The 245,262-nt window shown below is 41.4% G+C and overlaps 1 protein-coding gene across 3 annotated transcripts; it reads right to left on the bottom strand.

Annotated features, from left to right (window-relative positions):
* Positions 1–39,428: 39,428 nt before the first annotated feature.
* LOC126298976 (exonuclease 1) lies at positions 39,429–155,246 on the bottom strand. 3 transcript variants are annotated; one of them, XM_049990597.1, is made up of 11 exons: positions 154,587–155,246; positions 141,598–141,717; positions 114,861–115,122; positions 113,380–113,595; positions 111,685–111,969; positions 101,246–101,387; positions 97,988–98,095; positions 97,614–97,890; positions 85,039–85,786; positions 52,344–52,498; positions 39,429–40,006 (listed from the first exon to the last, which is right to left on the bottom strand). In XM_049990597.1, the coding sequence occupies exons 1-11, from the start codon at positions 154,745–154,747 to the stop codon at positions 39,994–39,996; spliced, it is 2,487 nt and encodes an 828-aa protein (XP_049846554.1). In that variant the 5' UTR covers positions 154,748–155,246; the 3' UTR covers positions 39,429–39,993. The 3 variants fall into 3 exon arrangements, with proteins under 3 accessions (XP_049846554.1, XP_049846555.1, XP_049846556.1); XM_049990598.1 differs by lacking the exon at positions 141,598–141,717 and having other exon boundaries at positions 154,587–155,207; XM_049990599.1 differs by lacking the exon at positions 154,587–155,246 and having other exon boundaries at positions 141,602–141,687.
* Between the last annotated feature and the right edge of the window lie 90,016 nt (positions 155,247–245,262).

The raw sequence follows: 245,262 nt of genomic DNA, 5'->3' as shown, positions 1-245,262 counted from the left end.
GCGCGCTGCTCTCTGTTGGATCTCCTCTATCTCTTCTATCAACCCTACCTGGTACGGATCCCACACTGGTGAGCAGTATTCAAGCAGTGGGTGAACAAGTTGAAACGTCCCCTTAGAAAAAATATACACGACTGTGCTTAAACTGACACACAATCGTTTTTAGCGCAACGCAATCTGACTTTCAATAATCCCTACAAGAGAATGGCCCTGACTAACATGAACCTATATGTTTCACAAATCACTTACCTCACAAAAATCTTCGTTACTCGAACTACTGCAATACAGCGAGCGCCACTACTGCCAGCTAACTAAAAGATTCAAACTACGGAAGTCACTAACTACTGACAGGCACAGTTAGCAAATGAAAGATTTTAATATAGAACAAACAATGTATTTACCTTTATAGTCATAATAATATATCAGTTCATGACATCCATTCTTACAAATTACAAAACTCCGCCATCTCTCCACACGTCCACCACTGCTGGCGGCTCACCTCCAACTGCGCAACGCTACGCGCTGTTAGCATCCAGCCGCTCAACACTACAATGGCGAGTATTACAACAATGCCAACCAGCCACTGACTGCACACAGGACAGCCAGTGATTTTCATACAGAGCGCTACGTGGCGGCGGCGTTACCAATAAAAAAACTAAACAGCCCACTTACATAGCCCCCATGCTCCCCACAAAAAATTTTACAAATTGTTTTGGACAGTGGCCAATACAGATTTGAAAAAATTTTTCATAATTACAATAACAAAGAAATGAAATGCACACACTTATCGATACAATGTTGGTCAAAAGCTAAAATTTTCTCACAGTCCATAAAGACAGTCCTGATTATTCATCAAAGTAAAATCGCAGTGTTTTTCTCAAAGTCTGAGTAGTAAAAGAAAATGCACACGGAAGTAGTGGATTTCCATGCAGTCTTGAAGAAGTAGTGTTGTCCTTCCAACGGAAAGACAGTGCTGACTCTTGACATGCAGAAAGGTAATGGGCCACAACAGAGCAAACCCACAGCAGAGTCAGTCGAAGTTTTGAAGAATATTGGTAGGTAGGTCAACACAGAGTAGACCCCTTGTAGTCCTGGTAGAGATTACAGTATTGGTGGGCCACCAGAGATGCAGACCCACTGTAGTCCTTGTAGAAATAATGGTATTGGTGGGTCATCAAAGGTGTAGACCCACTGTAGTCCTTGCAGAGATGGCCAGCAGCCATCTGTTTGACTGTGCAGGCGCACAATCACCATTGAAGAGTCTTGCGGATAATATAGCAAGTCCATAACCACCACTTGTGCACTCACAAAAATTGTTTTTGAAATGTCCTTAGAACCAGCAATGCTGTTATCCAGTCCCTTACTGAATTATTAACACACGTGTAAACACTATCAGTCCCTACTTCTCACATATTGTCCATATACTATGACCAACAGAAATGTGTGCAGTGAAATGTAATTTACAAGTTACTTAATTTGATGAACTGGTGTTAATTACAATTTTATAACATAAGAATACAATAACAAAGGTAAAAAATTTATCTTTAAAGAACATAACAATACAGATAACATTTGCAGTAGTACATGCTTCACAAAAGAATCGAAATAGCAAATACATCAGTGTTACAAAAATTATAAGTACATACATAAAAGATCAGAATAACTTTTGAAACATCAACTTCACACATGAGCATTAGAACAAAACAGAATAAATAATGTGTAAACATCTTGACAAAGTTATATTTGAGGATAACAGTATTCCTCACCATAGTGAATGTAGCTTAGTATTAGAAAAATTCTGCAACATAAGTCTTAGCAGATAAACATATAAAGACTGGTAGAACATAAATACACAAGGGTACACAAACACATAGTGGGATAACAGAAGGAAAGGACAGGGTTTGTTTTCAGTGTAACATTTGGTACTGCAGTCCAACCCAAAACTTCATTCTGTAGATCTTTCGTCATATCTCAACATTTGTTTCCACCAAAAATATCCTATCCAAGCATGCTTTCTGTATTTTGAAGAATGTGGATCATAAAATTATTATTTAACAGATCTGTTGACAGAAAGTTTTCACATTAGCAAATGCATTTACTTTTATTTTATAAAACCAATGTTGTAACACAGCTGGAAAACAGATATCAACTGAAATAAGCAATTATGCAAAGTAAAGAATAAAAACATCATTCAATAGCTATGTGGTATTTCATAAGTCAGAAGAAGTTCTCTCAACTCTTGTAAAAAGACACTTGTCATAATCAGGTGTGCAGATGTAAAAATGTTTCCAAGAAATGAGCGTGTCGTATTTGCGGTGCTTTCCACAAAGGAAATGTCAATAGCTAGGATAATGGCCACCCTTTTTTTTTTTTTCACCTGTGCCTCAGAAAGGCACACACTAATGGCTTGTTTCCCGGTGGCTGTCGCCCAGCTGGGTGGCCAGGTGGTCACTTAACTGTCTTACCGAAATATTTAAGACACCAGTTTCCGCTACCGTGGCAGTCTCATATAAAAAATTTCACAGGTCAAGAATTTGCGTGACACATCTGTAGAAACAAAATTCTATTAATATAACAGTGTCCAAAAAGTTTTCGTCGGCATTGTAATACATTCAAGCATTTACATACATTTCATAACTCTTAAAGTACGATTCTTGGTTTTCAACAACCTTTTTCACAAACCAGAGTTCCTAACCACTACTCATTATTCCTTACCTTATTCGTCGACACTTCTTCAATATTTCATCATAACAGATACATAGCATAATCAAATAACTCATATAGCATCAGCTTATTGATCATAAACATACCGCAACAGCATAATGCACATAGTCATCGTAATAACAACATCATAATACCTCAGTCAAATTCTCAAAATCGTCGTAGCTTCCTCCACTAATGTCAAAACCTAAAAAAATTCTCTGCTCATGTCAAAAGTGTCATCTACCTCAAACGTACTTTAAAAATCATGATCCCATACCAAATACATCATGCAAAGCTCTCATAATATCACAATGGTTCCGAAAAAAATATGAACTGTTCACAAAGTACAGACAAAATACAATTTCATAAGTGTGAAGTTATCCAACGGTGCAATTACGTAAACATCTGTCACTGATGTAGAAAAATAAATGTTTGTCTCTCTCAGTTAAATAACCAGATAGCTGTGTAATTTATGTGTTAGAGAAATATGGTACCGATGTGTAAAGTTGTATAAGCAAATACCATATTAGCTAGGGCTCCTTGTGCTTGCCAAACACATGGTACACAAAGTAGGCGTGTACCCCCCCCTGAGGATTAATGTAATTATATCCTCAGGTGTTACAGATTACAGCAATGGAATGAAATGTATCACGGAAAACCTTTGTATCAATTGTACTTCAAATATCTTTAAAAATAAATGTTTAAGTACAAAATTAATCACTCAAATACGTGTACTGTAGCGCTAAACTGTGCGTCTTGTTGTAAGATAATCTCTGTGGAAGTGTCGTAGTTATCGTCTTCCGAAAGCTAAGTTCTGCAGAAGTCAATGTACTTACCTCATGATAAACAAAAGTGAAATGCTTTGCGTATAGATATCGTAGTTACTACGCTTATTGCCATGATGAAGTAAGTTCTGTACTGTAACGTATTGTTGTGCTACAGAAAAGGCTGTCTCATTGTAGCTATACCACAAAGTTACTACTAAAACATGTTTTACTTTCCAGAATAATACAGAAAAACTGTGCAGATATAAAACAGATACACCACAAAAGCACAATGTAAATTGTGTCACACATTAGTAGCGTCGTGATATAATCGTGTAGCTATCAAAGAAACCAAATGCTAAGTCATCTTTAATCTCACAGAAAGTACTTCAAATAAAGAATGTCTTTTAAACTAACAAAAATGTTGCATTAAAACCTCATAAACAGTATATGTTCTAAGTATGTAAGCCTTATAGTCGTTACGTAATCGTGCAACTAACAAGCAAGAATGTACAAATAACAACACTGTGTCGTCTGTTCACTATAAAAATGCATTCGTAATTTCTGTTTAAAAATGTTCCCTAGGTTCTAGACTGGATAGTTAACTTCAAAACATTGTTGCATGTTAACAGTTTCTCAGTCTGACAAAGCATACTAGTAATGTAAAGTGAAAAGTTATATGGCAAAGACAAAGTTAAAAAGCAGATTATCTCTTAATAAACGGTTTTACATGTAAAATGTGGTGTAAACCTTTACTCTTCCTAGTACGCAGACTGTCAACTGAAAAGCAATTATCATGTGGTTACGTCGGTAAGGAACACTGGAATTTTGCTCAGGGTTTGCTTATGTTATTTTTCTCTGAGCCAGCCGGCGCACGCGGCTGCCTGCAGTGCGAGTCATTGTCTGTTTCTTTGTTGGCGCGCGTCGTTATTGGGATTAGGAGACCTAACTTCTACAAATTCACCTTGCCGAGAGGGCTCTGCTCTGTTTGAATCCCGCCAGTTCTGATGCAATTCAGGTCTGTCGTTTCGACCATATCGTCTGTCGGTAACGTCTGTAATTAATTTCTTGTCGGTCACGTGGTGGAGAATTTCTCCCTGAATCGCAACTGTGAGCTAGTCCGTTGCATCTGAAGTTATTCCGTCTCCCTTGATAATAATTATTTTGGTTTCCATATTATCTGTTTTTCTGATTGTCTCTGTGATAGTCATTACTACGGAAATGCGATCTTTCTCTGTAACTATTATTACTCTGCCAACGGTTGTCATACGGGTGGTGTCTGTTTTGGTAACGATTTGTGTTGTGAGAATAGCCTTGTCATGTCCAGTTATTATTTCTTTCATCACGGAATTGCGACGGATGTGATCTGTAATTGTTGTGTTCCTGTTTTCGCGTTTCGCGATTGTCAGTGTCAATTTCTAATTCTTGTAAGAGCCCCTGAAAAGCTTCAATGTCGTCTTTGCAACGTCCTGCCAAAATAATATGCCGTAAATGTTCCGGTAATTTGATTAAGTAAATGCGGATAAGTTCTGAGGGGCTGTATGGGTTTGACAGGTACTGATTCTTGTGCAACATGTCTTCAAAATATTTCACAAGACTGGAAAATTCAGATTGTTCGAAATGTTTCATCATTATGATGCCATGTTTTATTCGGTATTGTGTAGCTTGAGACCAATATGCTGAGAGGAAGGCATGATAAAATTCTCCTTCACTGTGGCAATCGTGAATGACCGATCGCATTCTTACAGCTGGTTCATCCTCCAAGTAGCCACACATAAATTCTAATCTGTGTTCTAATGACCAGTTGGGAGGAAAACAATGAGAGAATTGATAAAGCCACGCTTGTGGATGAATGTCGTTGCCAGAATTCTTAAATGTTTTGAATTTACGTGTAGTAATGAACAGCTTATAGTCAAAATCATCATGTCGGCGAGTCGCATGTCGGTCATTGTTACGTCGTTTCGGCGGTTCCATCTCAAAATTCGGTGTACCTTGCCAGTTTATTTCATAATTTCCGAAGTTTCCTGTGTTATTATTTTGTGGTTGTTCTGTATTTCTATGTCCCTCTTCCCGTACTGGAGCGCGAGTGTCCTCTGAAATATGTAAATCTTGTATTACTTGAGCCAACTGATCTTGCACTTCCCGCATTTCTCTTTTGTACTGTGTGTTGATTTGATTTTGATTCTGTTTGAATTTTCTAATTTGTTCATACTCTTCAGTGTCAGTGAAGGCTACAGGTTTTGTGTCATTCAGATCATCATCTACCTTTGTAGATAAGTTAGTGAACTGATCTGAAAGTTCGGCTACTTTATCAGATAGTGAAATTATTTCCTCTGTGTGTTTTTCTGAACCAAGTTTCAGAGTGTCCATTCGTGTCGAAATCGTATCTACTGTGTCCTTTACGTTTTCCTGAGTTTTTGCAAGTTGCGTAACCGAATCGGCAGATGCAACTGAGTCAGTTTTAGCTTGCAAGGTCTCATGATTTTCATGAACAACAGTTTGCAGTTCTTTTATGGCTGCTTCGTGATTCTGTAATGCATTTTCATGCCGCGAAAAAATAGGTTGAAAATGCTCACAAATTTGTGTTTTTACGTCATTACAGACTTTTTGAAATTTCGATTCAATGTTATGTAACTCATTAGTTAAATCTTCACGTGTTTGGTCAAGCGTGGTGTCTAACTTTTGTTCCATTGTGTCTAACTTTTGAAGCTTTTGCTGTGTTTGTCTCTGATTTAGTTCCATTGTGACTAACTTTTGAAGATTTTGTTCCATTGTGTCTAACTTTTGAAGCTTTTGTCCCATTTGTTGCATTAATTGTAATAACAATGCACTGGTGTCTGAAACATGTTCCTTAGTGCTATTCGGCAATGCATTTGAACCGGCAAGATTCGCAGTTTGAAAAACAGAAAATGTGTCTTGACTTATTTGAGAAAACGGTGAGGACGCAAAATCTGAATCTACAGTATTTGCAAGATTGTGTCCTGTCATTTCGGAATCCTGAGGCGAGCTGTTGCCGACCGATCGATCGATAATGCTTCCCTGTTCACTAATTGTTTCACTGCCTACACCATTATTTGCAACCCGCTCCATTTCCCTATGCACAATTACCAAATTACTACTTTGAACATTAGTTAATTCATTACATGGTGGCGCTAACACACTGCTTTCGTCTTCACTGTCATTTTTCAGTTTACTTTGGAGCCTAGTATTACGTTTTTCACACGCCATTATTGTCACAATATTTCACACGATAACACAGAAAAGAATAATTTGAATAGCAAAAATAAGAAAACACATTAACATAGCACTGAAAATAATATCTCGTTAATTGCAAGCCAAACTGCGAAATACTTGGTGCAACTCAGCATGCATGCCACAACTGTTTTACTGTACAACAATGAAAGACTGCAACTACAGAGGAAATTCTCTCTACAATTACGCTCTAGCAATAAACAAAGGCTACACTAACTACACAAACTACAAGAAAAAAAATCAGAAGATTCCAGTGAGGTATCCTCGGCTAAGGGTCAACATATGAAACGTCCCCTTAGAAAAATTATACACGACTGTGCTTAAACTGACACACAATAGTTTTTAGCGCAACGCAATCTGACTTTCAATAATCCCTACAAGAGAATGGCACTGACTAACATTAACCTATATGTTTCACAAATCACTTACCTCACAAAAATCTTCGTTACTCGAACTACTGCAATACAGCGAGCGCCACTACTGCCAGCTAACTAAAAGATTCAAACTACGGAAGTCACTAACTACTGACAGGCACAGTTAGCAAATGAAAGATTTTAATAGAGAACGAACAATGTATTTACCTTTATAGTCATAATATATATATCAGTTCATGGCATCCATTCTTACAAATTACAAAACTCCGCCATCTCTCTCCACACGTCCACCACTGCTGGCGGCTCACCTCCAACTGCGCAACGCTACGCGCTGTTAGCATCCAGCCGCTCAACACTACAATGGCGAGTATTACAACAATGCCAACCAGCCACTGACTGCACACAGGACAGCCAGTGATTTTCATACAGAGCGCTACGTGGCGGCGGCGTTACCAATAAAAAAAACCTAAACAGCCTACTTACAAAGTGTACTGTAACCTACTTCCTTTGTTTTCGGATTGCATTTCCTTAGGATTCTTCCAATGAATCTCAGTCTGGCATCTGCTTTACCGACGATCAACTTTATATGATCATTCCATTTTAAATCACTCCTAATACCTACTCCCAGACGAATTCACAGAATTAACTGCTTCCAGTTGTTGACCTTCTATATTGTAGCTAAATGGTAAAGGATCTTTCATTCTGTGTATTCGCAGCGCATTACACTTGTCTACATTGAGATTCAATTGCCATTCCCTGCACCATGCGTAAATTCTTTGCATAACCTCCTGCATTTCCGTACAATTTTCCATTGTTACGACCTCTCGATATACCACAGCACCATCCGCAAAAAGCTTCAGTGAACTTCCGATGTTATCCACAACGTCATTTAAGTACATTGTGAATAGCAACGGTCCTACGACACTCCCCTGCGGCACGCCTGAAATCACTCTTACTTCGGAAGACTTCTCTCCATTGAGAATGACATGCTGCGTTCTGTAATCTAGGAACTCTTCCATCCAGTCACACAATTGGTCTGATAGTCCATATGCTCTTACTTTGTTCATTAAACGACTGTGGGGAACTGTATCTAACGCCTTGCGGAAGTCAAGAAACAGGGCATCTACCTGGGAACCCGTGTCTATGGCCCTCTGAGTCTCGTGGACGAATAGCGCGAGTTGGGTTTCACACGATCGTCTCTTTCGAAAACCATGCTGATTCCTATAGAGTAGATTTCTAGTCTCCAGAAAAGTCGTTATAATCTAACATAATACGTGTTCCAAAATTCTACAACTGATCGACGTTAGGGATATAGGTCTATAGTTCTGCATATCTGTTCGACGTCCTTTCTTGAAAACGGAAATGACCTGTGCCCTTTTCCAATGCTTTGAAACGCTACGCTCTTCTAGAGACCTACGGTACACCTCTGCAAGAAGGGGGCAAGTTCCTTCGCGTACTCCGTGCAAAATCGAACTGGTATCCCATCAGGTCCAGCGACCTTTCCTCTTTTGAGCGATTTTAATTGTTCCTCTATCCCTCTGTTATCTATTTCGGTATCTACCATTTTGTCATCTGTGCGACAATCTAGAGAAGGAACTACTGTGCAGTCTTCCTCTGTGAAGCAGCTTTGGAAAAAGACATGTAGTATTTCGGCCTTTAGTCTCTCATCCTCTGTTTCAGTACCATTTTGGTCACAGAATGTCTGGACATTTTGTTTTGATCCACCTACCGCTTTGACATAGTTAGGTTTTAGTTCTAAGTTCTATGGGACTGATTACCTCAGATGTTAAGTCCCATAGTGCTCAGAGCCATTTGAACAATTTTTTCCTATCAAATGATTATTATCAAGCAAACCTTTCCCAGTTACAGAGCCACACTTCTTTGATTTCATAAATTACGCTATGCAGGGTGGTTACTACGCTTTGTATGACAAATTCAAAATGTGCCAATGTCATCAGCAACATTCTCACCATGTGTAACACAGAATCGAAGCTGTAATGTGTACCAAGATGCTGTCCTACAGTCATTCCCATTTTTCAAGAGCTGAAAGTATGTCTCGTATGTTTTCCGACTACTGTAGAAACGTCCGACTTAGAAATTCAGTGGAAATGTCTGATGGAAGCAGTAGAAAAGCGCGTATGACTAATCTGCGAAGCTTTATGCAGTGGCGAGTCATGACGTCAGTGGTGATCTACTTTGTCCACGATGCCCCTAGAATATCTACTTACGAAAGCAAGCTGCATCACTATACAAAAGTCTCTGAAGAGCCTCAACTCAACCATCAACGACACGAATCTGAGTTTAGTACATCATGTAGGACCTATATACATTGAGATGGCAAAAGTCATGGGACACCTTCTAACATCATGTTAGACCTTTTTTTGCCTGCCTTAGTACAGCAAGTCGAAGTGGCATGGCCCCGACAAGAAATATTGAGCCGTTGCTTCTATAGCTGTCAATAGATTTGAAAGTGTTGTGGAGCAAGATTTTGTGCATAAACTGACCTCTATATTATGTCCCATAAACGCTTGATGCGATTCACGTCAGGCGATTTGGGTGGCCAAACCATTCGCTGCTGTCCAAAATGTTCTTCAAACCAATTAAAAACAACTGTAGCCTAGTAACATGACACATTCTCATTCACGAAAATTCCTTCATTGTTTGGGAACATGTGGTCCATGTATAGCTACAAATGGCCTCCAACATAACCATTTCCATGCAACAATCGGTTCAGCTGGATCAGAGGGTCAAGTCCATTCTGTGTAACTGCAGCCCACACTAATATGGAAACACCACAAGCTTGCACAGTGTCTTGTTGACAACTTTGGTCCATGAATTCATGGGGTATGTGCCACATTTGAACCTTACCATCTGCTCTTACCAAATGAAACTGGGATTTATCGGACCAGGCCATGATTTTCCAGTTGTCTAAGATTCAAATGAAGTTGTCACAAGCAAACGAGAGATGTCGCAGGTAACATCGTGCTGTTAGCAAAGCCAGTTGAGTCGGTAGTCTGTTTAACATAGCCCATTAATGCCAAATTACGCCGCACTGTCCTAATGGATATGTTCGTCGTGCATCCCACATTGATTTCTACAGTTATTTCACACAGTGTTGCTTCTCTGTTAGCACTGACAACTCTATGCACATGCTGCTGCTCTTGGTCATCGAGTGAAGGCGTCAGCCACTGTGTTATTCGTAGCAGGACATTTTATTTCTTTTTTGGTCATCAGTCGTCTAACTGTTTTCATGCGGCCCACCACGAATTCCTCTCCTGTGCTCACCTCTTCATCTCAGAGTAACTCTTGCAACCTACGTCCTAAATTATTTGCTGGATGTATTCCAATCTCTGTCTTCCTCTACAGTTTTTGCCCTCTACAGCCCCCTCTAGTACCATGGAAGTCATTCCCTCATGTCTTAGCAGATGTCCTATCATCCTGCCCTTCTCCTTTTCGGTGTTTTCCACATATTCCTTTTTCTCTGATTCTGCGTAGAACCTCCTCATTCCTTACCTTATTAGTCCACTTGATTTTCAACATTCGTCTATAGCACCACATCTCAAATGCTTCGATTCTCTTCTGTTCAGGTTTTCACACAGTCCATGTTTCATCAATATACAATGCTATACTCTAGACGTACATTCTCAGAAATTTCTTCCTCAAATTAAAGCCGATATTTGATATTAGTAAACTTGTCTTGGCCAGAAATGTCTTTTTTGCCACAGCTAGTCTGCTTTTGATGCCCTCCTTGCTCCGTCCGTCATTTGTTATTTTAGTGCCTAGGAAGCAGAATTCCTTAACTTCGTCTACTTTGTGACCATCAATCTTGATGTTAAGTTTCTCGCTGTTCCCATTTCTACTACTTCTCATTACCTTCGTCTTTCTTCGATTTACTGTCAATCTATACTGTGTACACGTTAGACTGTTCATTCCGTTCAGCAGATCATGTAATCCTACTTCACTTTCACTCAGAATAGCAATGTCATCAGTGAATCTATCATTGATATCCTTTCACCTTGAATTTCAATTCCACTGCTAAACCTTTCTTTCATTTCCACCATTGCTTCCTCAATGTACAGATTGAGCAATAGGGGCAAAAGGCTACATCCCTGTCTTACAGGCTTTTTAATACGAGCACTTCGTTCTTGGTCGTCCACTCTTCTAATTCCTTTTTGGTTGTTGTACATATTGTATATGACCCGTCTCTCCCTATAGCTTACCCCTACTTTCTTCAGAATTTCGAACATCTTGCACCATTTTATATTGTCGAACGCTCTTACCAGGTCGGCAAATCCTATGAACGTGTCTTGATTTTTCTTTAGTCTTGCTTCCATCATTAACCGCAACGTCAGAATTGCCTCTCTCGTGCCTTTACTTTTCCTAAAGCCAAACTGATCGTCATCTAGCGCATCCTCAAAAAAATGGTTCAAGTGGCTCTGAGCATTATGCGACTCAACTTCTGAGGTCATCAGTCGCCTAGAACTTAGAACTAATTAAACCTAACTAACCTAAGGACATCACAAACATTCATGCCCGAGGCAGGATTCGAAACTGCGACCGTAAGGTTAGCTCGGCTCCAGACTGTAGCGCCTAGAACCGCACGGCCACTCCGGCCGGCAGTGCATCCTCAACTTGCTATTCCATTCTTCTGTATATTATTCTTGTAAGCAACTTGGATGCATGAGCTGTTAAGCTGATTGTGCGATAATTCTCGCACTTGTCAGCTCTTTCTGTCTTCGGAATTGTGTAGATGTCAGATGGTATGTCGCCAGACTCATATATTCTACACACTAACGTGAGTAATAGTTTTGTTGCCACTTCCCCCAATGATTTTAGAAATTCTGGTGGAATGTTATCTATCCCTTCCGCCTTATTTGACCTTAAGTCCTTCAAAGCTCTTTTAAATTCCGATTCTAATATTGGATCCCCTACCTCTTCTAAATCGACTCTTGTTTCTTCTTCTATCGCATCAAACAAATCTTCCCCCTCATAGTGGCGTTCAATGTATTCTTCCCACCTATCCGCTCACTCCTCTGCATTTAACAGTGGAATTCTCGTCGTGCACTCTTAATATTAGCACCCTTGCTTTTAATGCCACGAAGGTTGTTTTACCTTTCCTGTATGCTGAGTCTGTCCTTCCGACAATCATTTCTTTTTCGATGTCTTCACATTTTTCCTGCAGCCATTCCGTCTTAGCGTCCCTGCACTTCCTATTTACTTCATTTCTCAGTGACTTGTATTTTTCTGTATTCCCGAGTTTCCCGGATGATTTTTGTACTTGCTCCTTTTATCAATCAACTTAAGTATTTCTTCTGTTAACCATGGTTTCTTGGCCGTTACCTTCTTTGAACCTATGTTTTCCTTCCCAACTTCTGTGATGGGCCGTTTTAGAGATGTCCATTCCTCTTCAACTGTACTGCCTACTGAGCTATTCCTTATTGTTCTATCTATAGCCTTAGAGAACTTCAAGCGTATCTCTTCATTCTTTAGTACTTCTGTATCCAACTTCTTTGTGTAATGATTCTTCCTGACTAATGTCTTAAACTTCAGCCTACTCATCATCGCTACTATATTGTGATCTGAGTCTATATCTGCTCCTGGGTACGTCTTACAATCCAGTATCTGATTTCAGAATCTCTGTCTGACCATGATGTAATCTAACTGAAATCTTGCCGTATCACCCGGCCTTTTCCAAGTATAGCACCTCCTCGTGTGATTCTTGAACAGGGTATTCGCTATTACTAACTGAAACGTGTTACAAAACTCAGTCAGCCCCTTCATCCCCCTTTACATACTGCAATTCCCTTTCAATATCCTCATACACTTTCTCTCTCTTCATTTACAGCTTGCGACGACGGCATGTATACCTGAACTATTGTTGTCGATCTTGGTTTGCTGTCGATTCTGATAAGAACAACCATGTCACTGAACTGTTCACAGGCACGCTCTTGACAATGTGGATGTCGGAATACTGAATTTCTAACGATTTCCGAAACAGCATGTCCCATGCATCTAGCTCTTACTACCATTCTGGGTTCAAAGTCTGTTAATTCCTGCCTGGGGGCCATAGTCATGTTGGAAATTTCTTCACGTGAAACACATGAGTATAATTGACAGTTCCACCAGTGCACTGCCATTTTATATCCTGTGTATGTCATACTACTGCTATCTGTAAATGTGCATATTGCTATTATCAGCTCAGTGTATAAGGGGAATAGTTGTTAAGTGAACATCCTGATCAATATAGTTCTCTGCGCTAAATCTCTGTAGTAGTAATTAGGTACGTCTGTACATGTATGTTGATACTGACGTTAGCAGCTTCCTTCCACTCTGGGTAGTTTCGAAAATGGGAGTTTTTGTTGATTTAAAGTTGAGTATCTTAAACATCGCTTTCGATCAGCGTTTAGTTCTCCATGAATCTGTACATGGATCTCAAAATGTTCACTGCACATGCGTTGCTATAGAACATGCACTGCCAGGTATTCAAATGGTTCAAATGGCTCTGAGCACTATGGGACTTAACATCTGAGGTCATCAGTCCCCTAGAACTTAGAACTACTGAAACCTAACTAACCTGAGGATATCATACACATCCATGCCCAAGGCAGGATTCGAACCTGCGACCGTATCAGTCGCGCGGTTCCGGAATGAAGCGCCTAGAACCGCTCGTCCACCGCTGCCGGCGTCTGCCAGGTATTCACACAGTTTGTCACGTACGCTTATTGTAAGGAATCAAACAATGACAGTAGAACACATTACACGACAGTTACTCACTCTGGCTTGACGAAGACAGACCAATTCCTGACGACAAAACTGCACGTTGAACTTCTTGTAAAAGGAAAATTGAGAGATATAAAGCAATAATAACAAAATTAAACAAGGTAGTGAGGTAGGCCTATTCTTACTGGATCACGAACCACACAATGAATTTTGAGCCACACTCTTGTCTTTCATATTAAGTTATGACAATACTCATCGTATTAAAATGGTTCGTTTGCATCAGTTGCTATCAAATGTGAAATGCAAATTGTAGACTTTTTTGTGGAGCATCATTTAACAACACTAAAGTATTTTATACTATCCAGAGCAATGAGCGGCAGATGGCACTTTCGACAGATGACGAGGCAGCGCAGCAGTGCCTCTGCAGCCGCTGCTGGTTCCCAGCTAATGGGTCATGGAAAGATGTGCATGTGGAGTTCAGAGACAGGCAGACTGCGAAGAAATATGTCGCACAAATACTATTGCGTGGAACAGTAACTTCCGATGAGTGAGTCAGAAAGTGAAATACGTTGTGGCTATGCTACCATTACACTCACGACTTCAGTATTCAGACGAAAATCGCTAAGATAGTAATGGAGTGAGTGGTACTGATCGCCAGACGTCGGATTCAGACGACACGCGGTTTACTGCTATTTAGTCCTTGCAGAAAATCTCGATCGCAAGACGAGACTGCCTCCAGAGACTGCTGCAGCCACCAATGTTGCCAGATTGTGCAAATAGATGGACTTGAGTTTTATCAGCGTAGTCATGTCATTCGCCCCACGTCGGGATCAGTGTGGAATTACACTCTGCAGCGGCGGCGGCCGGATTTATGTCAAAGAGTATACAGAGAGCTCACTGCCTGCCAACACTACAACCAATGCAAGCATACTGCCCAGCCACGATCTGAGCACTGCCCTCAACCGCTACCGCCCCTAATATCGCCACTGATAACTGTACCATTGTGTTGCAGCACGCTCGCACCGAGGGAAACGTTGCGTGGGCCTTGACTCTTCCGTTTGTTGACACCAACCTACAAAAGGGTACTGCTAGGCAGCCAGCTGTTGCCACTGACGCAATTCAGGCTATGTTGGGTGACTTGCCGACAGCAGTTGCAACACAGTACGCTAATTCTGAAGAGTGGGAGGCAAGTTAAATACAAAATTAGAAGTACAGAGTACTGAATTACGCGCATATTCGGAAGCACATAGTTCAAAATTAAGTTCAGAACTAACAAAGAAGTTTGAGCAGCAATTGTGAGCACTGGAGGAGGTCAAAAAGTCATTTTCAGACGCCGTTTAGGTGCACAATGAAACGTTCTTCAGTTGCGTAGACTCTCAGGCTCTAGATTTAAGAAGACAGCGAGAAGTGTCAGACCAAATGCTTCTTGACAGCAAGGAAGCCTCAGAAAATATCGAATCGAAGCTGAGCTCAGTTTCAAAAAAATTCAGAGAGAGAGAGAGAGAGAGAGAGAGAGAGAGAGAGAGAGAGAGAGACGAGCAGGTTGTCATTATCGCCAGTCAAATCGAGGAACAAAAGGATACACTTGAGTTGCTGAATGAATAGGTGAGAGAGACGAGCACTGTTCTTTCAGCCCACGGACACACGCTTCAAAGAAACTGAGGGCTAGTCGGAGGAATTTCAGACTTTTGTTGTTGCAAAGATCACAATGCAGGACACTGAATTAGAATTAAATTAGACAATACGTTCAGTGATAAGATTCACCCAGTTACGGCTTCCTGTTTGGTATCTGACACTGGTGTGAGCAAATCTTTGTCGGAAAGTCCTCAGGCAGTCCATTCAGCCTGAACTGCCACATCGTGTGGCAACAAAATGGTTCAAATGGCTCTGAGCACTATGGGACTCAACTGCTGTGGTCATTAGTCCCCTAGAACTTAGAACTACTTAAACCTAACTAACCTAAGGACATCACACACATCCATGCCCGAGGCAGGATTCGAACCTGCGACCGTAGCAGTCGCACGGCTCCGGACTGCGCGCCTAGAACCGCGAGACCACCGCGGCCGGCATGTGGCAACAACAAAGCCGTCCATTCACAGGCTGAGTCGGCTGACCCTGACCTGCCGAGCGCATCACCGAACAGTGTGACCGTGTGTGGTCACACTGGAACTGCATGGTGGACCCTACCTGCCCACAGTCGAGTGACAGTTTTCACCGTGCCAAAATAGAAGGAAAAAGGGCAGTGTGTGGTATTAGGTAGCAGACGGAGATAGCAGATAGGAATGCAACAGTGGGGCTGATGCTATAAAATCACTTGCAGAAAGGTGAAAGTGTCAGGGTAGGCTTGCTAGCAGGTAGGATGGGGTCGAAAGACTAGTCGGATTGTGAGTGGGCGGCTTTAGTGCTAATAGCTCCACACGTGGCCTCCTTGCCAGATGCCAACACTTGTTCAGGCCCACTCCAGCTGAACCATTGTCTGCAGCAGTTAAATTTGATTGCCCTCCAATAACCTATGGGGTAGAAAGAGCAAATCAAACAGGATCATGCACTATTGTGGAGAGAACCACAATTCTTCCTGTGGAGACATATTCTCATAATAAAGTCAGGAAAGGGTTGTCCTATTGACTAGCAGGAAATAATTCACAGTTGTGAAATCCTCCCATGCCATTCGCTGCCCCTAACTGTGAACATTTCAATGAGACAAACTGTGGAATACATCCTGTCGATTTTCTTCACAATTTTCGAAACTGGTATGGCATCATCAGTATCAGTATTGCCAGCTGTTACATGTATTCGGGTGAGTCTCTGGTGGCAAATCACCAGATGTTACTGATCAGTCTTTGCACAACGTCAATGGAGTCAGCAACCTAAAGATGGATCTGGCATACAGTCCGAGTGGTGGAAGTCTATAAGAGTTGTTTTTATGTGAGGCGTTGGCAGTGCGAGTCCTAGTGCCACCAATAGACTCCAAGGAGATGATCCTATTAATTTATCAACGGATGCTGGAATAGGCATGGAGACAGTTGCTGACTCTACCTACTGTCAGCACAGAGCAATTTAGAGGTTTTGACCACCGCAGATGATTTTCAGGAGGATAGCAATCATCAACTTTAACAGAATGAAAGACTGAGTCATGGAAATAAATGACTACAAAATTATAACAATTAAAAAATAATAAATACAACCGGATTTACCTAGGCCTGGAGGAGTAAGTAAAAAACAAGCCACTGGTGGCATCCAACACATCAAAACACTACAGGAAGTACACCACCAGTGGTGACAGCTTCCATTATGGAGGTGCCTCCAAAAACCTAACAAGTTCAGTCTAGTTGCTCCTGCAATTGGATTACTGAGATGCAGCAAAGAGAAGTCAATACCCACATGACGAGTGTGTACCATGCAGCATTAAATCAAATTGAATGTTGTTTTCAGGAACCTGGGAAGTTGGCATGAATTCACCACTCACCAAACTATACAAAGTGGGTTGAATATATTCTGCAGTTCGAGGATATTATCAGTCCCCTAAAAGACACTTTCACAGGTTATTCCCCACATGAACTCATGTTAGAGAGGCCACTAATCTGGGCCGTGAGAGAAGCAGCGTGATTATCACCTTCCCCTGAGAAGGGATTACAATCAAAATTATCAGTTGCTCCAACAGCTAAAACCACCACACCATTAGATTAGTAGTTTAATATCCCTGGGTTGTTCACAAGTGTAATTATTGTGCTAATTGTGTAGGCAGTTAACTGTACTGACATAAGTGCAAGATTGTTTGGTTTCTATTGCATTTGTTTACATACGGGGTACTGTGTTTCTTTATTAAGATTTAATTTGTTATTTAAAACTGTTTGATTTCTAGTAGAAGTGAATCCAGAGGAAAATAGCATACAACTTCTGAAACCACAAACTTCTGAAAACAGTGATGAGAGACCTGGTTTAATAGTGGGTAAAGGAAGCAGGAAGTACTAGGCACTTGTCCCGAGGTGGGAGACTAATACAGCAACAGCAAGACAGCTGTTCCCCTTGAGGCAGTAAGCACCATGGAGGTGACTGCTGTGCTGCGTTACACGCTATAACCAGTGCATTACAAAGAATCTACTCCTCTGCCACTGCCGCCCCCTCCCCACCCCCCACTTACACACATTGAGAATTGATCTGCAATACTAAAACCACCCCCAACAGAATAGGTTAGTTTCATTTGATAACACAAGCAGCAGACACACAGCCTAACACATGCACAACTTCTAACACTCACAATGGCCAACCATTTACAGTGAAATAGGTCATTGCAGGATAAAATTAAAAAAAAAAAGGGTGGAGAAAAGTGAGCTAACTATAAGTATTTCAATTGTTTAATTTGTAATTATGTAGAAGGCCACCGGACAAGAAAGATGATATTACGAAAATCTGGGATGTATAAAAGAGAGCACACTGAAAACGGGTAATGTAAAATGGGAATTGAGATTGAAATTTAAATAAAGCGATAATCTATGGATACTACAGAGAATTATACGTTCTGAACAACACTGGATGTAGAGTCAATAAAGAGATAAGGTAACTGTCTGAGACTTGAGAGATAAATACTGGAGGCAACACCACAATAATGCCATAACATGAAGACTTCTTGAAGGCATACAGTATGCTACAATGGCTGCTCAGACCAGTCTGTGTTACAGAGAAAGACAGCCAAATAGAATTAATTTCATAATTACTATCACAGATTCGGATTGTCTGCAAAATTCCAAATTCAATGTCAGAAATCTCAGATCAGATGGATAATTAATTAAAAAGTGGCAAAACTAATTCTTCTCGTCCAGTGGATACCACCAATGGCTTGCCTGCAGGAGGAACGTTGGTTGGAAGGGTTGAAATAATTTCTATGTTAACCATTTAATTGATTTAGAAAACACACAAGATGGCAAAATTTTGAGCCATTATGTTTGAATTTAACTTCAAGCCACAGTGTCATGCAGCCAAACTAACTCTTACCTTGTTCAGAGATCTAGTACCCAAACAACTTGAGGGCCACAAGACAGTGTCATCCAGTGGGCCAGGGCAGCAGCAATGATTCCATCTCTACCTCAGCCATGTTGGCTATGGGAAGCTTTTAGTTAACTGCAGGTGCACACTTAAGTGCAGTGTCTAAGTTTACAAGTAACATTGAGAGTCACTCTCCTGCCCTATTTGGCTGGTAATGCTGGATGCCTTCACATCACCAATAAGAGTAGTGCAGAATTTACCACTATTTTGATATGCAAGTTTTGTCCTTCATTACCTCAGGAGCAGCCTCACGTTAAAAGGATCCAGTTAGGTCAGCACAATTTATGACAGGCAGCTCGCTGCACCTACATGGGTGTTACTGTTCAGTCACACCATTTGGCCTGTGAGTACCCAGCATCGCAGCTCCACCATCATAAAGTGGTAAGCTCATTGTTGGGCCCCTGTCTCTATATAAGTACCAGAGAACTTGTTGCTAGCATCTCCTATATTTTGTGATTCCTCTTGATTAAACATTTCTCATTCTCTCTAGGGACTGGATGTATCTCGTTTAGTTTTCAATGTTATTTCTATTTCATTCCTTTTCATGCAGCAAGATAGCATCTCCCCAAGTCACTCAGAATGGTGGGTGTAAGCTGTAAAATATTATGACATATCTACATCATATTTGTGTCTTTTTGTACAATATATTCACTCTTAATCACATTTACTGGCTACCACTGATCTGTAGCTCTCCCACTGTCCCTTTCTCTTTAATTAAACTATCAATTAGGTGACAAAACATCTGCAAAGAGAAGAAGTCCAATGCCTTCACATTCCAGTGACAGAAGTTTAGCAGGTGAGTGCAACTTTCACTCTGATAGGAAAACAATGATTGGTCGCACATCCCCCATTCTAGCAGACAGTACACATTAATTAGTTCAATATCCTGTCAAGAACACATCAACATTTACATCAAAACACTATCAGGGGAACATCCACAACTGAGGAACACACTAATAGAATAAAAATCTGCTTCACTTGCCAGTAATTTCTTACTTATTACACAACTGGTTTTGAAGTCTAATGCTCCATCTTCAAGTGACATCTGCTGTGAACAAGCAGCTAGCTTACAAGCTGCTAGCTTACAAGAACTATGGAGTTGACAAATCAAAATGAAAGGTAAGGAATAATAATTAAGAAAACATAAATGTGTGGCAACTGGGCCAGTCAGTCACCAGGGGTCACACCCACACCAAACAAATGCCTGGGACTGAAAGAAAGACACTAACATAGAGGGAGGGATTTGGACAAAAATTAAAACAATAATAAATAATTAACTGCAGTCATCTGTAGTCCACCTTGACAGCTGACACGGAAGTGACTAGTGCAGCCTGCTAGGAAGCCAGCTGCACATGGCAGCAAAAGCAACTGACGTTGGAGCCAGTGGGGTGGGGAACTGAACAGATAGGCGAAAATGTGTGGAAAGCAAGGACTGACTCATCTGTTCACTAATGTAAGTGTTCTTCATAAGATAAAAAATAACACTAAAATATAAGAATAAATATGGCAACAGATAAACACAAAAGTATTTAGAAAAAATGCCTGAAGGGCAAGTGACAGAATGCACTATAATGAATATATGAGGAAAACGTGATATGGAAAGTATACAAATATATATTTCTAAATTAAGCAACTAAACGATGAAAGGTGAAATGTGGAAAGAGAATGATGCCAACTATTAATATCAGTAACCATGTACAGCCTTGTCCTTAAGAGCCAAAAGAAAGTCTAAGTTTAACAAGCTTAATCAGGATTGAAAAGATATACACAACAGGACTAGCAATGGCTCTTAAAGGTGAGTCTATATTCGGTTTCTTGTGTTAACGGTTGGCGTCATTGTCTTGTCACACTTCACCTGTAATTGCTTAACTGCTCAATTTCAGGACTATATTTTGTATACTATCTGTACCACCTGTTTTAGTTGTATTTTTTATTGTTGTGTGCTGTGTCACTTTGTCATTTAGGCAGTTTTGCTGAATACTTGTGTTTTTATGTTACGATATTTATTCTTCTATTTATACTTTTATTTTTTTATTGATCTTGTGAAGCACACTGATGTAAGTAGATAGATCAGTCAGCCCTTGCTTCCCATACATTTTCAACTATCTTTTGAATTCTCCAGCACATTGGTTCCTAAGTCAGTTACTTCCGCCACCATGTTCAGCTGGCTTCCTGGTATGTTGCACTATTCACTTGTGTGTCAGCTGTCGAAGTGAACATCCCAGTTGCTGGTCTTACACTTGAGTGCATTTATTTATTATTGTTTCCATTTTTGTCCAGATTCCTCCCTCTAGTTAACATCTTTGTTCCAGCCCTATGAATTTGTTTGGCTGACAGACCTGACTGCCACACATTTATGTTTTCTTAATTACGTGAGTAATAGCACTTTTCATGGCTTTGACTTTCAGTTTGGTATGTCAACCCAATAGTTCCTGAAAGCAAGTAGCTCATCCTCTTGTTTGCAGTTAGTGGCGTCAGAAGATGGAGCTCTAGGCTTTGAAACTGGTCATGTAATAAATAAGAAATTAGTGGCAACTGAAGCAGATTTTTATTCTATTAACATTCTACATCAAGTTCTGAAAGCATTTCGGACATCAGACTTTGGTATTAAATCTGGATGAGTTGGAATTTGCACATAAACAACTGGAATTTATTGGATATTTAGTATTAAAGCAGATCCTACAATGAAAGAAGCAGTCAATAATTTTACAATAACAACAATAAACAGCTTAAGGGATTTCTCAGCTTTTGTATTTTTTTTAATCACTGGTTCATCAAAAAGCATTACTTGTCATAATCAATCTTAATAAATCTATTGAAGAAAGAAGCACTTTGAGTTTGGAAAGCCAAGCAGCAGAAGATTTTTGATGAAATTAAAGCAAAACTGTTACAAGCTCTGATCTTACTTCAGCTTGATATACATCACAATTTTTGTTTAGACATAGTAGGTTAATTTGCAATTGGCTCTCATCTTCATACCAATTTATGAAGTAAATGTACTGATGAAACAACTTGTGTGAACAGAGAATTATCTCCTTGTCAGAGGGTATACACAGGTACCAAACAAGAAGCTCTTGCTATTATCTGGGGGTTTGATAATTTTAATTTTTTTTTTGTCTGGACTGCAAACCAATAGTACAATCTGACCATAAGCCTTTTTCTTTTCATTGAAGCGTAGGCTGATGCACAAACTTTTAACAAGATAGGTATCAGAAATCCAAGAAAATGGTTTCAAAATGTGGTATAAACCAGGATCCAGTAATATAACTGCATGTGCTTTATCATGACTACGAAGACCTCTAGCCCTACTGCAGGCTGTTAAAGAAGGTACGAGCATATGGAATAGGTTCACAGATATGTGAGTGGCTCAAGGACTTCTTAAGTAATAGGACCCAGTATGCTGTCTTTGACGGTGAGTGTTCATAAGAGATGAGCATATCATCAAGAGTCCCACAGGGAAGTGTGACTGGACTGCTATTATTATCTACATATATAAATGATTTGGCGGACAGAGTGGGCAGCAATCTGCGGTTGTTTCCTGATGATGCTGTGGTGTTCAGCAAGGTGACGAAGTTGAGTGACTGTAGGATGATACAAGATGGCTGTGACAACTTGTCTAGCTGGTGTGATGAATGGCAGCTAATTCTAAATGTAGAAAAATGTAAGTTAATGCAGGTAAGTATGAAGGGCATAGCATTGCAAAGCAATATGAAATGGAACGAGCATGTGAGGGTTGTGGAGAATTTTAGGAAAGAGTGGTTCATCTGTAAAGGAGACCGCATATAGGATGCTAATGCAACCTATTCTTGTGTATTGCTAGAATGTTTGGGATCCGTACAAGGTCAGATTGAAGGAAGACCTCACAGCAATTCACAGGTGGGCGGCTCGATTTGTTACTGGCAGGTTCGAACAACACACAAGTGTTACAGACATACTTTGGGGAACTCACATGGGAATCCCTGGAGGGGAAAGCCCTGGAGGGAAAGTGACATTATTTTCAAGGAACACAACAGAGAAAATTTAAGAACCTGCATTTGAAGCTAATTGCAGAATGATTCTACTTCCACCAACATACGTTGCATGTAAGGTTCACAAAGATAAGACATGTGAAATTAAGTCTCATGCAGAGGCATACAGATAGTCATTCTTCCCTCACTCTATTTGTGAGTGGAAAAGGAATCAAAATGAATGATACATGTTGTCATGTCGTTACGGGGTACCATCAACCACGTGCCGATTGCGGAGTATTTACCATAGATGCAGAAGATGAAACTTTTGCACAACCAATGACAAAATTAATTTCTTAAAATGTGTGGAAGGTAAACATAGAATTAAAAAGGCTACAGTACTCAAAAATATTAAAGATGAACAAACCAGACAGTATCCCGAAAAATGGTGAAACAAAACTGAAGATCTATCCCAAGTCAAAATCAGAAATTACTACTCCAAATATAAAAATGAACTTTACAAGAGAGCAAATCCCAGTTATAGTAACTGGAGATTTCCACAGCAAATGGAGGCATCTGCATGTCCTTAAAGATTACTCAGTATGACTCTGGTATAATTCTCACATTTCCATTTCCAAGACTGACTGACTAGCCCTGCTCTAGAGTGGCACAAGCTCTTCACAATTCAAAGTGTGGATGCGGCATAAATGAAAATACACTTTCCATCTACCACTCTTTACAAAGAATTTTTTATTTAATTTGTTACTTGCTGCCTGAATTCCATTTTGCACAGTCTCTTGTACATGTCTCTGAAGTTAAAAGGGCTTTTTCAGTTGCCAGTATTTTCTCACAAAGTTCTTCACAAGAACCACGAGTCTGACTTGGCTTAGCTGTCAAAGTCGTTGCTGACTGAGTAAGCTGTATAAGCTAAAGTTCTTTATAAGAACCATGAGTCTGACTTGGCTTACCTGTCAAAGTCATTGCTGACTGAGTTAGCTGTATAAGCTAAGCAAACTTGATCTCTGAAGAACACAGGTGTTTGGGACTTTGTCAATGAAGTCTGGAGAACCTTCCTTTGACAGTGGAGAAGAAAAGTGTTGAATATACATAGTTGTCTCATACTGGTTTTCATTTTTCACTGTTGTTAGCAAGCCTCCTGATTACACAGGCCTGGTACACTCTAAGTTTGGTATTTATTTTTAAATAATTATTTCACAAAGCCTTTTCTTACACTGATCATACATATCGCTGTACTTGTTGTCCTCGCCATGATCTCAGTGTCCAATTGTGAATCCTATGTACTCAAAGCTACCTACCCATTTCCATAAAATGTTTATTGACAGTAACTGCTATATCTCTCTCCTCAAACAGCAAGATCACAGCCTACAATTGTTGATTTTACATTCACTGACTGCCGCAATAAAGCATAAGAAGAATGTCATGTGGGGCAAACAGCAGACATCATACAGCTAATGTAATTCCAGTGGAGCACAATCACTTCAGATCATGCTGTGATTCACTCGTGAGTATTGGTAACATTGTGATCCATTCTGTGTGGGCACAATTTGGGATTCTCTCATACTTATTTGTTCAGACTGTCTGCCTGGTGGCTGACAGGACTGGCACCACTACAGACTTTCTCGATGCATCTGTTGATTGGTTATCTGTCACATTTATGACCTCAAGAAGTAGATTGGTTTTGGCAAGCTATCAGTGTATTTTGATGCTGTCCAAAGAATAGTGAAATTTATCACTTTTTTTTACACTGACCAGTTGTTACATCTGCTAAGAAGACTCAAACTTAGTGCCTGTATGTTTAGAAGGCAGACTAAAATAAATTAACAAATTTGGAATTCATGAAATGGTGGCAACAAGAGCTGCAGCTTAAAATGCAGCATTATGCTGAACTACAGGCCATCCTGTAACGACAAGCCAAGGAAGCTGCACAACAGCAGCTCATACTGCAGCAGCCCATCACAACAGCAAAATAACTTCCACCATTCACACTATTGCACCCACAGCACAGTAACCACCACGATGAGCACCATTTCATCCAGAAGATGAATATTACGATTTGTACTATGGATGCCTGCAGTTTCACTTCCATGTAAGGGACTTCAGAAAGGAAGTTACACATTTTGTCCCATCCTAAGACAATTGTGCAATAAAAGTGGCACATTGTCAGAAGAGAGTTCATGTTTCGAATTTCCTGCAAACACATTTCTACTGTGGTATGGATACCAGATGCATCAAAATGAGTGAGTGAATAGGTGCACCAACTGAAAATGTATTCAAAGTTAAAGTATCTGGCACAGTACCATTCATGTGGGCGAAACATCTAAACACACACATATTTACTGTGAAATTATGGCAATACCTAGATCAAGTGCAATGTAGCGTTCATCTGCAGTAAAATGGCGTCAGCAACACAACCGAGGCCACACAGATGTAGGTGATGCCGATCGAAAAGTAAGGCCATCGACATCGACCAGAGATGACAATGTCCTAGCAATTGGAGAACTCATTTGCAGCAAACTGCAGAGTGACTACTGTGGAAATTTTTCAGCAGATGTGCATCCCAATAGGCAGTGCTCATACAGCACCTGAGATCATTTGCGTTATTGAAAATTGTCCTCACACAGGGTTTCGTGATCACTGTCACTTGCACACAAAGGCACAAGATTTATGCAACCTCTGGGATTCCTTGAGCATTACTGAATGGAAGGCAATAATTTCCCAAGCTGAATCATTAGGGAGGATCAGACATGGGTTCATAATTTCACAGCTACAAGAAAGAGAGCACCTAGGGAATGGACGCACACTGCCTCACCTCTGCAGGGAAAAAAAAAAAGCTGCAGGGAAAGTCATACCCTCAGTTTTCATCAACTGTGATGGAGTTGTGTACACAGAGTTAACGAGTGGTTCTCAAATGGCTCTGTGACCAAGGAACACATTTCTTTCATCCAGGAATTGAATGATTGTTGTTTAGAGACCTTGGTAACTATCATGAAAATAGAGTCATGTATCTTTGTTATTCTGAAATGTAGTTAACTGACCCGCAAAAATTATGCGTAACTTACTTTTTGAAGTCCCCTTGTATTATTATCAACATTGCTCAGGAGCACGCTTCTTGTTAGCTAATAATACATTGTTAACATGTCTTTTAAAACATTACTCCATCATACTAATCCTGAGTGTAAAGAAATATCAGAAATAAATAGCATGCTCTCTTTGCATCATTAGTAGCAAACACATGTAATAGCAACCAGGCTTGAATTCTTACATTTACTTATAAGAAATACAGTCAACAACATGCTACATGGCAGCTGATCTCAAAAGGTCTACTGCGTAAATGTAAATTCAAAGGTGAAAATTAAGCTTGTAAATAATCGTATGCTGAATTATTAGTATGAGACATATTTACATACACACCCGATAGGGAAGTTTGTGCAGAGGTGCTTAAACCAGTAAATCCTGCTCTCCAGGAAGTGTTAACAATTCCAAAAACTTTCAATACATTTTTTGCAGCACAGCAATATTTTAATGAACATGACTTGTCTTCTATAAAACAGCATTACTATTCATATCACACTAAGAATGACTGGAACAAAAGTTCGCTTTCTCACTGTACTCGGGATTCAGTCCATGACGAAGTACATATTAGAAAGCTGCCTCCTGCATTTTTCTGTCTGTATGTGAAGGCTAATCTTGGGAACTACTGTACAGACTTTGATACCGTTTTCACTACTAGAGAGTCTGATTCACAAGGGAGGTTTATGTCTATACCTTATTACCGCTACAACAGATAAGTCAGTGCGAAGCCAGAATGGGTCGCTGGTAATATACGCATGGTGTTCACAGTTCATCTTACACACTTTTAGAGGCTGTAGAGAGGACTTAATAGATCAAAATTTACACAGGAACCCATGTCCGGAAACGTCATCCAACAACATTACACAGTGACAAAGTTATAGGTGGTAGCGCTTACAAATGTATGTATACAGGGTGTTTTAAAAAGGTACGGCCAAACATTCAGGAAACATTCCTCACACACAAAGAAAGAAAATATGTTATGGGGACATGTGTCTGGAAACGCTTACTTTCCATGTTAGAGCTCATTTTATTACTTCTCTTCAAATCACGTTAATCATGGAATGGAAACACACAGCAACAAAACGTACCAGTGTGACTTTAAACACTTTGTTACAGGAAATGTTGAAAATGTCCTCCGTTAGCGAGGATACATGGATCCACGCTCCATCGCATGGAATCCCTGATGTGCTGATGCAGCCCTGGAGAATGGCGTATTGTATCACAGCCGTCCACAATATGAGCACGAAGAGTCTCTATATTTAGTACTGGGGTTGCGTAGACAAGAGTTTTTAAATGCCCCCATAAATGAAAGTCAAGAGGGTTGAGGTCAGGAGAGCGTGGAGGCCATGGAATTGGTCCACCTCTACTAATCCATCGGTCACCGAATCTGTTGTTGAGAAGCGTACGAACACTTCGACTGAAATGTGCAGGGGCTCCATCGTGCATGAACCACATGTTGTGTCGTACTTGTAAAGGCACATGTTCTAGAAGCACAGGTAGAGTATCCCGTATGAAATCATGATAACGTGCTCCATTGAGCGTAGGTGGAAGAACGGGGGGGCCAATCAAGACATCACCAACAACACCTGCCCAAACGTTCACAGAAAATCTGTGTTGATGACGTGATTGCACAATTGTGTGCAGATTCTCGTCGGCCCACACATGTTGATTGTGAAAATTTACAGTTTGATCATGTTGGAACGAAGCCTCATCCGTAAAGAGTACATTTGCACTGAAATGAAGATTGACACATTGTTGGACGAAGCATTCGCAGAAGTGTACCCGTGGAGGCCAATCAGTTGCTGATAGTGCCTGCACACGCTGTACATGGTACGGAAAAATCTGGTTCTCCTGTAGCACTCTCCATACAGTGACGTGGTCACCGTTACCTAGTACAGCAGCAACCTCTGACGCTGACATTAAGGTTATCGTCAACTGCACGAAGAATTGCCTTGTCCATTGCAGTGTCCTCGTCGTTCTAGGTCTTCCCCAGTTGCGAGTCATAGCCTGGAATGTTCCGTACTCCCTAAGACGCCGATCAATTGCTTCGAACGTCTTCCTGTCAGGACACCTTCGTTCTGGAAATCTGTCTCGATACAAACGTACCGCGCCATGGCTATTGCCCCATGCTAATCCATACATCAAATGGGCACCTGCCAACTCCGCATTTGTAAACACTGCACTGACTGCAAAACCACGTTCGTGATGAGCACTAACCTGTTGATGCTATGTACTGATGTGCTTGATGCTAGCACTGTAGAGCAATGAGTCGCATGTCAACACAAGCACTGAAGTCAACATTACCTTCCTTAAATTGGGCCAACTGGCGGTGAATCGAGGAAGTACAGTACATACTGACAAAACTAAAATCAGCTCTAACATGGAAATTAAGCATTTCCGGACACATGCCCACATAACATCTTTTCTTTATTTGTGTGTAAGGAATGTTTCCTGAAAGTTTGGCCGTACCTTTTTATAACACCCTGCATACAGGATATTCCCTTGGTGATATTACAAACTTTCAAGGATGATGGAATAGATAAATGTATCAATTTGAGGTAAGAAATGAACAAGTTGAAAGTTACAAATGAAAATCATTCTGATACCTGTGACAGTGCATACATGTATCGGTACTGTTGTTGCTAAGAATGTATGGTATGCAACTTTCAGAGGTGGTAGTATGGACCAATGCAAGAAAAAAATTTCCAGTAATGATGGGCTATGAAATGCATACCTGAGGAGCTATGAGCACTTGGTCATCTTCACTAGTGTGAAACACATCTCTACTGAACACGTGCTCATAGTTCTTAAGGTATGCATTTTAGAGCCAATGTTTACTGCACATTGTTTCTTGTTTTGGTCCACACTACCACAACTGAAAGTTACCTGCCATTCAGTCTTAACAACAACAGTATGATACATTTATTCCACTATCATGGGAATCAGAATGGTCTTTGCTTATAATTTTTGACTCGTTCGTTTCCAGTACAGGGAGCCTCATCTCACAATGATTCATTTATCCTCCTCCATCATCCTTGAAAACTTGTAATATCATCATGGAATCATCCTGCACATCACATTCATTTACAGGCACCAACCAATATTAGTTTTTTGGACAACATGGTTGTGGAGAGAAGCAGCGATTAGTATGGTTAAGCAGTAATTCAAGAACAGTCTTAATCACATTTATTATTGTTATAATACTGCCAACTGGTTTCAACCTGATGTAGGGGTCATCTTCTGGGCGTTTACACCATTAGTCAACTGCTGGTGGTGTCACTCCTGTCTACATAACGGCAGGAAACTATAGGGATAGAAACCGGTTGGTGGTATTATAACAATAATAAATTTGGTTATGACTGTTCTTGAATTATTGATATTCCCTATTAGTTTGATGCTTTGTAGTATCGTTAGATCACCTTTCCATACGTGGGTTTCTATGTACAACTTGATCTACTAAATCCTCTCTGCAATGTCTAGGAGTGTGTAACATGAATTGTGAAACACCCTGTATAATCTGCAGCACCCATACAGCAGTGACACACATCTCAATCTTCACAGGAAAATTCACCAGTCCAGCCTCAATGTAAGAAAGCTTTTTCAAAGCATCTTTGCAGTCAGTTCCCATATAAGGAAAAGGAAACATAATATATATATGTATATGTGTGTGTGTGTGTGTGTGTGTGTGTGTGTGTGTTGGGGGGGTTGAGGTGATATGAACATGGACATGTGGCACAGAGGTCTACCGCAACTACAGTCAGAAAGCCCTGTCAGTTGACTCAACAACACTGACATGGCTTAGATGTGCTTCAACCACATCAACATAAATCTTTTTATGGCACACTCACAAAAGTTCTCTCTTCCATTAATAATTCAAAAACATGCAACAAATTTTCTTGTTGACACTAGACAGTCACTTCCTGCCATGAGGATGTCTATGTTCAGATTTTTTCACTGCCACTCCAGCCTACATCAAAAAGACTAAAAAATACTATAGTAAACTATAAATGTTGCACGATGAAAGCACAATAACAACACTGTATGAAGAAGTCTGTCCTTCACTTATGTTTTTAGTAAACATATTTGGAATGGATATTTTCAGTTTTTGGGTTTCAAATTATACATGGTTATAAAATCGCATCTGTAACTGCACTGGCTGATGATCTTGAATCACTCACACTGAATTCTCTGATGTCTTTTCTCCAAGTTAAGGGTGTATCAACAATTATGAGGCTACTATTCAATTAAAATCTTCTACAATGCCTCATTGCTTCCACGCTTTACCAGTCGTAGTAACACTGCAGCAGCATCTCAACAAAGTTAAATCGTATAGTGAAACAAAGTATTCTCACAGCTATCACCTCTAGTCAACAGGAAGCCCCTTGGTAATTCTACAGAAAGCAAATGGTTCCCTATGCATTTTTACTGATTTCAAAGGAACCACTGACATCCATCCAATTTCATGACCAGATGAATTAATGTCAAAACTACCTGATGCCTAGTAATTCTCCAAAATAGATCTCGCCAAAGCCTGTTTGCAAATGCCTCTAAAAGGACAGTCATATCAATTCATGGTAATTAACTGGAACTTCAGATTGTATAGACATAACAGATTAACTTCCAGAATTATTAGGGCATGAATAATTTTCTAATGCTGCTTGGAACAAATAATTCAAAGGCTTCTGAGCATGGGTAACTACTTGACTGATACACAAGGATGTGCTGAAAAGTGATGTCTTCAAACTGTTTATATGAAAACAGTGAACAGTGAACCCAAGGCGTCTGTGACAGATATTGCAGTGCTCATATGTGGTCTGGCAAAAGGAAAGGATGCTCCATGTGTGGATGAACTCTTTGAATTTGAAACTCAATTACAGCACACTGTTCCTCACACACCGATACAGTTATGTTATGCACCACTATGTTACACACTACATTTCCAAGCCCTCTAGTGGCAGAGGACTACAAATATGGAGACATGAAGAATAAAGATGTAGAATGTTAACAATTTTTCTTTTAGTTAGAAAGATTCAAGAGCTTTCACACAAAAAATTTGAGGCACTACTTTTCAGCATGCCCTCATAACTGTCACTGGTGCAACAGGAGAACATCATCTGATAAACTAATGTAATATGCTCTTCAACACATTATCATAAATGGACTAAAATGTGATCAGTTGAAAAAGAAGCGGAATACCTAGGAAACATCTTCAGTCACGGAGGTTTGCAAAAAGCCAACAACATGTAAAAGAGGTAGACAAAATTCAACTGTCCACAGACTTAAAAGATTTTCAAATACTTCTTGGAAAAACTAATTATTATGCCAAATTTGTACCTAATGCTGCTCAGACTGTCAAACCACTCAATAATTTATACAAGATGTTTCTTGTGCAGAAAGTATGAATGATTCCAGCAGTGCTAGGTGGCTTTTCAAAAATTAAGTGTCTTAAGTCCGCTCCTTGTCTAGTAATATATAACCCATCCAATTGACACCCACTCATACATTTTAGTATGGCACTGAGACACAGGTGATACTCTTCCACCGGACTGGTAATAAACAGTGCGTTGCATACACCTTCAACTTGGATAAATTATTTCTAAATTCAAAGTGAAGTTCTTATGATCTCGTGTAACACTCAAAAGTTTCACACATCTCCTCATAGTACAAAATTTCACCTAACTGATGATCACAAAGCTTCTGGCTGGGCACCTCCAATGACACGCCTTCTTCCTAAGCAATTACAGTAACACAATTCACTATTGATTGACAATGCAATAAATACATGCCAATGCTTTGCACGGATTCCTCATGGGGCTGGTCCCACATTTGAGTCTTTCTGTAAATGATGTACTCACAAACTGACAATTCCTTGCAAAATCGTTTACAAGATTTTCATCCCAATGCAGTCAAAGTTGTGTCTGCTACCAGGAGGATCCACTACTATGACAAATGACGAAGCACATTCAGTATGGTTGAACAGAGCACCTCCTGTCCCATGCCGTTTAAAACTTTTAATACCTATTTCTCTTTTAAAAACAGAATAAAAGTGATCCAAGGGGTACAGATGCTGGCAACAGATGACGATGGAAAATGCTTGGTGATCATCTGGCTATCTCTGCATCAGTGCATTGTTGAGCTTCCACATGCTGACTACAGGAGGATGACGAGAATAAGGTTCCCCCAAGACTGCATGCCTAATGCCCTGCCATCATGCTCAGACAAGCGAAAAGACCGCTCCTGTGAAACCTGTGAGGCTATTTGAGTTGCCCAATGACAATGCTTCCATGCTTGACTAACATTACTGTGCCTGTGGAAATGCGTACGTGTCTACTTCCAGGATAACTGGCTGATCCAGATCAACAGATACTTGAAAATCCTAACACCACAGCCTGAGAAACTATCAGTTCATTATAAAAACTAATTGCTGTAGAAGGCACACTAGAAACCAATGTGAGACACAATGGACCACAATATGTTTACAGTTTGTTTCTGGCATTCTGTACAACTGCACAAGAAACATCATAATCCACCTTACACAAGTGTCATTCCATCCAACCTCCAGTTGGGAGGCTGAGCAGTTCATCCACCATTCCAGGATTCCAGGTATAAATGTACATGATGATTGTGGCCACATCAAAAGTCCTACTCAGTTCCATGCCTTATAGAGTGCCATACCAATCCAGGGGCAGACCCTGGCAGAACTGCTAAACGGCCATTGACAAAGGATGTTCCTGAACCTCACATGATGTCCCCAGATCCTCTTGCTGGCCTGACTATCCACACCCCCCCCCCCCCTTTCAAGCTGGAAATTATGCTACCAGGAGGGGCAATTCCAGGGCTGCTTCTGAACAGCAAGATCAACAGCCTATGATCATTGTGGTGTTGATGGCTACGATGCCACAATGTAGGTGCACTCTGCTACATTGACACTACAACACCTGCACCAGCAACAGCGCCCTCTAGCCTGTGCTGTACAGCTCTACGAGCGCCACTCCAGATTCACCCCATTTGATTCAGAGCCGACGACAAAGCAACTTACCCTCTACTTCATAAGGGGCTCCATCTGCTACCCAGATTAGTGTTCCCCTTGTACAGCGTTACTTTGCGAAACATCACAACTTGTCTGTAAACCATGGTGTTATCTTGTTACGGACTGCCAATGATCGTTGCAGTCGGAAATCCTCCAATTGCTGCAACCTGGTCACTGGGGTATAGTGCAGATGAAGCAATGAAGCAATTAGAGCGTCGTCACTGCACTTGGGTCAGCATTGATAAACAAATTGAGAATTTCTTTGCTAACTGTTGATTTTGAGCGGAGCATCGATCTGCTCCCTGCCAGCACTTCTTTGTGTGACAGACTCCTACTGCGCCTTGGTAGCGCGTTCATATTGATGTTGCGGGTCCTTTCTGTGACACCCGCTAGTTATTCATGTGTACAACAACTTTCCTTTTGTTGTGCCCATGTCTTCTACTACATCTGCCAGTACTGTTCTGGTTTTGACATCTATTTTCTGCACTGAGGGCCTTTCCGAAGTTATTGTCTTTGAGAATGGCCCCCAATTTGAGTCCTCCGAGTTTGAAGCGTTCTATGCTGCTAATTGCATTCACCATCTGATCTCAGCCCCATTCCATCCCCAGTCAAACGGTGAGGCTGAATGCTTTGTGCGCACGTTTAAGTCGCAGATGAGGAAGTTGCGCGCCACGCACTCTCGCGAGTGTGCGCTCGGGACTTTCCTTGCTTCCTATCACTCCCGGCCACGTGGCACCTGCTCCCCAGCAGAATTGCTATATGGCCACACCCATCAGTTGTTCCTGCAGCTATTGCACCCGCGCCTGCGCACTCCCACTGCTTCGCCTCGACTTGGCTTCGCCCGGATGATTTGGTGTTCTATCGCGTTTACTCTGGCAGGTAGCACTGGGAGCAGGGGCGCATTCTTTGCCAGCATGGCCGCATCTTATTTGTCATTTCTGGTCCCTCCAGCACTGTCAAGCGACACAGGAACCAGATCCATTTGTGCTGTTCTCGGTTTTATGAAACTGGTTATTTTCTGGTAGAATTGGAGCCTTCGCGGCTTCTGCCGCAGCAGCCCACAACTCCACCGACGGCGCCTCCGCCCCTTGTGTCTCCGCTGTGGGCGCTCCTGCCGGTCCGGTCACCTGCACCAGATGGATGCGTCTCGCCGCTGCCATGGCCCCACCTCTGGCCGCTGCCTTTGCCGCTGCTGTGTTCCTCCGCAATGCCGGACCCGATGGACGCTGAGGCTGCTGTCACACCACTGCCGCCGTCACCCATGAAGATCGTTGCTCCACCTCCTCATCCAAGTATACCCAGTGGCAGTGCGCGACCTGGACAGGTTCTCCACGGGGCGTTTTCCTTGCCCTCTCGCAAGCAATTTGGGGATGGAGGTGGGCAGTGCAAGATGGCAGTTCCACTGCCCACCCCCTCAGTTGCGCTGACCCTGGGTCCCTCCATCCGCTGTCGGAAACACTACTCAATGATGTTGCGTCGTTTCAAGGGGGAGGGATGTGGTATTGATAGCTACAATGCCACAACGTAGGTGTGCTCTGCTAGGTTGGCACTATGCCACAGACACCGACGACAGTTCCCTCTAGCAGGCACTGTGCAGCTCTACGAGTGCTGCTCCAGATTCACCGCCTTTGATTCCGAGCTGACAACCAAGCAACTTAGCCTCTACTTCATAAGGGGCTAGCCATTACAGACTTTCTTACTTCACTGATAGTTTGTCCAACTACTAGTCCCTATTAGCGTTGATGCCTATCCAGCTTCGCACCTACGTGCTCTTCAGTGCAAAGTTACGTATGTCATTGACTACTATTTGCTATTACATGTTCTGTAAAGTTAAACACAGTACCGAAGCATTTCACCTCTTCCTGCTCCTACTCCTTTCCTACATTCGGCCTACCCTTCATTTTAAAGGAGCAGACCTATGCGCCACCTACCAGGTGGGATACAAAAGTCATCACTGCCACAGACTTCAGCAACCATAGCAAGATGGTGTAAGAAGGAACCACTAGAGTCAGATGGTTAATAAAACTTGCTGTCCAGTGGTGTGAAATCACTTTAGACTGAGCTGCATTTCATTGATGACTCTTGCCAACACCGTGCACTGTTCTAACTCGCTGTGATTTAGGACACTTATATGGTAATTTATTTGGACTGTTTACTTGGCAGCTGCTTGAACTGCAAGAATACTGACTTTTGGTAGATCTTTGGCTGGTTATCTATCATTTTTATGATGTCAATGGGTGGATTAGTTTTAGTAAGCTATCAGAGTATTTTGGTGTTGTACAAACAGTAGTGAAATTAATCACTTATGTTACACAGACCAGGTGTTACAATAATGGATATGTGAATGTGTGTGCCTTACACAATCACGGTTTTCTTCACTCTAATGTTAAGACTAATTTCTCTACTGGCATCAGGTAGCGTGTTAATGAAATGGTGGACCTACAGTTTAGTGGCGGTTATCAAAGCAGTATCATCAACATGTAAGAGCTCATGTACCAGTACCTTACTTTAGTTCTGTTTTTAGAGGCAACACCAATGAAAAGTTTGCCATCAGTCGTGTACAGATAAATGCCCAATGCCAGAAATTTTAGGAACCAGTACATACCCTCATTTGACATAGCTCATTACAGGGAATGCTTGTGATAATTTGACACTGATACATATGGTATCTTGCAATGTCTTCAATGAAGTAATTACAGCTTTCTATCCTGAGAGCAAGTAGATGTCCCAATTGTGACCCAATTCTGTATCTTTTACAAATATGCATTTACAAGGTGCATTTTTATGAATGTAAAGAGGATGATAATTGATGAAAAGAACCTTTTAAAAAATTAGAAACACGTGGTTACATGTTTTAAGCAATGCTCTTTGCAGCATACATTTAAACATAATAAGTTCACAATTGTCACCACCTACGCTATTCATAGGGTATGTCTAACCTGTTGTTCTTTGATGGGCTATTAAAGTCCTCTTTCTTCAGTGAATGTAGTCCCCCACACACAATAAACTCATTAGACAAAATATGAGCACACTGGCACTTTATAGAGTGCTGCAGGTAGTGTAGAACTGATACAAAGTGGTCATTTGGCCCTACATCTACATCTACATCCATACTCCGCAATCCACCTGTCGATGTGTGGCGGAGGGTACCTTGAGTACCTCTATCAGTTCTCCATTTTACTCCACTCTCGTATCGTTTGTGGAAAGAAAGACTGTCGGTAAGCCTCTGTGTAGGTTCTAATTCCTCTGATTTTATCCTCATGGTCTCTTCTCGAGATATATATAGGAGGGTGCAATACACTGCTTGACTCCTTAGTGAAGGCATGTTCTTGAAACTTCAACAAAAGCTCGTACCGAGCTACTGAGCGTCTCTCTTGCAGAGTCTTCCATTGGAGTTTATCTATCATCTCCGTAACGCTTTTGCAATTACTAAATGATCTGTAATGAAGCCCACTGCTCTCCGTTGGATCTTCTCTATCTCTTCTATCAATCCCATCTGCTACCAAACCCACACTGGTGAGCAGTATTCAAGCAGTGGGCGAACAAGTGTACTGTAATCAACTTCCTTTGTTTTCGGACTGCATTTCCTTAGGATCCTTCCAATGAATCTCAGTCTGGCATCTGCTTTACCGACGATTAATTGCATATGGTCATTCCATTTTAAATCACTCCTAATGCCTGTTGTTGTTGTGGTCTTCAGTCCTGAGACTGGTTTGATGCAGCTCTCCATGCTACTCTATCCTGTGCAAGCTTCTTCATCTCCCAATAAGTACTGCAGCCTACATCCTTCTGAAACAGTTTAGTGTATCCATCTCTTGGTCTCCCTCTACAATTTTTACCCTCCATGTTGCCCTCCAATACTAAATTGGTAATCCCTTGATGCTTCAGAACGTGTCCTACCAACCGATCCCTTCTTCTAGTCAAGTTGTACCACAAACTCCTCTTCTCCCCAATCCTATTCAATACCTCCTCATTAGTTATGTGACCTACCCATTTAATCTTCAGCATTCTTCTGTAGCACCACATTTCAAAAGCTTCTATTCTCTTCTTGTCGAACTATTTATCATCCACGTCTCACTTCCATACATGGCTACACTCCATACAAATACTTTCAGAAACGACTTCCTGACTCTTAAATCTATACTCGATGTTAACAAATTTCTCTTCTTCAGAAACGCTTTCCTTGCTATTGCCAGTCTACGTTTTATATCCTCTCTACTTCGACCATCATCAGTTATTTTGCTCCCCAAATAGCAAAACTCCTTTAATACTTTAAGTGTCTCATTTCCTAATCTAATACCATCAGCATCTCCCGACTTAGTTCGACTACATTCCATTATCCTCGTTTTGCTTTTGTTGATGTTCATCTTATACCCTCCTTTCAAGACACTGTCCATTTTCCATTCAACTGCTCTTCCAAGTCCTTTGCTGTCTCTGACAGAATTACGATGTCATCGGCAGACCTGAAATTTTTTATTTCTTCTCCATGGATTTTAATACCTACTCCAAATTTTTCTTTTGTTTCTTACTCCCAGATAATTTATGGAATTAACTGCTTCCAGTTGCTGGCCTGCTATATTGTAGCTAAATAATAAAGGATCTTTCTTTCTATGTATTCGCAACACATAACACTTGTCTACATTGAGATTCAATTGCCATTCCCTGCACCATGCGTCAATTCGTTGCAAATCCTCCTGCATTTCAGTAAAATTTTCCATTGTTACAACCTTCAGTGCTGATGGATGTAATGGCTGTGAAATGAGGGTCGGGGCATGTGTCCTCTTTCTCGAATGGACGTTATTACTGGCACAATGGCATAAAGGAGGGAGAAGTGTTGGGACACACCCATGACAACACCTTGAATTAAGTTGCCCAGTTTGTTTGTTTATCAATGCAAACTGTCTAGTGTCCCTACAAGGCATGATGTACCATTCATAGCCATACTACATGGAGTAAGAACAGTGGTCATAAACAGATCCTGACCAACAGGGACTAAGAAAGAGTGCCATGGCCTAGTAATAACAATTAGTTTCAAACCAACAGGAATTGCTGTTGTGAGTGAATGGAGGTCCATCTCAACCAATTTCCAGGCGAACACTGGAAAGTGGAGAACATGCAATGGATATTTGGAGTCAGGTATCTCACAAAATGGCACGGCTCACAGTAGCATGTAAAGCAGCAAAACTTCAATGAACCAAACAATACAAAAATTTGACTGTAGCTTACAGCAGGTGTGTAATACAGTAAGAAAAGTCGCAAATTTTGTTTGCCTCTTTTTCAAATGATGCAGCGAGCCGAGTGCACTGGATTTGGAGGTGGAGGGGGGGGGGGGGGGGAGTGTTTTTTGTACGATGATGGGGACCCACTCATTTGGGTTTCCGTGACCATGAACCAGGCTGTTTATTTCACAGTTTTTGTGACCAAGTGTTGCCCTTCATACTACATCTTTATGCTAAACATGTTGTGAACACACTTGTCTCCCAAGACAACAATAGCCCAGTTCACAGTGCTGCAAAGTAAGTTCCTGGTTTGACAAACACTTGAGCATCATATAGCCTCTTAACTGGCCCGTTGTATCACCTGATTTTAATATCATAGAAAATGTCTGGCACTATGTGGAACAGTGGGTGAACCACATTAATCAATATCCTAACAATTTAGCAGTTCTACAGGATCTAATCTTCAACGTGTCACTCAGCTCAATATCTGAAGAAATTTGTGGATTCTCTTCCGAGTCAAATTGAAGCAAATATCAAGACCAGAGGCACTGTTACACAGTATTAGTATATGTCTGCTGGAGATAAACTTTTTGTCTGTCGTGCAGGTTCATCCCTTTGGGAATGGTTCCTGTTTGTGAATGATGGACTATAGGTTCCGTTAGCAACCAAACATACTCTGCCAAAGTCCCACACACCTGAGCAAACAAAATGCATGTGGGATGAAGCATATGTGCCACAGGTTTCTTGCAATCAACTATGTTAGACAAGCATCCACTCAATGCACATCTAAGGTTGCCATTTTTGAATCCAGGTAGTGAAGCCAAAACTACTCTTTGTAGCATACACATCATCATAATGACTAAACGGGATCACAGAAGGAAGCTCAGAGCTTCAGTACAAAGGACTAAAAGCACTGCCAGTACCCAGCTCAAGAATTCTGGGTTTTACAAACTCATATAGGACTGATTATTTCCTTTTGGTGCTAACCCCTTAGCATCTTCCAGAGTGCAATTGTAGCTCAGAAATCCTGCAGATGCTGTGAGACAGTGAGACAGGATAATAGTGATCTGAGGATGGATATGGATCTGAAAAGAATAAAATAAGATGGAAACTGAAATATGAGGAACGGGCATTCGCAATATAATTTGGTTGTTTAACAGCTAAGGTTATCAGAAAATCTATATAAATATTGACAATATGCTTCTTTTTTAAAATGTTCTTACTGACATTACTGGGGCAACAAGGATAATTACGAATGGTCTTGGGCTGTATTGCAAACAAACTGGTCAGGGCATTCTACAAATGTTTAATGAGTTTTGTTTTCACATATAACATTTGCACATAAATAACAATTAATTACAGAGAAAACTTTTTCTTTGATTCTGTTACATCAGTACATCTTCTAGTTCATTCACAGTAGCTTTGCATGTAAATGTCTAGTTTTTTTTCTACATTAGTGTGACTCTCACAATTTTTCCCTATGCTGTACTGAGACAAATACAGGTGAACAGTGCTATAACACTGTATTTGAAATATTTACTCATGCTGCCATGAACACAAATACTTAGAAAAGAACATATTTACTTATGCTACCCAATCTTGTATAGGAACATAGTAATAATAGCACAAAAGTTAAGTGACCATCATTTCACACTAGCAAACATAAAAAATGTAAATTATAAAGTACACACTACAACAATACTGCGATAGTGAAAAGTCAATACACAAAATTACAAACATGATTAAACAGAAAGATACAATAAAACTAACTGTACAGCAATTTGATGGTACCAGGATCTTGAAATAGTAGTTTTTCACGTAGATTCCACCACGAAATATGATAAATGCATATTACAGCTGTTTCCTGCAAGAGAAAAGAAATTATGTAACTGGAAAACTTTTCATAAAGGAGTTTATCATAATACTCTGATAGATAACCCATCTATTTCTAATTTACATAATGATAGTTCTTGCTTATAGACCACTGAATGCAGGTAATATTGCATGGAGCATTTACACTATTCAGATGAGAATGGCACTTTCCAAGAAATGATTGAACAAGAAGTGTCATTGGAATTTCTTATATTTATAATATAATTGACTATTGTCTGGGATAAAAATACTTCTCACAGTTATATCTTCTTGAAGGTTCGTTTTGGTATCTGCCCAAACTACATTGGGATCATGTTGTCGTAAGTGATCACGGATGTGTATTGTTCAGAGAGATTCAGCACCCTTTGCTTTTGTTAATTACAACTGCACATGTTAGTTAAAAGACCATAAAATAAATGGCGATTATTGGTCATTATATTTTTGTTGAGAATGGACATTACAGGCTTTAAAATTTTGTCTTCATATTTATTTGTGGTATATAGGAGCAAAATACTTTTAAGCTTCTACTGCTTATGCATTTATATTGATGCTTTTGTGAACCACCCATGATTGTATGAGCTATGTCAAGCCTTTCTCATGAAGACTGATATCTTTAACTTAATTCTTACAATATCATGATTTCAGTGTTAATGATTTACAAAACCACTGTTCAAATGATTTTTTTAAAAAAATTAAAAAATAACATGAATTTTTTATTAAATAGACACCAAAAAATCAATTAAAACCCATCTATCTTCAATTTAAAAAAATTAACTAACATATAAAATGTTACACAGTTAGCCTTACACAAATTAAAAAGAGCCACCATATTTGTTGAAGGCATCTATTTACTGTCACAATAATTTATTTTATTAATATTGTGTTTTGACATTTCTTGCAAGCTTTGACTTTATATAGAATTGTAATGATTGTAAAGTACAATTTAGTTTCAATGCATACATTTATAGATCTTCTATAACTTCTCTGGTCTTTTCTCTCCCAAAGTATTTCTAAATTTTGACAAAACAAACCTGTAGGTAGAGAAGATTCTCTAAATGTGTGCAGTGGTTGCAGGGAAAGAAATACGGCACTAATAAAGCAGTTGTAAGAATGAGTTAGTGTTTTGAGTAAATTAATCATAAAAATTTAAACTGAACTATTTAATCATCAAGATGAAAAAAGTCTCCATTAAAACCAACACCACCTATAAAAACCCAATTTTATCCACTGGGATGTTCTTTTTTTAAGTACCTGGGTTTTTTTCAACTCTGGTTTATTGGTTATCTGAAACCCACAGTACCAATAAACCACTCCTTCAGCCCATTTCCGTATTGTGTGGAAGACAGCATTTATACAGTGCACATTAGCACACACTATAAACTGAATATTCTTTATGACTAATCATAAATGATAGGGAGGAAATGGCACTATTGTATCTCATTCTTTCCCATGTGTAACAGTAGTAGTAGTAGTAGTAGTAGTAGTAATAATAATAATAATAATAATAATAATAATAATATGATATTATTGAATGCAAAATTCCACGTTTATTACTTCAATGCAGGAACAAAGCATTAAATCCCAAGCTACTGATGCAATCAATGTGGACCTGGAAGATACATTTTAGCATATGCTGTTTGTGAAGAACTGGTAATAAAACCTCAGTTGTGGTATAAATACACATGTAAACAAATATTAGAGGTATTCTACAGTCCAATATTGTCAGTCAGAGGCTGTATCTAATGCAGTGTATGAATCTGAAACATTACAGTCAAAAGTTACACAACTAAATTAAGACTGAAAACAAAATGACAGTGTCAGTGATCAACTTTTTTTTCTCGTGTCAGCATATCATTGCCCTGTTGTAAAAATATAAACTTCATCTATCTTCATACAAAATAACCCACCCAGAAAGCCAAGAACATCAAAGAACCCACTACTTCTGGGACATCAGGAGCCACACTGGCCTTAGTTTGAATATGCCTGGTGGATTATTGATGGATATTGGTGTGCTGGTCAGTCTGGATGAGGTTTTTAGGGAGTTTCCCACATACAACTGGGTAAATTTTTATTAACCTGACACGTTCCACATCATTATGAAGTGTCATATTCATGATCTATGGAACAAGTATTAATCTAATCTAATCTAGTTAAAACTGTGAAACATATGGGAGTTTAAGCCAAGCATAATGAAAGCCTTCATGGCCAGAAATGTTAAAATAATTATAATTTTTTCAATTATAATGCTATTGTTCAATGAATTTCCCTAATAAGCTGAATAGGTCCCTCATTATCTGTGGACAACAGAATTATGGGAAAAAGTGGAGGGGGGAAGGTCATTTATGACTTGGATTGATGCATACACTGGCTTGCTGCTGACAATGAATTTTTATGGCAAGGTACATCTGTGGTAGGTTTTGACATCACATGTTCTTGAAATCTGAATACAGGTGACCACTCTCATGCTGCTGTTACTGTCGCATAATGGGTATATGCTGCACTTCTCTTTCAGTACCATAAACTAAATACTATTGCACTTAACATCTCCTCCCCCTCCTGATCAAAATGACTTATGTTTGGCTGTCTCTAATGCCTCTGCTTAGCCTATCATGGTTGCCAAGATTTAGGGCTTTTCAAATTAAACCCTGTGGTTTCCTGACCTGACTGCAGAGTGTGTTTCACTACAGTTGATCTATCTGTTTCTCCTCTTGGACAGTTGGCTTTATGTTCCCCTACATACTTGCTCACAGGCAGCCTGCAATTTAGAATGGTTGGTGAGAATCCTTGGCCAACTGTCAGTATTCCCCATTACGTTGCTCATTGAATTGTACACTATAGTGACACTCAGTTTTTGCAAGATATTTCTTGTACAGTCTGTGACATAATTAACGAAGGGTTAAGATAGCACTGATTTCACAGCCTGTGATGTCTTCATGAGGGTAATAACACCTTTCATATGTTTAAGGAAAAGTACCCATTCTTTAACAATGCGGTGGTGAGATAGTCCAGTTATCCTACAAGATTTTCCTCACTCTGTCAAAGTTTCTATGATTTGTTACACAGTTTGTGGAGTGATGGCATAAAGCAACTAGCTGTTTTTATGAAAGCACGAATAAAGCAATCTGAAGAATCAATTACCCATGGAAGAGGCACATAACAGATTAAATTTTTGGATGTATTAAAATTCAAGAAATGAGGTGGCCACTTAGGCCAAGAAGTGTATAAAAATTCACACACAGATCATTACATATATTGGGATTTAAATCTCCATTTGTGGCAAAAGCACGAAATCATGAAAAATTCAGTAGACAGAGTGAGAAAAATCTGCAGGTGTTGCTAAAATAACAAGGAGACATGCTGTTCTTGTACGGTCATGGTGTCTGCAATGAGTATGAAGTAGAACACCTGTAATGACACCATTTGCTGAACTGACTGCAGGCACAGCACAAGAGAGTTGTAGGAGTAAATTGTTGCAGGTGTATAACAGGCTAAATACTGCATTTCTTCATGGATGCTGGTTGACCCCCTGTGAATTTTTTTTGGCATGGGCGAACATGTTTTACAACGGGTGGACAATGTCCTGGTATGAATACACAGGTCAGCCGTGAACTCATGCTACAGTAATGTGCATAAGGGATAAAGTGAGACTAATATCTGCACTAAGGCAGTACTACATCACGGTTTCTTTCACACGGCCACGTGTACACTGGTATTTGTGTCACCCAATTTGTCCTCCAACAAAACTCCATTTGAAGTAGAGAACATCATGAACGTCCATAGCCAATGGCCTCACTACATTGGAACCCCCCCCCCCCCCCCATTAACCATGGATCTTGCCGTTGGTGGGGAGGCTTGCGTGCCTCAGCGACACAGATAGCCGTACCGTAGGTGCAACCACAACGGAGGGGTATCTGTGGAGAGGCCAGACAAACGTGTGGTTCCTGAAGAGGGGCAGCAGCCTTTTCAGTAGTTGCAAGGGCAACAGTCTGGATGATTGACTGATCTGGCCTTGTAACACTAACCAAAATGGCCTTGCTGTGCTGGTACTGCGAATGGCTGAAAGCAAGGGGAAACTACGGCCATAATTTTTCCCAAGGGCATGCAGCTTTACTGTATGGTTAAATGATGATGGCGTCCTCTTGGGTAAAATATTCCAGAGATAAAGTAGTCCCCCATTCGGATCTCCGGGCGGGGACTACTCAAGAGGATGTCGTTATCAGGAGAAAGAAAACTGGTGTTCTACGGATCGGAGAGTGGAATGTCAGATACCTTAATCAGGGGGGGGGGGGGGTAGGTTAGAAAATGTAAAAAGGGAGATGGATAGGTTAAAGTTAGATATAGTGGGAATTAGTGAAGTTTGGTGGCAGGAGGAACAAAACTTCTGGTCAGGTGAATACAGGGTTATAAACACAAAATCAAATAGGGGTAATGCAGGAGTAGGTTTAATAATGAATAGGAAAATAGGAATGCGCGTAAGCTACTACAAACAGCATAGTGAACGCATTATTGTGACCGAGATAGATACGAATCCCACACCTACTTCAGTAGTACAAGTTCATATGCCAACTAGCTCTGCAGATGACGAAGAAATTGAAGAAATGTATGATGGAATAAAAGAAATTATTCACATAGTGAAAAGTGATGAAAATTTAATAGTCATGGGTGACTGGAATTCGGTAGTAAGAATAGGGAGAGAAGGGAAAGTAGAAGGTGAATATGGATTGGGGGTAAGAAATGAAAGAGGAAGCCGCCTGGTAGAATTTTGCACAGAGCACAACTTAATCATAGCTAACACTTGGTTCAAGAATCATAAAAGAAGGCTGTATACATGGAAGAAGCCTGCAGATACTGACAGGTTTCAGATAGATTATATAATGGTAAGACAGAGATTTCGGAACCAGGTTTTAAATTGTAAGGCATTTTCAGGGGCAGATGTGGACTCTGACCACAATCTATTGGTTATGACCTGTAGATTGAAACTGAAGAAACTGCAATAAGGTGGGAATTTACGGAGATTGGACCTGTATAAACTGACTAAACCAGAGGTTGTACAGAGTTTCAGGGAGAGCATAAGGGAACAATTGACAGGAATGGGGGAAAGAAATGCATTAGAAGAAGAATGGGTAGCTTTGAAGGATGAAATAGTGAAGGCAGCAGAGGATCAAATAGGTAAAAAGACGAGGGCTAGTAGAACTCCTTGGATAACAGAAGAAATATTGAATTTAATAGACGAAAGAAGAAAATATAAAAATGCAGTAAATGAAGCAGACAAAAAGGAATACAGACGTCTCAAAAATGAGATCGACAGGAAGTGCAAAATGGCTAAGCAGGGATGGCTCGAGGACAAATGTAAGGATGTAGAGGCTTATCTCACTAGGGGCAAGATAGATACTGCCTACAGAAAAATTAGAGAGACCTTTGGAGATAAGAGAACCACTTGCATGAACATCAAGAGCTCAGATGGAAACCCAGTTCTAAGCAAAGAAGGGAAAGCAGAAAGGTGGAAGGAGTATATAGAGGGTCTATACAAGGGCGATGTACTTGAGGACAATATTATGGAAATGGAAGAGGATGTAGATGAAGATGATATGGGAAGAGTTTGACAGAGCACCTGAGTCGAAACAAGGCCCCCGGAGTAGACAACATTCTACTAGAACTACTGACGGCCTTGGGAGAGCCAGTACTGACAAAACTCTACCATCTGGTGAGCAAGATGTATGAAACAGGCGAAACACCCTCAGACTTCAAGAAGAATATAATAATTCCAATCCCAAAGAAAGCAGGTGTTGACAGATGTGAAAATTACCGAACTATCAGTTTAATAAGTCACAGCTGCAAAATACTAACGCGAATTCTTTACACACGAATGGAAAAACTAGTAGAAGCCGACCTCGGGGAAGATCAGTTTGGATTCCATAGAAATGTAGGAACACGTCAGGCAATACTGACCCTACGACTTATCTCAGAAGCTAGATTAAGGAAGGGCAAACCTATGTTTCTAGCATTTGTAGACTTAGAGAAAGCTTTTGACAATGTTGACTGGAATACTCTCTTTCAAATTCTGAAGGTGGCAGGGGTAAAATACAGGGAGCGAAAGGCTATTTACAATTTGTACAGAAACCAGATGGCAGTTATAAGAGTCAAGGGACATGAAAGGGAAGCAGTGGTTGGGAAGGGAGTGAGGCAGGGTTGTAATCTCTCCCCGACGTTATTCAACCTGTATATTGAGCAAGCAGTGAAGGGAACAAAAGAAAAATTCGAAGTAGGTATTAAAAATCTATGGAGTAGAAATAAAATCTTTGAGGTTCGCCGATGACATTGTAATTCTATCAGAGACAGCAAAGGACTTGGAAGGGCAGTTGAACAGAATGGATAGTGTCTTGAAAGGAGGATATAAGATGAACATCAACAAAAGCAAAACGAGGATAATGGAATGTAGTCAAATTAAATCGGGTGATGCTGAGGGAATTAGATTAGGAAATGAGACACTTAAAGTAGTAAAAGAGTTTTGCTATTTGGGGAGCAAAATAACTGATGATGGTCGAAGTAGGGAGGATATAAAATGTAGACTGGCAATGGCAAGGAAAGCGTTTCTGAAGAAGAGAAATTTGTTAACATCGAGTATAGATTTAAGTGTCAGGAAGTCATTTCTGAAAGTATTTGTATGGAGTGTAGCCATGTATGGAAGTGAAACAGGGACAATAAATAATTTGGACAAGAAGAGAATAGAAGCTATCGAAATGTGGTGCTACAGAAGAACGCTGAAGATTAGATGGGTAGATCACATAACTAATGAGGAAGTATTGAATAGGATTGGGGAGAAGAGAAGTTTGTGGCACAACTTGACTAGAAGAAGGGATCAGTTGGTAGGACATGTTCTGAGGCATCAAGGGATTACCAATTTAGTATTGGAGGGCAGCGTGGAGGGTAAAAATCGTAGAGGGAGACCAAGAGATGAATACAATAAGGAGATTGAGAAGGATGTAGGCTGCAGTAGGTACTGGGAGATGAAGAAGCTTGCACATGATAGAGTAGCATGGAGAGCTGCATCAAACCAGTCTCAGGACTGAATACCACAACAACAACAAACAGTGGTAACACCAGTTCCCATCAGATCACCGAAGCTAAGCAATGTTAAGTTCAGCTAGCACTAGGATGGGTGACTGTCTGGGTCTGCTGAGTACTGTTGGTAAGTTGGGTGCACTCAGTCCTCAGGAGGCCAATTGAGGAATTACTTGATTGAGAAGTAGCAGCTCCAGTCATGAAAATTGGAAATGGTAGGGAGAGCAATGTGCTGACCACATGCCCTCCATATCTGTATGCAGTGATGCCTATCAGCTGAGGATGAAACAGCAGTCCGTCAGTACCATTGTGCCATCTGAGGCCTGTTACACTGAACTGCCAAATGAATGGACAAGTATACTAGAACTTGCATCCACAAATGATGGACTTCCATGCCTCAGTGATACAAACAGATGTACCGTAAGAGTGACCGAATCACGGGGCTATCTGAGGAGAGATCAGATTAACATATGGTTCCTGAAGGAGTACAGCAGTCTTTTTCAGTTGCTGCAGAAGCTACAGCATGGAAGATTGACTAACATGGCCCCATAACATTAGCCACCATGGCCTCGTTCTGCTGATAATGTAATGAGCTGGAGGCAAGGAGAAACTAGTTGTTACATTGAAACTTCCTGGTAGATTAAAATTGTGATTAGCCGAGACTTGAACTCGAGACTTCTGCCTTTCACGGGCAATTGCTATACTGACTGAGCTATCAGAGCACGACACTCAACCCACCCTCACAGCTTCAATTCTGCCAGTACCCCGACTCCTACCTTCCAAACTTCACAGAAGCTCTTCTGCAAACCTTGCAGAACTATCACTCCTGGAAGAAAGGAGAACTCATTCTAGTTGTTATATTTCCTGAGGACATGCAGCTATACTGTACAACTTAATTATAATGGAATCTTTTTGGGTAAAATAGTTCCCTATTTGGATCTCCTTACAGGAAGCACAATAAGAGAATGTTGTCACAAAGAAACACATTTGCAGTCTACGAGTCAGAGTGTGGAATAGTAAATCCCTCAACTGAATATGTATGAGAAAAGGATAGGCTGAAGTTAGTTATACTGGGAATTAACTAAGTGTGATGGCAGAAAGAACAGGTTTTCTAGACAGGTGAGTACAGGGTTATAAGCAAAATCAAATAGGAATAATGCAAGAATATGTCTAACTATGAATAAGAAAATTGGAATGCAGGAATATTACTATGAATGCATAGCCAAACAGAAAGAAAGCAAACACGCACCATAATAGTGCAAGTTTATATGCTAACCGGCTCCACAGGTGATTAAGAGAACATACAATACGACTGTAGTGCTCTGCAAACCGGGCAAGCAGGGGTATGGTGCACCACTGAAGTCACAAGACGACAGCAGCACCTGTCTCAGATGCACATGCAGCCTCTCAATAGTGCATCCTATTGGACAGCCAACAATTTACAGAATCGAGCTTGGCCGGTAGAGTGCATTAAAGAGAGGCTGCACGCGCATCCAAGAGTGGGGGCCTCCAGCAGTGCTGGCATCTTACGACATCAGTGTCACACCATAAAGCTTCATGCCCGGATTGCGTGTGTGGAATCTTACCCGGGTTACTACGGCGATAAAAGAAACTATTCAGATAGTTCAGACAGATGAAAATTTAAGGGTGGTGTGGGATTGAAATTCAATAGTAGGAAAAGGAAGGGGAGGAAAGTAGTACGAGAATGTGGACTGCAGAAAAAGAATGAAAAGGGAAGCCCTCTGGTAGAATTTTGCACAGAGTGCTAACATTGCTAACACATGGTCTAAGTACCATTGAAGAAGGTTCTAAACATGGATGATGTGCAGTTCTAAAGCATCGACTGCACACCGACCAGTGCAGCATCATTGAACGGCATCAAGAAGGCAATGACCCGTGGGCCAAAGGAAAGAGTGAGCAGGAAGACATAGTTCAGCATCCCATGTCAATGCTGACATAACCAGCTGCCTATCGCTGGTAGGGCGCAGTCCAGTCATAGACTTTGAGAGCGTTAGCACTGATTAATAGGATGACAATACTTAGTCTGCTTTCTGCGAGTAGTAATGGTGCACAAAAGTAATTGCAAGTAGAAGACACAGGAAGCACATAAGGCACCTCATAACATGAGGTTTCCTTTTTAGAAATAAAGTGTTCTATTAACCTGCTAGTGTCATGTACCCGATGTGTAGTGGTGTGTGTGTGTGTGTGTGTGTGTGTGTGTGTGTGTGTGTGTGTGTGTGTGTGTAGGCGTGCGTGCGTGCAAGGGAGGGGGCGTGGGGGGCAGTCAAACTGCAGAGAGATACCAATGCTCGACTACAGTCAGTGTGTTGAAGAGGACGTAGATTGCAGAGGATAGACTTGCGAGGAGAGCTGCATCACACCAGTCTTTGAACTGGAGACCACACCACCATTTGAACTTGAGGTAAAAACCACTTGTAGTACTGGAAAATGAGCCCTTGGTAGTTCACTGCACTGTGCATTTCCTATACCCTGAGTACCAAACACATTTCAGTTTGTATGCATGTCACTTTTTGAACAGCAAAGTGGCAGAACAGCTAGTGTATTTGCACGCTGGTCCTGTTGGTATTTAACCAACACACTATTTTTTACTGGGACGTGTGGTATACATATTTGCAGTTAATGGCAGTTAAGACTTAAAATAGCATGTTCCTATGGCTATAAATCTGTTTAGCAGACATGTTTAACTCTTGTGAGTGTATCGCAGACATGTTGAAAAACTTGTACTGGTGGACGCTTTAAAATACACAAATTATCTCACAAATACCTACTAACAAAGTTTCAAGAAATGATATTATGCGAGAAATCTATGGATATACTGCAGTCTTTTATATATCACCCTGCTAAAGACTGCAGTAAAACGTTTAGACGACTGTAATTACAGTATGCACAGAGTCATTTAATGAGCACTTCCTCATTTACTCCACATACAGATGGAATGGGAAGAAACATGCGGTACAAAGGAAAGTTCACTCCGCATGGCAGAATGGGCTGAAGAATATGAATGAAGATGAAAATGTGAGTACGACTGAGAAGATATGCTGGTTTGCTTTGAGGCAGCGTCATGCATATATTGCTACTTGTGGTAACATGGTTACATGCAGTAACACTGTAATATGGAACTCAGTAACAGTGATTTGTGCAATATGTTTTATTTTGTTTTGATTCCATGAATTTAGAAGTACAAATATATTCCTTAGAATATATAAAACATTTTTAGCATCTTGTACTCCACAGCATGTGTGTATGATAAATACTTTTACATGTAAACAACATAGCTGACAACGTGTCAATCGTGATACCACACACTGTGATATGTCCATTATCAATATATGGCTGTTTGTGCCACCTGCATGCTATTATGTTACACATTATCAATGCTTTTAGGGTATGATAATTAGTAGGTAACGGCATTTGGGTGGCCTGCATGTTAATGTTCCATGTGGGTGACTTTGGTTAGTGCCTCTACACTGTTGAGCCAAAACGTTATGACCACCTGCTTCTGTGTCCATCTTTGGAACAAAAATACATTACTGATTCTGTGTATCTGGGATATGACAGTTTGTTGATAGGTTTGTGGAGTTATGTGGCATTAGGTGTCTATGCACAGGTCGTGCAATTCACGTAAATAACAGGCTGCTGATTTGCGTACGTGGTAATGGTGCCCGATAGCGACCTAGATGGGTTTTGTAGAACTTAGGTCAGGTGAATTTGGTCACCGAGACATCAACATGAGTTCACTATGATGCTCCTCAAACCACTGTAGCACAGTTCCGGCTCAGCGATGACCATTATACTGCTGAAAGAGGATGTCACACACAAAGGGATGCAGATGGTTCACAGCTGTCAGCCTGTCTTGGATTACCACCACAGGTCCCGTGCAAGCACAGGACAACGTCTCCCATAGTATAATATTGCTCCCACCAGCATGCGACCTTGACGCATTGCACATTTCGAGCTGCCATTCACCTTCTCGATGGTGGAGATGACCATCGAACTAGTGTAGCAGAAATCTGCTTCACCCATACAGCCGACACATTTACATTGATTGATGATCGAATCTTAATGATCAACATGTGAACACGTAGGGGCTGTCTGCTGTGGAGTTCCATGTTTAAAATGTACGATGAACAGTGTGCGTCCACCAGCATTGTGCTCCTCCAGTGGAGATGCTACAGATCACCATCTATCCTACTTTAGAGAGCAGAGACACCTCCAAACCCCATGTTCTGGGAAGAGTTAATGTATGTTCAACCATTTAGCACCTAGTGGTAGTTTCACTGTCCTACTCTTTCTGTAGATGCTCATGAAAGTAGCACACGAACATTCAACCAGCTTCACCATTTACGAGATACCCGTTCACAGGCTAAGCATAATAATAATCTGCCCTTTGTCAAAGTTGCTTATCTCAATGGATTTCCCCATTTGCGACCCATATCTTCACTACGGTGATCCCCCGTGTCTGCTCCACTTACATACTTTTGTTACTGTGTCATGTGCCCACAGCGCCACCAAGTGGAATCAAACATCACAGTGGGCAGTGGTCATAATGATTTGGCTTATCAGTGTATAAAGTAATGTTGTTTATGGTAATGAGAGAAGGTGAAGCATCATGCCACACTTGCCCATCTCCATGAGACACTGTGAAGAAATGTGAAATTTAACCCAAGACATAGGTGCTAAATATGGTGATCAGGAGGTTTACACCACCACCATTTCTACCAGTGCCAACTAAATACTAGCAGTGAAGATTTTTTTTCACCACCAGGATTCAAACCAACAAACTATGACTCAAGAGCCACCCACCAAGGATAATTCCTCGTTTTACATAAAACCCCATAAAGGGTGGCCTGAGAATCTGAACTGAGGAACTAATTAGTAACTACAGAAAGAAACAACAGCAATTTCGATGCACTAAGCAATGCTTTTTTTACAGTATTATAAAACCAGTTTTTTACTCTGCAGTCTATACTGCATTTTCCAGGTTTCAGTTTCTAACTTTGTTTGTAGCTCTATCGAATGAACATTTTTAATCTATGTATTCTAGAAGTCAACTTATTTCAAGTCAAATTTCTCTGAAACAACGATTACTCACACAGCCAGATCACAAAATAAAACTAAAATGGTATAAATGCAGACCAACACAACTGAAAATGATTTGCACATTTTGTTAAATAATTATTTTTATCACAAGACATGTGAACAAATCTCGTATATAATGCTGTGATGTAGTAAACTGAGGTACTTACTCCTTTTGACATGCAAACAAGGTTAGAAGATTCTGCTGGAGCAGGGATTTTTCCCTTGGTCGATCCTTCTTGTTCAGCCCTTGCTTCCGACAACTGCCAATGCTCCTTGACAATGGACGCAGGGCAGGTGATTTTTTAACACTGGAAATTACGCCCTGAAAGAAAATGGACAGTGGTATAAATAATGGATGCAGACAATACTTTAAAATGTGGATCATCAAATATGTTTACATTTCAAAGAAACGAAACTTACTCTACTAAAGAGTATGGAAATGGAACATACAGAAACCTCCATAAAATACGTAAAATAGAAAAGGTAAACACTTACCTATAGAGGATTGGTGGTTGGCACACACAAGCATGTAATAGAAAATGGTTAACACTAGTTTTCGAGCTCCTGCTCTTATTTTAGTAGGAGTGTGCGTGAATGTGTGCTCAAAAGCTAGTGTTAACTGTTTCCTATTACGAGTTTCTGGATGCCATTACGTGATATTTCATCCAAGAATTTCCATTATTATTTTTACATACATAATTTTGTATCAAAATTTCCCAAAAGAATTCAACAAATTTTTCCCATCCGAGTTATACATTTTGTACTCAAAGCATGAAGCAACTTCTGAAGCTTATCAATTAACTAATATGAACAAAACTCAAAGACTTGCATGTGTTAGCCCAGACTGATGTCAGTCAATCCTATGTAAAAGTTCCCCATTACAAAAGTAAGACATTACATGTTTACATCTTCATGGACACTACCACTACAGTCTGCAAAAATTTAAACAACAAATTATAACCTTACACTTATTTTATAACACGTAATGTACATATCTGTGAAAACAATCTGGAAGTTTGTGTGTCTTAAAAAATGTGGAACTGGTTGAAATCACCATCCCATAGTCAAGTGAAAATAAAACAGAAGATCCCCATTTAGAATCACTTAATGTTTTTTATGTTTTCCATTCTCATGAAATCACCTGAATAATTGAAAACAGTAATCATATATTGCCTGTTAAATGTCTTGAGGTAGCAGACGGTAAGTTCAAAAGTCACAAGAATGGGGATTAGAGTATACTCTTAATAATCTCTGAAAATATTACTTAATACCCTTAACATCTTTAATTGGATTGTATTGGACTGGATTGTTTGGGGGAAGAGACCAAACAGCGAGGTCATCGGTCTCATCGGATTAAGGAAGGACAGCGAAGGAAGTCAGCCATGCCCTTTCAGAGGAACCATCCCAGCATTTGGCTGGAGCGATTTAGGGAAATCACGGAAAACCTAAATCAGGATGCCAGACGCGGGATTGAACTGTCATCTTCCTGAATGCGAGTCCAGTGTGCTAACCACTGCGCCATCTCACTTGGTATCTCTGGAGCAGAATATGGAAAATAACTTTCAAAAGCATATATATCAGGCATAATGGCCTTGTAAAGCTGTCCTCAACCTGAAGGTTGGCTTGAAAACTACACGGCTTTATGTGGTACGGAGATGGTAAGTACTCATCTCCCTTCGATTGCCTGTGTATCTGGGTCCATAAAGCTGCATGTGGTTTCTGAAACATGGTATGATTTGTTATTTTTCACAGTAACAAATCTTTGCTACAGGTGAAACAATATGTGACAAAAAAATATATGAATGAAAGGTAACTGGAGAAACATTATGAAACGACTGGGTTCTGCAAGTCAGGTGTGGTTCAAATGTGGAACATTGTCTGCAGCAGGCATACCACCACAGAATGGAAGAGGCTTTTACACACTCACATCTGGCCTTCAGTGAAATACTGATCTACTGGTTACTGATCATAATTTTCAAACCCTTAACCAATACGATTTCTACAGAATGTATACATTATGTAATCAGTGAATCATCTTCAACTAACTGAAACTGTCCAGGGTCTCTTTTTGATTACTCTACTGCAGCACATATGTAAATTGAAAAATAAGAAAGGACAATACAAGAGCTTTTGACTGTGTGACTGGAAGGAAGGAAAGAAAGAAAGAAAGTAGAGCTTAATGTTCTGCCAAACTCGAGGTTATTAAGGATGAAGTATAAGCCTCGAGTGGAAAAGGATTATTTTGTTGCATTTGATCTAGTAATATGTCCACTGATAGGTTCATTAACAGATGTGTGTGGCAGTGTTGTAATGATCGATACACCACCAGTTTCATAATATAGTCAAGCACACATTACGTAACACTGACTTTCATGTCCTTATGAAGTTGGCTGGCATACAGAATGACAACATTTGGTGGGTACAAACGCACTCAAGATTAGGAAATACTGATTCACAATTTTTTAAGGAAGAAAGATTACAGCCAAATTACGATACCGCCATCAAGCACTTTGGAGACTAGTTGCTAGCTCAGTTGAACTAGAATGTATAATGAGATTTAGGGCACTATGGTAAACGTAAGTCTGGAACATTGGAGGGGGACAGCACCATTTATGTCAAATATATGTCCCTTTTTAACCAATGTCTTACTTAAATTAGTATATTAAAGAGATTTCTACTTAGCTAGTGTATATTGTGTAAGAGTATTGTCAGTCAGAAGGATGCCTTCTATGACAGAGAGAACAGCAACACTGTCTGATACAGCCAGTATTCAAAAATGTCACAATAATGGAAAAGAAGATGTGCATTCATGTACAGGCAAAAGATTCCTTGGTTCTTGCTAAATGAACATGTCACAAAACTAACATGATACACATACAAAAACTCTGAACATGTCACATGGCTACTTGTCAACTTTTTGTTGCCTCTGAAGATTGTGATAACTTATTTTGCCCTAAGTTGGCATCAGTTTTGACAACAGTTAACTAGATCAGACTTTGATCACGCCACAAGTATGTATGATGGATGTCAGCCTTTCAAGGTCACTGCCAGCAGAAAGTCTTATACTCCTAGCTCACTTATTTCTTACATAGTTTAATTCTTAATTTCTTTGCATGTTTTGGTACTTGCATTGTTTAATTCATAAATTTCGGGCGTATTATAGTATTTGAGAGTTGTAGCATCGCATTTTAGTACCTGAATAGTGTAAATTCGCGTAGTCTCCTTCCGCCACCGAGCAGTGTGTCAGCAGTGCGAAAGTAGCAGCATTACTGCATTTACTAGGCAATCTTGTATTTTAATAACCGTTTAAATTTTGTGTCAATTTGTTTGTGCTCTCTGTAGATTAGTTCAGACGTTCTTTGCACAACAGTTTTTAGCATGGATAGGGACTGCAACTGCTGTGTTCGGATGCAGGCTGAGTTGGCATCCCTTCACTTCCAGCTTCAGGCAGTGTTGGCTTCGGTCACACAGCTTGAGGCTGTTGCCAATGGGCATCACTGTGGGGGTCCGGATGGGGGTTTGTTGGGGACGGCCAGCTCGTCCCACGCATCCCCCAATCGGACTACGACTGTGGTTGCCTGGGATACTGACCACATTGAGGCTGATCCCTCAACTGTGGTAGAGTGGGATGTTGTCTCAAGGACTGGCAGGGGGCGAAAGACATTCCAGAGGGCTGAACGGGAGGCCTCTCCAGTTTGTCTGACAAACCGGTTTCAGGCTCTGTCTCAGGCTGATACTGATCTTCGGCCTGATATGGCTGCTTGTCCTGTTCCAGAGGTTGCCCCCTCAGTCTGCAAGATCCGGGCAGTTGCAGAGGGTGGGCTTACTGGTAGTTGGGAGCTCCAATTTCAGGCGCGTAATGGGGCCCCTTAGGGATATGGCAGCAAGAGAGGGGAAGAAAACCAATGTGCACTCCGTGTGCATACCGGGGGGAGTCATTCCAGTTGTGGAAAGGGTCCTTTCGGACGCCATGAGGGGTACAGGGTGCACCCATCTGCAGGTGGTTGCTCATGTCGGCACCAATGATGTGTGTCGCTATCCTCTCTGGCTTCCGGCGGCTACCTGATTTGGTGAAGACTGCCAGTCTCGCTAGCGGGATGAAAGCAGAGCTCACCATCTGCAGCATTGTCAACAGGGCTGACTGCGGACCTCTGGTATAGAGCCGAGTGGAGGGTCTAAATCAGAGGCTGAGACGGTTCTGCGACTATGTGGGCTGCAGATTCCTCGACTTGCGCTATAGGGTGGTAGGGTTTCAGGTTCCGCTGGATAGGTCAGGAGTCCACTACATGCAGCAAGTGGTTACACGGGTAGCAGGGGTTGTGTGGAGTGGGCTGGGCGGTTTTTTAGGTTAGATGGCCTCGGGCAAGTACAGAAAGGGAAACAGCCTCAAAGGGTGCGGGGCAAAGTCAGGACATGAGGGGACCAAGCAGCAATCGGTATTGTACTTGTAAACTGCCGAAGCTGCATTGGCAAAGTACCGGAACTTCAAGCACTGATAGAAAGCACCGAAGCTGAAATCGTTATAGGTACAGAAAGCTGCCTGAAGCCAGAGATAAATTCTGCCGAAATTTTTACAAAGGTACAGACGGTGTTTAGAAAGGATAGACTGCATGCAACCAGTGGTGGAGTGTTCGTTGCTGTTAGTAGTAGTTTATCCTGTAGTGAAGTAGAAGTGGATAGTTCCTGTGAATTATTATGGGTGGAGGTTACACTCAACAACCGAGCTAGGTTAATAATTGGCTCCTTTTACTGACCTCCCGACTCAGCAGCATTAGTGGCAGAACAACTGAGAGAAAATTTGGAATACATTTCACAAATTTTCTCAGCATGTTATAGTCTTAGGTGGAGATTTCAATTTACCAGATATAGACTGGGACACTCAGATGTTTAGGACAGGTGGTAGGGACAGAGCATCGAGTTACATTATACTGAGTGCACTATCCGAAAATTTCCTCGAGCAATTAAACAGAGAACCGACTCGTGGAGATAACATCTTGGACCTACTGATAACAAACAGACCTGAACTTTTCGACTCTGTATGTGCAGAACAGGGAATCAGTGAACATAAGGCCGTTGCAGCATCCCTGAATATGGAAGTTAATAGGAATATTAAAAAAAGGGAGGAAGGTTTATCTGTTTAGCAAGAGTAATAGAAGGCAGATTTCAGACTACCTAACAGATCAAAACGAAAATTTCTGTTCCAACACTGACAATGTTGAGTGTTTATGGAAAAAGTTTAAGACAATCATAAAATGCAATTTAGACAGGTATGTGCTGAGTAAAACTGTGAGGGATGGGAAAAACCCACCGTGGTACAACAACAAAGTTACGAAACTACTGCGAAAGCAAAGAGAGCTTCACTCCAAGTTTAAACGCAGCCAGAACCTCTCAGACAAACAGAAGCTAAACGATGTCAAAGTTAGCGTAAGGAGGACTAAGCATGAAGCATTCAGTGAATTCAAAAATAAAATTCTATGTACCGACTTGACAGAAAATCCTAGGAAGTTCTGGTCTTACGTTAAATAAGTAAGTGGCTCGAAACAGCATATCCAGACACTCCGGGATGATGATGGCATTGAAACAGAGGATGACACGCGTAAAGCTGAAATACTAAACACCTTTTTCCAAAGCTGTTTCACAGAGGAAGATCATAATGCAGTTCCTTCTCTAAATCCTAGCACAAACGAAAAAATGGCTGACATCGAAATAAGTGTCCAAGGAATAGAAAAGCAACTGGAATCACTCAACAGAGGAAAGTCCACTGGCCTGACAGGATACAAATTCAATTCTACACAGAGTACGCGAAAGAACTTGCCCCCCTTCTAACAGCCGTGTACCGCAAGTCTCTAGAGGAACGGAAGGTTCCAAATGATTGGAAAAGAGCACAGGTAGTTCCCATCTTCAAGAAGGGTTGTTGAGCAGATGCGCAAAACTATAGACCTATATCTCTGACGTCGATCTGTTGTAGAGTTTTAGAACATGCATTTTGCTCGACTATCATGTCGTTTTTCGAAACCCGGGATCTACTCTGTAGGAATCAGCATGGATTCTGGAAACAGCGATAGTGTGAGACCCAATTCGCTTTATCTGTTTATGAGAACCAGAAAATATTAGATACAGGCTCCCAGGTAGAAGCCATTTTCCTTGACTTCTGGAAGGCGTTCGATACAGTTCCGCACTGTCGCCTGATAAAGTAAGAGCCTATGGAATATCAGACCGGCTGTGTGGCTGGATTGAAGAGTTTTTAGCAAACAGAACGCAGCATGTTGTTATCAATGGAGAGACGTCTACAGACATTAAAGTAACCTCTGGCGTGCCACAGGGGAGTGTTATGGGACCATTGCTTTTCACAATATATATAAATGACCTAGTAGATAGTGTCAGAAGTTCAATGTGGCTTTTCGTGGATGATGCTGTAGTATATAGAGAAGTTGCAGCATTAGAAAATTGTAGCGAAATGCAGGAAGATCTGCAGCGGATAGGCACTTGGTGCAGGGAGTAGCAACTGATCCGTAACATAGACAAATGTAATGTATTGCGAATATATAAAAAGAAGGATCCTTTACTGTATGATTATATGATAGCGGAACAAACACTGGTAGCAGTTACTTCTGTAAAATATCTGGGAGTATGCGTGAGGAACCATTTGAAGTGGAATGATCATATAAAATTAATTGTTGGTAAGGCGGGTTCCAGGTTGAGATTTATTGGGAGAGTCGTTAGAAAATGTAGTCCATCAACAAAGGAGGTGCTGTTAAATTTGTTTGTGCATTTTAGTGAGTTATTAATTTTAGCAGTTAACCACTGTTATTTCTTGTGAAATATCTATAGAACAAACCTTTGGAAAAGTTTGCTCACTGTGTAAGGTTGCGTTTTTGCTGAATGTGAAACCTTTATTTTAAATAAGTAATTGTGTGAAGTATTTTTGGTAATAGTGTTAGTGGTCAAGTAGTAGTGTCAATAGTAACAGCTACATTCTTCCAGGTGGGTAAAATTTGAAATCATTGAAAAGTTCTACCACGAGTGAAAACTGTGGAGATCTTCCCCTCGAACTGCAGGATATGTAACAGAAATAACTTAATAGAGGAGCAGGAGTGTAAGACGTATGCAAGAGGCAGAAGGGGACTAGGGAATGGGAAGTGGCAGTTGGAAGGTTGCCTGGAGAAGGATATACGACAGTTTCACTTTGTGTATCACCAATAGATTTGATCAACTGTCAGAGTTTAGAGGAGAGGAGCCTCTTCTAACTGTATGTGTAGGAAATATGCAGCAGACCTCAACAGTTAAGAAGGCTAAGTCAGTTGTAACTCCAAACAGAAAAGCGGTGGTGCTGCTATTATAGCTAGTTTTCATGGCATAGGTGTAGGCCAACAGTTGTGGGAAGTGTTGGGGTGTGAGCACCATGTCACCAGCATTTTGAAGCCTACTGCAGCATTGGCTGAGGTGACCGATTCTCTTTTGAAAAATTCCTACGTAACTGCACTACGTCATCAGAGAGTGATTGTGGGTGGAGCTGGGAATAATCTTGATGCAGAAAGGGAGTATGACATAGTTGGTGACTTGGAAAAGAAAGCTACTCAAACTGGTGACAAAAATGTGCAACTTGTGCAGCTGTTTTAGCATCAAAATTGTCCTTATCTTAATACTGCCTTATTTTAATAGGTGTATCAATATTGGGCTTGAGAGGGTACCGATGATGGAGGGCATGGCTTACATTGCAATGATACCAGTTGATTCTGTTGATAGAGCGGCTTTCACTTGGCATGGTCAGCACATCTATCAGTAAGTGAATGGAAGGGTGACAAAGCTTATGGGAGACAGTGTAATGGGTGATTGGTGGTAGAGATGCACCATTTTTAGATTGAAGTCAGCTAATAGATATCCCTGCTTAAGGGCAGTCTCTCTAAGAGGAGACACCTTCAAAAAATGTCATGCATCTAACCAATGAAGGAATTTGCATATTTCATCAAAATATAAGAGGTATTACACATAAAGATAGTGAATTGCTTGTTGATGTTATATCTGACAACACTGGTATATCAGATAACAAGTTGAACAATGTGACAATTCACATGCTTCCTGGTTGTTTTTCAAGCAGCTCTTTGTGAAATGAGGGAGAGGCTATATCAGGGTGGTTATAATTTCAATCAACAAAAAAAGAGGTTTTGTTTTAAAAGACCCATGAGGGTTAAAAAGGAAACAATATTTCAAAAACTGGAAAAAAAACCAATAAAACTCAACTACATTTCATTATGACAATTTAATTAACATACAAAATGTTACACAGCCAGCCTTACTCAAAATAAAAAGAGCCATCATATTTATTGAAGGCAAGTATTTACTGTCATCTGATTTGATCCATTATAAATTATTCTGAAAGCCTGCTCTCTCAACCCATCCCCCCTCCCCTCCACCTCGCCCTGTCCAGCTCTTCCTCTTTCCTTCCTCTGTCCATCTCTTCCTCCCCCTTCTCTCTCTCCATATTATCACGCCCATCCCAATACGATGTTGCTGGTTCTTATGCCCGCAGTATTTCCTTTTAGTTAGTAAGTAATGTGTGTACCAGATTTAGCTGATATGCCCTAGGGGTTTAGTAGTAGTTTTCTACCCATAGCTTTGCCTGCATACACATTACATATTTTACATATATTTCATATATTTCACACATATTTGTACACATATTTCACCTGTATCTCTAGCAAATTTCGCCCTGCAGTTTCATTTTCATGCTCTTCAATGTTTACATCATTTCTCCTGAACTATGAGTCATAAAATGATAAAATTTTGCACGTACATCAAGTGGCATATGTGAATACTGCCTGCAAAATGTGTCTTCAATATAGTTAGTAGTAAAGAGGTAATAAATTAAAACATCATGCAGATGTGGTAGTTCTACTTCATGAACAATAAAACTGTTGTAAGTAATGAACTTACTTCCTTTCACCATTTTGGGGTGTGAGGGCGGGGGGTGGGGTGGGGGTGGGTAAGGAGGGTGGAGGGGCGTTAGTGGTCTGTCAGTGAGAAAAATTTTAGTAAGGATTTGAAATTATGTGTAAAGTTCGTTCCAAATTACTAAGTGTTCTCATTCTCAAATACTCCAGGAACAAAGTCTGGGCATTCATGCATCATGGGCTACACTTCTTCATCCCTACCTATGTCACTTTGGTATCTAGATGGTTCTTACCCCCATAGCAACACACACACACACACACACACACACACACACACACACACACACACACACACACACAGCAATACTCCACAATAGGGTGGACAAGTGTGGTGTAAGCAGTCTCTTTAGTAGACCTCTTGCACCTTCTAAGTGTTCTGCCAATGAATCACAGTCTTTGGTTTGCTCTACCCACAATATTATCTATTTGGTCATTCCAATTTAGGTTATTTATAATTGTAATCCCTAAGAATTTAGTTGAATTTACAGCCTTCAGATTTGTGTGACTTATTGGATAATCGAAATTTAGTGGATTTCATTAAACACTCGTGTGAATAACTTAACACTTTTCTTTATTCAGGGTCAATTGCCACTTTTCGCACCATACAGATATCTTATCTAAATCATTTTGCAATTCGTTTTGGTCATCTGACAACTTTACAAGATGGTAAATGAGTGCATCATCTGCAAACAATGTAAGACAGCTACTTAGATTGCCTCCTATGTCGTTAATATAGATCAGGAACAATAGAGGGCCCATAACACTTCCTTGAGGAACACCAGATATTACTTCCATTTTACTAAATGACTTTCCATCTATTACTACGAACTGTGACCTTTCTGACAGGAAGTTGCAATCCTAAGAGACATAAAACTTGCAATCCACTCTTAATGCATATCTATGAGCCACTTTCTGCACTTTTTTCTTGTTTGGCAGTTAATCGCCCCTGTGAATCTTGGATCTAGCATATCAGCAAGATAGTGAAATGGTTCTAGTGCTCGTTCCTTGTATTTTTTATTACTTTCTTATGGGGTTCCACATTACGACTTTCTACAAGATTGAGCCATGGCTTGACAGCTCTGTGCAATTTTTTTTGCAGTCTGACTGAAGAAGTTCCAGGACTCTACAAACCTCTGACAATTGTTTGAGAAGAAGATGAGTGGCATCTTTATAAATTATCTAACATTTCACTAATGTTAGCAGGGACTTCTTCAAAGTGCTCTGTTACAGTTTCTACATATTAAGAATAAATTAGTTGCAAGACTGAGCTATTTTTTGGAAGAAATTACTTATAAGAATTTAAATTTAACCATTCAATTGTCAACATGAAAAAAACCCAAATTAACCCACTGGATTGGGTTTTTCTCAACCCTTGGCCATGTATGTGAAAAAGGTATTCCATTTGAATCTAGTGACATGTCAAAGCACTGTACTGAACAGGTCACTGAATATTGTGCAGGGGCTGCTGAATTTAGTGGAATTACATTTTTAATTATATTTACTTATAAGTCCCATAACTCTGACTTCAGAATTTTTCTGTTCCAAGCTACAGTGTGTTCTTGGCTCACTTGATAAAAAGTACCAAAAATTAGTTGTAGGTGGTGGCTTTAATATTAATTTTAAAAGTGATTGTGTAAGAAAAAGTAGGAAGAGCCCCTAAATTCACATTATCTGATGCAGACTGTATTCTCTCCAACCACATTTTTGTTCATTCTTCATTACTATAGGGACAGTCTGTTAGTAAAGGGGTAAATGGCCTTACACACTGTGATTCACAAATGTTACCATTATAAGGAATTTGTGCACATACACATTAAATATAATTACATATTATTCAGAAAAGTTAATCCAGTGGCAACACACTTTTTTAAACTTCATTAAACAGCAACAGTGGAAAAAAGTTTATAGTGCAGATTACATAGAAAATTGTGTAATGCTTTCTTGAACATTTCTCTCTTGATCTATGAAAGTTCCATTCCATCAGAATGTTTGAAACACGATACTGGCACTAACAGGTAACCTGGATGTCTGACTAATGTGAAAAGGATATCATGGAGAACAAAATGGGAATTATATCAAAACATTACGGATAGTAACAATCAAGCTGCTGTAGTCCATTACAACCAGTATTGTAAAGTGCTTAAAAAAAGTCACAGGAAGGCAAAACGCATGTGGTATGCAAATACAGTAATTAATTCTCAGTATAAAATTAAAATCATATGGGCAGTTACGAAGAAAGAGTTTGGCCAATGGCGCAAGGTCAAAGATACATAGTAAAAATGTTTTTGTTAGTGATAAGTCAGATATATGCACAGCATTTAACAACCACTTTCTGAATACAGCAGGTGAATTAAACAAAGCTTACTTTCTATGGGGAATGCTTTTCAACACTTCTATCTGAAATACACCTCCATGATACTGGCAAAGGGAAGATTGTGTCAATAATTAACTCCCAGAAAACAGAACTCTCATGGATTTGATAATGAATCACTTTGCTGCATATGTTAGCATAGTACTTACCTATATTTGTAATTTCTCCTTCAGGAATAGTCAGTTTCCTGAATGATTTAAGTACTGAATAGTAAAACTGCTTTATAAAAAAAGGAATAAGGTATAATGTAGGCAATTTTAGACCTGTTTCTATGCCATTGATATTTGCAAAAGTTATTGAAAAGGTTGCATAGATATACGCAATTGATCATTTTGGTTCATATAATTTGCCGTCAAACATATAGTATGTTTTCAGAAGAGGCTTAGCAATTGAAAACACTATATTCTCTTTTCTCGGTGAGGTGATGGATGAAGTAATCAAGAAGTTGCAAATGCTAGGCATCTGCTTTGATTTAACTACGGTGTTTGATTGTGTGGTTCACAAAATATTAGTGCATAAGTTGGACCATTATGAAATAAGAGAAGTACCTCTCATGCTTTAGGAACACACAGGTATTCTCCACAGTAAAAACAACAGCTATGAGATAATGTCTGATTGGGGCATAGTTAAGTAGGAGGTGCCTTCAGGGGTTGGTGCTGGGACCACTAAGCTTTCAATCAGTTAATAATAGGCAGAATGCAATCTGCATTTGGATCATACCTCCTTGACTCTTATGCACAAAGACATGAAGTATTCTGCTGCATTAATCTTCAATAGAGAGCCACAGGAATTACAATACCTTAGCAGTAATGCTCGCACATTCAAGTCTAAACCAAAGAATTTCCTCATGGATCACTCCGTCTATTCTGTCGGGGAGTTCCTGAAAAAATTAAGCTAATTCCTGTGTTATATCGCCGATTATGATAATAGATACTCACAACTTTTAATTAGCATAGGAGTCCTCTACATTTTATTTTATTCATGTTAATTTCATGTATTGACCCATTCCATGACCATGGAATTTGCTCTTCAATTTGGTCCTATGGAACGAGACATGTAAAAAAGAATGACAAATAAAAGTCTCTCTTTCCCCATGCTGTATTCTGGTATTTAATCTGGTATTCTGTGGCCCAAGGCGAGCAAGCAAACTGGCATGGGCTGCCTTTCATTGACCACAGCACGCAGTCCCTTTCAGCAACTGCTGTCCTGCTGGACAGTGGGTGACACTCTACAGACACTGCTGCCCAGTCAGTCCTGCTGACAGTGGCTTGCTAAGTTTCTGCAGTTCACAATGTCAACTTGAGGCTGATGGCCACCACTCCACAGTGACCTCACCTCTGTACATAACACGAATAAAAGTAAAATTCATTCTGGGATGCTTTACGAGTGGTCTAACACTTGATTCCAGTCCCAACACCATTCTCAATCTATGTCCAGATGAAGGAAGTGGTGCTTCATCCAGATCTTTGTACAGCCATTTCCTACATCGCTGTCGGGCTCACCTCTCAGCCCCAACAATCTAGTGTCAGAAGTGACTATTGCAACATTGACTGCTGCCATTTATCAGGAGGATGCATTGGCTGTGATGTTATCACCAGCTCTGGCTTGTGGTTTCAGTGGTATGAGCTTGGTGAGTAGGTTTTACATTTCTGGAGGCCTTTTTATGTTGTTCTTGTATTCGATCATGGCAGATAGGGCTGAGGTGCATAGGAATTTGTAGGCACAGTTTGAGAGGCCACAAGAACCTGTGCACTTGTTGACTTTTAGAGGAAATTGTCGAGAGTGAGGTGTCAATGTTGTAATTTGGAGGCCACGATTGTGTGCAGGCATTACAAGCCAGATGTGGGACCTGCTCAAGTTGTGGGCACGAGGCACATTGGTGCTCAGTGTCTCGACGGGCTACAATCTGTCATGAGATTTAATATCATTTTTCTGCTACCTCTCTGTCCGACTGTTCCTAGTAACTGTCCTTGCTTGGCTGTTACATGGTGTAGTTTAAGACTGTTCTATTCCTAGACAGAGGTTGCACAAACGCCAGAAACATGAGCAGTGATGAGGGAAAAAGCAGCTGAAACATTCGTGAAACTAATGACTGAACTATCGAAGAATGCCGCATTACAAACGATATGGTTACTTTACTGGTAATGAATGAGCATAAGCATGGTGAACTAGCTGGGACAGTACAGGCAACAGCTTCATGAAGTGTATCTGTTCCTTCTGTGGATCCCTCTGTGGCTAGTCTCGTGGCTCCTTTTTCAGGTAAACCAACTGAGAATGTGTCAGCCTTTACTGAGAACCTTGAAGCCGCTCCTTTTCTGGGTATTCGGCCAGGCGAGGAACGTTTCCACATGACCAAGTTACAGTTAGCGGATGAGGGTGGGGAGGGGGGTGGGGGGTGAGGCAGAGACATACGTCATGTATCATCAGATTCTTCAGGGAACAACTTAATGGGATGTCACAGATAGGAAACGAGTCAGTGGAAGCATCCTTAGAGAGGATCAGGAAAAATCAATGTACAAACATATCAGTTAACACAGAATGAGAGAAGCCGGATAAAACTGAATATGAAATAGACAGAAGACAGAGCACGAGATGTGTTTTTGAGAGGTCTACCACCCTATATGTCGAGTAAGATAAAAAATCCAAAGGATTTGGCTACTGCCATTCAGGTTGCATAGCGACTTGGGTGCAGGAAAAATGGAGTGTTTTTCCTCAGAATTGAAATACTATAGGTGTGGACCACATTCTAAACAATGCCACCAATTGCAAGTCTATTAATGTGAGGTGGTGGACATTGGGTGTGAGATTGTCAAACACAAAGCAAAGTGGACAGCATCATGTAAGGGTTTGTTCAGTGCCAATGGGAATTCCTCCAACCTGGGACAGCACTTTCAGTAAAGCATAATGTTACAAATGTATGTGCAGAGGCAGAGTGCTACTTGGTGGGCAAGGCAAACAGAATGGTATACAAATGCTTAGTGGACACAGGTACCTAGTCTGGATCCCCTGGATAAGAAGAGACTGGATTAAAAGCAATATAGATTACGTGTAGTATAGGTTAATGATGTGGCATCATTGTTGTTCAACTTCTGTACTGCAACAAGAAATTTCTGGGAATATGTGGAAGTATTGCGTTTGTTGGGACGGGTACTGCGCATCTCTACTGCTGAATTATCTGAATAGGCATCAAGCAGAAATTAATTTAGTGGGACATTTTTGCGCCTGGGAACGACTGCCGCAAATGATACATTGTTGCAAGCTTGCCGATCATGAAGGAGCAGCCAAGTAAACTGCACAAACATTCATTGAAGCTCAATATGCATGATGAAGTACTGATGGGTAAGGGAAAGATACTCTAGGTGAATGTGGGTGATTGTAGATACTGACTTACTGAACAATATGTTTTGTGTAATAGAGCTACTGGAACACAATGCCCAATTGTACATTTCACTTTGTTTTGTATGTAGCAGTGTGGCACGTGTGCAGCAAGTAAATGGGGATTACATAGTTTCAGTGAGCGTGGATAATTCTAGCTCTGACAAAGTGGAGCTGCCAAAGGAATTATTGATTGTCAATTTGGCTGCTCTAGATTAGGACAACTTAGGCAGGTCAAGTGGAGACCTTTGCCACAAGCACACCATTGATGCATCTGAATTATGTGAGGAAGTAAAACATTTAGAAGGAAAAGATAGGACAATTATGGAAACGCTGTTAATATGATTCGCAGATTTGTTCCATCCTAGTAAACAATTACCAGACCCACCTGTGACACAGCATAGAATTCCAGTGGGGGATAACCTCTTGTCTGCAAGGAGCCATACCGAATACTGCACTTTCAGCTGATATTGGCAGAATTCAGCCATCAAAGTTGAGGATGGTGTTATTCAGGAAAGTGATACACCATGACGTGCACCTGTGCCAAAGAACTCATCTGACAGTGTGAAGAAATACAGGTTTTTTTGCTATTACCAATATTTGAACACAAGAACATGATGGATGCATAGCCGGTACTGAACATAACAGAAACAATGGAAAACCTAGGTGAGTGCAAATACTCCTTCATGATACATTAAAGAGTGGATATCACCGTATTGAAGTGTTTGCAGAAGAACGGCCAAAGACTGCATTTGTCATTCCTTGGGGACACTACCAGTATCGACAAATGCCATTTGGGCTTAAGAGTGCACCAGCCATGTTGCAGATATGGTTGGATGGAGTACTACGGGAATTAAAACCATGTCAATCTAGTTAGACAATACTGTTGTGTTTTCTGACACTCTAGAGGATGTGCAGTGACTGGGTGAAGTCTTTAAGAGGTTGTGTTTGGTAAATTTACCATTAAATACTGAAATGTGTCATTTTGTGTCCACAGAGATAGAATATTTAGGTCATGTGATAGTCAAAATGGCATGGAGACTGGCCTAAGACTGATACATGTTCTCTGCAATTGCTTGCTGTCACAAGTCATTTGTTAAGAAAAAGATGTGAAATCCCAGTGGACAACTGACTGGCCAGCCACATTTGAAAAACTGAAAGAAGGGCTAACAAATAATTTGATATTAATATTGCCAAATTACAAAAACAAATGCATCTTATTCTGTGACACTAGTAACTGGGATCTGATGTAAAACGTCTGTTCAGAAAATAACGCTACTTTATTTTTTCAAACCTTATTATTAATTTTGCAAATTATTGACCCTTGTCCCCTTCAAACTACCCCCCCCCCTGGTCACACACTTTTCCCAGCAATGTCTCCATTTTGGTTGATTGGTTTGGGGTACAAAGGGACCAAACTACAGGGTCATCAGACCCTTTTTCCTAACAGAAACGAGGTTCAGTATAAAACAACACCCAATGTACGTTTGAGAAAGTAAAAGGGGAAAAAGGAATGGGGAACCACACATAAACAGAAAATGAATGGAACGAACAAAAAACGGGGAAAATACACACCATAAGGAAAAGTAGGAGGTGGTATTAAAACCACAGAGCAGATGGTCTGGGCTGGCTGATCACAAGAATAAAAGAGGATGAGCCAGCCACTCTGCAACACACAAAAATGTCCACCCCCAAAAGACAAGGCAAGATGAATACATGTAGGGCAAAGACGAACACAAAGGCAAACAAATGTAAAGAAAGGGTGACAAGAGTTAAAAATGGAGGGAGGGTGGAGGCTTCGGAGATAGGGCCAAATGCCCACCCTTAGATGGTACGATAAACCTCCCCCCCCCCCCCCCCCCCCCCCCCCAGAATAAAACGTAAAACTAAATCTGCTGTTGAGGCATTGTTGCCCAATACCAAAGGCAGGGTGCTGGGAAGATTAAAAATCCACCGCAGAGCAGCTAAAATTGGGCAGTCCAGCAATATGTAGATGAAAGTCAGAAGGGAACCACAGCGACGCCGAGGTGGGTCCTTGCAACGAACAAGGTAACCATGTGTTAGCCATGTATGGCCAATGCGGAGCCCGCAAAGGACAACAGATTCTCTGCGAGTGGCTTGCATGGATCACCGCCACACATAAGTCGTCTCCTTGATACCACGGAGTTTATTTGGTGTACACAGGGTGCACCATTCAGTATCCCCTATCGCGAAAACTTTGCTCTGGTAGGCCAATCTCCAGAGATGGTTTACTGGTGGCCTGTCTGACCAGGCGGTCAGCAAGTTCATAGCCCGTTATCCTGACATGTCCTGGGGTCCAAATGAAGGTCACTGAGCGTCCTATGGAAGCACTGGTTGAGAGCTTCTAGGCTCATGTCAACATCTAGTGGGTTCTTGCCGGGCTTTGGCACTGGAATGACAACACTTTCCCACCACTGCTATGGGAATTCACCATCGCTCCAAATGAGGTTGAAGACAGCAAGGAGGCAGCATTGCGAATCCACTAACAGATGTTTTAACATTTGCGAATGGATGCGATCGGGGCCAGGGGATGTGTCAGGGCAGTCGGCAAGGGCACTGAGAAATTTCCACTCGCTGAAGGAAGCATATAAGGCTCAGGGTGGTGTGGAGCAAAAGAGAGGTGTTGTCCCTCCACCCTCTGAGGAGACGAAAGGTGGAGTGGTAATTCTCTGATGCAGAGATGCAAGTGTAATGCTCAACAAGATGCTCTGCGGAGGCAAAGTTCGAGGTGAGTTAGTAGGTCCTCAACATCTTTGCCACGGCATTAATCTCGGCTCCACCCCACCAAGGGTTATAGGCATTAAAATCACCCAGAAGGAGAAAAGGTGGGAGGAGGGAGTTGTGAAATGAGTGCAGCTAAAACATGGGATGATGCTTCACAATCTGGATGGAGGTAGATGCTACAGATGGTAATTCCCTGCATTGTCCTTACCCTGACAGCCCTGCATTGTCCTTACCCTGACAGCCACAGCTTCTAAAGGTGTCTGAAGAGCCACAAGTTCGCTACAGACAGAGGTATGGATGAAAATACAGAACGGTTTTTGTAGTACACCTGGTAGCCACGAAGGGCGGGGGTTCACATTGCTGGAAACCAGGTCTCTTGAAGGACAATGCAGAAAGCAGGTGTACTGCTTACGAGTTAACGTAACTCAGCCAGATGGGATAAAAAACCACCACAGTTCCACTGGAGAATGATGCTTTCTGTCATCTGGGGTGGCATGGAGTGACCGAGGAGGCAAATTAGGCCTCAGCATCACCTGTCGCCACTGGTTGAGTGTTGGCATTCAGTACCACTGCATCCAAGGTGTTGGCGACATCTAGGTCCTTAGGCGGTGCCTGAATCTACACCTTGTTCTTGGATGCAGAGCCATGGGGGAGTGTTGGTGTAGGAGGCACTGGAAGCTCCTGTTTCTTAGTGGACCTTTTCATTGAAGTTTCACCCTCTCGCTGCTCCTTAGGAGTTTGCTGGAAGGGCTTCTCTGAAGTAGCTTCAGAACCAGAGGAAGACCTTGAAGCCCTTCGTTCACAGCCAGTGGCTCTTTCAACCACTGGCTGGTGTCCACTGGACCACTGGGGGGGGACTGTGGAGGGTAAGAGACCCAAGGGACCCCTTCCACGTAAGAGGAGCCAGAGGAGGCCATTGCTTCTCCATCATGGGGGAGGGAACCGATGTCCTGGCATTTTGGGGGGCAATGCTTCCAAAGTAGAAGCTTTGGGAGTAAAGGAACAAGACGTGCCCCCAGCCAACTGGATGGGGGAGGAAGATGGGCAGCCCTGATGTCCACTGGAGCAACCTTAGATGATGGGTGAAAAACAGCATCATTGATGGCGATGCCGTCGTGGCGGCAGCATTAAAAGATAGTGTGGGAACAGGGTTTAGTCTTTCATATTTGATTACTTTTGAATACATTGTGGGTGTGAACAGCAATCAATGCGTTACAAATATTTACTATCAAAAACAGTCTTGATCACAATTTATTTATTGCAATGACCGCTTTCGACCACTACTGTGGTAATCTTCAGACCAATGAGTAAGAACCTCATTCTCATGGTAAATCATTGGTCTGGAGATGACCACAATAGTGGTCGAAACTGGTCACCGTAATAAATAAATTGTGATCAAGACTGTTTTTGATAGTAAATATTTCATATTTGAGTTTAGCCTCACAGTAAGATAAACTGTCCACAGTCTTTTACTTTATAATTTTGTGCTCCTTTTGGAGTACCCGGCAGTTCGGTGAGCAAGGGGAGTGATGCTGTCCACAGTTCACACGGGTGGGGGGAGGCGCACATGGAGTATTCGGATGCAGCAAACATCTGCAGTCTCTACATGTGGCACTGGAAGGGCACCGGGAGGTCAAGTTCCCAAATTTCCAGCACTTAAAGCACAGCATAGGGGGAGGGACAAGGGTTTGACGTCACATCAATACACCATCACCTTGACCGTTTCAGGTAATGAATCACCCTCAAAGGCCAAGATGAAGGCATTGGTGGCCACTCTATTGTCTTTGGGTCCCTAGCAAACACGCCAGACGAAATGAATACCCCACCGTTCTAAATTGGCACGTAGATTGTCATCGGGCTGTAACAGGAGGTCACGATGAAAAGTAATTCCCTGGACCATACTGAGGTTTTTGTGGGGAGTGACCGAAACAGGAATATCACCCAGCTTGTCACAGGCTAGTAATGCCTGCGACTGGGTTGAGGATGCCGTCTGAATCAAAACTGACCCACTGTGCATTTTGGACAGTTCTGTCACTTCCTCAAACTTATCCTCCAGGTGCTCAACAAAAAACAGAGGCTTCGTTTCTAGAAAGGAGTACTCATCATGCAAACTAAGTAATGTGGTGAATATGGATCCTGTCTCTCTGAAGCCCTATGTTCCTCCTAAGATGTTGCTGCGGAGGGGAATGATTTAGGGTCATTCCTGTCAGCATTGAAATCAACCCTTTCTTTCTTAGAGACTGCTGGGGGCATTCAGTCCCCATAAAAAGATGACTTAGTCTGCTTAATTGCAGCTCATCTGCCCTGATGCCACCCACTCCAATCAGGGGCTTTCCCCACGGGTGCCACTCAGCCACAGCAAAGGCCACCTGTCATGCTGGCCCTTGCTGAGAGTCCGGTTGCCCCCTTAAGATGGGCATCTACTCCTTGGCATACGTGGGGAGTTTACAGCTCAGGCATCAGCAGTGCAATCACTGTGTTGTCAGGGGGCTACCACCAAATGGGTACATGATGGCTCAACCACAATGGACTGGCTACCGGACTGGATATAGTGTGCAGAGAAATCCAATATTGTCAAGGGGGCAAAAGAGGAGAGGGCACAACGGAAGAAGATGACATAACCCGGAAAGTGTCCTCCCCCAAATACTTGAATTGCAGGTGGAGATGCAAAGCCATGATGACAAGAGGTGCAGGAGATTGAATCTAAGGGCACTATGGACAACCCGTGCACTACGTAAGGTGTCCTTCCCCATACGGCCAACACTTCTGTGGAATTTGGAAAATGGTAGGTCAATCCATAAAATGGGACCTAAACTTATAGAGCCGAAATGTGTGACACTCTTTTTAGTCGCCTCTTATGATAGGCAGGAATATCTTGGGCCTATTCTAAACCCCAGACCCGCAAAAGGGGGGGGGGGGGGGGGTGTCGTCTCCATTTTGCAAAGCAGACCTTGATAGCTTTGAGATGTCCTTTAAGTAAGTAGAAAATATTGTTATATTTGAAGAATGAAAGGGATTTAAAAATGGAGGTTTCAACCTTGTTGATGGCGTACACACATCAAGAGAATGGTTTACTCCTGCTGCCGATGTTTAACATAGTATCTTAAGAAATATTTTCTTACAGGTCGATGACGAATTTGCTTTGATGCCATTTGATACTCTGAAAATAGCCTCTGGTGAGTCAGGAGAATACAGGAGGAGAGTCACTGATTTTTAGCACAAAGCTGACAAACTGACAAAGCTGAGTGTTCAGGCACATTGTTGTGGTGCAAGAACCATGAATTGTCTCACAAGTATTTTCTCTTTTTGCAAATTTTTCAAGTAGCTGTTGCAAAATGCCTTGATAGCCTACAGGGTTCACTGTTTCGCCTTTTCTGAACAGCAGTATCATCAGTTGAAGCGGAAAAGCTTCCTGGTGAAGGATCATGTTCAACTGACTGACAACCACTTAAGTTTTCCTAGTTTCATGTAAAATTTTACATTTCATCACTGTTCCAGAGAACAGCACATTTAAGAAATCGCCATTAACACTGAAACACATTGCACTTAAATAACAATATCATGAAAATAAAAAAAGTATCAACATTCCAAAGACATGTGGTTACAAAGGAGGTAATGCACAAGGTAGTGCTGTCAACTGCATGTTACTAAATATCTCCATTGGCACATAACTAAAAATGTTTGGTTATTTTCTCTACAGACTTTGTGTTCTCAGTTAGGATATAAATTGCAAGGAACGCCCAGTAGCATATCCATCAAGGCAGTTGACTAAACCCTAACAAAATTACTCAGTCACGGAGAAAGACATGCTAAGTCTCATATAGTATTATCTACTTCCTTCATTACCTGTACAGTACAAAATTTAAAGGTGTTCAGATCATGTGGTGTTAAAGTGATTATTAGAATTGAAGAATACTTCAAGCAGATCAACTCATTGGGCACTAAGGTTGACTGAGTTTGATTATGAGGTAGTACACAAACCTGGCATGACGCACAGTAATGCTGACGGCTTGAGCAGAAAGACTGGGATCGTACAAGTGCTTGGTAAAGCCCTGCAAGGTGGCAAGAGGAGCAGACTTCTGATGCAGACTGCCAGTTATTTAGTACACAGCTGTATTTTGTGAAGGACAACAGGCTGTTGTGTAGAATGATGATATTTGGGTTATGCATTATGGTACCCACATCTTTGAAGAACAAAGTATTGAAGGAAGCTCAAGATTGTGTGTTAGCAAATCATGGAGGGCACAGGACAAATGATCGTCTAATAGCTGAGCAATATTGGTGGAGGACAAGGAGACAGGACATTGACCAGCATGTGAAGAATTGCATACCACTTGTACAACATATTGATCTCAGTCATCATTGAATACTGCTGTCACTGGAAATGATGGGAATGGGTATTTTGGGTCCATTCAACCCAACACCACAGGGAAATAGCCATGTGTTAAGCATCACAGACCACCTTTCATGTTATGCGGAGACAGATGCGATCCCGAATAAACAAGCAAGTTGGTGGTACAGGCAATGGTAAACAACTGGTTATTGCAGTTTTGCATTATCAACACAGTATGTACAGATCAGAGCACCAACTTCATATCCAAATTAATGAAGCTGTTGTACAAACTGGAAATCCAAAACCTAAGAACTAGTCCATTCTGCCATAAAATGGAAGAATGGAACATATCCATCACATTGTCAGTAACATGTTGTTATTTGAACAGCCATCACAACAACTGGGATATTTCCCTACCTTATGTCATAACTACATACAATTCTAAAGGACATGGCACCTTTGGGGTTTCATGGTACAAAGTGGTATACAGCAGAAATACATCTCTGCCTTTTAAAGTGGTTAAGCCCAAAGTTGAGAAACATGGAGATTTGGTGAATTAGTTTGTGAAGATATTATGAGATGTATGGAAATGTGTGAAAACAGTGTGCGACATTATCTAATGGTTTTCTGCTACTGAGTAGTTGCTTTCAGGACAGCGTCCCATACAAGCAAACCAGTTGCGACTTTACCTGCTGTTGCTCACACCACAGGTAATTGGGCAATGCAAATCTCCTTAAAAAAGTATAGATCAGTAATGTCGTAGAGTCGAACCCAATGTATCTGCTTTCATGCCCAGCAACTATCTTGCTGCAAATAATAACCTGAAGCCATGATCCTGCAGTCAAATAGTCTATGCATTGGGCACAATTGTAAATTAATGAAACAAGGACACACATAAAATAAAAGATAAATGAATAATTGATAAAAACAGTTCTATTCTAATGTCCGTAATTGATGTGGATGACAGAGAATTATGTTGAATAATGTTCATTCAAGAAAGTAAAACAAATAAACAGACAGTGTTCCTATGATATCCAGTTAAAATATAGACAGAAAATAACCTTATCAAATGGAGTTAAGCTGTGTTGTGAGCGTTATGAGAATGCTAGCAGAATCCTGAAGCTAAACAGTCATCCAAGACGTCCGAAAAACTGAATCTATTTTGTGATCACAATACACAAAATATTCACCAGGCAAAAATGAAAATAAAATGAATTTAAGGAGGCAGATGGCAAAACAAGGGAGGAAGTAAAAAGATCCCAGCTTCCTTCGCCACAAACTTGAGCACTTCCCATGACGAAAATGTTTAGTCTTCTGTAGTTTTAAAGATATTGAAAACATTGTTCTTTCATTGGATGTGTGCCTCGTTTATCGGAGACTGAAGATGTATTCAGATTTGCTTTATTAATATAACTGTGATTTACTGTCAGATTTCTAAGAGCTGAAAGATGCCATCCTTCTGCTTGTCTGACACTCTTCCATTGCAGGTGCATCATCTCTTTTTCTAAGTGATTTACTATCATCATCAAAATTTCCTTTACAGGGATGTACCCCTCATCCAGCCCTTCGCTGTCACATCTACTCCTGAGCTCACCTGGAGAGGCCATGACATGCCCCCGGATTGTCAATTAGCGTTCAGATGCAGAAACAACTTCTCCTCCTCTTGCCCTCTTGTACCAATTCTAGACAGCCATATCACTCGGCTACATATGCAAAACATTACAAGTGAATACAGAAGTACTTGAGTGGCAAGAGCAGGAGGGACAACATGTTGGTAAACTACTTGAGAATAGAATCAGTCAATGAGTATTGCTGGTGCATCCCTACACACTGAAGGGCCACATCAATGGCCATATCAAGTCATAGATATCACCTGTGAATATGAAGTTACAGTTGGTGACAATAACTTCCATAGTTCATGTAGGACACTAAGCCATTTAAGGGAACTTTACACACTTTCCCACACATGCCAATATTGTTCCAGCAAGAAAAGTTAAAGCTAAGAAGGAAATGGAAACTGGCAAGTGGAAGGTATGAGGAGAGCCTTATGCACTCAGATCACTCAAACAGATACCGATTGGGCAGGAAATATGAAGTAGTTTTAGGGGTAAAATATATGACAATTGTGCCACTGTCTTGTTGCAGTGGGGTTATATCACATTTTTTAAAGGTTTTGTGATAAATCTTTAGTTTCTAAGTGAACAGGAGTATGCTATAGTGATTCGATGTTGATGTCTTACTGTGTCGCGTACACTTTGCATCTTATGAGTGTGGGATAGAGAGTGATGTGAATTCCTTGTCCCCAGATGATGTTACCACCAAGAACGTCTAGATCGAGTACAACAATTTTGATGATACTGCACCTCTTTGATGGAGAAGTCACGGATGCGTGACGGGACAAAAAACTTGAACTGGGAGTGCCGTTTTTCTGGCAGGAGGACGTAGTGCTAACTAGCCAGCAGTAAATATTAAGGCTAGCCTACAACACACGGGAAGTAATAAATGAGATATGAATAAATATTAGTAGGGCAGTATTTCAAAGCTGCGAGGGAAGTACCATTAGAGGCATACAGGATTGAGGATTCGTTTAAGTGGTTAGGGGATCAATTGCATCAAGTGATTGATCAGGTGCCGTGCAGATTGTTGCAATGGAAGAGGGGATGGTTAAATGCAAGTGGAATGTTATTGAAGATGGCGTTTGGTAAAGCAGATGGTGACAACATTCAGGAATTAAACAGCAAGCTGGTACAAGTGCAGGGAGTAGCAAATACTGACAGAGAAACTAGGGAATGGCATGCCACATAGTTAAAAAATTTGGAGCAACATATATCGAACCAGACTGGTATGAGAATTAACTATGGAATTGACAGGATATGGATAAAGTACAGGCTCAACTAAACTTATTGGGTGGGAGAGTGGCCGTAGAGGCTACTGTGGTCTCTGACAGACAGCCTAGGTGATGTATTTTGTACTCATGTTTTTTTTTTCCAGTACAGAAAGGATAACCTCTTCATATAAATGTATGTTTTTCTCTCAGTAGGGCTGCAGTAGCCACCAGAAAAATCGCAGGAGGCGCACATTGGCACGGCGTGTCACGGACAGTAGTTGCCGCAAGTAAAGTCCTGTCCACCAGAGGGCATGCGAGAATTCAGCCGCGCCCCCTGCCGGCGGAACAACAACAACTCAGGCAGCACGGGCCAGTCAGTTTCACATTGGGCATGCCTAGCAGACAGTTCCCGGTCTACACTATGTGAAGTGCGATGGACAATGTGAATCATATTAATACACAATTGGCGACGAGTAGGGTCGTTCTTTCGTGTGTTGCGTCGTCGTTCTGGTTTCGCAGCTTATCCATGGCATAGAGGATTTAGTGCGAGTTTCGGTTGAGCAGCAGCAGATGGAGCTCATGGCAACCATGAATCAAGCGCTTCCGGCATTGCTCTCCACGCAGTCTGCTCCAGCACCATTCCCTCCTCCCTTTCCCCCGTATGACACGATGGCGGAGGATTGGGACGCATATGAACATGGCCTTCGGCAGGATTTCCAGGCATTTCATGTTGCCGATGCAGAGATATGTCATGCTCTTTTCTTGTCTTGGATATCTCCCTCGCTGTATCAAGTTTTGCAGCAGCTAGCACCGTTGTAGGAACCCTCGTCCTTGTCTTTTGAGGCATTGTGTTCATTGCTGTCTTCCTATTACCACCGCTGCACGCATGTTATGGTGGCTAGGGTCGAATTCTATTAATGCAAGAAACAGCCCCATCAGTCTTACTGGGTGTGGGCCACTACCCTGCACGGTGTTAGACGCAAGTGTCATTTTGTCACGGAGCAGTCGCGAGAGTCGTATGCCCAAGTTATGGTGCGAGACGTCATTGTTCGTTCGGCCCCTGATAGGGCGGTTCAGCAACGGGCCCTGCAGTTGGAAGACCCTTCCCTTGAGGAAGTCCTGTCCATTGCTCAATCGTATGAAGTCTCTCATGCCACAGGTCAACAGTCGGAAGCATGGTGCGACGTCGTGGCGGTTCAGGTTGGCGCGGCCGCGTCCACTGCGTCCGGGGTGGGCGACGTGCGAGTGGTAAAATCCGGTCGTTATGGGCGGTCCCGCACGGCGCGTAAACAGAGTTTCGGCCACTGGCCCCTGTTACCATCCTGTGCGTCGTGCTATATACATCATGATCAGTCAGAGTGCCCCCAGCATTGGGCCGTTTGTCGCAAATGTAATAAAAAAAGGACACATTTCTAAAGTTTGCAGCTCAGCCTCAAAAGAATCGAAGGAAGCAGATACAGAGGACATGGACGTACACATTCAGGAAGTTTCATCGGGCCAGGCTCCCGACGCATTGTGTGGTGTGCGTACTGTAAGACCTTCGGTACACACACCATCAGATTATTTGACTTGTCGCTCTAGCTAAGTAGGCGGGTGTCAGCAATATGTCTCGTGGTCTTATCGTGGCATGTTTATCTTCTGCTGTTAGGTCAGACGATAGAAATGCCACTTGCACGCTTAGAGTGGCAGATTGATGGTGACCAACTTTAAACAGAACTTTATTAATTTTCACACACATTTATTAAAATAATAACAATCATAAACCTTACTTAACTTGATTCTGGATGCTATTTACAATTGACAATCTGAAGTGCCTTTGGTCTTGGTACGTTAATCTTATTCTCACATATCTCCGATACTTGACAAAGTGTCTATACAGTTATCTTCATGGCTATGTACAGGAATATGGTAATCTTATTAGGCGCAGACTGAAACTTGACTATAGACTAATGCAGACAAACGCAGATTGACTTATCAGAGCTCTGTACACTCGTTATAATACCTCGAGCATTCAGGTATCACTGCGTGAGTGTGATCCGCGAGGAGAAAAGGTTCTACGTTAGCAGCAATCTTATTGGCTGTGCTACATATTAATATGCGGATAGGCGGAAGCAGAATTTGGTCCGTCTCTAAGACAACGCCATCTCGTAGTGCGGAGATGGACGAGCGCTGCGCTACATATTAATACGCGGATTGGCGAAAGCAGAATTTGGTCCGTCTCTAAGACAGCACCATCTCGTACTGCGGAGATGGACAAGCGCTGCGCCTGCGCTGTTGCGCTTAGCGGGGCATGCTCTAGTGGGAAAGTTGTGTACGCGCTGATTACGCGGAACTATGTACACAACATATCAGCACACAAACTTTTTATCGAGGTGTCGGTTCGGTCGCGCCGATTGCAACTGCAAGTAGATACGGGCGCGGCAGTTTCCTTGTTGAATGCACAAACTTACTCCGACCTTGGGTCGCCCCCATTGGTGTCAGATTACCGGCGTCTCTACGGTTATGGTAAACAGTTCATTCCCCTACTGGGTCAATTCACTACCGACGTTACTTACAAATCCGTCACTTGGCCTCTTACTTTTATTGTTGTCAGAGATGTGAGCTCCGCTAACCTTTTTGGATTGGATGCCTTTCAAGCTTTCAGTTTTTTTTATCGCAGACATCATACAGTTGGTCTCTGAAGACATTCCCTATCAATCATTGGAATCTTTGAACTCTGACTTTAAGGATATCTTTGAGGAGGGCCTGGGGCGTGTTTCAGACCTTGAACTTCACTTAACGTTGAAGGCGTCGGCTCACCCGTGTTTTCTACGCGAGGCAGATGCCCTTGGCTCTCCGCCCTCAGGTAAAAGCAGAGCTAGACCAGCTGACAGCCCTCGGGGTTGTGCTTCCGATTTCTTCTAGTTATTGTCAGGAAACCCACGGGAAAATTACGTCTTTGTGGCGATTTCAAGGCCACCATTAATTCCCAATTGGTGGTGGACACCTATCCCTTGCCTCGTTCTGATGAATTGTTCTCCAATGTGGCAGGAGGCCAATATTTTTCGAAAATCGTTCTTTTGGAGGCTTATAATCAAATAGCACTTGATGAGGACTCCAAACGGCTCGCGGTCGTCAACACACCGTTTGGCCTTTACCGATACCAGTGGTTGGCCTTCAGAATATCCAGTGCCCCGGCGATATTTCAGTGTTATCTTAAGCACGTCACGTCGACAATCCCTTATTGTATGAATTATCTCGACGACATAATGGTCACAGGCTGCAGAACAAAGGAACACTTGCACAACCTTCGAACACTCTTTCTGAAATTCAGGTCCGTGGGCCTGCATTGCAACCTGCATAAGTCGAACTTCTTCCAACTGTCCATTGAGTATGTGGGCCACACCATCTCTCGGCACTACGTCCAGCCGCTAGGAAGTTTGGTCCAAGGTATCGTCGACCTTCCACGGCCCGCTTCTCTGAAGGAGTTACAAGCTTTTTTTAGGCAAGATTGCCTATTACCACCGGTTCATTCCGAGGGCTTCCACCATAGCCCGCCCCCTGTACTGCCTTCTGCGCAAGGGTGTTCCTTTTGATTGGTAGCCTGCATCGTTGAAGGGCCTACTCATGTCAGCGCTTTGTTTGGCTACTTTTGACCCGAATAAGCCATTGGTCCTGGCTACAGATGCTTCGCAGTATGGTGTGGGGGCGGTCCTGGCCCATTGCAATGCAGATGGCTCTGAGCAGCCACTGGCATTTCACCCTTTCTTGTATGGCATGAAGTTTCAGTTAATTGCTGACCATAAGCCATCAATATCATTATTTGGCCTCACCTCTGAAATTCCGGATAGGGCGGCCCACAGACTGCAGCACTGGGCCTAGTTCCTCTCTAAGTACCATTATGACATTCATTTTCGCCCTACCGGACAGCATGCCAACGCTGACGCTCTTCCCCATCTTCCGGTGGCCCGGATCCTAAGTTTGATTGGAAGGAGATTATGTGTTTTCATTTGGATGTGGCGTCCCGCCAAGTGGTTGATGGCTTCCCGATCACTAGTTCTGAGTCGCCAGGGAAATGGCAACTGACCCGGTTCTCCAGCAAGTAGTTCACCTCGTTCAGCAGGGGTGGTCGTCCCGACCTCCAGGTCGGGCCTCGGACCCTCTTCGTAATTATTTTGTTCTACGAGACCACCTATGAGTCTTGGAAGGAGTTCTCCTTCTGGCTACCGATGATACAGCTCCTCGTGTGGTTGTTCCTGCAAGTTTGCGAAGGGAGGTCCTCACATTATTACATGAGGAGCACTGGGGTGTTTCCCATAATAAAACCTTTGCTCGCAGACATGTGTACTGGCCCGGTTTTGACAGAGAAATTGAGCACTTGGTGGCCGCCTGTTCCCAGTGTGCGAGTCAACAGGCATTTCCCAGGTCAGCATTCTCTTCAGGGCTGCCAGCAACCCAGGCAGGAACGTTTTCACATAGATTTTGCGAGCCCGTTTCTTAATGGCTTTTGGCTCATTGTCATTGATGCTTATTTCCGATTCCCATATGTGGTTCACTGCTCCTCAACCACTTCATAAGTTGCAATCCAGGCACTCACAAAAATCTTTTCTGTGGAAGGTCTGCCAGTCACCCTGATATCAGACAATGGACCTCGGTTTATTTCGCAGACCTTCCAGGATTTTTGTAGGTGCTTCGGTACTTGGCACATTTGCTCTCTCCCCTTTCATCCACAATCGAATGGGGAAGCCGAGCGCATGGTGTGCACATTTAAGACGCAGATGAAGAAGTATGTGCACGAATTTCCTGCAGAGGAGGCATTGACATTTTTCCTGACGGCATAGCAGACCACACTGATGGGAGAATACAGCCCCGCAGAGCTCCTCCACAGGCGCCAACCTAGGACTCTGCTGCACCTCCTACGGCCTGGTCCTCGCCAGGCTTCGCAAAACGGGGTACCCGGCTTTCCACCGGGTATGTTGGTCTGGGCATGTGGATTTGGTCGCAATCCACTTTGGATACCGGCAGTGATCCTGCGCCGCAAGGGCCGCCAGCTCTATACCTTGCAGGCAGAGGACCGGGAGGTATGTCATCACCAAAATCAGCTACGACCATGTTTGGGCACCCACCCTCCGACCCCTCAGGCGCCGGCTACCCGTTGCCGGCACCCGTGTTGTTTTCTCAGGGGACAGTACCACCCCTCTCACCTGTGACTCGCCACACTGCGGTGGTGCTCAGCCTTGGCGGCCTCCAGTAGCTCCAGGACCACCACTGCCATCGTTAGAGATGCCCCGGCGAGAGCTGGACCCCTTCCAGGCCTGGTTTCTCAGGAGGCTGGTTCTCCTGTGGTCGTGCCGTCCCCGTCGTCCTCGCCACTGGGTCTTGCCCCTCCCGAGGTGGAACAGGATTTGGAGTTTGACAGCTTGTCATCCGTTCTGTCCCGGGCTCTGGTGGTGGGACGATGGGGGCCTCTTTGTGTGGGTCACTTCCAACCGTATTTGAAGGTTCTGGCTCGAGGGTTGGCAGATCCCCCCCGACTCCAGTATTCCACTGGACGTGGAGGTCATCGCTACTGCACGACGCTCCACCTTCCGACGCAGTGGATCACAGTGGCTTCACCCCCGAAGGAGGAGGAGTGGAGTAGCCACCAGAAAGATTGCAGGAGGCGTATATCAGCACGGCGCGTCATGGACAGTAGTTGCCGCAAGTAAAGTCCCGTCCAACATAGGGCACGCGAGAATTCGGCCGTGCCCTCTGCTGGCGGAACAACAACAACTCAGGCAGCATGGGCCGTGAAAAGTCAGTTTCACATCGGGCATGCCTAGCAGACAGTTCCCGGTCTACACTATGTGAAGTGCGACGGACAATGTGAATCGTGTTAATACAAGGACTTAAGGTTACATTTATGGTATGGTATATTATATGAAACTAGAAAGGTAAAATTACCTTTTCATTTTAAATGCTTCTTACTCAATTTAATAAACAAGATTGTAGTAATAAATGTAAAAAAATAATAAAAATAATTTGTGCACTAACAGGTTAAATGCTCGTTAATTCCTGAAGCCTAGTCCATATCATTATAAATTAATGGGTTGTGCACTGATCTGCCCACACTGCCAGACTCACCGGCTGGTAAGGTGGTCACTGTTACTGATCACTCAGTGTACAGAACAGTTTTCACAATGTCTGCTTTTCACTTAGGCAGCATGTGATCAACATGCTGACTTCTATACTGACTGATTGGTGTACAGTGTGTAAAATAGTTGCCCTGTTGTACTTACGTCAAAGTCGGTGTTATGAATTAAGTCAGAGAAGAACTGAGCTCTTGACTGGGATGTATCACATACGAAAGCAGCAAATGGGATAACAGAAGACACAATTTTTCCATAACTTCTGCGACATAATTTATGCACCCACAGAGCTCTGAGTCCACTTATTTTGCAGTTATTCTGAGCAATAGACATTTTCATTTGTGTGGCTACACTATGTTTCTTTGCACTGTCATTAAACATTAGCTAGTCGTTGCTATTTGTGCAACACTGTCACTGGATTTATGCATTGCTTATTTTTGAATTGTATTTCTCGTTATCATGTATATGTTGCAACAATATACAATATTTAACACACTTTTATGACTGCAGTAACTTGTCATTAGCAGAAACTGCTCTATATGATGTGATATTTATAGGAGTTAAATTACATGGTGTCAACATTACAGGTGATGAAAAAGTCTCATCAAATTACAGTGAAGTATTATACACTCCTGGAAATGGAAAAAAGAACACATTGACACCGGTGTGTCAAACCCACCATACTTGCTCCGGACACTGCGAGAGGGCTGTACAAGCAATGATCACACGCACGGCACAGCGGACACACCAGGAACCGCGGTGTAGGCCGTCGAATGGCGCTAGCTGCGCAGCATTTGTGCACCGCCGCCGTCAGTGTCAGCCAGTTTGCCGTGACATACGGAGCTCCATCGCAGTCTTTAACACTGGTAGCATGCCGCGACAGCGTGGACGTGAACCGTATGTGCAGTTGACGGACTTTGAGCGAGGACGTATAGTGGGCATCCGGGAGGCCGGGTGGACGTACCACCGAATTGCTCAACACGTGCGGCGTGAGGTCTCCACAGTACATCGATGTTGTCGCCAGTGGTCGGCGGAAGGTGCATGTGCCCGTCGACCTGGGACCGGACCGCAGTGACGCTCGGCAAGACCGTAGGATCCTACGCAGTGCCGTAGGGGACCGCATCGCCACTTCCCAGCAAATTAGGGACACTGTTGCTCCTGGGGTATCGGCGAGGACCATTCGCAACCGTCTCCATGAAGCTGGGCTACGGTCCCGCACACCGTTAGGCCGTCTTCCGCTCACGCCCCAACATCGTGCAGCCCGCCTACAGTGCTGTCGCGACAGGCGTGAATGGAGGGACGAATGGAGACGTGTCATCTTCAGCGATGAGAGTCGCTTCTGCCTTGGTGCCAATGATGGTCGTATGCGTGTTTGGCGCCGTGCAGGTGAGCGCCACAATCAGGACTGCATACGACCGAGGCACACAGGGCCAACACCCGGCATCATGGTGTGGGGAGAGATCTCCTACACTGGCCGTACACCTCTGGTGATCGTCGAGGGGACACTGAATAGTGCACGGTACATCCAAACCGTCATCGAACCCTTCGTTCTACCATTCCTAGACTGGCAAGGGAACTTGCTGTTCCAACAGGACAATGCACGTCCGCATGTATCCCGTGCCACCCAACGTGCTCTAGAAGGTGTAAGTCAACTACCCTGGCCAGCAAGATCTCCGGATCTGTCCCCCATTGAGCATGTTTGGGACTGGATGAAGCGTCGTCTCATGCGGTCTGCACGTCCAGCACGAACGCTGGTCCAACTGAGGCGCCAGGTGGAAATGGCATGGCAAGCCATTCCACAGGACTACATCCAGCATCTCTACGATCGTCTCCATGGGAGAATAGCAGCCTGCATTGCTGCGAAAGGTGGATATACACTGTACTAGTGCCGACATTGTGCATGCTCTGTTGCCTGTGTCTATGTGCCTGTGGTTCTGTCAGTGTGATCATGTGATGTATCTGACCCCAGGAATGTGTCAATAAAGTTTCCCCTTCCTGGGACAATGAATTCACGGTGTTCTTATTTCAATTTCCAGGAGTGTATTTGAAAATGAAATGCTGCAACATTTTGTAATATATCTTATATCAGAAATTAACAGCAATTTTAACACATCAATGGGCTACTGAACATATAGCAGTAGTATTTTTCTTACCTCATACTGAACTTTCTGGGACTTCAATTGAGAACGCTGGTCCACATTAAAACAAGCAACATCTTCATTGGATGAAGAAGTTATGTTGTCCTTGCTGATGTGCCGATCTGACATCGTTGTCCCATCGTTTTCTCTTAATGTTTCACTTACGTCAGGTATTTTGTTTCCCGTGATCTCTTTATCTACTTTTCTCCACTTAAATACTGATGTAAAGGGTTTCTTCTGTACCATGGGGGTTGTCTCATCTGTCAATAATTTACTATCTGCATCTTCAAAAGTCCTCTTTGTTTTCATCGAGTCATCAATTTCTTCTGATAAGCTGTCATGCATTCCAATCAGTTTGAAGGGTTTCTCAAGTTCTTCTGAAATGCTACTGTTTGTACCTGTTCCACTATCGAACTGGGTTTCTGAGTTACTACACTGGGATGCTTGAGTTTCTAAATTACTTGACTGGGATGTAAACTGACTGCTGGGCTGAGTTAAACTGTTCAAAGAATCCTGCAAGTCAACATCACACTGGACTATTTCTCTGCTTTTCAAGGCCAAAAAAGCAGAGTTGCTCATCTCCACTGGATCCGAAACATCACTTAGTTTCCCTTGCTCATCTGTACACAGAGATTTCTCATTCACTGCTGAATAAAACTGCAGGACACTGTCAGATGGTGGATTGATTTTATCTTCAGATGAGTCTTTCTGTGCAGTTTCAGTTGTATCACTATTACAGTCAAGATTGTTGGACATAAAATACCTAAAAAAAATAAAAAAAATAATAATTCAAAATCAAGTCACAAAATTTGAATGCTGTTGCAATTTATTACATACTGTAAATTGAAAAAGGACAATCATGAGAGCTTTTGACTTTGTATTCGGAATGAAGGAAGGAAAAAAATAGGATTTAATGTTGTATCAAGCATGTGGTCATTAAGGATAAGCATAAGGTTTGACTGGTAAAATGTTATTTACTTACATTTATCTAGTAACATGTCCCACTATAGGTTCATTAATGGATATGTGGGGTTAATGAAGTTGTACTGTTACACTTGTTTTTGCCATTTTATTTTACTTTGATTTTCGCACAGATTGAATTTTCAACACAATATGATAAACATTCACTTACTGATGTGAGAATTGCGTATGGATGTTTACAATCGGGGTTCCTGTGATGACAAACAATTTTGCAATATATTTTCTTCAACTTTGGTCGTTTTCTGTAAATGTAGATAACCAAGTATCGCAAGTTGCATGAAAAACTGGTATTTACAGTAAAGAATATCGATATACAGCTGTGCGAGTGTTACTTCATAATTTCTGAAACTTGAAAGCATCTAAACTTGTCACATCTTGAATTGATCTCACAAGGAATACCTTGAGTGCAGAGTCACAGGTTCAATCATTAGTAAGGCTAATTTTAAAGTTCTGTGTTAACAATTATGGCAGGAAAAATATTAGCTGCTAATGGCTCACTATGTGCATCAGGAGGGCAACAGAAAATCAGAAGATGTCCGGGGGGGGGGGGGGGGGGGGGAGGGGAGGCAGAGATCAACCTTATGGGATGTATATATTACACTTTACATAATGGACATCATTAACGTTCAAGAAATGTTCAAAACAAATCATGAACTTGCACCATGAACACCAAATGAAAAATGGTGTGCCACAGTGATGACTCAGCTTCGCACCATCGAGATTGGAGGCAAACTCCTAGGGAGTTACAAACTGTGTAGGACACTCAGCTAGGCATCCACTCTTAAAGAATGCATTGGTGTAACTGAGTGATGATAACAGATGGAATGTGATGGCAAGCAACCAAATCCTTTAAGATGTTGCTGCAGATAGTGTGATTACATGTCTTACAGGCACAGAAAAAAAAAGAAAAGAGGTCGACGTTGTCCTGTGGTTCCAGATGGTATGAACAACAATGTCACACACTTTTCAGGAGTGATAGTTTGCTCTAAAGGAGCACGATTTTTATATGCAGACCAGGAATCAAGCAAAAGCAAGTTACTTTGACCAGCTATTGGCCAAAAGCAGTGTTCACACCATAGTTGTAGTTCTCTTATACCCATTTTCCCACTATTGCCTACTGTGATGTAAATATTCCCTACTGCCCTAGCAAGATCACATCCACAAGAATCTCCAACTTCTCGCAGCACAATAAATTACTTTCCAGTCAATTTACCATACAGATTAACAGCCGCCTAACTGTATATGAATATGGCAAGGCACTGATGTTAACTCTCTTGGTACCTCCAATTTCCAGCATTCCTTTCATATGCACTTCCTCTTCACATCCTGATTGCTTGGAGATGAAAACAAATTTCTTACTGAACAATGAGATAAGTCTGTTTATCTCCCCTAAATTTTTTCAGGCCTATTCCACAGTTTGCTGTGCACTGTCAAATTGACATTTTGTCTGAAATTTTGTTATCTTACGTCTTCCAATTCTGTAGCACTACGAATTATTTAAGAATAAAGGAGACGACTCACTCAAAGGCAGGAGCACTGCATCATCAGTAGGTACACAAACAAAAGGTATAGAGCTTGGCTACCTTTCAGCATGTGCTTTCTTATTCAAGCTTGTGGACATGACCTGTCTCCCTATACTGTGCTCAACTGCCTGCCAGCTCTTTCCTGGCCCACAAGTGGAGTGGTGTGTGGTGGAGGATGGAGAGAGGCAGGAGGCAGGGAGGGGCTTGAGGGGGCGGGGGGAGCATCTAGCAGCTTGTAGGAGAGGGGGGGGGGGGGGCATCTGTGTGCTAACTAGGAGTGCAAGCAGAAGGGGCAGGTGGCAGACAGATAGGCACGCTGTCTCATACACTAGGGAGTAAGATAACAGCACACAACTAGCAGATGTGGGGATAGAAATTGGATTGGGGGCAGGGGATGCCCCCCCCCCCTCACACACACACACAAATTGGGTTTTCAAGTTTAGGCCAGGAAGGTTACGTGAAAAAATGATGTGCTGTAAGGATAGCTCCCATCTGTGCAGCTCAGAAAAGCTGGTGGTGGGGAGGATCCAGATGGCACGGGTTGTGATGCAGCCACTGAAACCTCACATGTTGTGTGCTCTGCGGCAAGTTGTGCCACTGGGTGGTCCTCCTTGTTTCTGGCAACAGTTTGGTGGTTGCCATTCATTCTAACTGACAGCTGGTTTTGTGTCATACCAATGTAAAATAATGTGCAGTGGTTGCAGCAGAGCTGGTATATAACATGGCTGCTTTCACAGGTGGCCCGGCCTCTGGCGGGGTAGGATAAGCCTGTGATGGAACTTGAGTAGGTGGTGTTGGGTGGGTGGAATGGTCAGGTCTTGCATGTATGTCTTCCACAGGGGTACGATCCCTGTGGCAGGGGATTGGAGATAGGTGTGGCACAGTGGTGGACTAGGATGTTGTGAATGTTGGTTGCGCAGCCGAACATCACTTTGGGTTGGAAGTATCTTGGGTAGGATGTCTCTCATTTAAGGGGGGGGGGGGGTGATGATGACAAGGGGGGGGGGGGGCACTTCTTTGTGGTTGATTCTTGGGATGGATGTTTGTTTGTTTTGTTTTCGGGCGCAAAGACAACTAGGGTCATATGCGCCCATGTCAAAACTATAGAACAAGAAGACAAAGAGGAGGTAAAAAATGACAACACGTCAATCCTTATCTATGTAAGAGAAGACAGCTAAAAACTGGGACATGCCGAAAGGTCTATAAAATACACCATAAAGAAACAGAAGTCCAGAAATATTATTTAAATGGCTTTTGTCATATTGCTATGATGGATAAAAAGTAAAACACAGTCGACAGCCCATATGTATTTTTCTAAAACAGCCGATAACTCAGATGGCAAACCCAAGTGCAAACATAAACAGTGAAGAAATGGGCATTCCATTAGGAAATGGTGGACAGTTAAAACTTGGGTGCGATATGTACAAAGTGGTGGGGGAGCACCACTTAACAAATGATGATGGCTAAAGAGGCAGTGCCAAATACGCAACATAGTTAAAATGAACTCCTCACGTCAGAAGGACTGAGTGGAGGTCATCCAAGCTCCTTGGAGAGGCTTAATAAGCTGGGGCTTATTCCCATGAAGGGGTGACCCGTGGCAGTGCCGTAGTGACACCACCTCCTGACAGACAGTAGCACAGAGATCATCGGAGGGAATATAAGAACTAGTGGTCTGAGGTACGAGGACTCAGCCTTGGCACAAGCATCAGCAGCCTCTTTTTCTGTCAGACCGACATGACCAGGAACCCACATAAATAGCACAGTGGCTGCATCAAGAGTGAGTAGATGACAGTTTCCCTGGACCTGTTGCACTAAGGAATGAGCAGTGTACAGCGCACAGAGGCTTTGAAGGGCACAGAGTGTCTGAGCAGATGAAACAATTGAAAAGCTTGTGTTGCTAGATGTACTCCATCGCCTAATACATGGTGAAGAGTTCTGCTGAACATAGTGAGCAGTGTGCTGGAAGCTGATACTGAAAAATGTTGGTCCCCATGACGAAGGCACACCCTACACCACAGCCAATCCGAATGCCATCAGTATACACTAAGGTACAGCCGTGACATTCCATGCAAAGGTCGTGAAACTGGAGTAGTGTCCTTAGGAAGTGAATGAAGGCCAAGGCGAACACGGGCTGCCGTACGAAGCCAAGCTGGTGAAGTATTTACACCAACCGGGAAAGTTGTGGGGAGCAAGAAGCTAAGCTGCCGGAGCAAGAGCCAAAAGCAAACTCCAGGAGGTAACAGAGAAGAGGGACGTGCCCCACACTGGCGATCAAAGGTGTCATTGAAGGAGGAAGCATAGGACAGGTGGCCATGCATGACTATTAAATGCTATACACACCTGCTGAGGAGAAAGTCACAGCCGTAGGACAGTGGTAATTCAGTAGCTTCTGCAAACAGACTCTCAACTGGGCTAGCGTAAAAGGCACCAGTGGCCAAATGGATGCCACGACGGTGGACAGTATTGAGACGGCATAAGAGGGACGGATGTGCAGATGCATAAACAAAGCACCCATAATCTAGTTTTGAGAGGACAAGGGACCAGTAAAAATGTAGGAGGGTGGTTCGATCTGCACCCCGGGATGTACCATTGAGGACACGTAGGACATTGAGGGATCGTATTCAGTGAGCTGCCAGGTACGACACATGGGAGGACCACGAGTGTTCACTATTGAGCATGAGTGACAGGAATTTTGTAGTTTCAATGAATGGAAGAGCAACAGGCCCAAGATGTAAAGATGGTCGGAGAAACCAATTGTGCAATCAGAAATTCATATGAACAGTTTTATCAGTGGAAAAATGAAAGCCATTGACAATGCTCCTTGAGTAAAAACAATCAATACATCGCTGAAGACAGTGCTCAATGAGACAAGTCCACGGAGAACTGCAATGGATGGGAAAATCATCAACAAAAAGTGAGCCGGACATGCCCAGCAGGAGACAGGCCATTTATAGGCCTAATGGGGATAGCAAAGAGGACGACACTTGGGATGGAACCCTGAGGCACACTGTTTTCTTGAATAAAGGTGGCTGACAAGGCAGAACCCACATGGACCTCGACAACTCGGTCTGTTAAAAATTCTGCAAGGAAACACGGGAGATGGCCATGTAGGCCCCATGTGTAGAGAGTACAGAGGATACTAGTCCTCCAGCAGGTGTTGTAGGCTTTCTCCAAATCAAAAAAACGTGGCCACAGTCTGGGATTTCTGAAGAAAACTGTTTATGACTGTGCAGTGGTTAGTAAACTGCAAGACTTGAGCCACTATACCAGTCAAGCATGAATCATATGTTCCATCACCTTGCAAACACAGCTGGTGAGAGAGATGGGGTGATAGCTAGAAGGAAGGAGTTTGTCTATTCCGGGATTAGGAACAGGTAAGACAGCGGCTTCATGCGAGCACCTGAGAAATGTGCCCTCTACCCAGACGCAATTGTATGTATTAAGCAGAAAGTGCTTGCCCACAAGAGAAAGGTGCTGCAACATATGAATGTGAACAGTGTCTGGTTGTGGGGCAGAGGATCGGGATGAAGTGAGAGCATAATCTAGCTCCTCACAGTAAAGGCAGCATTGTAGCACTCACGATTCAGAGAAGAGAAGGGTATCGCCTGAGCGTCCTCTGCTCGTTTCTAATGAAGGAAGGCAGGGTGATAGTGGGAAGAAATTGAAATTTCCACAAAATGGCGGCCCAAGGTGTTGGAGATAGCAATAGGGTCCACGATGACATCATGTACTCCTGTGAAGCCGGAAACTGTATCTTGGTCCCAGAGAGCCATTGTAGGTTGGCTCATGCAACAGAGGAGGCAGTGGAACTGTTAAAAGAACTAGTGAATAAAATCCAGCTCGCTTTTTTGCTATCCTGAATAACGCGACGACACTTCGGCAGCTCAGATGGTAGAGAACTTGCCCGTGAAAGCCAAAGGTCCCGAGTTCGAGTCTCGGTCGGGCACACAGTTTTAATCTGCCAGGAAGTTCCATATCAGCGCACACTCCGCTGCAGAGTGAAAATCTCATTTTGGAAACATCCCCCCAGGCTGTGGCTAAGCCATGTCTCCGCAGTATCCTTTCTTTCAGGACCTTTGGCTGCCAGGCGGGGAAGCCGCTGGCGGTGGAGCACACACCACCAGGTAAACACAAGGACGAGTCGGACGACAGACCAATGACAACTGACAACAACCGACCACGACCAACACAACAAGGAAGAGATAAACAACGCAGGCTTGTGGAAACCACAACACCAAACACCAACAGTAAATCCACTCGGAACCAGAGCCAGGCAAATGTCAACAACGAGCAACGACCAGAAAGCAGTACCGCCGAGATAGAAATGAAATCCAGAGAAATGCCCAGGACGATGCCGAGGCGGGTGGAACGAGGGCATGGGTTGTGAGACGTCTGGAGGGACCACTGGGGGAGGGGAGGGCAGACTGACTCTGGCATCCATCAAGGTGTCACCAGAGAGCAGGGGGGGGGGGGGGGGGTGTCAGAGGGCGTCTCTATACCCCGGCAAGGCGGACGGGGTGTCTGCAGAGCCGGCGAGGAGATGGAGGTTGCAGGGAAGGGCTCCAACTCGAGGGACGTGTCCACACCAGGAAGCAGGGAAGGCGGTGGGGGGAGGAATCAAGGCAGGGGCCCGAGGGCAGAGCTGGTTATGGTGGTGACGCTCGAGCCCTCTGTGTGTCTGTATGGTCGTCACTCGCCACCCATGAGCCACCGTCACCGTAGCGGGCATCTATGCAGGTGTGCTGCCATAGGAGCGGGCCCACATGGCCACGCCTGGGGCGTAGCGCCGGGAGGGGTGAGAGCGGGGCCCAGAAGGGGATGGCTTCAGCAGATGGAGGAGGGTCCGAGGTTGTCGCCCGTGAAGGAGTTCGGCAGGACTATGACCGGCCACCGGCATAGTGCAGTAGGTGCTGAGAAACTAGGTGAGGGCCGAGATGGTGGCCGACGGCTCCACTGATTTCATCAGCTGCTGTTTGGAAGTGCGGACCAGGCCTTGCACAGCGCCATAGGATGAAGGATGGAAGGGGGGAGAGCGAATGTGTTTGATACCGTTAGCGGAGCAGAAGGTCTGGAATGAGGACGCCGTGAATTGGGGCCCGTTATCTGTGACCAACGTCTGAGGAAGGCCTTCAATGGCCAACACCTGGGTCAAGGTGGTGAGGGTGGCGTCAGTTGTGGTGGACGGCATATGGGTATTTGGAACAGGCATCATGGAGCCTAAGAAGGGGCCTGCAAAATCGATATGGATCCTGTCCCAGGGTTGGCTGGGTGTTGGCCAGGGCATGAAAGATTGTGGAGGACTAACCTGATGACGCGCACACACTGTGCAACCACGGACCAGGTGCTCAATGTCTCCATCGATCCCTGGCCAACAGACATGTCGTCGAGCCAACGCTTTCATGTGAGACATTCCCCAGTGTCCGCAGTGTAATAAGTGCACGACGCGACGGCATAAGTCCGGAGGGATGACCACCCGATGGGTGTCCGAGTCCGTGGACAACAGGAGGACATCCTCCATCACCGAAAGTCTGTGTGAGACGTAACGCCATGGGCTGAAGTCAGTTTTCGAACGACGAATAAGGTAGGGAGGACAACCATGGGTCACATAGCGGAGGACTTGCCGCAGAATGGGGTCCCTGCGCATGGAAGCGGCGATTTCCGTAGCCATCAGAGGAAATCCATCGAGAGTCTCACGGCGGGCAGAGTTGATGCGGAAGCACAGGACTTCCTGCTGGTCGAACGCTGGATCAGGTCCTGCTGGGAGATGTCTCAAGGCACCTGCATTAGTGTGCTGACTGGTGGGCTTATAGCGGATGGTGTAAGGCTAATTACTCAAGAACAACGCCCTGCAATGAAGACGCTGAGCCGTCCATTCTGGGAGCTGCGAATGGGGCCCGAAAAGTGACACTAAGGGCTTGTGATCCCTGAGGAGGGTAAACTGCACCCCAAACAGGTAAATGTGAAATTTCTGAACTGCAAAAATAATGGCAAGAGCCTCCTTTTTGATCTGAGAGTAATTCCTTTGCACAGAGGTTAACATCTTGGATGCATATGCCACAGGTTGTTCCGACCCATCCTCACTCCTGTGTGCCAGGACTGCCCCAATCCCGAACGCTGAGGCATCGGGCGCCACCACCAAGGGATGATCTGGAGAGAAAGGCGTAAGGCAAGGGGCAGATTTCAGCATCGTCTTCAGGTGGGTGAAAGCCTGATCGCAGGCAGAAGTCCACATGTAAGTTACCCCTTTGGGACGCAGGCGATTTGGGGATGCGCGACGTGGGTGGCTTGGGGTAAGAACTTTAAGTAATAATTGACTTTCCCCAAAAATACCTGGAGTTCGGATAAGTTTTGTGAACGGGGAAGGGCATCGATGGCTGCGACATTGCGGCCCGAAGGGCGAATGCCATCTTTACTGAGCCAATGTACTAAGTACTCCACTTCCGGTTGAAAACAACTGCACTTCTCCAGCCTACAACGTAAACCCGCAGCCTGCAGGGCGTGAAATAAGGTACTGAGGTTGCCCAGATGTTCCTGGAACGTGCACCCTGTGACTAAGATATCATCGAGGTAATTGACACAAGGCGGTTTTGGTTGCGTAAGTTGCTCGAGATAGCGCTGGAAAATCGCAGGGGCAGAGGAAATGCCAAACGCAAGACGCTTGTATTTATAGAGACCGAAAGGCGCGTTGATGACGATGATGGCCTGCGATTCCTCATCCAATGGCACTTGGTGATAGGCTTCTGCCAGATCAATCTTAGAAAAGTACTCGCCACCTGCCAGTTTAGCGAGAAGATCTTCCTGTCAAGGAATGGGATAAGTTTCGACCAAAGACCGAGCGTCGACCGTGGCCCCAAAATCCCCACAAAGACGAAGCAATCCATTGGGTTTCTTAATGACCACTAAGGGCGTTGCCCAGGCACTCGATTGTAGTAGCTCGATAACCCCCGCAGCCTGGAGCCAATCGAGTTCCTGTTTGACGGCCGCACGCAAAGCTACCGGAATAGGCCGAGCCTGACAAAAGCGAGGCCGTGCATTCGGCAGTAAAGTGATGTGTGCCTGGAAATCAGAAGCGCAGCCCAGGTCTGCCAAAAACAGGGAGGAAAAGGACGCGCACAGATTGTCGAGGTCCTGAAATGGAACCGTAGTTGAAACGAACTGCACTTCGTCTTGAATGGGAAAGCCAAACCGTGTAAACGCATCTAGTCCAAAAATGTTCGATGCCGACGGGTGGTTCACCACAAATAGGGTAAGGGGCCGGGGAACATTTTTGTAGATGGCCATAACAGAAAACTGCCCACAGAGAGGGATGGAACCGTCGCCATAGGTGACCAACCTCCGAGAGGGTGTGGACAATTCTGGAGACCCAAGACGTGCATACGTCGTCATATTGACCAAAGAAACTGTGGTCGCCGTATCAACCTGGAAATAGACGTCCTTGTTAAAGATGTGTAGGGTGAGGAATAACTTTTGAGCCAATGTGTCGGTCCGAGGGGCGACTGCGTGTAAAGCATGGACGACTTCCTGTTGGCCTGCAGGGCCGCATCGAGCAGCTACGACAGACTGATCAAAGGTGGCCTTCTTTCTCACAGAGCGAGCAGGTCTTCCAGCGATGGGGACAGTCAGCTCGAGTGTGGGCCGAGAAGCACTGGGGGCCACGCAGGCGACGTCGAGGGGCGACTGGCGGTTCGGAGAGCCCTCTGGAGACTGCGCCCCGTCGGCGGCGGGAAGGAGTGGATCGGGAAGTAGACTCGACCGCTGCCACCTGGGGCCGCGCCATGAGAAGTTCGTTGCCGCCTGAGCAATTCCGAAGGAATGGGCAATACGCAGAATGTCTTTCAACGAGGGGTTGTCCAACTTTAACGTCACAGTGCGGACCTCTGGATTGGGCGCCAGTTGAACGACCACACCTCGAATTAACGAATCTGCATATGACGCCTTGCACTGCTGATTGGTGCACATGAAGTTGCATTTGCGGCTGAGGACTTGCAAATCAGTCACCCAGGAAAGGTAAGACTGACCAGCTGCTTGTGGTATTGATGGAAATCCAAGCGAGACGCAACCACGTGGTATCGCTGGGAATTATAGTCAGTTAGCAACACACAGATCTTGTGAAAGGAGAGAGCCATGGGGTCGGCCAATGGTGCCAACTTGCGGAGCAAGAAAAACGTGTCCGGTGAGGCCCAAGACAAGAATAACGACCACTGCAGAGAGTCATCCAGCATGTGAAAGGCCGTGAAATGTTGCTTCAGACCGTGCAGGTACGTTTCCCAATCCTCTTTTGCGTCGTTGAACAGTGGGAACGACGCCGGACATGGGAACGTGTCTGACTGCGGGGCACCTGGGAGAAGAGGTGGGAGGGAATCCCGCTTACTGACCCTGTCCGAGAGCAACTGCATTGACGTCTGTAAGACCTCCAACTGCTGCTGCTGCCACATGAGCTGCTGCTGTTGCTCTATGAGAGTGAGTAATTTCTCTTCCATACTCCTATGTTCCGTTTACCTCGACGCAAATGTAGTAACCAAAACCAACTGCGGGAACGTCTTGGGCTGTGGATCAGAGCCGCCAGGCGGTGGAGCACGCGCCACTGGGTAAACACAAGGACGAGTCGGACGACAGACCAACGCCAACTGACAACAACCGACCACGACCGACTATGACCGACACAACAAGGAAGAGATAAACAATGGAGGCTTGTGGAAACCACAACACCAAACACCAACAGTAAATCCACTCGGAACCAGAGCCAGGCAAATGTCAACAACGAGCAACGACCAGAACGCAGTAGCGCTGAGATAGAAACGAAATCCAGAGCAAGTACCACAGACTGAATGGACTAGGGCAGAGCGGGTCCCTATAAACAAAACTGGAGTGAGCGGCTATTGGCCGCTGTCTGCACATTGCGTAGCGGTGGCGCCCTTGCTGCGCGGAATAGCCGCCGCGGAGGCGGAGCCCTCTATAGGCTGACCACGTCCATTTGTTCTGGAGCGTGTTCGACTTCCGCGGTGGAAGGTACTACAAAAGTGAACCTGTGAGGACTGTACACTGTCCCGGATCATTTAGATTTGTGAAAGGACTTCACTTCGCACCCAGCTACCTTATGGTCCACGTCAGTCAAACTCTGGAGTATGCGATGCCTCAGATGACGTCACAGCCAGACTGCCACTAAACTCATGTTTTCAGTACAAATAGGAAGTGAAATCACGAGGACTGTACACCATCTTGGATTGCTTAGATTTTGCGGTAGTAACTGCTAGTGTGCCACCCATAATGTTAACAAATCCGCATGGCAAGTGGTGGCAATTATTTTCCACTTTTGTGGCGAGCAGTTATTTAGATTATCATAAATAACAGGGCGAAAGACCATTTAATGGTAGACATTTATTAATAGTATAATTGTCAGGAATATTACTATGTTGCTTGTGTGAAAGTAGATCAAGTATATCTATCAATTAGAACTCAAAATATTCATTTATAATCATAGTTCCTGACCAAGCAGAGTAAATAGAGAATAAAAAAATTTCTTTCAGTGGGATGGACAAGAATGTGGACTTGAAGACTGGAAACTATGGTCAGTATGTTCTCCATCGCTTTGTAGCTGACCACAAAAATAGTTTCTAGGCTCTCGTAAGAGATGGCACCGCCGCCCCAGACCGGCATTCAGACGTTACAAACTCTGATGATGCGCTGTAATTAAAGGGCCGAAACCGGTCAGAAGTTAACATTTCTTTTTTTCCTCTGTAACATTTTCTCCTTCTTCGATAATATTGTTCAAATTTGATATAATTCTAAGTAGCAGCAGCTCTCTCTCTCTCTCTCTCTCTCTCTCTCTCTCTCTCTCTCTCTCTCTCTTTCTTTCTTTCTTTTACAGCATTTTGAAACTGGAACTTTACTTATAATCACCCTGTACTTTAGGAGTAATGGAGACCGTTCAATGAAAGCAGAGTTGTTATCAGGCACACACATAAAAGAAAGAAAACTTGCCAGATTTCTGAGTAATCTTTTCTCAAGCTAGATGACACACCCAAGCATGCACACATGCCAAACACACAAGCACACGCACACACATGCATAAATAATTAAATTTACCTGCTTCTTATAACTTGGACACCGGCTTCCACATTTTCTTTAAATAATTTAATCCTTTTAGAGGATATGACTTCCCTTTCAATGTTGCAGATATTTTGAATTTGTTCTCTGTTAATGCTCAAAGCAAAAGGATTTCGTGCCTTTCTTTGAGTCAAAACAGGTGAAAGAGCATCAGGGAGTTTAGATTTTCTTCGCGGTGATATACAATGATTCTCTTTCTGGCTATCATCAATACACTGCTTCTTCGGATGAGGCTCTTCTTCAGATGATCTGTCATCTAAAATAAATTAGTGTAAGAGTAAAAACTTAGTGTTGACTATTAGAAAATACTTTTTGTGATTTATGAAGCCCAATAAGTTCATTTAAAAACTTACCATCTATTATCCCTGAATCATCCTTCAAACGAGGTGATGCATTCAATTTCTTTGCACCATATAAGGCCTGCAGCTCCCCTGATGTATGTATATCCTTGCCTGTATCAGCTAAAATGTAAACAAAGTGAACATAAATAACTCATATATTTCTATCTTTTTGGTAAAATGAGGACATGCCGAAATATCTATGAATTTTTTATGTTAAAACTCTTAAAAGATTTTTAAATAAAACAAATGTTATTAATGAGTTTAGTTCCGCATGATCATTGCTTGCAACTTCAATATTGATTTATACAGACAGATTTTCTAAAGAGTGCTAATACTGGAGCAGAAAATATGATACATATTTTTGCATCAAATTGATATCAGCGATCACCCCCCCCCCCTCTCTCCTTATGAACTAGAGAGAGAGAGAGAGAGAGAGAGAGAGAGAGAGAGAGAGAGAGAGAGAGAGAGAGAGAGAGAGAGACTGAATTACTTATATGGTAAGGCACAATTCCAGTGTTTACAGCATTGTTGATGTACCTTGTTGCTGTAATAATGTAATTCACTTTGATGTGATGGAAAGTGTGGATTTAATTGTGGATATTTGGGATTTTTGATAGGCAGATACATTGGTGGTAATAGATGTTGCCTGTAATTAATAGAAAATGTATGTTAGGATTACACCCATTGACTCTCAGAAATGTAATAAATAGTATTTTAATTATTTTCTATGAAATTCTACATATTCTCCAGTACATATTTTTATGTTTTGATTTGCTGATTTGGAGGAGAAAATTTACATAGATGCTTCCTGGGAGAGGGTCCCACATGCTTTTGATGATATGTACACAACTTACCAGCACTGCGATGGGATGGAATGACATTGTAACAAAGGACTCTCCTACTGTGAATGACGAATGTATGTATTGTTACAGTAACACCTAATGTAATTGCAGCAATTATTAATTTAAACAGATGTACTCCATCAGTCCACAAAGATTCAAGAATGGATTAATAAAAAGTATAGAAAAGTCAAGATGGTGGTTTTAATGCTTCAGGTGTTTTACACAGTCTTTCTCAACTTGAGGGCAACAAACAGAATGTCTGTGCAACTGTATGGAACTGTCAGAGAAGTCCTTCTTTTGAATATTGTTCAACTACCACATCACTTTGGCTTGAATGTTGGTGATGTCGTCAAAGCATTGCATCTACATGCGAATTTCTGCATTTTGTCATTCTGTGGTAGGTTCATATTATTCTTCCTTTGAGGACTTAAGATAGTGATGAAGAAGTGCACGAAAAGGTTCGGTTGGGACTCTATCAACGAAATCAAACATTCTACAGTGACAGTGTCAACAAACTGGTGTGTCACTGGGAAAAATGTGTTAGTCACCAGGATGACTATGTTGAGAAATAAATGACAGGAAGAATAAAGATGTAGAGTGTTAATAATGCTCGTTTTATTTAAAAAGAGTTTTCACATAAACAATTCAGTGGCATTACTTTTCAGTGTGCCCTTGTAATAAAGATGAATACAAGGTAATTAATTTCTAGGCTGTTGTGGTGTTTGGCATAAAAACTGCATGACACTAGAACAAAAAACCTTAAATTTGTGATACATATTTCTCTTTTTATTAGATGAGAATTATAAAATAAAATTAATTTTTCCTGCGAAGTTCATAATTATGGTATCATCTCTTAAGTTACACATGTCACAAACTCCAAAGGTCAATTCTGATTGATTAAACTGTTCATCAATCATTATCTTCTGCCATTAAGGACACTTGTGCCATTTAAAGCAGAGCTGCTGCTTGTTATTTGCATAAAACCGGTATGTATCTAATTCCATTTAAATGAAGGCACTAGTTTTTAGTAACAAAAGCGTATTGCACAGAAACTGGGGATGTGCTTAACAGCCAATCCACAAAGTCAAAGGTCCATACAAACTAAGAAAGTGGCAGCACAAATGTGTGAGAAGTTAATGAGCATGTTCTTCATATCCAAGTACAGAAATCCTCAAGTTTGTGGACTTTTTTAGACAGTCAAATCCATCGCTTTCTGTTATGAGAAAAATTCATGGCAATTAATTCTTTAGATCTACCATCAATGTATTTTTCATCCGCACTCCTTGCTCACTTTAGTAGCACATGCAGGATTCAAATTGAACCATGTTCAGTTGCTGAGGTATAAAGTTAAAATCCCTGTTTGTTATCTGCAGAATATAATTACCTTCTACATCTCATGTAACCAGAAAAAATGTTTGCCATGGTTGTGTTAGTTTCACTAAGCATAAGTTACATCCTGCATCTACAGTTCAATTGGCTCCAACACAGAAAAGACTGTCTTCTTTGACAATGTGGTAATGACATGTCAAGGAATACCATATTATGCCACAAATTTTATTTGTGCGTATATCAGATTGCTCATTTCCAGGGACCATTGTGTGTCAGTGAGCAAGGAAAGGATGTGGCAGTAACATCAAATACAACAGGTTATTTGTAATATTGGATCACGCATCTCCATACCCTGCTAATGCCAGTATTTTAAGATAATGTGTGTTATCTCTGAGAACTGAAGGGCACTGCCAGAGTGGTAAAATGAAAATACTCAGTGAGAAACTGGAAAACAACATGTCATAGGAATCATGTAACACAAAATGTTAAAACAAAAACATAACACAGGAATGGCTCGAGGAAAAAAAAAGTAAAGTACACAAAAACAATAAGTTTTACTGAGGTCTTCTCCTTTTGATACAAACATAAACATGAATTACTTTCCAGATTTTAAGTAAAATGTGGAAGACATCAAGATACGTTAATTTTAATGTTTGATAATCTTATCAATTTACTGCTAAGTAGCTGTATCAATCTATAAAATTGCTGTCTTCAAAATGTGTCAGTGTTGAAATGATAAACCCAGCTAAGTCTACATGTAATGAGACTTACATGCCAGTACTTGCTTCATTTCTTAATTTTTGGATTCAAACCATATAGCCTCCCATAAGCTGAGAAGGAAAACTGTTATACCATTAGACAGATATATTACATTACTGCCAATGCTCTTCCTCCCATCACCAACTCAACCCCATGTATGCACATGGCAAAATTTTGCAGTAAGACTTATCATGTGAGCACCAATTTATGCTGTGAGCATTATTCAAAATGTTGTTAGATCACTTTTCAACAAACATTCCTGTAATTAATTTGGTATATACATGGGAAAACCACAACTGCTTAAATTTGTTGACTACTATGGAGCTCAAGTTATGCTTACTTATAACAATCCTTTTGAGTTTCACTTGTGTATCTGTTTTCTTAGTTTGAACTGGCAGTGATTCATTGATGCTCAAAACAGAAGCAGATGTCCAGATGCTTGGCTGACTTTTATCTGCTGACTGTCTAGTGGAAAATGAATGCTGAAAGCATGAAGTAAAAACAATACATAACATAATTTTTTTAAAAAAATAGGACATGTAAGCTCTTTGTCACATACAGATCAGTTATTATGTAATTATACTCTAACAATGTTTATTCTTTTCCCAGTCAGAAAATGTCTAGCTTTTTTTGGCATTGGTCTAACAAACCTCAAAACTTCTCTGTCAAAACTGCACAATGAGGACTATATGCAGCATGAATCTCTCCAAATCAATCTCTAATATAAAACAATGACTTCATAAAATTTTATGTCTACCATTTCCACTTACTATATATTAAAACATAAAACAGAAACATTGTGTCCCAACTGTGTTGTCATGTGATAGACACAACTTTTGACACTGCATCACTACTCTCTGAATTAGAAATGTGAATGCCTATGCAGCACAACAAAACTGATGATACACATTATCTTAAATCATTTTTCAACTTTTAAAGTATATTAATCAAAATCTGATACAATGGATTTAGGTAAATCGATCTTCAGCCTTTCAGTCTACTGCCTGAGATAGGGATATTTAAAGAGACTGTTCAGATCAGTGGAAGCAAACAGCATGGAGAGTTCTAAGAAGAGTAAACAATAAGCAATAGCAGAAGCTCACCAGACACCATGTCAACCTTAAAACACAAATCATGAGCATGGTATAGCAGTATCTGATAAGTAGACAAGATAACTATCTACTATGGATTTCATCCTAGACTCATTGGTTGGGTGCAACAATAGAGGAAGAAGAGAGGTGTGCTACATATGACTAACATCTGGTCCAGCCAGACCAGTGAAACAACAATTTCCATAAGCCATCCTTGTCCATTTACAACTAGAGATAGTAGAACACATTTTACCTCCTACAAAATATACATCAGATCTGGAAATAAAAAAAAACTATGTTTCCTACCACCCATTCTCTAAATTCAATCCCCACTACTGTTGTCCTTTGCATATCCATCTCCTATGAGAAATAATTTCATATAACATTTTTGGAGAACAGCAATCTTTATTGTCATAAAATTATTTAAAAACCGTCTTGATTGCAGCCGATGTTAACTTCTGACCGGTTTCAGCCCTTTAATTACAGACCATCATCAGAGTTTGCACTTTAATAACAAAAGTAAAAGTGCTATGTTACATAAAGGAGCCAATGATGTAAAAGTGTACTCTAAAACAATGCATCATTACTCATCTGGATGATGGCGAAGTGCCTGACTCGCTGTGGAGGTCACTGTCACTGTAACTGATGCTGATGGCTAAGCAGCCACAAGGGTGCTCCAGAGCCTAAGGCAACACCGTCAACCAATGGGGAACGAATTGCATATTGTTTTGAGTCTTCATTTTTAAATATTTATCTTTTAAATTTAACTAACGAGAAATGAGTTTATACCCATTTATTGTTCATGTCTATGGTACTTAACTTAATGACATTTTAAAAGAATTTTATATATTTGAGAAGAATTATAGTGTAAAAAACAGTTATGAGTTACCAACAAATATCTTTAATGTAGATATTCCACCAGTAGCTAGGTTTGCCTAACTAGATATAAAAAACATATGTACTAATATTCCAGCAGCAGATACCATCGAAATTATCACAAACAACTTAATGAAGCATTACCTGATGAACTGTGAAGAAACTTCTGAAATAACAATGCTGTTGAAAACCACTTTCAATTTTAATAGTTTTACACTTAAGAGTAAATTTTTTGCACTCAGAGGGATAACAGTTATTTTTGTCAACAACATTGAAAAAAAAATTTTTTTTTGAAGACAAACCACACATACATAATAAAGTCATTTATTACAAACATTATGTAGATGACACGTTATTGCCATTAATGGCTCTGAATAAGATCTTAACTTTGTAACGAGTTTCTCTGAGTAATTTGCATCCAAATTTTATATTCACAATAGAACATGAAACACAAGGAACCATTGACTTTTTAGATCTGACTTTTTCTAATAGAAATGGAAAATACTTGTCTACCATTTTTAGGAAACCAACACTGACTGATGCCATTATTAATGCTAATTTGTGCCACCCCATGAAATAAGAGAGCTTTCTTCTTAACCATGTTGAAAAGAATGATCAAACTTCATTTATCTACCGATCAAATACAGAAAGAACTGAAATTTTTAAAACAAATTGTATCTGCTAACAACTAATTCTAGAACAGTTGATGACCTTTTCCAAAAGCTTATATCCAAACAACCACATGCTCCTACAAAACAAGACATTTTCTACAATGATATATACACTCCTGGAAATGGAAAAAAGAACACATTGACACCGGTATGTCAGACCCACCATACTTGCTCCGGACACTGCGAGAGGGCTGTACAAGCAATGATCACACGCACGGTACAGCGGACACACAAGGAACCGCGGTGTTGGCCGTCGAATGGCGCTACCTGCGCAGCATTTGGGCACCGCCGCCATCAGTGTCAGCCAGTTTGCCATGGTATACGGAGCTCCATCGCAGTCTTTAACACTGGTAGCATGCCGTGACAGTGTGGACGTGAACCGTATGTGCAGTTGACGGACTTTGAGCGAGGGCGTATAGTGGGCATGCGGGAGGCCGGGTGGACGTACCGCCGAATTGCTCAACACGTGGGGTGTGAGGTCTCCACAGTACATCGATGTTGTCGCCAGTGGTCGGCGGAAGGTGCACGTGCCCGTCGACCTGGGACCGGACCGCAGCGACGCACGGATGCACGCCAAGACCGTAGGATCCTACGCAGTGCCGTAGGGGACCGCACCGCAACTTCCCAGCAAATTAGGGACACTGTTGCTCCTGGGGTATCGGCGAGGACCATTCGCAACCGTCTCCATGAAGCTGGGCTACGGTCCCGCACTCCTTTAGGCCGTCTTCCGCTCACGCCCCAGCATTGTGCAGCCCGCCTCCAGTGGTGTCGCGACAGGCGTGAATGGAGGGACGAATGGAGACGTGTCGTCTTCAGCGATGAGAGTCGCTTCTGCCTTGGTGCCAATGATGGTTGTATGCGTGTTTGGCGCCGTGCAGGTGAGCGCCACAATCAGGACTGCATACGACCGAGGCACACAGGGCCAACACCCGGCATCATGGTGTGGGGAGCGATCTCCTACACTGGCCGTACACCTCTGGTGATCGTCGAGGGGACACTGAATAGTGCACGGTACATCCAAACTGTCATCGAACCCATCGTTCTACCATTCCTAGACCGGCAAGGGAACTTGCTGTTCCAACAGGACAATGCACGTCCGCATGTATCCCGTGCCACCCAACGTGCTCTAGAAGGTGTAAGTCAACTACCTGGCCAGCAAGATCTCCAGATCTGTCCCCCATTGAGCATGTTTGGGACTGGATGAAGCGTCGTCTCATGCGGTCTGCACGTCCAGCACGAATGCTGGTCCAACTGAGGTGCCAGGTGGAAATGGCATGGCAAGCCATTCCACAGGACTACATCCAGCATCTCTACGATCGTCTCCATGGGAGAATAGCAGCCTGCATTGCTGCGAAAGGTGGATATACACTGTACTAGTGCCGACATTGTGCATGCTCTGTTGCCTATGTCTATGTGCCTGTGGTTCTGTCAGTGTGATCATGTGATGTATCTGACCCCAGGAATGTGTCAATAAAGTTTCCCCTTCCTGGGACAATGAATTCATGGTGTTCTTATTTCAATTTCCAGGAGTGTACATGGGAACGGTATCTAATAGAATAAACAGACTCTTTATAAATTCTACTTTTACCCTTGCTTTTTCAACCACGAACATGCATTTTAATAAATTCAAACACATTATAGGCAAATCTGATAAACAATACTGTGGATCAGAAGTGTATAAGTTAACTTGTAACAATTGTGAGAAAATATATATTGGCCAGAGTGGTTGGGATTTTAAAACTTGCTTCAACGAACACATCTCAGGTAGATCATGGGACAAATCGGTTTTTGGGCAACACCTTACTTACTAACAGTAAATATTCAGAAGGTGACATCATGAATAATCTTCATGTAATGAACACCAGCCCTCAAGGTTTACTTTTAAATATGTTGGAACAGTTAGAAATTTTTTTCACTAGCTCTGTTAAATGAACAGTTAGATTTTCATGAGAAAGTCCTTTTTGAATTATATGAAGACATCTTTTGAAATAGGGGATACCTGCTCCTCCAATCATCTACAGTTCTATTTGATTTTTAAGCTTCTATGTTACAGCCATTTATGATTTTTAGTGTCAAATAGACAACAAATCTTATAAATATACCTCATTACTCTAATAGTTGTGACTCTCTCCTGATATACGATGTGGAACAATCACAAAAATATTACTTTATAATACCAGCAATGTCAACAATTTTACAAATGACATGTATAAGATTGTAACATAACCTCTGCGTTTTAATGCTCTTCTTATGATATATTTTTATTCTAAGCTCCAAATTATCCTAAATTATTTGTTACAAATAGTTTCATCTTGTGAAGAGTGATGTATCGTAAATTATCCACAATAACATAATGTGGCTAAACTGGTGCTACTTCCATGAACAATGCCCCCTTTTATCTTTGGTGAGTGATATCAACTGTATTTTTATGACTAAATAACTGTCTGTTAATACACAAAAGTCAATATGTATAATTTTCATATTAATATGCCACACATCTGGTTTTATTATGAATAAATAGCAGCAGCTATAGAATTAACGATATTTCAGTGCTACTTATATCCTTCAGACAATGCTCTAGACCCCAGTTAACGAATTACACTAAATTTTTATGCATTTTATCAGGCTGGCTGTAACGTAGATTATGGACCATAATGAATATAAACTCATTTCTTGGCTAGTTAAATTTAAAAGATAAATGTGTAAAAATGAAGACTCAAAAGGATATATTTAAGATACTGCTTGTTGGCTCACGGCGATGCCTTAGGTTCTAGAGTACCCTCTCTATACCTTATATAACTTGTGACTGCTTAGTCATCAGCATCAGTTACAGTGACTGAGACCTCCCTAACAAGTCAGACACTTCGCCATCATCCAGATGGGTAATGATGTTTCATTTGGAAGAACACTTTTACATAATTGACTTCTCTATGTAATATAGCACTTTTACTTTTGTGCAAACTCTGATGACGACGGCCCATAATTAAAAGGCTGAACCCGGTCAGAAGTTAATATCGACAGTGATCAAGACTGTTTTTAAGTAATTCCGTGAGAAACAAGATGATGGCTGGTCAGTATGTGAGGACTAATGGTACCACAACCAGCCGTGTGTTTTTAAAATTCCTTTATTCAATGTGACCACTGTAGGCGCTACATTGCACTGTCAGGCCCTATGTACATCAATATGACAACAACATTAGTCATACAAGAAACGCAAAAATAATGTCATAATAAATGCTATCTATTCCTACTCTTCAATTAATAAACATAATGATTCCACAAAATATTTACCACATTATCATTACATGAAAAAATTCATACATAAATCATAATTAGTTCTGTCCAGTAATTGAATTAATTATAAATCTCATACAGCTAGAAAATGCATCTATTGCTTGATAAGAGTAGCCAGTCATTGAATACATTAACCTACAACAGGATGTCCTAGTAATAGTTGTGAATTCAAACACGCCACAAACTAAGACTGTCACTCAGTGACATTAGTAAATTGTATACAATGAGTAACCAAGCCGACCAAAATGAACTTGTACAAAATATCTCACCATCATTATATCTTCAGTAGCAATCATAAGTTAGGCAAAAAGGCATATACTGTATTATAAAGTTCTACTATCTGTGTTTGATACAGGTAAACAAGCATAAGTATAATTACAAATTCTCAAGTGTTGCCCTCTTGTTCATAATAAACCACCCACATTCCCCTCTCACCACAGAAACACAGTTTGCGGTCACTGCAAAATACGATCACAAAACAAAAACTTTCAATGAAATCTTATTATATCACCAGTCAGAAATGACCAAACAACCCTCTACATGATACAGACAGCACAAAAGGAAGGTAAATTCGTATGCTACCTGAATCTGTGTTTGGCATCACGTAACAAGATACCATAAACTCAGTTTCAAAGCCTAATAGTAGTCACATGGCATATGCATTAACACCACGTAAAACACACAATATCTCAGATGATGATAAATATTGAAAGAACCTGTGCAAATCCAACCACATCTTGAAATGTATGGCTGGCCTGATTCCAAGGCAATAAATATTATATTAGTATTAACAGTAAAAGAACTGAAACCTATGCAGAGCCCACAGACCACACATAATGGAACAAATCTGGCATTAGACAGATATTATAAGCAACACACAAAATGAAAAAGATATCATCTCTACTAGATCCAAAGTCATACGTGTAACAGTCATATACAAAATGCACAGAAAAAGAACTCAACAATTTCATGCAAGTAAAATGAATGAAATGTCCACGAGCATGAAATCATTCGCTTGTTACATAAAACAGGACACTATCATATGACACAAAGGAAATAATTTGCCAGCATTAACAGGAAAAGGGAATTAAACATATTCATAGTGCCTAGATGCCACACAGATTAAAACTACTCTGGCATTAGGTGGATATTATAAGCAAGGCACTAAATAAACAAAACGTTTAGTATAGGTCATAAGTGAGTATATCGGATAACCGAAAATACATGGAAAAGCAGCTTGTGTATATATTCCTACAATCCTTTAATGCATTAAAATGAAAATGCCTGTGACAATGAAATTAACACTGTACAAAGAAGGACCTTATTGTATGGAGATGTTACAGTGCCGATATTACACGTGTCGGTATCCAATATGCCACATGCAGTAGTATAACAATCATACGTGTATCATAAATCGCTCCTGTAGGACTAAAAGGGCATTAATTTCTAGCACAGTTACATAAGTAGTGCCGTATTACAGTGTCAGAAATATGTGATAATGTCGCCACCTACAGTTGCAGGACAACCTTGCAACATGTATGCCTACACCGGGACTTCTCCAGTAACAACATGTCATGTACCTCATGTATGTAACAATAACCTGCATTATCCATTACGGAGCTACAAATTCAGAAGAACTATGTACAACACATCATGAACTGATGTACAAATAGGAAGCCAGCCAGTAAACAAATGATTGTGCTGTATGAAATGATACCACACTTCTTACTGCCTATCGTCATAAGGCTAGCAATTCCTCAGCCATGAATAAGAAAAAAACTGGCTCTAGTACCATAATGTAATTGCACATTATTTGGCCACAAAATAACGAATAAGGTACACCACAGTTGGTGGAGCCTCATATGCAGTATATTCTGAAACCTTACTTGACATAGGCATTTGCATTGAGAATTTCAGTACACCCACATAAATCACCTTAAAGTCGATACCAAGTATTATCATATCAGAAATAAAATATTTCCTGCTAATATTAGTGTATTATTGCCTTAGAATCTTATGATAGTGTCCTGCTTCATGTAACACATGGATGAGTTCATGCCTATGGACACCTCATTCATTTTCTCTTATGTGAAGTAAAACAGGAATAGATAAGAGTTCCTTTTCGCGCATTTTGTAAATGACTATTACAGGTACTACTGTCGATCTGATCTAGACAGTGTTGTTCTTATTGTATGTATTGCTTGTAATAGCCATCTAATACAGAATTTGTTCCATTATATGTGACCTACAGGCACTACGAAGGTTTCCATTCTTTTACCATTAATACTAGCGCAGTATTGCCTGGGAATCAGTCAGCTACACATTTTATGATATCCTTATATTTGCATACGTTCTTTCAATATTTGTCTTCATGTGGCAGGCTTTGTGTTGTTATGCATATGACACACAACTACTACTAGGCTTTGGCACTGAGTGTACAGTATCTAGATACCTACAGTATCTTTTTTAGTGAGATAACACACAGCTTCAGGTAGGATTCAAATTTATCTTTCACGTGCACTACTCATACGATGCAGAGGACTGTTTAATCATGTCTGATCAGTAATATCATAGGACTTTACTGAAAGATTGTGTTTTGCGATCCTATTTTGCAACGGCTGCAAACTGCACTTTTGTAGTGACCAGGGAATAGTAGCAGTTTGTTCTGTATGTGAGGGCAGCACTTAAAGAGAGGAAACATTGTGCTGTTATTGGAGCTATATACTTAAGCTTGTTATTTATGAACAATCTCTCACATTTCACTTATATTAGACAAAGGCAGTGGATCGTCATATACAGTTTGTGCATTTTCAACTAACTTAACGATTGCTACAGTAGATATATTGATGGTGCGATGCTTTGTACAAGTTCATTCTGACTGGATTAGGTACTTAAATATTTATTAATGTCACTGAGTAACAGTCCTGTTTTGTGACCACTTTGAATTCACTACTACTGTTAGGGCATTTGCTTGAAGGTTGATTTATTTGATGACTGGCTACTCTTATTAAGCAATAGACGTATTTTCTAGCTAAATGAGATTTACAATTAATTTAATGAACAAATTATGATTTATGTATGAATTTCTTCATCTAATGATAATATAGTAAATATTTTGAGGTATTATTATGTTTATTAAGGGAAAAGTAGGAAGAGTATTAGATAGCATTTATTATGACATTGTGTTTCTTGTATGACTAATGTTGTTGGCACACTGATGTACACAGGGCCTCATGAGGCCTCATGATGGTGCAGTGTAGAACTGAAACCTTTCGCACTAAATAAAGGAATTGTAAAACCATATGGCTGAAAGTGGTGCCATCAATCCTCAATACTGTATCATGTTACCTGAAAACTTTATGCGAGCACGCAGCTCACTCTGCATATATTGGGTGAATACTACTACTTAATGGTTTTGCAGAGTACTCAATGGGTCTAAAAATTTGAAATGCTTTTCCATGTTAGATTTGGTCAAAGAAAGAAACTACTAGATGATAAATAATCCAATTAAAAAGCACTGAACACACAGTGAGCACCACAAAAGCAACAGAATGCCTGGGAGGTTGAACAAAGTGACCAGCATATTCCAGAAAGTCATGAACCCCGTATTAGGAGAAAAGCTCTTCATTTATTTCCATGGCATTATCATGGAAGTAAGTATACCAGCATCAAAAACTGAAGGATGAAAATAAATTTCTCATGAAGTGAGATTGCCAAGTAGCATAGTTCGTCGAATCTTGAACCATACATAGAAAGAATTGCTACAGTGGGAAGATGTATTGCATCATGTTCACATGCATCAATGACCATCCACCTGAGAACAGAAGTTATGCACTTGGAACATACAGTTCCATCCAAATGACCAAAGACCAATTAGGGTTAAATGTCTCTTATGGCAAAGAGTAATTCACTTAAAAAGAATTAATACATAAAATAAGAGGGGGAAAAGCACCCCCCCCCCCCCCCACACACACACTAGTTGTAATGGGTTAGTTAATTTACCAAAGACAAGAAGAGTATAGCAGCTTTTGATATGTGGTACTATAGGAGGATGCTGAATGTCAGCTGGGTAGATCAGATAACTAATGCGGAGGTACTGAAGTGAATTGGGGAGACAAGAAATTTATGTCTTAACTTGACTAAAAGGAGGGATTTGCTGATAAGACAAATCTTGAGGCATCAAAGAATAGCCAATCCGGTAATGGAGGTAAGTGTGGGGGAAGATATTGTAGAGGGAGAAGAAGGCCTGACTACAGTACGCAGGTCCAAATTGATGTATGTTGCAGAAGTTCTGCAGAGGTGAAGTGGTTTGCACATGATTACCTAGCATCAAAAGTTGCATGAAACAATATTTGGACTGAAGACGATGATGACGATGGCGATGACGACAGCAACAAAAACAAAACAAGAACTCAAGTCTACAGAGAAGAGATCAAAATATTATAGAAGATAAGTGTGACTGCCTTATTATTAAAAAGGGGTAAGCCGGTCCCACTCTGCATCACATTACAGTTTATACAAATAATCAGCTGAAACTCTTAAGTGGTATGCTACATCACTGTTGTTATAGATACACTTTGTGTAATGTCTTTGATTGTGCAGCCCCACAAACCCAATATGCTTTTACAATGGTGTGATTTGATGAGTGCTTGGACTGACCCAAGTTTAATATTTTTAATGGGTTATGTTTTATAAATATTTAAAAATAATTTCACGACCAACACTATAAAGGAACAGAAACAAAATAATAGGTATTTCGATCCGTCCAATGATAACCAGTACGGTCAATGTTATCAGTCAGTTTTTTCAATACATAAATTATACAAATTAACTGCCATAACACATACCTTCTGTATCCTGTCTGGGTTAAAATCATCCACTGGTTTCAAAGTGAATGGGTCTAAATTTCCAAGAGCCAACTGAAAAGCAATATCATCAGGCATCATTTCACCAACATAGCTATTGTGTTCATATCCAGCTGGAGGCTCGCTCAGTGGCACTAACTTTCGAGACATGGGGTCATAAACTAATTGATACTTGAAAGTTGCAACTGCTTGAACAAACTCATCTCGATATTCATTAGAAACAGACAGACTGTGCATGTTGAGATGAAGAGGTAACCGCCTTAATGCCTGTGAAAAAGATAAGAGGACATGATACAATTATCAATGTAAGCAAATTAGCACTACAGTCTGATTAAAATTACTTGATTGTTGACACATCACGTGCTGGAGCTGGTTTCCTCCAATCAGAACACTCAAAGTCACACCCAAACAGTTGGCTGTTGCCAAACTGCTACAACACAAGTCAGTTCACTTCCAATTCCTTGTCCAGCATTCTTTCTTGATATGTTTGGATCTTGAATGATGCGTCTGGCACTTTTATTCCATAGTTCATCACACATGATAACCACACCAAAGCCCCCCCCTCCCCCCCCCCCCCTCTCTCTCTCTCTCTCTCTCTCTCTCTCTCTCTCTCTCTCTCTCTCTCTCTCTCTCTCTCTCTCACACACACACACACACACACACACACACACACACACACACACACACACACGCGCAAGATGCTAATGAAATGTACACTAATCAAACACTACCAGACCCACACAGTACTAACTAAACACAATTGGATACTTCTGCACAAATTTTGCTTCAGAGTCACATACAGTTGTTATAATCACAGAGATTGTCTTACATTAAATAAGCTTTGAATGACATTGTGTGAAGCCAAATTTTTGAAGGTTGCAATTCATCATTGTGACTGGGTCAGCAGAGTCATAAATATAATTACTGAATGCAGTGTTGAATTGCAGCGCACTGGTTAGCGCACAAACCTAATGTGTAGAACGTTGTAGGTTCAAATCTCATCAAACAGAGTGAAATTTTTTTATTTATAAATCTAATCAAAGGAGTTTGATTATTATTTTTATTAAATTAATTCATTTACATGAATTTTTTTATTTCTAATTCTTTGCCACGTCATTTTTATCATCATATTCACTTTTTTATTTGCTGTTATTTTTCTCCCTATCATTCTTTTTCCATCTGGAGTCTGCCTGTGTTTCCTATAATCTGCAACCAAGTTCCAACAAGGACTGTTCATAAGTTGGTACTGTGTCTGCTCATGTAGCCAGTGTGAGGATAGTGTCAGGTAGCCAATGATAGTGAGAAATTACAGTTTGCACTGAGCGATGAAAATGACTTTCTCTCTGACTTGAGTTAGCTCATATAGGCTAGCTTTAATGATTGTGAATAAAGCAATTATGATTGTAGTTCTGCCACAGATTATTTACGGCCATTTCCTCAGATACACTGCACACTGTGAGGTCGTGGTTAATTTATGACATGAGTTTAAATTCAGGGCTACAAAACAGAAAGCTCCCCTTTACCATGTATTTTACGGAAGACAATAAGTGACTGAATGAATGAATGCTAGTCTCACATTATCAACTGTGAATGAAATATAAATAATATATATTTCCAGCCAGTGAGTATTTAAATCGAAAAATAGTTTATAATGCCAAATAATATCAGAAAACTTACCCTATGTATATCAGGATCAGCTGTCTTTGTAACAAATTTTAAAGCTTTAGCAAGTCCTATACCAGGCAAAGAAGGTAAATAATCACAACCAGACAATATGCACATGTGCCTAAATTTATCAAACTCAAAATTCTCTGGGTTTGATCCCATTGCTAAATGCAATTTTTCTTTTTCTACGAGTAGTCCATTTCCACTTATATCCATCTTGAACATAACCTATGACAGAAAAATAACATTCTCCATTACATAGAATTTAAAATTTATTAATAAAATACATGAATAAATACATTAATGAGAAATACCTATAAATAATTAATTCACCGTAATTTATTAACGTGTGTGTGTGTGTGTGTGTGTGTGTGTGTGTGTGTGTGTGTGTGTGTGTGTGTGTGCGTGTTTTTTGGAAACTGACAAATATCATTTTTGATCACAGTTTAACTAGCACTCAAATGCAGTGAGCGGAAACTGGTCCTGCACTAAAGAAAGTAAAAGTATTTTCATCTGTCAGAAAGGTTACAAGCAGTGTCTGCTGTGATGCAAAATGGGTTTGCAATTTGATTATGCTGCTAAGGATAAATCAATAACTGAAAAATCACTAAAAAAAGTAAGGTTTGAGTGAAATGGATGAAAAAAAGAATTGTGTGACAACAGGGAAAAAAGGAGGCAGAGGGGGTGGGGGGAAGCAGGACAATGGACATGCTTAAGATAGAAAATTTGAAACCTGAAGGATTTGGAGAACACAACCTTGAAAAATTGTCTCTATTCAACAGATTTTGCACCATTTAACTCCTAACTACTAAACCATCTAAAGAAATTCATGGCTGCTAAATACACCGGGTGCAAAAAAACTGAAGCACACAAGAAGTGGAAACTAAGTGAAAATTCACTGGTTGAGAGAATATGTGAGTCTATTTCAGTGATTACAAAACTGGGTCAAATTTACAAAGAACTTGACAGTACAAGCCCACTTATCAGTATGACGTTGGCCTCTGGGTATGATGCATACACTGATTCTGTTGGGAAGGGTGTCATAAAACCAGAGTATCCTTTCCTGAGGCAAGGTGACCTAGAGCTTCTGTTAACTGATCCTTGATAATGACACTGGGACAAAGTTGACATCTGAGCTGGTCCCACACGTGTTCTATCAGTGACATATCTGGGGACCTTGCTGGCTATGGGACTACCTCAACATCACACTGACAGTTCACGCACAAAACATGTGGGGGTATGGGCATTGTACTGTTGAAAAGAAAGATACTGCAGCAAGTCCACATACATCAACAACCATCCAGGCAATGTTAACAAATGGAACACCCTACCACCACATAACTCCTTTGCAAAAAAAAACTATGTTGTACTTTCACAGTTTGTGCAATCACTACCAGCCATGAACTGAAGTAATACCCAATGGCTCCCCACACCATGACATCCCATTAGTAATACAGTTATTTTTTCTATAACCAAAAGCAACTATTACTCACCATACTACACCCAAACAGAACCAGATCTGAATCTTCTGTTATCACAACCTGAGCAATATTTTTTAAGTTCAGATATGCTAGTTGTGCATCTGCTTCATAAGGAGCAACAATACAGTCCACATTCTTGGCCCTACATTCACGCATAAGGTCAACTGCCATATTGTGTGTTATATCAATACTACGGCGCAAATAATTCCTTGCTTCTTCTGTTCTACCTGCTCTAAGAAGTTCTGCTGCCCGAGCACGGCTCTGTTGTCGTGATCTGCAAACAGTCACAATGCAATTGTGTTAAATGAAATACATACCGGAAAGAACATTAAAAATAATTTAGAAGGCCTTCCCCAGGTTAACTAGTCTTACTTGGATAAATAGTTCTCTGTAGTATTACTCCATCAAATTCTTACCAAAATTCAAGCTTTCATCAATTTTCTCAATTATTTTTGCCAGGAAAACTGCTGTTATTTATAGAGATAATGGAAATTCAGATTTTAATACTCTGGAAGCACCCCACAGCAATCAGTGATTATAGTACTGGTTGCTTGATAAACACATATGTGTAAACAAGCCCCAGTAACTAACATAATGAATGTGTCCTTCAGTTCAGGTATTTTTCCACAGTTCCTAAAGCATACACGAATTATGCCCTCACTGAAGAAAGATAATGCAGGAAGTATTGAATACTACAGACCAGTTTCACTACTGCCTTCTTTATGAAAAATGATTGAATCTATTATGAAGGACAGACTAATGAGCTACATGTATAAATACAATCTGTTTAACAACACACAGTTTGGTTTTTGAAGTGGGAGGAGTAAAATATTGACAGTTACTGAGTTCACAAAAGTGGTACTTGAACCTCTTGACAGAGATGACTCTGTTTCAGGCATACTCTTAAACATGTTGAAGATTTACTGCTAAGCAAGCTACGGGGGTGTGCTGAAAAGTAATGCCTATGAATTTTTTATGTGGAAACTCAAAGCTTTTTAAATAAAACAAATGTTATTAACATTCTACATCTTAAATTCTTCATGTCTACATATTTGCAACCCTCTGCCACTCGAGGGCTCTGAATTACAGTGCATAGCGTGGCGATGTGTAACATAACTATGTCAATGCATGACAAAAAATGTTCTGTAATGTAGTTTAGAATTCAAAGAGTTAATCCACTTATGGAGCACCCTCTCTTCCAGCAGAAAAATGCCAGACTACACACAAGCAATGCGACATCTGTAACAATCTGACACCTTGATAACTGTCATTGATCATCCTCCATACAGTCCCGATTTGACCCTCATCTGAATATCATCTTTTTTTAAAAACTTAAAGAGCACCTTTGAGGACGTCGCTTTGATAGTGATGAAATGGCGCAAGCAGAGATTAAGCTGTGGTCCTGTCAGCAAAGTCAAACATCTACAGTGACGGTATCACCAAACTGATTTCTCACTGGGAGCAAAGCATTCATTGCCAGGATGACTATGCTGAGAAATACGTATGTAGACATGAACAGTAAAGATGCAAAATTTTAATAATATCTGTCATATTTAAAAAGTATTGAGAGTTTTCACATAAGAAATTTGGAGGCACTACTTTTCAGTACGCCCTTGAAAGAAGTGCTAGGTTGTAAATGCAGGTCTGGGTCTCTGCATATTTGGCCACTACACTCATGGATGTGCTTTGTGGGCCAGGTACAGCCCCTGCTTTACCTCAGAAGGTTTGTTGTCATCAGAAGATAAGGTAGACTGTCTACCACCAAGCCTCCTGCAGCCATCACAATCTTCACTGGACTGTTTAACACCATACCTACGGAAACTACCACAGCATCTGGGGGCGCAATCCATGCCAATACATGGCGTGTAGGTCATGGTTAGCAGCCCTGCATCACAGGTACATTTTTGTGTCCATGTAGTCACTTTTACATGTGTCACCACACCTGTATTCTTCCACTGATGCCTACACTTAGGGTGCTGTTCAGCCCCTAGACAGTGAGTTTTTGCTTCAGGCTTCAGACCAACCATCAGCCACCTACATTACATACCACAATGCCTGCCACTGCCCCTACTCATCAGACAGTACAGTCTTTTGCCTTTGACAGGATCATCAGCTGCTGGACATCTGTCAGTTAATCCTGAAGCCCGGACCTGCGTCTCAATGACCCACCAGTTTACAGCTGGGTGGCACAGTGCCACTGATCATCTTCGGCTCTTCACCACTACTGAAAATTGTGGACTTAATCATAGTGGGCATCCAGTATACACAGTTACGATGGACTTTTAAGTTGTACTCAAGTGTGGACTTCTGTCCTGTAAAGTTTTACTGAGATAATGTCACAGTTAATAACCAGAGATCTGTGATTGCGACATGAGAGTTGAATCACTACCACTCACACCACTCAGTTAATGAGGTAACATAGGTTTAAGAGGAATAGCAAACAAGAGCTTCCACTCTTATCTGGAAAACAGGGTGCAAAAGTTAGAGATAGTCCACACATCTGCTTATGACACATTTGTAAGAAAACATTCTAACATGAGAAACAGATAAACATAGCTGTTCCTCGGGGTATATATTGGGTCCAATACTGTCCTTAATATTAAGGATGGCCAGGAACAGTCTGAAAAGCTTGTAACGTTGCAGGGGAGGCTGTGCTGAGAATTAATTGTTAAGAAAAAATTCAATCTGCTGCACTGTTTTTATATGTTATTTTGCAGTGAAGTTAGTCAATCAGGCCATCACGTGTGCAAATTAAAGCAGCCTGTGACAGACAGTGTCGCCAAACTACTTCATTTGGTTTCCTCAACCTGAACATACATAGCTTTTTCTCATCTAGCTTAAATTCATCACTTCCGAAAAAGACACATTTTAACTGGTAATGAGCGTTTGAATGAGTGCTAACTCACGGACCCACAGATGTTCATGCATTACCACATTTTAGCATGTGCAAGTGTTGAATTTGCACGTGCAATGACCTGATTGGCTAACTTCAATGATAAACTACTTGAATTTTTTTCTTAGCAATTACTTCTCATAAAAAAAAAACCTCCCCTGCCACACCCTTACAAGCTCTTCGGACTGTTTCTGACCACCCTGTATATTAATGAGTTTTCAGACAGCAATGTCATAGTCACTGGTAAAACCCAAAAGTCCCTATTAGAAAAAGCAAATTAACCCCTCAAGGGTGGGCAGTATGAAATAAAAGAACATAAAGAAATCTAACAGTATGCACTTCAGCATAAAGAGAGAAAACAACCCTGTCACATTAGGCATAAATGATACAAATGTAGATCATGTAACAAGTTTTTAGGGATGAATACTGATCATCAGTTAACGTGGAATGAGCACACAAAGATAGTGGCAAAAAGAATGTCATCAGCATGTCATGCTCTTAGGATTTTATCGTCACTTTGTAACAAGCAGTGTCTAGTAGCAACATGCTATTCCCACATACAATCAGTTCTTAGCAGTGGGATTCTTTTGTGGGGATCAAAGGCATGAAACATGGACACAATCTGAAACTGTAGAAAAACAATTTTTAAACTGCAGATAAGGGCCATAAGAATAATAACTAGTAGTTGGGCTCATTGTAAAGAGCTACTCAGAAAACTGAGCATCCTTACTGCACTAAGAGAGTACATCTACCCATGTCTGGTGCATATCAGGGATAATATTGCTATGTATTCCACTAATAGTTCTACACATAATCATCGAACAAGAAGCTGTATGGACTTACAGTGACCAAAGAAAAACCAACCAAAAAATTCAATACAGTATTTTCTATCAGGGAATAAAACTGTGCAACAAATTTTCCAAAGAAATGAAGGACTTTTCACCAAAATACATCTGTTTAAAAAGGCAGCTAACATTCTTCATAACTAATACACAATTAAAGGACTCAGAATAGTGGGTAATAATGAAAAGGTGGTTAACTACAACACAATGTCACTGTTCAATACACAATTATGGTTTGCCACTTTTGTAAAAAGTCATGTGTCAGGATCTAAAGTGCATGGTGGTAATACCTTACTAATGCAGTTTTGTTCAGGTGGAAAGAGGGAGAACAGAAGGTAAACATGGAACATACTTGAATGATCATGGCCCAGAAATCAGTTGTCCAGACAGGCTGGAGTTACTGCAGAGGGCATAGCAGCATCTACACGGCACAGCATTCACCGGCGGGTGTCCTTTGTGTGTTCAGAAATGAAGAGCAAAACTATGTTTTTATATTATTAACTGTCAAGAAGATACACGTGTGTAAATCGAAGAATATTGTATAATAATGCCCGCAAGATCTGAGCATTCACAGTGGGTGGGATAACTGGTTGTTGACAGTTCTTAGATATATGGTTGCCAAGGAGGGGAAGAGTTTCAGTGTGCACTATGTACACATACCAGATGTCACGAAGAGCACAGTGTGCAACCAACTGCAGGTGGCGGCTCACATTGGGACTAATGATCTACATTGTGGACTTTACTAAACACAGTCTGTCACTTCCAGCCAGTCCTCTTCCCATCAATGCATACTCTGTACCTCAACAGCAAAGTTGAAGGGGCAGGAACACTGAACTGAGGATTATGTCATGCCTCCTTGGCTGCTATATCTGCCCTTTCATTCCCTGCAAACCTATATGCCTTAGCACCCAGCAGGAAGACACCTCCTTCTCGTCTTTGTAAGTGGAGAAGTGTGTCATGAATATCCTGAACTACTCTATCGGGTGGATACAAGCATTGCAGAAACTGAAGAGCACTCAGGGAGACAGAAGAGAAGAGAAATTTTGCAGGCACAGCACATCTCACACATTCGAGCGCCCTCGATATCACAGATAATTCTGCATCAAAGACTGTAAAATCTGCAGGCAACAGAATCTTGAGGGCATGATCAGGGAAAACAACAGAGCAGAAAACAGAGTGCCCCAGTTTAAACCCAGCCATGAATACAACTACATTTAAAATGTCAAAAAATAAGGTTTTTAAAATATAAGCAGGAGAGCAATGTCTCCTGTATTGCACTAAATCTAAAAATTCTCTGGGCCCCTGCAAAAACCAGGTTGGCAGTCGGTTAAAACTCCAGAATTGAGCCAGTACATGCCCCATACCAATGATCTACATCACACACTTCACATGGATCTTCAATGGCCTGAGGATGACCCAGTAGCACTACAGAAATTATGCCTCCAAGTAGTGTCGTACACCTTACTGATGTCAAAAAATACCCCTGGGCAATGCTGTTTATTAAGGAAAGCCTGGTGGATTTCCACCTCTAACAAGATCAGGTCCTTTCCTAGCCGTGCACCTTACATGGATTCCTCAATGGCACTCATCAGTCCACCAAGGGACAGGTTGTCTCTGAGAATGGCTGAAGGACTTCCTGACGGAGAAGTCAGTGGCTTGATGGATCACTTATGTGATGTGGTTCATCCACTTGTGGGCACAGCCGTGGCATTCAAATGCAGCCAGCTGGCTGAAGAGCATCTAGTTGGCTCTGCCAATCAGCCAGTGTGGCTGTTTCCTTTCTGGGAGAGCTCCATCCCATAGGTGAATCCAGACTGGGAAGAGATCACTGGAATGAAGATCATAGTGACTTATAGAAATTGAGCTGGAGTGCCTGTGTTGAGGATGCATAGTTTGAGAGACATCATGAGGCTCTCCATAACCTGACTCCAAGGGCAAGTAGAGGTTGAGCCCTACATTACATAATGAGCATTGAAGTGTAACAGTAGGAGAAATAGGTGGGGGGAGTTGTTCTGTAAGATCTGCGAGAGCCTCAGAGCCTGTTGCATCCTGCAGAAGTAAATACAGCAAGCAAACAGTGCTTCTCTGGCATATGTGATTGGTTGGTTGGTTGGTTGGTTTAAAAGAGGGGGGAAGGGACCAAACTACAAGGCCGTCAGTCCCTTTTTCCAAAGGAAACAATGCCACAAGGGTGAGAATAAGACAATGAGACTTACAACACAAAATAGAATGAAAGGAAAAACCACATCAACGACTGAAGGGCAACAAACACTTAAACAGACAAAAGGGGACAAGAAAACCACAAAGACGCAAGAAACAGGTAGAAGAGGTTAAAACAAGAAAGCAGGTTACCATGGCTGGCTGACCATGAGGATAAAAAGGAAAAGTCAGCCACTCTGCAGCACATTAAAACCTCCACCCTGAAAGCACTAGGGTGGAGGACACACAGGGACAAAGGACATGTGCTAAAACTTAGAGCAAATGATAAAACTCATCCTCACAAATACAACGAAAAACTAAAGCTGCTGTTGATGCATTGTCACGCAAAACTGAAGCTGGGAAAGTTAAAAGTCAGCCGCAGAGTGGCTAAAAGTGGGCAGTCCAGCAAGAGATGGATGACCATCATTTGTGAGCCACAGTGACACTGAGGTGGGTTCTCTCGACGCAGGAGGTAACCATGTGTGAGCCATGTATGGCCAATGTGGAGCCGACAGAGAACCACAGATTCCCTGCGAAAGGTGTGCAGAGGTCTTCCACATATTCGTAGTTTCCTTAATGGCACGCAGCTTGTTGTGCGTACTGAGGTTATGCCATTCCGTCTCCCAAAGCTACAAAACCTTGCGATGTAATACTGAATGAAGGTCAGTTTCAGAGAAACATATCTCCGTAAGCAGTTTCCGCATAGCCTGTTTGGCCAGCCTGTCGGAAAAATCGTTGCCTGGCATTGCGACGTGACCTGGGGTCCAGACAAACACCACTGAACAACTGGACCATTCCAGGGAATAGGTGGACTTCTGGATGGTCGCTATCAAAGGATGTGGAGGGTAGCACTGGTCAATAGCTTGTACGCTGATCTAGTATTCAGTATACAGGAGAAATGACTCACCTGGGCATGAAAGGATGTGCTGAAGAGCATGAGATATGGCTGTCAGGTCGGCAGTGAAAACACTGCAGCCATCTTGTAAGGAGTGCTGTTCTGTATGTCCTCCACGAACATAGGCAAAGCCAACATGACCACGAGCCATGAAGCCACCGGTGTAAACCATTTCAGGGCCCCGGAACATATCAAGAATCGAGAGGAAGTGATAGCGGAGAGTCGCAGGGTGAACTTAGTCCTTAGGGCCATGTGGAGGGTCCAGGCGAAGCCGCGGCCTAGGTGTACACCATGGAGGTGTTCGTGAATGAACCTCAAGTATAGGTGGTAAAAGCAAGGACTCCAGTTCGGAGAGAAGGGATCACACATGAACTGCAATTGTAAGCCCCGACATGGGCCGCCAATGAGGGAGATGAACTGCCATGGGCGGGGAAAAGGAGATGGTAATTCAGATGCACAGGAGAACTACAAACGTGTGCAACATAACTGGAGAGCAACTGCGCACGCCTAACCTGCAATGGAGGGCCTCTGGCCTCCACCAGGATCCTGGTCACTGGACTTGTCCTAAAAGTTCCTGTCACTAGGCGAATGCCACAGTGGTGCACTGGGTACAGTAAATTTAATGCTGAGGGTGCCGCCAACCCATAAACCACATTCCCATAGTCAAGGCGGAATTGAACAAGGGCTCTGTAGAGCTGAAGCAGCGTAGAGCGATCTGCACCACAGTTGGTGTTGTTCAGGCAGCGGAGGGCACTGAGGTGCTGCCAGCATTTCTGCTTAAGCTGACAAAGATGAAGAAGCCAAGTCAATTGGGTGTCAAAAACCAGTCCTAAGAATCGATATGCCTCCACTACGATGAGTGAATCATCATTAAGGTAAAGTTCTGTTCGTGTCATACCGTTCATCCATAACCAGAAGTGCATAACACACGACTTTGCGGCTGAAAACTGGAAACCATGGGCTTGAGCCCATGTGGATGGCTCCCTGTAGGTGCCGCTCAGCAACACCGGTACTGGAGGAATAGTACAAAATGCAGAAGTCGTCTGCATACAGACAAGGTGAGATGGACACCCCTACAGTTGCTGCTAGACCATTAATGGCCACTAAAAATAGAGAGACACTCAATACTGAGCCCTGCAGGACCCCATTCTCCCAGATATGGGGGGAACTATGGGAGGCACCAACTCGGACATGGAAAGAACGAAGCGACAGGAAATTGTGTATAAAAATCTGGAGTGGGCCTTGGAGACCCCACTTGTATAATGTGGCAAGGATATGATGTCGCCAGGTCGTTTTTAGTAAATCAAAAAAGACAGCAACCAGGTGTTGGCATCAGGAAAAGGCTGCTTGGATGGCAGACTTGAGAGACACAAGATTATCAGTGGTAGAGCGACCCTGGCGGAAGCCACCTTAACATGGAGTCAGTAGGTCACGTGACTCCAGGACCCAACCCAACTGCTGACACATCATACGTTCCAGCAACTTACAAAGCATGTTGGTGATGCTGATGGGCCGATAGCTATCCACATCAAGTGGGTTTTTACCAGATTTAAGCACCAGAATGATGGTGCTCTCCCGCCATTGTGATGGAAAGACGCCATCGCACCAGATCTGGTTGAAGATGATGAGGAGATGTCGCTTGTAGTCAGATGAGCAACATTTCCTCATTGGATCTGGCCCAGGAGCTGTGTCGGGGCAATGTGCAAGGCCAGTGAGGAACTCCCACTCTGTAAATGGGGCATTATAGGGTTCACTGTGGCATGTAGCGAAAGAGAGGACTTTCCTTTCCATCTGCCGTTTGAGGATGCGAAAGGCCGGGAGGTAGTTCTCTGACGTAGAGGCTTGAGCATATGGCTCAGTAATTGCATTTGCATCGATAGATAACACGCCATTGATGTTAATGCCATGGACACCTGATGAGGTCTGGTACCCAAAAAGACGTCTGAACTTCACCCAGACTTGGGAAAGGTGATGTATGGCACCCAATGGTAGAGATGTATCTCTCCCAACACTCCTGCTTCTGTCTTTTGATAAAATGGCAAATGTGGGCACGGAGCAGCTTAAAGACTATGAGGCGCTCCAGTGAAGGGCTGTAGAGCTCGCCGACACTCCTTAATTGCTTCAGCGACTTCCAGCGACCACCAAGGGACTGCCTTAGGCCGGGGGCACCCTAAAGAGTGAGGGATCGCATTTTCTGCTACAGTAACGTCTGTTGTAGTCACCTGCTCAACCATCACATCGATGTTACCGTGTGGGGTAGAGTCAACTGTGATCGCAGAGGTGAAAGTTTCCCAGTCTGCCTTGTTTAAAGCCTATCTGGACAGGCATCCACGAACTTGACACCGGGGCAGCGATAGGAAGATGGGGAAGTAGTCACTACCACACAGGCCATCATGTGCTCTCCAGTGGATAGAATGGAGCAGTCCTGGGCTGCAAATGGATAAATCAATGGCCGAGTAACTACTACAAGCCACACTAAGATGTGTGGCGGCCCCAGTATTTAAGAGGCAGAGGTCGAACTGAGACAGTAAAGTTTTGACATCTCTGCCTTGGCCAGTAACCACAGTGCCACCCCACAATGGGATTATGAGTGTTAAAATCTCCGAAAAGTAGTAGGAAAGGTTTAGAGAGTTGATCAATCAATGCAGCTAATACATTCGGGGTTACTGCACCATATGATATGCATGCAAGATATGCATTGCACACAGTTATTTCCTGCGTCGTACGTATTCTGACAGCCACAGATTCAAGAGGGGTTTGAAGGGGCACAGGTTCACTACAGACTGAGTTTAGAACATAAATGTAAACTACACCTGACACTCCACTATAGTCGCTACGGTTCTTGTAATATCCCTAATAGCTGTGGAGGGCAGGGAGCCACATTTCCGGGAACCTGGTTTCCTGGAGGGCAATGCAGAAAGCAGGTGTAAAGCTTAACAATTGCCGTAGCTCAGCCAGGTGGTGGAAAAAAACCACCGCAATTCCACTGGAGAATGGCATCATTGTGAGACTAGGAAGGCATGGAACATTCAATGAGGCAGTTTATGTCTCAGGGTCACCTACTGCCACCGACTTATTGCCTGAGCAGTCCATATCCATTGTGTCTGAGGGTCTGGCGAGATCTAGGTCCTCAGTGGATGCCAGAATCTCCACCTTATCCCCAGACGCAGAGCTTGTAGGTAGCGGTGGTGTGGGTGCTACTGCAATTTCCTTGGTCTTAGGTGTCTTCTTTTTGGACTTTTCTTGCTGCTCCTTGGGTTTCTCTGACTGGGAGGGCTTCACTGATTCAGTCTCCGGGACTGAGGATGATCGTAGAGCCCTACAACCAGCTGCTTTTGGACACTTCAGCCACTGGCGGGCATCATCTTTCCCATTAGCAGAAACCTGGGAAGTGAGTGATCCAAGGGACCCCTTCCTGGCGAGAGGAGCCGAAGACGACTTACGGTTCTCCGAGTGAGAAGTGCGGACTGGTGTTCCTGATGGTTGGGAGGGGGGGGGGGGGGGGGCATGCCCCCAAGGTAGGTGGTGCAAGAGCACCAAGGGGGGGGGGGAAGTGCCCAATCCTCCTCCTCCTCCTCCACCACCACCACCACCACCACCACCACCACCAAAGAGGCAGGTGTAGTCTTCTGGCTCTGAGAGCCAAATGGAATTCGTGGAACTTATGGGGCTACAACTGTTCTCATAACTGTGGGTATGAGGCGGCCATAGCCACAGGATGTAGGTGCTTATATTTTCTCTTAGCCTCAGTGTAGGTTAGTCGGTCCAGGGTCTTGTATTCCATTATTTTCCTCTCTTTCTGTAAAATCCTGCAGTCTGGAGAGCAAGGTGAATGATGCTCTCCGCAGTTGACACAGATGAGAGGCAGGGCACATGGATTATTGGGATGTGATGGGTGTCCACAATCTCGACATGGGACGCTGGAAGTACAGCAGGAAGACAATGGGCTGAACTTCCAGCACCGCATCAAGGGAGGAATATACGACTTGACATCACAGTGGTAGACCATCACCTTGACCTTCTCGGGTAAGTGTCACCCTCTACGGCCAAGATGTAGGCACCGGTGGCAACCTGATTATCCCTCAGACCACAATGGACACGCCACACAAAATGAACACCTCGCCGCTCTAAATTGGCAAATAGCTCGTCATCAGACTGCAAAAGAAGGTCCCTGTGGAAGATAATACCCTGGACCATATTTAAGCTCTTATGTGGTGTGATGGAAACAGGAACACCCCCCAACTTGTTACAAGCGAGTAAACTCCATGACTGGGCAGAGGATGTTGTTTTTATCAAGATTGACCCAGATTGCATTTTGGACAAGCATTCCACCTCCCCAAACTTGTCCTCTAAATGCTCTACAAAAAACTGTGGCTTCGTCGAAACAAAGGAGTCCCCATCAGTTCTCGTACATACGAGGTACTGGAGTGAACAAGGTTTGCTGCCATCCTTAGCCTGGTGTTCCTCGTATAGTGTGGCTAGGAAGGGGAATGATTTAGGGTTGTACTTTCTTGCATTGTACTGAAACTTTGAACGCTTAGAGAGTGCTGGTGTTTGATCACCAGCAAGTGATGACGAGGTATGCTTCATCGCGCGTCATCTGCCCTGATGCCACCCACTCTGACCAAAGGCCCTCCCTACGGGTGCCACCCAGCTGCAGCAAAGGCCACCTGACAGGATGGCCATTGCTAGTAGTTCCAAGGCCCCTGGATGACAGGCATCTACTCCTTGACATACATGGGGAGTTAAAGGCACAGGCACCAGCAGAGCAATCCCTGTGTTGTCAGGGGGCTACAACCAACGGGGTACATGGTGGCCCCACCACAACGGACTGGCTACCATGCTGGATATGAGGTGCAAAGAAGTCCATGGTCATTGTCGGCGCAAAAAGTGACGCTGCATAGTGCATGGTGGAAAATGCACCCAGGAAGGCGTCCTCGTCCAAGAGATGGAGAATGAGCTGGACTGCAGTGCGACAAAGAGAAAGTGAGCTGAAGATATCAAGGCAGACTGGACATGATGCACCATGTAAGGCATGCCTTTCGCCAATTGGATCACTATTCGGGAAAATTTTGAAAAATGCAGGTCAAACCCTACAGAAGACCATCACATAAAGGCCGAAACATGTGAGACTCCTTTTAGTCACCTCTTACGACGGGGAGCATATGTGAATTTTAACTGCAGCTGCTTGCAGTTCAGTGGCCAGGGGGAGAGCAGAGGATATCTCTCTCTCTCTCTCTCTCTCTCTCTCTCTCTCTCTCTCTCTCTCTCTCTCCTCTGTCTCTGTCTTTTGGGCACAAAAACAACTGAGGTTATACGCACTCGTGTCATAACCTCAGAACACCAAGGAGCAAAAGAAGTTAAAAGCAACTATATGTTAAGCCTAATCAATGGAAGGAAAGAGACCTAAAACCAAGTTAATTTTATCCATTGTTTGCAGTGTTTCTTCCATGACTGTACTACTTTTGTAATAGGACTTCCCCTTGGAGAAAGGCCCACAAAAGATGTCACAGCAACAGAGGAGTTTCCAAACCAAAAGCCTTTCACCATATTGCTACAGATAGAAAGTAAAATGCATTACAAAGTTACCTGCTACACGTCAAACGCATGGGCCGGATTTCAGGAGTACACACAGGGAGGTAGAAAAAACAAAGAGAGATCTCGAACACCAAAGCAGAGGAAGGGGAGGAGATGGAGACTGAAGGGAGAAGGAAAAAGTGGACAAGGGACTGGTCCGATGCCAGGCTACCAAAATTTCAGAACACATTCCCCAAGATACCCATGACATGTTCCCCCGAGGGAGGGGGAAAATGAATAGGAGGAGGGTAGACATGCACCACAGAAAGGGAAGGGGTGCTGAAAAGGCTGGAGCCCTGTGGTAGTCAAGCACTAACTAAGAGTAGTGAGCCACCTGCAGGGCTGAGGAGAGATGCTTGTTATTAACAAATACAGCTACCCTCCCTTGGCGCTTTCCCCAGTCAGGTCATCCTTGCACTGGAGGGTATAGCCCCATAGTGCAGAGGCATCAGATGTCTTAAAATGAGTTTCCTGCAAACACAAGCACAGGGGACATTGCTGTACTAGGAATTTCATTTCCACAACATGTGTCCTGAACCCATTAATGTTCCACTACAATAACCATTTATCATGGGAGTAGCACTTTAACCCCGTCTCTCTGCCAGGGAGGGGAGCCCACAACTGGTGGAGGCTCAGTCTTGCAACAAGACAAGTGTCCCACACTGACATCAAGGTTCATCAGCTCTGAAGATGCATCATGAGAGATGTCGAGAGAGAGAGAGAGAGAGAGAGAGAGAGAGAGAGAGAGAGAGAGAGAGAGAGAGAGAGAGAGAGGTCAACATTGTTGGACTGCTTACATCCCATCTCTGTCATCAGTTTACACTTGGCCTTCGATTTTTTTTTTGACTGGGGAGGCTTTGGTGCCCCAACTGGGGCAGTGGAAGTGATAGCTCTGGACACTAGACCAGACTGAACCTTTGAAGGGGTATGAAGCTCTGCAACGTCCGCAACCACAGCCTTTCCTGGTGTTCTGCGTTCTGCTGGGAGGAGAGTGGGAGGCATATGCTTCAAAATAACTGCAGCAGCACAAGTGTATTGACAACTGCAGGTAGCAGTGCTGATACAAGCAACCTATGTTTGTATAGCAGCATTGGCTTTCTTAACAGACTTCAATCTGCCCTAGACATGCTGGAAAAATGATATGCTTAAAGCCGGTGGTAGGCATAAAACATCATCCGGAATTGTACTGAATGCTTTCTCACAAAATTATTTTGAACAATTAGTTCATGAGCCCACTTAAAGTGTAAATGGTTGCAAAAGCATACTTGACCTCTTAACAACAAATAATCCTGGACAAATAGGGAGTACCATGACAAATCCAGGGATTAGCGACCATAAGATAGTTGCTGCTAGGCTGAATACCGCAACACCTACAACCATCAAAAAGAAATGCAAAGTATATCTATTAAAAAAACTGATAAAAATGCTCTTAATGCCTTTTAAGAGACAGTCTTCATTCCTTCCAACCTGATCATGTAAGTGTAGAAAAGATGTGGAATGATTTCAAAGAGATAGTATCAACGGCAATTGAGAGATATATACGACATAAATTAATAAGTGATGGTACTGATCTCTCATGGTAAACAAAATGGGTCAGATCCTTGTTGCAGAAGCAACGAAAAAAACACGCCAAATTTAAAAGAACGCAAATTCCCAAGATTGGCAAAGTTTTACACAAGTTCAAAATATAGTGCGTGCTTCCATATGAGATGCTTTTAATAATCTCCGTAATTAAACTCTGTCTTGGAATCTGGCAGAAAACCCAAAGAGATTCTGGTTGTACATAAAGCACACCAGTGGCAAGATGCAATCAATACCTTCACAACGTGATAACAATGGTGAAGTCACTGATGACAGTGCCATTACAGCAGAGATATTAAACACGGTTTTCTGAAACTCCTTCACCAAAGGAGATGAAGTAAATATTCCTGAATTCCAATCAAGAACAACTGCCAAGATGAGAAACATAGAAGCAGATATCCTCAGCGTAGCAAAGCAGCTTAAATCACTTAATAAAGGCAAGGCCTCCAATCCGGACTGTGAACCAACCAGGTTCCTTTCAGAGTACGCTGAAACAATAGCTCCATATTTAGTAATTATATATAACCGCTCGCTCACAGAAAGATGCGTGTCTTAAGACTGGAATATTGCTCAAGTCACACCAATACACAAAAAGGGAAGTAAGAGTAACCCGCTGAATTACAGACCCATATCACTAACTTTGATTTGCAGTAGGGTTTTGGAACACATACTGTGTTCGCACATTATGAAGTACCATCAAAGAAAACAATTTATTGACACACAGGCAGCACAGATTCAGAAAATATCATTCTTGTGAAACACAAATAGCTCTGTATACTTATGAAGTAATTAATGCTTTCGACAAGGAATGTCAAACAGATTCCATATTTTTAGATTTCCAGAAGGCATTCAACACCGTTCCTCACAAGCATCTTCTAACCTAACTGTGTGCCTATGGAATATTGCCTCAGCTGTGCAACTGGATTCATGATTTACTGTCAAGACAGGTTACAGTTTACTAACAGAAAGTCATTGAGTAAACCAGAAGTAATATCCAATGTTCCCCAAGGAAGTGTAGGAAGTGTTATAGGCCCTCTATTGTTCCTGATCTATATTAACGACATAGGAGGCAATCTAAGTAGCTGTCTTACATTGTTTGCAGATGATGCACTCATTTACCATCTTGTAAAGTTGTCAGATGACCAAAACGAATTGCAAAATGATTTAGAGAAGATATCTGTATGGTACAAAAAAAATGGCAACTGACCCTTAATAAAGGAAAGTGTGAAGTTATTCACATGAGTACTAAAAGAAATCCACTAAATTTCGATTACGCAATAAGTCACACAAGTCTGAAACTGTAAATTCATCTAAATACTTAGGGATTACAATTACAAATAACCTAAATTGGAACGATCACATAGATAATGTTGTGGGTAGAGCAAACCAAAGACTGCGATTCACTGACAGAACACTTAGAACACTATTAAAAACAGACAGACACTTAGAACAGAAGCCTGTGGCACACCGTTCTCCTGGACTTGGGAGGAACTATATGAGGCCGCGGCGTGCACGCGGAAGGTACGATATGACAGAAAATTGCGGATATAGATCGGCAGAGGGCCCCGAAGGCCCCACCCATGAAGCGTAGAAAGGATGTGATGACGCCATGTCGTATCATACGCCTTCCGCATGTCGAAAAAGACAGCGACCAGATGCTGACGGCGGGCAAAGGCAGTACGGATGGCCGACTCCAGGCTCACCAGATTGTTGGCGGTGGAGCGGCCTTTACGGAACCCACCCTGAGACGGAGCCAGAAGGCCCCGAGACTCCAGCACCCAATTCAAGCGCCGGCTCACCATCCGTTCAAGCAACTTGCAAAGAACGTTGGTGAGGCTAATGGGACGGTAGCTGTCCACATCCAAAGGGTTCTTCCCCGGTTTCAGAATGGGGACAACAAGACTTTTCAGCCATTGCGATGGAAACTCACCCTCGACCCAAATGCGGTTGTAAAGGTCGAGGAGGCGTCGCTGGCAGTCCACTGAAAGGTGTCTCAGCATCTGAGAGTGGATGCAATCTGGCCCAGGAGCGGTATCAGGACAAGAGGTGAGGGCACTGCAAAATTCCCACTCACTGAATGGAACATTGTACAATTCAGGATGGTGGCTGCGAAAAGAAAGACTCCGATGTTCTATCCGCTCTTTAATGGAGCGGAAGCCCAAGGGGTAGTTGGCAGAAGCGGAATTCAGAGCAAAGTGCTCTGCCAAGCGGTTTGCAATGACATCGGAGTCAGTACAAACTGCTCCATTCAGTGAGAGCGCAGAGACGCTGACAGGGGTCCGATAGCCATAGAGGCGGCGAATCTTGGCCCAGACCTGCGATGGAGTGACATGGAGGCCAATGGTGGACACATACTGCTCCCAGCACTCCTGCTTGCGTTGGCGGATAATGCGGCGGGCTCGCGCACGCAGCCGTTTGAAGGCGATAAGATGTTCGATTGAGGGATGTTGCTTGTAATGCTGGAGCGCCCGCCCGGCGAGCTTTAATCGCTTCAGCGATCTCGGGTGACCACCAAGGCACAGTCCGCCGCCGAGGGGACCCAGGAGAACGGGGAATGGCAGATTCGGCGGCAGTAACGATGCCGGTGGTGACCGATTGAACCACTGCATCAATGTCATCGTTAGAGAGAGGCTCAATAGCGGCAGTGGAGGAGAACAGTTATCTCAGGTGGGACTGAAGATAAAAATATGATCTTTGCACAGTTTGTACAACTATATGATAGCAACATACTGTAAGAATTTCAACACTGATACCCGACTGTCAACAAAGATATGAATTTTTGAAAATGAGGAGGTAACTCACATTACTCTACAACTGATCTTATGGCTGTTGCCTATTCATGCATGATATTGGCGGGATATGATCAATTATTATTGAAGTAAGGTACTGAATGATACACAAAAGGTTGAAACATCACTGAAATTAACATTTATATTATTTTGAGATACTTAAAATAAATATTTTCAATTAACATCCTTCAAGATTTGGCTGTTCCTAAGCCTGGTGGTGAATGTTAAGAACACTTATTTCTTGAGACAGCTTCTGTGATATAGAATAAGACTTCCCAGTTGCTGTGGTAAGTTCAAGTGCTGAAGGTTTCCTTAAAACATTTTTCATTGGTATCCAAACTTTGTCACTAGTAGATTTCTTGAATGATGTTCTTGGGCCAGCAGGATGGTAAAAATGCACAAAAACATCATTGTTTTCCAAACTTACTTCTATTATTATTGGAACACTTCATCTGGATTGACCCAAAGAGGTTCTGGTCAAACATAAAGTAAACCAGAGGCAAGACACAATTGATAGCACAGTGGACTTGAGTTTGGGAAGACCATGGTGATTCCCCAAAATAGCTTCAGGCAAATACCGGAATGGTTCCTTTGAAAGGGCGTGACTGATTCCTTCCCCATCTTTTCCTAAGCTGATAGGATCAATGGCCTTGCTGTTTGGTCCCCTCCCACAAATCAACCAACCAACCTTCACAGTACAACACCAATGGTAATGTCACCAATGACAGTACCAGTAGAGTGGAGTTACTAAATACGGTTTTCCGAAATGCCTTCACCAAACAAGACAAAATAAATATTATAGAACAGCTGCCAACATGAGTAACTTCCAAGTAGATGGCCTTGGTGTAGCAAAGCAACTTAAATCACTGAATTAAGGCAAGTCTTCCAATCTAGATTGTATACCAATTATGTTTATTTCAGCATATGCTGACACAATAGCTACATACTTAGCAATCATACACAACCACTCACTCTATGATAGATCTGTAACTAAAAACTGGAAAGTTTCACTTGCCACACCAATACACAAGAAAGGATATAGATGTAATCTGATGAATTGCAGACCAATATCACAAATATCAATTTGCAACAGGATTTTAGAACATACAAGGTCTGTTCAAAAAATTACAGAAAATCCATAATTTCATGCCAACGGTGTGTTGGAGCAAAATGCAATTGACATCCCTGCACATGCCTGTGTTTAATGTTTAACTACCAGAAGTTTCATAGCTGTATGTCTGTTAGTTGTTGTTCAGTGCTGTATTGAATAGAATGTTGTGTCACACAGTTTGTGAATTCTGAAATGGCAGAGTTAGAGGAACAATGCGCCTGCATTAAATTTTGCATGAAACTCATGAAAATATTCACAGAGACACACCAAATGATGCAGAAAGCCTACAGTGGTGAGTGCTTAAGCTGTGAATGGTTCACACAGTTTAAAAATGACCATAAGGAAGTTAAAGTTGACCCTCATTTAGGGACCCCACTGATGTCTACTGACGCTCATGTCAGGAACATCAACGAAATTGTGGTGTGCCAATCGAAGACTGACTGAGAGATCGCAGAAGAATATAACATTTCAGTTGGATCATGTCATGAAATCCTGATACAGCATCTAGGAATGCATGGTGTTGCCGCCAAATTCGTCCCACAGCTCACGAGTCAAGACCAGAAAGACCTTCACCTCACAATGTTTGAAGAGCTTTTGTATTGTGCAAATAAGAACAAGATGCTCCTCAAGAGAATCATAACTCACGATGAGACGTGGGTCGATAGTTATGATGTTGACACCACAGTTCAGTCTTCACAATGGGTCAGGAAAGGTCCTCCAAGAACAAAAAAAGCTTGTTAGGTCAGGTCAAACCTCAAAGTTATGCTGATAGTTTTCTTTGACTATGAAGGACTAGTTCATTGCGAATTCATGCTACAGAGACAGGCTGTTAACTGACGGTACTACAGAGACATGTTGTGACACCTGCGAGAAAACGTTAGAAGGAAACAGCCTGAAATGTGGCAAGACATTCATGGCTCTTGCATCACTATAATGCACCTACATATTCATCCCTGTTGGTGCATGACAATTGTACAAAAAATGAAATCACTGTGCTGCCTCATCCTCCATACTCTTCAGACCTGGTCCCTGCGGACTGTTTCTTTTATTTTCAAAGTTGAAAACTACGAGGGTGAGTCAATTATTCTCCGCAATTTAGTTACATTTTTGTTTATTTTGGTAGTACTGCCATTTTACATTGATGGCGCATGCTTTGTTTATTTGTTGTTATATCTTTGCAATTTTCAAGCTGCTAGGTTAGTTTCATTACCGCTGCCATGCTGTTAATCATGGTTGCTCCGCTGTCTATTAGCACCAAAGAAGAGCAACATCCAGTGATCCATTTTTTGTGGTCGGAAGGAGTGTCAGGGGCGAAAATTCGTTGAAGTCTTTCAGTGCAATACAGGAACAGTGTTTTGCCACAACGGAGTGCCCACGAAAGGATTGAAAAATTCCGAAATAGTCATACAAGTGTTACACACGATGAAGGAGCATGACGACTGTTTACTGCCACAAATTAAGAAACCATTGAACATTTACATGAAATGATTCTCTTAGACAGATGATTAACTATCGATGAAGTGGTACATCGTCTGCAAATCAGTCACGGTTCTGCCTACAAAATTATCCACAACAGATGAAACGTGGATCCATCATTACGAGCCGGAGAGTAAACAGCAGAGCATGGAATAGAAAAATCCAAATTCGCTGTGCAAGAAAAATTTCACGACTCAACTGTCTGCAGGAAAACTGGTGCTTACAGTTTTCTGGGACACACAAGGTCCAGTACTGGAACATTATGGGGAAAGTGGCACAACAATGAACAGTGTACATTACAGTGAGTTGCTTACTTCAAGGCTAAAGCCTGCCATTCGAAGCAAACACCGAGGATTGCTGTCAAAAGGTGTTGTGTTGTTGCACGACAATACCCATCTGCATACTGCTGCCCACACTGCTGAAACACTCCAGAAACTCAAATTTGAAGTACTGGATCATCCTCCATATAGTCCCGATCTTGCCCCTTCTGACTATCACTTGTTTGGTCCTCTCAAGCAGGAATTAAGGGGCCGTCGATTTGTCTCAGACAAGCAGTGAAAGAAGCGGTGCATTACTGGCTCACAGCTCAACCGGGAACCTTCTCTTATGAGGGCATCAGGAAGCTTGTACAACAATGGAACAATTGTGTTGAAACGCAAGGAAACTTATGTCGAAAAATAATGTTCTTGCAAGTTTCCTATTTGATTACAATAAAATTGTGTAACTACTTTGCAGATAATAATGGACTTACCCTCGTACATTGAAAGGATGGAGACTTGCACCGACAGATGAGATAAAAGAAAATTTGCAGATTGTGCTTCACACGATCCAGCAAAAGGCATACCAAAACTTATTTCAGAAGTGGAAACGGTGTTGAGAGCAGTGTATCAATTGCAGAGGAGAGTATTTTGGAGACAATGCACAATAAGTAAAAGTTAATCGTAGAAAAATTTTATGGACAATGTTTCAGAATGTTCTGAAGAGACCTCATGTACTGTGGTTACACATTCTGAATTACCTTGAAGAAATTATCTATTAACACACAGGCAGCACAATTTCAGAAAATACTGCTCTTGTGAAACACAACCAGCTCTGTTCCTCACAAGAGACTTCTGTTCAAATTATGTACCTATGGAGTATCATCTTGGCTGTGCAACTGCATTTATGATCAGTCAGAAATGTCACACTTTGTAGTAATTGATGGAAAGTCATCGAGTTAAACAGAAGTGGTATCAGGCGTTTCCTAAGGGAGTGTTATAGGCCCTTTGCTATTCCTAAACTATATAAATGATTTAGGACCCAATCTGAGCAGCCCTCTTAAGATTGTTTGCAGATGATACTACCATTTACCACCTATTAAAGTCATTAGACAATCAAAACCAATTGCAAAATCACTTAAACTCAAGGGCAGTCTGCTGTGAAAAGTGGCAATTGACTCTAAACAAGGAAAAGTATGGATGTAGTCATACACATGAGTACAGAAAGGAATTTGTTAAATTTCAGTTACATGATAAATCACAGAAATCTAAAGGCTGTCAATTCAACTGAATACCTAGGAATTACAATTACAAAAAACATAAATTGAAATGACTACATAGATAATCTTGTGATGAAGGCACATCGAAGACTGTATTTTACTGGCAGAGCACTTACAAGACACAACAAGTATACGGAAGAGAATGCGTACATTATGCTTGTCTGTCCTCTGCTGGAGTATTACTTTGTGTTTGGGATCCATATCAGATAGGATTGCTGGAGAACATGAAAAAGGTCCAAAGAGGGGCGGCAGGAGGGGTTGGCTATCATTAAAACAAAGGAGTTATTCATTGTGGCAATATCTTCTCAAGCAATCATATTGCCAACTTTCTCCTCTGAGTATGAAAATATTTTATTGACACCAATCAATATACGAAGAAATTATCATCATAATAAAATAAGAGAAATCAGAGCTTGCATGGAGAGACTTACATTTTAACTTTTCCCATGCACTCACTGTCCAAGAGTAGAACAGTAAGAAATAGTCCGAACGTGATTTGATGAACATTCTGGCAGCCACCCTAAGTGAGAACTGTGGAGTAGTTACATAGATGTAGAAGGGACCAACCAAATAAGCTTGTACAACTGTTAAGGCACTGACCTCGTATTCAGGGGGTTAGGGTTCACACTGCCCAGATATCATGATTTGGGATTTTCATGGTCTTTTTAGATCACTTCAGGCAAATGCAAGGATGGTACCTTCATGAAGGCCATGGCCGACAACACGTCCTATCATTATAGTTCATACTCTATTGTGTTGATCTCTTTTGGGTTACTGATTTTTATTGTATTACTGTGACAAATCCTATATCATTTTGAGATGAATCCATGACGAAATAAACAAACAAATGAATGAAAGTAATGGAGGATATTTTTAAAATTATAACTCAGTTTTACATAGCAAGCTAACTGCTGACTTTATTCAAGCTATCCGTAAATACAAAATCACATAAACGTAAATTAAGCAATAATTAGCTTCGAAGTTCAGAAATGGCCATTTTAAGTAGAACAATGTCCTTTCTTTGGGGAGTTATTAAAATCTAACACTATCAACTCTTACAATATCATACAGTATTCTACATCTACATCTATTCTCTGGAAACCACCGTGAGGTGCACGGCAGAGGGTATTGTACCAGTTGTTAGGGTTTCTACCTGATATGTTCACGTATGGAGTGTGGGAAGAATAACTGAATGTCTCTGTGCATGCAGTAATTATTCTAACCTTATCCTCAACATCCCTGTGAGAGTGATATATAGGGGGTTGCATATCCCTAGAGTAATAATTTAAAGCCAGTTCTTGAAACTTGGTTAGTAAATTTTCTCAGGATAGTTTACATCTATCTTCAAGAGTCTGCCATTTCAGTTCCTTCAGTATCTCTGTGACACTTTCCCATGGATTAAATACAACTGTGACCGATCGTGCTGCCCTTCTCTGTATACATGCAATATCCACTGTCAGCCCTATCTGGTATAGGTCCCACACACTTGAGCAATATTCTAGCATGGGTTGCATGAGTGGTTTGTAAGCAATCTCTGTTGTAGATTCATTGCACTTTCCCAGTAGTCTACCAATCACCAAAACTACCACCTGCTTTACCCATGACTGAACCTATGTGATCAGTCCATTTCATATCCCTAATGATGTTACACCCAGGTATTTGTATGAGTTGGCCAATTCCAACAGTAACTCACTGATATCATAGTCATAGGATGCTACATTTTTCCATTTTGTGAAGTGCAAAATTTTACATTTCCAAACATTTACAGCGAGTTGCCAGTCTCTGCACCGTGTTGAAATCTTATCAAAATCTGACTGAATATTTATGCAGATTCTCTCAGATAGTACTTCACTATAGATAACTGCATCATCTGCAAAAAGCCTGATTTTACTATTAATATTGTCTACAAGGTCATTAATATACAACACGAACAGCAAGTGACCAACACACTTCCCTGGGGCACACTTAAAGTTACTTCTATATCTGACGAGGACTCTCCATCCAAGATTATATGCTGTCTCCTCCCTACCAAAAAGTCCTCAATACAGTCACAAACTTTGGTTGATACCCCATATGACCATACTTTTGACAACAAGCATAGGTGTGACATTGAGTCAAATGCTTTCTGGAAATCAAGAAACACTGAACCTACAATGTTGTCTTGATCCAAATGCTTTCAGTATATCATGTGAGAATAGTGCAAGTTGGGTTTCACACAATCAATGTTTTCGAAAGCCATGCTTGTTGGCATTGAGAATGTCATTCTGATCAAGAAACTCATTATGTTAGAGCTCATAATGTGTTCTAAGATTCTACAACAAATTGATGTCAAGGATATTGTATGGTAGTTTTGTGGATCGCTTCTACTTTCCTCCTTGTAGACAGGTGTGATCTGTGACTTTTTCCAAGAACTGCGCATGCGTTTTTGTTCTGAGGTATGTACGATAGATTATAGTGAGAAGAGGAGCTAACTTAGCCACAAATTCTGTATAGAATTTGACAGGGATTCCATTGGGACCTGGAGCTTTGTTCAATTTTATCGACTTCAGCTGTTTGTCAACACCACTGACACTAATACTTATTTCATTCATCTTTCCAATGGTCTGAGGATTAAATTCGGGCAATTATCTTGGGTTTTTCTTTGTAAAGGAACATTTGAAAACAGAGTAAAGCATTTTAGCTTTTGCTTTGCATTTCAGTTCCTGTCTCATTTGCGGGGGCTGGACACTGACTTTGGTGCCACTAACAGCCTTTACATATGACCAGAATTTATTTGGGTTTTGTGAGATGTCATCTGACAATATTCTATTGCGGTAGTCACTGATGGTATCACACATTGCTCTCTTGACAGCCAACTTCAACATCTCTCTGCCCGTAGCCCTGCACTTTGTTTTCACCTATTACACAGTAATCTCTCTTTCGTAGTTTCTTTACAGTGGCTGTATCCCATGGAGTTACCCTCACAGTATGGAGTGTTCTAATGGATACATATCTATCCAGTGTGTGGTCAATTATTCTTTTATACCTGAGCCAGAGTTCCTCTACATGCTCTTAGGCTGTGCTGAAAGAAGGGGGTGCTCTGCTGAACTCACGGGCTTCGAATGTGCTCAGGTGATTGGGTGTCACTTGTATCATATGTCTGTACACGAGATTTCCACACTCCTAAACATCCCTAGGTCCACTGTTTCCGATGTGATAGTGAAGGGGAAATGTTAAGGGACATGTACAGCACAAAAGCGTACAGGCCGACCTCGTCTGTTGACTGACGGAGACAGCCAACAGTTGAAGAGGGTCGTAATGTGTAATAGGCAGACATCTATCCAGACCATCACACAGGAATTCCAAACTACATCAGGATCCACTACAAGTACTATGACAGTTAGGCAAAAGGTGAGAAAACTTGGATTTTATGGTCGAGCGGCTGCCCATAAGCCACATGTCACACCAGTAAAAGTCAAACAATGCTTCGCTTGGTGTAAGGAGCGTAAACATTGGACGATTGAACAGTGGAAAAACATTGTATGGAATGACGAATCACAGTACACACTGTGGCAATCTGATGGCAGGGTGTGCGTATGGCGAATGCCTGTTGAATGTCATCTGCCAGTGTGTGTAGTGCCAACGGTAAAATTCGGAGGCGGTGGTGTTATAGCGGCGTCGTGTTTTTCATGGACGGGGCTTGCACCCCATGTTGTTTTGTGTGGCACTAACACAGCACAAACCTACACTGATGATTAAGCACCTTCTTGGTTCCCACTATTGAAGAGTAATTTGGAAATGGCGATTGCTATCTTTCAACATGATCGAGCATCTGTTCATAATGCACGGCCTGTGGTAGAGTGGTTACACGACACTAACATCCCTGTAATGGACTGGCCTGCACGGAGTCCTGACCTGAATCCTATAGAACACCTTTGGGATGTTTTGGAATGCCGATTTCATGCCAGGCCTCACTGACCGACATTGCTACCTCTCCTCAGTGCAGCACCCTGTGAAAAATAAGCTAATAATCCACAGGAAATCTTCCAGGACCTGACTGAATGTATACCTGCGAGAGTGGAAGGTGCAATCAAGGCTAAGGGTTAGCCAACACCATACTGAATTCCAGCATTACCGATGGAGGGCACCACTAACTTTTAGTCATTTTCAGGTGATACTTTTGATCACATAGTGTATATCTTTCTGCTTGTTTTGGTTCTCCTTTGTATTTTGGTGATCACTGTTGTCACAACCGCATCATGGTTACTAATACCAGTTTCGATGTGGACATAGAGGTACGTCTATTTGTTGCCATTAGACCCAATACATTTCGATCACGAATAGGGTTCCTAACTATCTGTTCTAGGTAGTTTTCAGAGAAGGCATTTAGTAAAGTCTCACAGGATATCTTATCACACCCACCATTAACAAATCTGTAATTTTCCCAATTAACTTTTAGATGATTAAAATCTCCACTGATGATTATAGTATGACTGGGGAACTCTCGTACATGTGAACTGAGGTTTCCTTTGAAGTTTTTGGTTCCATAAGGAGATGAGTCTGAAGAGTGACAGAAGGATCCAAATATTTTATGCCCACCCCTGACACTGAGTGTTTCCCAAACCATCTCACATGCAGCTTAAATTTCTATCTCAGTGGATTTGAGTTTTTAGTCTACTGCGACGAACACCACCCCCCTTCCACATTTGCCTATCCTTTTGATATACACTTAAATTTTCACAAAAAATCTCTCTGCTATAGAGCAAAACTCATCCACAGCTGTATAAAATCACTGATGGCATAACAAAAGAGTATTTTCTCAAACAGGGGAAAAATAAAGATGAGAAATGAAGAGCAAGGTCATGGAGTTAATGTATGACGAGACAGATACATATTCTAGAAAAATGTTCATTATGAGTTGTTGATAATCAATAGGTAGAGGTTGAGAGGAAAATTTGAAAGGAATAACTCAATGCACACACATTACATTTTAATAGGCTACCAAGATTAATGTATAAATTAATATAGTGACATATATAATAAAAACAAAGATTCCAAGACTTATCAATCGGGAAAGCGCTGGCAGACAGGCACAATGAACAAAACACACAAACACACACACAGAATTACTAGCTTTCGCAACCGATGGTTGCTTCTTCAGGAAAGAGGGAAGGAGAGGGAAAGACGAAAGGATGTGGGTTTTAAGGGAGAGGGTAAGGAGTCATTCCAATCCCGGGAGCGGAAAGACTTCCCTTAGGGGGAAAAAAGGACAGGTGTACACTCGCACACACACACACATATCCATCCGCACATACCCAAGTTTGATATCAGCGCAAACTCCGCTGCAGAGTGAAAATCTCATTCTGGAAACATCCCCCAGGCTGTGGCTAAGCCATGTCTCCACAGTATCCTTTCTTTCAGGAGTGCTAGTTCTGCAAGTTTCGCAGAAGAGCTTCTGTAAAGTTTGGAAGGTAGGAGACGGATACTGGCAGAAGTAAAGCTGTGAGTACCAGACGTGAGTCGTGCTTCGGTAGTTCAGTTGGTAGAGCACTTGCCCGTGAAAGGCAAAGGTCCCGAGTTCGAGTCTTGGTCGGGCACACAGTTTTAATCTGCCAGGAAGTTTCATATCAGCGCACACTCCGCTGCAGAGTGAAAATCTCATTGTGGCTAGTAATTCTGTGTGTGTGTTTGTGTGTTGTTCATTGTGCCTGTCTACCGGCACTTTCCCACTTGGTAAGTCTTGGAATCTTTGTTTTTAATATATTTTTCCCATGTGGAAGTTTCTTTCTATTTTATTTACATCATCATTAATATAGTGACTGACTAACATAACATAGAAAAATGACTTTGTAAATAAATTATATACTTACTCACGTCGTTTGAGTTCAGTTTTTGCTTTTGCTGGCAAATGGCGCCCATCAAATACAAGAATTGGCTTTATATTATGTGATAACAACATGTTTACAAGCTTCATACAATAAGTCACATACCTGGAATTAAAAGGAAGACAGAAAGAAATGAGATGGCTACCACAAACAATCTCCTTATCACAGCAGATGTCTATTTTAATATTTCATTTTTTTACTCATAAGTTCAACATGAACACACACCATTTTTTTTAAAGAATGGCATATTTGTGTCAAGGCTATAAATTTTCTGAGAACAGTTTTTATTTAAACCACATGACATGGATTTGACAAATCTGGGACCGGGTTTCTAAGCACAGGTCATACAATTCCCATAAATTAGAAGACAACAATTTGTGGGGGTGTAGCTGGTGACAAATAGTGTCCCACATGTATCACATCGAATTCAGATCAGGCACATTTGGTGGACTAGACATCACGTGAGTCACTATGATGCTCCTCAAATCACTGTAGTAAGATTCTGGCCTACTGACATGTACAGTCACCCTGCTGGAAGAAGCCAGTGCCATCTGGGAAGACATCAAGCACGAATGGATGTAGGTTGTCCACAATGTTCACATAGTCTGCAGCTGTCATGATGTCTTCAAATATGAGCACAAGCCCCATATATGGCCAGGTGAACATCCTCCACAATATAATACTGCTCCACCAACCTGGGTCTGTTTCGAGCAGCCGTTCACTTAAATTATGACATATCCAATTATGACCACTGACTTCGGGTAGCAAGAAATGTGATTTATCTGACCAGGTGAAAATTTTCATTGATCCATAGTTCCATATGAAACAAAATATAATAAAACATTTGGAGAAAAGATAAGCAGCTTTATGAATATCAAGAGCTGAGACAGCAAGCCAGTATTAAACAAAGAAGGTAAGGTTGGTTGGTTTAAAGAGGGGGAAGAGAAAAGACGGTAAGGCTGAAAGGTGTAAGGAACACATAGAGGAGTCATACACAGAAACAAACTTGAATGTATTACAGAAAGGGAAGTAGCTGAAATGAGATGGGCAATATGATACTGCGGAAAGAATTTGAAAGTGCTCAGAGAGATTTACGAGGGTCAGTCAAAAAGTAATGCCTCCTATTTTTTTCTACGTTTAATTGTCAGGAAATTTAAATGCAATTACATAGGTTGAAAACCACAACATTGAGGATCATTTTGTCATTTTTCAATGTAATCTCCGCCCATCTCTACAGTTTTGGTCCATCTTTGAACAAGGGCATGTATCCCAGCACGGTAAAAATCACAGCTCTGCTTCCTAAGCCATTGACGCACGGATGTTTTGACGGCCTCCTCATCTTCAAAATGAATCCCACGATGAGCTTCTTTTAGTGGCCCGAACAGATGGAAGTCTGATGGTGCCAGGTCAGGGCTGTATGGGGGATGAGGCAAAACTTCCCATCCAATTTTGACAATCTCGTCAGAGGTGTGACGACTGGTGTGTGGTCTTGCATTGTCATGCAAAAGAAGAACATCTGCCATTGATTTTGTTGGGCGAACTCGCTGAAGACGTGCTTTAAGTTTTTTGAGGGTTGTGACGTATTGAACAGAATTTATTGTGCATCCCTGCTCCAAAAAATCAACCAGAATCACACCCTCTGTGTCCCAGAAAACTGTTGCTATAACTTTCCCTGCCGATCGCACAGTTTTGAATTTTTTCTTCCTCAGCGAGCTTGTGTGACGCCACTCCATTGACTACCTCTTTGATTCGGGTTCAAAAAAATGCACCCATGTTTCGTCCCCGGTCACAATTTTTTTCAGAAACTCATCTCCCTCCAAACGGAAGCGCTGCAAGTGTTGGGAGGCTATTGTTTTCCTTGCCTCTTTATTCTGATCGGTTAACATTCTTGGAACCCACCGTGCACAAACTTTTGAGTACCCCCATTGTTTAATAATCGTGATCACACTGCCTTTACTAAGAGAAATAATGCGACACACTTCATCTGCAGTCACCCGACGGTCACCACGAATGATGTCATCAACTTGCTGAATGTTGTGTGGAGTCACTGCACTCACCGGCCTGCCGCTCCGCTTTTCGTCAGTCAACGGTGTTTGCCCTTCAGCTTCCTTACAACGACGAACCCATCGTCTAACAGTGCTGACATCCACTGTCACAACACCATACACCTTCTTCAGTCTTTCATGAATGCGTATGGGCGTTTCACCTTCTGCATTCAAGAATTCAATCACACAACGCTGTCTCAAACGAACATCGATGTCGGCCATCTTACAAACTTCTGCTGTGCTGCCACCTGTTGACACAGAAAGTTACTACTGCAGTGGATTGCAGAAGAAGGTTTGAGGAATGGCGCCAAATTCAAATTTTTCACTTAACTTAATTTTTTTAAGTAGAAAAAAAAAGGGAGGCATTACTTTTTGACCGACCCTCGTATGTTGAATAAGGTCACTGGAGCAGACTGCATACTCTCAGAATCATTGAGATTTTTGAGAGAATCAGCTATTGCAATTTTTTTTCTATTTAGTATGTAAAATATACAAGACAGGAAAAATATCTTCAGACTTCGTGTGTCACTTGTCAGCTAGTGGTTAGCACCATTGCCTCTAGATTGTATGGTCCCTGGTTTGATTCCTGGTAAGGTTGCAGACATTTCTGCTCATATTCATCACAAACACTTGCAAGTCACCATACTGGCATCAAATAAGAGTTGAAACAGGCAGCTGAACAACATCAGATGGAGTCTCCCAGCCAATTATGTCATACAATCATTTCACTTTTCCCCTCAAACTCCAAGAAGAGTGCCATGATTATAATCCAGAAGAAGAAAGGCACTGACAGGTGTGAATACTACAGAACCACCAGTATAGTAAGTCCTGGTTGCAAAATACTGACAGAGTTTTTACAACAGAATGGATACAGTGGTAGAAGTTGGCCCAAGGGAAGATAATAAATTTGAAGAAAGGCAAGCCCATGCTCACAATGTACGTATATTTACAGAAGGCTTTTGACAATGCAGAATGGAACAACACTATAAAATTTTGAAGCTGGCAAGGATAAAATATAGAGTGTGAAAGGTTATGAACGACTTACACGGAAACCAGAATGCAGTCATAAGAGTCTAAGTACATGAAAGGCAGATGCGTGAAGATTAGAATTGCGTGGTTTGCATGGAAATTAATTCACAATGTGACCATGACGTAAGGGTGCTGTCGTGCGTGACGTCATTACGACACAGAGTTTATGAGTTGGTTGTGTTTGTTGATGTCTTGTCTTGTTTTTTTTGTTTTTTTTGTGTATTTATTGTGTATCAAATGTGTTTTAATTTACGTAGGAATGTTTGACTTTTGGATTTTTGAGGTATTGTGGTTTTGTTTTTTGTAATTGGAGGTGGTGGTTTTTCCATATCAATAGTTATGGTTGACCTATATAGGTCATGGGAAATGACCCATTCTAATTTTCGTAGTTTTATATGTAGGTATTGGTGTTTTGGTCAAGGGAAATGTCCGAGCCTAATTTTTGTAGTTTTTGTTGAAGATGTTGTTGTTTGGGTATCGGCTGCTGCAATTTTTGCTGTAGGCGTTGGTGTTTTGGTATTGGCAGCTGCAGTTGACCTAAAAAGAGAGAGAGAAGAAGAGACACACCAAGAGCCCAACACACAAAAATGGCATATGCAAAAAAATACAACATCTACAGGAATCAGACACTTCCCCTGACCTGGTGAGAAAGTGACTGCTTATGACAGTCAATGTAAATGTTAGTAGTGTATACATATATAAGTGAACTTCCATCGAGAGTGACAGGCTATCACAATTCTTTCCTACTTCATGCATATTTATCCCGCCCAACGCCAGCAAAGGGGTTAATGATGACGATAATCCAGGTAGACCTATCAACAAAGAGAGATGCAACAGACAGATTACTCCATATCTTCAAAAACCGCAGGTCACGAGAAAAATAATACCTTTTATTATCTCGTATATGTTCATAGTCACAATGTAATTTTACTGTGCTCTAAAACAGATATTACAAACATTTAAGTGATCACAAATCACCTACAGATTTTACAATGGAGTCATTCCATGTCAAATCAACACACTTTAAATAAAAATTTTACCTCACTCTCTTAGATTTTGTTGAAAGTTGGTATGCTGAAACTAAGAAAAAGACCAAATTTCATTTTTTTACCTCAAACCATTCCTGAAATATGGTCATGTAAACTTTTCAAAAACTGGCCAAAAACGTGTGAAAGGACTTTTTTTAAATTGTCCTAGGAGCTGCCCTATTTGAGCTAGAGAACTGGGAAAGGTGTCATTTTGCACAATTTTTCCATGCTCTTTCCAGTGATAGAAAAAAAAACATAGCTTCTAATTAATAACCTTTTTCAAAATGGTAATTAATATTTTGATTTAATTTTTTTACAAAAAGTACATAATTGAAAATTTTCAAAATATTTCCATAACAACTTCATACTGTTGTAAATCACATGACAAAATATAAATGTGGGATCATGATGGGTTCATTGTTAAAAAAAATTATTCCAGACTTGTTTTTCGCTAACGGCCCTAGTTTGACCAAACTGACCTTTAAGGTAGTACGTCAGTGCTTGGCAACCCATCATCAGTTGATTGCAACATGGGAAACTGAATACTGCCCAGGAGAAACTGTCATACGTAACATTTTAAAAGACTTTTCATGAAAACTTAACTGAACAAGTTCAGTTCTGACAGTGGATGTCAGTTGACCAATGTAATCTGGAAATTGTTCAGAAAACTTCTGAAGAATTCATAGATTTATTTTGTAGTAAGATGTCGACTTTGATTCGGCATGACTTCATTGCCAAGCAACAACGAACATTCCTTAACTCCACAAGAGAGAACCTTACGGAATCTGAATTTGTTGTCATATGTGATTTTTCAGAAAATTATAGTATAGTTCTACAGGATGAAGCTCAGAGTTTCCACTGGGCAAGACAACAGATTACCATTCATCCTTTTGTTATATATTACAAACAGGAAGTCAAAATTGAGCATATGAACTTTTCCATTGTTTCTGATTGCCTGGAGCACAATACAACTGTGGTTTACACCTTTCAAAAGAAGCTAATTTCATATCTAACAAATAAATTTCAAAAGATTCCAAAAAATATATACTATTATTCTGACGGTTCTGCCGCTCAGTATAAAAATAAGACAAACTTCGTGAACCTTTGCCTTCATGAGGAGGACTTCAACATAAAAGCTGGGTGGCACTTTTCAGCCACAGCATGTGGGAAAGGGCCTTGTGATGGAGTAGGGGGTTCAGTAAACAGACTGGCAGCTCGTGAAAGTTTGCAAAGGCCATACCAAAATCAGATCCAAACCGCACGAGATCTATTTGAGTGGGCAGTAGATAATATCACAAAGGTTGATTTTGCTTATACCACTCAAGAAGACTATGCTGCTTCTGAAATATTCTAAAAAAGCAGACTTGAAGAGGCATTGACAATCAAAGGTACACAGCAATTTCACTCTTTCTTTCCCAACACTACAACAAAATTAATAGTCAAATACTTCTCAAGTGATATGCAGAGTTGGGACATCGCCAGACAAACTGAAGCTACAAGATGTATCAGGCTATTTCAACACTGTATATGGCAGAAACTGGTGGCTTGGGTACATATTAGAAAAAAAAGGAAGAACTTGATGAAGTGAAAATAACTTTTCTTCATCCATGTGGACCAGCTAAGTCATTCTCTTATCCTGCACATGCAGATGTCCTATGTGTGTCAGTTGTGAATGTTCTCACAAAAGTGAATCCATTTACTCCTACAGGAAGAACATACATTCTTAATGAAAGTGATGTAAGCCAAACCCAGTCAGCTTTATTAAAATGTAATATGTGAAGTTCCAAGACAATTTATTGGGAAATTGCTTTCAACTCAAAACTTAATTTTTGTCTCACGTTAGTGTTAATGTATATTTTATAGAAAGTTGTTTCAAAATTATTGTTAGTACCTATTGTGTTAAATTTAGCTATGTACAGATACCTGTTACTCAAAAACAAGCATTGCGCATTTAATTTGTTTAATAGTTCCATTTCAAATATCACGGACCAGAACTGTTATGTAAATACTTGCACTTATTCATACTTTATTTCAGTTTGTAGTTAAATGCTCAATTTCTAGTTTTTGTTATATCCGTTAACATACTGTTAGTGAAGTTGTATGAAATTAAAATAAGCAATCAACTTAATTATAAAATATGCTGATTGGTTTTGGTTTAATAAGGCGATGTTTTGATATTTCTAATACTTTTTTACTTACCTTTCAGTATATTTTAAAGAAATTCCTGTTTGTTAAAGGTCAATTTGGTCAAACTAGGGCCGTTAGTGAAAAACAAGAGTCCGGAATAATTTTTTTTAACAATGAACCCATCATCATCCCATATTTATATTTTGCCATGGGGTCATTCCATGCGAAGTGCTCTAGAGGCTCCCACATGACCCTGATGGATTTTGATGAAATTTTGTATGAACATTCACACATGTTCTCAATGAACACTGGTAAAGCTTCAGTTTCAGAAATTCAATACTTTTGGAGATACAGTCACTTGTTTAAGACCATAGCACAGCTTTCTATAGTGCATCCTTGAATTTTCAGCAACTTTGAGATTAAATCTCTAAGTATTTGCATGAAAGAAACAAAACTTTGCCATCTTATACAACTTTTAGAGCTCTTTAAAGTAAAATATAAAGAAAAGGATTTCTGAGCAATTTTCATATAGATAATTTGAAGCAAACTCGGGCGAAAAAATAGCTTTTTTTTAAAAAATGCAAATTTTAGTTTTTTATATCTCCAAAAGTAATTGTGGAATGTACATGAAACTTTGCACACCACAACTCACCACCACAAGGTCTTAGAATATAAAATTTCATTCTCCTATTGGTTTCCATTATTTCACAAATCTAGGGTAAAGTTGACGATTTTTCAAAAAGTTCTAAAAGTGGGTATTTTTAGTCAAATTTTTCAAAAAAGTGTTTTCTCCAAACTCTTCTAAACTATGGTCATTAGAAAGAGCATATTCTAAACTATCTAGAAAAGTGGATTTGGTTTTGCAATGCAAGCATATAAGGCCCTAAAAAGTAGCATCATCAAAGAGGTGCACTGGAAGTTTGAAGACATTTTTTATGGCACTCAAATTATACTTGAAATCTTTTATTTTGCATTATACATGTTTATTAGTGTGGGATAAGTGAAATAAGAAGTCGTGATGAATAGGACCTAGCTTAAGTCTGAATAGCAAATGAATAAAAATAGAAACAATGTCATTTCTTAATTGTCACCCCCCCCCCCCCCCCCACTCTCTCTCTTTCTCTCACACACACAATTATGATTAAGAATGAATGTAAATTTTATTTGCATAATCATCTAATTATTAGTTGCCTGTTTAATGAACACTACCACCTTACTGATGGAAAAGAAGTGTATAAATGAGTATGGTCCACGGTGGCTTAACCACTGTTAGTTTCATTTCACCTGAGAAAACCAGCATTCCCATGGCCACAGGGTATATGCCAGATAGTTTAGCACCAACAGCTACGGGTTGGTTTCTTTACCACAGGATCCCAAGCCTGATAAGGGTTTCTTTACACAGGTTCTCAAGCCTGATAGTAAAATTATTTACGTGCCCTGTGTAAAATGAGAAGGCACTCTTGGGTTCCTTAGATTGTTTCCTCTAACCTATTTCAATTTTTGATGTGCTATATTAATTTTCTGATGAATATAAAGAGGAATGGCGTATTGCCTGCCAGACGAATTTACTGATGGAGCTCGAATAACTGCAATAATGTGGTGTTCCAGAACCCAGCACTTGTCACTTCTTGGTGGCCAATAAAATGAATTTTCTGCACCATGTGGGTGCATAAAGTTTATTAATGCATTCCTTTGCTCTGTGGAGGTCTGACAAATATTACCAATCCACCACACATTTTCACAGATGCATGCAACATATTGTCCTGGTTGGACAGCAGACATTAATATACCTCCTCCATTACTGTGACCCATTTAAGCTAGAAAAGATGAACAATCATTTGAAACTCTGCTGACCTGAATTGTCGTTTCATCAATAGGTAAAAAGTGATGATTTTCTCTAGTGCCTGCTACAGTTTGTCCAAGTTTAACCCTAGCATTACCAACGGGGGGGCCTCGTAGGCCCACTGACTCAGTTTTTCTATGTTGTATCCATACCCTTTGATATATGAACTTGAAAGTAAAGGTAATTGTTCGTTACTGAATGTACTATTGAGTCATTACAGATTTTCGGAATAAAAATGTAATTAAAATTCATTTACTTGATTTAACTCTCTGTGGGCCTTAGAAGCCCACCCGTTGGTAATAGCAAGGAAAGATTTACGAGGTTGAGTCTTTCGTTTCAAATTCTTACCATGAAACGAATTTTGGCATTGTTGCCTTCAGACATATTATTATGAAGCGGACCATTGTTATTTTCAGTGTTTCTGCTGCTGTTGAACCAGCAACATGAGTAGACAACGTTTATGTGATAGTTCCATTGAAAGAGTGCTAGAAGAAGTTTTGAACGAATCAGATTTAGAGGAAAGTGAAGTGGATGATGATGTGGAAGAAATTAGAACTGATTCATCGTCTGAGAATGAAGATGAGGTTGAAGCCAATCCACCAGATGATAATGATACGGAATGTGATAAATTCATTGCAAAAAGTGGACGAGAGTATATTATGAAGCCATCTCGACAATATCGGCGTTCTGTACAAAATATAGTGCGAGAAAGAATGGGGCTAGGACAACAAGGAAGAATTGTGTCTCCGAAAGAGGCTATAGAGCTCTTTTTTACACCTCAAATTATGAATCTAATAAAACTACACTCAAATGAAGAGGCTTCTCGACTAGGTATTCAGCACACAGATGAAGACGAGTTATTTTGTTATATAGGACTCTTGCTAATCATGGGTTCAAATCATGACAATAAGATACCTGTCCAAGATTTATGGTCTTTGCTTCAGGGCCGACAAGTGTACTATGGATCAATGAGTCGGACTCGATTTTTCGAATTGACTAAAATATTGAGGTTTGATGATAAGAACACAAGAGAAATTCATCGCCAGACTGACAAGTTTGCTCCAATGAGGGAAATTTTTGAAAGCTTCAATTCTTCACTTCCATTGTATTTCATTCCTGGTCTACATACAACAGTGGATGAGATGTTGTCTTTGTTCCATGGTCGCTGTCCATTCAAGGTGATTCTAAAAGAAAAACCTGGAAAATACGGCATTCTAATTCGAATGCTGTCTGATTCTGAGACTAGATATGTGATCAGCATGGACATCTATACAGGCAAGTCAGGAAATACACAGCATTCAAATGGACCGATGGAAATTGTAAAGAGACTAATAAAACCTATTGAAAAATCAGGCCGTAATGTTACCACAGATCGGTACTATACTTCAGTGGAGCTTGCTGAGACTCTATGGAATGATTTTCACCTCACACTTGTTGGCACCCTACAGTCTAACAGACGACAAATACCTGAAGAGCTGAAGATTACAGCTGGCCGCAGTTTACACTCTTCCATCTTTGCTTATACTGACCCTCAGACACAGAGGCCACCAGTTACTCTTGCATCAACGCTAGTCCGTGAGAAGCCAAAGCGACTGCTGTTGATGCTTTCAACTTATCACTCAGAAGGGGTGTTGAATGAAGACTCAAAAAAGAATAACATAAATCTTTTTTATAATTCTACAAAGGGAGGTGTGGACACCATAGACCAGATGGCAAGACACTACAGCACAAAGAGAGGAACAAGAAGATGGCCTTTGTCCCTCTTCTACACACTCATTGACATAGCAGCAATAAATGCATATTCACTCTTCCTCCTCAACTTTTCGAATTGGAAAAAGAATTTGCTAAACCGCAGAAGGGTTTTTATCACTAACTTAGGTCTCAAACTAATAAGATCTCAAGTAGATAAACGGGCACAAAATTTGTATGGACTTCAGAAGCCAGTAATAATGGCAATGGAAAGCATCACACAACGGAAGCTCAGCTGCTCTGTAGAACCATCATCCTCAACAGCAGAACCAGGAACACGTGGACGGTGCCACCTATGCTGCCAAGAAGCTGCATCTAAAAAGATCAAGTACAACAAGCTGGGAAAGTCAACTGTTACCTGCTCTCAGTGCCACAAACACGTCCGTGGGAAACACAGTGTTGTGTGAAAAATGCGTTGCAGAATGACACAGTAAATTTTGTTTGCTTCATGTAGTGTACCGAATTAAAAAAGTCGTTTTTATAAGAAAACACTATTTTGAAACATTAGTCCAAAAAATATATAAACTAAATCTCATGATTTGTTCATTTTATTCCTATTATAATAACATCTTTTATTATCCAGTATACAAAAACAATGTCTAAGCATTTTGAATTGTTATTAGAGGTATCAGAAGTAAATAAACTTGATTTATGATAAAATAAATTGTGGTATTCTTTATGGGCCTTTGAGACCCCCCGTTGGTATTATATGTAACAAAAAATACGTTGGTAATGCTAGGGTTAAGCATCTCTTCTTGTAACAATATTTTTTCAATTTCATCTTTACTGACGAAAACAAATTTAATTCCATTAATGTTTTCAGAGCAGAAGTGAAACAGATCTAGGGGAGTAAGAATTTATCCATTAAGTGGCCGTTGCAAGCTTGCTCTTGCTGCTAACCGCTTTGTTGTACGTCAAATCCCATCACAAGGTGATTTCCCGTGACTAGTAGCAAAAAAATTCAATTCGGCTGCCATTCCAAAATTACTCTTATGATAGCACAAATTTAGGAAATTCTTGAAATTTTCATATTGAGCACTGGAGCCCTCACTGAAATAATGAATGTGGGATATCTGTGCAAACCGTGCTTTTATATATTTGATGAGCTCCTTGGTAAAAACGTGAACTGTAATAGTGTCGTGCCGCAAACAATCACTGATAACGCAAAAACTTAAAGATTCTACTTTCTCATTTTGACGAAAGTAGATAACAGCTGGATGAATTGTTGCTTGACCACTGTCCCAGTGGAAGCCTTGCACAGCATCCTGAATGATAAAAGAATGATTTTCTGCAAAATCCATTACGATAACAGCTCTTTGTCTTTCAGATGACATTTAAGGTCTTTCAGCTAGGTCCTATTCATCAGGACTTTCAATTATCCCAGACATTAATAAACATGTATAAGGCAAAATAAAAGACTTCAAGTATAATTTGAGTGCCAGAAAAAATGTGTTCAAACTTCCAGTGCACCTCTTTGATGATGCTACTTTTTAGGGCCTTATATGCTAGCATTGCAAAACCAAATCCACTTTTCTAGATAGTTTAGAATATGCTCTTTCTAATTACTATAGTTTAGAAGAGTTTGGAGAAAACACTTTTTTGAAAAATTTGACCAAAAATACCCATTTTTAGTACTTTTTGAAAAATCGTCAAATTCACCCTAGATTTGTGAAATAATGGAAACCAATAGGAGAATGAAATTTTATATTCTAAGACCTTGTGTTGGTGAGTTATGGTGTGCAAAGTTTTATGTACATCTCACAATTACTTTTGGAGATATAAAAAACTAAAATTTGCATTTTTTTAAAAACAGCTATTTTTTCGCCCGAGTTTGCTTCAAATTATCTATATGAAAATTGCTCAGAAATCCTTTTCTTGATATTTTACTTTAAAGAGCTCTAAAAGATGTATAAGATGGCCGAGCTTTGCTTCTTTCATGCAAATACTTACAGAGATATCTCATCTCAAAGTTGCTGAAAATTCAAGGATGCACTATTGGAAGCTGTGCTATAGTTTCAAACAAGTGACTATATCTCTGCAAGTATTGAATTTCTGAAACTGAAGCTTTACCAGTGTTCATTGAGAACATGTTTGAATGTTCATATAAAATTTCATCAAAATCCATGATGGTCATGCGGGAACATTTCTTGATATTAGACCACTTGGCACAGAATGTGATTTACATTAGTATGAAGTAGTTATGGAAACATTTTGAAAATTTTGAATTTTTCCTTTTTGTAAAAAAATTAAATCAAAATATGAATTACCATTATGAAAAAGGTTATTAATTAGGAGCTATGTTTTTTGTCTATCACTGGAAAGAGCAGGGAAAATACTGCAAAATGACACCTTTCCCAGTTCTCTAGCTCAATTAGGGCAGCTCCTAGGACAATTTAAAAAAAGTTCATTCACACATTTTTGGCTGGTTTTTGAAAAGTTAGTTTACATGACCATATTTCAGGAATGGTTTGAGATAAAAAAAATTGTAATTTGGTATTTTTCTTAGTCTCAGTGCCCACTATAAGTATACCAACTTTTGGCAAAATCTAAGAGGGTGAGGTAAAATAGGTGTGTTGATTTGACATGGAATGACTCAATGCAGGTAGTTGTTTACTGCAATGTCCAATCACACAACGGTTGTGCTTTCCCTAAGTCGTCGTAATACCAATATATAATCTCATTAAGTGTTTTAATGTAAGTCTGGGCTCTGTGCAAGGTTTATCAATACGACAGATCAGACTGGCATGTTATGCCTACATACACTGCAGATGATGTGCTGCCTTGCGATAACTGTACGATTTTCAGAGTGTAAATCCAAGGACTTACAAAACATGAGAGCGCACGATATACAAAAATATTCAAAATCATACACATTTTAAGCCATATTAAAATATGTGGTAGTGACAATAGCGCAGAATACGCCCAGGAATAAGCCTATAATGAAGTCCAGTCGCAATCAATGCAGGTTTTATTTATACATGAATGATAAACTATTAGCAATCAATAAATACCGAGCATAACAGTGTATGCCAACAACAGTCTGTTCTTGTAGATATATTTCAACTTGGACAAAGATTAAAACTAAGGCGTTAGATGACATGTAAAACATGTGAGGTTTTTTTTTATGTGAACACAACATACTGAAATACTTACGCATCGCATGGTTCGCCTCTTGCAAGCTTTTCTACACATGCATAAGCACCTTTATGGAGCCAGCAATAAGCGTCAATAGCGACACACTGTCCAGAAAAATGAGATATGTGGGCGGATCTGGTACATTTTTTCAAGAACGGTATTAGTCCTTGTATGCCCATGGTATTCCTCACGCACCAAAACTATACCACAAAGTTTACACGTACAGCACGTACACAAAACGCCGACTGTCAACACGATATTTCGCGCCAAAAGCATAGATCCTCATTAACCTACGATTATGGCGTCTTCGACTTCTTATAAATTCGATATACAGAGCGTGCATTGCAGTGATTTGTTTTGCAAGGGGTCGGTTGTACAATATCGGGATTAATCCAGGAGTAGCTAACCAAGGAATAGGTTAACCACTGCTTAACTTGTAGTGTGCGTTGGCAAGACGCGATTTTTTCCCCGTTTCGTTATTCCTAGAATAGCGTTTCCATCTTCGACCATACATATTTTTTTGAAGATACTTTTCCGCACATCAATTCTATGAGCGAAGGTTTTTTTCGTTGGTTAATTCCCGCACATCATTCATATTTATTTAACCTTCATCTGCAGTAATAACTTAGCGCGTTTAACCAGAGCGATACGAGTTCCATCTGTCAAAACTAATATTTTGAAGATAATCTGAGGCTGGTCGATGCTGTAAACAAGTTCAAAGAGCGTAATAGAATGGAATAGAAACTTTATTGTCACATAACATGTCATATACAATCAGATGACTACGCCTGCCACATATTTCATTTATGTCTCATAGAAAGCATCGAAAATTTTTTATTGTCAGCGCCCTTTCGTTGGACGGCACCTCACGTAACTTGTTGAAGACAAATTGCGTTGTTGTTGTTCTGTGGTGTTGGGAAACGAGAGATTTAATTCTTGTGTTTACTTCATTACTCCTCATGCAAAGTAACGTACCATTTTTTTTTTTTTTTTTTTTTGTAGAGACTCATACTTCTTATACTTACGTTTAAAAATTTTTAAGTATGAATTCGAACATTCCACAGGCAGTCCTCTGCCTTACAGAGTTGGACAAGTTCTTAAATTTTTCTTCTTGTCCATTCCATTTCGTAAAGGAATACATGGTAAGACAACACGAAACATTGCAGACAGAGTAAAGACATTTAGTGCTAACAGACAGGAACAAATCTCCTTTGATTCGTATGGACACAGCCGTAGGATACAGGTTTTGTGTTGCCAACAGCGGCAGTCCAGTACTATAATGACGTGCACATAAGAAGACAGGTGGGGGGCAGAAGCTCAATGGCAAGGTGCAGTGTCCCATGCGATGCTCCAGCCAACAGCGTCATTCTGCTGCGTCAGCCTGTACCATGCACATTGGGGTGCCTGTGTAACATTTAGGGTTGATTTTCGTGTTAGTTTACGTATGGTGTGGTTACAGGAATACTACAGTTATTGGTGATATAAAGCCACAGGACAAATATGGTGTTGAGAAACGACTGGAATGGTTTTCCATGCATGTAAATTCTACTAGGCAGGATCAGAAGCAGAAATTGTTAGTGGATGGAGCGTTCACACCTGTGCTGCCAGTATCCATGGTAGGCAACAACTGGAGAATGATTCGTGGGATAGAGAGAGAGAGAGAGAAAGAGAGAGAGAGAGAGATGGCACACTGGTGACGCTGCAAAGTACACTCTGTCTTTCTCTCCACAGAATGTTTCGTACTCTCCCCTTCTTATGTGCTCCCCACTATAGCTGTGAACACTGTTGCAGAACTTATTTTAAACTCAGTGTAAATGTGCCTTAAGCCGCACTTATACTAAGCTTAAAAGCATATTTCTATTCACAACATTGTTCCACCAAAGTCGGCAATATGTTTTTGCATCAACTGCTATGCTGAATAAGCAGCAAACACTTCACATTATCACTGTGGTTTGATGATGAAACCTATCCCCCTTCGTCCTGGGGTTGACGTCTTGTAATACAGCAGATCGGCGTTTGATTTCTCTATGATGGCTTCCCCTGTTTTCCTTACTCCGCATAGTGCAATAATTGCTGTACAAAACGTCATTAGATAATAGAAAAAGCGGAAGATCGCCACTTCAAAATATACCTTGCTTTGTTGATTACAACAAAGCATTCGATACCATCGAACAACCAAGGATACTTCAAGCACTAAGAAATCAAGGAGTAGAAGCAAAATACATCCTATTACTAAGAAATATTCAATACCACAGCTTCGCTAGAGTTACAACCGAAAAGACAGGCCAGGCTTTCCGCATGGAAAGAGGAGTTAGATAAGGTGATCCTATCTCCCCAAAACTATTTACCTCCATACTGGAGGACATATTAAGGAAACTAAAATGGAATGAGAGAGATGGAATATTCCTCAACAGCAAGAGACTAAGGGCGAATACAGACTACTCTGACGGGACGTGGCTGACGTCATAACGCGCGTGATATAAAAATCCAACACTAGATTTTCTGCGCTTGTGTTTATATTGAGCTGACGTGAGGTGGGAATGCATTGGATGATGCAATCTGATGCTACACACCTTATGACGCTTGGGAAGAATATTTAAAGTTCTAGATTTTCGTCAGTCGTGGGAAGGCGTCTGAAGTGTGAAGTGGATTCTCCTCTAGCGTTTGCAGTTATTATTTGAAGATGGAGGAGATGTTGATTGAATCCGTTAGGCCAAATCCGGTGCTGTATGACCCTACAAACCAGGAATATTGTAACCAGCATTCAAGGAAAGAGGCTTGGGACGAAATAGGAGAAAAACTCGGCATTATAGGTTAGCGAAAACAGTTATTTTTACATATTTTTGATTAGTTTTTCTTTTTTACAATTTATAATAGTTCAATAGGCATTATATTTTATATTGACAGGAAAAAAGTATCAATCCATAACAAGTAAAACCAGATATGAATATAAGAGATATCTATTTTATAAATTGGATTATATGAATTGTAATTAAAAATAACACCCAATTGAACTTAAAACGGTCTGTTATAACGAATGCGCGTATTAAGTAAATGATACTGGACGTCTCATGGAGCAAATCTACCCTTTCGAATAGAGTGCCATTGCCAAGGACAACTTGCTAAACCATAATCAGAAACGAAGTACTTTTTGAACTTATCTCTGGTGATGGCCGCTTCTCTCACGAAATTTCTAAGAATGGGTTCGAGGTTGGCTACACCATGAATGTGTTCAGTTTCCATTCTGATTTGTTCCTCGAAAGGGGAAATATTTGTTGATGTATTCCGAAGCATGTTGTGTAGACAGGTGGCAGTTTCTAGTTTAGTTTCAATAGGCTTTAGAAATATTCTCCAGCGCCCGGCTAGAATTCCGAACGCATTTTCTACAGTCCGTCGAGCTCTTGAATGACGGTAGTTGTATACCTTCACTTCGTCGTGCTTTGCTCTATGGATGCATCAAATAGGTTTTAAGAGGGAAGGCTTCATCTGCAATAATTACATAAGGAATCTCAATTGCTGTTAGTAGCTCTTTGTCTTTTGGAATGGCATATTTGTTGCTTTCAAATCTTTTCCCCATCTCAGATCGCTCAAAAGTTCCTCCATCGCTACTTTTACCGTAAGCTCCAATGTCAACAAACGTGAATTTGTGATTTGCATCTACCAAAGCCAATAAAACAATGGAATATATTCCTTTGTAGTTATAGTACAATGAACCAGCACCAGCTGGACATCGAATTTGAACGTGCTTGCCGTCCAAAGCTCCTATGCAGTGTGGATAATTCCACTTCTCAGCATAATACTTGGCTATCTGTTCCCATTCATCTTTATTTGGTTCTGACATGTAAATCGGTCGTAGAGTTTTCCAAATTAAGTCACAACACTCTTTAACTATTTCTCCAATAGTTGAAAATCCAATCCGAAAAGAAAAAAAAACCAATGTTCTGTAAGAATTGCCAGTTGCCAAGTATCTGTGAACAGTGAAAAAAAGCCCACTTATTGAATTATTAATCTTCACATTGTCCTTTGGCAACCAAGCGACCTTTGTCTTTGAGCGTCAAAGGAGAATAAATGATAACTAATAGATAACTATGGTGCGTTTAAAATTACTTGCTACTTTTGACAGTTCGGTATGGAGAGAGTGGAGGGGACCGTTGTTGCCAACGCATGCCAGCAGGTGGCGATATCGCCACCCCTAAAAGGAGCCGGCCGCCAGGTAAACATTCTTTAACGGCAGAGAAACGACAATAATGAATAGAGAACGTTCTTTGGCGGCAAAGAAACAATTGTAGTAGTGTTTACCTACGGCCTGGCGACAGGAATGCCTTACAGGCCGACACCGGTGGTGGCTCGGGGGAAAGCCTGGCTCGCCATTGGTGTTGCCTTGGTAACGGAGTCACGTCACCTTCGGCAAGCCAAACGTCAAAATTCGCAACTAATTTTAAACGCATTATAAAGACTTGTGTAGAATTCTAAACTAATTTCTCTGTTCTAGCTAATGAACGTAAAGACAACTGGAATAACCTGCGGAATGCGTACATCCAGGCTAAACACCGTAGAGCCATAAAATCAGGTCAGGCAGCAAAGAGTTTGAGTAAATGGAAATTTGAAGATGAAATGGCTTTTTTGAATCCAACTCTGGTAACAAAGAAAACTCGAGGAAATACGGAAGACAGCCCCAATAATGGAGATTATGATGGAACACGAGAAGAAACTGGTTTATGTCCGATTGATGAAACAGACTCACAAGTGGCCTCATCAGAAAGTTCCCAATCCAATAAGAAACGATCTACTGAAAAGTGCAGTCCCTACAATGGCGGAGGCCATCGACAATCCCACTGCTAATGTATCAGATTCTCCAGTAACTTTTACTCAACCTTCAGCGAAGCCTGTAACGCCTTATGTTGGAAAAAAACGTTTGTCGTCATCCGTACAAGAAATGGTTAAAATAATGAAAGACAACCAACGCTTGCGCTCCCAAGTACTGCTTCAAAGTGCACACGCTACATCAAGTGACAACGTGGACGATGAATGCGAACTTTTTTTCCTCAGCATGGCGAAAAATGTGAAAAAATTGCGTTCTGATGAGCAAATTAGAGTGAAGATGGAAGTGAGCAACATTGTTTTTGAGGCAGCGTTGCAAGCAGCAGGTGGGAGCTCATTTCAGGTGAACCCTGGTTACCACAATACTCTTAATACAAATCCATCATCATTCTATGAATCCTCCTCAACACCATCGCCTCAACGATCTGAACACAGCTTGAACTGCTCAGCCGACTCAACATTGTCCTACACTTGGCAAGAGAAACAGCAAGAAAACTTTTCTAATTTGTAATTACCTTTCTGACGTATAGTAAAAAGCACTTTGTGAAAAGAGAATCAATAAAAATTCTAAAATGTCTCTGTGATAATTTTTTTCCCTCCCTGATATATAACAGAATAAAGTATTAGCACTTACCTCAAGCAAAGTGCAAGTCGTATCTCCGCCGGAAGGCTTTCCCTGAGTTGAGTGGAGCGTTTCTCTATTATCGGACCAACCAAGTTCAGGAGATGGTAGAATTCAGTTTTTGTCATTCTGTAATACCACTTAAACCACTCTTCAACTTCTATTAGTTGAGGCACTAAATTTTGGAACTCCCCAAATTCGTCTCGCCCCATATTGATAAGATGCACCCATTCTCTAGACTAGAAAATGGATGCAATACACAGAGCAGCCATTTCTTCTTCTTCTTCCAGCATGTCAAAAACACGCAGTTCATTCATGGTTGCAGGCTCAAAACAAACTGTCAGAAAATACAGTGCAGATGAAGTAGTGTTGCTATACATCAGGCCAATGTGAACACAGCTTCATGTCTGACGTGGTCCCACGCTGCCTGACGTGACGTGGAAACACGTCACATCAGAGTGGTCTGTGTTCACCTTAACAAATTTGAGGTTCACTGACGACATAGTTCTCTTCGCCAAAGCTGCAAGGGAGCTGCACTCAATGCTCCAGGAGCTTAACTCACAAAGCAATATGGCAGGACTCAAAATGAACAAATCTAAAACACTATTAATGACAAATGGATTAGAAACCTGAATATAGCTTGAAGGAACGGAACTAATGTATGCATCACAATAAATATATCTAGGTCATTTTAATATAATCCATTATGGAGTCGAGGTAGCAGTTGCCGTTATGGTGGTTACCACTGTTAGCATTCAACCGCCATTCTTATACATATATTTTAACAACGCGTTTTGAGACACAATGCTCTCATCATCAGGTTGTTAAGTCTACGTCATGAAATTAAACGGACTAAAAAGACAAAATACCATCAAAAATAGTTGGGAAGTCCATAGAGTAAAACAGAATTAAAAATATATTGGACTGTGGGTCCTCGTCTTACATTGAAGTTGTTGACAAAAGTCGATGGCCGTCCCATAGCTACCAAATATGCTGTCGCACTGCGCCGGCTCGGGAGCTGTTGTGGACTGAAGTGCCTAGGTGTTGTGGCATGGTTACAGCCGTGTGCTTGACGGTAACGGTATGCTATTGGGCGCCTGATTTCCTTATTCCATTGGTCTGCCACAATTAGCCTCTCGCAACTCCATCAGTGACGTGCTACAAGTTTAAAGTCGCATACCTACCCTTAATTTAATTCTAGAAATGTCTGCCATAGTTCCTGAAATACTGGACCCCATAGCTAACCCATCGTCCTGAATATAAAATTTGTTATTAAACGTAAAATAATTAAAACTTGTAATGAGCTGTAGGAGTTCAATAAATTCAATTATCAATGACCTTGAAGATAAGGTTCTAAATTCTGACCATAACATTATGGATACAATTGTCTATTACAAACGTTATGTAGACGACACTCTGTTACTTGTCGATGGTTCCCATGAGGACATTGAGGAAATAGTAAAAAGTTCAACGACGCACATAATAAAATAGAATTCACCGTGGAGTATGAAACTGACAATTCTTTACAGTTCCTGGACCTGAATATAAAAAAGCAGGGCAGCAAACATGTGTTCTCCGTTTATAGAAAACAAACTACGACTGATGCCGTGATCCCGAATGATTCATGCCATCTGCAGGCTTATAAAGAAGCTGCTTACCGTAGTCTCGAACATAGGGCAGTCAGTATACCTATGAGTGAAAAAGATAGGGAGACTGAAATTAATACCATTAAGAGAATAGCGATGAATAACGGTTACAGAATAGATATGATTTTAAAACTGTTACAGAAAAGTAATAAGCGCAAAAAGAATAAACCTGATGGTGAGAAAGGGAAAATTATCACGATGTCATACTACAGAACAGTCTCACAAAAGATAGCAAATATTTTTAAACCATACGATATCAAAATAGCTTTTCAGACTAACAACCTAGTGAGGTATAGCCTCAAGCACGATATTGGCGAGAAGAGAAATAAGTTTGAAAGACCGGGAGTTTATAAGATTCAGTGCAGAACTTGTGATGCAAAATATATAGGGCAGACAGGAAGACCATTCGCGATCCGGTATAAAGAACATAAAGATGCGTTCAGGTTAGGACATTATGACAAAGCAGCTGTTGCGAACCATATATACGAAACAGGTCATCCCCTTAATAGCATAGAAGACAACGTAGAAATATTGCTTGTAGAAAAGAAAGGGAGGAAACTTGATTTACTAGAGGAATTCGAGATAGCTATCCATGAAAAGAAACAAAGCAATATTCTAAATGCACAAGATAATTTTAAAGAAATGAGATTTTTAGCGGGTTTCTAGAATTATTTTAGGGTAAGTATTTGAATTAAAACTTGTAGCATGTCACTGACGGAGTTGCGAGAGGCTGATTATGGCAGACCAATGGAATAAGGAAATCAGGATGAAAGGAGAAAATATAAAAATGCAGTAAATGAAGCAGGCAAAAAGGAATACAGACGTCTCAAAAATGAGATCGACAGGAAGTGCAAAATGGCTAAACAGGGATGGCTAGAGGACAAATGTAAGGATGTAGAAGCTTATCTCACTAGGGGTAAGATAGATACTGCCTACAGGAAAATTAAAGAGACCTTTGGAGAGAAGAGAACCACGTGTATGAATATCAAGAGCTCAGATGGCAACCCAGTTCTAAGCAAAGAAGGGAAGGCAGAAAGGTGGAAGGAGTATAAAGAAGGTTTATACAAGGGTGATGTACTTGAGGACAATATTATGGAAATGGGAGAGGATGTAGATGAAGACGAAATGGGAGATACGATACTGCGTGAAGAGTTTGACAGAGCACTGAAAGACCTGAGTCGAAACAAGGCCCCCGGAGTAGACAACATTCTATTAGAACTACTGACGGCCTTGGGAGAGCCAGTCATGACAAAACTCTACCAGCTGGTGAGCAAGATGTATGAGACAGCCGAAATACCCTCAGACTTCAAGAAGAATATAATAATTCCAATCCCAAAGAAATCAGGTGCTGACAGATGTGAAAATTACCGAACTATCAGTTTAATAAGTCACAGCTGCAAAATACTAACGCGAATTCCATACAGACGAATGGAGAAACTGGTAGATGCGGACCTCGGGGAGGATCAGTTTGGATTCCGTCGAAATGTTGGAACACGTGAGGCAACACTGACCTTACGACTTATCTTAGAAGAAAGATTAAGAAAAGGCAAACCTATGTTTCTAGCATTTGTAGACTTAGAGAAAGCTTTTGACAATGTTGACTGGAATACTCTTTTTCAAATTCTAAAGGTGGCAGGGGTAAAATACAGGGAGCGAAAGGCTATTTACAATTTGTACAGAAACCAGATGGCAGTCATAAAAGTCGAGGGGCATGAAAGGGAAGCAGTGGTTGGGAAAGGAGTGGGACAGGGTTGTAGCCTCTCCCCGATGTTATTCAATCTGTATATTGAGCAAGCAGTAAAGGAAACAAAAGAAAAATTTGGAGTAGGTATTAAAATTCATGGAGACGAAGTAAAAACTTTGAGGTTCGCCGATGACATTGTAATTCTGTCAGAGACAGCAAAGGACTTGGAAGAGCAGTTGAACAGAATGGACAGTGTCTTGAAAGGAGGATATAAGATGAACATCAACAAAAGCAAAACGAGGATAATGGAATGTAGTCAAATTAAATCGGGTGATGCTGAGGGAATTAGATTAGGAAATGAGACACTTGAAGTAGTAAAGGAGTTTTGCTATTTAGGAAGTAAAATAACTGATGATGGTCGAAGTAGAGAGGATATAAAATGTAGACTGGCAATGGCAAGGAAAGCGTTTCTGAAGAAGAGAAATTTGTTAACATCGAATATAGATTTATGTATCAGGAAGTCGTTTCTGAAAGTATTTGTTTGGAGTGTAGCCATGTATGGAAGTGAAACATGGACGATTACTAGTTTGGACAAGAAGAGAATAGAAGCTTTTGAAATGTGGTGCTACAGAAGAATACTGAAGATAAGGTGGATAGATCACGTAACTAATGAGGAGGTATTGAATAGGATTGGGGAGAAGAGAAGTTTGTGGCACAACTTGACTAGAAGAAGGGTTCGGTTGGTAGGACATGTTTTGAGGCATCAAGGGATCACAAATTTAGCATTGGAGGGCAGCGTGGAGGGTAAAAATCGTAGAGGGAGACCGAGAGATGAGTACACTAAGCAGATTCAAAAGGATGTAGGTTGCAGTAGGTACTGGGAGATGAAGCAGCTTGCACAGGATAGAGTAGCATGGAGAGCTGCATCAAACCAGTCTCAGGACTGAAGACAACATCATCATCATTATATGAATGTCAAACATGGGCTCTCAAAGGCAAAGAAAGAAACACTCTACAGGTATGCCAAAGGAAAATGCAGAGGAAGATCGTTAGTATCTCTCTGAAAGACAGAATATCAAACACTTTGAAACACAAGATGTCAGCAACAATAGACATAGCACAATAGGCTACGAAAACCAAATGAAAATGGGGCGGTTACGTGGCGAGGCTGCAAGACGACAGATGGACCGCACGAGCTACCACATGGGACCCCCACATCGGCAAAGGACTCCCAGGAAGACCAAGACGCAAATGGTCGGACTTATTCAGAAAACAAGCAGGAAGACAGTGGACTAACATAGCCAAAAAATAGTGGAAAGAAGTAGAAATACAACTACGTGTTTAAGTGTAATTCAGTGTTTAGTGTGCATTAAGTACTGTACTCTCTTACATGGAATAGCTCATCGTGTGAATCTTTAAAAGCATCTCCCTCTACTTGTAGGAGGCCTTTGCCCTCAATGGGACAACAAGGGCTATTTTCATTTATTTCATTCTTTCATGTACATGTAACATAGGACATGCCATTATGCTTACAATCTAGACAATGTATACATATAACAGCTTGCACAGCAAGTGCAGATAATAACTTGCATAGTATATACATACTGTTGCATAATGTTAAATAATGACTCACATCACCAGAGTTAAAAAAATACAATTTTGTGACATAACATTATCTCATTGTACATGAATGGTTATAATTCTAGTTTACTTTCTAGTACTAATTTCTAATGCTAATTTATCTTAATGAGGTACATAAAATTTATCACTCACAGGGTGAACGTCTGAATAACTGTCTGTTCATGCACACAACCACACTACAGAATTCTTTTTTTAGGGTTGCAGGGAACATCTTCTAGTTTTTAGGGTTTGTAATTCTTCTGGCAATGCCGGTATTAACCTGATACCAGATTGTAATCAGCAGACTGATTTTTGGGTAATCTCACATTTGAGTCTATCCATTATTTTGGTGTTTGCCAGTAGTTTTCAGCGATCATTCTCTGATACAGCATCAACAATTAGCGATGGACCCGCATTATGGATCCTTGTGATTTTCACATCTTCTACTTCTCACTTGATGAGGGAGATGAATTTCTTTTTTACTTCATAGCCGGTTTCTGTGCTCTTTGACTTCACGAAGAGTGAGCATTAGTTATTGTGGCCAGTCGTTCTGATACTGGTTGTTTTGGTGCAGTTATTGCCTGGGTGAAGATCTGGAGCTGTCTCTGTGCACTTCCACAGTCCTCGCCAACGCCTTCTCCAAGGCTTCTACCTTGCATGTTAGGGCTATCTGTACCATCTCCCAACTCTACAGTGTGGTCCTCAGCTGTCCCTTGAAGCTCCTTATATCTGCCTGCTCTACCAATTCACCTGGTAAGGAACTTGTCTGCAACGTCTACAGCTCCTACAAGCCTCGCCATGATCAGCTCCACAGTTGCTAGAGCATAAGGGTCTGCATTGTGCCATGACATGCTTTTTCCCGACTGGGCCACTGGGTTGCTGCTTGACTACCTTCGCTGATTCTAGTTGGACTGCTCCAGGCTTTAACTGTGCTGGATCCTGTACTTTGCAGAGTGCACTTGACAAATGCAGCTCTAGCGGTTGCTAGAAGTCCCATGGTACTTAGCAAAAAATGGCACATCCTGTGACCAACTGAAATTGGTCAAAGGATGCACCACCCTTGACTAGAGAACCAGTCTCACAATCGACAGTTAGAACACAATTCCAGTAGAACTATCCTTGTGATAAGTACAGACCGAACACAAGTTTAGTCCTCTCAGAGCGACATAATTGTAAATCCTACAGATGTCAAAACTAATTCACAGGTTCTGCTATTGGACAGAATGCATGTATCTGATTAGCTAGTCCGAATGATCTTGTTTTACGTGTAAACTATGTGTCCCATGCACTGACCAAGGCCAGCACAGAACACACTGCCTCCATGCAAGTGATGCACCCAGCTGAAGCCACAGTGGCAGGACGCTGTCACTGTGTGAGTGGAGCTCCATGAAGTTGCTGAGAACAGTGTGCTAAACATGCCATCTGCATGGAAGAAGCTACCTTTAGCCAGAGCACTAGACACAACGCCATTTCAGAAGTGATGCCCCTCACATACCAGCCAGGCTGTAGTACAGAGCGTGCAACTAAGTACCTGATACAGACAAGCTTGGATTGTAGACACTGTACACTGAGTCCAACATATTCTCTAATGCTTTCTGCTGCCATGGGCGCTAACCTTAGCTTGGAGAGACCACTTGCTCGATCTGAATGCTTCAGTGCTTGTATCTCTTTTGTTTCGTAAGTTTCACAATTACTGCTTCATCACCAGATATTTACATCCCACACCAATGGGAAAATAAGATATTGGACATTTACATGTCTGTTGTTTGCTCAGATAACTGCTCACTGCCCACAGTACAAATATTCACTCACTTTTGGTTATTGTCAGGACTTTCATAGTACTTCTGCTAACCTGTCGCATTCATTTTATTGTCCCTTTCACATGTCTGAAAAAGCTGACACAGCACCTCATCACAATGAATGAGCTGTGGAACTCCAGCAAATTAAACCAGAATAGAATTATTCACTACAGATCCTGGGTATAGGATATGAAACTAAGGTTCATTAAACCATGATGAAGCACTGTAAAATGTCAGTTGCACTGTTAAATAATGGTAAATTTTTGCATTCTTTACTCAGAGAATCCTTGTCTTTGTAATATGACGTAAGGTCCAAGTATGCTTGAAGTGACTTTTTAAATGTTTGATTTTCAGCTGTCTTTTGGCTCTGGAAGTAGTTTATTGTAAAATTTTATTACCTTTGTAGGTAATATTACTCTGTATATTTCATTTGTTTTCTCATACTAAATGTAAGTTTCGTATCGTTCTTGTTCCATGATAGTAGTGTAGTCCTGCCAATTCTGAAGCAAAGACCATTTCCGAGCCAAATTTCCAGGAGTCAAACCAACAATCATATTTCACAGCTTCCTCAACCGAAACATCTCGTTTCCTTATATAAAAATAACCAAATTCTACAGTAAACACAATGGAAACAAAAACGACAAACAAAATTGCCATACTTAGAAAGCTTAGGAAATTATAGTGAAGGAAATCTTAATTTAATTAGAAGAAAAATACAAAATCTTTAAAATTTATGCAAATTTAATAACATGTACAGGTCATTCTATATTTGATGCCTTACCTCAATAAACAAAATGTAAATTTAGAAGTTATTCTAATTTGTCACCATCATTTAATCATTTATAAAGGTTTTAGTATAACACAAAGGAAGAGGAAGTTTATATTTTCCATATAATGGCAATAACATTTTATCACCAAATATAATAGGTAAAAGTTTAACTTTTTAAGTTCTGATAAAATAGTGAACACTTCTAAACAACCATTACTATAATTGTTAAGTTCAGTTAACAGATTTTCATTGCTACTGTTCAAGGTCATTTTGATTTGTAAAGAAAAAATTTAAGAACAAAAAATTGAAACACCTCCCAAACGTTTGGAAAAGCTTGGGGAACGTTTCAGGTTTGAAGAACTAAAGTTTTTAGTTATGATCATCTCTAGTTTTCCAAAAACGTTTCTGAAAAAATGAAAACAACTGTAATAACACTGAACAATTTTAAAACATAATCATCAATTAGTTTAATACATGACTTTCCTTCATATGCAGAAAAATCAGTCCCATCTGTGTGAATAACATCAAAATTTATATAAATTTGTTGACAATTAGAATGAATCCAACCATCAAGAATTTTAATTTTAATTTATGTTTCTTTATTAGGAAGAAATAAATTATTTTTTTTGTTATCTCACTAGCAGGAATGAGTAAAATGGATAACTTTCGATTTGCTTCATTATTTATGAATAGATATATTGATTAATTCATTTATAAAATTACTGTTGGATTAGCATCATTGAAGTCAATTAAATTATCATTTTCTTATCGTTATTTCTAAATACTGAATAGTGTCGAAAACTGGAATTTTTATAGTATGATTTGGATAATTAATTATCGGTCCAGCAAATTCAGAATTAGGGTTAAATGGTGCAATAATAATAGTTTCTCAGTGAAAATGAACATTATGTTTAACAAATATTCCATCAGCCAAATTAAAATTTACATTAATCAATTGAAATGGAACGATTTTAGGAACATAATTGGCAACGGCTTTTTTATTAGTTTCAATAATTTGAGTATGAAATCCTAACACAATTGCTATATTATTTTCTTTTCTATCCATGTATGGTTCTTTCATTATTGTTATCATTATAAATAACACTTTTATTTAAAATTTTAGCTGCTTTAATATAAATATTTGTTTTTTTTGAGAGAATAAGTTTTTCTATATTTTTCAAACTACATTGACCAACAGGAATTTCTATTGTTTCTCCATCACAGTAAAGTTTATTACTTATCAATATAATTTAGAATTTACAACCATCTAGTGAATCGTTATTATAAGTTTTTCACATTGGAACAGGTAATCGTCATTTCAGAACAGAAAATTATCACTCAATTCATTTAATCTACTCATTTATATCAGTAAATTTTGTGTAAATAAATTACAAATTGGGAACCAAAAATAATAACTCGAGAAAAGAAACCAGAAAAAATCTGGTAAGCATACACCAAATTCTATTCAATGTGCAATTATAGGCCAAGTAGGTGTGGAAAAACAACACTAGTGTTTGAGAATTATTTTTTAGTACCTGAATGTTTAAACTGGAAAGAAATTAATCATTTGCATGTTTATTCAAAATGTTTAGTTCAAACAAAATGTTAAGAATTTATAAAAAATGAAAAAATGAAGAAAAAGATAGTGAAAACATTGTTACTTTTAATGAAAATAATGATGAAATTATACGATTGGATGAATGTGAAGAAAATTCAGTTGCAGTTTTCGATGATTTCATTTTCGAAAAATCAAGTTACAGTTAGAGGATATTTTACTAGAGGAAGACATAAAGGTATAAAATGTTTTTATTTACATGAAACATATTCAGAAATCTCAGAACAATGGATTAGCGATAATTGTAATTTTTTAAATGTTTGTAGGTAAGATAATACAAATTTAAATCATATTTATCATGAAATTCTTGGTGGAGATTAAAAATTTTGATGAATTTAAAGAAATATGTAGTAAATGCTGGAATAAAGATAAACTTGGTTTTATTAAAAAAGATATGATAAGAAAAGGCAATGAAGGTAAATCCAGAGATAAGATTAAGAATTTTCTAACATTGGACATAATGCTTGAACATTAACATGAATGTTAAATGTAAATGTGAACCATAAACGTTAAACTATATGATCATATGTAAGCATAAAAGTAAAAGATAAACATTAAACATAAATGTTAAACGAAATGAACATGAACATCGAACATAAATGTTAAACATAAAACACTGAATGTAAGCGATTGCCATAAACATTCAACCTAAAATAAAAAAAATGCTTATTCTTTTCTTCATTCTTAATAAACATTTGTGACATATCATTCAGAAATTGTTAAGAAAGCCAAACTTAATAAAAAGTAAAAGAAGAATTATAAGGGGAGTTCAAGAAATCGAAAAAAACAACCAAGAACACCATATGAAAAATTTAAAAAACAAGAATAACTTGTCATTTATACAGTTGAAAAAGTTAATCAACGAATGGAAGGACAAGGAGAATATGTTTCAAAAGCAATTTAAGAAAATAGAAAGAAGTTGAAAAAGAAGTGGGTCCTTCTATTTAGTTGAATTTACTGATTTCGACTATTTGAATGGATTGATGATAATCCTGATAAGTATGACTATTCATTATGCGAATTAGAAATATATAAGGTGTTAGAGAATTATGAAAAAGAGAGAACAAATTAAAAGAAAAAGAAGATGAAACGTAAATATAAGTGAAAAATATAATAATTTATCAAACATACTGAAGATCCTATTTCTGGATTAAGACCTGTCGGTCCTTATAAATATATTGGCAAATTACCACTAGAATTCAATGGTGATATATTAAAAATTGGTGAAAAAGAATGTTCCATACTTGATTAGCTATTTCAATAACTTAATACACACATTTTGAAAAAGTGAAAAATATGGAAAGGGCTTAGTTAATACTTTAATTAACAAATTACCATTTGTCATGCGTCTTCCAGGCTAAAATTTTTTTGTCTAGGAACCAAAATAGAAGAAGGCTTAGCTAAAGATATCAAGGAATTAATCCATTAGATGAAGCTTGTAAAGAACATGGTATTTCTTATTGAGATAATAAGAGACATGAAACTGATAAAAATACTTCAGTCAGTTGCAAAAGAAATAGAGCATGCAAGTGATGCATCACTAGGATGAATTATGTCTGGAAAATGAGAAATAGGATTCCGTTTAGAACTTGAAATTAATGGATGAGGTTAATAAAATTTTTAATGTTTAAAATCTATATAAATGAATAAGATCTCAATTAATTAGACCTTGCTACCAAGTTGCAAAACTAAACTAAAATCAAAAAAAGTGAATTAAATAATTAACAACTACATCGTATTGTACCGTTTTTTCCTGATGTGAAAAATTTAAGAGAGAGAAAAAAAACGATATTTCAAAATTCTGACATTTGGGCATTAAAAAATACTGGCATAAATTTACTGATTACATTAGGTTTTACTGTTGTAAAAAAGAATATTGAATGTCTAAGAAAAAAGTAAGAAAAATCAGTATTAACAGTACAGAGGGCGAATTTCTTTTAATAGGAATAGCTGCATTACTTTATTTAGGAACAATTGGCTCACTTGCTAGTGGTTTTGTAGCATTTGCACATGCATTCTAAAACAAGAAAAAAGGTGACAAAAAATTAGAAGAACCAAAAAGACATATTACGAAATTGAAGAGAAAGGAAATGGAGTAAAAAGAATTTTAAAGAAATAATCAAAAATTTTAATAATCCTTTATCTAATTTTGATATTTTCGTGGCATTATTATGACTGATGAATTACCTAATGACCTAAAATATTGTATTTGCTATTATACAAATTAACATATAACATTTGTTTTGATTTATATGGAGGAAATATTCCAAAATAAATTAGTTAAATATGTGGGGAAAATGATGTATACTATAAGATCGAAAGAGTGCGAAACTTCCATGTAGTAATTTGTGAACATTTTTGTTTATTTGTTTTAAAACTATTCTGCATGAATTATAAGTTTAATGACATTTTAAATTTACTAAATGGACATTTTTGGAAATAAACTCACCAAAGACTTCGAGAAAATAATAACTTTCAATCATTTCGTCCAAAAATAAATAATGAATTACTTTCAAAAATAAAAGTATTCAGTCATTTCTTATTGTAATTAAACAAGTTAAGAAAGAATTAAATAACATTTTTAAAGTAGCTAAATATTATATTAATTTTATAAATAGAAGAATTCTTAATATTCATGATCCACATGATGATTTGGATACAGTTAGAAGAAGTTATTTAGAAATAAGGCTTTCAGAACTTAAACAACAATATGTAATTGTTTTCACTATGTTTCAAAATTAGTATCCCAAGAAAGTTATTGAGAAAGTTTTATCAACTCTTGTTTCAGAAACTGAATATAGCAAAAAATCACAGATTTATGGCAAAGAAACGGTATTTATAATGGCATCATGAAACATCATAATAAATAAGTAAACAAAAACAAGTATCCATGATTCAATGGCTAAAATAAATTCGCTAGAAACCTTAAGTAATTGGATTCAAAATTTGATAATTTGGAAGAGAAAGTAAAAAGGATCTGGAACTACCGAAGTCTTAAGACACAAACAATTTACAACTAAATTATTTATATTTTATTCTATAGAGATCAAGAATGGCAATCACATTTACTGTTCGAAGTTCAATTAGTTTATTGAAACACTTCATCATAATAGATTAACAACTAAAATGGAAAACGGAAAATTGAAGGCCTTTGCGCTACTTGTAAAGCGTAAGAAAAGTATATAGGTCAAAAAATATTATAGATGAAGGGGTTTTCTCTGAGACAACCCATTTAAATATTTGTGAAAAATTTATTGATGTATTAGATAATACATGTAGAAAAAATTTAAAGGAAAGGAGTATTTTCTCTTAGAACAAACGATTTATGGCAAGCTGATTCAGTCGAAATTGATTCTGGAAAGTTGAAAGGAATTTCAAAAATAGGTAAAGGATATAAATATTTGTTAACTGTGATTGATGTGTTTCGAATATTTGCATTGGCAAATTCCAGTTGAAGATAAAACAGTTAGAAATATTGTTGATTCTTTCGAAAAAAATATTTTAGTTGTGTAACCCAAGATATTTGCAAATAGCAAATGGTAAACAGTTTTATGACAAAGAATTTCAAGCATTAATAAAAAATTTATCATAAACCACAATCCAGCTTTTAGTGAATTAAAGAAACTGTTGTTGAACTGTTCAATAGAACACTGAAAAAAAGTAGTGGAAGAAAGTTGCTGCTTATGGATATTATAAATGAGTTGACATAGTTTCGAAATTAATCGATGACTATAACAACACAAAACATTCAACAATAAAAATGGTCTCAAAAGATGTAAATAAAGAAACCGAAAGTATCTTACTGAAAACTGTTTATGTGAAAAATTTGTGAGATCGTGAACATACACATAAAATAGGTGATAAAGTAAGAATAGGTAAACTTTAGGGAATTTTTTGAAATCCGATTTACAGCATATTGGTCAACAGAAATTTTCGAAATTGAAGATGTTATGCATTGGATTCCAGTCTTGAAAGGTATAACTTGTGAACAAGTAAAAGGAAATTTTAGTGACCAAGAGCTAATGAAAACGATTTTTCTAGATGTTTACCTTGTGGAGGAAGTTTTAAATAAGAATGCAATAAAAATTATGTTAAATGATTAGGTTTCGAAAATTCATACTACAGTTGCGTAAATAAAAGTAAAGAAATTTTTTTAAATTTTATTTAAAAATTGTATGTATAAATGGAGTTCGTTATTGAATATATAGAAAAGTTTTACATTTAATATAATTGTCATAACGCTTATGGTTTCATTGAGGAAGATAGAATTTACTTTCATGTTCAAGTAAAGGTTAACCAAAACGATTTAATGTCAAAATTATAGAGGTTTTGAAATTAGAGTTGATGGAATTAAATGATGGATTTATAGAATTTTGTTTCTTAGGTGATCATAAAAATACTTATGAATCTTATTTTTTATTTAATTATGAAAAAAATGTTGCAAAATTTAGTTTTTTTATTCTAAGAAACCTTTATTAGATTACTTATATCTTATTTAATAAGTATTGTTCTTTCTTCATTACAAATAAAATCTGCCAGAGGAGTGGGTCCCAAAATATCCTCTAAGAAAAGTTTGTTAGATTATTTATACCTTCATACAATTGTACTTGTGAATAATTATGTAAAATCATAAAGTAATTTCGACAGTTAATAATTCCTAAATTTTCTTTCACAAGGTTATATAATTTACTGAACTAGGTACATAATTCATTTTTAAAAATTGTCATAATGTGGATGTCTACTTCTGATAATATATAATTTATTTTGTATATTGTTCAATGTGTTTCCAATAATGTAATAATGATAATTATTATTGTAATCATATAATATTAAAATAACAAAAGGTGGTCTTAAATTTTCATAATTTATTTGAGGCACTACATGTTGTAACTATTTATTTATTTCTTCATTTCTTTTGTTTATTATTCCATCTTTGATATTATTCCTATTCCGTATGACAGAACTATGTCTTCATCTGAACTGTAAGTACATCAGTGTATCACTTCCTTATGATCTTAATTAATATTTTTATTGGTCAATATTTATCTTGAATTTATATCCAATATATTCTAATAATTTTTCGTAATTTAGTTGTCAAACCCATTACTGATAAATAATTTTCAATAATTAGTAATTTTGCAGAAATATCAGTATTTCTTGTGCTTTCCTAATGTTGTCATTTCATTACAATTCCTTTTTAAAAGCTATAATGTTTGTTGGTTTATATATATATTCTCTCCTAATGTTTAGATAGTGATTGAGTTACACTGATCTGTCCCTCATCCACTTTCTTTTATTATTAATCTCCTATAAAACAAATTCTTGGTTGTATATGCTCATTAATCTCTTTGTACATTTGTAGTGTCTGTTTCTGTTAGAAAAAATGTCACTATGGATGCTCACAATACTATCCTACTGCTTGTGTAAGTAGGTATATCATCATTCAGACTGGATTAAAATATTTTTTGAGATGCACAACTGTTTTAATACATACACCTATGTATATGTGTCACTTATGACTTGTTTCACCTCTGGCAATGTTTAGCATTCTGTATGACAGTTAGGTAGCAATCTCAATATGTAAAACAAACTCTTGCAGTAATTTATCCATAACGTGTAGGAGATAAACGTTAGTGGTATGTACTATTTGTTCCAGAGTATCGACAAGTGCTGGCTCGAAGACAAAGATCACAAGAGCAAAGAAGGTGGTAAGACAATGTCAGCCAATAGCCTTCTGACAAGGACTGCACCACGACAGGAGTGCCCTCTAGCAGAAGAGAATATAAGTATTCCTTCTGCCAGCCAAGGCTGGGCAGTATTCACACAGTACTGGGAGAGCACTACGATAGCAGTGACGTGTGATCCATATCAATTGCTTACATGGAACTTGTATGCAGGAAAGGACTTTGATAGTTAGCATGTCGCTCATCACTTGCAACACTGTTGTACATTCTATTTTAAATATTGTCGATCTTCTTATTTGTAATAAAAACTATTAATGTGATTTTGCTTGAATTGTTGTATAGCATTCCGAGAAAAAATCGTCCTTTAGGTACAGAATACGAGACGATTGGGCAACACCCTACATTTTGCGATGAAGTGTTACAACCGAACTTCGCACCTGACGGCCACGGAATTTCCTGTTTTTTACTGGCGCCTTAATATTCTCTTGTCTTTCCTTTACAGAGGTGCTTACTGCTTTAACAGTTTCCTGTCGTTTTTGCTAATCAATGTTTTCAGATGGGTGTTGCAGGAATTTTCTTTGCTTTTTTGCCTTGTCTGTTCGTTGCATTTATGTCTTCTAGCATGCCTACCCCACCTGTCCCGTCCTCTGCTCAGGTGCCACAGCTGCGTTAGATACCACACAGCTAATGCAGATGTTTCAGTTCCAGACGCAACAGATCTCAGCATTACTCAACATGGTGCAGTACCTACTAGTCAACGCTGCGTGCCTGATGGAACAAGCACTGCCTACTACAGCTGCTATACCACCCTTTCGACTGTTTCATGACCTGGAAGAGGAATGGCTAGAGTGCTTTTCACAGTTCGAGGCACATTTACTAGCTCTCAATTTATCACCTACTGTGAAACTTCCTTATATGTTATCAGGGGTAGGAAGTGCAGTGTTCTGCCTCATTCAAAAACTTTTCGTAACGCCACTCCGAGTGAACTGTCTCACGACCAAGTAATCACTTCGCTAGCTAACTATTATGACCAACAAGTGAATGTGGTGTCAGCTAGGTATCAATTCTTTAATTGCAAAAAACGGTCAGAACAAACTTATTGCGAGTGGGTAACAGATTTGCAGGGTATGACAAGGAAATGCAAATTCAAACGTGCATGTAGAGCTTTATATTCAGATGTTATGTTGTGTGATACGCTTAGTTCCCACCGGCCCATTCAGCTGCGGCAGTTCGCAACGCCGAGTAAACACCCCTCCACACCGCGTAAGCACTTCGCTAAACAGGCGGCTACGTGGGCGAACAGAATTAAGTCTTGCCCTTGCTGTTATTCACGGCACAAACACCAAGACTGCCCCTCCCTACAAGCTCTGTGTTAAGCTTGTGGCAGGAAAGGACACGCACTATCTGAATGTTTGCAACAGAACACGCATAAGAATTCGGCCCACTCTCAAAAATCTAGTCACGAGGCCCTTGTCATGAATGCAGTGTCATCAAAGCCTGGAACGGGAACTAGCAAACCTAGCAAGGGCGCTGTTTCTTCACTGATACGCCAGTCAAACAAACGTTTTGTTCATTTACTTCTTTGTGGGAAACGTGAAATTTCAATTTGACACGGGTGCCTTCATCACATTGCTAAATCGTCACACATACGAACTGTTAGGCTCCTCGCGCCTATCTAAAACTAGCACGCAACTGACAGCTTATAATGGACAAGACATTTCTGTTCTTGGAAAATGTACTTTGCGTGCCACATATCGCTCGTATACTTTTACAGTGCTATGATCACAGAAGTGTGAGAACATATTTGGTTATGATTCTTTTGATTTGTTTGGATTTGTGTTGTCAGTGTCTGCATTCAATGCCAAAGGCAGTGTAGCTACCTTGCTAAAAGAATTCCCAGAACTCTTTTCTGAAGGTTTAGGCAAAACTAACAATTTTGTTGCACATATTACTCTGAAAGACAATGCTCAGCCGAAATTTTAGTGGGGCAGAGCTGTTCCCATTGCATTATGGGTTAAAGTCGGTGTGACCTTAAGGAATTGCAAGATAACGGATTTATTTCGCCCATAACAGCTAGTCAGTGGGCAATTCAACTGGTTTTGCTCCCCAAACATTCAGATCATATTATCCTATGTGTTAGCTTTAAGTCTATAGTCAACCCACAAACTGACATTATCCAATGCCACGCCCATAGGATCTCATGGACAGATTACTTTTCAAAAACTGATTTGCGCGACGCATATCTTCAAATACTGCTCCATGAAGAACCTCAGAAAGTGTATTTAGTAAATACTCATTTAGGCTTGTTTAAATATTTGCGTTTGCCTTTTGGCAGTGCTTCCACACCCGCCATTTTCCAACTGTATTTGGAACAGCTGAATGTGCAACTACCAAACTGTTCAAACTATTAGGACGATACTGTAGCAGCAAGTCGTACACCTGAATAACATATTGCAAACTTACGTGCTTTGTTTCGTGTGTTATCTGAGGCAAGGAAAAAGGGTAGAATAGGCAAGTGTGATTTTTTAAAACCTGGGTTGCAGTTTCTTTGTCGTGTCATAAACAGTCAAGGTGTACATCCTCTTCAGTCACATTTCTTAGCTATATGAGACCTGCCAGTTCCTCACAGTGTCACAGAATTGCAGGCTGTTTTAGGGAAAATGAACCATTATATTCAGTTCATACTGAATGCTGCACACATCGCAGCTCCATTGCATTGCTTGGTCGCAAGAATGTTCCCTTTGTTTGGACAGATGAGTAGAAAGAAGCTTTTCAAAAACGTAAATATGCGTTGCTCAGTGACTGATGCTTAGTTCACTTTGACCCTGACAAACCAGTTGTATTGCAGGTTGACTCTTCCTCTTACAGCATCGGTGCAGTGCTTTCTCACAGGATTAATGATAAGGACAGGCCTATCGCTTTCGCATCAAAAGTGTTGTCCAAAGCTCAGTGTAACTATTCACAAATAGAGAAAGAGGCAGTGGCTCTTGTGTATGGTGTCACCAAATTCCACAACTATTTGTATGGCAGAAAATTCTACTTAGTAACGGAGCACAAGCCTTTGCAGTCCATGTTTCATCAGACGAAACCGGTTCTTGTACGAACTGCCAAAAAATTGCAAAGATGGGCTTTGTTGTTGTTTCAATACAGGTACGGGATTGTGTATCGTCCGACAGCTGAACATGGTAATGCGGACATGCTTCCACGTCATCCGATTAGCCCTGATACAGACTTTGACGCTTCTGCTGCATCTTGTTGTCACATCGGTGATGAGGATTCTCAATTGCTTCAGTCTTTTCAGTTGAACTATAAGAAAATTGGACAGGCCACGGAAGGTGATCCAGATTTGAACACTTTGCTAACATACATTTGCACGTTTTGGCCTCATTCCTTGCATAGCATACAGTACCCCGTAGGGCGCCGATACTTTGAGCGCTGGCATAAACTCGCTCTACAGAAAGGTGTGACTCTTGCTCAGATTGACAGTGGACAGTCACGTGTGTTGATCCCAAAAGCTTTGCAAATAGAAATGTTGCTGTTACTTTACCAAGGACACTGGGGGATTGTTTGTAAGAAACAATTAGCGCGTTGACACTGTACTTGGCTGGGTAAGGTCGCCCAAATAGAACTGATGACGTTACAGTGTCACTCATGTGCGGAAAATCAGTCCACTCCGCCACAAAAATTCTCTGCTTGGCCTAGTCGCAATCACCATGGCAACATGTGCACATGGATTTTGTGGTACCCTTTTGGAACAGCCATTGGTTGATTGTGGTTGACTCGTATAGCAAATTTCCTTTTCCTCTGCCAATGAACTCGACTAAGTCATGTAGCGCAATTCAGATGTTGTCATCGACTTTTTGCCTCGAAGGTTTACCTGAAGTTATAGAGTCAGACAAAGGCCCTCGGTTCATGTCAAATCAATTTGAAACATTCCGTGAACGCAATGGCTTACAGCATCTAACTAGAGCACCGTTCCATTCAGTCAAACGACGAAGCGGAACGTTTTGTCAGAACCTTCAAGTAGCAAATGGTCAGACTTCTCTCCTCACACACCAGGAATCAAACATTGCAACTGTTTCTTTCCTCTTATCGTTCGCACCCACCAGACGGACCATAGCCTGCGGAATTTCTTCACGGTCGCCTCCATCGGACACTGCTCCACCTGCTCCATTCTCCTGAGCATCCGACATCGAAGGAAGGCTACAAGTATCGCATAGCGCTGCTTGATATTGTCTTTTACAGGGTGTTTAGCGGAATCAGATGGTGGGCGCGAGGCGAGATCGTCCATCGACTTGGCGTTTGCATGTATCTTATTTCAAGTCCAGATGGCTTCCAGCGCCGAGATCAAAATCAGCTTCGCCTCTGTCATGTGCACATTGATCTTTCAGTCTCTCTTCCCCCAGATTCACGGATCCAGAGGACAGCACGGCCACAGCAGCCGCCGGAGGGTGTCCTCACGACACCGCGGGACGACCCCAGGGAGACGGAGCCTTTGCCTCCTCCATCTGGTCTCGTCCTAACGATGGAGCTGGACATGCCTACACCGCAGCCAACCCTGCATCCTTCTTCTGATTCCTTGCATCAGGAGGTGGATGCGTACTTTTCTGGTCGCTTTATGAAGGACGTTTCCACCAGAGCGCAGGCCGGATGGCGGGGTATGGCCGGAATCTTGAAGTCCCCTGTAGCCATCACTTCCGGCTCTACATTGCGCCCACACTCCTGCCTCCTCCGTCGTGGTCGCACTCTCTACACGACGACGGTCCGTCGCTTTGGGGAGGTGGGGGGGGGGGGGGAGGGGAAGGAATAGGAATGTTCCTGCGTATCAACAAATGCAGGCACAAAGACGAAGATCGCAAGAGCAAAGAAGGCGGTGATATAACTTCAGCCAATAGCCTTCTGACAAGGAGCACATCACGACAGGAGCGCCCTCTAGCCGAATAGAACATAAGGGCCACTCCTACCAGCCTCAGCTGGACAGTATTACCACAGTACTAGGAGAGCACTATCATAGCAGTGCCGTATTATCCACATAAATTGCTTACATGGACCTTGTATATACAAAGTACTTCGATGGTTTGCTTGTCGCCCATCGATTGCGACACCATTGTAAATTCAGAGGTAAGTATTGCCAATATTCTTATTCATTATTTTTAATAAATTCTGTTAACGTGATTTTGCTTGAATTTTTGTCTACCAAATTTTGTTCCGAAACTTCCAGGCAGTTTAAAACTGTGTGCCGGACCGAGGCTCGAACTCGGGACGTTTGCTTTTTGCGGGCAAGCTCTCTACCAACTGAGCTACCCAAGCTTCAGAGGAGAGCTTCTGTAAAGCTTGGTAGGTAGGAGACGGGGTACTGGCAGAAGTAAAGCTGTGAGGACAGGGCGTGAGTTGTGCTTGGCTAGTTCAGTTGGTAGAACACTTGCCCACGAAAGGCAAAGGTCCTGAGTTCGAGTCTCGGTCTGGCACAGTTTTAATCTGCCAGGAAGTTTTATATCAGTGCACACTCTGCTGCAGAGTGAAAATCTCTTTCTGGAAATTTGTGTCTCATTGATATTTCTCCCCCTACGTGATTTATCTTTAAATTCTTTCCTCTGATAATTTTTGACATGTTGATATATGATTCTAATTCATTTTATCATGAAATTCTATTATAAATTTTTCCTCTGAATCAGAAATCTCGAAATTAATACTTTCCATTGAAATTCACTAAATTGATTTACCTTTTTTTAATACAATCAACAACTATTTCAACATATCTTCCATTGTTAAATACATTTAATATAATTCTTGATTATTTAATTTCTTACACATAAGATAAACCAATGGAAGAAGTTGTTGTTGTTTAGCTTTTAATTCATTTAACCTATTGCGCTGAGATGAGCTCACATTTCTCTTGGTCATGTAAATATTAATAAGTTCAATAAGTCGTTGTTTTCTCATTTTAGAATAACCTGTAAGTCCTAATTCTTTTGCTCTAACTTTGAGTTCATTGACTTTCAGACTATTTAGGCTCACCATTTATTAGGATGAATTTTTATTTAATTTGTAAGGAATTGAAAATTCAAAAAATAATCCAGTCTTGGAGAAAAAGTCTTAATTACAAAAGATATTTTAAACTTTATTCATTTTGGAATTTCAGTGAGTAGCTGCCCACTCTCTGGAAAATTGATGAATATAAAAACTAATGTAATATACTCTTTAAATACTGTAATTATACTCCTGAATATACAGAAATAAAATACTGTGGTCACAGATTTTAAAAGAAAAAATAAAAGTCTAAAAAAATAACTTTTAATAAATGGAGCCAATTCTGAGCATATCTAGTGGCAGTCTAAAGTTGCAGATGAAGGTCAGCTCTTTGCTAACACAAAAGTCTGCTTCAGATGATGCTAATGTGGTTTTCGATAATTCAGAAAGACATATAATGAATATATTTGAATTTATTCAAAACAAAGATTATCAATTAAAATTAGGAAGGTGGTTTAGAGATGTTTGAGTTCTTTTATTTGAAGAGAAAAATGTATTAATTACAAAGAATCTTATCTGTGTAATATTCGAGGCACCAAAGACCCGAAACCTGAAATTGTGTCAAGAAATAAATGACATTATATAGCATTTCTTGAACAAAACGAAATTTCTAGCACAGAAATTATGTATAATGATACTTTAGCTTTAGAAATATGAATACATTCACAATGAAATAAAAACCTTAAAACCAATAAATGTTATTGGAAAGAAGTGGATTTTAGTAACAGTTGATAATTTTGAAGAAACAGTAATGACATTCAATGCAAAACAATGTAAGCAGTTAAGAAAATGTTATTTGACTATAGAAAAAATATGTATAGATTATCTAAAATAGATATAATGAGCATAGTGTTTTTAAAATCACCTTCCAAACATAGAGTGGAAAGTATTTGTGGGTGACTGATATATGAATTTATATTACTGTTATAAATTTTCCAATCTATGCAATAGTCACCCACACTATCAGCTCATCTTTTATCATTTTATCATCATTTTAACAAACAGATGATGGGGAAAATTAGATTCAAGGAAAGTAAAATAAGTTTAATTTTTTCATATTTATTTTAAAATTCATCAGTGTTCTATAAAACGGTTACCACATGCTATGTTTGTCTCAAACCTAGAGCCTTATTTACTATTGTAAATTAATTAAGAAAAGTGTTTCTCAGAGGGGTTCAAATAACATAAAACATGAGTGTCTAAGAATAGGAAACTAAGAATAGGCAACAGGATTGGATACCACATTCAAACAATCACATGAAGATAGTTCAAGAGTACATAAAACAGGAACTGAGCCATCACCAATCCATTCTATTTATGCAAAGAAATTCCACTCCTAGTGTAGTCATGTTCCCAATGGATAACCACAGACTGGTATTGGTAGCTAAGACAAATATCACATGGTTCAATATAACCACAATCTTCCCAAAATGCTGTATAAAAATATTTCAAGAAATCGTGAAATAGGAAAACTGCTCCCGATAGTGATTAATTGCGTCTGAATATGCGATATATTATGCAAAAGTAGCTGAGGGCCATTTTAGTTACTATACCACATGTGTGCTAGTACATTTACAGATAGTATCTAATTCCACATCGAGTTTAATGAATAAATCAAATCCAAACACATTAGTTACAAAAGAAACTTCCATACTGCATTAATAATGGCGTAGTATTGACCTGATGGCTCGATAAACAATTTTTACGAGCACGTGGTACTGTTACTAGAAACGACACAACACGTGGGTTGAATACACCGAGAAATTATTAATTTGAAGAATTTCATCGAGAGGAAACACTTATACACACATTCACAGTACAGAGCATTGATTTTAATCAGAATTACGCCTCATGACTTAACGTGCCTCCACTTTCCTTTGTTGGATTGGAAACAAAGCAACTACCGCAACAAACTCTGAAATCAATACTGAAATCGCACTGCATCCAGATTTGAAATAATATAAAAGCATATTTGCTATAAAACTGTAAGAAAAGTAATTAATATTTCAGTAAGGCTGAAAACTTAAGAATTTCGTTGTCCTTCAAACTCACTTAACATGCGCTTATCCGACAATGTTACCACCTGAGAAATTGCCTGCAGACTGACTAGCGTCGGCCCCATTGGAGTGTATCCCACAGATACAATAGGAAGTTACCAGCGAAGTAGCTTCCTTTACCAACTTGACATGGGATGGACAGAACCACACCAATGAGACAAACCTATTTGCCTTAGAAATCGTATCTACCTACTCAGATGTTGGTCCTACTGTTCTCTAGCAGGTAGAACTTCTTTGCTACCACCGAGCATGCAACTACAAATACTCGAACTCATTCATCCTTCCATACCAGAAGGGAAGGTGATGACAATATCTTAAGACATTATATACACAACGTAATGGAGGCTGATGTGGGTTTCATAGGAAACCCGGTATGATAAGATTTGCATATCAAAATGTGTTGAAAGTGTTGTATGACAAGTTGTCCTTGTTTATATGTAAATATAACATACTTCACTATTCAGTCTCCTCCCAGATAAATTTAGAAGTACAACAGCAAATTTAGAGGTGCAAATGTATGATGTAAACGACAATAAATTGAGCAAAATAGCATGAAAGGAATCTAACAGAGACCTTTCAAAGAATATCAAAATATTCAAATTAAGAACTAGCCATTGAATTTGAACAACAAAATCAACAACTTGCTATACAGCTAGAAGAAGAAAAATCTAAAAATATTAAGTAAAAAAAAGAAACATGTCGAAAATAGAAAAGAATGATATAATCTATGTGGTGACAACAAAACAACAACAGAAAGCTCATTTCAATAAAGTTGGTGGAACAACAAACAAATTAATCAAATCTAGATTATTTACATACAATACAGGTGAATATCGAGATAATAAATTTGATTAGAACACTATGGCCCCAGGCAGCCTTCTTCTTCCTTAAGCGTACTGTCAATTACATTTAAAAAAAGTGAATATTGAAAGTTAAAATTACCAGATGCTTGCTAGTCTTTGGGATTCATCGGCTTATGGTAAGTAAACTTCTTACTCACTGTCCCAGCTGTTAATGATAATAATACAACTTATCTCACAAAAAATTGTTTTTGTCGAATTTTGTTGTTTTGTACATAATTAAGTACAGTTTAGGGCAAAAACAAAGTACGCTACTCTCCATTTCGCATTTTTGTGTAAGTGGGAGTTTTCATGCTTTTCTATTTTTTCAGAAAAATGTACAAGATCCCTAGCATATTTATTAGTCCATGAATTAACTTTAGGGCTGGAAATCAGACATTCTTGCGTTGCACCCACAAGACAACTTACACAAATTGTTAACTTCTTTGTTACATGTTCGCACTTATTTCATTTTGTCACTTTCTCAGTCAACGATTCTGGTCTGGGAAGCCTTAGTTCCTTTGCAGCTAACTTTCACTGGTAATTTACTTTTCTGTTATTATTTAAAATAGATTGAACAGATTTCATGATGACACTGCACACGAAAGCCGATTGCCACACAATAAACAGTCAACTCCAAACAGAAACTGCTGTTTGTGGAAAAGATTAAATTCAAGTAGTAATATCTACCAACATGGCTACTTGACTAGAATACAAGTGAGCTGCTGAGAACCATAAGGGCCTACCCACTGTCGTCGATCTTACGTTGAAGTGAATATCAGAGAAACTAGTGAGACAGATTTTCGTGAATGTTCATGTTTACAATGGGGGCCTAGAGCACATATAAACTTGACTCACCATAAGATCAACAGATGTCAAGAAGCATGAATAAATGCTACAGTCTCACAACTGACAATGACATGTATTGGGCTCTTATGGTTCTCAGTACCTCAAATGGTTTACCGTCTGATATAATCCAAAACTCAGTATACTATAACTCATTCAGAAGACCACAAAATAGGTTTTTCTATCAGTATAACTATGAAATGTACTGACATCTGATCTAATTTTACTATATAGTGGGTGAATTGGTATATTTGAGGTGTGTGCTATGGTCTAGTGGGATTTACACATTTATACCAAGCAAAGAGAGATTAAAAGTCTGCTGCAGTGTGCTACTACCTGGTGCCATTGACATAAACTTGTAGTTGAATGATAAAGGCTAGCTGCACAAGCCATGAAGCGTGCACTTTGGTTATCAAACCGTATGTATTTAACCCATAAGTCAATGACGTCACGCCAGTTGAGCATGCCCAAAAGCCCCTTAAAACGTGCAGAACTGAAGATGTGCTCGCATCTGATGCCAAGTTTCACAGAGTCCACAGAAAACGCAATACAAAGCATGGTAGATTTAGCGCCGTGTGTTTCAGATTACAGCATCTGTGTTAAATTTAAAAACATTCAAAGAAAAATTACCAATATATTCGCAAGGTGTCAAAAGTTAGGGTGTTCACATTCTCTTGTGCTCTTACACAGCAGCCGCCTCTGCCCATACTCCACCCCCTTTTCTGTTATGTCTGTTATGTCTTAGAAAGATACAGCCATCTAGATTTACCGAACTTGTGGGAATACTTGGTTTGAGCCAGGATCTCCGACATAAGCTTTATGTGGTTGTCTGGTCTTGAAATATGTGACAGAACTCGCCGAGATGAGCCAGCAGAGACTGGACATTTGAGTGCGTTCAGGTGAAGAGCGTGCGAGGATGCCGTTGCTGGGCACTTTGGACTTTGGGTCAGTGCTTGCCAGCGAACAAAGCATAGAGAAAGCAAGTTTCACAGAGTCCACAGTTCATACAGGCGGTTGGCGGAGTTGGTGTAGGCGGAAAGCCTCGCTCGCGGGGTGGAATCTGAGCTAACTATTTGTAGTATCGTTCCCAGAACCGATCGCGGTCCTCTGGTTTGGAGCCGAGTGGAAGGATTAAACCAGAGGCTCAGACGATTCTGCAGAGATCTGGAGTGCAAATTTTTCGACCTCCGCTATCGGGTGGAGAAATTTAGGGTCCCCCTGAATAGGTTAGGCGTGCACTACACGCAGAAAGCGGCTACAAGGGTAGCGGAGTACGTGTGGAGTGCACATGTAGGTTTTTTAGGTTAGATAGTTCCCTCCCTAGGCCCGACAAGACGCCTCCTGAGATGCGACAAGGTAGTAGTAGGCAAAACGCAACAGGGAATAACAATATTAATGCGGTAATAGTAAACTGCAGGAGCGTCTGTAGAAAGGTCCCAGAACTGCTCTCATTAATAAACGGTCACATTGCCCATATAGTACTAGGGACAGAAAGTTGGCTGAAACCAGATGTAAACAGTAATGAAATTTTAAACTCAGATTGGAATGTATACCGCAGAGACAGGCTGGACAGTGAAGGGGGAGGCGTGTTTAAGCAATAAGAAGTGCAATAGTACCGAAGGAAATTGACGGAGATACGAAATGTGAAATAATTTGGGTGAAGGTCACTGTTAAAGCAGGCTCAAACGTGGTAATTAGATGTCTCTATAGGCCCCCTGGCTCAGCAGCTGTTGTGGAAGAGCACCTGAAGGAAAATTTGGAAAATATTTCCAGTAGATTTCCCGACCATGTTATAGTTCTGGGTGGAGGTTTTAATTTGCCAGATATAGACTGGGAGACTCAAACGTTTATAACGGGTGGCAGAGACAAAGAATCCAGTGAATTTTTCTAAAGTGCATTATCTGAAAACTACCTTGAGCAGTTAAACAGAGAAGCGACTCTTGGCAATAACATATTAGACCTTCTGGTGACAAACAGACCCGAACTATTTGGAACAGTTAACGCACAACAGGGAATCAGAGATCGTAAAGCGGTTACTGCATCGATGATTACAACCGTAAATAGAAATATTAAAAAAAGGTAGGAAGATTTTTCTGTTTAGCAAAAGTGACAAAAAACAGATTTCAGAATACTTGACGGCTCAACACAAAAGTTTTGTCTCAAGTACAGATAGTGTTGAGAATCACTGGACAAAGTTGAAAACCATCATACAATATGCGTTAGGTGAGTATGTGCTAAGCAAGATCGTAAAAGATGGAAAAGAACCACCGAGTTAGAAAACTGCTGCGGAAGTAAAGGGAACTTCACAGGAAACATAAATATAGCCAAAGCCTTGCAGACAAACAAAAATTACGCGAAGTGAAATGTAGTGTGAGGAGGGCCATGCGAGAGGCGTTCAATGAATTCGAATGTAAAGATCTATGTACTGACTTGGCAGAAAATACTAAGAAATTTTGGTCTTATGTCAAAGCGGTAGGTGTCCAGACACTTTGTGACCAAAATGGCACTGAAACAGAGGATGACAGACTGAAGGCCGAAATACTAAACGCATTTTTACAAAGCTGTTTCACAGAAGACTGCACTGTAGTTCCTTCTCTAGATTGTCGCACACATGACAAAATGGTAGATATCGAAATAGACGACAGAGGGATAGAGAAACATTTAAAACCGCTCAAGAGAGGAAAGGCCGCTGGACCTGATGGGATACCAGTTCGATTTTACACAGAGTACGCGAAGGAACTTGCCCCCCTTCTTGCAGTGGTGTACCGTAGATCTCTAGAAGAGCGTAGCGTTCCAAAGGATTGGAAAATGGCGCAGGTCATCCCCGTTTTCAAGAAGGGACGTCGAACAGATGTGCAGAACTATAGACCTATATCTCTGACGTCGATCAGTTGTAGAATTTTGGAACACATATTATGTTCGAGTATAATGACTTCTCTGGAGACCAGAAATCTACTCTGTAGGAATCAGCACGGGTTTCGAAAAAGATGGTCGTGTGAAACCCAGCTCGCGCTATTCGTCGACGAGACTCAGAGGGCCATAGACACGGGTTCACAGGTAAATGCCGTGTTTCTTGACTTCCGCAAGGCGTTCGATATAGTTCCTCACAGTCGTTTAATGAACAAGGTAAGGGCATATGGACTATCAGATCAATTGTGTGATTGGATTGAAGAGTTCCTAGATAACAGAACGCAGCATGTCATTCTGAATGGTTCAAATGACTCTGAGCACTATGGGACTTAACTTCTTTGGTCATCAGTCCTCTAGAACTAACCTAAGGACATCACACACTTCCATGCCCAAGGCAGGATTCGAACCTGCGACCGTAGCGGTCGCGCGGTTCCAGACTGTAGCGCCTAGAACCGCATGGCCACTGCGGCCGGCTAAACCTAACTAACCTAAGGACATCACACACATCCATCCCCTAGGCAGGATTCGAAACTGTGACCGTAGCGGTCACGCGGTTCCAGACTGTAGCGCCTAGAACCGCTTGGCCACCCCGGCCGGCATTCTGAATGGAGAGAAGTCTTCTGAAGTAAGAGTGATCTCAGGCGTGCCCCAGGGGAGTGTCGTAGGACCGTTGCTATTCACAATATACGTAAACGACCTTGTGGATAACATCGGAAGTTCACTGAGGCTTTTGCGGATGATGCTGTGGTATATCGCAAGGTTGCAACAATGGAAAATTGTACTGAAATGCAGTAGGATCTGCAGTGAATTGACGCATGGTGCAGGGAATGGCAATTGAATCTCAATGTAGACAAGTGTAATGGCTGGGAATACATAGAAAGAAAGATCCCTTACCATTTAGCTACAATATAGCAGGTCAGCAACTGGAAGCAGTTAATTCCATAAATTATCTGGGAGTAGGCATTAGGAGTGTTTTAAAAAGGAATGATCAAATGAAGTTTATCGTCGGTAAAGCAGATGCCAGACTGAGACTTATTGGAAGAATCCTAAGGAAATGCAATCCGAAAACCAAGGAAGTAGGTTACAGTACACTTGTTCGCCCACTGCTTGAATGCTTCTCACCAATGTGGGATCTGTACCAGATAGGGTTGATAGAAGAGATAGAGAAGATCCAACGGAGAGCAGCCCGCTTCGTTAGAGGATCATTTAGTAATTGCGAAAGCGTTACGGAGATGATAGATAAACTCCAGTGGAAGACTCTGCAGGAGAGACGCTCAGTAGCTTGGTACGGGCTTTTGTTGAAATTTCGAAAACATACCTTCACCAAGGAGTCAGGCAGTATATTGCTCCTTCCTACGTATACACTCCTGCAAATTGAAATAAGAACACCGTGAATTCATTGTCCCAGGAAGGGGAAACTTTATTGACACATTCCTGGGGTCAGATACATCACATGATCACACTGACAGAACCACAGGCACATAGACATAGGCAACAGAGCATGCACAATGTCGGCACTAGTACAGTGTATATCCACCTTTCGCAGCAATGCAGGCTGCTATTCTCCCATGGAGACGCTCGTAGAGATGCTGGATGTAGTCCTGTGGACCGGCTTGCCATGCCATTTCCACCTGGCGCCTCAGTTGGACCAGCGTTCGTGCTGGACGTGCAGACCGCGTGAGACGACGCTTCATCCAGTCCCAAACATGCTCAATGGGGGACAGATCCGGAGATCTTGCTGGCCAGGGTAGTTGACTTACACCTTCTAGAGCACGTTGGGTGGCACGGGATACATGCGGACGTGCATTGTCCTGTTGGAACAGCAAGTTCCCTTGCCGGTCTAGGAATGGTAGAACGATGGGTTCGATGACGGTTTGGATGTACCGTGCACTATTCAGTGTCCCCTCAACGATCACCAGAGGTGTACGGCCAGTGTAGGAGATCGCTCCCCACACCATGATGCCGGGTGTTGGCCCTGTGTGCCTCGGTCGTATGCAGTCCTGATTGTGGCGCTCACCTGCACGGCGCCAAACACGCATACGACCATCATTGGCACCTAGGCAGAAGCGACTCTCATCGCTGAAGACGACACGTCTCCATTCGTCCCTCCATTCACGCCTGTCGCGACACCACTGGAGGCGGGCTGCACGATGTTGGGGCGTGAGCGGAAGACGGCCTAACGGTGTGCGGGACCGTAGCCCAGCTTCATGGAGACGGTTGCGAATGGTCCTCGGCGATACCCCAGGAGCGACAGTGTCCCTAATTTGCTGGGAAGTGGCGGTGCGGTCCCCTACGGCACTGCGTAGGATCTTACGGTCTTGGCGTGCATCCTTGCGTCGCTGCGGTCCGGTCCCAGGTCGACGGGCACGTGCACCTTCCGCCGACCACTGGCGACAACATCGATGTACTGTGGAGACCTCACGCTCCACGTGTTGAGCAATTCGGCGGTACGTCCACCCGGCCTCCCGCATGCCCACTATACGCCCTCGCTCAAAGTCCGTCAACTGCACATACGGTTCACGTCCACTCTGTCGCGGCATGCTACCAGTGTTAAAGACTGCGATGGAGCTCCGTATGCCACGGCAAACGCTGACACTGACGGCGGCAGTGCACAAATGCTGCGCAGCTAGCGCCATTCGACGGCCAACACCGCGGTTCCTCGTGTGTCCGCTGTGCCGTGCGTGTGATCATTGCTTGTACAGCCCTCTCGCAGTGTCCGGAGCAAGTATGGTGGGTCTGACACACCGGTGTCAATGTGTTCTTTTTTCCATTTCCAGGAGTGTATTTCGCGAAGAGACCATGAAGATAAAATCAGAGAGATTAGAGCTCACACAGAGGCATACCGACAATCTTTCTTTCCACGAACAATAAGAGACTGGAATAGAAGGCAGAACCGATAGAGGTACTCAAGGTGCCCTCCGCCACACACCGTGAGGTGGCTTGCGGAGAATGGATGTAGATGTAGATATAGATGAGAAACACGCTAAGGTGGGGGAGCGTGAGTTCCCGGAAATGAAACTGGCAGGTATCTTCCAAGTAGAGGGAGGTTTTGTGACCAAGGCCATTGGGGTTTGAAGCAGTCATTAAGCAGCTGAATGGTGACAAGAAAAGAGACTCGCTAAACACAGTTACAGTAATCTGCGCAGAAGTAATGAAAGTAAGACAAACGGAATAAAATCAGAGTGTACTATTAATGGCGCTAATGACGAATAACAACAATAATATGATAATAAAATGCTAAATAACTAAGTAGCAATAAAGACAGGAATTAGCAACGAAGTAAAACCAAAACTATTAACTTATTAGTTAAGTTATGGTTATCTGTCATCTACAGTGACAATACAAACACACCAACGGACGACAGTAAGAATTGACATGTTCTTAGCTCCTAAGGCACAGGAATTCGAGTTTATTGACGTTGCAAACTGATCTTATTCCATTTTCGGTCTTCACCATTAACTTGCAATAATTTTTCATACGTTTTGTAGCCCACAAACGCGCTGTTCAAGTTGTTTAAGCTTTAAGAGGTGCGATCCTCTTGTATTGTCAGACCTGACTTCGCGAGTTTCTCCTTCACCCTGATGATTTCAGACTTTTTACTGTACGACACTTACTTCACTATTATTGATATAGATTTTGTAGATCCCGCCGTCCTACTTCCGGCCCTATGACTTCTATCACTATTATCCAACGTCATCCGCAGGCCTACCTTATTGCGGACAAGATTCGCCACTAATTCGTCTGTATTCTCTCTGCTATTCTCTGTAATGCCGAACAATCTGAGATTATTGCGCCTCTAATATTGTCAAGTTCGTCAGACTTCTCGACCAGCTTGTGTTCGAGCAGTCGTACCGCTCTCTCGACAAAAGATCCATACCCAAAGACTGGAAAGTTGAAAAGGTCACATCAACATTCAAAAAAGGTAGGAGGAGTAATCCACTAAATTACAGGCCCGTCATTAATGTAGATATGCAGCAGAATTTTGGAACATATATTGTGTTCGAACATACTGATTACCCCGAAGAGGACGGTCTATTGACACACAGCCAACACGGATTTAGGAAACATCATTCTTGTGTAACACACTAGCTCTTTATTCACACTAGGTGTTGAGTGCTATTGACAAGGCATTTTAAACTGATACCGTGTTTCTAGATTTCCAGAAGGCTTTTGACACTGTACCAGACAATCGGCTTGTAGTGAAATTGCGTGCTTATGGAATATCGTCTCAGTTATGTGACGGGATTCGTAATTTCATGTCAGAGAGGTCACATTCGCAGTAATCGACGGAAAGTCATCGAGTGAAACAAAAGTGATTGCTGGCGTATCCCAAAGTAGTTTTATAATTCCTCTGCTGTTCCTTATCTACGTATATAAACGATTTAGGAGACAATCAGAGCAGATGTCTTACGTTGTTCGCAGATGATGCTGACGTTTACCGTCTAGTAAAGACATCAGAAGTGTGGTGTCACCGCCAGACACCACACTTTCTAAGTGGTAGCCTTTAAAACGGCCGCGGTCCGTTAGTATACGTCGGACCCGCGTGTCGCCACTATCAGTGATTGCAGACCGAGCGCCGCCACACGGCAGGTCTAGAGAGACTTCCTAGCACTTGCTCCAGTTGTACAGCCGACTTTGCTAGCAATGGTTCACTGACAAAATACGCTCTCATTTGCCGAGATGATTGTTAGCATAGCCTTCAGCTACGTTATTTGCTACGACCTAGCAAGACGCCATATTCAGTTACCATTGATATTGTGAATCATGTGCCGGCCGCGGTGGTCTCGCGGTTCTAGGCGCGCAGTCCGGAACCGCGCGATTGCTGCGGTCGCAGGTTCGAGTCCTGCCTCGGGCATGGATGTGTGTGGTGTCCTTGGGTTAGTTAGGTTTAACTAGTTCTAAGTTCTAGGGGACTGATGACTTAAGATGTTAAGTCCCACAGTGCTCAGAGCCATTTGAACCATTTTGTGAATCATGTACTGTCACGAGCGACGTTCGTCATTAATGGGTTAAAGTTAAGTATTCCACCAGCTACGTCCGTTTTTCTAAATTCTAATTTCCTTGTCCTGTTCCAGACCTCACGCCAGCCTGAGTGAGCTAAATCGCGTGCCTTTCGGCCTCCTCTAGTAACACGGTTTTGGCTCTCCTGCCAACCACAACAAGAAGCTTACCACAAATCGCAAAACTATTTAGAAAAGATATCTTTATGGTGCGAAAATTGGCAGTTGGCCCTAAATAACGAAATGTGTGAGGTCATCCACATGAGTGCTAAAAGGAATCTGTTAAACTTCGGTTACACGATAAAGCAGTGAAATCTTAAGGGCGTTAATTCAACTAAATATCTAGGAATTACAATTACGAACAACTTAAATTGAAAAGAGCCCATAGAAAACTTTGTTGGGAAGGCAAACCAAAGAACACTTAGAAAATGTAACAGGTCTACTAAAGGGACTGGCTGGGCTACGCTTGTCCATTGTCGTTTGGAATACTGCTGCGCGGTCTGGGATCCTTACTAGATACGATTATCGGAGTATATAGTGAAAATTCAAAGGTTGAGCAGCACGTTTTGTACTATTGCGAAATAGGGGAGAGAGTGTCACTGATATGATACAGGATTTGGGGCGGACATCATGAAAACAAAGGTGTTTTTTCGTTGCGGCGGAATCTTCTCACGAAAATTCAATCACCAACTTTCTCCTCCAAAGGCGAAAATATTTTGCTGAGGCCGATCTACATAGCGGGAGAAATGATCATCATTATAAAATAAGGGAAATCAGGGCTCGCACGGAAAGATATATTTGTTCGTTTTTTCCGTGCACTGTTCGAGAATAGTAGAGTATTATTGTGTAGGTGGTTCGATGATCCCTCTGCCAGGAACTTAAGTGTGATTTGCATAGTATCCATGTAGATGCAGCCTCAGTTTATTTTTATTGATTTGTTTATAGCACAGATCTCGCTCGTATTCACCTCCACTTTTTTGGCAATATCATTCAGAGTGCTGGCACTTTATTTCCTCCTTATATTTATTAAGTTCTCACATTTATTTATATCACCCGTATAACACTTTAATCAACTGTTATAGGTTAATGTTGTTATTGTTGCTTCACTGAGAGAGTGGAACATATTGTCTTCTGTCATCGTCTATTCTGAACTCGTACTCGGTCTTTAATGGCCTAGATGTCGACGGAGCGTTAACCCCTAACCTTCTTCGCTTCATTCAACATAACTCTTACTTGTCAGATATTTTTAAATTTTACCATTATTTCGCTGCGCATGCATATGCGTGAGGTTCCACCTCTTGGCCCCTTGCCACGGAGAATTTAGAGATTTCTGCCTTGTCACTCTGTTCTGTATACCGGTATAAGGACAACATACTACACTGCTTCGGCTGATATTAGGAACTACCGCGAACAGCAAGCCAAGTTGGAAAATCCGTGCACGCCACGGGGTGTTCATTTTTTCATTGCGCGTTTTTGTTGGACTTGAGAAGGGTCCGACTCCTCCCTCGCGCGGGAAAGATTTTATTTTTCTTTTCACATGTAGCGTCCTATCGTAAAGGACATCAGTAGGGACGATTTAGCCTAATTGTTTCTAATGGGGGTGACAACGTCACTTAGTGTGTCTGAACATAGCGACCCACTTTACTAGCAATCTGCCGCGCGGGCTAGCCCCCCCCCCCCCTTCCCCCTCGGAGGTTCGAGTTTTCCCTCGGGCATCAGTGTGTGTGTTGTCCTTAGTGTTAAGTTAGTTTAAGTTAGGTTAAGCAGTGCGTAAGCTTAGGGACCGATGGACCGATGACCTCCGCAGTTTGGTCCCATAAGACCTTACTAGAAATTTCCTTTTACTAGCAAACATTACGGGAACAATCTCCTCAACTTATAACAGTTTTCCATCATCTTTAGTACCGATACGGTATCCGTTGAGTATGTGAACCATAAAAGATAATCACACCAACTTATGAATCAAAATACGCAAGGATGAGCTTTTGCATCCTATGTCTGCGTAAGTTCGTCGAAAACTCTTGATGATAATACAAATAGTGAGAACTGTCATATGCTAGCAACGTGTTGCAATAAAGTATGTCAACAGCAATATTATGGAGCTCTACCAGCCAGTGACAAAAAGAATTGCTTGGAGTGTTATCTTAGGTGATAGAACTGAAATGACGTTGTAGGTACGGAATTAATTTCTGTCGCAAGCTACGAGATATACGGAGAGTGAAAATAATTGTTACCGTATTTACAATGATGTGATAAAAGTCTTGGGATAGCGATATGCACATATACAGATGGCGGTAGTATCGCGTATGCGGTGTATTCGAGGAGCTGTCATTTGTACTCAAGTGATTCATGTGAAAAGGTTTCCGACGAAGTTACGGCCGCACGACGGGAGTTAGCACACTTTGAACGCGGAATGTGGTTGGAGCTAGACACATGGGGCAATCCATTTCGGAAATCGTTTGGGAATTCAATATTCCGAAGTGATGACTGGGTGTTGTGTGCTGTCCTTAGGTTAGTTAGGTTTAAGTAGTTCTAAGTTCTAGGGGACTGATAACCATAGATGTTAAGTCCCATAGTGCTCAGAGCCATTTGAACCACTTTTCAATATTCCGAGATTCACAGTATCAAGAATGTGCCGAGAATACCAAATCTCAAGCATTACCGCTCACCACGGAGAACACAGTGGCTGATGGCATTCACTTAACGACCGAGAGCAGCGGCGTTTGCGTAGAGTTGTTAGTGCTAAAAGACAAGCAACAGTGAGTGAAATAGCTGAAGAAATCAATGCGGGACGTACGACGAACATATCCGTTAGGACAGGGCGGCGAATTCTGCGCTAATAGGATACTGCAGCAGACGACCGACGCGAGTGTCTTTGCTAACAGCACGACACGTTGGATCTTAGACTGGAAAACTGTAACCTGGTCAGCTGAGTCCCTGTTTCAGCTGATAAGAGCTGATGGTAGGGTTAGAGCATGGCGTATACCACACGAAGCCATAGACCCACGTTGTCATCAAGGCATTGTGCAAGCTGGTGGTGGCTCCGTAATGGTGTGGGCTGTGTTTACATGGAATGGACTGGGTACCCTGGTCTAAATGCACCAATAATTGACTGAAAATGATTATGTTCAGCTACTTGGAGACCATTTGCAGTCATTCACAATGAAATTTTTATGGATAACAATGTGGCATGTCAACAGGCCACAATTGTTGGCGACTGGTTTGAAGAATACTCTGGACAGTCTGAGCGAATGATTTGGTCATCCAGATCGCCCGACCTGAATCCGACCGAACATTTACACAAGATCCTGCACCGGCAACAGTTTCGCAATCATGATTGGCTGTAGAAGCAGCATGCCTCAGTATTTATGCAAGGGACTTCAAACGACTTGTTGAGTCCCTGCCACGTCGAGCCGACACGATATTAGGAGTTATCCCATGACTTCCGTCACCCTAGTGTATGTGTCAAAAGGGCATAGTATTTCGTAATGCAATGCACATGTACGTAAAATTAGGAAGGGAAATGGATTCAAAGGTGGAAGGGAAGTTATAAGAATAGTGGAGAAATGGTTGTGTAAAATATGCAAAGCATGTATTGTAATTTCAAACACATGTATACTAAATCTGTAAATATTCTGTTGCTTTAATACACGTATAAAACTTCGAGACTTAAGTGTCATTGTCGTATACTTATCATGATATTCATATCTGACAACTGTGGATAAGTCCTTAGGCACGGATTTCAATGATAGCACATTTTGTAATTCGTAATATGATTTTTCTAATCTATGAATTCCCTTATATTTAACTTTGAGGTTTATAATATAGTTATCGTTGGATAATGAAACACAGCTTTACATGTGTTTTTGGATGGGGTCCGCCTTTAGCAAAACACAGTTTTGTTTTACATCCCAAACATGTTTCACTGCAGTTGTAGCATCATCAGTGGGCTTTTATTTTATGGCTGTTAAACATAAAGAGCGATCTTTACTGTTTTTACACATGTAAATATTAGTTTTTAGAATCATAATTACAAATTTTTGAAGAACACATAACAGTTATGTATTCATACCTTTTTACCACATGGTGAGGTTTTCCTGAGGTATTATGTTTTTATAGTTCCTGTTTTTTTTTCACAGTCTGTCATCTGCAACCATATACAACTTAATGTAGACAAATTATTTATTCATTAAGTTGTATATGGTTGGAGATGACAAACTGTGAAAGAGTTGTATTGAGAAGTATGTTTTTTTTATTTCTTGATGGTGACTAGTATTGTACATAAAAAAGGCTAATACCCATTGCAACGTATGACGGAGCTACAGCCATTAATTTCAGCTATAAGGCAAGTTACGGACCTATTTTCACCTGCAGAATGCTGCAAGTTTGTAAATAATAATAATAATAATAATAATGTGAACTGACGCTACATGTCTTGTTTCAGGGTAAGATTTAAGGCTCCAAGGTTGCAGTTACAAATAGTCGATGCTTACGCAAAATAAAACTGGAAATGGAAGAGGTCGGAGTCAAAAATCGAAAACTGAAGTATGTGGGGAAGAAAAATGCCACAACGAAAGAATATCGACTGCAGTTGGAAAAAGAAGAATCCACTGCAGACGTGCAAGCAAGGTTACCATATTACTTGAAACACAGTGAACAGAATAATCTAGACACGACTGGGGAATACGAGTTATCAGTATTTACTGTAAACACCAGTGTATACTGGCTGCTTACTGCAGTACTTGGGAAAATCAGTGGAGCCAAGAACGTTTACTGTATTAAAGGATGCAAAAAATCTGTTTATGAACATCCATTCGCATTTGGTTAATATGCAAGAATGTAGCAAGGAAGAGCTGATAATGTAAACCCTAGGAGATGTGGAATGCTTCAAAAGTAGCATAATGCTGGAAATAAAAGGCAAAATGAAATCCTATGAATAATCTTAGCAAGAAGTGTTGCAAGAAGGAATGGAGCTAATTGTTAAAGCCACGAAAGAAGCAATTTACAGGGAGTCCAGAAAAGGGCTCCCTGATTTCGAAATTAAATATCTCGAAAACAAATAGCGATAGAGGAATGCAGTAAACGGTCTGTTTATTGTGAAAGCTGTAATAAGTTTATACAGCAGTTTGAAATAATAGTTACAAAAGCTGCTAGCAGATGGCGCTGTACGCTGTACAGCTCATATCAGCATACATAAGTTAAATAATCGTATGAAAACAATCTTTGCAAACAATCACATCACAATGTTTTCAAAATGTTCACCATTGGTACTACAGAGGTGGCGCAAACGAAGAATGAAATCCGCCATCACATTTCGTAGTGTCTCAACCGAAATGGATTCACATGCCACAGAGATCGCCGATTCAAGCTCGTCCAGCGTGGCGGGATGCTTCGGGTAGACCATGTCTTTCACTGTGCCCCACAAAAAAAGTCACAGGGAGTCAAATCCGGCGAATATGGAGGCCAATCAATCCTGCACCAGTAAATTTGGGATATTCCAAAGCAATGAGTCGATTCCCGAAGTATTCTCCAAGAAAGGGAAACACTTGTTCGGTCCGACGGGGTCGGGCTCCATGTTGCATAAACCATTCAGTACCTGGTCGATCCTCTAACGCTTGCTGTGTGGCGACAAATTGTTCCAAAATTGCAACGTAACGTGCACCAGTGAACGTTTCTCGAATGAGAAAATGGCCAATAATGCCTCTGCTGCATACTGCAGCCCACACACCAACTTTAGGAGAATACAGGGGTTTCGCTTCACACCAATATGGCTTTTCGGAACCCCAAAATCGCCAGTTCTGCTTATTCACGTATCCATTCAGGTGGAAGTGTGCTTCATCTGTAAACCATATGCAACCAACATCAAATCCTTCACTATTAATCATTGTGTGCATCTGATTAGCAAAGGCAAACATTTGTTGCACAGCTCGTACGGGTATGGCCTGGTACGTTTGAATTTTGAATGGAAACATGTGTAGGCTCTTTCTCAGTATTTTCTGCGTTCTGGAACGCTTCAAACCAGTCTCAGATGGAATTCTACGGACGGATGACATTGGATTTTGCTGAATAATTCCAGAAACTTTGGCGATATTTTCAGGCGTAACTGCGGTTTGTTTGCGGCCAACATGCCCCACTAGATCATCAGTTACGCTGCCTGTTCGTTGAAATTTTGCGAAGAGCGTACGAATGGTTTTCGCATCGGGTCCTTTTGGAACATTAAATCGTGCTTGAAAACTTTGCCTTGTTGCCGTAGGACTCTCTTCTAACCTGTGGTACTCTAGCACCAGAAAAACGCGTTGTTCAATGGAGTACATGGTTTTAATCTCTTCCTTCGGTACGCTAACCACCTTTCACGTTTCAGTAGTGGAACTGATCGCTCTGGGCTTCGGATCACTATTTTTACTAGGCATTACGTATGGCGATTACAGCGCTATCTGTTAGCAGCTTTTGTAACTATTATTTCAAACTGCCGTATAAACTTCTTACAGCTTTCACAATAAATATACCGTTTACTGCATTCCGCTGTCGATATTTGTTTTCGAGATATTTAATTTTGAAATCAGGGAGTCCCTTTCTGGACACCCTGTATAAGAATAAAATTAGATATATATTGGAAACCGAGAACATACCTTTCCTATATTTATCGAACTACTGTCTGAAAAAAATTTAAATAAATTATGAATAATCCGCCTCGATTGCGAAAATTCCCGGTGTTTACCCAGGTTTCAACGTGGATAGCCACGCATTCTTCAGAACAAAATAAAAAATAAATAAAAAACAGCTTGCCTAAATGGGCATAGTCAATTTCTAAAATGAACACCCACAACGACAGGTCCCCATAAAATTTATTAACATTACACGGTACATCCGTACCAAGTCAATAACACTACTTAACTGTGTGTGCTGCCTCGCCCCAGCCAGCGTGCGATGGGTCACAGGCACTAAGGCCTCGCCGGCTGTTCCCCTGAGCGACTGTCGACAATCTCTGCGCATGCGCGCGGCTAAGAAACGCTCTTCTTATGCATAGAAACGGTATACAACAGTTAACATGAATCGGGGCCTAAGTAACTACAAAAAGTTGTCGCCCAAATAGTAAGTGATACAAGCATTGATGCGGAAATTACGACATATTAATTCTCGACCAACATTGCGCACAGGTCGTGCATCAGCCACTAACTAATATGGAGGCCCTGAAATTAGGTAAAAATTACAACTAACATACAGAAATGGCTATGCATGAGAACATAGTAAAGTGCAATCGGTTCCAAACCATACCACATGCGGGAACCATTAAGTTGTAACTCACAGAGCAAACGGTCTAAAAAACTTGACACCTTAACGGATAATGGTGTGGGGGCGGGGAGGGGGGGGTGGTGGAAAGAAAATCTCAAATGTTGTTAACGAATAAAACCACACAATTTCTGCTAACAGAAACCATCACTGTCGCATTACGATTGCTGACGCGCTGAAAGTTCTTGAAAAAAATTTGGTGATTCGGATGTATGAAGGGCGTTTAATAAGTAATGTAGCACACTTTTTTCTAAAACCAGGTTGATATTATTCAGAATTGCAATACATCATACTATTCGTCACTCTTTTGGCTACAAAATCCTATTTTTCAACATAATCTCCGTTCAGTGAGGCGGCACTACGCCACCTTACTGGGAGGGTATCACTCTATTGGGGAGTTCGTGCTTCATTCGGACAAACGGATGGAAGTCGGCAGGTGCGAGATCTGGGCTGTAGGAAGAATAGCATTGACATGGAGAAGGAGAAGTTCGTTTGATTTTTGTGGCGACAAACATGCTGAAGTCGTTTCTTCAATTTCCTGAACGTACCACAATGGACTGTTGCATCATGAGGGAGGAAATCAAACAGAGTAACCCCTTCACAATCCCAAAAGGCTGTCACCATGAATTCACCGGCTGAGAGCGCGGCTTTGAATGTTTTCTTTGGAGGAGAGCTGGTGTGGCAAAACTTCACAGATTGCCGTTTCTTTTCCGCTTCGAAGTGATGAACCTATTGACAGGTCTCTGCTTGGAACACACCTCTGTTACAGATGCCATTTTGATGCCAACGTATTGAGACACCACCTATCACAACTTCATGAAACTACACTGAGATGACAAAGGATATGGGATAGCAGTTGTATTGCGCACACAAAGTATAAGAGGGCAGTGCATTGGCGGAGCTGTCATTTGTACTCAGATCATTCATACGAAAAGGTTTCCGACATGATTACGGCCGCACGAGGGGAATTAACTAATTTGAAATAGGAATGATAGTTCGAGCTAGATGCCTCGGACATTCCATTTCGGAAACCGATAGGGAATTCCGTATTCCGAGATCCGTAGTGTCAAGGGTGTGCTGAGAATACTAAATTTCAGGCATTACCTCTCACCAAGGGTAATGCAGTAGCCGACGACGTTCACTTAACGACCGAGAGCAGCAGCGTTTGAGTAGCGTTGTCATTGTTAACACACAGGCAACAGTGCATGAAATAACCGAAAAAATCAATGTGGTACGTACGACGAAGTTATCCGATAGGATAATGCGGCGAAATTTGGCGTTGATGGCTGTGGGAGCGCATGACCGACGCGAGTGCCTTTGCTAACAGCACGACATCCTCTGCAGCGCCTTTCCAGGGCTCGTGACCGTATTGATTGGACCCTAGACGACTGAAAAACCGTGGCGTGGTCAGATGAGTCTGATTTCAGTTGGTAAGAGCTTATGGTAAGATTCGAGTGTGGCGGAGACCCACGAAGCCATGGACCTAGGTTGGTCAAATGGCTCTGAGCACTATGGGACTTAACTTCTGAGGTCATCAGTCACCTAGAACTTAGAACTACTTAAATCTAACTAACCTAAAGACATCACACACATCCATGCCCGAGGCAGGATTCGAACCTGCAACCGTAGTGGTCGCGCGGTTCCAGACTGTAGCGCCTAGAACCGCTCGGCCACCCCGGCCGGCACCTAAGATGTCAACAAGGTATTGTGAAAACTGATGGTGGGTCCATAATAGTGTGGGGTGTGTTTAAGTGGAATGTACTGGGTCCTCTGGTCCAACTGAACCGATAATTAAATGAAAATGGTTATGTTCGGCTACTTGGAGACCATTTGCAGGTATTCAACGATGGAATTTTTATAATTGACAATGGGACAAGTCACTGGGCCACAATAGTTTGTGCTAGGTTTGAAGAACATTCTGGACAGTTCGAACGAATGATTTGGCCACCTACATTGCCCAACACGAATCTCATCGAACATTTATGAGAGATAATCGAGAGGTCAGTTCGCGCACAAAATCCTTCAGCGGTAACGCTTCCGTATTTATGGACGGCTATAGAGGCAGCATGGCTCAATATCGCTTCAGGGAACTTGCAATGACTTGTGGGGTTCAACCGGCCGGGGTGGCCGAGCGGTTCTAGGCGCTACAGTCTGGAACCGCGGGACCGCTGCGGTCGCAAGTTCGAATCCTGCCACGGGCATGGATGTGTGTGATGTCCTTAGGTTAGTTAGGTTTAAGTAGTTCTAAGTTCTAGGGGACTGATGACCTCAGAAGTTAAGACCCGTAGTGCTCAGAGCCATTTGAACCATTTGTTGAGTACATGCCATGTCGAGTTGCAGCGCTTTTGTCACCTCAGTGTAAAGGGGCTCAAGGGGGAATATTCAACGATGTCCAACAACAAATTCCGCAGTAAGTCAACTGAATTTGGTTGAGAGAAAAAAAATGTGTTGCATTACATATTGAACACCCGTTGTAGATGTGAAGTAGCTCATAAATCAAAAATTAAATGGGATGTTATGAAAACCATACCAACCAAAAATAAAGAAAGATTTGTTTTGCTTACTTAAACTTATATGCAAAAATTAATAAATATTTTGCAGAAGGATATGTGCTTTGTTGTCCATTACCCTACCAAAATCCTGAAAACGTTTTCCTATTTTTGATGATCTACGTGGTTCTTTTGGACGGTGGTCTTGCTAAGTAATCAGATTTAGGCAATCTACTGACCTCGAAAGGTAGCGGAAAGTAGGTAGGCGAAAGCACAGCAACCCTTGTATCTTGCCTGTATGAAGTAACGGAGCATGCGTAGCAGTGAAATACACACTGGAAGACTATCTGCGTTGGAGAAGGAGCAGTGCCATCTAATATCGAATGCGAGGTGCGTAAACTGAAATTTGGCGGGAGATTATTGTTTACCTGAAAGACTGAAAAGTACTGGGTGGTTGTAATTAAACTATTGGCGTTTCCAATGCTGCAGTGTGGGCTGTATACATCGCAGGATGCTGAAATATCGTAGGTATGCACTCGTGGAGTATGCTGAATAAAATGTTCCATTTTCTGATACCAGGTGAAAATATGGCAGAATGGGAAATGTTTCGTGTTTTGAAGTCAGAATACTCTTTGTCACTTGGCAACGCGTGTTGACTTTTTTTTATGAAGTGACTGTTGGGTGTAAAGGGTTAAGAAGGTTGAAGATTTCTATACGAAGCACATGGCTATTGAGAAGAAAGGCCGCTCACTGCTGGTAACAATAGCAGCGCTGCACTGCGCGAGAGTCTCCGACATAAACAGCTGCGGAGAGGCCCCATCTCAATAAATGGCTAAAGAATATGATCAAGAAAAGTAGGTGGTGCAGCAGGAAGAGGTAAGTGGCGCATTCTCACGGCTCTTGCTGATGAAGTTCCTATATCCATAGCTGAAATTCTGCCGCCACTGCTCAAGCTGTGTCACGGTCACCAGTTCAAAAGAGTTTGCGGTACATTTTACTCTGGTATCAGTACAAGATTCAGAAAGTTCACCAAATGAAGACCCAACGCCCTCACTTTGCCCTTCGTTTCTTGGCACGCTTGGAAATGATTGTTTTTCTTCGAGGAGATGACACCTCGCAGGCCTATTACGTCTACAGTGACATCTTCACACTATAAGGACCTCATTGTGCAACACGCGATTCCGGCTTTGCAAGAACGTAACTGTGTGCACAAGACTGTTTATATGCACCATGGGGTGATACCACATGTCGCTTGCCAGGTCAAAGATTTGCTTCGAGAAACCTTCGATGACCAATGTATCATCTTTAAGCAGTTTCAAGGTGTGTGATCTTCCAGATCCCCAGACCTAAGTTCATGTGACTTCTGGGTGCGTGGATATCTGAAAAATCATGTCTGTCAGGGACATATCGGGACTCTTATTGATCTGAAGGATAGCATACGACGACATATCGCTCTGATTACACCGGAAATGCTGCTAGCAACTGTCGACCTTGCCATGTAACGGATGAAGCATGTTGCTGAGTCGGGGAACCATATTGAACACATGATGTACATTGTGACCATATTCTAATAAATGTGCTAGAACCACCATTATCATGTATTTGGTCGTTCCTTCCGTCCTCCTGCACCCACACCACATTGTGACTGCTTAAAGCGCTATATTTTCACCTGGTGGCAGAAAGTGGAATTGTTATTTTTTTCAGCACGCTCCATGAATGCGCCATTAATGAACACGGCTACAATATTTCAGCGTACTGCGATGTATACAGTTCGCTCTGCAGCAACTGGAACACAATGTCGGTTTAATTATAAATTATAGCCATCCAGTATATCTGAAGTCAAGATTCTAAACCATCATTGGTGGTGAATTTGACTTTGTCAACAGTGGTAGTGTGTGCATCACATATTGTGGCCGAGTGAACAACATGGACACAGTCGATTTAGAAAGAGCGATATAATTCAACATATGTATTCATATGTGTCTATTAAATAAACTGTTAATTCCCAAGAGTGGTTAGTTCTCAAACAGGAAGTCATTAGTTGTGGTCGTGATCTAAATGCTTTTTCAGAAGTGAATACGAAAAGGAGGAGGAGATTAGTGTTTAACGTCCCGTCGACAACGAGGTCATTAGAGACGGAGCGCAAGCTCGGGTAAGGGGAGGATTGGGAAGGAAATCGGCCGTGCCCTTTCAAAGGAACCATCCCGGCAATTGCCTGAAGCGATTTAGGGAAATCACGGAAAACCTAAATCAGGATGGCCGGAGACGGGATTGAACCGTCGTCCTCCCGAATGCGAGTCCAGTGTGCTAACCACTGCGCCACCTCGCTCGGTGAATACGAAAACAATACACTTGATTAAGAGGGGAGGTTTCGCAGATTCTGAACACTTTGTTGCTTTTGAAGTATGAATGAACTGATTCTGTTTCAGAAGAATAAACTAGTTGGTTGTCACATTAATAAAATTTAAATTCGCATTGTACACAGTTTGCTCTCTAAATGCAACTCAAAGCCATTTAGATTTAATTAATGTGGGTACAGTAGTCCAAACTTTGCATCTACATCTACATCTGCATCTATACTCTGCAAACCACCGTGAAGTGCATGGCAGAGAGTATGTCCCATTGTACCTCTCCCCTTTTGTTTTCGTCGTTGATGCTGAGCCGCTACTGCTGCTGCTACAGCTCGGTCGGTGGAATGGAGACGCGACGCTCAGTGATGGTTGTCCCCGTCGGATAACGTGGAACAGCACCTGAAAATCTCTAAAGAAAGTTGTTCCTCGCGTAATGTATGGAAGTCCGTTTGCGAGTCCGCACAGTCTTCTCAGGGATGTGTACTGCTGATTTCAATTGTCTGTTATGGTTTTATGATGATTTGCTATTCCCGGTTAGTTAGTTATTGCAGTAGTGAGTGAATCTTTCATCAACGGGGTCGTTTCGCACCTCTGAAGCGAGGAAAAATTCATTTGCGGTTCAGTATCACTAGTTGTTGTTACGTTGCTAGGCAGAATTGTTCGCTACGGCACGACGCAAATCCAGAGATAATCTTGCTTTCGTGCGTCGTAATATTATTTCGGCAAAACACTCCTTTCAATGCTCAATGTTCATTAAGTCACTCTTTCAATTAAAATGATCACATTTAATTAATTTTGATCATCAACTATAACACAGTTCAATTAATGATGGAGCCAACACGTGAGATTTCCATTACTGAGGAACAATTTTTATTGTTTCTTCTTAGCAGTTAGTTTATAATAATCGCACCACACGCACACCGATGGATCAGATCAATTACGATTCTTTTCAGTTCGGTGATCGTGACAATTACGACAACTTTTACAATCGGTGTATTTGTATTATCTTCGTGTGGTCGTACTGATGTTACCTACTCAAGGCTAATCAGGTATTGCAGTCTTCGATACTATGTCCATTCTTCGTTGTAACTGTTCACTTTGATGAAGGTTGAGTCCAACAATAATATCTCCAATGATTAAAGTTTATTAACTCGTCGTACACCATCAGAATATCACTTCAGTTCAAGTTTTCAAGTTAGAGTAACTGAGAACAAAGTCCGTGCATATCTATAACGGAGTAGTACCTTTTTTGAATAGAAACAGTCTCGTAGCGTTCCGTTTGTAGTATTATAACAAACGGTGCTCTCTCACGACTTGATAGGAAGCAAGATAGCAAACTACTAACATTTACATCTACATCTACATCTGCATCTATACTCTGCAAACCACCGTGTAGTGCATGGCAGAGAGTATGTGCCATTGTACCAGTTGTTAGGCTTTCTTCCCGTTACATTCAAGTGTGGAGTGCGGATGGAAGGATTGTTCGAATGCCTCTGTGCATTCTGTAATTATTCTAATCTAATCCTCACGATCCCGATGTCAGCGATACGTAGAAGGTTGTAGTATATTCCTAGAGTCATAATTTAAAGGCGCTTCTTAAAACTTTGTTAACAGACTTTCTCGGGATAGTCTGCGTCAATCTTAAAGAGTCCGCCAGTTCAGTTTCTTCAGTTTCTCTGTGACATTCTCCCACAGATCAGACAACCCTGTGACCATTCGTGCTGCCCATCTCTGTATACTACATTCAGTACCCACTGTTAGTACTATTTGGTACGCGTCTCACACGTTGCCCTATATTCCAGAAACGGTCGCATGAGTAATTTGTAAGCAATCTCCTTCGTAGACTGATTGCACTTCCCAACTACTGTACCAATAAACCGAAGTCTACCACCTAGGCATATCCCCACTAAGCGTTACAACCAGGAATTTGTATGAGTTGGCCGATTCCAATCGTCACTCACTAATATTATAGTTACAGGATACTATGTTTTTTTTTTCGTTTTGTAAAGTGCATTTTACATTTTTGAACATTTGAAGCTCGTTGCCAATCTCTGCACCACTTTGAAATCTTATCATGAGCTGACAGAATATTTATGCAGCTTATTTCAGACAATACTTCATTATAGATAACTGCATCACCTGCAAAAAGTCTGAGGTTACTATTATCGCAGCACACTTCCCTGGGGCACGCACAAAGTTACTTCTACATCTGATGATGACTCTCCGTCCAAGACAACATGCTGTGCCCTCCCTACCAAAAAGTCCTCAGTCCAGTCACGAATTTCACTTGATACCCCATACGATCGTATTTTTGACAGTAAGAGTAGGTGTAGCACTGAGTCAAATGATTTTCGGAAATCAAGAAATACTGTATGTTCCTGCCTGCCTTGATCCAAAGCTTTCATTACGTCATGTGAGAAAAGTGCGAGTTGGGTTTCATATGATCTATGTTTCCGGAATCCAAGCAGGTTGGCATCAGGAGGTCATTCTGTTCGTTCGAGGTACGTTATTATGTTTGAGCTAAGAATATGTTATAAGATTCTGCAACAGGTTGATATCAAGGATATTAGATGGTAGCTTTGCGGATCACTTCTACTACCCTTCTTGTAGACGAGTGTAACCTGTGCTTTTTTCCAAGAACTGGGCACGGTTTTTTGTTCGAGGCATCTACGATAGATTGGAGTTAGAAGAGGGGCTAACTGTTTGAATTTTGTTTAAATTTCCTTCTATCGTGAGTTTTTGAAATTATCACCAATATCACCATGCATTTTTAAATTTACCACAAGCGCTATCTAGCGTTTGATTGGTTCAAATGGCTCTGAGCACTATGGGACTTAACGTCTGTGGTCATCAGTCCCCTAGAACTTAGAACTACTTAAACCTAACTAACCTAAGGACATCACACACATCCTTGCCCGAGGCAGGATTCGAACCTGCGACCGTAGCGGTCACGCGGTTCCAGACTAAAGCGCCTAGAACCGCACGGCCACACCGGCCGGCTCTAGTGTTTGAATTTCTAGCTATCTGTCATCTTGAATTTTTTATTTTATGCCTTCTCCAGTGACTGTAGAGCCATGACGTCAACGCTAACTAGTGGCAGAAACTTGGACCATGTTCTGGGATCGCTATGGAAATGAGCGTTTGGCGTCATTAGCCGGGAGGCCCCTTGCGGTGCAGGTCTTATTACATTCGACGCTACATTGGGTGACCTGCGCTCCGGAGGGGATGAAATGATGATGATGAAGGCAGCACAGTACCCAGCCCCTGAGTGGAGAAAATCCCCGACCCCGCCGGGAATCGAATCCGTGCCCGTAGAACGGCAATCCGTCACGCTGACGTCTCAGCTATCGGGGTGGACTGGGATCGCTATATATATACTGGTGTCACCTTCAAACTATTTAGATGTAAAGTAAAAAAAAAAAAAAAAAGATGTAGTTTGATAAAAAGTGACACTAAAATCTAGCCTGTGAATATGAATAATTCTTTATGAATTTTTTAAGTTGTGAAGTCCTTTTCAAGAGTACGCTGTACTGCAATTGCTGTTGCAGCCATGTCGCCTATGCGGCAACTGCACCTTTTATCTATAGTTACAAGGGGGCTTTGTATGATAACGTATAAAATGAGGTAAAGAAAAATAGTACAAGCCTCCGTAACTGTGACAATGGCGTTTTTGCTTAAGTGTGAAACATCGACATTATTCTTGAGGCATTATCTAAATACGCCTCACGATTTGAGGCATTCCTCTCCATTCAGTAAAGCAGCCGTGCGCATCGAGTTGCTCTGGCTGATGAATGTCTCACAGATGAAAGTGTGCAACGCGTGATATGGAAGGGAGGAGGAATATACAGCAGAAGTTTTCACACTGTGGGTGGAGGGTGGGTTTCTAGGAGGGTTGCGGGAAGTATTCATATGACAATTTTTCTTCACGTGTTCAAGATATTTCGTACGGAACAAATGTTAGTTTGTGACATCCTCATGTTGGATAGAGTTGTTTCCTAAATGTGCTACGACATAAGATATGACAGCTCAGAACTATTAGCAGCTATTTCGAGCATCATACCACATTTCGTTAAACCTCGTTCTCACAAATAAACACACGCTTCTAATTAAAGTTTATATAATGTGTCACAAAAATAAGGAGTATCTTAAATGGTGCCGCTCATATCGTTCTGATAATACAGTCTAGTTATCTCTGATACGTGAAGTACTTGTTCTCTGAATCATGAAACTATTAATACATAACTTCAGTTAAAAAGAATTAGGGTAGAGCGAAGGACAACAATTTTGGGCAGAATATTTGTAATCAAAGTTTTTTTATTGCTATTTAGAGTACCACAGATGACAAATATTGGAATTTGTCCACCACCTGAGACTTATGTCGTGCGAATGTGTAATATAACACTGTCATCAACTTCATACGTGCAAACAAAGTTTCATTTTAATCTGCATTCAGCAATTTCTATCCGTTAGCATGTTAGCCTTTGTTTGTTCAACCCCTCATGTTCATCAATGTTTTGGAGAGACCTTAGTTCTCGGAATATTTTCCTTCTTTAAATTATGCCATGACAATTTACTTATGTGGGTAATTATTTCCACAAATTAAGCGAATTTTCGTGATTTTTATATTTTTTTCTTGGTTGGACTTAATGTGGGGGGGGGGGGGGGGGACACGTGCTTGAAATGCGAGCGAGCCTTCGCCTCGTCGTTTTTAAATTCTTGTTTTGTACTGGCAGGGCTTAAATTATATTCCCTGCATTTGCGTGTTTGTGTGCACTCCTGATCCAATTTGCATTTCGGATTGTAATTTTTGCTCAGTCCCAAAGCTTGAGTTTTCCATGTTCGAAGTTAGGCCGGTGGAGCGAAGCTTTTGCCGACTATATTTGTTTGTCCTTCTTGTTTCTTTTTTTATTTTCTGCTTTCTGTTAGTGTGAATGCGAAGTGCGCGTGTGGTTCATTATCTTTAAGTTACTTCTGTTTTATGAAGCGCTAATGACTTACAAGCCCATCAGTCAAGGTATCAGACTATTCGTTGAACTCGCGTGGTTATTTAAGACAGGCGCCAGCAACGATTGTGTTTTTATATAAGCTTGCAGTTCTTTTCTAATTGTTTATGGTAAAAGGAATATTCAGTACGAGTTAAACTGAATCTGATTGTTACTGCTGGTAATTCATCCCATGCATCCCAAATTTTGTCCCTTGGGATTCATCTTACAGTGTTCTTCCTTGTGAAAAAGTGTACTGGTTCATTCAATCATTTGCTTAATGAATGAACATTTATTGTATAAAGTAATCAACCAAGGAACAGATTGGCTGTTTGATTAGTAGTGGATTTAAGTTATGAGTCGCATATTTTCTACCTGCCTCAAAAATAAAGAATTAATATTTTCGATGTGTACTATTTCTTGATGAGAAGCTAATGCTCTCTTTGTTAAATTCGTATTTACTGTTGAGTAAGGCAATTACTTGGTGCTGGAGTTACTTATAATTAACCATAATACTTATTCAGCAATTGCAGCACTGGCTCATTTGATCTATTCATTTTGAATATGACATTTGAGATCATCGATTATTTTATTTAATGGCAACTCTGAATTAAATTCACTTAGGATCAAATACAAATTTACATTAAATCATAAATTAAGATTGAATTAAATCTGCTTTGAATATATCTTTCAACTCAGTAAATTTCATAATGTAAATATAAATTTTATTTCAACAAATAGCTTTCATATTATATTCTCAATAGATACCGTTCACACGGCCCTACGCTGTCAGAATTTCGCTCCTCCTCGCGGTCCTTGCTGAAAAAAAGTTCGTTGTGTTTTTAGAATGCATTCATGTACTACTGCAAATATTTTTCAGCACTCAAACACCTCCTGTGTTGTCTCTGGGTAACACTGAGCGTAGATTTGTCCGTTGTGTGCATTCATCTACATTTTTTTTGTCGTATAATTTGGTGTGTGGGATTTTGTGTAAATTGCGTGTGGCGATTTTTTGATTTTTGTATACATTAGGGTTGTGTGTAAAGATTTTGCGTCTGAAACTGTATTTTGGTGGATGTAATTCTGTGTAAGGGATTTTTTTGTGCAGCTATCTAATTTGTATGTAAAACATGGACACGCGCAGCCACTCAAACAGCAGTTCCATGCGTAATGCCGGTCAGTGTTGCCGAGCGGTTCTAGGCGCTTCAGTCTGGAACCGCGCGACCACTACGGTCGCAGGTTCGAATCCTGCCTCGGGCAAGGATGTGTGTGATGTCCTTAGGTTAGTTAGGTTTAGGTAGTTCTAAGTTCTAGGGGACTGAAGACCACAGATGTTAAGTCCCATAGTGCTCAGAGCCATTTGAACCATTTTCCATGCGCAATGCGACAGAGGGTAACATGCCCCAAGCAGAAGTCTGAGGCACTGAACTAGAAGAGAAAGAGAATGTACGGAATAATGTTTCTGTTCAGTCTACTGAAAGACAAAACTATGGTAAATTAGTGAACTGGATGTCAATGGCATTGGAGCAATTCTAAACTTGGAAGATGCTCAGCAGCCTCCAGCAAATAGGGCGCGAAGCTCTTAGTAGTAAGGAAGTCACGATAGAAATCGTGGCTAGTCTCTTCAGAAACCACCAATGGCGCATGCCGGACTTTGTTCAGATCATTTCGGAATTAGGAAGACGACTTAGTAAAGGCTTAGAAACCCAAATTACTAAAAGTCGAGAAGAATCAGCTGTGAACATCGGGAAGCTACGAGAAGCTTTGTCACTGGAGAATGTGAAGGTTCGCGAAGAACTAACTGTGGACAATGAGAAACAGCAGGAAAATCTGATGGAAGAGACTGCAAGGCAAACCGTGGCTAACCTCTTAGCTAAGTTTGAAAGTGTGGAGCAGCGTCTCAGGACTATATACCACGAAAAAATAGTGCAGGCATCCTCTTGCTGGGGAGGGACTTATACATTAAAAAGTAACCGGGAAGAGAAAACACTAAAATTCTATCGAACCTTACCATGATGGAGAATAGTGATAGGACTGTACTATGTGGCAGTGGTGAAACGGAGCGGACATCATGGTTAAAATTCCGACAGTTGCACGTGACGGTGTTCACGAATTTTATCAGGCATTCTTATCGGCTTACTTGCCGGAGACAACACATGATCCAGTGAGACATGACGTTATTACGCAACAGAACCTTAATCAGTCCAGTTTCAAGAGTCCTGCATGCTTGTTTGAGCATACGCTGCAGTGGAACCAATTTCTGTATGATCTCTATGGAGTGACAGAACTAACCTGTACCTGCGTTACGAAACTGCCAGTACATTCCCACCACATTATTCTTGCGAGCAGATGTAAAGATGGTATCGAAGTATTTAGAACTTTGCTCCAGGAGCTAGAATATGATATAGGTCTGCATGCACAGAAAAACGCAAAGGGTATGCAAAGCCGTTACGGGCCATGCGGACGCAGTAGGACTAGAAGACGGGACCCCATGCGGCGGCATAATCAGGAGAACCACTGTCACTAGCCAATCAGAATAACTCGAGCCACAATAACCAAAATGGTCATTATGGCAATGAACGAAACGATGGGTGTGACAATGGTAACGGCCAGAGCTGGCAAAGGAACAATTACGGAAACAACGACCGTTTCCGTGATGAGCATGGTGGGAACAACAGATCTTTTGCTCTACCGCCCGGTGTCGAAATCAGGCCAGCGGATCACCGTATAAATCCACAGTATTAGGGCTGATGGGTACGGCAATGACAGTTCACCGATATGGAAGGCATTGTGGCGGGAACAACCATGGCGAGGGAGTGTTCAAAATGGTTCAAATGGCTCTGAGCACTATGGGACTTAACATCTGAGGTCATCAATCCCTTAGAACATAGAACTACTTAAACCTAACTAACCTAAGGACATCACACTTATCCATGCCCGAGGCAGGATTCGAACCTGCGACCGTAGCGGTCTCGCGGTTCCAGACTGTAGCGCCTAGAACCGCTCGCCCACCCCGACCGGCAGTGGCTCCTCAAAACCAACAGCGGTCGCGCGGAAGCGCGTAGAACCGCTCGGCCACACCGGCCGGCCGAGGAAGTGTCATGTGAGGTACGTTGCGAGGGAAGAGGTGAGAAAGGAATTATTACAAAAGACTACCCAACATGAGAGTTCCGGTTGTTAGTCCCATGGTAATGATCCGTTTAGGAAGGTGCCACTTGCATGCATTATGGACGCTAGGAGTCTCTTGAGCATTATCAGCGAGGCAGCGTTTCAGATCTATGAGGAGGTGGAACCTTAGCCATTGCGACGTATGAAGGTGAGGGGGTGATTCATGGAAAGAGTGTTGAAATCCGAAGTCTGGCTGATATTAATTTAAATGCCAGGGAGATGAGTCTGAATTCAATTTTCTAAATGTTTCCCTGATGAATGTGGAGGTTATTGTGGGAACAGACTTTATACCTTCCCATCGGTTGGTTATTAACTTGGGTGGAGGATTTATGACGTTGGAGGTAAAAGGAAACCCCATAAAAGCAATAATTGACACGTGTATTGCGCATGATGAGTCCAAAGTGAGTTGCCTGAAGTTTGATACTCAATGCAGATTGTGACCCCAGCTGGAGGTCATTATCAGCTGCATTGGTGTGTTGATCTCCCTATCTTACGAGGGCAGAAGAGACGCAGTCTTCGCTGATATATGTATATCTAGGGTTGGAACAGCAGAGGCCGACCGAATGAGATCATTCTCTAGGCTTAGAGGTCACATGCTGAGGTCTTTGGATACGCCTGGCGCAAGTGAAGGTTTCGTTTGCTAGTTTAGGATGAGGTGCATCCCACATTTCAACGCAATGGAGGTGGAGAACCTTCGATCGTGACGATCAAGAGGGCTGTACCACACATCAAAGGTTAAGTCATCATCAGGGCATCGACAGATAAAGTGCCTTGGAAATAATTCAGTGAAACTTAGATCCTCTTTATAGATTATATTAGGTTGTGTGGTCAACAGAAATTATTCTTGAGTGGTGAAATGTATTACATATTTGTGAAGGATGACATACTGTTACGTTACAGGTGTGCAATGATTGTATATATCTATATGGGGAACATGAAGAAGAGCTTATACGTGCCACTCTTCATCAGAAACCTGCAGATAATTGTCAGCACACCACAGTACAAAACACTGCCAACTCCAGTTGGACATAGTAGCCACTGTAGGAGGTATTTCTGGTATATCGGGGACAGGAAATCCGCGTCACGTGAATGAGCAGTTGATATCCGCTGACAGCTGTGACGACAAGCCGCTACCCTCTTTTACTATTCTCACCAGTGGTATCCCAAGGTGTCTCCTTCAAGACTGTGCTTTGTATCAGTGAAAAGTGTGCTAACTGAAGTAAAAAATGCGAGTGTTCCTTCAGCAAGGCTGAATATTATTCCTTGGTTAATTTAATTTACGCTCTCGTTTTTTAATTTCATTTTCTATCGTTGTAGCTACTCAACTTTTATGACAAATGCGACAGTCTTTTTTTCTTTCTTGCACACAAATGTGCCAAAGACATTTACAATCTTCGAATGATCGAAAGGGCTAACTCTTGCGTACCTAACTCAAAGTTTATGATCAAATTAGTAATTATTTCTTTGGTTAGTATCATATTGTATTCTTATCTTTGTTTGATCATAATTTTGACATGTTTTTTTGTGATAATGTGTTATTTTAATAGCTATATTTTCTTTAATTCAGAGTGTTTGAAGTAGAGACGGTTTAAATCGACATTCCAAAGTTAGGATCATATTATTTGCATGTTTAATCTTCCATTATTTTTTCTTGTCATTATTTACTGATGTTTGTAGTATAGTCTTTCGTGTAACGTTTTGCTTTATTTCATTGTTTATTTAATCCATTATTGTTCGCACTTTCGCTTTTATTGATAGTATTTATGAATATTTTTTGGTTGTTGATGGCCCATGTCTCTGCTTTCCGTTGCATTGAGCTATAAGAGGCGAACACCAAAAAAGTAAGAGCCTCCTGTTCATTTTAGTGAACAGTACAGCGAGCAGTTACGTTTTGCTGACTTAACTGAGGTCTGAATTAAGTATTGAAGTCAGGTGCCACAGAATTAACCAATTTGAATATAAACTGTTAATCATAAGTAATATTTTAGACTATAATACTGGTTGTCATAAATAATATTTTAGACTATAGTACTGGTTGTCTGTACTCTGTTTTTCATATTTACTTTAAATCGTTTCCGTGTCAGTTCATTGACAGTATTACATGAGAGGGATGAGTTCGCCGGCCGTAGTGACCGAGCGGTTCTAGGCGCTTCAGTCTGGAACCGTGCGACCCCTACGGTCGCAGGTTTGAGTCCTGTCTCGGGCATTGATGTGTGTGATGTCCTTAGGTTAGTTAGGTTTAAGTAGTTCTAAGTTCTAGGGAACTGATGACCTCAGAAGTTAAGTCCCATAGTGCTCAGAGCTATTTGAACCATTGAGGGATGAGTTCAGAAAGCCTCCTTGGTAGTGTTCTAGTGTGGCCGGAACACTTCCTGCATAATCTTTCCCTCAGAGAATAAGGGCGATGCAAGGTCTCTGTATGAGCCATTTCATAATGTTTTTCTAAAATTAACTTCACTTTCCATGTCTTTACTACCTCATACTTTCTGGTGCTTTTAATAAACCGCCCGCATCTCGTGGTCGTGCGGTAGCGTTCTCGCTTCCCACTTACGGGTTCCTGGGTTCGATTACCGGCGGGGTCAGGGATTTTCTCTGCCTCGTGATGGCTGGGTGTTGTGTGATGTCCTTAGGTTAGTTAGGTTTAAGTAGTTCTAAGTTCTAGGGAACTGATGACCTAAGATGTTAAGTCCCATAGTGCTCAGAGCCATTTGAACCATTTTTTTTTTAAATAAACCAAGCTGAGATAAAGAGTTAGCAACTGAGTGTGACATTATCAGGCACATATTCATTAATTCCCTGAATTCATCGTTGTTTTGTATCTGTTCCTCCACCTTTCCCATACTTGATTGTGATGTTTTAATGTTGCACTGCTGTCCTTTCACATTCCTACCATTTTAGAATGACGGAATGAGTGAATACATTTGGATATTGTGGTGGCGGGTACACTTCTTGTCTGCTGCAGTGGCAGTTCGGCCAACTTTTATGTAGGCTTAGAGAGAGGCAAAGAGGATTTGTTTGTTGTGGTCGGAACGCTCTTGTGCAGGGTGCGGAAAGCTTTTTCTCTGACGACTTCACGCTACCTGTGAGGATCCCGATTTAGTTTCTAGTAAACTTCTTGCTGCTTTTCAAGGTTAATCTCCATTCAGTAATTTATGTCCGTAGTATGTATGCCTTTGTTTGTTCGACCCCACGTGTTCGTCGTTGATTTGGAGAGCCCTCAGCTCTTGGAACCCGTTTCATCTTGAAATTGTGCCACGGTAATTTTCTCATGAGGGTAATTCCTTCCATAGAGTAGCCGACATTTCGAGATTTTTGTATTTTTTCTTGGTCCGGCTCTGTACGGCTTGGGTCACGTGTTTGAAAAACGAACGATCTTTCAGCTAGTCGGTTTTCAGTTCTCGTATAGTATTGGCAGGACTTAAATTATATTCCCTGCATGTGTGTGTGTGTTGTGACTTGCGTGCATAGCCGATCTGATCTGCATTTCGGATCGTAATTCTCGCTCAATTCTCGGCTTGAGTTTTCCGTGTTACGCGTTAGGACGGCGCAGCGAACTTTTTGTCGAATAAATTGTATTTGTGGTGCATGTTGTAGCTCTTCTAGTTTCTTTTCTATCTTCTGCTTGCCGTTCGTGTGAATGCGAAGTGCGTTTATGATTCCTTAAGTTTAAGTTATTCCTATTTTACGAAGCGCTAATGATTTACTAGTCCCTCTGGCGAGGTGTAGGATTATGCGTTGCACTCGTGTGGTTATTTAAGACAGGCACCAACGACGGTTATGGTTTTACACAAATGCGTAGTGCCTTTCTAATTGTTTATCTGCTGGTAGTTTATCCCACACATCTCATCTTTGTTCCGTAGTTTTCATCCTACCGCCTTTTCCCTTACCCAAATGAACACAGGTCCATTAGTTCATTTTCTTACTTAGCAAAGATTTGTTTTATAGAGTAATCAACATGGGAACGGGTTGGGTGTTTGATTTGATAATAGATTTAAGATTTAAGCTGCGAGTCGCGTGCTTTTAGCCCGCCCACAACCCTAGAATTAATACAGTGAATATGCGCTATTTATTGATGAAAGATTTATTGTCTGCTTCTTGTTGTTGTGGTGGTCTTCAGCCCAGAGACTGGTTTCATACAGTTCTCCATGCTACTCCATCCTGTGCAAGCTTCTTCATCTCCCCGTACCTACTGCAACCTACATCCTTCTGAATGTGCTTAGTGTATTCATCTCTCGGTCTCCCTCTACGATTTTTACCCTCCACGCTTCCCTCCAGTACTAAATTGGTGATCCCTTGATACCTCAGAATATGTTCCACCAAGCGATTGCTTCTCCTAGTCAAGTTATGCCGCAAATTTATCTTCTCCCCAATTCTATTCAATACCTCCTCATTAGTTATGTGATCTACCCATCTAATCTTCATCATTCTTCTGCAGCACCACATTTCGAAAGCTTCTATTCTCTTCTTGTCTAAACTATTTTTCATCCACGTTTCAGTTCCATACATGGCTACACTCCATACAAATACTTTCAGAAACGACTTCCGGACACTTAAATCTATACTCGATGTTAACAAATTTCTCTTCTTCAGAAACGCTTTCCTTGCCATTGCCAGTCTACATTTTATATCCTCTCTACTTCGACCATCATCAATTATTTTGCTCCCCAAATAGCAAAACTCATTTACTACTTTAGGCCTCTAATTTCCTAATCTAATTCCCTCACCATCACCCGATTTAATTCGACTACAGTCCATTTTCCTCGTTTTGCTTTTGATGATATTCATCTTATATCCTCCTTTCAAGACACTGTCCATTCCGTTCAACTGCTCTTCCAAGTCCTTTGATGTCTCTGACAGAATTACAATGTCATCGGCGAACCTCAAAGTTTTTATTTCTTTTCCATGGATTTTAATTCCCACTCCGATTTTTTCTTTTGTTTCCTTTACTGCTTAGCCGGCCGCAGTGGCCGAGCGGTTCTAGGCGCTTCAGTCTGGTACCGCGCGACCGATACGGTCGCAGGTTCTAACCCTGCCTCGGGCATGGATGTGTGTGATGTCCTTAGGTTAGTTAGGTTTAAGTAGTTCTATGTTCTAGGGGACTGATGACCTCAGCAGTTAAGTCCCATAGTGCTCAGACCCATTTGAACCATTGGAACCTTTACTGCTTGCTTAATATACAGATTGAATAACATCGGGGAGAGGCTACAACCCTGTCTCACTCTCTTCCCAACCACTGCTTCCCTTTCATGCCCCTCGACTCTTATAACTGCCATCTGGTATCTGTACAAATTGTAAATAGCCGTTAGCTCCCTGTATTTGACCCTTGCCACCTTCAGAATTTGAAAGAGAGTATTCCAGTCAACATTGTCAAAAGCCTTCTCTAAGTCTACAAATGCTAGAAATGTAGGTTTGCCTTTCCTTAATCTATTTTCTAAGTTAAATTGTAGGGTCAGTATTGCCTCACGTGTTCCAGCATTTCTACGGAATCCAAACTGATCTTCCCCGAGGTCGGCTTCTACCAGTTTTTCCATTCATCTGTAAAGAATTCGTGTTAGTATTTTTCAGCCGTGGCTTATGAAACTGATAGTTCGGTAATTTTCACATATTTCAACACCTGCTTTCTTTGGGATTGGAATTATTATATTCTTCTTGAAGCCTGAGGGTATTTCGCCTGTCTCATACATCTTGCTCACCAGATGGTAGAGTTTTGTCAGGGCTGGCTCTCCCAAGGCTGTCAGTAGTTCTAATGGAATGTTGTCTATTCCCGGGGCCATGTTTCGACTTAGGACTTCCAACGCTCTGTCAAACTCTTCACGCAGTATCGTATCTCCCATTTCATCTTCATCTACATCCTCTTCCATTTCCATAATATTGTCCTCAAGAACATCGCCCTTGTATAGGCCCTCTATATACTGCTTCCATCATTCTGCTTTCCATTCTTTGCTTAGAACTAGGTTTCCATCTGAACTCTTGATACTCTGTTACCCAAGGATTTCTACAAGCCCTCGTCTTTTTACCTACTTGATCCTCTGCTGCTTTCACTACTTCATCCCTCAAAGCTACCCATTCTTCTTCTACTGTATTTCTTTCCCCCATTCTTGTCCATGGTTCCATAATGCTCTCCCTGAAACTTTCCAAAACCTCTGGTTCTGTCAGTATATCCAGGTACCACCTCCTTAAATTCCCACCTTTTTGCAGTTTCTTCAGTTTTAATCTACAGTTCATAACCAACAGATTGTGGTCAGAGTCCACATCTGCACCTGGAGATGTCTTACAATTTAAAACCTGATGGAAACTTCTGTCTTACCAGGCGGTTTCCTCTTTCATTCCTTACCCCCATTCCACATTCACCTACTACGTTTCCTTCTCTTCCTTTTCGTACTATCGAATTCCAGTTACCCATGACTATTAAATTTTCGTCTCCCTTCACTATCTGAATAATTTCTTTTATCTCATCATAGATTTCATCAGTCTCTTCGTCATCTGCGGAGCTAGTTGGCATATAAACTTGTACTACTGTGGTAGGCATGGGCTTCGTATCTATCTTGGACACAATAATGCGTTCACTATGCGGTGTGTAGTAGCTTACCCGCATTCTAATTTTTTTTATTCGTTATTAAACCTACTCCTGCATTACCCCTATTTGATTTAGCATTTATAACACCGTATTCACCTGACCAGAGGTCTTGTTCCTCCTGCCACCGATCTTCGCTAATTCCAACTATATCTAACTTTAACCTATCCATTTCCCTTTTTAAATTTTCTAACCTACCAGCCCGATTAAGGGATCTGACATTCCACGCTCAGACCCGTAGAACGCCAGTTTTCTTTCTCCTGGTAACAACGTCCTCCTGAGTAGTCCTCACTCGGAGATCCGAATGGGGGACTATTTTACCTCCGGAATATTTTACCCAAGAGGACGCCATCATCATTTAACCATACAGTAAAGCTGCATGTCCTCCGGAAAAATTACGGCTGTAGTTTTCCCTTGCTTTCAGCCGTTCGCAGTACCAGCACAGCGAAGCCGTTTTGGTTAGTGTTACAAGGCCGGATCAATCAATCATCCAGACTGTTGCCCCTGCAACTACTGAAAAGGCTGCTGCCCCTCTTCATACCATACGTTTATCTGGCCTCTCAACAGATACCCCTCCGTTGTGGTTGCTCCTACGGTACGGCTATCTGTATCGCCGAGGCACGCAAGCCTCCCCACCAACGGCAAGGTCCATGGCTCATGAGGGGGATCCTCTCCTTATTAAATTCAAAGCTCATTTAATCTATTAATTTGGAATATAATATTTGAGACTGTCGATTAATTTATTTAATGGTGACCCATATTCACATAGAATAAAAGTTAAATTCACATTAAATTTTAAATTAACATAGAATTAAATGTGTACTCAACTGAGTAAATCCCATAATGTACATATAGATTTTCAGAATGAGATTTTCACTCTGCAGCGGAATTTCATATAGATTTTATTTAAACATATAGGTTTCATCTTGTATTGTCCACAGATATCTTTCAAAAGTGCAGTGAACTTTTGGAAAAGTGAAGGAATTCCTTCACGGTATGGGATTTGAAAATTATGACTCCATTGTTAAGGTTGATAAACACTATCTCAAACGTGCTGGTCCTGACCTCCAACGTGCATGTATACACACCTCGGTTCCACAATGGCGTAAGACAGTTGAAAGATCGGAGACTATGGAAAAAAAGGCTTTCATCTCTGAAGAATGTGTCAACATAGTGTGATAATATCTAAGGTAAGGGTAATAAATAGGATGTTACGAGGGGAAGTCAAATAGTAAAGGGACTATATATATAGAAAACTGAAACATACATTATTTTTATACATAGCCTCCCTGCATGTGAACGCACTTTGTCCAACCTTTTACAAGTTTTTTGATTTCGTCGGGAAAAATGTTTTTTGGTTGCATCGGTTGCAAAACTTTCTCCCCTAATCACTTCCGTCAGTGGTTCAAGCATATGGAAATCGCCGGTATCTTGCTGCAGGTTGACACCTTTTCGCGGTTTTCGGCGGCGTTTGGATGTGATTGCAGGTTTCAATTTAGTTCGCAACACATCACAATAGTTCACACTGTTCACAGTTTCGCTTCCTGAGATGAATGAACGGCTACCTCACCTTCCATGTCCCATATTAGTGTTAGCATAATCTTATCAGCTGATGGCTGGATTTTGAATTTAAGTTCTGGTGAGGATTGGTTTTACCAAACTATACCCACAGTCATACTTTACCGTTCGTGATGATGCACCCACATTTTGTCTACAGTAACGATTTGCTGTAAAAATCCATCTGCCTCGCGATTATGGCGGGCTAAATGTTTACGAGAGGTTTCCATCCTTTGCGCCTTATGCTACACTGACAATTCTTTCTGTACTCATCATACATACACTGTCCGAAAATTTAGGGTGTCGTGTAAGATGGAATACGCTAAACCATGACTGATATGTCAAGTATTGGTGATTTCATCAGCAGTGATTCGTCTATTTTCCATTCCCTAATCTGAACGACTTCCAAACTGTCGAGAGTTGTTGATGTAGATGGCATGTCCGATCTTTCCTCGTCACATAGAGAAGTTTTCCCCTATTTGAAGCGCTCCATCCGTTCGCAGCTCTTGCTTCGCGATAAACAGCTGTCACTATACTGCTCCTGCTTTCGACAAATAATTTCCGCAAGGTTAACACCTTCCGCAGACAAAAATTGAATCACTACCTCATTTCCTCCTTGACGCAGATCGACAATGGAGCTGTCATGTTTCACGGTGTGCTATAATACAACGATTAACGCTTGATTGATAGTGAGTCGTTGTATAAAATTTTTGCAGACTGCAATACTTCAGCCCTGGATACTAGCAGTGTTACCAAGCCCTACGGAGAGAAACTTCAAAAGTCCCTTTATTTTTTGACTGCCCCTCGTACAACAAATCATTGTATTTATTTTGGAGTGACCCTTACAGGCACCCACCTTAGTGTAGTTGAGATGGTAGACACCCGGGACCAAATGGGCAGGTGTAAACTTGTCTGTAAATGATATTCCACTCAATTGTATGTGTATCGCTGCAATTACTACACTATTTGACGTTTGAGCATCGCAGTGGAGAAATGTTACTGCCTGTTGCACGCATTAGGTAAATGTCTACACTGAGGTGACAAAAATCACGGTATAGCTACTTACACATATAAAGATGGTGGCAGTGTCGGTACACAAGGTGTAAAAGGGCAGTGTAGTGGTGAAGCTGTCATTTGTACTCAGGTGAGTCATGTGAACAGGTTTCCGAAGTGATTATGGCCGCACGACGGGAATTAACGGACATTGAACGCGGAATGACAGTTGGAGCTACACGCATGAGACATTCCATTTCGGAAATCGTTAGGGAATTCAGTATTCTGAGATTAAGAGTGTGCTGAATATACAAATTACCAGGCACAGTGTTTGCATAGAGTTGTCAGTACTAACAGAAATAACTGAAGAAATAAATGTGTGACGTACAACGAATGTACCCGTTAGGACAATGCGGCGAAATTTGGTGCTGATGGCCCATGGCAACAGACAACCGACGCGAGTGCCTTTGCTAACAGCACGATATCCCCTGCAGCGCCTCTCCTCGGCTCGTGACCATATCGGTTGGAACCTAGACGATTGTTAGTAAGAGCTGCTGGTAGTGTTCGACAGTTGCGCAGACCCCACGAAGCCATGGATCCAGGTTCTCAAAAAGGCATTGTGCAAACTGGTGGTGTCCCCATTATGGTGTGGGGTGTGTTTATATCGAATGGTCTGAGTCCTCTGGTCGAACTGAACCGATCATTGATTGGAAATGGTTACAGTCGGCTACTTGGAGACCATTTGCAGCTATTCATGGACTTCATGTTCCCAAACGACGATCGAATTTTTATGTACGTCAATGCGCCATGTAACCGGGCTACAGTTGTTCGCGACTGGTTTGAAGAACATTCTGCACTATTCGACCAAATGATTTCGCCACCCAGATCGCCCCACACCAATCCCAGTTCGTGCACAAAGTCCTACACCGGCAATAGTTTCGCATTTATGGACGGGTATAGAGGCAGCAAGATTTAATATTTCTGCAGAAGACTTCCAACGATTTGTTGAGTCCGTGCCACGTCGAGTTGCTGCACTAAGCCGGACAAAAGAAGTTCCGACACGATGTTAGGAGGTAACCCATGGCTTTTGTCTCCTCTGTGTATAACGTAACAAATAGGTTCGCGCCTCATTCGAAACAAAATATCTTTAATTTGACCTGACATTTGCTACACAACTAATAACTAATTTGCTAGCCATTACTGCAATAGTCGCAAGCAGAACAATTTTGCTTTGCATTCACTCCATATTTTGACAGGAACACTCAGAGCCTGTATTCAAGAATTGACTTCAATGAATAAGCTGTTGAAAAAGAGTTATGTTACGGTTCGTCGCCTCTACTCGAACACGGCAAAGTATCAACACACTCGCTATTATTCTGGTGTGAAGCAGCAACTGCACGATCATGCCAAGGGAACCAAGTGATGCAACCGACAAACGGTAGCTTTGTTCCTTCGTTAACACGTCAATATAACGCTGTCTAGGAAGGATAAGAGATACAGCAGGCCACACCTCGTGCCGTAAATGGCAGTTTTTGAAAACGCAGCCGCTACATTACATTCGGCAGAGCCAATTTCCTGGTTTCGAGTCGAGCCAGAGGTATAGGTATGGACTTTAATTGTGCCGTTACTAATTCTATCGTGTCAATTCATCAGAGTACAGCTCATTATCTATGCTAACTTCTAATTCCTGTACTGTGCCCAGTGAATGCTCGAGAGTGTAATACAATGAATGTATTAGACTAGAGTTTCTGTTTTTTATCTCTAGTTGGACGTACAATATTCAAAGGACCAATTAAAACACACACACACACACACACACACACACACACACACACACACACACACACACACACACACGTTTATTTCATGTAACTCGTCAGTTTCCTTCTCGGCGCTGAGTTGAGGAAATATTTTTCCTACTAGAGAAAAAATCCTTGAGAGTGTTGGTAGCCGGCCGGAGTGGCCGAGTGGTTCTAGGCGCTACAGTCTGGAACCGTGCGACCGCTACGGTCGCAGGTTCGAATCCTGCCTGGGGCATGGATGTGTGTGATGTCCTTAGGTTAGTTAGATTTAAGTAGTTCTAAGTTCTAGGGGGCTGATGACCTCCGTAGTTAAGTCCCATAGTGCTCAGAGCCATTTGAACCATTTTGAACAGTGTTGGTAATCGGGCCTACGTCCTCCCAAGTCAGAAACGCTGACCGAACAGCTACGGAGGCACTAATTCTTGTGATATTATCTCATTAATTGCTCCATTAAACTGTTTGTTGCCGTACAACAGTAGGTTGCAGTAGCATTGAACTGCTTTTTTTTTATGCTACCACGCCTGCAAGAAGGTCCCCAGTTTGAAGCATCGCAGCTGTTTCAAGAATTTTGTTTCCTTTTCCTTTTTTCTTGCAAGTGTGTTTACTTAGAACAGTTATGTACTAACAACGATAAGTCTTTTTGGCGGAACTTGACAATACTGGAATACAGATCCTTTGTTGCACACTCAGGCGTGTGGTCACCTCTGGAACTGAAGAACTATGTTAGTGAAACGCTTAGCACCACAAAACTGTCGGTCAAGATATTAGTAAGAAAAAGACCTGTTTGAATTGAAATATTAGTAAAGCACATGAGTAGTTTGTACTCGTGAGGCATATGCAGTGATGTGCTCACATCCCTGCGATGTATGTGCTTTTCTCCGACTGCATTAAAGAGCGGGAAGGGTAGGCCTCCCCCAGCGGCCACGAACCTCTCATCGAGTCCCCTTTGTCCAGCGGTCTCCCCCTTGCTGGCAATGAAGCGGTGTCAGAATACACCCCTAACTGCCTGGAGAGGCGACGACCCGTAATATAGCGTAATTTATCAGCGACTGGCGGACATTTGTCCGTCTCGACGAAATTCCATTTCCGCACCACGAATGCGTACTCACCGCAAAAGCATCCATTTCGCCTGGCACACAAATGATGCTTGTTGACATTCTGCGTTGCGTAATATTCACGTAATACCTATTTCTGCACGACTGGCTCTATGAATTAATATCTAATCACCGTCTTTTGGTTTTGAAGCTCTAAAATCAGCTGTATTTACAGACTAAATTACGGGAATTAACCTCCGCCTATCATGCAAAGAAATTTTCTTTTTAATATTCAAACATGTATCGCCAGGTTTGTGTCACCATAAGTGAATACTTTTATTCAGGTGTGTAAAGCGCAAATATGTTTTAAATAATAGCTATAAAACGTAAATTAGGGATAAAACTTTTCATGTGTATTGTGTTGCCTTATTATCTAGAATATTGAGGTCTGTAGCACCTAGTTTTGATTATTATATCTCGGTGGCTAGGTGGAAAAGTGCCAAACTATGAATCTAAAAGTGTTGGTTTCTACTTCTGGTGAGTCCTCGAAGTTTTACCTGTGACTTACCACTTCTTTCACTTCGTTAAGTGTTTGTTGATTTGAAAAATTCCGATTTGCAAACTGGTTCGGAATTCAGATTAAGCTGTAGGTACCACTATAACTAGGCGGTAAGTCAATCAGAAGGGAACAGCGTAACACTAGCAACAGAACCATGCCCAGTAAAGCACGGCTTTTAGAGCCTGCCATCAGCAACGAAATGATATTCTTGTGAGGTTCGTTGACTAGTTACATGGTTCAAATGGCTCTGAGCACTATGGGACTTAACTTCTGAGGTCATCAGTCCCCTAGAACTTAGAACTACTTAAACCTAACTAACCTAAGGACATCACACACATCCATGCCCAAGGCAGGATTCGAACCTGCGACGTAGCGGTGGCGCGGTTACAAACTGTAGCGCCTAGAACCGCTCGGCCACCCCGGCTGGCTGACTAGTTAACAAACAACGTTTTCTGCAACCGTAACTTTGTTGCTTCAAAATATTTTGCGACGACTTACAACAGTTTTTCAGGGTATCTTTCCTCATCTGCATGTTCATCTGTCATAAAAAATGCTCACGGTCGCACCATAAGTTCTCGAGTTGCAACAGACTTACGATTAAAAGTAAAGTTGTCCATTAACTCGTCAACCAATTTCACAATAACATCATTTTGTTGCAGATGGCAAACTATATAACAATGAAATGAAGGTCCAACAGAATTAAATATTTTAGAAAACAAGATGATAATTACAATGGAAATAAATGTTTTAATTCTAATCGACTTTCCAATAAATATTGCTTAAAACATATTTGAGTTTCATAGACCTAAATAAAAGTATCCACTGATCATGGTACAAATGTGCCGATACGTGTCCGAAGCGCATTTTGTTGCCTACTTATATAAAACAAAGCCTGTCTATCGTCTCCACCCCAGAGGAGGTAAGTAAAAACTAAGGTAATAAATGACGGCAAAAACCCGTCGTGACTGAATGGTGCCACTGGCAGGTTGTTGCGGAAACTCTCGCTCCGGAACAGAATGCAGGGAAAAAGAGAAAAACATGACGGCAACTCAGGCATCCGTACGAAGGGTTATGCGTAAGGCCTACAACAAATTCCAGTCAGACACTGGCAACAGAAATTTCAGAAAATGTTGGAAAATCTGCTCATCGTAAACTCACCAATACGGAATACTGCAATAAGTAATCCTGTCATAAAAAACTGAAGCCCGCCATTGCGAGAAAGACATTAGTTGTTGTAGTAATTAATACCAGATTTTACATTGAATTCTTTGCGGCACTTCTCTAGTTCATTTTTATACAGAATCTCCTGTGCAGCGAAGATCCGCTCGACGGGGAGACGGCACAAGTAGCGGCTATTTATAAATCTGGAATTTTTTTAATAGAGGTGGAGCCCCTCACGCCCACACCGGCATGATGGCCAACTCAAAAGGTCTACTGCCATCTCTGCATAAGTGTTAATTTTCACTAAAGTGAGGTGTCGCAGGATGTGGGTACTGCGATGTTTGCGTACGTCTGGTTAAGGTTAACCATTAATACGCGCTCATCTGGAGATTGGGCCGAAGTCGAACGAAGGGTAGCGGTTTGAAGGGCAGAGGAAAAAAAAAGTGCCAAGGCAAGAGCCAAGGGAACGAAACCTATGCGATAGTTAGGTCGGGTGGTAAGAGCAGTAGCGGTTGTCTTGCTGCCTGCGATAGGTCGTGCAAGGGCAGGTTTTGTTTCTAGTGGGTATCATGCATGTCGGTACCTTTGACGTTGTGCATTAGTGTTGCTCGGCGGCTGCCGCTGGGTGCCGGTGTTGAGCTCTCGATCAGCGTCAGCAACCTGCAACAGTTAGGTTTTTCTTTGTTTTTGTCTCAGATAGGTCATATATCGAATGCACAGTGTAGGGTGATCTTGGCGAATTGATTGTACGTCAGTGGGCGAGCTCGTCGGTATCCCTGCTGTGGCCTGTTGGTCGGCTCTAATAGCAGCTGGTAATTACCAGTCAGTGTTGCTGATATGTAGGGGTTTGCCGACGTTTGTCGCTTGTTAGTGTGTGTTAGTTTACCATAGTTGGCTATGTCCTAGCTAGTTGTATCTTTGGCCACTTGTGCATCCACCTATGGTTGTGATCGTAGTTTCTCACAGTGAGGATGATAGGATTGTTCGAGTGTCTCGAGTTCCTGTATCGTCGTGTGGCGTGTTTTTTGAATACTACCTTGAGTGTTTCATGGCGGTATTCTTGGTGAAGATCCACGGTGCGTGTGTAGCGTGGAGCGTTGCTAATGATTCGAAGCACTTTGTTCTGCATGATCTGCAGGTGGCGCAGTCGTGTAGGAGCTGCGTATCCCCAGACGGGAGCTGCCTACGTCATCAGAGGTCTAATCAGTGTCATGTATATGGACCTCGACACCCTCCTATTCAGTGTGCTTTCCCTGTTGAGCGTTGGGAAGAGCTGTTAGAGCTCCGCGTGCGCTCTGTTGACAACGTACTCGATGTGGTCTCCCCATGTAAGTTTCCGGTCCAGCCAGACACATAGGTATCTGACTTTCTCTCCGAAACGTATTGGGCGTGTATGTAGTGTTATCGGTCTACTGTGTTAATGTTTGCGCAGTAGTTTCGGTCTGCGTGTAAACAGAACTGCTTCGCATTTGTCGACGTTTAATTTAATACGCCATCGCTCCAACCAAGGCTCGGCTGTTCTGAGTGCTGTCTGTATTCGTGAATTGATGTTCGACGGTTTCCAATCTTGCGGAAGGATGGCGGTGTCATCCACGTAGATGCGTAACGTCGTGTTTTGTGTTGCTGGGAAGTCGTTAATGTACAGTTTGAACAAGATGGGCCCTAGGATGCTTCCTTGGGGTACTCCAGCTTGGATACCATGTTTTGTTGATTTTTTTATGCCGCACGTTAGTGTTGAAACACCTGTTCGTGAGATATGAGTGTATGAGACGTACGAGTCCGTGAGGGAAACCAGCTTCGCTTAGTTTGGGTATGAAGCTGTTGTGCCAGAGATGGTCGAAAGCTTTTTCATTGTCCAGGAACACGGCCCCTGTGGCTTTGTTCATGTTGTAGCCGTGTGTTATATGTTCGACTACACGGAGGAGTTGTTGTGTTGTCGAGTGGTGATTCCTAAAGCCGAATTCCTCCGGTCTTAGGGTGTCATTGGCGATGCAGTGCCTAGTGATACATTTTAATATTACGTTCTCAACAATGTTGCTGAGCGAACACAGCAGACTGATGGGTCGGTAATTTTGTGGGAGGGAGTGGTATTTCCCTGGCTTCCAGAACATCAGGACCTTAGCTGTCTTCCAAAAGTCAGGGAAGTGTTGGTGTTTTAGGATGGCATTCGTTAAGTGTGCAAGGTATTCTACGGCTTGATCCGTGAACTCCTGGAGGACACAGTTTCGAATGACATCAGGCCCAGGGGCTTTCCTAGCGTTGGTGTGCTTGATAACCCACGTGATTTCGTTTGTGCTAGTGCGTCAATTTCGTTGCGCGTGGGCTGGGCTACAAGTGGTGTAACCTCCTGGTCCGTTTCAAGTGTGAATACTGGATCTGATGGAGCCAGATTCGGCATGAAAGACACTGCAAGTGTTATGACCATAAGGTCTGCCTTCTCCTTCGCGGAGTAAGCTGGGCCGTCTGGTCCTTGTAGCATGGTAATGTAATGTTTCTCCCTGGTGATGCATCTGGCTGGCTTCCACACGCCAGGACGTGTGGTATCTATTCCAGCGAGTTTCTGTCCCCATTGTTCGTTTTTGAATGTTTTTATTTTATCCCGTATTACGCCCTGGAGTCTGCTGACGCGTAGATTATAGAACGGGCGCGAGGTACGCTGCCAGTATCTCCTAATGCGGTTCCTCGTTGAGATAAGGCCCAGGATCTCCTGGGGTAGGGCCGTCGAGTGTTGTTTTGGTGTTGTATATGGAATGACGTCAGTCATTGCGTCTTGGACGGCAGTTGTGAGAGCCTCCACAGCCTCATCGATTTGCTGCGTGTTGTTAATTTCGTGGGTGTCAGGAATACGACTATCGAGCATTTCCTTGGACAGTGTCCAATTCACGCGCTTGTAGTTCACTATCCTGCTTCTTTCAGTGTCCTGCAGTGTTTCTCCCGCGTGCAGTATTACAGGCATGTGGTCTGAGTCCAGATCGTTTTCACCCGTAAGGTTGAGTGTGCGTGTGATGCCCTTTATGAGGGCTATGTCTAACACGTCTGGCCTGTGTTAGGGTTGTGTAGGCACGAACGTGGGAAAGTCCGGCCCAAGTATAATGTAGTTTCGCCCTAGTGCGTGTTCGTATAGTTTATTGCCGTTGGAGGTTCGTATCCGTGAGTTCCAATCGGGGTGTTCTGCGTTTAGGTCATCAGCGGCGATTATCCGCGGTGCTGTGTTGAGTACTGCGGTGATGTCGCGTGTTACTATATTTTTTGGAGGATTGTACATCGATACCAGTGCGGTGTTGGCTCCGTTGAACTTGACCCTGACGACCGTGGCCTCTAGTCTTTGAAGCGCAGGGAGCTCGATGTTGGTGTGTTCTATGTCTCTGTGTATGATGATTGATGTGGCGCCTCCCCTCCTGCCATCCGCTCGGTCGGTATGATAAACGCAATAACCTGGGATGTTTAGTTGTTTGCGAGGCGTAAGCAGTGTTTCGTTTACAAGAGCATTCTGATACCCTTTCGCTCCATGAACGCGGCCATTTCGGCTTTTTTGTTTGCGATCTCGTTGGCATTCCAAAACAGGATCTGTGAGTATGTGTTAGCGTCTAAGTTTCGGGGCTGGTGTGGTGTACTATCCATGTAGTAGTGTAAAAAGTGGGGTGACAGTGGCTTGGAAGCTAGTCCAGTTGAGCGTACTCGACATGAACTGCTTGAAGGGTTGTGTGACACACCCCATAATCTTCGCGATTACTTCGGTGATCGTGAGTCCGGGGAATACTGTCTCCATTATTCTTCGGAATGTTGACGTAATATTGGGCGTGTCGGCCTGTGTGTTGTCGGTCGTGTTGGCGGCCGCTGGTGCCTGTGTTGGCGACTGGTGAGGGCTGGCTTGTGTGTCAGCTGTTCGTGTGACGGTTGTGGGCGTCTGTGTATTCACTGTAGTGAGTGGGTGTCTTGTGTGGGTTGTCGAGTTGGTGTCCGGATCGTGTTCGTGGGGATTGGTGTCCTGTTTCCTGTGTACTTGTTGTGGTGTGGTCGTGTTCCTCCTGTTTCGATTGTTTCTCCTTCTCCTCCTCTGACGCTGTAGTCGTCCCTGTATTGGAGCGTCTTGTGTAGCCTGTGGTGGGCTACAGTTCCCTATCTCAGGGGGTAGAGTAGTGTTGTTATTGGTGTCGTGTGGTGCACCCGATGCGGGTGTGGTGTACCCGATTCGGGTGTGGTGTTAGGCGTTGTGTTTGTCTGTTGCTGGGGGTGTTTGTTGCGCGTGTCCTGAGCTCTGGGGCTCCTCTGACCGTCCCGCGCTGCTGGGGATGCCGGTGACCACTCCAGCGAAGGATATTCCACTTGTGACTGGGCACGGGGGCGGTTTCGGAACTGTGATGGCGGTAGGTTTGGCATGTTTAGCTATTTTGCGCCTCACAGCTTCTTTGTATGCAATGCACCCCCTGTAGTTTGCCGGATGGGCAGCACTACAGTTGGCGCACTTGCGAGGTGCTGTGTTGGGGAGTTTGCACTGTTGGGTCGTGTGACCGCCAGCGCATCTGCGACAACGGGGAGCGAGACCGCATCGGATACCCGCATGCGCAAAGCGCTAGCACTTGCGGCATTGTTGGGGGGGGGGGGGGGGGGGGGGTGCGCGGCGTATTGTGTATCTCTACACTGACGACCATGTGAAGAAACAATTTTAACTTCAATTCCGCCTTTTAGTTGTGTGATGGTCTCGCTGTGCCTAACTCTGTCATTCGGTTTACCCGAATGCACTTCCATCCCAGAGCGGCGAGTTCTTCGTTTACTGTCTCGATTGGGGTACGTGAATCTATCCCTTTGATCACGTACTGCTGTGTCTTTTCAAGGACTCTTCTTACGTGAAATGTTCTACCTTCCTTTCTTTAAGAAATTCCAGCAGATTTAAGTAGTCTGTTTTGTTTGCCACTTACAGTAGCGGCGTGGTCCCCAGTGAGTTTTGAGTAGTATGTTGTGCGGTTGTGGTTTTTACTAAAATCTTTGTTTAGGAGACTAAGGTCTCCATAGTTGTGTATAATGACTGGTGGGAAGCCAGTCGCGGATTTGTTTGGGTCTGTGTAGCTGCTTGTGAGTTTGTGAGTCCTGCAGTCGCAGGATTGTTTGTGTTGATCCCTGTGCTGAAAAAAAAAAGTTCAAATGTGTGTGAAATCTTATGGGATTTAACTGATACGGTCATCAGTCCCTAAGCTTACATACTACCTAGCCTAAATTATCCTAAGGACAAACACACCCACCCATGCCCCAGGGAGGACTCGAACCTCCGCCGGGACCAGATCCACAGTCCATGACTGCAACGCTGTGCTAATACCGCACGGACCCTGTGTTGACGTTGTGTTGATTTGTGGTGTTGTTGGAGTTGGAACTCGGCGGTTGCCTCGTGAGTTTGTGGGCTCACTTGTTTGTGTGAAATCTGGAACGGATACGCTGAATTACAGGCCAGTATCCTTGACTTCTTCCTATTACAGAGTCACAGGATGTCTTCTATGTGCGAGGCAGAAGCGCTACTCGTAAAGAATCAAAATTGATACAGAAACTACTATTTGTATATAATCCACATCGATATTTTCACACAAGTTACCTTGAAAAATTAGAAGCAGGGAGCATCTAGGTTCCGTCCCATTAGATTCCCCAAAGGCATTCCACACCAAACCATATGCTGACTGAGAACGAAAATACTATAGTACGGTGTATCTTCACAATTTTGCGATTGTTCTGAAAAACGTTGATCGATAGAATCCAGTACGTGGAAATATGAGCGTATGGTATCATTGGCCGGGAGGCCCCATCCGTGGAAGTTCGGCCGCCAAGAGCAAGTCTATTTCAGTCGACGCCACATTGGGCGACTTACGAGCCGGTGATGAGGATGAAATGATGATGAGGACAGCACAACACACGGTCCCCGAGCGGAGAAAATCTCGAACCCCGCTGGAAATCGAACCCGGGCCCACTTGCATGGGAGGCGAGCACGTTACCACCCAGCTAAGCAGGCGGACACCCAGTATGTTATACCGGACGACGAATGTTCAAAAGTATCAAATGTAACATCGCGTGTACATCAAGGAAATGTTAGGTAGCCACTCGTATTTTCGATATACAGAAACGATTTATGAGGTGGGTCAGTAGCTCTCATAGACTTTTCTCTGACGGTGGTGTTATGTACAGGAAAATATCGTCGCTTGATGATTATAAAGAAAAGAAGAATGATGTAGACGGTATTTCAACATGATGCATTAAACCGCAGATCGCTTTGAACCTTGTTATCTGCAAGATTATACCAAATCGTATCTGATAAGGAAACTGTGTGTGAAACACTAATGAGACCATTCTAGTCTTTGACAAGTAGGCTTGACAGTGACATCGAAGGAATTCAGAGATGTGCTACTAGGATTATAACAGCTCGTGCGATGGTATAATATAGTTCCTCGGGAAACTTAAATATAAATCTTCGGAAAAACGCGACGATGTGAGAAGCATATAAACTGCTGTTCAACAACGGCTGCACTATGTTAGACAATTTTCAACAAACACGTAGAAGTTAATCATGTGTTATATTCGTGTAAGCATGGTTTCCATTCAGTTTCAGTGGGGTGAAATTACAAGTTTGAGTTTGTGTGTTAAGTCAAAAAACATATAACACCCGGCGGACTCAGCACACCCTCAAAATCAACATCACAGTGTTACAGATGCTCCAGGTCTCGTCTCTGACGTATAAAGATACACATCTGCATCTACCTGATTACTCTGCAATTCACAATTATGTGCTTGGCCGAAGGTTCATCCAACCGACTTTTAACTATTTCTCTATCTTTCCGCTCTCGAACAGCGCGCGGGAGAAACGAACACTTAAATCTTTCTGTGCGAACTGTGATTTTTCTTATTTTATTACAATGATAGTTCCTCCCTATGTAGATGGGACCAGCAAAATATTTTCACGCTCTGAGGACAAATTTGGTGATTGAAATTTCATGAGAAGATCCTGCCGCAACGAAGAACACCTTTGTTTTAATGATTGCCACCCACATGCACGTATCATATCCGTGGCGCTCATCCCTCTCATTCGCCATAGTACAAAACAAGCTGCCCTTCTCTGAACTTCCTCGATGTCCTCCGTCGATCCCATCTGGTGCGGGTTCCACACTAGACAGCTGCACTATGTATGCAAGCGTAGTGAAGGCATTTCTTTCGTGGACCTATTCCCTTTTCTCAGTGTTCTACCAATATATTGTAGCTTGGTTTGCTTTACACAGAACATTACCTATGTGATCGTTCAAACTTAAGTTATTCGTAATTGTAATCCCTACGTATTTAGCTGAATTTACAGCCTTTAGATTCGTGTGATTTATCGTGTAACCGAGATTTAGTGGATTCCTTTTGGTAGTCACTTGGATGACTCCACGCTTTTCATTACTTAGAGTCAATTGTCACTTTTCGCACCATACAGATATCTTGTCTAAATCGTTTTACAATTTGTTTTGCTCATCTGATGACTTTATAAGATGGTAAATGACAGCATCATTTGCAATCAATCTAAGAGTGCTTCTTAGATTATCTCCTAAATCGTTTATGTAAAGCAGGAACAGCAGAGGGCCCGTGATACTTCCTTTCGAACGCCAGATATTACACTCCTGGAAATGGAAAAAAGAACACATTGACACCGGTGTGTCAGACCCACCATACTTGCTCCGGACACTGCGAGAGGGCTGTACAAGCAATGATCACACGCACGGCACAGCGGACACTCCAGGAACCGCGGTGTTGGCCGTCGAATGGCGCTAGCTGCGCAGCATTTGTGCACCGCCGCCGTCAGTGTCAGCCAGTTTGCCGTGGCATACGGAGCTCCATCGCAGTCTTTAACACTGGTAGCATGCCGCGACAGCGTGGACGTGAACCGTATGTGCAGTTGACGGACTTTGAGCGAGGGCGTATAGTGGGCATGCGGGAGGCCGGGTGGACGTACCGCCGAATTGCTCAACAAGTGCCCGTCGACCTGGGACCGGACCGCAGAGACGCACGGATGCACGCCAAGACCGTAGGATCCTACGCAGTGCCGTAGGGGACCGCACCGCCACTTCCCAGCAAATTAGGGACACTGTTGCTCCTGGGGTATCGGCGAGGACGATTGGCAACCGTCTCCATGAAGCTGGGCTACGGTCCCGCACAACGTTAGGCCGTCTTCCGCTCACGCCCCAACATCGCGCAGCCCGCCTCCAGTGGTGTCGCGACAGGCGTGAATGGAGGGACGAATGGAGACGTGTCGTCTTCAGCGATGAGAGTCGCTTCTGCCTTGGTGCCAATGATGGTCGCATGCGTGTTTGACGCCGTGCAGGTGAGCGCCACAATCAGGACTGCATACGACCGAGGCACACAGGGCCAACATCCGGCATCATGGTGTGGGGAGCGATCTCCTACACTGGCCGTACACCTCTGGTGATCGTCGAGGGGACACTGAATAGTGCACGGTACATCCAAACCGTCATCGAACCCATCGTTCTACCATTCCTAGACCGGCAAGGGAACTTGCTGTTCCAACAGGACAATGCACGTCCGCATGTATCCCGTGCCACCCAACGTGCTCTAGAAGGTGTAAGTCAACTACCCTGGCACGCAAGATCTCCGGATCTGTCCCCCATTGAGTATGTTTGGGACTGGATGAAGCGTCGTCTCATGCGGTCTGCACGTCCAGCACGAACGCTGGTCCAACTGAGGCGCCAGGTGGAAATGGCATGGCAAGCCGTTCCACAGGACTACATCCAGCATCTCTACGATCGTCTCCATGGGAGAATAGCAGCCTGCATTGCTGCGAAAGGTGGATATACACTGTACTAGTGCCGATATTGTGCATGCTCTGTTGCCTGTGTCTATGTGCCTGTTGTTCTGTCAGTGTGATCATGTGATGTATCTGACCCCAGGAATGTGTCAATAAAGTTTCCCCTTCCTGGGACAATGAATTCACGGTGTTCTTATTTCAATTTCCAGGAGTGTATTTCTGTTTTACTCTGTGACTTTCCTTCAATTATTACGAACTGTAACCTTTCTAATAGGAATTCACTAATCAAGTCGTACAACTGAAACGATACGCCACAGGTACGCAATTTGAATAGAAGTCGCTTGTGAGGTACCGTGCCAAAAGCCTTCTGGAAATCTAAAGATATAGAAACAATTTTTCTCCATAGTCAGTAGCACTCAGTACTTCGTGAGAACAGAGAACTAGTTGTGTTTCACAAGAACGATATTTTCTGAGTCCATGTTCGCTGTTTGTCAATAAATCGTTTTCTTCGAGTAACTCATAATGTTCGAACACATTATATGTTCCAAAATCCTACTGCAAATCGACGTTAGCGATGTGGGTCTGTAATTCAGTGGATTACTCTTATTTTCTTCCTTGGGTATTGGTGGGACTCGTGCAACTTTACAGTCTTTAGGTACGGATCTTTCAACGAGCGATTGGTTGTATATGATTGCTAAATATGGACTACCTTGACTAGATACAATTAGGACCGGAGGCCTTACCTTATTAAGTGAATTAAGCTGCTTTGCTACACCTATCTACTCTAAGTTACTCATTTCAGCAGTCGTTCTTGGTTAGAATTCTGGAATACTTACTTCGTTTTCTTTGGTGAATCAATTTCGGATAACCGTATTTAGTAACTCTGCTTTAGTGCACTGTCATCAGTAACATCACCATTGTTATTGCGGAGTTAAGTTATGGATTGTATCTTTCCGCTGATGTTCTTCACATACGATGAGAATCTCTTTGGATTTTCCTCTGATTCCGAAACAGAGTTTCGTTGTGGAAAATATAAAAACCATCTCGCATTGAAGTTCGCGCTACGTTTTGAACTTCTGTAAAACTTTGCCACTCTTGAGGTTTTTGCATTTTTTAAAATTTGGCATGCTTTTTTTCGTTGCTCCTGCAACAGTGTTGTCACTTGTTTAGTGTACCATGGGGGATCAGTACCGCCTCTTATTAAGGTATTTGGCATACGTCTGTCAACAACTGTCGATAGTGTTTCTTAGAATTTAAACCACATCTGCTATATGCTTACATATTCAGATTGGAAGGAGTGGAGACTGTCTCTTAGGAAGTTTTCAAGCGAATTTTTATGTGCTTTCTTAAATAGATGTATTTTATGTTTCCTTTTGGCAGGTTTGGATGTCACAGTATTCAGTCTCCTACAAGAACCTTGTGGTCACTGAACCCAGTATACATCATGGTGCTTCCTATTAGTTCAGGATTATTTGTTGTTTAGTGGTGAAGTATGTTTTCACAACCATTTACGCTTCGAATGGGCTCCTGAACTAATTGTTCAAAATAATTTTGTGAGAACGCATTCAAAACGAAGCTCCCATGACTCGTCATTACAACTGTCGAGGAAGCAGCCAGATGGAAGAAACTAGCTCCGTCGGAACAGGCCTCTGTAAGCCAAATGGTACCATCCGACCACCGTGTCATCCTCAACCGTTGGGCGTCACTGGATGCGAATATGGGAGGACGTGTGGTCTGCCTGCCACTCTGTTGTCAGCTTTCACGACTGGAGAAGTTTCTTCTCAATCAAGTAGCTCCGCAGTTGGGCTCACAAGGGCTGAGTGCACCATGCTTGCCAACAGCACTCAGTAAAACCTGACGGTCACTCATCCAGGTAATAGCCAAGCCAGACAGTGCTTAACTTCGTTGATCTGATAGAAACTGGTGTTACCAATGCTGCGAGGCCGTTGGCCAGACAGAAGAAGGCCTGTGCTTTGAAACTGAGTGAATGATGAGCTAGTAATAAAAATGTGCTTGGTCGGATGGCGTGTATGAAAACAATGACCTTACCTCCTCTGGCGAGACATTTGTTTGTCCTCTTCAGGGGATGGTGAAGAGGCAGTCGCTTTCTTCTTCACGGTCAGGCATAGTACTTCCTTTAGCTTTCCGTTCCTCCCCTCCGATTATACCCAGCAACGAGAAACAAACTGGCTAATTGTAATGACTGTTTGCAATTGGCATTCGAAAAATGTGTGTGAATTCTTATGGGACCTAACTGCTAAGGTCATCAGTCCCTAAGCTTACACACTACTTACCTAAATTATTCTAAGGACAAACACACACCCATGCCCGAGGGAGGAGTTGAACCTCCGCCAGGACCAGCTGCATAGTACATGACTGCAGCGCCTTCGACCGCTCGGCTAATCCCGTGCGCCAATTAGCATTCGGATTCATCACTTACTTACAGCCATAAACGTTTTGTTCCAGAATATGCCCATGGCTGGGATAAATGCATAGTATAAAAGAAAAGAGCCTGAAGATAGTGAGGTCGCTAAACTAACATAATAAGTACCGAAACAGGCAGGAAATAATACAGTTGTAGTCTTCAACAAACAATCAGACTGATCCAGAAAGGAAGCAGTTGACAGAACTGTCTACTAAACAAAACAGAAACATCAGTTCAATGATTCAAGGAATAGTTAACAAAAATTGTAACCATAATTTGAAATAGGATTTGTCCTTATCGTTAACAAGGTAGATACGAAGACAATAATTGTTTCTGACTATAGCCCACGTCTGTCATGAAGAACGCTTGAAAACACTACAAGTCTAATTCCCGAGGCCGAAGTATTGATAACTGTTGGAAAGAACGAGAGTTAGGCATAGCGAGGATGAGAACTCATATGCAGAACTGAACTCTAGGTTCTAAGCCTGGCTTAGCTGCCAAGTCAGGAGAGTAGGCGGTAAGATCTAGCGTCGCGGCCACTAACATCGTCTCGCAGTTGCTGAAATTAATGTTCAGTAAAACAAGGCTTGACTTTCAGAGGGACGCCCGACTTCCGTTGCTCGTCAACACTTGTTAAACATGTCAGACTAAGATGGATGCCCTAGTTTAGCAGCGCTTAAAGGTGGCTGTAACTTCGTGAAGTAGGTGGTGAAATTGATATTCTGTAAGACATGGTTTAACGCACAGAGAAATCCCCGACTTCCATTGCTCACCAACACTTGCTAAACATGCGCATGAGCGTGTATGGGAAAACAGACCAAGATGGATGCCCTAGGCTAGTGGCCTTTCTACTAATAGTCCACCTTCTGTGTCCTATACAGGATGATTCGTCCCCGCCAATGTGAAGCACAGGTACAGAGTGAAGGTGCGATCACAGTTTTATTAGCTCGGTTAAAAGAAAAAAAAAACAGGAGACTGGCCCAGTCGCAGTGATACCAAACCTCTAGCACCAGTGTGTAAAAAACCCGGGAGGGAATGATGAAACTACGTCCAGTTGGCACCCACTATGAGTAGAAGAGGGAAGCCTCGACAAAGGAGCTGCTGTCAAGTAAGCAACGGCTGCTTCTCATTAGCAGCTATGTGGTAGCTGTCAGGTACTGAATTAACAACGTATGCCTCCAAATTGGTACTTTGGGTACAGTGACCCACTTACCTGGGCATGTTATTGATAAGTCTACCTGCACACTACAACGAAATTAAACATATACAATTCGCCAATAATATTTTCTCGAATCTAAACTAATTAGCAAATCAAAAGTTAAGATGTATGACTATTTCCTTTTCATTTTCATTAATTAAATGACACTATCATTTAACGGGAAGCACTTAATATTTGAGGTGCTGCAAATCGTGGTATGGGGTTGAGGGATCTTCAGCATGCAGTCAGTAATTATGTTCCCAGCCAGTCTATTGTTTTCAACATATGATCCATAAATAATATGAACAACAGTGGAGACAGGTTGCAGCCTTGTTTTACCCCTGAAACTACTCTGAACCATGAACTCAATTTACCGTTAACCCTAACTGCTGCCTGACTATCCATGGAAAGACCTTTAATTGCTTGCAAAAGTTTGCCTCCTATTCCATAATCTTGTAGAACAGACAATAACTTCCTCCTAGGAACCCGGTCATATGCCTTTTCTAGATCTATAAAGCATAGATACAGTTCCCTGTTCCACTCATAACACTTCTCCATTATTTGCCGTAAGCTAAAGATCTGGTCCTGACAAAAGAGCTGCGGTATATCTTCAACACAGATGCTAAATTAATGTCAATTGAACATTTAGTCGTTACAACGATTACATTCTGTATGTAAGAATCGAAGATATTTTTCCAATAAGAAAAAGCTCGGAAAGCAAGTTCCGGAGCTGTCTATCGCGCAGAGGCGTTATTTCGACACAGCTGTGTCGCCTGACTCAGTGCCACGAAAAGGTTACGCAACTGTTATCTGCGCTGTAAATATAAATCAGAATGACCACTATCATCTAAAATCTCACCGTTTGTGAATTGTGTGCTGTAATGCGTTTTCTGTGTGAGAAAAATATGAAAGCTATAAAGATTTTAATAAACTTTGTGCAGTATGCACAAAGAACATTATTTGTGATATTGCAGTAGGAAGATGGCGTTGTTTGTTTCCGGGAGATCGGAGAACGTCCATAGTGAAGAACGAAGTGAAACATCATATGTTGTGGCAAATAAACTTGTTGCAAACTTTAATGACAGGATGAGAGAAAATCGTCTGCTCACGAGTAGAGAATTATCAGTCAATTCCCCCAGATATCATAGACAGCTTTGTACGAACTTGTAACAAGTAAGCTCTGTTATCACAAATTTTATGCACAATGGGTCCCAAAGCTTCGGACTGATGTCCACGAAAGGAAATTATTGGGAGGTGCATTTATATTTCTGATGCAGAAGGAGACGAATTCCTCAATTACACTGGGAAAGGGGTTGAAACATAGGTTGCATAAGTCAACGTGAAGGCAAAAACCCAATCAATGCAGTGAGGCTACATTAACTTGCCACGTAAGCCTTCAAAGTGTCACCAAAAATTTTCTGCAGAAATTTTACGACAATTATTTTTTGTGATTTTGTGGAAAGATGCACCAAAATAAACTTCGAACTTTACTTTGAAACTTAGACAAGCTCAGAAGAGCCATCCAGAGTAAAATGCGTAATATGATCTGTTCTAACATCGTATTTGTGCACCATAACATTAGGCCACATATTGCCACACACATACAGACGTTTCAACTAGGAACTGTTGGACGGTTCTCTGTAGAGTCTGATAGCTCACAAAACGAGTTTCACCTGTTTCCAAAAGTTCACAGCTACTAGAGATGAGTTAAAAGAGGGTGTCAAAGCAAAGTTATCTTTTAAATCTGAAGATAGTCTGTGCATCAGATTGAAGCTGGGAATCAAAACAATAAATACAGTTAACAACATATACGCTGTTATTCTCCATTGTAGTGCTTAGTACAAACATCAAAAAAAGTTTTGCATCACCCCGGTTCCCACAACTCCTGAAGACTGTGGATATTGTATCACAGACACAGCCGCTTGGATTGTTTAGAGATGTCACTAAACCCGCCCAAAGATGTAAACAACCATGTATGAGCAGCGCTTATTAGACAGAGGGGGTCCGAAAGCCAATCATTTCCAGCCATTCGACCAGGAAGGAGGTATACGGCTCGTGTTGCCTGTAGTTCAACCATGCCTAAACAGTCAATACCGCGGTTCGATGGTGTCCACATTATTACTTTGTGCTGGGAAGGGCTCTCAACAAGGGAAGTGTCCAGGGGTCTCGGAGTGAACCTTAAGAGATGTTGTTCGGACATGGCGGAGATACAGAGAGACAGGAACTGTCGATGACAAGCCGCGCTCAGGCCGCCCAAGGGCTACTACTGCAGTGGATGACCGCTACCTACGGATTATGGCTCAGAGGAACCCTGACAGCAACGCCACCATGTTGAACAATGCTTTTCGCGCAGCCACAGGACGTCGTTTTACGACTCAAACTGTGCGTAACAGGCTGCATGGCGCGCAACTTCACTCCCGACGTCCATGGTGTGGTACAGATGGGCCCAACAGTATGCCGAATGGACCGCTCAGGACTGGCATTCTCTTCACCGATGAGTGTCGCATATGCCTTCAACCAGACAAACGTTGGAGACGTGTTTAGAGGCAACCCGGTCAGGCTGAACGCCTTAGACACACTGTCCAGCGAGCGCAGCAAGGTGGAGGTTCACTGCTGTTTTGGGGTGGCATTATGTGAGGCCGACGTACGCCACTGGTGGTCATGGAAGGCACCGTAACGACTGTACAACACGTGAAAGCCATCCTCGAACCAATACTGCAACCATATCGGCAGCATATTGGCGAGGCATTCGTCTTCATGGACGAAAATTCGCGCTCTCATCGTGCATGTGTTGTAAATGACATCCTTCCCGATGAATGTTTTAATAATTATTGATGAAAATAATAAACCATAGTTTAATGCAAAAGATGTGGCAGTACTTTTAGATTATAAAAAATAGAGAAAGGTTTTCAACACATAGGTGTCAAAAATTTTTAGAAAATTTAGGAACCTCCTATTTGGAGGGTCTAACTTCAAACAAAAATAAGACAATGTTTATTAATGAATATGGATTGTATTATTTAATATTGAATGAACGAATGAATGAAAATAGTCGGTGTTGTCCCATTGAGGGCAAAGGCATCCTACAAGTAGGGGTAGCTGCTTTTAAAGATTCACGTGGTGAGCTATTCCATGTAAGAGAGTACGGCACTTAATGCACACTACACACTGAATTACACTTGAGCACTTACTTGTGGTTCTACTTGTTTCCACTCCTTTCTCTTTCTGACTATCCTGGTCCACTGTCTTCCTGCTTGTTTTCTGAGTAAGTCTTCCTGGGAGTCCCTTGCCGATGTAGGGGTCCCATGTGCTAGCTCATGATATCTATCTGTCGTCTTGCAGCCTCGCCACGTTTGCATCCCATTTCCATTTGGACTTCGTAGCCTGTTGTGCTACGTATACTGTTGCTAACATCTTGGGTATCGAGGAGTTGGATATTCTGTCTTTCAGAGAGATGCAAATGATCTTCCTCTGCATTTTCCTTTGGCATACCTGTAGAGTGTTTCTCTCTTTGCCTTTGCGAGCCCACGTCTGAAATCTGTATAATAACACTGGAAAAACCCAGCTTTCGGTGCCTCCATATTGAGCCTCCTATTCAGGGTTCTGTCTAGCAATATGAACTTTAAGGCCCAGAAAGCTTTCCAAGCTAAGGAAACGTCGTATTATTTCTTTTTCCATTTTGTTGTCAATAGAAATTATTTGGCCCAGACATATATATTGTGATGCATACGTTAGTTCCGTTCCTTCAAGATATATAGGATTTTCTAATCAATTTGTCATTACTTGCGTTTTAGATTTGTTCATTGAGAGTCCTGCCATCTTGCTTTGTGTGTTAAGCTCCTGGAGCACTGATTGCAGTTCCCTTGTAGTTCTGGCGAAGAGAACTATGTCGTCAGCGAACCTCACATTTGTTAGTCTCTTGCTGTTGAGGCATTTTTTGTCTTTCGTATTCCATTTTAGTTTCCTGAATATGTCCTCCAGTCTGCAGGTAAATGGTTTTGGGGAGATGGGATGCCCTTGTCTAGCTCCTCCTTCCATGTGGGAAGGTTGGCCTGTCTTTTCGGTTTCAACTTTTAATTTTTCTTACTCATTGGATCTATTTGGCTTCTATTCCTTGATTTCTTAGTGCTTGAAGTATGTTTGTGTGTTCGATGGTATCGAATGCTTTGCTGTAATCAACAAAAGCAAGGTACATTTTGAGGTGACGATCTACCGATTTTTCTATTTCTGATTAATGGTTTGAATATGGTCCACTGTGCTAAATCCTTGGTGAAATCCTGATTATTCTGAGTGTTGGTTTTCGTCTAGTGTTTTTCTTAGCCGCTGTGTTAATATTTTTATGAAGAGTTTATATAGGTTAGACATCAGGCTTATGGATTATAGTTGTTCATGTCATATTTCGTACCTTTCTTGTGAAAAAGTACAATCGTACTTGTTTTCCACTGATCGGGAATGTCTTCGGTTTGTATGATTTTGTTGAACACTTCTGTGATGATTGTTATTAGGATATCTTGGGCTTTTTTAAGAGTTCATTGTATATGTTGTCTTATCCAGGTGATTTTCCATTTTTCAATTCTGTGATGGTTGTTCTAACATGGCTGTGTATTGTTACATGTATGGTTTCAATAGTGTTTAGGTTGTGGTCTGTGGCTTTGTTGTGTATATTGCTTTGTAGAATTCCGTTGCTGATTTGATTATATCCTCTCTTGTGTTTAGACGTTCTCCCACCTGATTCTTCGTTCCTAGTATCCATTGTTTCCCAGCCTGGGAACTTATCCTCGCTTTTCTAATTGATTTGTTTGTTTCTAGTATTTGTCTAGTTGTTGCTGATCGGTGCTCACGGATATGGCTCTGAGCACTATGGGACTTAACTTCTGAGGTCATCAGTCCCCTAAAACTTAGAACTACTTAAACCTAACTAACCTAAGGACATCACGCACATCCATGTCCGAGGCAGGATTCGAACCTGCGGCCGTAGCAGTCGCGCGGTTCCGGACTGATGCGCCTACAACCGCTCGGTCACCGCGGCCGGCTGAGTTGAAGCACTATACATTATTACTCTGTAAAAAGCCACCGGAGACACGGGTCCCTCGTACCAAAATACAATGACAGAAAAAAAGATCACAACATCGAAAAGAAGTCTTGCAACATAAACGAAGGTTGCAAGGCGTGTTCCTATATGTGAAAGATGATGTCTATTCATTTCGCCCTAGTCGCATAAGAGTGACTCTAGTGCGGCACTATGAGGATGCAAATCAGGTTTGCTTTAAATACACGGCGTAACGGTCGTGAAAGTTAGTTGCCTTCAGTTTTGTATTTCTGGTTTGCTTGCTTCTCCTACGTTTCTTTATTTCTTTGGAATTTTTATTTTTGCCCTCACCATTCTATGGTCTGTGCTAAATTTTAATTGTGAGAATACTTGGATGTTCTTTTTCATGTTTTGTTTGTTCTTTAAAATGTAATCTATTTCGTTTTTCGTCTTGCCACCAGGTGAGCGCTAAGTCTATCTTTGGTTCTGATTTTTGCTCAAGAAGATGTTGATTATTTTCAGTTTGTGTTCATAAGGAAATTGTACCATTCCGTCTCCTCTCCTGTTCCTTGATCGAAAGCCGTGTCGTCCGACTCCATCTACGTCATTGTTACTGCCGGGGCCGACTTTACTGTTGAAATATCCAATTATTAGGTTTATTGGTGATTTATATCTCTCTAATGTGTCATCTAGTTTCTCACAGAAATGTTCTAATTCTTCTTCGGTACTCGTTTCTGTTGGAGCATATATTTGTATGATTGCTATTTGATGACTTTGTGTGGTAAGTTTCAAAGCAACTATTCTTTCCGACACTCACACTACTTCTTGTATGGATGATTTTAAGTCGCTTTTGATGATGAAGCCTATCCCTCATGGGGTTGATCCCTTGTAATACAACAGATCGCAGTTTGATTTCTCTATGATGACTTCCCTTGTTTTCTTTAGTTCTCATAGTCTGAGTATATGGAATTTTATTTCTTTTAGTGTATTTTAGAGCTCTTCTTCTCTCTCTATGGTTCTCAGCGTTTGTACGTTCAATGTTCCTACAATGATTTCGATATTGTTGCTCCTTCTTAGTCTGGTGCTCTTGACCATAGTTTCTTCTATGTTGTCTGTTGTGATTATATTAGTTTCTTGCTTGGTGGTGTGTCTTCTCAGCTCCATATCAGTGTGTTTCTTTCTTATTTTCTTCTTTGTTTAGTGCAATTCCACACTCTCTCTTGTTGGGCTTCTTGTGAATCAAAAGAATCTATATCGGCATATTAAAGTGTCCTAAGGCCATAAATCTGAATTCTGTGTGATTTCTAGATTTCTAATGGGAATTCTCACCTTGGAGGCTTTTTTGTTTCCTAATGTGTGTAGTTCCT

The sequence above is a fragment of the Schistocerca gregaria genome, chromosome X (genome assembly GCF_023897955.1).
Source record: "Schistocerca gregaria isolate iqSchGreg1 chromosome X, iqSchGreg1.2, whole genome shotgun sequence".
In the NCBI taxonomy this organism is placed as follows: domain Eukaryota; kingdom Metazoa; phylum Arthropoda; class Insecta; order Orthoptera; family Acrididae; genus Schistocerca; species Schistocerca gregaria.
Note: the sequence above shows the minus strand (reverse complement) of the source record. Positions and strands in the feature narration are given on the sequence as shown.

Excerpts from the sequence above, each read along its gene's own strand:
- LOC126298976 (XM_049990597.1), bottom strand. The coding sequence starts at position 154,747 with ATGGGCATACAAGGACTAATACCGTTCTTGAAAAAATGTACCAGATCC. Across the intron at positions 111,970-113,379 it reads CTGATCCTGATATACATAGG|GCATTAAGGCGGTTACCTCT; the intron begins GTAAGTTTTCTG and ends TCTTTTTCACAG. Across the intron at positions 52,499-85,038 it reads CCCAGAAAGTTCAGTATGAG|GGCGTAATTTCCAGTGTTAA; the intron begins GTAAGAAAAATA and ends ATTTTCTTTCAG.